A 284,591-nucleotide genomic window follows, 5' to 3' on the forward strand; every position below is an offset into this window, starting at 1 on the left:
ATGGATACCTTGGAGGGAGTAATTTTAGTGGAGGGTAAGGTCAAAAGTTAGACTGCAAGGAGTTGAGAGGGGAGTAGGCAGTGAATGTATTTTTCTTTTTTAATTCAGTTTTATTTTATTTTCAGTTTCAAATTCTTTCCCCTCACTACTTCCCTAGTTATTGAGAAAATTAAAAAAAAATTTTCCTTTATTATTTTTTTCCCGGTTACATACAAAGGTAGTTTTCAACATTCATTCATTTAGGAGTTCCACATTTTTCTATTACCCCCTCCTTTTCCTCCCACTCCAGATGACAGCAGTCTGGTAAAAGTTGTACATGTACATGTTCAAGTGTTTAACATAATTCCATATTAGTCATGTTGTGAAAGAGGAATTAGAACTAAGGGGGAAAAATCATGAGAAAGAAAGAAAGAAAGAAAGAAAGAAAGAAAAGACATAAAGAAAAGACATAAAAGAAGTTTTAAAAAACCAAGCATAGTATGCTTTACTAAAAAAAAAATTATTTTGTGTTCAAATTCTCTTTTCCCATCCCCCACCCATTAAGAAATCAAAAAGGCAAGAAAACCAAAACCTACTAAAATATGTATAGTCATACAAAAGAAATTTCTGTCTTTTCCATGTTCCTTCATGCCCCCCCCCCCCAAATAAAGAGAAGAAAATATGCTTTGGTCTTCATTTTGAGCCCATCACTTCTCTCTCTCTCTCTCTCTGGAGGTGGACAGTATGAGTCCTTTGGAATTGTGTGGATTGGAGTTTCTTTTACAACAGATTATTTTTTATACCATTGTTGTTAGTGTGTTAATTATTTTTCAGGTTCTGTTATTTCACTTTGCACCAATTCATTCAGATCTTCTCAGGTTTTTCTGAATCCATTCTCTTCTTATAGTACAAAAGTACTCCTTAACTTGTTCAGTCATTTCCCAGATAATGGGTCTTCCTTTAATTTCCAGTTCTTTGCCATTACAGAGAAAGAGTTGCTACATTTTTATACATATGGGTCCTTTTCCTCTTTCTTTAATCTCTTTGGTGTATAGATCTGGTAGCAGTATGACTGGATAACAGGATATGTATAGTGTAATAGCATTTAATTAGCAATTTCCAGATTGCTTTTCAGAATGGTTAGGTACACTGTGTATTAGTGTACCTATTTTCCCATATCCCTTCCAATATTTAATTTCCTTTTTTTAATCATTTGAACCAAGCTTATGGATGTGAGATTATATTTCAGTGTTGTTTTAATTTGCATTCTCTAATTAGAAATGATTTAGAGTGTTTTTAAACTATTAATAATTTTGATTACTTCTGAAAACTGCCTATGCATATCCTTTGACTATCAGTTGAAGAATGACTCTTATTCTTGTAAATTTAATGCCCTTCCCTATATATAGTTTAAAAATGAGATGTTTATCAGAGAAATTTGCTGCAATGGTTTTCCCCCAGTTTCAGTTTTAGCTGCATTGGTTTTGTTTGTGCAAAAACAATTTTAGTTTTATATAATCAAAACTATCCTTTTACCTCCTGTGATCCTATCTCTTCTTTGGACATGAAGTCTTCCCTTATCCAGGTAATTTCTTCTATGCCCCACTAATTTGCTTATATTACCCTTTCATAAAGTTATTTTGAACTTATCTTGGGGCAACATACTTTTAATTTGGTTGTTAAAGGAAAACCAGGTAAAGTTATGCACAAGGGGAGGGGTTTTTTTAAGGTTAAAAAAACCTAACTTTGTTTTAAGGCTATAGGAAAGGAGGCAGCTGATAATGAGAGGCTGAAGATTCAAGAGAGGGGGCATTATGATAGAAGAAAGCTCTAGAATAGGAATTCTTAACCGTTTTTGTTTTCCTTTTTTTTGTAGTAGTCTAATGAAGTCAGTGGACTTGATCTCAGAATAAAGTTTTTTTATGCACAAAATAAATAGGATTACAAAGGAAACAAATTATAGTGAAATAATTAACAAAATATTATTTGAAAAGTTCAGAGACCCCAAGTGTTATCACTGGTACATAAGAAGGATGAGGTCAAAGGGCCAAGCAAAGATTGGCCTTCCTAATAAGCCTCTTTTTCAGAGGCAAGATCTGAAGAAGGAGATGATGCATCAAGGATTTGAGTTATGGAATAGACATTTTAGGGTGCTCTTTGATATATGACATGGGGAATGTGAGCAGCATCCAGTATTTGCCCATATTTATTTTCTTTAGTAAGTGGGAGAAGGGTTCTTCCGCTAAGGAGAAGCCTGACAAGGTCTAAGGCTCTTAAGAGGCACGATCTCAAATAGGGTGAGGCATACCACAAAAACGCAGTTTCCTCCCACTCCGGGTTTTGCCTGGGTCAGTCGCTTTACACCATAGCAGACTTTGGTATAATGAGAATCTGAGAGCCTGCCAGGTGTGAAGAGCAGCCCCCACGACGCTGGCATCAGAGAGAGGGGAAGCTGAGGTGCCAGCTCTCGCCAACTCCCCCTCCCATTCAGCACAGAAAATGTCATCAGCTCAGCTCCTCATGGAAATGTAATCAGTGGGCTTGCAGCAGTCTTTGTCTTAATTAGGCACTATTGAAGGGAAGCCAAGAGAAGGGAGAAGCACGGACACCTCGCCTCCTTTTCTCCCTCCCTGAGCCCCCTACTCACCCAGCCTCCTGTCGGTGATTCCCCCTAGGGCTTTCCCCCCTCACCTCCTAAAGTAAAGAAGAATGATCCGCCCTCCTCTCCTGCTCGGTAGTGGGCGCGGGATCCCCTGCGAGGAGATTGCCCCCCGGGGTAAGAGTAAGCCGCAGCCCCACCTTTGCACTGGAGTTGTCCTCCCTCCCCCCTCCCCGCCATACCACGCACTAGCTCCAGATAGACGTTCCTTCCAAACTGTGCCCCCGGGCTCCAGATCCAGCCCGGACTCCATTCCGGGAATCCGGCTCCCCTTGTCCCCTCCCCCAGCCTGCCCGAGCTCCCTCAATCTTAGACTCCGGTCCGGGGGACGGAAAAGGGAAGAGGAGGAGGGATCGGGGTCACAAGCTCGTCTCCGAGTTTTGCTTTGGACTCAGGGGGAGCCTGGGCCGCTCGGAAATCCCGGGCAGGGGCACTACGGCAAGATCGGGGCCTTGCAGCCTCGCAGGTCCCCGGGAGACTCGGCGCCCTCCGCAGGCAGCTTCGCCTCGGGGCGCCCGGGTTCCCCGCATTTGTCCCTACGGCGGGGGGGGCGAGGAAACTCCGGCGGGGGGAGGCGGCGACTCCGCCCCTCCTTTCTTCCTGCTCCGGGGGAGCGCCGGCGGGGCGGCCCCGCCCCATCCCCGGGCCAGCTCCCTCCCACCTCCGGGCGGGGGGAGGGCTGGGGTCGCCATGGCGACGCGTGGGGTGCGCGCGCCGGCCGTGGCCACGCGGGGCTAACTCCGACTGGGCGCTGCGCTGTCCGCCGGTGAAGGGGAGGGAAGGGCAAATAGTTTTCAAAGGGTGAAGGTAACTGTGGGCGGGAATCGGGGGGCGCTTGTCCGAGCAAGGTTCCTTCTGGTTGAAAGCATTCCGAAGGGGGCTGGGGGCGGAGGAAAAGCCCAAAGGGGTGAGACGCCGGGGGGGGGGGGGGGGGCAACGACGATATGTTTAAAGGGACTTCATGGCCGTGACCTTCCTTGACCCATGTTGAAGAAAAGTTAATATTCTTAGGGTAAAATAACAACAAAAGTTGCCATTAACTTCGATTTGCAAAGCATTTTGCAGAGAATTTCTGATCTTAGGGAGGGAAGGAGGGGGTAAGTTTATGTGGGCCCGGCAGAGCCTTGGAGGAGGACGGACTGCCCTGGAAGTTGGTTTTGACTGATACATAGATGTGATCGACGGCTTCCTTTCGGAGCGCTGCACAAATTTCCCAAATCAGATGTCCGAAGCCTAGGATCCATGGCCATATGCCTTGAGGGAAATGCAGGGAAAGCAAACAGGTGGCTCTGCGAAGTACAGAAGTCAAGTGTCGCAGGAGGCCTTCTAGGGAGGAAGGTGGTGTAGACATTTAGGAGGAGAAAGAATCCTAATCATTTTACCTTTATTTTTACCCTATTGATGTCAGTCTCAGTATTTCCTCTCCACTGAAAACTCAGAGGGATTATGGATAAATCTAAGAGAGCTTCTCTTTCTAAGAGAGAAGATGCTATGATCTCTTTTACTGTAGGGAATATTAATTTTTGTTTTTGTTTTTGCAAGGCAATGGGGTTAAGTTACTTGCTCAAGGTCCACACAGCTAGGTAATTACTAAGTCTGAGGTATGATTCGAAATCAGGTCCTCCTGACACCAGGGTTGGTGTTCCACCTAGCTGCCCCTTAGAATATTTGATCTTGATAACTTTCATCCTTCTTGCTGTTGGTCATCTTTAAGTATATTTTTGGGTCAGATAACATTCTTTTTCTTATTTATTATGATTATCTGGTCAGCTGTGCTAAGGAACTATTCACAAACAATTATCAACTCAAGAGACAACTCAGAATCCTTTAGATTTCTTTGTTCATTGTGTTTAGGGGAATTGATGACTTTTAGAGTAAAGATAATTATCTACTCTATATAGTTGGCTGAAGGTGGAAAGAGAAAATGTCTTTTAAGTTTTTAATTCAGTTATTTTCTACAGTGAGAACTGGTTAAAAGGAATGGGCATTTTTGCTTTCCCTTTTTCCTCTTTCCCCCATTTCTCTCAACTCTGGCAACTGTTTTATCCAACTGTTCACTTTTTCCTGGACATTCAGTATTCCCAACACTCTGGTCAAGTATATGGAATTCAAAGAAAGGAAAGACTATTACCCAACCCATCTCTTTAACCAATCACAGGGCCTTCAACAGATACGCAGTCAAGGCTAATTTCAACCTTTAACCTCTCTGAAGGAATTATTTTCAGGAAAAGGAGAGATAATTTGATATGGCACATAGTATTTTGAACTGATTGTTGTTCCCCAACTAAAACACTATTATATATAGAATGTCATAGTAGTTTAGTTTTTATTTGTCAGCAACAGAACTAGGTCAGAAAACTCAGTTTTGAGGAAGGGCCCCCAAAGCCCCTTCTAACTTGTAACATCTCTCCAGGTCTTATCCTCCAGGATGTCAATGTCATCCAAGGTTAGTGCTGATAAAAAGAAGCGAGTGTCTTCCCGGTCATCGGTCCCATCTACTCTAAGTTCTCAGACAGTGTCAATCCCAGAAATGGAACCAACCAAGGAAGAACTTCCCATAGAGTTGGGTATGTTTACATATTTGAGAGGGCCATGTTGTATATTTAGGAGAGAATATTGGTAAGAGAACTAGGGGCTAGGGAACCTGTGTTAGCTACTTTTGAAGGTAGATTTTGAGTTTGGGGACAACAGGTGGAGAACAGGAACAAAACTTGTTGGGTTTGAGAAAAAGCAAGAACTAAATGAAAGCCTGAACACTGAATTTAACTTCAATAGAGTCCTAGAATATATACCAAATCCTTTCTGTGTACCTACCTCTTGAAACCTTGGAACCTCTCTGTCTCCCTTAGTTTTGCCGTTTGTACGCTAAGAAATCAATGGCTATATCTTTCTGTGGGGGGGATTCTAGCTCCTCTGTTCTTAGACTCATCTTCCCTATTGAGACAGCCCAGGTTTTTTTTTTTCCTTTTCTCATTTTTTTTTTTTCCATTTCCATCCTTGGTGGCAAAACAAATAGTGTTTCTTTTCTCCCATTAAACCTGTTACCATGGAAACTCAGCCTGCTTTGTTCACTGTCCCCTCCTCTCCCCTCCTCCCCCTCACCCCAATCCTGAGATTTTGAGCTGCTTCTTTTTGTTCCAAGCTCTGCTACCTTCCACCCTACCACCTTGGCAAGGACCTGGGGATAGGGGCAGAAGGCAGCAGAAAAAGCCCCACTATCAGCTGAGAGGGAAGAAGAGAAGGGAGATTGGGGGCTGTTATGACTTATTTCTTGGACTTGGGAGGCAGTAAATAGTGACTAGCAGAGTATCACATTACTGAATTTGGAGTTTCTGGATAGACTTGTAGGTGCTTTGGCATTTTAATGCAACTGGTTCTATGTAACAGGGCCTATACTGAGGGTGTGAGCCAGTGTGGCCATGGCAATGGGCTAAAAACCAGATAAGTATTTTGTTCTAGGGTTAGGGACTTAAAAATATGCAAGAATATCATTTGCATTATCATTCTGTGTGTTCAAATGAAATCAATTTAAAGTATTTCTTATCCCTGGGGTTCACAATTTCAAGAATAACTAAAACTGGAGGTCCTAAGTGAAAGGAACTCTTGTCCCAGGAGTCTTATGGGAATCAACCCAAGAAAGAGGGGGTGAGGAAGAGTAAAGGTTATTTTTTTTTTGGCAAGGCAATGGGGTTCAGTGACTTGCCCAGGGTCACACAGCTTAGTGAGTATTAGGTGTCTGAGGCTGGATTTGAGCTCAGTACCTGTAGGGCTGGTGCTCTATCCACTGCACTACCTAGCTGCCCCATAGACTGATGGTATCTTAAGCTACTGATTCTGAGAGAAACCTCCAAGCAGTCTTAGAACTGACCTAGAACTAGGACTAGCTGTCCTAGTCTCCCTAACCTGGAGGGACCTGGGGTAGTTTAGATAACAATGGGCAAAATATTCTTCTTTCACCTCTTTTCTCATTGAATTCCCTTCACACACACCATGTGGAATTTCATTTCCCTTTTGAGGTGGTTTCTGTCACCCCTCCATTATTCTCCATCCCAGTTCCACATTATTTTATATAGCACTGACTCTCAAGAGTTATATCACTTAATTATATATCTTAACATCTGCTTAGTATGACTTGTCAAGTCTTTTATTTGTCTTCACCAGCCTGGAAAATAATTTCCCATCACTTGAAAACTTTCTGACCCTTCCTTGTCTTTGGACAGGAAGGACAATTCATCTCTTCCCAGTTTGTGTGTGTGTGTGTGTGTGTGTGTGTGTGTGTGTGTGTGTCTGTGTGTCTGTGTGTCTGTGTGTCTGTGTGTCTGTGTGTAGCAGGAACTTAATAAACTTCATTTGAATTTCCTCTGTGAGGAACAATTAAAAAGGAAAGAAATAGAAACCTTTGAGGCTGCACCCAAAAGAGTAGCTTTGAGTGAAATGGGACAGGGTGCAAAGTGTTTGAGGCTTTGAAGGAGAACCGAATCCTTAAGGCAGGACTTCTGGGGCCCATGGAACCAGATTCATGGATTAATGTGGGGTAAAGAAGTTGGATGCCTGGAATTTGAGTGTTAATTGGGAAAAAGAAGAGGAGATGGTACTTCATGCTTCTTTGGTTTCCTTCAGACACAAGTACTGATGAGGACCAGGAAGAAATGATGGAAAAAATCCTGTATGAGGAAAAGGTAGATCTGGTAAGTTGAAGGACTCCATTGACTCAACATTCCTCCAACCATTTGAGAAACTAGAAGGATTGCAACAAATGTCTCATGTGTTGGAAACTTTTTCACCAGTCTTATCTTTTTTTTTTTTTTTTTAAGGGCTTTTCAAGGCAAATGGGGTTAAGTGGCTTGCCCAAGGCCACACAGTTAGGTAATTATTAAGTGTCTCCGGATTTGAACCCAGGTACTTCTGACTCCAGGGCCGGTGCTTTATCCACTGCACCATCTAGCCGCCCCATCTGAGCAAGTCTGTTTTTTTACATCTCTTTTAGTCTAATCTTCTTTCTTTGGGTTGACTCCTATATCTTCCCAATTGGATTATGCTTAGGGATATCCAAAATAATAGTTAAATGATATCCCTGACTGACTTTCAACTTTATTTCCAACTGATAATGCCTCAACACCAGGTAATTTAAATTTATCTCTTCCCTATCAGGAGGTAAGTGGAATATTTCATCTTTAGTTTTTTGACTCCTGGTCTATCACTGCAATAAGAGCTCAAAAGATAATTTTGTGCATACTTGAGCATTTTGAAACCTCTACTTTGGATTTGGACTAAGGAATGTTTTGAAATATGGCTCAAAATGTGGAATTTTAAGATTGCTACCCCACTTATAAAAATCTCTTCTCTGAGTGAGCAGTGCTAGAATTCATAGGACATAGGCATTCAATCTATTTCTATCATGGCCACATGATTTTCTGAAAATGTTAAATGTTCCTAAGTGGAGTCTTCTGACTTCAGCAATCTCTAAGAATTTCTCTTGCTTATCCTTCTGGTTTTCAGTTATGACTGGGCAGTCCCTGAACAATGCTTACCCACCTGGTGTGGAAAGGGAATAAAAGGAGAGGGATCTAGGTCTGGGACCACAATCCAAAGAATAAACAAGGAAAGGGATAGAGTGAGGAAGGAGATTGGTCTCCCTTGCCTAGGTTTACAGTCCAGTGGGATTTACAATAGTTTCCAGGTATTTTCATGTAATTTCTGTGATCCTGGTCACCACCAGATCTTCAGCTACCACTATCCAGCACTTCCTAGTTTCAAAGTCAGCTGTCACCCCCCCCCCCCCACACACACACCACCACATGACAAATAGGAAATATTAGTTTGAGCTTTTTAAACAGCTCTCTCTGACTTCAAGAAACTGACCCCATCTTCCCACCTCAAAGTCAATGGGAGGAAAAAGAGAATTCCAGATCTATGTACTTGAAGACTGGCCTCATCCCTCCCTGATGTCTAACCATTTTGTTTGTTTTATGGTAACTTCTGGCCTCCTCAATTCCCTACAGAGATGTTCAGGAATGCTGGTTGTGAGATCAAGAGTTCAAAGGCCTATGAAAAAATATTGAGTCTATATTGTATAATATCTAATTTCTCTCTGCCTTCCCAATATCCACAATTTAGTTTGTTGAAACAGTCATGAACTATCTGTAGTATGGAATTCTACATAAGGAATAGGTATCCTCTATTGATATTTCCTCCCTTTCTTTGTATCAAGTAGACTAAGAGAAACTTTGTCAGAAATATTAGAGATCATCTGATCAAACTATTGAATGTAAAACATCCATATTATTCATTTTGTACAAGAAGACACAAACAAAAAAAAAAAAAGAAAGTGAAAAACAGTATGCTCCAGGCTGTAGTCAGACAACATCATTTCTGGAGGTGGATAGCATGTTTCATCATAAATCCTTTGGAGTATTGTATTATTGAGAATGGCTAAGCCATTCAGAGTTTCTCATTGTACAATATTGCTGTTGTTGTGTACAGCATTCTCCTGGTTCTGCCTCTTTCATATTGCATCAGTTCATGTTACTTTCCAGTTTTTCTGAAATCATGCTGCTTGTCATTTTTTAGAGCAAAGCAATATTCTATCCCAATTCTATACTGCAGCTTTTTCAACCATTTCCCAATTGATGAGCACTCCCTCAACTTGCAGTTTTCTAAGGCTAGACAATTTAAACATTATATTCCAAATTACTGAAGGGATTAACAAAGATCACTCCTCTTGACCTGCTACTTCCAAGTAACATCATAATTTAGACCCACCTTAACACTTCCTGGAATTGCAAAGTAGACAGTCAATAACAATATTTGATGGATTTTCATAAAATTGATAAATTGGCAAAGCATTTTATGTTTATATTTATATTATCATTTTAGCCTTACAATCATTCTGTGAGGTAGGTAGTTGATATATTATTTCATTTCATAGACTAAGGAGAAAGAAAATAAGCATTTATTAGCACTTGAACTATGTAACAGGCACTGTGCCAGGGATACAAAGAAAGGGAAAAAGAATCTGCCCTGGAGGAACTCTCACAGGTTTATGGGAAGGAACAGGATAACATCAAGTTCAAAGTTATCCTTTGCTTCCTTTGAACCAAGGTTTTTTAGGTCTTTTGTTTTCTTCAGTTTTCTTTAGCAGGATTTTTAAGCCCTTTTTTTTTTTTTCAGTATCATGGTCCTCTTTGGCCATCTGGTGGAGCCTGTGGACTCCAGTGGGTTTTACAGAAAAAGAACTACTGAAATCTATTTACAGATGCCTTGTTTGGGGTGGGGTCTATGGACCCTCATTTAAGAATCCCTGGGCTAGGTGCTCTATAAACTAGACTTTTTAAAAAAAAGTTGTAATTTTTTGCATCTTTTAACTGTAGTCTGGATTATTCCCTAATGTTATCCTACTTGTTTCTCCTTTTGTCTTTCCTGTCTTTCATACTGTCATTTTACCATAGTCCTCTGGTTATTTCATTTCAAGTCAAGTTAGTCAAGTCAAGCTAGTGTTCAGTATGATTAATTCCTGTTACCTATTATGAGAGCCTCCCCCCTTGTCCACTTTCAAGAAACATATACTTTTATTTTTAAATTGCAGTTTAAAAATATAAAAATGTGAAAATTACATCAAACATTTTTTAACATTTTTTTTTTTGGCAAGGCAATGGGGTTAAGTGGCTTGCCCAAGGCCACACAGCTAAGTAATTATTAAATGTCTGAGGCCAGATTTGAACTCAGGTACTCCTGACTCCAGGGCCAGTGCTCTATCCATTGTGCCACCTAGCCACCCCAACATTCATTTTTAAGTTCTAAAATTCTCTCCCTCCCTCCATCCCCTTCCCCCAACCAATTGAGAAGCAAGCAATGCGATACTCATTTGTATATGTAATATCAGGAGAAACATCTCAATAACATCCATGTTGCAAGCGAAAACAAGAAAAAAGTAAAAAAAACATGCTAATCCACTCAGAGTATGGAAGTTTGGTCTTTTTGGATTCATCTAGGTAGACTGTCTAGACAGACTAAGTGTGTCCAACACCTCAAAGCCTATTCATGTGACATTATTCCATTTTATTATACTCATTGGTAATAGGGGTTATATTGTAGTCATAAGTAAGTATTAAATTTTATATGGGACCCTTGACAAGTTTTTGTAGTTGAAGAGCTAAAAGGTTGGACAACCATGATCTAGATATCTTTTAGCCATCTATCTCTTTTTTGGTGGCTAGGTGACTCAGTGGAGAGAATTATGATCCTAGAGTCAGGAGCATTTGAGTTCAAAACTGGACTCAGATTTGTGTGACTCCAGGAAATCATTTAACCCCTATCTGCTTCAGTTTCCTCATTTGTAAGATGGGACTAATAATTACCCCTGAAAAACCAGAGTTGTTGAAAAGTATAATGTAAAGCACTTTGTAAAAACTAAGCCACTCTATAAATGGTAGCTATTATTATGTTGAAATTTTTATCTATAGATATAAATGAAAAATCTCCAGAGGATATTGTGCCAAGTCTTCCCCTTAGTTTGTTATTACTCTTATAGATAGAAACAAATTTATTGTATATCCTAAATATCTCCTGCTTTACATTTGCTTTCAGAGACTTGAAATCTTTTCTTCTTTTACTTTGTTTTATTCAGCCCAAATCAATATAATCCCCTCCATCTCTATAGTACAAACCTTCCCAACCCATTTGTGGGTTGAACTTGAAAGGTCTCTTTTCCTTCTCCTTTGACAGAAGACATTATTCCAATCCCGAATGGCATTGACTGGCCTAGCTGAAGCTCCGTGGACAGAGGAACATGATCAAATCCTGGAGCAGTTTATACAGGACCCTGGAGAGCCCATTCTAACTGTTTTCATTGACTCCTTTTCAGGGCTTAAACTAGAACTGGGGATGCCCATTCAGGTACCTCATAACTGTAGGCTATCAGAGCTAGAAGGGACTTAAGAATCAATTGATGTAAGCCTCATGTTTTTAGATTAAGAAACTGAGACCCAGAGAGGGGTGGTGGCTTGGTCTAATCAGCTGCTCTCAGAATCTTCTTTATTATTCCATGACCATGGCTTAATAACCCTCTGCCTTATTACCTCTATCTGAGTTGCAAGTATAAGTCTTCATCAGTCTTTATTAATGATCCTATGGAAAATGATTGTATCACCCAACAAAAGTCATTCAGCTTTTCAGAGCCTTCTGAAGATTCTGGTAGGATAGTAGGTCTCAACATTTGCAGGCTGTTAATGTATGGGGGCCGAGCTCTAACCTGATCTACTCCTGCAGAACCAGAATCAGATCAACTACTTCATTCGACAGTTACCTGTTCCCATAACCTCTGAGAACTTTGAGATCATTGTGCAGTTTGGGACAGTAAGAGGTGTCTACATTCCAGCTCTACTTCGTCTGCTCAATGGCGTCTATGCCCCACAGATCTTTAGCAACAGCTCCTGGCCTGAGAGCATCCGCAACCACTTCTCCTCTCATCTTCACAAGTTCTTGGCCTGTCTGACAGGTGAGGGGCAGGTGGAGATACCTCAGTGATTGGATTATCCTTCTTGCCAATAGTGTAAGTGACTTCCTCATTTATAAAATGGGAATAGTACCATTAGCAATGTGGAAAGCAGGGGATTTTTGTAAGCCCTAAAGTATTGCTTGCATAAAGGTGACTTAATGTTATGAATAGAGATAAGGAGAACAACTGCCTTGGGTTTAGTTTGGAGTAGAGCACAGAGCACATCCCCTGACCTTCCTGCCCCACAAATGCCATAATTTGTTGACTCAGTGGTTAGAGTTCTGGGCCTGAAATCAAAAAGATCTGAATTCAAATCTAACTACGACCCTGGGCAAGTCACCTTACCCTGCTTGCTTCAGTTTTCTTTATCCTTAAAATGACCTGGAGAAGGAAATGCCAAACCACTCCTGTATTTTTACCAAGAAAACTCTAAATAGAGTCATGAAGAGTTGAACACTACTGAAAAACAATTGAACAATAAGAAAAACTTGTGAGGTGGGAATAAGAGAAGGAGTTGTATGTCTAGCCAGGGAGAATAGAAGGTACTAAAGCAATTCTTTGACCTTATCCCATGAGAAAAAAAAAATCATTACAAGTCATTCCCTCCCTTAGGGCTCCTTACCTTGCGATTCCTGTAGTAGAATCTTAAAATATGCCCACTGGAGGTCTGATCTTCTTGTGCTTTTTATGTAATAAAATACTATGTTAATAGTAGTTTTTATTTAACTGCCTTCTCTTTCCCTAATCCCAACTTGAGATGGGAACCAAGGCTGAGAAAGTTTTGTTTCATCCTGTGAACCTCTACAATTACTTCTTAGATACTCGTTATAAGTTGGAAGGACACACTGTTCTTTATATCCCCATGGAAGCCATGAATATGAGTCCAGAAGCAGTAGTGAAGGATAAAGAGTTGGTACAGCGTTTAGAAAGTAAGTAATTCTGGTGTGTGTGTGTGTGTGTGTGTGTGTAAAAGACAGATATTGGGAGTGGTTGTTGACAAGGGAATGTAGAGAAAAGAATGTGGGGCCATATTTGGGAGTTTGGGAATGATATTAGGAAGGATCTAGGTGGTGCAATGGAGTGCTGGGCCAGGTAGAGTTCAAATCTAACCTCAGTCACTTAGTAGCTGTGTGACCCTGGCCAAATCAATTAACCCTGTTTGTCTCAGTTCCTTCATCTATAAAATGAAGAAGGAAATAGCAAACCATTCCATTATCTTTGCCAAGAGAATCCTAGAGTACAAAAGAGGCATAACATCACCAAAATGACTGAAATTAGGGAGTAAGAGAAAGGTGATGGAAAAAAGGGAGGTGGAGGCTCCTGCTATCCCTCTTATAGCACACTCTCTCCTTTAGCTTCCATGGTGCACTGGACCCGACAGATAAAGGAGGTGCTCAGTGCTCAGGAAGCAGTAGACACTGGTGAAAACTTGGGTCCTCTGGAAGAAATCGAGTTTTGGCTCAACCGATGCATGGACTTGTCTGGAATTAGTAAACAACTGGTCAAGAAAGGAGTAAAGCACATTGAGTCAATCCTACGTCTTGCCAAGTCTTCTTATTTGAGTCCCTTTCTGAAGCTGGCCCGACAGATCCAGGTTTGGGAGTAGTGAATAACTGGGTGGTGGCAGAATGAGGGCAGTGGGACCTCTTGTGGGAATGGAGTGCTCAATTAAATACTCATTTATAAAGTTGCAACTATGTGCACAAGAGATAGGTTGAGCTGGTCCTCAGGAAGCATGTACACAAATCAATATGGAATATGGAGAATTAAGGTCATAATGCCAGCAGGGAAGTTTGTGATGGAGATTGTGTCTTAGCCCAGTCAGGAGTAAGAACCAACTGAAAAACAAAGATACAGAGGGGATAGATTCCAGATGTGAGGGTCAGCTCTTATGAATTTATAGATAGAATGTTGAGTTTGGGACTAGCTAATCAGGTCTAAAAGGGACATAGAAATATGAGAAATGCTAAAAGGCTATAAAGGTAAGTTGGGGTAAGAGTGTAAAGGCTCTTAAATTTCAAGGTCAATAGTTTTTCTGTTTTCTTCTAGAGGCATTAGGTTGTTGCTGAAGGGTGGTCAGACCTGTGCCTTAGGGAAAGGATTTCAGTAGCTGTGGGGAGGATAAATTAATTGCAGAATGGAGAGACTGGAAGCAAGAAAGCTGCTAACAATAGTTCAAGTGAGAGAAATTATGAATCTGATCTAGGGTAGTTTCTTTGCAGATAGAAGGTATTGAATGGAAATGAGAAATTTTTTGGAGGTAGAATCATGGGAGGGGTTTTTAAGGAGAGTTTAGACCCAATTGTGATTTTTATCACTGGGAAAACAATTCATAGATTTGACAGGACTTGAAGGTGATATGAGGGAATGATTGACTCCTCCAAGAAGGGAATGATATCAAGGATGCAAGTATTGTTTAACCAATATCAAATTGCTTGCCTTCTCAAGGAGGAGAGTGGGGAAAGAAGAAGAAAGAAAATTTGAAACTCAACATTTAAAAAAAATGTTTTAAAAAACTCATTACATTTTAAAAAATGTAAAAATTTTAAATTGTAATTAGAAAAAAAAATAAATTTTTAAAAAAGATCATTGGACACAAAGGACACAAGTTATTTTCTCAGAAACAGAAATAAAAGAAGATAAGGTGGTTTAATTTGTAGAGCAGTTGTGAAAGGGAACTCCTGAAATATGGACTCTTATCTTCTCAGTGTGACAATTGACTCTTTGGTGACTACCCAAAGTTTCTGCAAATGTGTAGACTTCAGATTCTTCTGGGAACAGAAGCAGAAAACTAGTTTTGGTTAACCTTTCATGAGTTAGGAATGAAATTAATCTAGGGCATCAAATGAAGTATTTCTCAAAATTTTTAATCTATTGCCTATACTCAACTCAAAATTTCTAACCTTTCTGTGACTTCTATTTTCCCAGTTCACTAGAATTGTGAATGCCCCTTCAAAATTCAGTATTCTATAGTTAACGTAGTTTATTTTTTATTTTGTTTTTGCATCAATTCATTTCTGACTATTGCACCCCCATTACTGACTTGTAATAAAGAAAAGCAGTTGGCAGAAACTTGTGTCTCATCACTTTTGGCTGATGATGTGAATTTGTTTTCTAAAACAGGTGGGTTATTTCTATCTTCACTTTGCCTATCTGGACAGTTTTCATTTTTTATAAATATATACTATCTAGGCTTTTTTGTCTTAGTTTACAGAAGTTAATAAGTCTTAAGTTTATGTCTGTTTGAGTTGTTTTGTAGGTCAGTTTATTGATAGTAGGTATCTTATATTTTTTCCTATATTTTCAATCCTTTGATTTTGTTCTGATATTTCTTGCGAATCATGGGGTCATTGATTTCTGGTTGGTTTATTTTAGCTTTCATGGAGTCCATAACTTGGATAAGGTTTACCACTTTCTGTTCTAAGCTATTTGTTCTCATTCCAGTTCCTTTCTCCTTGCTTTAAATTTCCTTTTGAAAAAAATTGCTTCATTTTCCTCTAGATAGATATTCTAGTTCTTGAGAAAAATAGTTTTTTTCTTAGAGTCAGTTAGCAGTTATCACTGCAAAATTATTCTCTCTTTTGGGAGTAGTCTGTAGGTCTATAACTTTTTAAATACTCTTTGCTTTCTTGTTCTATTTTATTTTATTTTACTTAGTTCTCTAGCTTTAGTTACTGAATTGAGGCTTTGTGCCAAGTCCAAGAAATGCCTCCTGTGATATTTTGGGGTGGATCTCTTCCCTGAACTCTCTGGGTTCTTGTGCTCACCTCCATATCCCACAATTAGGCACACCTTGTGATATGAGGTTCAATTTGCTGGATCTTCAGGGTCCTCTATAGAATTGTAGGAAAGAGTTAGCCTGATAGCCTGCCACATTTCCATGTCTTTCAGGCTCCTCAGGGCTCCAAGGTCCTTGCCTTGAGACTTTCTAGCCTCTCTGGGACTTTCTCAGAGGCTCCTCCAGTTAAGGTGACTGTAGGCTCGAGGGCACTGTTTGCACTGGGATGTTTTTTTTTTTGTTTTTTTTTTTTACTTCTACTGGTATTAACTGTGCTGGTGGCTTCTTTTCATATTACCTGCAATCATCTGGCTGATTTTTTTTTTAGGTGCAGTTCTAGGGTAGAAGGGAGTCACTTAACTAATCAGATTTTTTAGTCATCACTTGATTTTGCAAAGATCTCAGAATTTTGCTGATGTAGGTATATAGTCCTCCATACAGGCAATTATTTTGGCCAGAAGTGATTTTACTCTCTTATCTGCTTCTCTATAGGTTGCCAGGCTGGTTAGGGTGTTCAGATACTAGTCCCATCTTACTACATTGTAGGAGACCTTGCAGTAACTTACAGAATCTCAATTAGCCAACAGTTATTTTTTTAAAGAAAAAATTGTTTTTGTTTTTATAAAATCTTCATTCCACCTTGTAAGAAAGAATTTTTTTAAAAAGAAAAAAAAGTTTAACAAAACCAGCCAGCACTTCAATCATGTTTGACATTATATTCAATATGCTAGAATCAGTTATAATCAGAAATGTCTACTGGTTGGCTTTGAACCAAAAAGAATACCTTTCTGTTGACACCAACAAATTCTTTAGCAAACTTTAAACCGCTCCAGTGTAGCACAAACATGGATAGCCCTTGTCCCTTAGGCTAGCACATCTAACCTTGTCAAAAGCTACACAGGCAATTTTCCTAAATGTTTCACAGAATGGTCAGGATATAGTGTAACATTCCATATTTTTTTTTAGGTTTTTTTTTTTTGCAAGGCAAATGGGGTTAAGTGGCTTGCCCAAGGCCACACAGCTAAGTAATTATTAAGTGTCTGAGACCAGATTTGAACCCAGGTACTCCTGACTCCAAGGCCGGTGCTTTATCCACTACGCCACCTAGCCACCCCTACATTCCATATTTTCAATCTTGACCATTACTTCTTCAGTTTTTATGAGTCCAAGTAGACCTGTATTCATATATGACTGATTATGAAATCAGTCTTAGTGTTTTAGGCTTCCAAAATCATCTCTGCCTGACCCCATTTCTGTTCCTCAAAACTTTTTGCAGTGTGTGTCCTTTGCTCCCCTGATCCTTTCTTTTTCTTAGTGGAAGTTTTGCCAGTTCCTGTCAGGTGGGAAGTCAGATGGGAGTCAAAAGCTTGGCCACTCTGCTGTCCTCAGAGAATTGGAGTTTATATCTTTAGAATTTATATCTATAATCTATATATCTACTATGTGCTAACCAAGTGAAGAATAATGAATCTGAGTGAGGTAAATCGTAGTTTGAATTCCACTTAGTAAAATCATTTCACTTCTGTGCAATTGTTTCCCCACCTATAGATTCAACTTCTAAGGTCTCTTATTTATATGGGCACTTTACAAATATTATCTTATTTGAATTATATCTGTCTGCTCCCTTGAATATTACTGCTGTAAGGAAGTAATTTTAAGATTCAAGCTAATGATCACTATTCATTAATGGGGGAAGTAGGATCCTAAGCTTTATATCCAAGATTCGACTGCCTTCCCTCCTCTAATTCCACAATGAACAAGCATGGAAAAATAGCAGAGACCCATTTATCCTAGTTGATTACAGAGCATAAGTGAAAGTATATTTAGATACAAGAATACACACACACACATACACACACACACACACACCCAGATGGTCAGATTTAAGGAACTCTCTTGGGGAGGCTAAGTGGCGCAGTGGATAAAGCACCGGCCCTGGAGTCAGGAGTACTTGAGTTCAAATCTGGTCTCAGACACTTAATAATTACCTAGCTGTGTGGCCTTGGGCAAGCCACTTAACCCCATTGCCTTGCAAAAACCTAAAAACCCCCCCAAAAACAAAAAAAAAGATTTAAGGAACTCTCACTGTGATTGAGGTAACTCAGCTCCACAAGAGAGAGAGAGAGTTCTAGATCTTACCCAAGGGGAAATTTCTCAAGGTTTCTAGTGTAGCAAGCTGAGGACATGATCCTCTTATGTTGACTTCTTCCTAGACCCTTTTTTTCCCCAGCCACCTGGAGTGGGGTTGGTATTGTTCATCTTCTCTCTTGCATCTGGAAGCCAGAAGTAAAAGAAACAACTGCAGAACTCATGGTTGAAAGAGACTGGGAGCTCTCCTCTCTCCTGCTCTTTCTGACTCCTTTCCACTCATCATTGAAGTGCAGGTAGGACACTGATCTCCAATGTGAGGAGAGAATCCCATACCAATGGACTTTGTTGGATTACCACAGTAATAGAAAGCTTATAATGTGTTAAACTTTGGGGAAATATATTCTAAAACCTCCAACCTGAAGCAGTTTGTGGGTCTGCTAAATTGGCATTTCATATTTCACTTCAGCTCTGCTCTGTCTGAACAGCTCCCTCAAGGTTCATATGGTCTGACTAGGTAGGTCAGAGGTGGAGAGAGGAATTCTCTTGCTATTAGTGGTCATTCTCTTCTGTGCTAAAACTCTTCTTGTTGCTGTGGTTGCGCAGTGAAAGTCATGTGACAAGCCCAGGTCTTTTCTTCCTTTCTTTTTCCATAGAAGATGGAGAAAATTCAAAAGCCTGGATTGATCAGCATTGTAATAGTTCTCCAAGAAGCCAAGATTCAGTCACTCTCTTCTGTGTTGTCTTAATAACCTTACTGTCTGCCACTGTATTCTCTTTGCAACTTTCCTCCTCTATCCCTCTCTAGAAAGATTTTGAAAATCCCCACTATACTGGAAAAGACTTATCTCATGTCCTGATCCCATTTTAAGAGTCCTTTCTTTCTCTGGGAAGAAATAAAACTCCTATTTAAAAAAAATAGCAGTTCAGGCCTCTTCACAAGTACTAGAAGTGCTGTTACATCTGCTTTTATTGAGACATCCAGTATTACTGAATTGTTTGATCAGACAAGGATGTGACTCAGTCAGGAAATGTCCATCTTGGGATCATTACTCTTTCACTTAAGCCCAGGGAAGAAATGAAACACATTGGTAACCCTAAACCCAGGTTTAAGACTCATATAGGCAGGATGTGTGCTTTAGTAGCCATGTGCTTGTAAGCCACCATGATTCTGGATAGTGGGCTGGACAGTATCTACCTTCACCATTCCTGTAGAGTAAGACTTAAATAGTAGGGGAATGAGGAGGAAATAAGAATTTATTAAGTGCCTATAATAACCCTGTGAAACCGGCTGCCATAAAGATCCCCATTTTACAGTTGAGTAAACTGAAAGGCTGGTTAGTTTTTGTCCTTTGTTATCAAAGAAAATCAAAATGACATCATTGTGTTTGAGACAAATTACAGTGTGTCTGACTGTGGCTGATCAGTCCAATATGAGCTTGGAATGCTCTACCGCAGGTCAGGCACAAATAGTCCATATGAACACTTGGAATGGGTTTTCTAAACTTATAAATGTCACATTGCCTTTGAGCTTCTTCAATTTTGCCCTTTTTCATAAAGTGCAGCACCCTCACTGATGTGGGCACTCCATGCTGGACGGTCCCTGTGCCAGTGATTCCCATGTTGCACAATTCCAAAGTTCTCAAGAGATCTTTAGGGGATTTAGATCTAGATTTAAATCTAAATCTAAAGATCTCAGTATCACTTCTTCTGACCCCCTTTTGAGCTCTTGCCTTGTGTGAGTTGGCAGGCATATTTCTGGCATTCTAACAACATGACCAACCCATTGTACTTGCACTTTCTGTAATAGTGTTGGAATGCAAGGCAGTTTAACTCGAAAAAGAACCCCAGTTTCTGGTATCTTATCTTGCCAGTTGATCTCCAGAATCTTCCTAAGACAGTTTAAATGGAAGTGATTCAATTTCCTGACATGGTACTGGCAGACTGTCTGGGTTTCACAGGCATATAGCAATGATTCTGTAGACCCTCAGTTTAGTAATCAGTCCTCTTCTCTCCAACACTTTCTTTTGGAGCCTCCCAAATACTGAGCTAGCTCTGGCTATGTATGTGTCAGCCTCATTGCTAATGTGTTCCTCCCTGGAAAGGACACTGCCAAGGTAAGTGACTTGTCTGCAGTACTCAGAACTTCTCCATTTGCTGTAATCAATGATTCCATATGTGGATGGTGGAATCAATGATTCCATGTGGTGCTGGATGATGGAGCACCTGTTTTTTTGGTGTTAATTGTTAGACCAAAATTAGCATAAGCAGCAGAGAATTGATCCATACTTTGTTGCTTCCCAGCTTCAGAGGCTGCATTGAGTGAACAATTTTCTGCAAACAGAAAATCATGCATCAACACTCCTTCTACTTTGGTTTTGACTTGCAGCCTTTTCAAGTTGAAGAATTTGCCATCAGTGCATGGCCATGTTCATTCTCAGTTCAGGCATTTGATAACATGGCTGAAAACATCATGCTCAAAAACATGGGAGCAAGGATACATCCTTGTTTCACTCCATTGGTGACTGGTAAATCTTGAGAGCATCATCCACTATCCAGAGCCCAGGCATGCACACTGTTATGAAATTGATGCATAATACTCATGAACTGCTTTGAGTGACCAAATTTTGACATAATTTTCCATAAACCCCTATGACTGACAGTATCAAAGGTCTTGGTCAGATCTACAAATCTATGCAGACCTCTGTTCTGTTCCTGGAATTTTTCCTGGAGTTGTAGAGCAGCAAACACCATTATTAACTGTTCCTTGACTCTTTCTGAAGGCACCCTGACTCTCAGGGAGGTGACCATCTTCCAGGTGAAGGATTAGCCTATTGAGATGGACTCTGGCAAGAATCTTACCAGCAATGACTAAAAGAGAAATACCCTTGTGATTGTCACAGGACAATCTATTACCTTTACCTTTATAGAGATGGACAATGGAGGCATCCTTGAATTCTTGGGGGAATAACTTCTTCATGCCATAAAACCTAGAAAATTTTGGTCAGCTCTTGGATGAGCAATGGACCTCCCCCCACACACACACCTTATAGATATCAGTTGAAATAGAATCAGCACTAGGTGCTTTGCCACTTGAAAGGAGCCTAACGACATTCAAAACCTCTTCTTCAGTTGGAACTTCAGTTAGGGACTGATTGATTTCAATTTGAGGTAAACAGTCAATGGCTTCTGCATTGATTGATGATGGTCTGTTAAGAACACTTTAGAAGTGTTCAGCCCATCTCTCTAGGATCATGTCCTATTGCTGATCAAAGTGGATCCATCAGTACTGAGTAGTTGAGATGCCCCATAGGTCTTTGACCCATAAATAGTCTTCAGAGCATCATAAAAGCATTTTGGTTTGTTACTATCTGCATAAAATTGAATTTCATTTGCCTTCTTACTAAGCCAAGAGTCCGGCATCTCTCTATGCTTTGATTGAACTTTACTTTTTTTTTCTTTTTTGCAAGGCAATGGGGTTAAGTGTACTTTACATTTTCTTTTTAGATTTTTGCAAGGCAAATGGGGTTAAGTGGCTTGCCCAAGGCCACACAGCTGGGTAATTATTAAGTGTCTGAGGCCGGATTTGAACCCAGGTACTCCTGACTCCAGGGCCAGTGCTTTATCCAAGTGTACTTTACTCTTGATGGAATTAAATGCTGCCTTCTTAGAAATGGACGAACTATCCTGCTAGTAATTTCTGTGGAGTTTTCATTTTTCATTGAGCAAATTCTGTATTTCCCCAAGCTGCCCACTCTTTCTGCTCCACTATTGCCAGTTGTATGGTGGCTCAATTACCCCTCCAAGTTAGCAGCTAACTGTTTTCTCAGGGAGACACTCTAATCTCTCTCTCTCTCTCTCTCTCTCTCTCTCTCTCTCTCTCTCTCTCTCTTTACAAGGCAAATGGGGTTAAGTGGCTTGCCCAAAGTCACACAGCTAGGTAATTATTAAGTGTCTGAGACCGGATTTGAACCAGGGCTGGTGCTTTAACCACTGCGCCACTGAGCCGCCCCTCCACTCTAATCTCTTGACATTAATTCTTCAAATAGTCCTTTTACTTCAGGGCCACTGCTTAGGATGAATGTGAATAGTTAGCTTATTGAGGATGAGTCTGTGATCAGTCCAGTACTCTGAACCACACACTGCCTTTGCCACTCTCACATCCTGCCTGTCTCTTCTCCTTATGATCACATGGTCTATTAGATGCCAATGTGTGTTACGTGAATGTATCCAGGAAATTTTATTGTGTTTGGGTAAACAGAAGACAGTGTTTGCAATGAGAAGGTCATGAGACATGCAAGTCTTCAGTAGTAAATGACCATTACTGTTACAGTTTCCAACTCCATTCCTTTCAAGGACTCCCTGCCATGTCTGGTAATCTGAATCTACTCTAGCATTAAAGTCACCCAGAATTATGATACATTGATACAGTGATGATAAGGATATCCAGGTCTTCCTAAAATTTTTCTTTAACTTCATCAATATTAGTCATGGTGGGAACATAGGCACTGCTGATGGTGGCATGATGTTTTCCTGGAAGTGGCAATCTCATTGTTATGAGCTTGTGGTTCACTCCTTTTGGTAGGCATTCAAGAATGTTGACTAGATTAGTTTTGATTGCAAAACCTACCCCAGCTTCATGGTAATCCTCTTCACTGCAGTCACTCCAGAAGAAAGTGTATCCAGCTCCAACTTCAGTAAGCTGGCCTTCATTTACCAGCCTTTGTTTCACTTAGGGCTACTATTTGGATATGATACCTGCTGAATTTTTTTTGCATCAAGAGTTGTTCGTCTTTCAGGTCTATTGGATCAGGTGTTGTGTAGGAGAGCGCACATGTTCCATGCATTGATAGTAAGTGGAATCTTTTCTGAAGAAGTTTTTGTAGATTCTTTTGTAAGGTCTTGATTGCAGTTTGGGATTCCCACCTGCCTCAGTAATCAGTCCAAGGTTGGGTAAGCAGACAATTTTTAGGACACCTTTTCTTTTTTTTAATTGATATTTTATTTTTCCAATTATATTCATCCACATGCATATGTTTATTTATAAGTTACATAATTACCTTCCATACTCCCTTTCCACCCCCTCCCCTCACCAGAAACAGTCTGGTGAATATTGTACTTAAACATTTAATATGTTTACAGATTAGTCATTTTTGGTATGAGGAATTAGGAATAAGGGAAAAGAAAGAAAACTGAGACAGGAAAGGAATACATAAGAGAAATTTTAAAAAGTGAATATAGTGTTCATCCTCTGGATAGGGATAGGATAGCACTCTCCATAACTAGTCTTTTATGGTTGTCCTAACTCTCCAAACTGCTGAGAGGAGCTGCATTTATCAAGGTTGATCAACTCATAATATTGTTGTTAATGTGTACAATGTTTTCTTGGTTCTGCTCCCTTTGCTCAGCATCAGTTCCTGTAATTCATCCCAATGGTCCATTCAACCATTCATGGTTTCTTATAGAACACTAGTACTCCATAGCATTCATATACCATTCCCCAGTTGATGGGTATCCCCTCAATTTCCAATTCTTTCCCACTACAAAAAGAGCTGCTATAAATATTTTGGGACTTTTCCCAATTTTTATGATGTTTTCTGGATATAGGTAGAACTGCTTTCTAGCTCTTTCCTCACATCAGGTGGTGAACAGTGTGATTCTTAAAAGGGCTACTCAATCACCCAGGGGGATGCCCAATTTCACTGTGGAGAAACGACCCAATGGCCTGGGCCACCTGTGTGCAGGGTTGTGACTGCAGCACCTGCTGTTTCATCACTTGCCTGTTGCCACGGGACTTTGAGAAATGGTAAAGTATGAATGATGTCTTTTGATGTGTGCGTAAATTGGATTTAAGCAGGGTAGAGCTGTAGGAAGTCATCCACCTCACTCTCTTTTCCAAAGGTGTCATGATTCAGAGTGGCAAGACAGAGTCAAGACAACTGGTGATGGCCCTAGTTGCAGTGGATGACCTTAGTGTCTTCAATGTCTAACCAAGCTCTAAGCACTCCACAGCATCTGCTTCAAATGGCTTCATGGCCATGTTCTCATCTGCCCATTCCAGCAATGGAAGACTTCACATGCTTAGGGTAGATACCCCCCACAACCCACTGATAAGTTTGAGACTCCCTTGGTTGCGCTGCATGTCTCAGCTTCTTGGAACCACAGGTGAGAGTTAGGTCACTCAGGTGGACATCAAAGATGGAAAACATCCCTGAAAAGGGCTCTGCAGCCCTCACACCTGAGGTACTAATCTTCCTTGAACATATACCCTTATACCCCAACTGTAAAAGGCAGATAGAAGATAAGGGACATTCCCAGGGTCATGCAACTAGTAAACATCTGAGGCTGGATTTGAATAGTTCTGATAAGAACAGTTGATAGGCAGATGCAGATAGAAGATGAAAGTCAGCCCCTTTATGATCTTTTGAGTAGGTCATTCTTCCTGGCTTAGTGGCTAGTCCTATTTGTTTTGTTTTGTTTTGGTTTTTTTGTTTTTTAGGTTTTTGCAAGGCAGATGGGGTTAAGTGGCTTGCCCAAGACCACACAGTAGTCCTCTTTGCTTAACTCAGTTGATGGACCACAGGACCTCTCCTGATTTTCTGCACCATCCCAGAGCAACAAACTTAGCAGCATTGTAGCACATTTCACTGGAATTGATCAGGATTTTATGCTCAACATGTGATATCTGCATGGGATATGCTTTACTACAACCTCAGTGTACATAGTTAGATGATTCTTTGCAGTTAGTTTATTCTTCAATTTTAGATTTTTGCATTTATTTTTAAATTTAAATTTATGTAATGTTTTAAATTTAATTTAAATAATTTTTTGTAGTAACTGGTCTGATCATAATGAAGTTTATTTCCTCCCTTAACAGTCATGAGATATGCTGTTGTTTCACCATAGTTTCATAGACATTTGCTCACTTTTTCTAGGTTGACCCTCTGTAATACCTCAGGTGGTATTCTTGTTGATTTTTGTTGTTGTTGGTCAGTTTGCTTTTTTGGTAGTTTGCTTTTTTTCTTTTGAGAACTTCCTGTTTATATTCTTTGACCATTTGTTTAAGGGAGAATAAATAGCTTTTGTTCTTATATATTTTAGTTCCTATGTATCCAAATATCAGTTTATTAGCAGAGTAACTTGTTACAAAGGTTTCCCCCCTTTTGCCATTTCCTTTTTGACCTTTAGCTGTATTAATTTTGTTTAAAAGCTTTTCAGTTTTACTTAATCATAATTGTTAATTGTCTTCTGTGATCACTCTATTCCTTGTGTCAAAAAGTCTTAAACCATAGTTGTGAAAGGTGTCTCCTTCTATTCTTCCCTAATGTCTTAATGATGTAATTTAATGATGTATTTTAAACCATATATGAGATGTTGGCCTAAGCCTAATTTCTACCATGCTTTTTTTCCCAACTTTTCAAGAAGTTTTTATTGAATAGTGATTTCTGACTCTATTAGTTGCTATCCTTGGGTTTTTTAAGGAATACTTTGCTACTGTGATCAATTGTTTCTGGGACTTAAGTAAATAATGTATTTTATTGATATTTTCTATTTTTAAAGTAGTACCAAAAAGTTTCAATGATTACTGCTGTGTAGTATAATTTGAGATTTGGTTTAACTTGACCTCTTTCCTTCTCACTTTTTAAATCATTACCCATTGAGATTCTTGCTATTTTGCTTTTCCAGATGAACTGTTATAGTCCCCCCCAAACTTTATAGTAACATTTTAGTTTGATTGTTATGGCATTAAATAAATTTAATTTAGTCAGTATTTTCTAGATTATTTTTTATAATAGTCTCAAGACCCAGTTATCCACAATTAATATCTCTCCAAATAATTCTATCTTTACTTCTGTTAATAACATTTACATGGCTATAGTTGTATAAATCCTATATGTGTCTTGTGTAATTCATGGTATACCTGCAAAGTCAATTAACTGTCACTTATGCTAACTAGTGCTATGAAAGCACTAATTAGACTTCTCAATGTTAGCACCCAATCAAATGTGTAGGAAAATTAGTTTATATTGCCTATTTATATTATCTGTTAGAAAATTTAAACATCAACCCTGTTAGGAACCAACCATTAACCTGATTCCCTAGGGCTTTTTGAAAAGTAAGCATGTTGCACCAATACTCAATGACAAGTCAGTCTCTCTCTCTCTCTCTCCCTCTCTTCCTCTCTCTCCATACCCCTCTCTGCCCAATTGAAGGCCATATGTCTTCCTCCAAGGTGGTTGACTGACAAGTTGATAAATCTCCATTAGTTAATCAATAATGCTTTCAAGTGAACCTAGATGTTTTAACCTCAAGTGAAGGGAGCAGAGGGACATAGGAACTAACCTCAGTTATGACCCAAGATCATTCTAAAGATTGGGAGTGTCTGGTGATTTTCTTTTTTTTCTTTTATTAAAGATTTTATTTGAGTTTTGCAGGTTTTCCCCCAATCTTATCCCCCCCCCATAGAAAGCAATCTGTCAGTCTTTGTTTCCATGTTGTACATTGATCCAAACTGAGTGTGATGAGAGAGTAATCATATCCTTAAGGAAGAAACAAAAAGTATAAGAGATAACAAGATCAGACAATAAGATATCTGTTTTTTTCCCTAAATTAAAGGTAATAGTCTTTGGTCTTTGTTCAAGCTTCACAATTCTTTCTCTGGATATAGATGGTATTCTCCATTGCAGACAGCCCAAAATTGTCCCTGATTGTTGCACTGATGGAAGGAGCAAGTCCATCAAGGTTGATCATCACCCCCATGTTGCCGTTAGGGTGTACAGTGTTTTTCTGGTTCTGCTCATCTCACTCAGCATCTATTCATGCAAATCTCTGGTGATTTTCTTAAATTTCTGGCCATGGGCATTATTCCACTTATAACCAAATTCTGATTCTGAAGTTATGATGAAGTGAACTATCAGTCAAATAACATCAGGAACAAGCTTTTCTCAATTGTCTACCAGGTTTGGAGAACACAGGTCATTAGCAACTATTTACCAAATGTGAGAAAAACTCCCATCAATGGTAATTAGTTAACAAATCTGGAGTACAAATGTATCATTGCTAAACTGTACCACTCAAGTCTTTATCTTATTACAGAAAAATAACATATAGCAAGTACTGATGAAAGCTTAAAACAAATTATTCTCACTTCATCATTTGGTGATTCCAAATATTTTATACATTCTTTAATTAATTTTAATAGAATTTCTCTCTCTTCTTGTTGGAGTTTGCAGATAATATATAGAAAGGCTGATGATTATTTGATGAAGCTATTTATTGTTTCAATTAAATTTTTAGTTGAATCTCTAGGGTTCTCTAAGTAAATGATATCTACAAAATGTGAAAGTTTTATTTCCTCTTTGCCTATATTTATTTATGAGCCAAATGACATAGAGGAATGTAATGAATCTGAAGGGAAGAGAAATTGAAAAGTGATGGTAGTAGAAAGGTATTAAAGTTGCACTGGGAAACAGGAAGATATTAATTCACCCAGTTCTAGTTAGGGAATAGGAAATAAAAGGCAACTAGCTCTAGTCTAGGTGACTAGGTACAGTCTTTTGGAGATATCCAGGTTTCAGTTAGTGAAAAATGGAAAGAAAATGAAAAAAAGAGGTAAAGATTAATGGAAAGTTTCTTAATAATCAGATTGACATTTTAGGGAAAGTAAATGTATAAGAGGAAAGAAATTGAGGAGCCAAAAGAGTATGGGAGGAGGTAGCAGGGGAAGAGGATTATTACTCTGGAAAATGGCAAGTCCTCAATTTCATTATATTCATCATCATAATTTAGAATTATGAGGTATAGATTGTAAGGAATATTCATATAGGACACAAACTTGAGACAATTGAAGAATATTTATGTATTTCATTCAAGAATTATTTTTACCTATATTTTATATGTATGTACATTATATGTATTTCATTCAAGTGTATATATATATATATATATGTGTGTACACACACACACACACACACACACACACACACACACACACATATATATATATATTTAATATGTATTTCAGGGCCAAATATGGATATTACCACCACATTAAGAAAATGTTGAGGGAATACAGAGTGAAAGACAGTTCTGAGAGGAGAGAGGTGAAGTTAGTTGTAGAAGTTTTCATTAGAAGATAAAGTTTTGAGTCCAGTTTTGGATGTGAAGCATACCATTTACTGGAGAAACCTGAAATTCTAGAGAATTATAGTAAAAAGTATAATGACTATTATATCTATATATCTATCCATTTAATTATCTATCCATCTATCTATGCATGTACATACATATATATGTAAATATATATTTATTGTGTGTGAATAAAATTTGTTTATGTATAAATAGATATATGCATCCCTTTCTATCTTTTTGTCTATCTTATCTTATCTATCTATCTATCTCTCTATCTATCTTTCTATCTATCTCCTGTCTTGTAGGCAGGATTCCAGAATCCCAGATTTGTAGTCAATCAGACAATGAAGTAAGACTTGTGAAGTTATAATGCTAGATCTCAAGCCAAGGGGGGGGATGAGAGACTTGGAACTTGGAACTTGGTGGGATTGTACTATTTAGTAAATGAGCTGAACTGTGAACCTAATCCCTTTCCTCTCCCCAGAGTGCAAGAGAGGGATTATTCCCCTGATATCAGGGAGGATCTTTGTATTGTTTATTGTTACTATATCTCTGGAGTAAATATAATTTTGTAAAAGTTCATCTGAATATTAAGTGCTTAGGGGTATAGGAAAACTCCTAAAATAGGAGAACATAATCAGTGAATTATGGAGCCAGTGGCAGAGAGCCTATTAAAAGAGAACTGAACAACAACACATATATGCACACACACATGTTACATGTGCACGTGCATATGTACCTATGCAAACACATGTGTATACATATATGTAACCAACCTACATACAAATATACTTTATCCCATAGTGTGTGTGTGTGTGTATCCCACTGTATGTAAATAAAATACATATATAGACATAGATATAATAGTCATGCTTTATCCTATGGGGTATATATATATTATATGTACATATATATAATATATATATATGTGTGGGCATATATATGTATATACACACACACACACACACACAGACAGATGACTATTAGACAAAATGTATTTGGGATTGGATAGTTGGAATTGAGAATGAATGAGAGGAACTAGAAACACAACTTATCTTTAGGGGACATTCTCTAATGGAGGTTATAGGTGATACACTCATGAGAAAGGATTCAATGGGTAGAAATTCTGAGAAGAGACAGCATTGTGAAATAATTGATGCTAGGTCAGTTAGATGAAGAAGGATAATCATGGAGGTGGCAAATTAGGATGGGGGCCCAATGAGATGAAGAACCCCAATTCTAATGTGATCTCTGATGACTAATTCAGCATTTTTTCACTTGTAGGATGGTTCCCAGCAAGCACAATCAAACCTGACCTTCCTGTCAATCCTGAAGGAGCCCTATCAAGAACTGGCAGTTCTGCAACCTAAGGATATCCCTAATAAATTCCCTTTATTGCTCAGTCTCATTCGCATTATCTGGGTCAACTCCCCATTCTATAATAGTCGTGAGAGGCTCACCTCCCTCTTCCGAAAGGTCTGTGTGATGAGAATGGGTTATTTTTTTCCTGAAATTTCTAAGACTTGTTTATTACTAAGTGCACTCAGTCAAAGATGACCTGGGGGTAGGGAACCTAAAGATACTGAAAGGTAGTCAGAAAAGCAAGACAACCCCTACTCTTAAGAAACTTGCATTTTAGAAGAGTTAAACAACACATATAGGAGGTTTTGGCTGCAAAACCATTTAGAAAACCCTACTAGTTCATAGAATATAGTGGCAAAGCAGATGGTGATGTATCTTTCTTTGCACTGGTAAAAATCATATTCATTTCTTATGATGAACCATTTGATACTGCCAAGAATTTGATGGCTTGAACTTTTTTTTCTGCATATTTAGTAGAAGAAGTATCTTTTGAAAATGTGGGAGCCAAACTCCTGTACCTTGTCTAATAACAAGAATTATTCCTCTTGGGGATGCTGTGGAATTAGATTGGAACCAGAATTGTAATCTGGGCGGAAGGGTTGCTAGACCTGAATTCAAATCCAGCCTTAGACATTTGCGTTATAGCTTCAATATTCTCAATTGTAAAATGGGGATATTGATATTATCTACTTCTCAAGGTTGTTGTGAGAATCAAATGAGATATTTGAAAAGGATGAGGCTAAACAGAACATTTAAGTATTTCAAATTATTCTCTGCCTCAGGCCCTAAGGAGATAGGTATATTAATTGAATTCTCTCTGTCTAGAGTAGTAGAATTTTGGGAAGGAGGAGTTTCAAACTGGAGATTCTGGTTGGAACAATTAGGATTATAGGACACCTGCTGTCTTCTTTTTCCTTTCTGGAATTTAATTCAACAAATATTTACCTAAAATTTACTGAGAATAATGATTCTGTCCTATCTAGTGAAGCAGGAGAGCTTTAAGAAAGAAAAATGGACAAGACTATATCACCTCAAAGTTCCCTAAAGTGAGGCAGCACTTTACAAGGGAATTAGTTACAAGGGAGTCAACTGGATAATGGGGATGCATGAAGTTAACAGGGGTGTTTGTGGGTGTGAATTTGGGAGTTTCATTTAAATGAATTCAATGCAATTAATTGCATTAAGTGACTAGTTTCCAGGGCATTGAGGAATATCAAAATATTTGCTCTCAAGGTACTTCCGTTCTACTGGGGGATGCAATATGTCACAGAGAAGTATAACACAAGGCAAGGAGTGATGGAGTACACACAAGGGAGAACTCAAGCTTCTAGACATATTTGAAGTAGGAGAAGCCATTAACATTTGGGGTAGGGGATAGATTAAGAAAAGGTTACATACAATAAGGTAAAGACTTGAAAGATGGAGATGAAAAGGGATTGTGGGCCAGGCCAGGGGTAATGACTAATACAAATGCAAGGAGAGACAGAGATGGAGACATTTAGGATATGGCCTAGTAGCCCAGTTTGATGGAAACATAGAATATGTAAATGGGAGGCATATGAAATGAGACTTAGAAGGGAGGTAGAGGTAGACTCTGAAGGTCTTTGTGTTCTGGACTAAAGCAGGAGAGAACCATTGAAGGTTTTCCTACATCAGATCAACATTAGCCTTAGAAAAGACCATTTTGATAGAATTCATGAAGGATGGTGTGAAGTGATGAAGTGATAGAGCCAAAGGGCCACCTGAGCCAAAGTAGGAAGGTTTATAACCCAGATCAGCAGTATTTAACTAGGAGAGCATTACCCTTAGGGGCAAAATAAATCATGAATCAAGTCTAGTAATAAGGAGGAGGACTTGAGGATATTATTATGGTGTCTCAGAAAGGACAGGGATGATTGGGGATGATCGGGGATAGGGAGACCATAGTTCCAGGAGTTACATCAGTTTGTCCTTGCAGATGAGCAATGAGATCATACGTTTGTGCTGCCATGACATTTCTCTGGACCGAATATTTGAAGGCTATGTCAATTCTAGCAAAGAGAGTCTGCACAATTGCATAGCATGCTGTCAAGCCTGGAAGGACCACTACATGCAGGCTGTACAATTACATACACAGTAGGTGATGTCCCCTTTCCCCTGACCCCTCTCTTGCCCCAAAAGAGAGCAGAATCTGCCTCCTAGACCAATTCTTTGGGTTTGAGTTCTCATAGTCACAAATTCATGTCCCTACTTAGCCCTTCACTTAGAACCCAAGTGTCTTATTCTCTACTTCCTGCCTCTCTTCAGTAACCTATATCTGTTCCCAGAAACCTTCCTTCTCTCCCTTTCCCTCCAAAAATTGATCCCAGGGTTTTGATTGTTCATCAAGCTTAGAACCTAGATACATCTTCTCAGTCTTTAAGTCTCCCCCCTCTTTAAGCCCTTAGAGTTATCCTCTTTTACTATAGATTCCTGTGAAACCAGTACTAATCTAGCACTGTATATTCTGCCAGTGAATCTGAGACTATGATGACCTGTGTTATCTTCTTCCTGACTCAGGTACTCCAGCCGGGGCTGGGTTCTGGACCAGACTAGCATATTTGCCCAGGTTGATGCCTTTGTGCAGCGTTGCAAAGACCTTATTGAGGTGTGGAAACTTTCATTGGGGGGGGGGGGCGGACCAAAATCAATGGCAGAGTCCTTGTTCAGAAACTTGAAGAGAGGAAGGAATAGGGACTAATCAGTTAACAAGCATTTATTAAGTGACTTCTGGGTGCCACTCCTTTCTTCAGCCTAGGTACAAGTTCTGTCTCCATTATCCTGATGTTCCTTCTTCACCATAACCTCTTAAAGGCAGCATTATCATTGACCCAATATCCTAAAGCTACCTCTTTATTCTTAATTCCATTCCTGTAGCCTTTACCTCTTACCTATTTAGTAGATGGAATGTGATAATTTATAGCAAAATGCCCAAGCTTCTAACTTGGGAACCAACCCTTAGGCTAAGAAGGGGAAGAAAAGAGACCAATGTGGAATCTCTTCTAGGTTTGTGACTGTCAGTACCACTTTGCTCGGTGGGAGGATGGCAAGCAAGAGGATATGCCCTGTTTCTTTGGTGCTGAAGGGCCCCAAATAACACGTAATTTGTTGGAGATTGAGGACATCTTCCATAAGAATCTGCATTTTCTACGGGCTGTTCATGGTGGCATCCTGGATGTTAAGAACACATCTTGGCATGAGGACTATAATAGGTAGGGAGAAGGATGACTGAGTTTAAACTGGGAAGTGAATAGAAGAGTAAAATGTGATAAGATCAAGAAGGGTAAAGGGACTTGTATGATGCATGTCTATAAGAGTGAACTCTAGGGGCAGCTAGGTGGCGCAAGTGGATAGAGCACTGGCCCTGGAGTCAGGACCTGAGTTCAAATGTGACCTCAGACACCATAATTACCTAGCTGTGTGACCTTCAGTGAGTTACTTAACCCCATTGCCTTGCAAAAAAACCTCAAACAAATAAACTAAAAAAGTGAACTCTGGACTGGGAAGAAAAATATGCAAATAATTAGCAGGTAGAGAAAACCCAAGAGAGATGAGACAATGGTCATATGGCATCTAGATACCCTCAATGAGTTCAAGACACCTGGAAAAATTATATCCTATCTTACTGAAAGAGATCTGCACAAGTGATTATTGAGCTGCCATCTGTGGTCTTTGAAAGATGTTGGCATGGCAGAGTTGCTGCAGGATTGGAGAAGGGCAGATGTACTGCAAGAAGGTAAAATGAGCCAGTGAACCTGAGTGGGAAAATTCTAGAGTAAATAATTAAAGGGACAGTTTGTAAAAACTTAGGAATTCAGTGATTACTGAAAACCTGTTCTAGAGTAGGATCTGTTAAAGTAATCTCTTGTCCAAAGGTAACAAGACCAGTAGGATGATGATGATGATGTTTGTCCTTTGGACCATGACATCAAGAAGGTCATGCCATGGCAAGCACATATATTGGATTTGAGTGAGGAGGTCCTGTGCTAAGTCACCAGCCTCACTTTCTCCTCCAAAGCCATCTGGATCCAGATATGAATCAGGATGACTGGAGATGACCCTGGATGCAAAGTAGTCAAAGTTAAGTGACTGACTCAAGGTCATACAGCTGGTAAGTGACAAGTGTCTGAGGCTGGATTTGAATTCCTATCCTCCTGACTCCAAGGCCAGTACTTTATCCATTGCTCTTTATAGCTGCCCCCTACCAGTAGATTAGGAACATTTTTAAATGTAGTATATTCCATGTTTCAATAAAGCATTTGCTAGAGTTTCCTCATAGGATGGAGAAGTATTAGCTAGGTAATAGGTGAGATTGGAACTGATTTGAGCTGGATCCCAACTAAATAGTCATTCTGGGCTGATGTCACTTGTCATGACATTCAACTTTTTAATCAATAGCCTGTCAACTTTCCAGGTATTATAAAACTGGGAGGGTCAGTTGGATGCCAGAGTCAGAATCATCAAGGTCTTGACAACTATATGGATGGGCAGAATTGAATAAAATGAAATTTAATAGGGAAAAACACAGAATCTTACACCTGAGTTCAAAAAGTCAATTTCACAAGCACAGGATAAGGACTGTTAATAGTTCTGGTGAGAAGGATATGACAGCCTTGTGAACTCACTTCAAAGTAATAGTGTCACATGGAAGCCAAAAAATCTAATGCTATTCTAGATTGCATTAAGGGAGGCATCTGGGCAGTGAGGTGGTACAATAGATGGAGCATTGACCTTCGAGTCAAGAGGGCAGGAGTTCAAATCCAGCCTCAGACACTTGCCATATACTAGCTGTATGTGACCTTAGGCAAATCAGTTAGCTCTGATTGCCTTGCATCCAAGACCATCTCCAGTCAGCCTGAATCATATCTGGTCTCTGGACCCAGATGACTCTGGAGGAGAAAGTGAGGCTGATGACTTAGCACAGCCTCTCCTCACTCAAATCCAATTCACGTATTTGTCATGGCATCACCTCCCTGATGTCATGATGTTCTTTGAGAATGAAGGACAAACATCATCAAGGGAGACATAATGTCTAGAGCTAAGGAAGTAATGATTTCACCAGACTCTGAAATGATCAAACTGTCACATATAATTGAACTCTGTAGAGTTTTAGGGTACCACATTTTAGAAAGGAAAAAGATAAGCTATAATATGTATAGAAGACAAGAACCAGGATAGTGTTAAGATTAGAGAAACATTCCATATGAGGATAGGTTGAAGGAACTGGGACATTTAGCAACTTTGTAGGAGAATGTGATTGTTGCCTTCAAGAATATATGGCCTTGGGGCAGCTAAGTGGCACAGTGGATAGAGCACTGGCCCTGGAGTCAGGAGTACCTGAGTTCAAATCCGACCTCAGACACTTAATAATGGCCTAGCTGTGTGGACTTAGACAAGCCACTTAACCCCCATTGCCTTGCAAAAACTAAAAAAAAAAATAAAAAAGTAAGTTTAAAAAAGAATATATGGCCTTGTCACATGAAAAAGAGATTTGATTTATTCTGTTTTATCCCAGGTATGCCCAACATTCTTCTAAGAGCAATGAGTTGAAGTTTTATTGTAGGAACAAAACAAAAACAACTTTGTAACAGAAAAACTTGTCCAAAAGTGGAATGGACTACTTTAATAGGTAGGAGGGCCCACTTTATCAGAGGCCATCAAAGACTAGACAACCACTAGTTAGAGTTATTGTTGAAGGAATTCTTAATCAGGAATGGGTTAGACCAGGTGTGGTGATTTATGCCTGTGCTGCCTGCTGCCAGGGAGGCTGACAGAGCCCAGCAGATCTCTTTGAGTTTGGAAATCACTAACTCTGATGGACTAAGTCAAATAAGTGTCTGTACAAACTCTGGCAGTCATTTGATGAGCTTCAAGGAGTTGGGGTGAGTTCATTGGGTAAGTGCTCAGGTGGCAAAAGGAGTGAAGGAACCAGCTGAACCAGAAATAGGTCAGAGCTGCCATGCCATTCAAAGTGGGACCAAGTGTGTGGGTAGCCCCTGTATGTCCAGCTTGGACAAGCTAGAGAGACCAGTTTTTAGTAAAGAAGAAGAATACAGCCTCTGAAGTCCCTTCTAACTCTTTGAGGTTCTATGATTTAGTAAAGTTCAAGAATCTGAGGTAGGGTTGGGCACAGCCCAAGAACGAGGGCTCATTCACCTCAACACGTATCATTTTACAAATGGTATAGGTTCCGAGCAGGAATCAAAGATCTGGAGGTGATGACACAGAACCTGATTACCTCAGCCTTTGAGACAGTTAAGGATGTGGAACATGGAGTGCTACTGCTGGACACCTTCCAAAGACTTGCAAGCCGTGAGGTGCCTAATGCTTCCTGAAGGCCCTTGCTATCAACCTGTTCCCTCCCTCACCCAGGGATTACCCCAACCCATTTTAATCTTATGTACACCTCACACCAAATCACCAATACCTTAGCACTGTTAAGATTACCCAAAAAAGGTGTAAATATTTGGCAACATTCTCCACAAAGTGACTTCCACACTCTAATATTGCTAAAGGTTGGGGAGCTCCCTGGAGATCAATACCCAGGGGTCTAAGCACCTTCCTTCCCAAGATCCTTCTATCTCATTCTCAGGCTATAAAGAGAACGTTTGACAAGAAGGCAGTGGACCTGTACATGATGTTCAACGGGGAGCTGACTCTGGTGAACCGGGAACTGAGCAAGAAATGGCCCTATATACCTCCATATATGGGCCAGTATTCTGGCCATGCTTTTTGGGTGCGCACCTTGCGTCGTCGCCTTGATCGTACCATGAATGTAAGTATTCTCATGTCTACATAGTGTCCACTGGTGTTACTCTTTCATTCCTTAACTCCTGTGTTGGGCTCCCATTCCATACCTTCTGTATTTCTCTTGAAGTAGGCTCCTAGTTCTGTCTCTCTTTTTTTTCTTATTTCTTTTTCCTTCAGTGGAATGTTTTCTCTGCTCTGTAACATATCTGATCTTTTTCTTTTGATCTACTCTATTGATCAGGTCATATCATCCTTTATTGTACTTTTTCAGTTTTTTTTAATTTATTATTTATTTTCAATGTGTTTTTAAAAAATTGAATTCCAAATTCTCTCCTTTCCTTTGGTCCCCTCTCCTACCCACTGAGAAGATAAACAATATGATATTTATTATATGTGTGAAATTATGCAAAACATATTTCCATATTAGGTTGCAAAAAAGAGGCAAGAAAAATAAAGTCAGAAAGTTATATTTTAAGTGCACTCAGGGTCCATCAGTTTTCTCTCTGAAATATTTTCTCTGAAGATAGCATTTTCAATCTTTCATTTAAGCTTTCCAGTCCCCAGATAAAAAGATTTTGGATGAGATTAGGTTCTATAAGTATGTGAAAAATTTGGTCATTAATATGCTTTTCTCCTCCCCTCTTTTTTAGTGCCTCTCATCTGCCCATTTCCTGCCCCACATTGGCACTGGGGAGGAGAGTGTCCACACCTACCAGCAGCTGACCCAGGCCATGGATGAACTGGTTCGAAAGACTTTTCAAGACTGGACACAGACTGTGGAAAAAGACAGCATTCGACGTCTAGACACCCCACTGCTAGGGATCAGTGTCGAGAAGCCAGGAATGCTGGATGTCAACTTTGACAAGTATGGGGTCCATCATCTCTGTCCATCTTCCCTGACCCTTTGCACAGTTCTGTCTTTTGTGCCTTGGTCTCCATTCCCATCTATCTTCTTTGGTTCTTTACTTACTATGATATTTGCTTTCACTTAATAACTTGAATTTTTCACTTGAACTTTTTAAAAGAATTATGTTGACCCCCTCAAAAAAGAGTCAATGATTAAGGTATACTGCCACCTGGTGTTTCTGTTCTCTGGGCCAAACCACATGGTATATGTTTCTCCTGAGCTTCAGGTTGTGGCGGTAGGAGGGCAGTCTCTGAACAAATTCTTCTTTGTAAGATTTATAACCATTATTTTTCTTGTTTTTTTTAAAATTATAAACAATAACAGTCAAATATATAATACAAAGGACATTTTACCTAAGCCCACCAGGCTTACAAGACAGAACCAAAGGAACTGACAAAGGTAGCAAGCAAATATGATGCTTTTGTTCTGTTTCCCTTTCTAGATCTCTATCCCCCTTATCCTATCAAGTCAGCATTTAATAAAGGAGCCACTGTGCTAATTCCCAAGGATACAAAGAAAAAACTTGTTCCCAATATCACAGAGCCTACTTTCAAAAAAAAAAAAAAAAGAAAAAGAAACAGCGTAAGAATGGAACATACAAGGTCCATACAGAGTAGATGGAAGATAAGCTTAGAGAAGGCATTAACCTGGAAAGGCTGCTTATGGGAAAGATGATCCTTAAAGGAAGTCCAGAATTCTGAGAAGTGAAGATCAAGAGGGAAAGCATTTCAGGCAAGAGGAACAACCAAAGTCAGAGATGAGAAATGGAGCAGTATATGTAAGGAATGATCAGTGGGGCTAGACCATAGAATGTATGTAGGGAGTCAGACTAAGACTGGAAAGACACAAAGAGACCAGGTTTGTTCCTAGAGGAAACAGCAAGCTATTAGAAGTATATTCATATGGTTAGAACCACTTTAGGAAAATCACTTCGATAACTGTAGATTGGGGAGGGGAGAGGGGAGATTGACCAGTTGTACTACAAGATATGACAAAGGTCTGAACTAGGGAGGTGGTTGATTATATGAGAAGAGAGAAGGAAACATAAATGAGAGATGTGGAGAAAGAAATAAGATTTGGCAGCTAACTGGGATAAGTGAGAGGCAGTTCAGGATAACACTGAGATTAGGATCCTGGATGACTGGGAGGATGATAGTGTCCTAAACAGTAATAGGGAAATTGCAAAGAGGAGTGTGTTTGGGGAAAAATTTAATGAATTTTGTTTCGGACATGTTGAGTTAAAGATGACTTTGGGACATCCAGTTTGAAATAATAACATAGCACAGAAGAGTGACAGGTATAGTAACTGATAATAAATCATCAGTGCAGTGTCTGACTTCAAAATATTCTACCAACCCCTGTGTTTAGATTTATCTGACCTCATAATTAGAATATTAAAAAATGACTGGGGTTTGTTCACTCACTTATTAGCATCTAGTTCCCTTTTCTAATGCAGTTTAAATTCTCACAGCCCCCTAGCATCTACAGGTCATCTAAAACTCAGTTTCTTGAACTGAGCTAGTTGCCTTGAATCTATATACATATATGAAGTTACACCTTTCTAGGTGAATCAATAATTTAGCTGGTTATTGTGAAAAAATAAAATTTATTTTCATTGGTTTCCATAGAAAACATTTCAGATCCGTCTGTTCTTTGATACAGACTGCCTTCCTTTAAAGATACTCTATCTCATTTCTAGTTATAACTGTTTAAAGACACTGAAATGTACTTTTGGGTAGATTTAAAGAAATTTCAAGGGTAATTTTGACTGTATGAAGCTAACTTTCATAATAAGATGTTTTACTACTGTAGTTTCAGAAAGAAATGTATTTTATACTTCTACATCAGTGTTCATTGTGATAACGGTCAACAGTTCTCTTGTTTTGTCACATCATTTTGGGTTTCAGAATCATATTTGTGGTTTTGTAAGAGTGCAAGCTTTCTATATCATTTAGAACAATTTTTTAAGTACAGGGATTAATTACTTTTTACAGAAAAGTATATCTTTTGAAAATATGTTATTTATCAGTGTCCTTTTTTGGGAATATATCATATTCTAAAACTCATTTCTTATAATTAATGAATAGTTCTGAGTTTTTATGTTTAGTTCTGGGAACCATCTCTATATCAATTGGTTTTGATCTGTGTCATGACTACTAAGTATTTAATACTAACATTGTTAGAACTGATTTCTATATAATCATATAATCATTATCAGCCTTAAGCTCTTTGGGACTTACAATCTGATTTTATTAAGAAGAAAACAAATGGAAGGCCGTTTCCAAATGCCCTTTGGGTATTTTTATTTAGTATTGTGATTTTTATGTGATTTTTCTTTCGAAGTTCTCCTTTTTTGCACAGGGCAAAGCCATAGAGAGGTGAGCAGAAGTAACCCAGAGCTAAAATTGTAAGGTGTTACAATAAAATATTAAGCTTAACGTGGTATTTTAAATGGACTGTGACATAACTAGTGCTACTTTTGCTGCTGTTTCACCTGGAGAGGTGGGGACAAAGAATATCACATGGTACCACCAAAGAACAGCCAGGCCCCACATCATGGCATGAATATGGCCAGGAATGGGGTTCATTTTGAATGGTAGTTGACTTTTTTATTGTAAAAATCAGGTTGGCAGTTGACTTTTGATCCCTTTTCAGGAATCCATAGGGTCTAAGTCAGGGCCACTGAGAATTCAGTGGGTAGATAATCAAAATGTCTGAAGGTAGCCCTCAGTAGGAGTTTTCCAGACAAACCTAAGAAGATGCTAAAGTCATCCAGATTCTGCTAGAGATCATTAGTCACATTCATAAGATTTGGAGTGGAGCCCTTCAGCCACAGGTGAGATTTCTTTTCCATCTCCAACTGTAATATTTTGTGGGGGGAGGAATCCATAAGCTCTTGGATGACTGAGGGTTTTGTTTTGTTTTTTAAACCAGATCAGTGAGTAGTGCTTGAGAGTCTTGATAATGTGACCTATTACCTTTTGATTTCTTGTACCTAATCTATAATTTAGTTTATAAATGAGATTTCTTTAGTTTATAAATAAGTTTTCAATGAGCTGAATCTTGAAGAAAAATGAATTCTAAGGATAAGTGGTATGGGAAAAATAAATTCCAAGTATGGAGTATGTGCAAAGACACAAAGAGGGGGAGATTAAGTGTTCAGTGTGAGAAACAGAAAGTACTGTGATGTTTTAATTAACTAGAACAAAGTAAAATTATTAAACTTATTGACTTGCAATAAACATATGATTTTTACATCTTTTAACAAATTAACTTAATGTTTTATTTTTCCCAATTATATGTAAAAACAATTTTTAACATTTGTTTTTCAAAATTTTAAGGTCCAAATTCTCTTCCTCCCTCCTTTCTCTGACCCCTTCTCTGAGACAGCAGTAATTTGATACAGGTTATATGTATGCAGCAAAGCAAAACATTTCCATATTAGTTATATTGTGAAAAAATAGACCAAAAACCCACAAACAAAACAAGAAAAACAAGAAAAAAGTATTTTTAAAAGTTTGATTCAATTTGCATTCAGACTCCATTAGTTTTTTCTCTGAAAGTGGTTAACATTTTTCATCATAAGACTTTGGAATTATCTTGGAACATTATATTGCTGAGAATAGCTAAGTCATTCACAGTTGATCTTTGTACAATATTGCTATTACTGTGAATGGTGTTCTCCTGGTTCTCCTATTTCACTTTGCATCAGTTCATATAAGTCTTTTTAGATTTTTCTGAGAGCATCCTGCTTATCCTTTCTTATAGCACAATAGTCTCCATCCCAATCATATACCACAACTTGTTTAGCCACTCTCCAATTGATGGGTATACCCTGAACTTTCAGTTCTTTGCCACCACAAAAAGAACTGCTTTAAATATCTTTATTTTTTGATTTTTATCTCTTTGGGTCAAAGGATATGCTCAATTTTATAGCATTTTGGACAAAATTTCAAATTGCTCTCCAGAATGTTTGGATCAATTCACAAGTCTACCAGCAATGCATTAGTATCTCAATTTTCCCACATTCCCTTCATCAATGTCATTTTTCCTTTTCTGTAATATTAGCCAATCTGAGAGGTATGAAGTGGAACTTCATTAATTTGCTTTTCCCTAATCAATAGTGATTTAGGGCATTTAAAAAGATTATTGTACCAAATGTTCTTTTGTTCTGTTATTTTACATGATTTGGCATGGTTCATAAGATTATGACAATTTCTTTAATTTCTCCTAATGAAACCCATCACTTTGAGTTTTAAATGTTCATTGACAAATAGGCATTTTCCCCAAGTCTTCATCTTGATTATAGCCCACAGATTTTTTTTATTTGGGATTGTAGCAGGAAGGTTCCCAGGCCTTTGAAGCATATTTATGCCCATATCTTGGATAAATTTATTTTATGATTTGTGGAATGGGCAAGATTGTGTTTCAATATTCCAGTACCCTTGGAAATTTCTTCAATTCTAGAATAATTTTGCTTCTCAATATATCAATATTCAATATAAAAATAAAATTATTTTATCTTTCCCTCTATTGGGACAATGCTTCCAGGTCCACTGGAATTTTAAAAAATCCCCCAAACAATTTTTTGGATAGTTTACCAGACAAATTAAGTGTGATAAAGATTTCTAAATCACACATAGCCCCAGGGCAGCTAGGTGGCACAGTGGATAGAGCACTGGCCCTGGAGTCAGGAGTGCCTGAGTTCAAATCTGACCTCAGACACTTAATAATTACCTAGTTGTGTGGCCTTGGGCAAGCCACTTAACCCCATTGCCTTGCAAAAACCTAAAAAAAAAAAAATATCATATAGCCCCACCTGGACTTCTGACAATGGTACTACCCTTTACTGAGGATTTAGGTTTCATAAGTAATAATTGCCTTTTTCCTGGCTTTGGTATCCCCAACTTTTTATTGTCTTGTCCTTGATGAGTGTTTTTTCTTCATATCTATGGTTAACAGGTTTTTTTTTGAATTAGACTTTTTGATGTTCCAAAGCCAGGAAATCATTGTAGAGGAGTCAGTAACAACATCTCTAGCTGTTGGATCTCTCTAATAGACTCTACTTTTTTATTCCTAAGGAAAGATTGTTTTTCAGCAATGGTTTTATAACCTTATGTTTGGTATATAGAATCCTATTTCATTGTGAAATGCACACTAACAACTATTGCAATAACTCTAACAGTACTTGCTCTTTAAAGATTATAGCTTTTATGATTTCTTTAGAGTAATCTCAATTTTTGAAAAAAAATCATTGAATTAAAAATGCAACAAAAGTGAATGAAATACATCTGTGTGGCTTGAAATCTAGTGCACTGACAGAGAACTAATTCCAGATGGAGAAACCTGTTGAATCTGGTTTCATCTGGTCAGTGTCACATGTTCTGAGTTAGCTTAGTATCAGCAGGAGAGTTCACGTGACCATTTCTGCCATGAAATAAAACCATATCAAAATGATGTCTTAGTCCATATAATTTGCACACCATTGTAGATCAATTTGACCGAACTTGAAAGTGCATGGAGGGGAGTATTATGTATTCTTGTATATCCTCTCTGAGCTGCATGGAATAGTATGACAAAACTGGAAAGCAAGACCATAGCAACAAGGTTATGAACTCAAATAAATAGGGAAGTATAGATGAGAGGAAGATTTGCTGATGATGGCAGATGGAGTCTAGAAAATGGCAATGGAAAGCAGACAGTACGATGACTCCTCCTACTGGCCTAGTGTGGCATGAGCAGGAAAAAAGGAACAATTAGCACCGTGGAAGATGGCCAGGACTGAGGTATTGTTAGAGAACTTAAGAGGTAGTGTCAAAAGATGTCTAGTATTGAAGGAGAGCTTGTTAACAATAGAATTTTGTTGTTGCGATGTAAGCATTTCAGTTATATCTGATTTCATGATCCTATTTGGGGTTTTCTTGGCAAAGGATACTAGAGTGGTTTGCCATTTCCTTCTCTAGCTCATTTTTCCAGAGGAGGAAACTGAAGTAAATGGAGTTAAGTGACTTGGCCATGATAAATGTCTGAGATCAATTTGACTTCAGGAAGATGAGTCTTCCCGACTCTATTCGCTGTTTCACCTAGATTCCCCAATAATTAAGCAGGGAGATCAAAAACAAGAAATATTGTTTCATGGATCACTTATACATTTACCCTATATTCGTTATAAGTGTATAAGCTAAAAAAGATAATTGCAGCTTATATGTTAACATCCTTTGTAGGAAGTAAAGAAATTCAGTGCAAAAATTGATAGTTATTCATGCAGTTAAATACCTTAATACTCAATGATTTCAATGCAAAGATAGATGGAGAATAAGATGGCAAAACATATATTAGAAAATATGGTCTAAGAATAGGAAAAGAGAGAAGCTAGAGGTTGTAGAATGCCTATCTTTATGGAGAGCTAATGATTGACTTAACCTTTCACTCACATGGCCCCACATAACCCAAGTGAAGTTTGCAATTAAGTAGGACAAGAAATCCTTAAGGGAAAAAAAAAACACATGGTCCCAGTAAAGGGATATTTCTGAGCAGTGACAGCTGTGATAGTATATTCAGCCTTCTAGAGAAAGAAGAGAAATTTGGACAGTGTTGAGTTCCTGAACCAAACTTCTTATTGAGAAGTATGTAGCTTAGGACCTGAGGATGCAACAAAGGAACTGATTCACAATTCAGAAGAGCAGACCTGGCCCTTATTTTCTGACTTGGCTTTCCATCTCCTTAATTCACCTATGAGTTCACTGGACTGTGCAAGACTGTTGGGGAAGGGCTAGTCTTTCAAGAAACCTCAAGTATAAGACTCCATTTTAGGGAATCTCCCATGACCTTAGGGTAATATTTTAAAGTTGAAGAGGACCTTAGAAGAAGTGGATTGTCATTAGAACCAGGGGTGTTGACTCATTTGCAACCCAATTTCATTTCTTAGGAGCACTGAGTCTAAAGAACTTTATAGGTTCCTGGAGGAAGATTCATTGGTGAGTTATGTAGATGGTGGTGACCTGTGAGTCCTTTGTATATTTTATATTGCCTGAGGGACAGAATAAAGGTTATCTTTTTAGATATAGAGCACAAAAGCTTGGGGGCATTTTACCTATATCTCTCAAGCTCTAAATGTGAATTATATTTTTATATTCCTCGGGGAGAAAGATGGGTGGGGAATGAGCCCATGCATTTTTGAATCTGGTCCATGAAAACACAGAATATGAGGTGCTAAGCTACAGGTGAGATATTTATTATAGATAATCATTTATTTCCTACCTAATATAGTCCCTCTCACAGCTGGTTATTTCCTTTCCTGTATGATGAAGGGGACATCTTACTCTTTCCTTTAAGTATTCTAATCCTGAATCTTTGGGAGTTATTTTAGGGTATTGTACATCAGAAATGCATGGTATATATAGCAGGATAAGAGCACTAACTTTGGACACCAGCTCTGACATTTATCAGGGGCAGAACTGGCTTCTTGTGGATGATAATATTGGCACAGCCTACGTCTCAAGGGTGGTTGTGAGGAAAGCCTCTTGGCATCCATAAAGCACTCTAGCAATGGCGCTCTCACTTTTGAAACTATCTTAAGATCTTTGTCTGTTCTGTCTGCTTTTTTTCTTCTGAGCCACTAGAGGGAGATGTTGTTTCTATTTCTTCCTTGTTTAGCCTCATTTGGTTTACAGAGAAGTGAGAATCCTTTAGAGATTTTCTTTACCTCAGAGGAGGAAACCTCTTAACACAGTCAGGTCAAGGTTCTGTGAATGAAGCAAAATCTGAAATTTATTTCCTTCATGTTAATGATCACCAGATGCTTTAATTCTTCACTGTAACATATGCAGCTTGACTTATCACAAAATAAATGCTGATAGACCATGGAGAGTAGAATTTTCTGGCATTAAAAATATGTGCAGTTAAAAAAAAAAAGTAACTTAAAAAGAAGGGATGTGCTGGAGCCAAGATCTTACCAGCTTTGATGATTAAATGTTTCTGTGTGAGCAATTACACCTCGGAAATTTGGCAAGACCTACAAATCAGGGTTTGATTTATTGTTGTGTAGATTGTTTAGACTTAGAAAATAATGGAGAAAATGTTGGTAATGCATATTAAGCTTAGAAGTGTGGTATGCATCTTTTTCTTTTTCTTTTTTTTTAGAATCAGTTGTTAAACATTGAGCAACAGACTGCTTCATAAAAGTGTTCCTCTTAATGCACTTCTATTGTGCTTCCTAGATGGCCTCTATCTCCTGACCGGGATTCTAGGTTCTAGACTGGGGACTGAAGTGATCATTCATGAAATTCCCACATTAGGACTTGGTCTATAACCTAACTGCCAGTGCAGTTGTTGAAAAGGCAGGTGACTTCTCCCCTCAAGGTTCTAGAAAGTTGTTTCTAGTTGTCCTGTGTGGCTTCCAATAGCAGTTAAACAGTAGATAGATGCTAGATTAAAGATATTTACCTACAAAGTTTAACAATTTAAGGAGCATGTTCTCCTCTTGCACACCCAAGATCCCTTGGAAAAAGAGTATGCTCAGACTTAAAAATACAAAAGGAATAATGATGTGTAGTGGGATCCGTGCCTGGGGAGACAGAACAGTATCAGAGTCAGGATTTGCACTGTATAAACCTAATAGGCAAATGCTTCTTGTATGTGCTTAATCTAGTTTGTGAAGGATTACCCAATCTGAGGTGAGGCACAGTTCTACCTCCTCTGACTCCCCTCATATCCCTGAACATGAGGCACATGACTCAAGAGAATGTATAACCAAAGTACATAGATCCTGAACCTACAAGTCCTTTTTTCTTTCAATGAAATCTTCAGGAGGGGTCACTTAAATTAGCCTTCTTTATTAGTCCTTAATAATATTTCTCTTTGTTGTGAGGAGTCACAAACTCTAAAGCTGCAACTATCCTCTGGAAACTGACTTTTCATACCTATCTATCTTTTGAAGTTTCCTTTGTTGTTGGTCCCTTCTAGCACCTACAATGGACTCTGTTGCTGAGGGCCCTAAGATAGTTTTTCCAACCTTTCAAAATTCACAGGGTTAGTTCCATCTAGGTCAATTTCTTTTTCTGAGATTGGATTTTTTAATAATGTTTTTATGTTAATCAGTGTATTTTGCATTTTTGTAAATGTTCATCTCTGTTATTTAATTTATCAGTCTTTTTGGCATATAATTGGACAACATAAATTCTATCAATTTCTTTTATTTCTTCTTTATCTCCTTTGCATTATCATTTTCACTTTGTTATTTGGTTTTCTTTTTTTTTAATAGATTTTTTTGCAAGGCAAATGGGGTTAAGTGGCTTGCCCAAGGCCACACAGCTAGGTAATTATTAAGTGTCTGAGACCGGATTTGAACCCAGGTACTCCTGACTCCAGGGCCAGTGCTTTATCCGCCCCCTTTTTAATAGATTTAAAAAATATTTCAAGTTTACTTCATGTTTATGATTCTCCCTACCCCTTTCCTGAGAGCCTTCCCTTATAGCAAAGAATTTTTTTAAGGAGGAAAAAGGGAAAAAAATCAACAAAATTCAGCAATACATAGAAAAATATATTTTGAATCTTGACATCTGAAAAGAATGGAGGAAGATGGGGTGGTCTTATAATCTGTTAATATTCCATTTCAATTATTTTGTGTATAGTTGTTCTTTCCAAATGTTGTAGTTATTGTGTATGTTGTTTTCCTGGCTCTGCTGCTTTCATTTTGTTATCTATTCATGTATGTCTTTCTGTGAGTCTCTGTGTTTATCATGCTTATTTATTTTTTTTTTAGATTTTTGCAAGGCAAATGGGGTTAAGTGGCTTGCCCAAGGCCACACAGCTAGGTAATAAGTGTCTGAGACCGGATTTGAACCCAGGTACTCCTGACTCCAGGGCCAGTGCTTTATCCACTGCGCCACCTAGCCACCCCCTATCATGCTTATTTTTTATAGCTTAATAATATTTCATTACATTCATGTAGTCATATGTAAATAACCATGGAACTAATTAGATATCACAAGCAAAACAGTAGAGGGAGAAGAGAAGAAACCTTGGAAAACTCATGGTTAATGGGTTTGACCTGAATGAAGATTTGGCAAAGGAGACCAAGAAGGAGTCATCAGATAGGCAGGAGGAGATCCAGGAGAGAATAGTGGCCTGAAAACCTAAAAGAAAATATTAAGAAGAGGAAGATCAACAGTGTCAAAAGACACAGAGAGGACAAGAAATATGAGACCATTACATTTGGCAATTAGAAAATTGTTAGTAATTTGAAGAGAGCAATTCATTGCATGATGAGCTTGGAATCCAGACTTATAAATGTTAAAAAGAAAGGGAGAGAAAAAGAAGTGGAGGAAATCTATTGTAAGTGACTTCAAAGAGTTTAGACACAAAGGGAGGAGAGATATGGGATGATAGCTTGGATAGATTGGTCAAATGAGGATTTTATGAAGATGAGACATGGGCATGTTTGTAGACAGTGAGGAAGCAGTTAGGCAGGGAGAGATTTAAGAGAGAATATGAATGTAAAGGGGGCAATCTGTTGGAGGAGCTGGGATAGAATGGGATCAATTGTGTAGGTAGAAGAGTTTGCCTGGGCAAGGAGAATGCCATCTCTTCATATGAGACAAGTGAAGAAGGAGACAGTGGCAGAAGATGACTGTGTGATGGGAGGAGAACTCTTCTTTTTTGAGTGAAATATGAAGATTCTCACCTTTGAGGATGGGGGAAGGGAGAAGGTGATAAGAGGTTTGAGGAGGGGTGGAAAGTTTGGAAGAGTGGGAGAGTGAACTAATTATGGAGATTTAGCCAATCTCTTTTTTGATAATTATAAGTGTCAGCGAGATGGCACTGGTCTAGGAGTCAGGACAGGAGTTCGAATCTGGCCTCAGACACTTCACACTAACTAGCTTGTATGACCTTGGCAAGTCACTTAATCCTGATTGCCTTGCATCCAGGGCCATCTCTAATTGTCCTGGTTCATATTTGGCCACTGGATACAAACAGCTCTGAAGGAGAAAGTGAGGCTAGTGACCTAGCATGGAACATCCTCACTCAAAGCCAATTCATTTGCATCATCTCCCTGAAGAGGACATCATTTTGATAATCATTCACTTTTGTTACCACAAAAAGTGCTGTTAAAAATATTTTGGTATATATGGAACCTTCTTGGGATATATCCTTAGAAGTAGAATTTCAGAGTCAAAGACTTTGGACCTTATAGTTATTTTAATAGCATCATTCCAAATTACTTGCAGGAATCATAGTAATTACACATACACCAACAATGCTTTAGTGTATCTATTTCCTCAACAACCTCTCTAACATTGACCATTCCTTGCTTTTGTCGGCTTTATTAGTCTGTTGAATGTGAAATGATGTTAGAGTAATTTGTTATTATTATTATTATTATTTGTTAGATTTAGAGTTATTTTGATTTGAATTTCTCTTAATGTTAGTAATTTGGAACATTCTTTCTTATGGTTATTAATAGTTCACCATTCTTCTTTGGAAAACTGTTTATATCTTTTTAACATTTTGTTATTGGGAAACAGATTTTGTTCTTATGTGTTTCTCTTAGCCTATATATGTGGATATCAAACACTTATTCGCTAACTGATGCAAACTTTTTTCCCCAGTAACCTGTTTTCCTTCTTATCCATATTTGTGTATCTTTTAATTTCACAAATTATGTTTTATCTTTTGTAATTTTCCTCTTTCCTTTGTAATACATACATATATATGAACTGTAATTATTATTTTTAATTTGGAAATTTTGTAGGTTTTTGTTTCCATGATTCTACCTTATTTCTTTACCACAATATAGCATTTGCTTTAACTTCAGGATTTCAATTTTACTGGTTCAGCTTTCAATAGGTTTTTTTCACCTCTTATCAAGCACACAAAACTAGTTTCAACACATGAGTGATCTAAAATGTAATTCATGTATTTACCCTGGATTTAGATGAGGCTCTATGATCAAATATCTCACCACATAGCTTAAATTTCTGACCATGGATTCTCTATGCTTTAATTATTTAACCTTGAGAAACTGCTGACAGACCAACAGAGGTTAGTGTATTGCACCATTCTCTTTGCCATTAAGGGGTGAAATCATCATCATATTGGGATTGAGAAAGAGTAGTCCTTCCCAGTCCCTCTCTGGAAGCCTTGAAATTACAAATGACACAACTAGAGAGCTGAAATAAAAGCTCCCAAATTAGAATTTCTCTGTTCTTTTAACTTAAGAAGGACCTCACTGTTCCGCCACTGTTATAGGAAAGAGAATCTACTCAGATTTTGTCACATCAAACCAAAATGAAAACCAGTCCTTTTGGCTGTTTCTGTTTGTGACCAGAAGCAGGTCCCAAAGTTCCCACCTGGTCCAGAAGAATCAGGATGTCAACTTTGAAGATGTTCCATGGGTATAATACTACTTTATTAAAGCAGGGGTCTTAAAAATAATAACCAGCCATTAATTGAAATATCAAAGATTAGCATCTTTTAAAGAAATAGATGCTTAGGTTCAGTTTAGTGCATTTTTTTATGAATCTTTGTCTTTAATCAATTCACATTTCATTCTTAGCTTAGCTTTCATTGTATATTATCCTCTTCTTGCTGTCAGTGACTGACTATTCATTATCTGTCATAGCATAAGTGTGTCATTTCATCTAGAAAAGTTTTAGTCTGTCTTCCTGACACTTAAAACTCCTGTTTCCTTCTTCATATGTGGTTGAAGGAAAAAAAGAAACAGTTATGTGCAGTGTCATGCTACAAAAAACCTGTACTACTGTGTGTTTTTTCCCCTATTCAGAAAATAACTTTAGAGAAGTTCTTCCTTCTCATTAGAATTTTTGTCTCGGATGCAGTTACCAGAATTAATTTTTAAATGAACTTTGTAATATTTTATGAAACATTTAAATAAGGTTTTTGAATATAGATTTAAACAGGTTTCATTAAACTGGTCTTGCTTCCACATTTCTTCCCTCTATTCAGTTCTTTTGTCTCATTCTTGATCTACATCCACCTAAGGAGTACTATCAACTCTGGGATTCCTCTCTCCTCATTCCTATCCCTCTCACACTTTAGGACCCTGCTGATACTCTTTGTGGAGATTCATTTTTGGGAGCGACTACTATTTGAGACTCCTCATTATGTGGTGAATGTAGCTGAACGTGCTGAAGACCTGCGAATCCTGCGCGAAAATTTGTTGCTTGTTGCCCGAGATTACAACAGGTTGATGCAATCCTCATTCTGTCTCTTTGACTTTCTGTGTCCTCCCCTGAATTATGTTTATCCTTGATCCTTAGTCCCTCCAAAACCTTAGCTTTTCCCTAGGGCCCAGAACTTTCAGATGCTGTCCTCAATATTTGGTCCCCCAAGCTTTGGTTAGAAGGGCAAAATCGAACTGACTTCCTAAATGCCATAGGCCTAGGCTTTGCTTTTCAAGATCACTCCTGGAGGAAACTCAGTTCACCTGGAGGGCAAAATTAGACAAGACTCCTGCCTGGGACCTGACACAGTATTATATGAACTGATTTATCTCCATTTTGATCCTGAATTCTTTCATGATCTTCTTTAGAAGGAAGGCATCACAACAGAGCTGATATTTTTGAAGGTTTTTCTTTACCTTGCTAGGTTGAGGGGAGCTAGGAGTGGAGATTTCATTGGAGTGTTTGTTATTTCAGAAACACTCTTGATTCCCACCTTAAAGTACCTTGAAGCCCTTCAGTTCATCTCTTGATTATGAAGGAAATCCTCCTAATTCATTTTCTCTGTTTGTTCCCTTCCCCCTCTTCTCATAAACAGAATCATTGCAATGTTGTCCCCAGATGAGAGGGCCCTGTTCAAAGAACGAATCCGTTTCTTGGACAAGAAGATCCATCCTGGGCTCAAGAAGCTGCATTGGATTCTGAAGGGAGCAAGCACCTTCTTCATCAATGAGTGTCGTATACATGCCAGCAAGGTGGGTCTTGGTCCAGGAGCAGGGAGAAACAGGTAAGGTATTCAGACTGGGTCCTAGAAGAACTGTCAGTTGAGATGGGGGATGGAAGGAATCAGTGACCTGGTCATGGCCTAGGCCTGGGTAGTAAGATACCTCAATCCTAAAGAAATTTTATTTTTATTCTTGAGAAAGAGTAAATTTCTTCCTGTAGAATTGTGTCACAAAAGTCAACTTAAGGAAATTAGTAGGGTTAGCAGCAAAGAGCAAAGACCTAGAATTCAAACCCCAAGGTCATGCCTTTATGTGTCCCCCTAGGTCCAGATGATTGTGAATGATTTTAAAGCAGCCACACTGACTGTGGGCTGGAGGGCACAGGAAATGTCTGAGACTCTCCTGGTTCGCATTACTGGCAAAAGAGTTTACCAAGATTTAGAGTTTGAGGAGGACCAAAAGGAGCACCGAAGTGTAATCCAGCAAAAACTGATGTCACTCTATCAGGAAGTGGTGGATATCATGAGTGAAACCTATGAGGTGTTCAAGAATGATGGCCCTGAGGTAGGAGATCTAATAGCCAGTGCTATATAACAGGGCAAAAACCCCATTCCCCTTTGAGCTGCTTAACATCCAGCCCTTCCCTTTCCTATTATTAACTCCCTTCTTTTCTGATTCCTACAGTTCCAGTATCCATTATTATATCTGCAAGCTCATTTCTTTCCTAGCCCCATCACTCTGCATCTAAATCTTCCTCAATTCCAGCCATTTATTAACCTCTTGGACCAAGGCATCCAGCTAGTCAGCTCCTAACTGTTTCCTTCCAAGACTCAGGCTACCTCCTCTTGAGATGTTCCCATTGTTCTATCTCTTTCCATCAGATTCAACAACAGTGGTTGCTGTACACAATGCGGTTGGATCACATGATTGAAGAAGCTCTGCGTCTCAATGTCAAATGGTCTCTGTTAGAATTGTCCAAAGCTATCAATGGAGATGGCAAGTCTACCCCTAATCCACTTTTTCGAGTTCTTGTCATATTGCAGAATGATGGACCTGGAGGTGTGGCTCAGGTAGGGGTTCCACAAAGATGGGAGACATTCCTTCTTCCTCTCTCCCTCTACCTCCAACACCTTATTCTCAACTCCTACTGGCCCTCCAGTCCTACCCTCACTCCAGGGTTTATGAGCTTTTGCCTATTCTTCTCTCCCAGATGCTTTCCTCCTACCACAGCCAGATGCTAAAAACCTTCTACCCTCTGTTCAATATAGGTGGAGTTCTCACCCACTTTGCCCACCCTGGCCAATGTGGTCAATAGTATTGCCAACCACCTCATCAGCACTATCTCTGTGTTCTGCCATCTCCCTGAAGTTCTTGTCAATCGAAAGACCAATCGTGACCCCATCTACATGATAGTGGGTGAGTCAGGGATACCAGAAATGCATTGGGGGAAAAATAAGGCAATGGAGGAGGGAGGGTGACCTATAAAAGGAGAGAGGGGTGTATAAAGATAAGGCTATAAGTGGGAAAGAGACCAGCTCTTGAAACAGTAGGAAATATACTGCTGGCTAAAAATATAGTGTTTAAAAATGGGATTTGGATTTCTTGACCACTACTTAAAATAGAGTAAGGATGGGCTTCTGACCAAGGATAAAATAGACTTCAAAAAGGACTTATAAAAATTCATTTTCTTGGAGTCTAAAAAGCAAAGGAGAAAAAACCTGCCTAATATATTAACAAAGTTACATGCCATAGAAAGTAGTTATACTATAGGAAGAATAGAAGTAGATTCACTCCAAAATAAATAGGAAACAATTCAAGAAAGAAGTTACCAGTTTGGTAAAAGCCTATTCACAAATGCACAAAGTATGAATAATAAACAAGATGACAAAGATTTTTTTTTTGAAAGGCAATGGGGTTGAGTGGCTTGCCCCAAGGCCACACAGCTAGGTAATTATTAAGTGTCTGAGACCGGAGTTGAACCCAGGTATTCCTGACTCCAGGGCCAGTGCTTTATCCACTGCGCCACCTAGCCACCCCTGACATAAAGATCTTAATAAAAAGTCAACAAGGATCTATTAGGCACAATACCAGCAGATACTGTTGCTAAAGTTCTTGGGAATCTAAATAAAGGCAAACATAGTTCCTTTCCTCAAGGAGCTCACAATCTAATGGAGGAGCAACATGTAAACAAACTTTATACAAACAGCAGGATAAATTGGAGATAATTTCAGAGGGAAGGAACTAAGATTAAAGAAGACTGGGGTGGTGACTATGTGGCACAGTGGATAGAGTGCTGGCCCTGGAGTCAGGAGTACCTGAGTTCAACTCCGACCTCAGACACTTAATAATTACCTAGCTGTGTGGTCTTGGGCAAGCCACTCAACCCTATTGCCTTGCAAAAAAAAAAAAAAGAAGAAGAAGAAGACTGGGAAGGGTTTTTCTAGAAGGTATGGTTTTATCTGGGACTTGAAGGAAGCCAAGAAATCCAGGTGGCAGAGATGAAGACAAATAGTATTTCAGGCATGGGAATAGCAAGGGAAAATTCACAAAATGAAGAGATGGAGTGACTGGATCATACTGGAGGGGTGTGAATAAGATGCAAGAACCCTGCAAAAGTAGGAAGGGGCCAGTTGATGAAGCGTTTTAAAATCTTGTAGAGGGCATTTTATATTTAATCCTGGAGGTAATAGCAAATCACTGGAGCTTATTCCTATACTAAGGAAACTCACTTTGGCAGCTGAATAGAAAATGGTCTGGAGTGGCAGAGAGAGAGCAACCAAAAGGCTATTGCAATACCACCTATAAGGGAATGAAGACCTATACTAGGTTAGTATAGAAAGAAGGGGACAGGGGTGGCTAGGTGGCATAGTGGATAAAGCACCGGCCCTGGAGTCAGGAGTACCTGGGTTCAAATCCGGCCTGAGACACTTAATAATTACCTAGCTGTGTGGCCTTGGGCAAGCCACTTAACACCATTGCCTTGCAAAAAAGAAAAACCTTAAAAAAAAAGAAGGGGACATATATGATAGAGGTTTTCAAAGGCAAAATCAACAAGACTTGGCAAGGGGGAATGGGGCTGAGAGAGCATGAAGAGTAAAGGATAATACATAGGTTGCAAACCTGAATCATTGGGAGATGGTGCCTTTGTTATTAATAAGGAAATTAGGAAGAGAAAAGAGTTGGAGAGGAAAAATAATTCATATTTGGACATGTTGAATTTAAGTTAGAGGTAAATGTGATCTCATAGTTATCACGAAATAATATGGCTCTGAAAGAGAGTAATATATGCTTTGTTCCAAAGAAGAAAGATTGGCAAAAGGAAGGGGTGAAGCGGAGGGTCATAATATAATATTGTATTCCATGTGGAAACAAAGAGAAAAAGATGAGAAATTTAGGAAACAGAACACAGTGTAGAATAATAGCCTGATAATGTATTAATAGAGGACTGAGTATATACACACATCTTTCAGAAGTAGATGGCTAATAATTTCTTGACTTGCCTTAATGCTATTAAGGGAATTGCTCTTATGGTCCTGATTCTCTCAAACTAGGAAGAACTGGTTGCTAAGATAAATATTGATAGGAACCTTGAGGGGAAGTAAGTACTCTATTAGAACTTGAGATAGAGGAGAGAGGAATTCCATAATCTAACTCCTTCCTATCTTTCCATTGTCATTGGATCATTTTGGAGGGGGAATAATGCCCTCCATGACCCCATTCTGGCATTCTTTTTGACTGTTCCTCATGTCTGGAATCCTTTTTCTCCTTATCTCTCCACCTGATTACTGACCTCCTTGATTTCCTTTGAGTCTTAACTAAAACCCCATCTTCTACAAGAAACTTTTCCCTATAAGAAATCTTCCTTAAATATTAATACCTTTCCTCTATTGATTATTTCTCTTTTGTGTATATACATTTACACTTATGTATATATGTAAAAATATACAGAGAGATATAGATAGATATAAATCTATACATGATATAGAATTTCCTTAAGACCATTCCTACATGTTCATTTAGTCTTTGCTTGAAGATCTCCAGGGAAGGGGAACTGATCCCTCTTCCTCATGAAGCAGGACATTCCACTTTTATATTCTTATATAATATATTATAAATTATATAAATACACAAACAATATATAATTGTTAAGAAAGTTTCCATATGTAAATAGAACTATTTTTATTGTTGTTCCTCAGTCACTTCAATCACGTCTGACTGTGATCCTATTTGTTTTGTTTTGTCTTTGGCAAAAGTACTGGAGTGGTTTGCCATTTTCTTCTCCAGTGGAAAAAAAACTGATGCAAACAGGGTAAAGTGATTTGCTCAGCATCACATCTAATAAGTGTGAAACCAGATTTGAACTCAGGAAGAGGGGTCTGCCTGACTCCAGGCCTGGTTCTCTATCCACTTTAAAACTTAGCTGTACTAAATAGCTCTATAAATAGGTAAAGATAGATTAGATAGATAGACATGGGTCTATACTATGAAGAGCAGGCAAGCTATCCATCTTTCTGTTTATCTTTCTTCTTTCTACCTATCTATCTGTCTAAGTGTCTGCATTATTGTTTGCCTATTGTTTTCACTATTAGATTGTGAGTTCTTTGAGAGCAGGTACTCTTTTTGTTTTTATTTTTTCTGAGTATGAGACAGTTCAAGGTTAAGTGATTTGGTAAGTTTTTGAGGTCAAATTTGAACTCAGAACAACTGATAACAGGTCAGGCCACCCTCCACTGTATTACCTTGCTGCCATTGGGCTTACTTTGAATCAACAGTATATTGTAGCAGTCAAAAGAGAGTTGGTCAAAGACTGAATTTAGTAGAATCATATCCAAGACATGGGGGGTAAGTGTGCTTTGTATTATGCTTGGGGTAGACCACATGTGATATGATTGTGTTCAGTTTGAGGAGAATTTGAGAAAGGCCATTGATCATGTTAGGTTCAGAGGAACAGAAAGTTCAGAGGAAGAGGGTTCAGAGATAAATCTAGAGCTAGAAAGGATCTCAGACCATATATCCCTTCATTTTACAGATGAGGAAACCAAGAGAGGTGATTTTAAAAGGTCACACAAGTACTAAGTGACAAAGGAAATATTTGAACCAAGATCCTCTGACTCTAAAGGCAATGAAGATTTTTCCATGCTAGCATACCACCTCAAATCACTGGTCCTCATTGCAATCCCTCCTTCAGGAAACTTCCAGAATTATTACCCTGAAGTGTAGGTGTGGCCATGTCATTCTCCTCAGTAAACTCCAGTGACTCCTTCTAATCTATAATCAAATAAGATTATAGATAATCTCTTTTGCTGGTATCATGTATTGATTGATGTGTTAGTAATAGTCGGTAGAAGTTGCAAAGAGACAGATTTAAGTTTGATGTAAAGGAAAACCTTCCCAATAATTAAAGTATTACAAAAGTGGAAAATGACTGCTTCAGGAGAGAGTGGTTTCTACCCCCTTGGAGAGCTTCAAGCACAAGCTAGATGACCCTTGGGGTATGTTCTTAAGGGAATTCTTGTTCATGTATGGGTTGGACTAGATAACTTTTGAGGGGGCCTTCCAGTGCTGAGTTTATATGTTTCTGTGATTCAACAAACACATATTCATCTTCTCCCACGTTTTTTCTTTATTTTCTCATACTAGCTGTTGAGAATCCTTCTCATCATCCTACTGCTTCTGCTACCTGCAGATAGCTGGATCTTGTCTGAAGATTTTTCCTAGTCTAGGTGTAGGGACACCATTTTCCAATTAGTCAATCAACTAATAAACATTTATTAAGCATTCACTATAAGCTGTTAAGCTCTGAGGATACAAAAAGAGGCCAAAGATAACCTCTACTGTCAAGGAGCCCCCAGTCTAATGGGAGAGATAAGAAGCAAATATGGACCAACAAGCTATATATAGGAAAAATACTAATTTATTAGAATGAAGCAGGGTTGAGAGAAGTTTCCTTTAGAAGATGGGGTTTTAGTTGAGACTTAAAGGAAGCCAGGCAGGGAAAATGAAGAAGGAGAGCTTTCCAGGCATGGGGGATGGCTGGAGAAAATACCTGGACCCAAATGATGGGAGTGACTTTTTTGAGGGACAAACAGGAAGCCAGTGTCAATGGACTGAAGAGGACATCTCAGAAAAATGAGGTGTAAGAAGACTGGAAAAGTAGGAGGGAGGGAGGTTATGACAAACTTTTAATATTAAACAATTTTTTTTTTTTAGATTTTTCAAGGCAATGGGGTTAAGTGGCTTGCCCAAGGCCACACAGCTAGGTAATTATTAAGTGTCTGATACCAGATTTGAACCCAGGTACTCTTGACTCCAAGGCTGGTGCTCTATCCACTGAGCAACCTAGCCACCCCTAAACAATATTTTATATTTGATTTGGAGATAATAGGGGGATGCTGGAGTTTATTGAATGGGAATGACATGGTTGGGTCTGTGTTTACTTTGGTGGCTAAATGGAGAACGGATTGGAGTAAATAGGGACTTGAGGAAGTTAGATTTACCATCAGGCTATTACAATAGTCAAAGCATGAGGTGATGAGAGCCTGCATTGGTAATGACCATATCAGAAGAAAGATGTGAATGTAGGCAAGAAATGTTATAAAGGTGAAATTGTCAGGCTTAGCAACAGATTGAATATAGGGGTAAGAGATAGTGAGGAATTGAGGATTACTCTTAGGTTGTGGGCCTCAGAGATTGGGAGAATAGTGTTACCATCTGTAGTAATAAGCAAGGTAAGAAGGGGCAAGTATTTAGGGGGAAAGATAATAAATTTTGTACATGTTGATTTTAAGATGTCTACTGGAAATCTAATTTGAGATATCTGAAAAGCACTGAGATTGGAGGTCAGCAGAGAAACTGGGTAGGCTAAGTAGATTTGAGAATCATCAGCATAGAGATAATTAAAATCATAAGAGAGGATGAGATCATCATATGAAGTAGTTTAGAGCTCCCTCTATAGAGAAGACCTTGGAAAAACCTTAACTCTGAACTTTACAGTTTGAGGGTCTGATCTGGATGTTATTGTTGTTCAGTCATGTCTGATTCTTCATGATCCCATTTGGAGTTTTCTTGGCAAAGATATTGGATAGTTTGCCATTTTCTTTTTAGGCTCATTTAAGCAGGTGTAGAAATCAAGGCAAACAGGGTTAAATGACTTGCCCAAGGTCACACAGCTAATGTGTCTGAGGACAGATCTGAACTCAAGTCTTCCTGACTTCCAGGCTTGACACTCTATCCACTGTGCTACCTAGCTGCTAATGAGGTTCTAGCAAAGGAGACTGAAAACAATCAGGAAGAGAATTAGGAGAGCAGAATCCTGAAAACCTAGAGAGAAGAGAGTATCAAGAAGAAGAGGGTGACTAATAGTGTCAAAGGCTACAAAGAAGTCAAGGAGAACTGAGAAAAGGCCATTAAACTTGGCAATGAAGAGATCATTGATAACTTTGGAAAAGCAGTTTTGGTGAATTCATAAGATTAGAAACCAGATTGCAAGGGGTTAAGAAGTGAATGAGATCCATCAGTGCAACAATCGGGAACAATTTTGGGCTGTCTGCAAAGGAGAGTACCATCTGTATCCAGATAAGGAGCTGTGGAGTTTGAACAAAGTTCAAAGACTATTCCCTTTAATTTAGGAAAAAACAGATATCTTATTGTCTGATCTTGTTACCTCTTAGACTTATCTTCTTTAAGGATATGATTTCTCTCTCATCACACCCAATTTGGATCAAGGTACAACATGGAAACAAAGTAAAGACTGACAGAGTGTTTTCCATGGTGGGGGGAGGCAAGTAAGATTGGGGGGGAAATTGTAAAACTCAAATAATATCTTTAATAAAAATTAATTTTTAAAAAAGAAGTCAATGAGAGAGAAATAAGAGACATCCACTGCAGATGGTCCTATCAAATCTGACCACAAAAAGAAGATACTGGGGGTAGAAGGATCATCCCCTTAATTCACCAGAGACACAGTTTGATTTTTTAAAAAATAGTATTGATAGGGATTAAGAGAAAGAAGATAATATAAGACCATTACCTACATGATAACAGAATTGATTATAGATGGTACACATCATAAATTATCTCCAAATTAGTCAGACATGCCTAATGGAATTTTCTGACCTAATTTGCTCAGTTTCAGTCTAAGTAGCCTCTAACAGTCTTCCATACTCCTCTTCTTCCTCATAGAGCGAGATGAGGACATCAAGAAGATCCAAACACAAATCAGTGGGGGTATGACCAACAATGCATCCTTGCTCCAAAATTACCTCAAGACCTGGGACACATACAGGGAAATTTGGGAGATCAACAAGGACTCCTTTATCCGACGTTACCAACGCCTCAATCCACCTGTTTCCTCCTTTGATGCTGACATTGCCCGGTGAGAACCAGATACAAAAATATTTGAGTCTTTAAAAGATATGAGTTCTGAAATAGGGGAGAGCTTTAGAGAACAAGGAATCCTGATGGATTGGATTCCTTAATTATCAGAAAAGAGTAAGGACTTGAAAAGATTTGAGAGCAAGGAGTCGGTCTTGTAGGATTCTAGTGTTCTTTTAGGGAATTGGGAATCCAGACAGAAGAGAATCTGTTATATAGGAGAAGCATTGAGTCAAAGGCCTGCAAACTTAAAGGGACAAAGTGAGTGAATATTAATGAGTGAAAGTCTGAAAGACAGGACAGTACTCTAGACTTCAGAGAAGAAAAATTGAAGATAAGAAAAACTCTTAGTTCTGTTACCAGCTCATTGTATGTCTTAGGGACACACATGTACCCTGCCTGATGTTTCTCTGTTTCAGCTATTATCCCCACTCCCTACTCTCTGATGCCTCATCTCCATTGTCTCAGAAGAGAAACACCTCATTTGAAATCTGTTACTCTGATTTCCCTGGCAGAGAGGTCTGTGGTTGCTTAGAGACAGCAACTGTTCTTTAGCCCTAGAATAAACCCTAGAGGGGGCCATTGTTATTGCAATAGTGATTGTGGCAGTGAGGCCTGGGAGATAAATTTTGAATTTCATGTAGGAAGGGAAGGGATAAGGGAGGCAATGCCTGTTCCAGGCTATGGGAAGTAAATGAGCACATGATGCTATAGCCTATATAAATAATAATAGTATCTTCCCAGCAAATTTGCTTCCACCTTCTTTCCATTTCTTCTCATCCTAGAGAGAGAGAGAGAGAGAGAGAGAGAGAGAGAGAGAGAGAGAGAGAGAAAGAGAGAGAGAATAATAGAAAAGGGGAAGGAAATGGGAAAATGAAGGGAATAGGAAAGTGGGAGAAGACAAGCAAAAAAGAGAAGATGAAACTAAGAGGAAACAGAAGAATGACAGTAAGAAAAAAGGAAAGAAAAAATGAAAGGAGAAATACAGAAAAGGTGTAAATGAAAGTGATTAGAAAGATTACAGGATGGGGGAAGAGAGACATGGCAGGGATAAAAATTAGCAGTGGGTTAGGAAAAGAAATTTGTAGAAGAGCAGCGATAGAGGAGAAACCAATGTAAGAGAGGCAGAGGTGAAAAAGGAGAAAGCAAGAAAGAAAATGGGAAGGGAAAAGGGGACATTGGGAGGCAGTACTCTCTAACAGTGACTTGGGACCCCCCACAGATATACGGAAGTTGCAAATAATGTGCAAAAGGAAGATACAGTCCTCAATATCCAGTTTGTGCTTCTAGACTGTTCCCATCTCAAGTTCTCTTTGGTGCAACACTGTAATGAATGGCAGAACAAGTTTACTACCCTGCTTAAAGAGATGGCTGCTGGGAAGCTTATGGAACTGCACAATTATCTGAGCAACAATGCTGAAAAGTAAGGGTTGAGTTTGCTGAGGATAGGAAGTCTCATAGAAGAGGACTCGGGGATTGGATGGGCCCTCTCCATTCCATTTACCCAGGCTTTTCTCTCCACCTTTCTCAGAATTAGTCACTCACCCCAGACCCTAGAGGAACTTGGGGTCAGCCTTCAGCTTATGGAAGATTTGCAACGTGATTTAGCCAGTACGGAAAGCCAGATACCTCCCATTCATGAGCAGTTCACCATCCTGGAGAAGTATGAGGTTCAAGTATCAGAGGATGTAAGTTTCCAATAGTAGTATTCCCTCAAGGTTCATGAAGAATATTTTTCAGTGCTCTAGGCATAGATCACTTGGTTAGCTTTCCCCCCGCTTAATTTTGGTTTTTAATATATACTGGTCTTGACTGAATTTGGATCCCTGCTGTGGAATTCAGATATACAATGAGGATTCTGACACATTTTCATATACTCACAGGCTTTCATGGCTTTTATCAAAAAAGGGTGTTTTACTTAAATAAGAAATTTATTCTGTCTCAGTGACAGAAGCATAAAATGCATCTAGTTAATTATTTCCCAATTGCCTTTCTTCTTTCATAGTTTATTTTTAAAAATTTTCAAGTAACAAGTATTTTTAATTAGCCTGTCCTCACCACTCCCTCTCCACCCACCAAACAAATTTAAAAACAAACCTCAAAACAAGTTCTTTAATATCTTTGCTGCACAATCCAGCAAAGCAAAGCCTCATTATAATAATCATAATAGCTAATATTTCTGTAGCACCAACCATGTGCCATGCACTGTGGTTAGCACTTTATGATTATTATTTCCTTTGATCCTTGCAACATCCCCAGGAGGTATGAGTTATCATTATCCCCATTTTGCAATTGAGGAAACTGAGGCAAAAAAATTATTTTTCCCAAGGTCACACAGCTAGTAAGTGTCTGAAGCTACATTTGAACTCAGATCTTCTTGATTCCAGGCCTAATATTCTATCCAAAGTGCCACCTAGCTGTCCACATTAACTGTGTCTGAAAATAATATGCCTCTGCATCTTGATCTGCATTCTTTTGGACTTGTGGTTTATTGTTATTTTGAACAGAGTTCTAAAGCCTTTTAAAGTTGGTTTGTAATATTATCATTGTATAAATTGTTCTCTGAGGCTTTTCTTACTTTTCTTTTCATCAGTTCATAAAGATCTTCCTAGTCTCCTCTGACATTGTCCATTTATCCATTTTGTTATGGCTCAATAATATTCCATTACATTCATATATCACAATTTGTTCAGTTATTCGCCCATAAGAGGATACTCACTTGATTTCCAATTTTTTGGCTACCACAAAAAAGAAATTCTCTCTCTATATATTTTTTGTATATATAGATCCTTTTTCTTTGATTTAGTTGCAGGTATAGACCTACTAATATAGCTGGATCAAAGGTTATGTCCAGAGTTTCAAATTGCTTTCTAAAATGGCTAGACCATATCACAGCTTTACCAACAGGGCTCTAATGTGCTTGTTTTCCCATAGTTATTCCAACAATTGTCATTTTATTCATTTGTCATCTTTTCCAGTCTGATAGGTATGAGGCAGAACCTCAAAGTTGCTTTAATTAGCATTTCTCTGATTATAGGTTTGATGATTTAGGACTTATATTCCCTATATACTTGTTAGCTTGAATTTCTTCCTTTGAAAACTTCTATTCATCTTTTGACCATTTAACCATCCATTCTCCAGAAGGTAAATGCTCAAGGGATATGAATAGACACCTTAGTATTTCCCCAATTTCTAACCAATCTCTCTGTAGACTTGGGAAAATTTCCCTGTTCACTAAACCAGAATGACATTCCATAGGTAGTAAAGCAGCACAAGGCAGACCTCCCCCAAAAGAGCTTGGTTCAGAGTCAGGTTATATTGTCCTCACTGTTTCTTTGAAGTAAATATTCTTTTAGGAAAACCAATTGGTGTTAGTTGATTAAATAGAACTGGGAGTCACTGGTACTAACAGTGGGGAATCACACTAGAATGGGAACTTGAGCCAAAAGCATCAGAGAAGAAATACCTAAGGGTACTCCTAGAACCTTTCAGGGTAATGCTGCTGGCCTTCCTCTGGAAAGTTAGACTTGAGTGCTCTGTGTATATTGCCCTTGAATGGGGAGGGCCCAAGTTTACTCCCTTTTTTTCCTCTCACTGGTACACAATAGGCAGGATGAAGTCACCTGAAGAGGTGGTATAAGGTCATCTAGTACCTTTTGAATATACTCTTTGTAGACCCCATCCCTTTCCTTAGCCACAGTCAATCAAAGGGGGTTCCTTATTCACATGGTTTGCAGACTCAGTCCAGCCATTGAATACATGTTCCAGACACTGAATGGCAATTGCATCAGCTGAATTCCATGGGCTGGACACTCATTCATTGTACACTCTTCTCTTACACTCATGCATGAAGCTCTCAGCTTTGTTCTGAATCAAGGTGAGAGGAGTTCAGTCTCCCAAGATATCAATGACAGTTTATGTCACATGAGGCTTGGCCTAAGGAACTGGGGATGATTAGCTTTGAGAAGATGACCTGGAAAAGGGTAAGGGACTCTTATGGTTGGGTTTTTTTTTTTTTTTTTTTTTTTGGTTTTTGCAAAGGCAATGGGGTTGTGACTTGCCCAAGGTCTTGCTAGGTACTTATTAAGTGTTTGGGGTCAAATTTGAACTCAGGTCCTCTTGATTCCAGGATGGGTGATCTATCCACTGTGGCACCTAGCTGCCCCAGTATGGGGCTCTTTTGAGGAATAATTAGACTCTTCTTGGCCCCAGAGACAGAACAATGAGAAGTTACAAAGTGGCAAATTAAGGGAAAACTTCTTAATAATTGGAACTTTCCAAAAAAGTGGAATGGGATACTGTGAAGTAATGAACCCAGGTACTCCTGACTCCAAGGCTGGTACTCTATCCACTGCCCCACCTAGCCTCCCCAAGAGTATTCTTTTTTAGAGATAGACTGGATTAAGTTGAACTCTTTCTATTCTCCAGTCTTTGAAATGAGAAGAGTAGTTAAGGGATGTTGAGTAAAGCCAAATAAAGCAAAACAGGCTTTAAAGGTTTTTATTCAATATTTTTAGGCAGTAGAAAAGTAGAGAAAAAGAGCTATTAAGAGAGAGGGGGAAGAAGTCTCAGAGGAGATGGAGAAGGGCTAGAATTAAGGGCACAGGGAAAGCTCCTACTGGCAACCTCACCTTTCTCTGAGAGCTGGATTGCACGGATCTGAAAGGAGGGGCTATTCCTACTTCTATCTATGTATTGTCTACAGGTTCTAGAAATGCTGGATAACTTGAATGGTGAATGGGTTTCCTTCCAGCAAGTCTTGCTGGATAGTGATCAAATGTTGAAAAGACAAAAGGAGAAGTTCAAGACAGGTCTTATTCACTCTGCTGATGACTTCAAAAAGAAAGCCCGTTCCCTTCTGGAGGACTTCGATAGCAAAGGTACCTTAGGGATCCACAGTTTTAACCTAGTCCCCTTTTTCATCCTGAGATTTTAGTTCAAATTTGGGAGAAGCAGAGCAAGAGCAACTGAGAAATTAGACATTTGGGTCCTCAAAGGGATCGGATCAAGGGTTGTGAAACAAGAGTTGAGGAACTGTGGAGGGAGAGGGAGGTGCTTCAGTCTCTGTTGGGTCAAGTCCAAAAATGAGAAGTTTAAAGAAAGGAGAAAAGCTTACAGTCTTTTCTGCATACACTCCCCACCCCCGTGCCTAAATATTATATTCTCCCTATCCCTGTCTTCATAACTTCCTCTGGTGATTCTTCCTTTTACCTAACTATCATCTTTACGGCTGCAGATAGCAACAAATTCCTTAATCACTTTATCCATTTGGTGAAAGAAGTAGATTTCTCCTCTCAGGGGCAGCCACTCTGCTCTCAGGAGAGCCTATCTCCCTTGAGATAGGTTGAATGAGAAAGGTTGCAGAACCAAGCACCTCTCTCCTTTCCTCACAGGTCCCTTCACTAGCAATGTGGGCTTTGCAGCAGCCCTGGACCAAATTGCAGCAGTGCGGGCGATGTTGACTGCCATGAAGGATGAAGAAAACACCCTCCATTCCAATCTGGGCATCTTCAAGATTGAACAACCTGCTTCCAAGGACCTACAGAACCTGGAAAAGGTAGGGTACTTGCTTAGACCACTTTGCAAATAAGGTTGAAGAAATGTGAAATAAGAACAGAATTCATTTTAAAAGATTGGGTTGAAAAAGACTGGATAAAAGAAGAGTTTGAGGGAGGCTAGGTGGCATAGTGGATAAAGCACCGGCCTTGGAGTCAGGAGGACCTGGGTTCAAATCTGGTCTCAGACACTTAATAATTACCTAGCTAAAAATCTAAAAAAAAAAGAAAAAGAGTTTGGGGGAGTTTGTAAGAGAACAGAGGAAGAGAACAAGGGAAATGGAGAATCAAAAGAAGCAATCTGAAGAGCAAAAAGGGACAGGGAGAAAGCAGTATTTCTTGTCTTTCTTTCTCCTTGGTCAAATAGGAGCTTGATGCCCTGCAGCAGGTTTGGGAGATCACACGGGATTGGGAAGAGAACTGGAGCCAGTGGAAGACTGGCCAGTTCCTGACACTACAAACAGATGCCATGGAAAACATGGCTCACGGGCTGTATCGCCGCCTTGTCAGGCTGGGCAAGGAGTATAAGGTTTGTGGAGGGGGAGGTGGTGGAGGAAAGACAATCCAGGATTGCCTTGGTAAGGGATGTAAGAGAGAATATGAGGGAAGAGAGAGATCCTGGGTCCTCTCAAGAAGACAGTCTTTCTGTTCAATTACCTTTGTTTCTGCTCAGGACCGAAACTGGGAAATCATTGAGACAACTAGGTCAAAAATTGAGCAGTTCAAGCGTACTATGCCCCTCATTTCAGACCTGCGCAATCCAGCTCTCAGAGAAAGGTAAGGTTGCTAGTAGGGAGCTTTCACCTATGCCCTTAATTCTCTAGCCCTTCCCCATCTCCTCTGAGACTTCTTCCCCCTCTTTCTTAATAGTTCTTTTTCTCTACTTTTCTACTGCCTAAAAATATTGAATAAAAACCTTTATTTGGCCCTGTTATTCCATTTAGTTCAAAGAAAAGGGGGAAAAGATAGGGGATTCAAGAATGAGGACTGAGAGAGATTTTGGAGGTGGTGATTAGGAAGTCATAAATGATCTTTGAGAAAGCTTTTTTCTGTAATATGGTGAGTGCAAAAGCAAAGCTGAAAAGAGGAAAGAATAAAAAAAGAACTAAACTGAATTGGAACTTGGGATCCATGGAAAAAATGCTACATATAGCACACAAAAGGATCCAGAGGAATAATAGTTTGAATTATCCTGGCAGTTAAGTCATGAACTCAGAACTCATTCAAATACCTTGGCTAGATACCACAGATATGAAACAATACTCCAAATGAATTCCATGTCACATTATATTGAACTTACCACTGGCCTTCTGAATATTCCAAGAATGAGACACTCCAATGTCTCAGCTCTGAGGTTAATGTTTGTCCTTAGTCCTCAAAGAAGATCTATGACATCCTGTAGATGCTATGATATGCAAGTGAATTGGATTTGAGTGAAGGGATGTTATGCAAAGTCACCAGCCTCACTTTCTTCTTTAGAGTCATCACCATCAAATCAGATCAGAATCAGAGATGCTTTAGGTCTTGGATGGATCTTGGCCTTTTTAAGCTCGTCTTTAACAGGTTTGACTCAGCCAACAATCTATTCAGTGATTAGGGCTTGGTAAGAAAGAAATGAAGCAAAGTGTCTGGGAAAATTACTGGCAAGTTGGATTTGAGTGAGGGGATGCTGTGAGTAATAGGAGAAAATTGAAATTTAGTTAGGATTTAGTAAAGGAGGGAGAGCATTCAGGCATGCAGACAGCTAGAGATAACACTAAAACCTGAGACATTGGAATGTCTCATTTGTGGAATATCCAGGAGACCAGTGGTAAGTTAAATCCTTTCCCTTTCCTTCTCTTCTTTTTCCTTTCCTTTCCTTCATATAAGACAAATTTTGATGGTATGGGAGGAAACACTTTTTGGGTTGGAAGCATAGATTGGGGAGCATTAAAGTATAGTTACTTAGAAATATTGAACCTGGGCTACTGAACAAAATCAGTTCTAAGGGGAAATTCTTTGGATCAGGAAAGATTTCATGGAGGAAGTAATCTGGTTTAGACCCACTTAGGATGTGTTTGATTTTCTGATATGGAGGATATTATCATTATTATATTATCATTTTAAATTAAATAATAAACTCCTAATTGATGTGTCTGCTTCTATTTTCTTCCCCTCACCAGTCTGTTCTGTTTACTCAAACCCTATTAATCTTCTTAAAGCCTAATTATAATCTTCAAGTAGATGACTCCCAAATCTCTTTCTTAAGTCATAATCTTTTCCCTGAACTCTAGTTAAGCATTACCAACTGCCTACTAAACATTTTTACCTTGTATGTCCTATTGACATCTCAGATTAAACATATCTAAAATGATATTCATCATCTTCCCTACTAAATCTACTTTTCCTCCAAACTTCTTTTGAAATGACCACCACTTTCTCCTTTGACTCTTTCTTTGGCTCTTTGACTCTTTCTTCTCCTTCACCTCCATCTTATCAGTCTCCCAGTCTTGTTGATGGAACAGCCTGTTCCAATAGTCATCTGTTTCTAGTTCCTCCAGTACATCTTTCGTACAGTTGCCAGAATGATTTCCCTAAGGTACAAGGGACCATGTCTGTTCTCCTTCTCTCTCATGTCTCTAAAATGAAATACAGGCTCTTCATTATGGTATTTAAGCCCTCCACAATCAGGCTCCAACCTGCCTTCCCGACATTATTTCACATTCCTCTCCTTCACTTATTCTTTGTTTTTATCACGTCTAGTCACTGTTTCCAGAATTTGACATTTTCCATCTCCCAACTTCCAACCTTTACATAGGCCGTTATTTCTTATCCTTGAAACTTGCTCTTCTTATCTCAGTCCTAGTTTCCTTTAAAGTTCAAGTTAGGGGCTTGAGCCTTAAAGGAAGTTGAAACCTTTCTCAACCAGGAAGCCTTCCCTGATCTTCCTAGTTATTAAATCTTTCTCCCTCCTCCAATTACCTTTTGTTATTTATCTGTGTTCATATTGTGAGGGACTATCCTTGTATCCTCAGCATTTAGCACACAGCACCTTGTATCTAGTGTCTTTCCTGTGCTGATTATTTCCTTTTAAATTTTATACATAGTTGTTATGCATGTTGTCTCCTCTATTAGACTGTGAGCTCCCCAAGGTTTAACATAGTGCCTGATACATAGTAGGTGTTTAATAAATTATTGACTGACTAACTAGTGGATGCTTATTAAATATTTAAAATTTTGAGTGATTAAGAATAATTACACGGGGGCAGCTAAGTGCTGCAGCGGATAGAGCACTTGTCCTGGAGTCAGGAGTCCCTGAGTTCAAATCCTGCCTCAGACACTTAATAATCACCTAGCTGTGTGGCCTTGGGCAAGCCACTTAACCCCATTTGCCTTGCAAAAAACCAAAAACCAAAAACCAAAACAAAAGAATAATTACACATATTGTATGCTACTTTGATAATTTTTAAAATACTTTCACAAACATTTAAAAGTTCTATGAGATAAGTAGGACATATTGGCATTTCCATTTTACAGATGATAACACTGAAGCTTAAGGCTGTTAAACGACTCATCTAAGATCATTTAACCATCAAGGAGGAGAATTGGACCTAGAACTAGGACTTCTGAAACTAGTTTTGGGGTTCTTGCGACTATACCATGAATATGTTAGTCATGTCACTCCCTTGCTCAACAGTGTTCAGTGGTTCCCTATTATCTGCTGAATGAAACCCAAGCTCCTTGGTCTGGCATCCAAAGTCTTCTATTGTCTAATTGGCTATATTTCTCACTACTCCAATCAACTCTTCACTTCTGAAATGTGTTTTTTTTCTTTTTTTTGCAAGGCAATGGGGTTAAGTGGCTTGCCCAAGGCCACACAGCTAGGTGATTATTAAGTGTCTGAGGCCGGATTTGAACTCATGTACTCCTGACTCCAGGGCAAGTGCTCTATCCACTGCGCCACCTAGCTGCCCCTCAAATGTGTTTTGATACTCTCCTGATTCCATACATTTTATTTCCTCTGTTTAGAATGCTCTTCATCCCCAACTTTGTATCATGGAATCTTCTTCAGCCTTCAGGATTCAGATTTAATGTTGCCTCTTTTATGATACCTCCCTAAAATCATTTCAACCAGTAGTATTCTCTCTCTCTTCTTAAGTCCCATAGTACTTTGTTTATATCACACAAATGACACCTTATTCTGCCTTATATTATAATTGTGTTTTTTTCTCTCAACTCCTCCATTAGATTATTGAGTTGTTTGAGGGCAGAAAATATGTATTTCCCAACTTTGTATCTTTCACAGAACTTAACACAGTTCTGATTTTATAGTCACTATTGAATCAATGTTTGTTGAATGAATGTATTAATTAACAAAAAATCTTTTATCTCTTTGGGAAATGGAAATGTGAGTAATCCTAAAAACTTCCCAGAGGAATTTGTTGTCTTTGAGACCTGAACCCTTTGCTCAGAACTCCCTATCTATGCCTATAGGCACTGGGACCAGGTGAAAGATGAGGTGCAGAGGGTGTTTGATCAAGAATCAGACAGCTTCACCTTGGAACAGATTGTGGAACTGGGGATGGATCAACATGTGGAAAAGATTGGAGAAATCTCTGCTTCAGCCACCAAAGAACTAGCTATAGAAGTGGTATGGAATCTGGATATTTGATAACCCTCTCCCTCCCCTCACTTCCCCCATTACCACCTTCCCAGCTTTTCTGCTTCCTTCCCCTTCTAGAAATATGGATTCTTATTCCTTGGTTTGTCCTTTTAGTCATAGTTATCCTTAGCAACTTGGGAACTAACTCTTTTATTTTCTCTCTGTAGGCATTACAAAATATTGCCAAGACCTGGGATGTGACCCAGCTGGACATAGTGCCCTACAAAGACAAGGGCCACCACAGACTCAGGTAGAATGGTGTGGTGCTTAGTACCCTAGGAGAAGGTATTGAAAACTAGTAACTAGAGTCAGCAAGGTGGCCCAGTGGATACAGCACTGGCCCTAGATTCAGAGGGACCTGAATTCAAATGTGACCTCAGATACTTTGGCCAAGTTACTTTAACCCTATTGCCTCCACAAAATCCAAAAACAAATAAGTGGAAAAAAAATCTTGTAGTATCCTGGGACCAGGAATGGTGTGTTGGGACTAAGTGTGACAAACAGAAATGGAGCATATGTATCTCCTTCCATCCTAGAGGCACAGAAGATGTATTCCAGGCATTGGAGGATAACCAGGTGGCTCTGTCTACCATGAAAGCATCACGTTTTGTTAAAGCATTTGAAAAAGATGTGGATTTCTGGGAACGTTGCCTTTCCCTTATTTTGGAGGTCATTGAGATGGTGCTCACTGTCCAACGACAGTGGCTGTACCTAGAGGTCAGTCATCTCCATTTCTCACTTCCTTTTGGAATTTAGGTAGCAGCTTCCACTCCTATCTCTAAGCCTTTCTTAAGCTGTAGCATTTATCCCAGATCTCCTCCCTGATTTTCCTCATTCCCATTCCCCTCCCTACACTCAACCCCCACCCCACATCAATTCTAAGTTTAGGTATATGATTTTCCACCTTACAGAAATGAATATTAGCCCTCCCAAGTTCCTCCCTCTCAAACCTGAGCAGAGATTTAAGAAGCATTGGGGATGGGAATATAACTCATTTCATTCCTGGTTCCCCTAGAACATTTTTCTAGGTGAAGACATCCGTAAACAACTGCCCCAGGAATCATCCTCTTTTGACCAAATCAACTTCAATTGGAAAACAATCATGGATCGGATGAACAAAGACAACAATGCCCTTCGAAGCACCCACTATCCAGGTATGGACCCTATAGGCCTTCTGCCTCCACAGGACCAGTAGTTAACAGTCCCCAGTTAGGATTTGCTATATTTAAAGGTGGAATAGTTGACATCTATAGCATGCAATCGAATCTACCTTACTAAAAGATCCTGATTTCCATGAAATCTAAATGTGTATCACTTTCCAGGGTTTAAATAAAAAGCAGTCTAGAAATTTATTAGGGCAGCTAAAAGACTAAATATAAATATTGCAGGGGTGGCTAGGTGGTGCAATAGATAAAGCACTGGCCCTGGAATCAGGAGTACCTGGGTTCAAATCTGGTCTCAGACACTTAATAATTATCTAGCTGTGTGGACTTGGGCAAGCCACTTAACCCCATTTGTCCTGTAAAAACCTAAAATATATAAAAGAAACTTAAAGTGCTGTTTATTCATGTTTATAACAAGACAATTGACAAAAATTATGTAGGCCTTCATTACTGGAGCAGCTAGGTGGCACAGTTTATAAAGTACTAGGCTTGGAGTCAAGAAGACTGATCTTCCTGAACTCAAATCTAGCTGTGTGACCCTGGCCAAGTCACTTAACCCTGTTTGCTTAGCTTGTAAAATGGAGAAGGAAATTCTTATCTATTCCACTGACTTTACCAAGAAAACCTCAAATAGAATTAAAAAGAATTGGACAAAACTAAAATGTCTGAAAAACAACATGTATTTTTAAGCATATGGTCTGTAAATAACTTCCTTTATTGAATGTATGAAGTTCTTCAGTCATCTCTCTATAATCTTCAGTAATTCAAATAGACTCTCAAAGACTGTAGCTGACTGAACATTCTACCTCTCAAGACATCTCAGAATTTGATCCTGGGGTTAGTTTATTACATTTCATACCCACCCACACCTTTTGTAGAGAATGAAAGAAGATAAAGGAGATGAAACAACCAATTTGAGGGGGATGTTTTAATGCTAAGTCCTGCTAGCTCAGCAGCTCATTTGTTACAAATTTTAGGACCTTTAAGGGATTAAGGGATTTATTTTCATCACTGATGTTTGAGAATGAGGATGGAGAAGAAAGTTGCAAGGTATAAACTCCCTCTTAAAGGCCTAGGGAAGGAAAAAAATCTCTTGATTCTCACAAGGCCTTGGGATGACCTAAGGTGTTTTCAGTGGAATGAGAGTTATTCCAAGAACTAATGTAGCCTTGATGAAATTTGGACAGGAGGGGGAGTGGAGGGGTGGGAAGTGATATCTGGGAAGAAGGGGCAATAGCTACCAATTTCAGTAACTTCACTGTCTTCAAATAGTTAGGAAAGGTAAAACATGAACTTCCATCAGTGAAGCCTTTGCCAAAGTTGGAAGAATTGGGGCTTTCTATATTCATATTATAAAAATTGAGACTATTCAATGATCCTCTTCCTCAGGCCTCCTGGACAAACTGGTGGAGATGAACACAGGCTTAGAAAATATCCAGAAGTCTTTGGATATGTACCTAGAAACTAAGCGCCATATCTTTCCACGGTTCTACTTTTTGTCCAATGATGATCTGCTGGAGATATTGGGTCAGTCCCGGAACCCTGAAGCTGTACAGCCTCATCTCAAAAAGTGCTTTGACAACATTAAATCACTACGAATGCAGAAGGTCAGCATTAATGGCCAAATGATGATGGGGGTAGGGAGGCACTAAGGCAGAAAAGTCGACTCCTTTCTGAAAGATTAGGAAATATTAATGATACTATTAGCATTGAAAGATGAGACTTTCAGGATGGATGAGAACACTGCAGGGCTTAGGGATGGATGAGGCAGTAGTGAGCTTGCAGATGCCCAGAGTAATCTGGCATTTAGGAATGTTTAGGAATAAGGGAGAGGTAGATGATAGCCTCTCTTTTTCACAGATGGGTGGAGTCGGCAGCAAGTGGGAAGCTATAGGAATGTTCTCCGGTGAAGGAGAATATATTGATTTTCTCCACATCTTGCTTTTGGAAGGGCCTGTTGAGGTAAGTGAGGAAAGGCCTTGAGACCAAGCTAATTCCTCTTCTTGCTTGACCCTTCCCTTGCCTTTTTAGAGCACAAGACATGAATGGTTTCTCTTCATTGGGTCTCCCAGCACTTAGGCTCTTCTTCAACCCTGGATTTCTTTTTTGAGATATCAACACCCTTCTCTCCCAGCCTCCAGTTCCCTCACAGACCCAGGCATACTGCTTTTTGTTCCCATTCAGTCCTCTTGCTCTATTTCCCCTCCCCCACCCCCAACTTCTATTCCCTTCCTAAGACTCAGGCAAACTGTCCCCTCCCCTTCTGAGCAATAAGCACCTGAACCCTCTTTTCTTTTATTCAATATCTTCCTTAGGGTTGGCTCTGTGATGTTGAACGTGTCATGCGAAATACCTTGAGGGAACTGCTCCGGAACAGTCGAATTGCCCTCAAAAAGTTCCTTAACAAGCGAGACAAATGGGTGAAGGACTGGCCTGGCCAGGTGAATTGGGTTTAACTTCCAGGCCTACTGGGAATGGAGGGGTGAAGAGGTTAGAGTTTAAATGAGGAAATAGACCTATGATTTCTTCCCACTGTTCAGGTCTCTTGCCTTTCCCCTTATTCACTATTAACTTTCTTAGATCTCGGGCAGTTTACCTCCCAGATGTTTTCTCCTCATCCTAATCCACTTAGGTAGGTAGCTTTCTGTCTCATCTTTGGAGAGGAGATTAAGAATATATGGATTTATGAGAAAATGAATCCTTGGCATTAAAAAATTAGTGGTTCCTTCTCTATACATACTCCCTTATACATCCCTAGAACATGCTTGCTTGTTTGATTGATTGATAGAACATCTGAGTTGGAAGACTCCTTGGAGATCATTCTGTTCCAACTTCCACATACCAAAAAAACTCATGCCCCAGGAAGGAGAAGCTTGCCTAAAATTGTGATAGTGATAGAACCAGGATTAAAATTTAGACTGAACTGCCAGTCTAATCAATTAGTCTGTTAGCATTTATTAGAGGGAATTCAGTGACCTGAGTATAATCTCACTACTGCAAAAAAGAGGTAGATTTACAGGTAGCCTGGGTGGGTTGTCTAGAAATGGGAGTTTAAAGTTCTGACCCTTCTGACTCAATGGTTTCCAGATGGGGATCACTTCCAGTCAGATCCAGTGGACAACTGATGTTACCAAGTCCCTACAAACAGCTAAAGAGCGCTCAGACAAGAAAGTTCTCAAAGTCATGAGAAAGAAGCAGGTAGGGAACTTTCTAAGCATAGAGTAGACTTGGGGAATGAGAAATTAATGAAATGGGACTGGCATAGGAGATTGTCAGGAGAATGAGTTAGAATTTGGCAGTTTGATTAATAGAATGTTAAGAAAGTTCAGGGTGGGCTGGGATTGTGTTTGATAGTGATATTAAAAGTCAGTGTTAAAAATTAAGATTGAGGTTAAGGTTGGATTCATGATCAGAGTTAGAAATAGAGTTTTGTGGGGGGGCGCAACTAGGTGGTGCAGTGGATAGAGCACCAGCCCTGGAGACAGGAGTATCCAAGTTCAAATCCGGCCTCAGATACTTAATAATTGCCTAGCTGTGTGACCTTGGGCAAGTCACTTAACCCCATTGCCTTGCTAAAAAAGAAAAGAAATTAGAGTTAGGCAAAGTAGCCTATTTAGGATATAAGATGTAGTAGGAAAGCAAATAGTGATTCTTTTAATAATTTTTTTATACATGCACATATTGAATGTATAGTTATTTATTTGGGGATGTTAGGTTATATGTGTCATGTATAGCAGGGGCTCAAAGACCAACTCGGTAGACAGTAAGGGGTGTCATATTCTTTTAAAAATATATATATATATATATATAATATATGTTTGTATATAGATTTATTAATATGTCTATATATATATTGATATCTTTTATTTTTACATTACCCAAATTTCCAAGGGGTATATTTTTCAAACTTTATCTGGAATACAGAGACTCTTTGTCTGGGGTTTGGGGCAAGATTGAAATTAAGATGAATGTGGGATTTACATAGAAGAGTGTTTGAGTTTAGATTCAATTACCTCATCCTTCCCATCCCTCTCTTCCCACCAATACATTGCCTGACACCTGCAGGTATCAATACTGAACAAATACTCAGAAGCTATCCGGGGAAATCTGACCAAAATTCTTCGACTTAAGATTGTGGCATTGGTAACCATAGAGATTCATGCTCGTGATGTGATAGAGAAACTCTATAAGAGTGGTCTTATGGATGTCAATGCCTTTGAGTGGCTCAGCCAACTCCGCTTCTACTGGGATAAGGTGGTTTACTCTAAAAGTTTTTATTGACCTTTTATATTATAATTATATAGTCCTCTAACCCAATTCTTAACTTAAATTCACCTTTCAACTTTTATCAAAAAATCCCCTAAATTAACCTCAGTCTTTAATAGTAACTTGTAATCTCTAATCTTTTCATTATAACCTCTTTTCATCTCTTCCACCCCTGCCTTTAGCCCTTTCTCCATATCTAACCCTGCTCCTAATCTCCTCTAAGCCCACTTCTGAACCTTTTCCTCCACTTCATTTTATAACTGCCTCTAAATCAATCCCTACTCCCTTAGGATCTTGATGACTGTGTAATAAGACAGACCAACACACAGTTCCAGTATGGATATGAGTACTTAGGTAATTCTGGTCGGCTTGTCATCACTCCTCTGACAGACAGGTATGCTGTCAGAGTTGGAGGGTAGGGAGAAAGGCACAAGGTGGTTAGGGAGGGTTTGATCTCATTTCTAAACCTATCCCACAGGTGCTACATGACTCTTACAACAGCCCTGCATCTGCACCGTGGGGGCTCACCCAAAGGCCCAGCTGGCACTGGTAAGACAGAGACAACCAAAGACTTGGGCAAAGCCCTGGGCATGTATGTCATCGTGGTCAACTGTTCAGAAGGTCTTGACTACAAGTCCATGGGTCGAATGTATTCAGGGCTGGCCCAGGTTAGAGTTTCTCTATCTGCTGCAGAAACCTTCTGGGCTAGGAAATCTACACAGGCTTTTGTTCATCTTTCACTCTCCTTAACCCCAACCTCAAACATCTCCTGCCCATGGCCATACCTAAGTAAAGGTTGTGATATAGGCAAAATTGGTTTTAAGTATTCCGTTTGCAGATTTTGACCTCTTTCTTCTCAGTTAAAAATAAAAAAGTAGCTTAACCATTTTGCCTAATTTGGTCCTGAACATCAATGTTTATGGCCACATTCTATATTCTGGCCTACTCCTTACTCAGAAGGCTTCTAATCCCTTCCCCCCCTAAAGAATTTCCCTCAGCCTTATTCAACTTCATCCTCAAATGTTCCTTTGTTATGTCATCTGCCCAGAATGTATCTCTAAAGTTATTTCTAGCATTAGAGTTGCCCAGGATTGAGATTTTCACTCATAAATTTCATCCTCAAAAGACCTGGTCCCCAGGCAGCTCTATCTATAGAAGTGTCACTCTGGGAATATTTTAAAACAGTGGAGGATTTGTCCCTCTCTGGTTATGTCCTTTTCTTAGGTCCTTTTTTCTAACTATCTTTCCCTCTTGATTCCTTTTAAGACTCTTCTTACCATTGTAGGACTTCTGTTCTTTTGGGCCCTTTACTTGGTCTTAATTTTTTTCTACTAACTTCACTTTGTTTTTGAGAACTGTGAAACTCCCTAATCCACTTGGGTCCTTCTCCCTCCTTACAGACAGGAGCTTGGGGCTGCTTTGATGAATTTAATCGAATCAACATAGAGGTGCTATCTGTGGTGGCCCAGCAGATACTTTCTATTCTCTCAGCTTTGGCAGCAGGCCTCACCCGATTTCTCTTTGAAGGTTTTGAAATCAATCTTGTCTGGTCCTGTGGGATCTTCATTACTATGAATCCTGGTGAGAAGGGAAATCAATCTGGTCCTGTGGGATCTTCATTACTATGAATTCTGGTAGAGGAAAGGGGGAGGGATGGCTAGGAATACACAGGACTTCTCTTAGAGGGTTTAATGGTAGAGAGAAGGCAGGGATGTTCTCCAAAAAGTTCAAGGATCTGGACAAGGCACACTGTATTTCCCTCATTTTTGGACAGATACCTTGCTTTGGCACTTAAGATAAGTTGTGAGAACAAAGATGGCAGAATTTTGTTCTCATTACTCTCATATAAACAAGCAAGCATTTTCATCCAGGTGGAGTTAGTTTAAAGAAATATCAATGGCAGCCTTGTAGGAGAAAATATGCAGCCTGATGAAGAAAGGGAATCATCTCATTTTGCTTTGGTTGTGGTGAAGAGTTTGTTGGCTTAATGAAATATGTTTATACATTACATGTGTGTACATATATACAACACATATAATCTCAAATTTTTTGTAAACTGACAAACTAAACATTCTCCCACTAACTGTTGTCCTAAGCCACAACCCAACTGCTAGTCACTATGGTAGTATTGGGTCCCCCAAAACAGAGGATTAAACAAGGGTGTACCTAGGGATAGTTCTTGAAGAAGGCTCTTGAAAAAGAATAGAAATAAGGATTTAGGGGTTATAATAGACAGATGGTTGGGCCTGAAGTAGATAGAGATGAAAAATGGCCAACTGTGGGCCAGGATTATAAGATAAGGGTTTAGAATAAAGGTTAAAAAAGAATGAACTCACAGGCAGACATGGAAGAAGAAGAAGGGGCATGAGAGAGACAGAAATCATTCTGAGAACAGAAGACAGGTGGAAACAGATGAAATCAAGAATGAGCTGAAGAAAGGAATAAATTTTAGACTGTTTATATGGTTAGAATTGGGACAAGAGATGAGGTTGGATTGAGATCTATTCTGTTTCAGGCTATGCGGGTCGGACAGAGCTTCCTGACAACCTGAAATCCATGTTCCGACCCATATCCATGGTGGTACCTGATTCCACTCTCATTGCGGAGATCATTCTATTTGGGGAAGGTTTTGGTAATTGCAAGGTATCTATCCCCTAAGAGTACCTTGTAGTTTTGCGGTCATCACCTCCCTTTCAACTCTCATTCCTTGACAGCACCACTCCATAGGACATCTGGACTTTGTAGTCATCCACCCCATGAGCCTATGTACTTGGAGCTAGGAGGAGAAACCTACCCACTAGTGATACCAGAAATGTTTGCCAAGATTGGCCGGCCCCCTCCTATCAGCGTTCTACCAATAAGTTCCTTTTCTTTTTTCTTTTTTTTTTGAATTATAAAGATTTTATTTATTTTGAGTTTTACAATTTTTCCCTTAATCTTACTTCCCTCCCCCACCCCCCCACAGAAGGCAATTTGCCAGTCTTTATATTATTTCCATGGTATACATTGATCTAAATTGAATGTGATGAGAAAGAAATCATATCCTTAAGAAAGAAACATAAAGTATGAGATAGCAAGATCAGAAAATAAGATATCAGTTTTTTTTCCCTAAATTAAAGGTAATAGTCCTTGGTCTTTGTTCAAACTTCACAATTCTTTCTCTGGATACAGATGGTATTCTCCATTGCAGACAGCCCAAAATTGTCCCTGATTGCTGCACTGATGGAACAAACAAGTCCATCAAGGTTGATCATCACCATCATGTTGCTGTTAGTGTGTACAATGTTTTTCTGGTTCTGCTCATGTCACTAGGCATCAGTTCATGCAAATCCCTCCAGGCTTCCCTGAATTCCCATCCAATAAGTTCCTTTTCAATTAAAGATCTAGACACACCATGCCATTATTTCTATTTGTGTCATAGCAGATGGGACATGTTACATCTTCTGGCTGTCTGTCTCCGCTCCTCCTCAGGTCCTGGCTAAGAAAGTGTATACACTTTACTCCCTGGCCGTGCAGCAGCTTTCCAAGCAAGACCACTATGACTTTGGCCTTCGAGCACTTACCTCTCTCTTACGATTTGCTGGCAAGAAGCGTCGACTGCAGCCTGATCTGGCTGATGAAGAGGTGAACCCTACATATAGATGGTGCTTAAGTCTTAACTGATATAGTATTAAAACTAACGCCTCCCTCAGAAGTGTCTGTGACTTCCTCTCTGCAGGATTTCTCACTGCATTTTTTTTTAAGCTCCACTAGCCACTGGATTTAGGTCCCCTCATCTTCTACCTCCTTGTGTCCCTAACAACCTTTACTTGAATTTTGTTCCCTGAGGTCATCCTCATTACAGAGATCATCCTGACTTTTATTAGCAGAATTTAGTTAGGGTCTCAGGTTTTTGCTTTCTAAGTATAATACTCTATTTGCCCTCCTTTTCCAGGTATTACTGCTTTCAATGAGGGACATGAACATTGCCAAGCTAGCCTCAGTGGATGTGCCATTGTTTAATGCAATTGTGCAGGACCTTTTCCCCAACATTGAGCTTCCTGTCATTGACTATGGCAAGGTATTCTGACTCCTCACACGACCCCGCCCCCACCCACACACACACCTGAACTAGAGGAAAACTCTTTCCTGATGGTAATATTTTCATTATGTCTCAGTGGACCTGTCATGATTTAATGGTCATAGACCTGATTTCACACATTTTAGCCATTTTTCTGTTTTTCCTCAGCTTCGTGAGACTATTGAGAATGAACTTAGGGTGATGGGACTACAGAACACACCATTCACCATGACCAAGGTTATCCAGTTGTATGAAACCAAGAATTCACGTCACTCCTCCATGATTGTGGGATGCACAGGCAGTGCCAAGACAGTTACCTGGCGTGTTCTGCAGTCAGCCATGTCCTCCCTCTGCCAAGCTGGAGATCCCAACTTCAACATTGTTAAGGTATAGAACTAGGGTATGGGGGAGTGGAACTAAGGGCCAATATTTCGGTAGCAGGAAGACAGTGGAACCTCAAAGAGAGTAAATATAGAACTTGAGGTGAATAGCTATACAGCTATAGGGTCTCAGGATGGACCGAAGACCTTTATAAAGAGAACTAAGGGCTAGGAATTAGGATACCTGGGTTGGGATGGGGAGGTAGCCATTCAGTCAATAAACTTAAACAAGTCAGTAAGTTCCTTCTTAGGTATTAGGCACTGTGGTAAACACTGGGGATACAAAGAAAGGCAAAAGATAGTACTCTCAGGGAGCTCACAGTCTAAAAGGAGAGATAACAGGCCATCAACGATGTACAAACAAGCTATGTATAAACAAGCTATATATAGGATAAAGTGGAAGTCATGAACAGAGGGAAGACACCAGAGTTAAGAAAGACTGGGAAAGACTTCCTAATAGAGGTTAGGATTTTAGTGAGGATTTCTTTCTTTTTTTTTTTAGCTTTCAATAATCATTTTTTAATTTAATATTTATTCTCATTTTGTACAAATAATGCTTTTTTATACATTAATAAAATATTCTTGTTTAAGAGTAAATGAAATACCTCCCCCCCATAAATATAGACTCGCTTGAGCGATAAAGTAAAGGGGAGAGAAAAAAAATTAAAATTAAAAAAATAATAGTAATAATTGTAGGTATGGCCAATGGAGCACCAGCCCTGGAGCCATGAGCACCTGAGCCCACATCCAGCCCCGTACACCCAACAAGCACCCAGCTGTGTGACATGCAAGCCACCCGAACCCCACTGCCCTGCAAAAACCAAAAAGAAGAAAAAAAAAGACCCAAAATAAAATAAAATAGTAATAATAGTAGGGGTGGCTGGGTGGCAGACAGAGCATTGGCCCTTGAGCCAGGAGCGCCTGCATCCAAATTTGGCCTCAGACACCGAGCGATCACCTTGCTATGTGGCCCCAGGCAGGCCACCCAGCCCCATTTGCCCTGCAACCCCCAAAAAAATAATAATAATAATAAATGTGCTTGAGTCTTTGTTCCAACATCAACAACTCTGTCATGGGTGGATCACATTCTTTATGATAAGTCCATCCCAAAAGTTACTTCCATATTTTTCCAACGTTGCCATTGCTGATCGCAACTCCCTCCTTTCGTATTTCTCCACTACCATGTACTATATTTTCTCTCTCCTTTCACTCTGACTCTGCTGTAGGGTAGCTGAGTGGTGCAGCAGACAGATCCCTGGCTCTGGGGCCAAGAGGCCCTGAGCCCCCATACCACCCCTTAGGCCCAGCATCTACCTGGCCCTATGGTCCTGGACAGACCTTCCAATCCCAGCCCCTTGCAAGAAGCAAAAATAAAAATGTGTTATATCTGACCACTCTCCCCCAGTGGTCCATCCTCTCCTCCATCACTCACATCCCCCCCCTTCCCCCTGTTCTTCCCCTCTCCTTCTTACTCCAGATGCCTATACCCTATTGAGTATATATGCTGTTTCCTCTCCTAACCACCTCTGATGAGAGCAAAGATTCCCTCATTCCCCCCTTGCCTTCCCCCCTTCCATATCATTGCAATAGCTCATTGTAATAAAGAAAAATCTTATTATATGAAATATCTTGGCTTATTCCCCCTCTCCTTTTTCTTTCTCCCATTACATTTCCCTTTTTTCTATTGACTCCATTTTTACACCATATTTTATCTTCAAATTCAGTTTTTTCCTGTGCTTCAACTATAAAAGCTCCCTCTACCTGCTCTATTAACTGAGAAGGTTCATATGAGTGTTATCAGTGTCATTTTTCTATACAGGAATACATGCAGTTCATCATCATCAAGTCCCTCATTTTTCCCCCCTCTCCTCCAATCTCCATGCTTCACCTGAGTCCTGTATCTGAAGATCAAACCTTCTGTTCAGCTCTGGCCATTCCAACAGGGACATTTGAAATTCCCCTGGTTCATTGAAAGTCCATTTTTTTTTCCTGGAAGAGGACATTCAGTCTTGCTGGGTAGTTGATTCTTGTCTGCATTCTAAGCTCTTTTGCCTTCTGGTATATTATATTCCGAGCCCTATGAGCTTCCAATGTAGTTGCTGCTAAGTCCTGTGTGATCCTGACTGCAGCTCCATGGTATTTGAACTGTGTCCTTCTGGCTGCTTGTAATATTTTCTGTTTGACTTGGGAGTTCTGGAATTTGGCTATAATATTCCTAGGGGTTGGTTTTTGGGGATCTCTTTCTTGGGGGGATCGGTGGATTCTCTCCATTTCTATTTTGCCCTCTGTTACTAGAATATCAGGGCAATTTTCCTGTAGTAATTCTTTGAAAATGATGTCAAGGCTGTTTTCCTGATCATGACTTTCAGGTATTCCAATAATTTTTAAATTATCTTTCCTAAATCTGTTTTCCATATCAGTTGTTTTTTCCAATGAGATGTTTCACATTTTCTTCTACTTTTTCATTCTTTTGGTTTTGAAGTATTGACTCCTGGTTTCTCATAAATTCATCAATCTCCCTGAGTTCTATTCTTTGTCTGAAGGATTTGTTCTCCTCATAGAGTTTTTTTATCTCTTTTTCCATCTGGCCAATTTTGCTTTTTAAAGCATTCTTCTCCTCATTACCTTTTTGAACTATTTTATCCATTTGACCTAAGCTGGTTTTTAGCATGCTATTTTCTTCAGCATTTATTTAGATTTCCTTGACTAGGCTGCTGACTTCATTTTCGTGTTTTTCCTGCATCTCTCTCATTTCTTATCCCAGTTTTCCTTCTAACTCCCTCATTTGATTTTCAAAGTCTTTTTTGAGTCTGTCATAGCCTGAGCCCAATTTCTGTTTTTCTTGGAGTCTTTAGATGCAGAAGCTTGTGCTTCCTCATCTTCAGACTGAGTATTTTTGATCCTTCTTGGGCTCATATGCAAAATATTTCTCAATGGTGTTCCTCTTGTTTCTCTGCTTGCTCATTTTCCCAGCCTGAGTCTGGTTTTGGGGTGCTTCCTGAGCTTTTGGGACACTCCCACAAGGGTCTCAGTGTGTGAGGCTCTGTTCTCTCTTCTGGTCTATGAATGACCATATGTGCCCCCCCTCTGCCACGGGGCTTAGGTGGGGGGGGCCCCTGCTGTTCTATGGGGGTGCCTAGACTGTGATCAGGATCTGAATGTGGTCAGAGCTCCAGAGTCCTGTTCCAGGGGCAGAGGACAGAGCTCTTCAGTCTCTCTCTCTTCATTCCCCTCCCTAGGTTTAATGGGCTCATGCCCTGGGCTCCTGCTTCTGTTTCTTGGAACTCAGCTGTGATGGCCACTCTGCTTTCTGTGTGCCCTGAGGGATGGGCTTCACTTTCTCACTCTGGCAGAGGTCCCCTGTTGTTCCCCCAATTTGTGCCTGGTGCTCCCCGGGCATAGCTCAGGAAACTCCCTGGCTCCCAACACCCTGGGGCTGCCTCTGGGAGGCTGAATTTCTTTCACTCTGGCGGGCCACCCCTCTGGCGGGCTGCCCCCCAACCCCGGGGAGCAGAGCCTTTATGCTCTTTTCCAGGTTACCTTGAATAGGAGAACTACCTCATTGGGTCCCTCTGTGGGTTGTCTCTCGAAAATTTAGTTAGAGTCCTTAGCTTATAAGTTTTATGAGAGAGCACCTAAGGCACAATCCGTTCTTGTCGCCATCTTGGCTCTGCCCCCCACCTGCAAGTTAGTGAGGATTTCAAGGAAGCCAAATCACAGAGCTAATATATCTAATAAGTGAACTGAAAATGAAAGAATGCTTAATCTTTAAACCAATTCTATTTTTTTCCCAAATCATCCTGATTTTTAGGAGTTTCCTTTGAACCCTAAGGCAGTATCTCTAGGAGAGTTATATGGAGAATATGACCTCAACTCTAATGAGTGGACAGATGGTGTCTTGTCTAGTGTTATGCGGGCTGCCTGTGCAGGTAATTGAAGAAGCTTGGAACTGAGTACTTGAGTCTCTAGAGGAAAGTGGTTTGAGGGCTTCCAACTTGGATCTGGGAACAGAATGAAGAGGGACATGCTTGGGGCCAGAGAAGCATATGTTTGTATCCTTGAGGGGAGTAATGTTAGGTAAAAAACTCTCATCCTCTCTCATACCAAGATGAAAAGCCAGATGAGAAATGGATCCTTTTTGATGGTCCTGTGGACACATTATGGATTGAGAGCATGAATTCTGTCATGGATGACAACAAGGTGTTGACCCTTATCAATGGAGAGCGTATTTCCATGCCTGAACAGGTATGTAGATGGGTAAGATGCTTGGAACTCTGAGGAATAGAAATTTTGTGGAAATAAGTAGGAACTTAGAAGTAGAATCTGTAGGTACCAAGAGATAAGGACTTATATTTAGAGGCAGGATATTTAAAATTTAAAATAATATGCATTGAGCACTAATGTTAGAGGTAGGAAGGCTGAGGGTAGGATAAAATGATGATTTGTTGCATCCTTAGGTGTCTCTATTATTTGAAGTGGAAAACTTGGCTGTGGCCTCTCCAGCTACTGTGTCTCGCTGTGGGATGGTTTACACTGATTACAGTGACCTGGGATGGAAACCTTATGTGCAGTCTTGGCTGGAGAAGAGACCAAAGGTATAGAAAATATGAAGCATAAAACAAGACTTAGAAGATGGAAAGAAGCAGGAATGGGCAAAATCAGAAATCTCTTAATGATTTTTCCCAACTCTAGGGTGAGGTAGAACCACTCCAGCGGATGTTTGACAAATTTGTCAATAGAACACTGACATTTAAGAAGGAAAACTGCCAAGAACTGGTTCCTGTCCCTGAATACAGTGGCATCATTTCCCTCTGCAAACTCTTCTCAGCTCTGGCTACACCAGAGAATGGGGTAAGAAGGCATATTCCCCTATCCACTATGCCTTACACTAGTAAAGGTTTGTTAGGGAAAGGGGAAGAATAGTTTGGAGCTAAATTTGGAAAGGAATGGAGAGGTCTTTGGTAGACAGAGAGAGGAAAGAAAGATATTCCTGGTGGAAAAAAATGATCTTTACAAAAACAGAGAGACAGGAGTGAACAACTCATGTATGAGATTAGTGAGAAGATTAATTTGACTGGAGTAATGAAATCATGAAAGGAATATATTAAAATGAGAGTCTCTACTGAGAGATGAGGAAGCCAGACTAAGGAATTTATTGTGATGTTGTTGGACTTTGAGTATCTGTTTAATGGGGATCTGACACTTGCCAAGACCACCTTGGCATCCATTTGGTGCATGCACAGACATCATCAGGTTGCAAAGATGGCATCATCCCTATGGAAGATGCCAAAAATCTCATTCCAAGAGAATTGTGTGGCCTGAAGCATGACTGGACATTTTGAATTGGTTTAACATTTGATTGGGAGGAACTTTATGTCCATTGATGGTGTAGCTAGAACTGTTTGCATCTTCAGAATGACCTGAGTTGAATTAGCATTAGCTGGGGTTTTTGCTGACATTGAGGTTACTCCTTTACTCAGAGTAGTAGTGATACCAAATAGTATAACTGGGAGATCTTATTGCCTCTTTCCTCCTCTCCACCATGGCTATATGCCACCCCCCCCAGTAGATATTACTGAGAGCAAAGAAACTAATTGTCTTCCTGGCCATTTTGAAGATGCTGACAATTCTACACAACTACTGAAAATAGTTCTTTTCATCCACATGTTAGGTCAACAGAAAATTTCTTTACATGCATTAGTTTTCATGTTTTCCCCAAAAGTAGGTTCTGATGTCTTCCACAAGAATGGTACCATCTTAGTAAATGATATCTGCACATATGCCGGACAGATGCTATCTCAGGTGACCTGAGGTTGCACAAGATCTTCCTTACACCAGGATATATGGTCCCTATCTATCTCTTTCCACATATGATCTGTGGTTATTCCTGATGGAGAGTGAGTCTTTCTGCTGTTAACTAACAACTTCCCTCAAGGCCAATATGTTTCATTAGCCATAGTTTTGGAAGATAGTTATTTTCTACCCCTTCCCTTCCCCATGGATATTCTGGAAGTTATTGCATTTCAATAATCACAAGATTTCCTTAGAGCTGAGCCACTTCAGGAGTGAGATCCTTAGAGGCAAGCAGTTACCTCCTTTCATATCATGAGCATTCCCCAGTGGGCATTATCAGCTTAAACAATAATTCCCTTGGGCCTAAGGCTATGATATTCAAGGTATTAGCAATTATTCTTTCATATACAGAGAGGCAAAAGATAGTCCTTGCCCTCAAAGAGGTCACAGTCTAATGAGGGCAACATTTAGCAAATAAATATGAACAAGCAAGCTATACATAGGATAAATAGAAAATCAATACAGAGGTAAGACACTTGAATTAAGAGGGATTAAGAAAGATTTCTTGTTGGAGGTGGGATTTTAGTTGGGACTTAAAGGAAGACAGAGAAGCTTGGACATGGAGATGAGGATGGAGAGCCTTCTAGGCATGGAGGACAGCCAGAGGAAAATACCTGGAACCCAGAAATGGAGTCTCTTTTTTGTGGAACACAATGAAAATCAACATCATCTGGACTAAGAGTACATGGTAGGGAGTAAGGTATAAGAATACTGGAAAGGTGGAGATGGTAGGGTGATAGATTAGGAAGGACTTTCATATACATTCATAATACATATATATAGACATGTATGTCTATATATATGTGTGTCTACATGTATAGGAATGCATCTACATAGCTATGTATGTCTACATAGATAGATGGCTATATATGCCAACATATCCATTGTCTGGCTGGTGAACTTAGATAAACATGTGTTTTGACAGAGACATACATACATATCTACATATCCATTGTTACTTAGTTGAGTAGAGAATAGTACATAGGAGACTTATCCCTAGTTCTGTCCTTTGACCATGACTATAACCCTCCTCCTGCCTGGTTAGCTGTCTCACAAATGTTGATTAAAAAGAAGTCTACATGGAAGTGTTTGATATTGCATTCTCCTTTTCAGGCAAATCATGCAAATAGTATTCTAGTGGTTAAGTGGTACAGTGTTGAAACTCTGGAAACATGAGTTCAAATCCTGACTTGTTAGCTCTTTGACCAAGGACTCTGATCCTCTGTTTCCTCATTTATAAAACAGAGATATTACTATTTGTACTTCCTTCTTTGCAAGAGTGTTGCAAAGACTTTGTGAACCTTAAAATAACAGATAAATGTGGATTGTATTATTGTAGACTGAAAGCATCCTATCTATGTATAGAGGACACAAACTATTCACTGAATAGTATAATAGGTAGGATACTCAGGACTAAGGTTCTGATATCAGAGCATCTTCTCAGGTATAAGAAGTATTAGGGGTCTAGGACTCAAGCTGTATGGTTTTACAAAGAGAATTTGTCAAAGAAGGAAACCTCTATATCTATGTGACATACTCTTCTTCCAGAGGTTGCGAGATTAGGCAGGTTCCATGATATCCCTCATGTCTCTAATAAAATTTCTTTACTCCTAGGTAAACCCAGCTGATGGAGAGAACTATGTCAACATGGTGGAAATGAATTTTATATTCAGTCTTATTTGGTCAGTGTGTGCATCAGTGGATGAGGAAAGTCGCAAGAAGATAGACAGTTTCCTCCGGGAACTTGAGGGATCCTTTCCCAACAAGGTCAAACAAATCCAAGAACTCATCAGAAAACCTGTTTCAAAACATTTGGTTCTCCCTTCTCTGTATTCCACCTAGACCTCTCATATATGTCCTACTTATAAGATTGCTTGAGAAGCAAGTGTCTGAATCTCCCAGTTCCTACCTTTCAGCTTTCTCTTTCTTTGATCCCAGTCTTTGAATTAGACTATGAGCCCTAAAACTGAACATAGCAAAGTTGGGAAGAGAGTTTTAGAACTGACAGATAATCTCTCCTTGGTCTCTAGGACACAGTGTTTGAGTACTTTGTGGACCCCAAATTGAAGAACTGGATGACATTTGAGGAAAAGTTGCCCAAGAGTTGGCGGTATCCCCCAAAGTAAGGGCAGATTGTGGGACAGGGTGGGAAAGGCAAGACTGGAGAAAAAAATATATTGAATAAAAAGCTAAGATCAAGGACTAGAGAAGAGTAGTACTTTCAAGACAAAAAGGCATACCTTGAAATACAAAATAGGCTCTCTAGAGTGAAGACTTACTGGGGTTCTACTTGGGGACAAACTTAATAATGTAGGGTCTAGGACCTGGAAATGAGTAGAACAAAGTGGGGTAAAGAGAGAAGTGGAATCAGTCTCAAACTAATTCCTTCGGGGCAGCTAGGTGGTGCAGTGGATAGAGCACTGGGCCTGGAGTCAGGAGTACCTGAGTTCAAATCAGACCTCAAACACTTAATAATTACCTAGCTGTGTGACCTTGGGCAAGCCACTTAACCCCATTTGCCTTGAAAAAAACCTAAAAAAAAAAACAACCTAATTCCTTCTTTTCCAGTACTCCCTTTTATAAGATCATGGTGCCCACTGTGGACACTGTCCGATATAACTACTTGGTGAGTGCCCTTGTAGCCAGCCAAAACCCAATCCTGTTAGTTGGTCCTGTGGGCACAGGCAAGACATCCATCGCTCAGAGTGTCCTGCAGACCCTGCCCAGCAACCAGTGGGCTGTGCTTATCGTCAACATGTCTGCTCAGGTTAGTGGAAAACCCAGGCAGCCAGATCAATTTAATTCAACAGATATTTTCTAATTGCTTAGTTTGTTTGAGCCATTCTGCTAGATATTGAGAATATAAAGATGAAAAACCACAGTCTCTACTCTCAAACTTGCAGTCTTATTAAGAAAAGAATTCATGATAGAATGAGATAAATGGGGGGGAAAAGAAAAGAAAAAAAGGACAACTAGGTGATACAGTGGATATAGTACCAGCCCTAGAATCAGGAGGACCTGAGTTCAAATTTAACCTTAGACATTTGCTAGCTGTGTAACCCTGGGCAAGTCACTTAACCCTAGTTACCTCCAAATGAAAGAAAAGAATACATATGAGAGGTCCTCAAGATCTCTAAGCTCTTATTTTCCTCAGAAATTTAGGCCTATCAGCCCTTGGATCTCTTCTGCACCAATACCCTAGCTTTCTTCTCTATTTGGCCATCCTAGTCCTCATCCCAAATTTTTCCCACAGACCACATCCAACAATGTTCAAAGCATCATTGAAAGCCGTGTGGAAAAGCGAACAAAAGGTGTATATGTACCATTTGGAGGCAAAAGCATGATCACCTTCATGGATGACCTGAACATGCCAGCCAAGGACACATTTGGTTCTCAGCCACCATTGGAGCTACTACGCCTCTGGATTGACTATGGTTTCTGGTATGACCGGGGAAAACAAACCATTAAGTATGTCAGAGTGAGTATCCTAGGACTTTGGTGCTTATGGCTCCAACTCTCCATCTCTCTGGTCTCTGTCCATCCCAAAACTCCATGGTTTATCTCCTTAGCACCTGTTCCTCTCCCATACCTGAGTGTCCTGCCCTCAGAATATCCCTTTCTATAACATCAGTCCCTGCCCCTTAAACTATTGTCTTTCTCCCAGAGACAAAGGAACACTAATCTTGAAGTTTCACTCTCTTCCCAGTTCCCTCACTCTAATCTATTTCTCTAATCACTGTTCTCCTCCCAGAATTGTCTCCCCTATTCCTACCAATATCCTTGGGTCCTTTATCTACTGCTTTGCCCCTTTGAAGAATGGATCTCTTTCTCTGCATAAACCCAGGCAATACTTTCCATTTCTCCTTTTCTTCCATGGTATTGAAACTCAACTAACTTTTTATTCCCTCATTCTACATAAGAAAATTGACTTGTTCCTAGTTCTCTCTAGCATCCTGGTATAGATACCTATATAATAGCTCACCTTTCTTCATTTTGTTCTCCTTTCATATTTCATTATTCTTTTCTAATCCCAGTCTCTTTCTTTATTTCCTGTCCCTCTCTTCTTCCTCTACCTACCACCTTTTTCTCCCCTTTTCTTACTTCTCTTTAAATTCCTTTCTCCCCCATTCTCAAAATCTCTCTCTTACACCCTCTTTCTGCTTTCATCTTTCCTACACCAGGACATGTTCCTGATGGCTGCCATGGGACCTCCAGGGGGTGGAAGGACTGTCATCTCCTCGAGGCTTCAGAGTAGATTTCATCTCATCAACATGACTTTCCCCACAGTGAGGGAGTTTTTGGAGTCTTGGGCTGAGCTGCAGGGGAGGGGGAAGTGGGGGGGGAGAAGGGGGGGAAGTAATAAACTGTTATGGCCTATTGGGAGCAGCTGGCAGGAGAAGATCCTTGAGCCCCTGTTAGTGGAGAATGAAAGATAGACCAAATAGCAACTGAAAGAGCTGGGAAGAGTTGCATGCTAGCACTTACAGTGTATAAGGGTTTGGACTGTTGTCTGATGGATTCTATAGTACCTGAAACAATGAGGATTTATGCTAGGAACTTTTGTAGATTGGGATTTGTAGTCCTCAGGGAAGGGAGAGATTCCATTGACTATCCCTCAGCTCCAGTGATCACAGATGGTTCAGAGATAGAGAGCTGTAAGGGATTGTAGAAGCCGTCTAGTTTGTCCCATCATTCTGAGTGATTATGCTCAAGGTCACCAGGTTACATGTAGCAGAGCTAGCTTTTTAAACCAGATCTCCTGACTCCAAATCTAAAACTAAGTTAATCTACTATCCTATGATGAGTTGGGAGATCCTAGGTAGAAACAGGAAGACTAGGAATAAGATCAGACAGTTGAGGAAAGGATAACCCAAGGGATCAATGCTTTGTGTCTTTAGGAATCCCAGATTCTCCGAATCTTTGGAACAATGATCAACCAGAAACTTCAGGACTTTGAGGACGAGGTAAAGCCTATTGGGAATGTGGTGACTGAAGCCACCTTAGAAGTTTACAACACTGTGGTACAACGTTTCCTTCCCACACCTGCCAAGATTCACTACCTTTTCAACCTTCGAGACATATCTAAGGTAAAAATCAGCCTACACCCCTTCTTCAACATTAGCATCAGATCCATTTAAGTGGTGTAAGTCAACCCAAAGATTTCCTCTTACACTTTGCTCTAGAGGACTGAACTCAGTTCATTCTGTCTCTTTTCACTTTCTAATCCACTCTTTATCCCTAGAAGCAACTAGGTGAGATAATATTTATAAAATGCTTTGCAAAGGGGCAGCTAGTGGCACCATGGATAGAGCACCAGCTCTGGGGTCAGGAGGACCTGAGTTCAAATTTGACCTCAGACATTTCATAATTACCTAGCTATGCAATTTTGGGCACTTAACCCTATTGCCTTGTAAAGAAATACTTTGCAAATCTTAAACCAACTCCCTATCTATCTTGTATTTCAAATCCCAGTTGGATGTTTTGGGGTTGCTTGTTTTTGAAGTGGTAGTGCATTGACTCACAGTTAGGAAGCCCTGAGTTCAAACCTGGTTCTAGACACTTACTAGCTGGACAAGTCACTCAACCTTTGTCTTCCCTCAACTATAAAATGGGAATTATTATATAGCATCTACCTCCCAGGGTTATTGTAGGGCTCAAATGAAATAATCTGTTAAAAGTGCTTAGCACAATCTCTTTTTTATCTCTTATATTTTATTTTTTCCTTAAGCATATGATTTCTCTCTCAACAAATTCATTTTTGATCAATGTAGAGCATAGAAACAATGTAAAGACTATCAGACTGCCTTCTGTGGGGGTTATGGAAGGGAAGTGAGTTGGGGGGGAAAGACTGTAAAATTCAAAAATCAATTAAAAAAAATAAAATGCTTAGCACAGTGCCTGATACATAGCAGGCATTAAATAGATGTCTGATTCCATAGGTATTCCAGGGCATGCTTCGAGCAAACAAAGCCTTCCATGATACTAAACCCAGCATTACCCGACTCTGGATCCATGAGTGTTTCAGGTGAGATGTTCCACATCTTAATACTCAGCATTCTATCACATCCTTAACTAAATCCCTATTCCCTCACATCTCTATACCATATTCCGTTCCCCATCCCTACTCTATCATCTATACCTCACTGTTCCCAAGTCTTGTTCGACCCTGCCCTGCTTTTATGCTTTTGCACAAGACATCCCCAAAGTGCTTGGAATGGAAATTTCCACCCTATCTCTATCTATTGAAATTGTTACTTTCCTTTAAGATATGGGACAAGTGCCACTTCCTCTAGAAAACCTTCCCTGATTCTCCCTAGTTAGAAGTAATGCCTCTTCATATCCCCTGGGCCTCACAGTCTTTTCTATGCCTTTAATTTCCAAATTATTTATAGTTATTTGTATATATTTCATCTCTCCCTATTAATTTTTACTTAATTCAATATTTTTTTACTTATAGTAATATGAAAATAGATAAATAAAATATAAAAAAAAGAAATAAGGAAAAATTCAATTACAGGACACTGCTAGGTGCTGGGGATACAAAAATTTTAAATAAACTCAAGGAGTTAATAAAGGGAGAGGGCTGCTAGGTGGTGCAGTGTATAGAGCACTGGAGTCAGGAGTACCTGACTCCAGTGGCCTCAGACACTTAATATTACCTAGCTGTGTGGCCTTGGGCAAGCCACTTAACCCCATTTGCCTTGTAAAAAAAAATTAAGTGAGGGGTGGGGAAAGTATACTTCAGTCTTGTGTTCAGATAGCATCAGTTCTGTGTCTGGGATGGAGCACATTCTTATCATAAGTCCATCAGAGAAGTTGCTTCAATATTTTATTCCCATAGTTGCTATTGCTAGCTGTATTTCTCTCCATCCTATTCCTCCCCACCTCCATTTCTATCCTCTCTCTCCTTTCTCCCTGTCCCTCCTCAAAAGTGTGTTGTATTTGACTACACTCTCCCATGATCTTCCCTCTCTTCCATAACCTATAACACCTCCTCCATCCCATTTCTCTCGTTTCCTTCCTCTTCTATTTTCCTCTAGGGGAAGATAGATTTCTATACCCTATTGAGTGTGTATGTTATTTCCTCTCTGAGCGACTTCTGATGAGAGTGAAGGCTCACTCATTTCCCCTCACCTTCCCCCCCTTCAATTCCATTACAAAAACTTTTTCTTGCCTCTTTAATGTGAAATAACTTAGGCTATTCCCTCTCTCCTTTCCCTTTCTTCCAGTAAATTCCTTCCTTGCCCATTAACTCCATCTTTATAATATAACTTCATATTCAGCTCCCTCTTGTGCCTATCTATATATGCTCCTTCTAACTGCCCTAATAAATGAGAAGCTTCATATGAGTTATCAGTATCTTCTTGCCATTCAGGAATACAAGCAGTTCAACATCATTAAATCCCTCATAATTAGTCCTTCCTGTCTACCCTCCCTGAGCTTTACCCAAGTCCTGTACTTGGAGATCATACTTTCTGTTCAGCTCTGGTCATTTTAACAGGAAAGTATGAAAGCCCCCTATTTCATTGAAAATCCATCTTTTCCCCAAAAGAGGATCTTCAGTTTTGCTGGGTAGTTGATTCTCAGGTGTAAACCAAGCTCTTTTGCCTTCTGGAATATTATATTCTAAGCTTTATGAGCCTTTAATGTAGAAGCTGCCAAGTCCTGTGTAATCTTTACTGTAACATCATGATAGTTGAATAGTTTCTTTCTAGCTGCTTGTAATAGTTTCTCTTTAATTTGGGAATTCTGGCTATAATATTCCTGGAAGTTTTTATTTTGTCACCTTTCAGAAGGTGATAGTGGATTCCCTTCATTTCTTTTTTATCCACTGCTTCTAGGATTTCAGGTCAATTTTCCTAGAGAATTTCTTTAAAAGTGAAGTCTAGGCCCTTCTCCTGGTCATGACTTTCAGGTAGTCCAATAATTTTTAAATTCTCTCTTCTGGATCTGTTTTCCAGGTCAGTTGTTTTCTCAATTAAATATTTCACATTGGGGTGGCTAGGTGGTGCAGTGGATAGAGCACTGGCCTCGGAGTCAGGAGTACCTGAGTTCAAATCCGGCCTCAGACACTTAATAATTACCTAGCCATGTGGCCTTGGGCAAGCCACTTAACCCTATTGCCTTGTAAAAAAAAAACCTTAAAAAAATATTTCACATTTTCTTCTAGTTTTTCCATTCCTTTGGTTTTTGTTTTATTGATTCTTGATTTCTCACAAAGTCATCAGCTTCCCTTAGCTCCTTTCTACATTTGAAGAATTTATCTTCTTTTTTGTTTTTTTTTGTTTTTTATCTTTTTTTATTAAAGATTTTATTTGAATTTTACAATTTCCCCCCCCATCTTACTTCCCCACCACCACAGAAAGCAATCTGTCAATCTTTACCTTGTTTCCATGTTGTACATTGATCCAAACTGAGTGTGATGAGAGAGAAATCACATCCCATTATAGCCATTCAGGGCTTGAGCAACCACTTCCTTAGCCACTGTTTCATACACATAATCCTGTGAGGCATCATGAAGAACTCCATCCAATTTGAATGACCAGTCTGTCTGTTGGTTATTGACAATTCCTTTTCAGATATCTTTCTTGATATGAGTATCAATGCTCTTGTTGTCTTCTCCAAAGTCATTTCATAAGCAAATTCATCTGAGGGTTTGACTCGGACATATGCATACACTTTTTTCAAGTACCCATTTTTATGATACGACACTTGTCCTTACGCCACTTCATTGGAATATTCAGTCTCCCCAATTAGATTTAAGCTCTTGAGGGCAGGGGCAATGTCTTTTTATTTCTTATGAATCCCTCCCCACAACGTCTATTGATAGGCTCAGCATACAGCAGCTGCTCAAAAATGTTTGTTGACAGTGATGATCATTGTTAGATGTAGGAAAGTAGTTGAGGCTCCATACTCACTTCCATCTTCTTGTTTTACTAAGAGAATGTTGTTTCTCACACCCAGAGATGTGTTCTCCTGTTCACTTCCTTCATGTGCACATGGGTTCACTTTCTCCCCTGGGACCATTCTACCTGTTGAGCTCTTAACCCTTTCTCTTTTCAGAGATTGTTATGAAGTAAGCCTTTTCTTTTAGTATTTCACATACATAGCAAAGTCTGGAAAGAACACTAAGTTTGTAGAATTCACTGTTCAGTCAATGTCTAGCATTTTCAGAAAACTTGGGTTTAAGGCCCTTGTCTAAGTCACTTACAAGATATGTGAACTTTGCTAAACCACTTTAGACCTCTGTACCTCAGTTTCCTCACCTGTAAAATGAAGTCCAACTAGATAACTTATAAGGGTCCTTCCAACTCAGCATTCTCTGAGTCACTACTCCCTATCTTTATTATCTTTTATCAGTACTACCTCCTCAGTGTCAGGAACCCTTAATTTTTCCATTTCCTGTTCTCTCTATAAATACATCTCCTGGGTACATCTTAGTGTGGCAAAACTGCATAATTCCCATGAATCTTCTAAGTTGTCTTGGGCTGGAAAATTGTTTCACTCAGTCTTTCTGTGGGTTCTACAACTCTAGAGTTTAGTTAGATTCATAATTTTAAGGCATTTGGAGTGGTCTGCCAGAGAGCTGCTGGGAATTCTGGCCTCCACTCCACCATCTTGGATCTGCCCTGAAATTATCCCCCATTTCTATCTTATTCTCAATCCCCTATATTCTGATTCCCGACAGAGTATTTTCTGACCGACTGGTGGATGCAACAGATAATGAGGCTTTTCTGGGTATCCTGAATGAAAAACTTGGAACTTTCTTTGACCTCGCCTTCCATAACCTTTGTCCTAACAAGCGCTCACCCATCTTTGGTGAGTTTGGAGTCTGTGGGTGCTGGAATTTTGAGAGGATACAGGGATCAGAGTGGAAGCTGGAGACTAGATTCTGTATCCTTTAGTCCAGGAGTCATTGATGAGGGAAGTCAGACACTGAGGGTTTGCTTTCCCTTTGTTTAGGTGACTTTATGAGGGAACCCAAAGTATATGAAGACCTGCTTGATCTGACATTACTAAAGACAGCCATGGAGACTGCTCTGAATGAGTACAACTTATCCCCTGGAGTTGTACAAATACAACTGGTGCTCTTCCGTGAGGCCATTGAACACAGTGAGCCTTCCCCCTTTCCATCTAGAAAGAGAACTTCCTTCGTTTTGTCCCCCTAACAAGAGTTCATAAACTATCTTCTTCCTGGTCATGGGTTGCTCTAGGGGTAGAAAGTAGGTAGAAGTTGGAAAAATGAATGTGGAAAACTCCCTAACTGGTCAAAAAAAGGAAGCTGGAAACTAGTTACTGTATTGTTCTGGATGACAATTGTGAAAATTCCACACACAGTAATATGGCATCTGGAGAATGGGCCTTTTAGATTTGAGCAGGCCTCCTTTGCCCTGATGACTTAACGGCTTGCCCTGCCTAAGTCTCTTGGTGTTCTCTATATCAGATTCAGGCCCCTTTTCTAGGATGAGGCTCTGAATTGAATGTGTGGTCCTGCTATGTAGAGTGTCTTTCATCATCCTCACAGTAACACGGATCGTGCGAGTCATTGGACAGCCTCGAGGTAACATGCTATTGGTGGGAATTGGAGGCAGTGGGCGCCAGAGCCTTGCCCGTTTGGCATCCTCTATCTGCGAGTACATTACCTTCCAAATTGAAGTTACCAAGCATTACCGAAAGCAAGAGTTCCGGGACGGTGAGGCTGCTGGAGAGTTGAGTCTTGGGAATTAGAAAGACCTCAGGCTTGAGGGCCAGGGTGTCTGATTTCTTGAAGAGAACCAGGGGCTCAAGTGAGGATTATTGGGAACTAGGGAAACAGATGATAACTTTCAACCCTGTTTGTAAGGGCAGAGTAAAAAGAACCAGAAGCTACTGGGAGAAGAGTATAGAATTCTGGGTCCCAGAAAAGGAATAACAGTAAAAATAAGAATAAATTTATATATTTTTTTCTATTCTCTACTAAACTGCTTTGGGGCCCTCTCTGTCACCCTAGAGGTAGGTCATTTGGGGGGAGACTGAGAATGCTATGTTATAAGCTCTCTCTTTTTCTTCCTTCCCCATGCATAGATATCAAACGTCTCTACCACCAGACTGGGGTAGAACTGAAGGCCACCTCCTTCCTTTTTGTGGACACGCAGGTTGCTGATGAGTCATTCCTGGAGGACATTAACAACATTCTCAGTTCGGGCGAGGTCCCCAACCTCTACAAAAGTGATGAGTTTGATGAGGTCTTAACCTATTCCCCATTTCCTGCCATCCAAACTCAAATAAATAAAGCCCCAACAATGCCATCTTCTCTTTACCTGGTGCTGTTAGGTGGCTGCACTGTTCTTTCTTGAACCCTTTTCATGAAAGAGACTTTGAGGGGTGGCTAGGTGGTGCAATGGATAGAGCACCAACCCTGGAGTCAGGAGTGCCTGAGTTCAAATCCGACCTCAGACACTTAATAATTACTTATTATTACTTAGCTGGGCCTTGGGAAAGCCACTTAACCCCATTGCCTTGCAAAAACCTTAAAAAAAGAGAGAGACTTTGCTGAGCTCCCTGGCTGCCCAGCTGGAATCTGTACTTTGCTTTCTTTCCTGACTTCCTTGATGCCTGCCTTTCTGACTCTACCATGGCTTTTCCTCCAGATCCAGAGAAAGATCATAGACCAGGCAAGGAAGGATCAAGTGCCTGAGACTTCAGATAGTCTCTTTGCCTATCTCATTGAACGTGTGAGGAACAATTTGCATATTGTCCTTTGCCTCAGCCCTGTGGGGGATCCCTTCAGGTGAGCTCTGTCCCTGACCTTTCTGTGAGTCTCCTGCCCTCTCTTTGAGGTCCCTTCCTTAACTCCCTGCTTTCTCTTGAGATCCACTTGTCTTGGCTTTTCTGCAGATCCCTTTATCTCCAATAGACCTCACCAGCTTTCAGTATCATTAGATTCTTAGGAGCATCAGAAGCTGGGAAGGAGAGAGTTGAATGAAGAGCTAGGGGCCAAGGTTGGCATGGAAGGGTGATTTAAGATAGTATGGTCCCTTAAATAGAAAATGTGGTTCTTTTCCCTCATTGAAAAAGAAAAACTAGAAGCCTAAGGACTGGATATGGGCATGGTTACCTCAAGGAAATGGCTACATGTATGTACATACTCTCTCAGGGACTGAGAGAATAATAACCAGGGGTTGGGGAAGCCAGGGTTGGATCTCTGAGTAGGTTAACACTGCCCCATTCCCCTAGGAACTGGATCAGACAATATCCAGCCCTAGTGAACTGTACAACCATCAACTGGTTCTCTGAGTGGCCCGGTGAGGCCCTGCTGGAGGTAGCTGAGAAGTACCTCATGGGTGTGGACCTTGGGACTGAGGAAAATGTGAGAATTCTTTTATTTATAACAGTATCCTTGACAACCTCTGTCTCTTCTTCCACTTATAGTCCCTGTTGTCTGACTCTTCCTTCCTCCATGAGACTTCTCACCCTTCTGGTCCTCCCTATTGCCCTTAGATCCACAAGAAAGTTGCCCAGATTTTCGTTACTATGCATTGGTCAGTGGCCCGCTACTCTCAGAAGATGCTATTGGAGCTTCGAAGACACAACTATGTCACCCCCACAAACTACTTGGAGCTCGTTTCTGGATACAAAAAGTATGAAGACATGGAACATATATCTCCTGTATATGTGAGACAGGAAATTGTCTGAGATGTTATGAAAAGTCATGAGGAACAAAGGAGCCTGATAGCTTGGTGGTAGACCATAGTGCATTGAGGAACATCGTGGGGGAGTTTGGTTCTTTAGCTCATGACAGAAAGAAAGATATCAGGGCTCATAATCTTCTTTGTAAAAATTAATTCATTTATTTTTCATCTATTTATTTTTAACATTCACTTAAATTTTTTTAAATTCCAAATCCTCTCCCCTTCCTCTAGCACCTTCTCTACTTATTGAAAAGGAAGCAATATATGATATCATTATTCATGTGAATTCATGTAAAACATATTTCCATATTAGTCATGTTCCAAAAAAAAAAGTAAGAAAAACAGTGAAAAAAAGTGCTTCATCTGCACTTGAGTTCATTAGTTTTCTCTCTGGAAGTAGTTAGCATTTTTCATCAGCCTCTTAATCTTCTGAATGTATTCTTCAGTCTTGACCCCATTCCAACACTTGACTGACTGTTTGCATGCTCTAGACCTATGTTTCACAGTCTTTTTAATACCATGGTACATCTTTGAAGGTCAAAATTTACCCAGCTGCTTTCCACCTCCATATGCAACTATCTGTCTGTTCAACTGTCTGCCTATTTAACTCCTATTTCCAGCTGAATGTGTTGTATCCACTTTATACTATAGCTCTGACACTGGGCAAATCATCTCAGCCCTCTAAAACTGTTTTCTTATCTATATAGTGAAGATACTATTTACATTACCTACATCATAAGGAAAAGTATATTTTAAACCATTAAGTATTACAGAAATGAATTGTTATCCCATTCATTTAACATTTATTTTTTGATCAATACTGTCAGTGTTAATACAGTAAATGCTGTACTTGATACTGAGGAAAATATTAAATGTGGGCCCTGAACTTGAGGTGGTTACTATCTTGTGAAAATAAAACATAAATGTGATAGTTGACCTGCCAGTATAAAGAGGCTCCATGGCACTATCTGTAGTCACTCTGGGACATAGTTTCTTTATCTTTTATGTGAAGAAGTTGGACTTGATGACTTAAAAACACCCTTGACCTATAATACTCTAATACTCTATGAATCTGTTAGAAAGTAGTAGAAGATAAAATTGAAGGGGAAGGTCAGTTTCCAGTTGTTTAGGTTCTTGGAATACCATGCTAAAGATTTCAAGCTATAGTTAATAGATTTTTTTTTTGTAAAAGAATGTTACAGGATAAGAAAATAATGCTCAGGATAAACTGAAAAGCACAGATTGGGAGGCTATAGTATTAATGCAATTATAGCATGGTAATCCAAGTATGAGTCTGAATTGTTGGGATGACAATAGGAATTGAAAGGAAGTTACAAATTCAAGCAACATCTCCAACAAAGAATTGATGGAACTTGATGACTGACTGTGGAAGAAAAAGGAATAGTTAAGGCAGGAAGGTTTTGATATTGAATGATAGATGCCATTGAAAAAAAGTAGATGCAAAAAAAAGATAAGAAAAGAAAAGAAAAAAAGAAAAAGTAGATACATGAACTCCCAGGCATCCTCATGCTTTTCTCTCTACCATATTTAATGTGTCTATGTTTAATTTTCCCACCTGAAAACCCACAATTAGGTGAAGGAACAGAGGAAACCCAGAACATCACTACACAGTAGTAGAGGAGATCCCTAAGTGGTTTACTGGTGGAGAAATAGTGCTGTGGATCCAAACACCTCTTTGAAATTCACAGTGACTAAAGCCAAGGAATACCAGCTTCCTGATCCCTTTTTCTCTAGGATTGCAACCCCAGTCTGTCCTCAGATTCTTTCAGGGAGTCAAACTCCCTTTTATGACCACACTCCTGCTCTAATCCTTAGATTGCTGGCAGAGAAGAAGCAGGAACTATTAGACCAAGCTAATAAACTTCAGACTGGGCTGTTTAAGATTGATGAAACTCGGGAGAAGGTGCAAGTGATGTCATTGGAGCTTGAGGAAGCCAAGAAAAAGGTGGCAGAGTTCCAAAAACAGTGTGAAGAATACCTGGTTATCATTGTACAGCAGAAGCGAGAAGCTGATGAGCAACAAAAGGTTTGGAGGGGGCTAGTTCCCTTTAGTTCAGCACAGGGCGGTAGGTAAGCATATTTAGAGTTTGGTCCCTCACTGTCTTTTTTAGTAGGGAATATCAGATAAGCCCATAAATAATTCAAATTAGTAATATAAGTACAGAGTACAATAAAGAGTTCAGGGAAGTGCTTTTGGTTGGAGAAGTCTTATTCCTAAGGAATCCTGATGAAAAGGAACACTATTTCCTGGGTTTGCAATAAGGCCCTTATCTTTTGATTCCTCTCAAGGAATTTGTAATATGGATGCTTTGGCCTTTAATAGGAGCCTTTCCTTGGAGGATAGGCCCGGTTTCAACACTACTTATGGAAGTTTGGAGGAGTTAGGGTATGCAATGTGGGATGAAGAGTCCCTTTACTATCTGCCTGAAAGGCCTCCCAGGACCCTTGTACCTCTTGAAACTTACAAAGTTGCCTTGGACATTTTCATCTTGAAATTGAATCCTATTCCTGTCCCATCTGGGGTACCTTAGGAAAGAACAAATACAAAGACAGAAGCAAGTGATGTGCTCATGTTCATGAAAGAGCACAGGTGGGAGATAGGGCAATTCTTCCTTTGTTGCACATTCTCACAAATTCTTTGCCTGCCTAACAACCCTGACAACTTGGAGAGAGGGACAGGTCCAAGAACCTTCTTTTTTCTCTACCCCTAGGCTGTGACAGCTCATAGTGAAAAAATTGCAGTGGAAGAAGTCAAATGTAAAGCACTGGCAGACAATGCCCAGAAGGACCTGGAGGAAGCATTGCCTGCACTAGAGGAGGCCATGAGGGTATCTGGGAGTGTGTTTGGAAGGTGGGGTGGGGTAGAGAAAAGGGTGGCAGTTCTAGACCTCAGTACCACTACCCTAAATCTAGTCCTTGGGTTGATCATAAATATATTGGAGTGAGGTCCATCCAGTAAATTTACCTTCCTGCCTATTGATCTGCTCTTTATCTCTTAGGCCCTAGAATCCCTGAATAAGAAAGATATTGGGGAGATCAAATCATACGGACGGCCACCCGGTCCAGTGGAAACAGTGATGCAGGCTGTTATGATTCTTCGTGGAAATGAACCCACCTGGGCAGAGGCCAAAAGACAACTAGGTAAAGGAGAAGGTCAAAGGTTGCTGATTGCAGGGGTTGCTTGTTCTTTGTTTTTGCAAGGCACTGGGGTTAGGTGACTTGTCCAAGGTCACACAGCTAGGTAAATATTAAGTGTCTGAGGTAGGATTTGAACTCATGTCCTTCTGACTCCAGGGCCAGTGTGCTATGTACTGTGCCACCTTACTCAGGTTGCCTGAGTAAGAATAGAAAGATGATCCCATGGCAAGAGTCAGTCAGTCAACTAGCACTATCACCCACCATGTGCTAGACATGAGAGACAGTATGTTAGTAACTATATGCAAACAAACTCCATATAGGATAAATTAGAGATAATCAAAAGGATGGCCCTAGGATTAAGGGGGATCAGGAAAAGCTTCTTAGAGGAGGTAAGACTAGCAAAGATTTGAAGGAATCAGGGAAGCCAGGAAGTGAAGATGGTGAAGATGAACGAACCAGAAAAGAGAATAGATAGCCAGTGAAAATGTTTTGTGCCAGAAGCAGTAAGGAAGCCAGTACCACTGGACTGCAGAGTATGTGGAGGAAATAAGGTGTCTGAAGATTGGAAAGGTCTCAGAGGCCAGATTTTGGAGGGCTTAAATAGAGAGTTTTATATTTGGTACTAGGAGCAACTGGAGTTGATTTAATAGGAGGTGACATGATTACTGTGCTTTAGAAAGATCAATTTGATAATCTGAGTAGAAGATGGACAATAATGAGGAGAAAATTGAGGCAAAGAGACAAAACAGCAGGCTTTTGAGACAGTTCAGGTGTGAGGTGATGAGGACTTAAACCAGGGTGATGGCAGTGTCAGAGGAGAGAAGGGAGCATATACAGAAGTAGAAACCAGGAGACTTGGCAACTGAAGGGTGGGAATGGGGGAAAGTGAGAAGAGAATGGAGAGTGACAGAGGTACTGATGCCAGGGCCAAGTTCCCAGGCCCAAGTGTCCCATGTTGTGGGTGAGAGGAGAAGAATGCATTAGTCTAGAGATGCTCTGACCAATATTCCTCCATCCCAAAGGGGAACAGAATTTCATCAAGTCGCTGATCCACTTTGACAAAGACAACATCTCAGATAAAGTGCTGAAGAAGATTGGAGCATTTTGCTCCCAGCCTGACTTTCAGCCTGACATCATTGGCCGTGTCTCTCTTGCTGCCAAATCTCTCTGTATGTGGGTCCGGGCCATGGAGGTAAAGTCAGGCCTGGAGAAGAGGAGGGGGAAAAGAGGGAGGCCCTAGGGAGAAGAAAGTGATGGAAAGGGTTGGGGAAGAGAGAATGAGAGAAGACAGGGGAAGAAGAGAGTGGGTAAGCAGGAATGTTCCCCAACCTGATTGCTTTCCTCAGCTGTACGGGCGCCTCTATCGGGTGGTGGAACCGAAGAGGGCACGAATGAATGCTGCCCTGGCCCAACTACAGGAGAAGCAAGCAGCACTAGCTGAAGCCCAGGAGAAGCTGCGGGAGGTCAGACTTCCACTACAACTATCCCCATCTTAGCCCACAAAGTCTATTTCTCCTCTTTAACCCCATTTACCCCACAGCCTAGTTTGATACCCTTTATCCCTGCCTCTGCCCCCATATCCCTAGTGTGACTCCATCCCTGATCTTGGTTGTCCCAGAAGACTGAGCATTGGGATACTAAGGGGAGTCATTAAGAGCTCTCCACTGGTGGGGTTTCCAGGGATTAATTCAGAAGTTATGTGAGCCTCTTTAGGAGTTTTGGGGACTTTTTTACACTTAATTAGGAGATTATTAACCAATCCTGGCAGTCAGAAGTATTGGTATTTTCTTCCTGACAAATGTAGATCATGGAATGATTGGGTTGGCAAGGACCCATTTTATAGATGATGTGATTAAAGCCCAGAGATGAAGTTATTGCCAGAGGCCACTGAGCTATTAGTGGGTTTGGCACTTTTGACTCTAAAGCCAATACTCTTTTGAGGTCTCTTCCTATCCTTTCCTTTCCTGGATGGCCTGGACTACCAGGAGTGTGATGATTTCCCCCAGGCATTCTGAGATCCAGTCTTTGCTGATAGGCTCAATTGTCCATTTGGGTAGAAATGAAAAGAATGGATAAAAAAATTAAGGCGGGGGCGGAGCCAAGATGGTGACAAGAAGGGATCCAGTCTTAGGAGCTCTCTGATAAAACTCATAAGCTAAGGACTCTAACTAAACTTTCGAGAGACAGAACCCACAAAGGGACCCAGTGAGGCAGTTCTCCTACTCAAGGTAACTTGGAAAAGAGCAGAAAGGCTCTGCTCCCCAGGGTCAGAGGGGTGGCCCACCGGAGGGGTAGCCCGCCAGAGCGAAAGAACTTCAGCCTCCTGGAGGCAGCCCCAGGGCGCTGGGAGCCTCGGCTCACAGCAGGGCTGGGGGGGGGGGAGTCTCCTGAGCTGCACCCCGGGGAGCACAGGGCACAAAGTGGGGGAACAGCGGGGGACCTCTGCCAGAGCAACCATGTGGAGCCCAGCCATCAGGGCACACAGCTAGCAGCTTGGTCCTGGAAACAGAAGCAGGCAGAGCTCGTAAGCAGGAGCCCCCAGGGCATGAACCCATTGAGCTGAGAGAGGGGAGTGAAGAGAGACTGCTGAGCTCTGTCCTCTGCCCCTGGAACAGGACTCTGGGGCTCTGACCACATTCAGATCCTGATCCCAGTCTAGGCCCCCCCATAGAACAATGCCCCCTCCACCTCGGCCCGTGGCAGAGGGGGTCGCTTATGGTCATTCACAGACCAGGAGTCAGGACAGAGCCTCACACACTGAGACCCTTGTGGAAGTGTCCCAAAAGCTCAGGAAGCACCCCAAAACCAGGCCCAGGCTGGGAAAATAAGCAAGCAGAGAAATAAAAGGAAGACTATTGAGAAATATTTTGCAAATGAGCCCAAGAAGGATCAAAATACTCAGTCTGAAGATGAGGAAGCACAAGCTCCTGCATCTAAAGACTCCAAGAAAAACAGAAATTGGGCTCAGGCTATGACAGAGCTCAAAAAAGACTTTGAAAATCAAATGAGGGAGTTGGAAGAAAAACTGGGAAAAGAAAGGAGAGAGATGAGGAAAAGCATGAAAATGAAGTCAGCAGCTTAGTCAAGGAAATCCAAAAAAATGCTGAAGAAAATAGCATGCTAAAAACTAGCTTAGGTCAAATGGACAAAACAGTTCAAAAAAGTTATTGAGGAGAAGAATGCTTTAAAAAGCAAAATTGGCCAGATGGAAAAAAGAGATAAGAAAACTCTGAGGAGAGCAAATCCTTCAGACAAAGAATAGAATTCAGGGAGATTGATGAATTTAACAGAAATCAGGACTCAATACTTCAAAACCAAAAAAATGAAAAATTAGAAGAAAATGTGAAATATCTCATTGAAAAACCAACTGATATGGAAAACAGACTTGGGAGAGATGATTTAAAAATTATTGGAATACCTGAAAGTCATGATCAGGAAAACAGCCTTGACATCATTTTCAAAGAATTACTACAGGAAAATTGCCCTGATATTCTAGAAGCAGAAGGCAAAACAGAAATGGAGAGAATCCACCGATCCCCCCGAGAAAGAGATCCCAAAATACCAACCCCTAGGAATATTATAGCCAAGTTCCAGAACTCCCAAGTCAAAGAGAAAATATTACAAGCAGCCAGAAGGACACAATTCAAATACCATGGAGCTGCAATCAGGATCTCACAGGACTTAACAGCAACTACATTGGAAGCTCGTAGGGCTTGGCATACAATATACCAGAAGGCAAAAGAGCTTAGAATGCAGCCAAGAATGAACTACCCAGCAAGGCTGAATGTCCTCTTCCAGGGAAAAAGATGGACTTTAATGAACCAGGGGAATTTCAAATGTTCCTTTTGGAATGGCCAGAGCTGAACAGAAGGTTTGATCTTCAGATACAGGACTCAGGTGAAGCATGGAGATTGGAGGAGAGGGGGGGAAATATGAGGGACTTAATGAGGATGAATTGCATGTATAGAAAAATGATACTGATAATATTCATATGAACCTTCTCAGTTAATAGAGCAGGTAGAGGGAGCTTTTATAGTTGAAGCACAAGAGAAAGCTGAATTCGAAGATAAAATATGGTGTAAAAATGGAGTCAATAGAAAAAAAAGGGAAATGGAATGGGAGAAAGAAAAAGGAGAGGGGGAATAGTCCAAGATATTTCACATAATAAGATTTTTCTTTATTATAATGAGCTATTGCAATGATATGGAAGGGGGGAAGGCAAGGGGGAATGAAGGAATCTTTGCTCTCATCAGAGGTGGCTAGGAGAGGAAACAGCAAATATACTCAATGGGGTATAGACATCTGGAGTAAGAAGGAGGGGGGAGCAGGGGGAAGGGATGGGGATGTGAATAAAGGAGGAGAGGATGGACCATGGGGGGACAGTGGTCAGATATAACACATTTTCTTTTTTACTTCTTGCAAGGGGCTGGGATTGGAAGGCCTGCCCAGGACCATAGGGCCAGGTGGATTTTGGGCCTAAGGGGTGGTACGGGGGCTCAGGGCTTCTTGGCCCCGGGATCTGTCTGCTGCACCACTCAGCGACCCTACAGCAGAGTCAGGAGAGAGAAAATATAGTACATGGTAGTGGAGAAATAAGAAAGGAGGGAGTTGCGATCAGCAAAGGCAACGTTGGAAAAATATGGAAGTAACTTTTGTGATGGACTTATCATAAAGAATGTGATCCACCCGTGACAGAGTTGTTGGTGTTGGAACAAAGACTGAAGCACATTTTTTGTTATTATTATTTGGAGGAGGGTGCAGGGCAAGTGGGGCTGGGTGGCCTGCCTGGGGCCACATAGCAGGGTGATCTTTGGGTGTCTGGGGCCAGATTTGGACCCAGGTGCTCCTGGCTCAAGGGCCAATGCTCTGTCTGCCACCCAGCCACCGCTACTATTATTACTATTTTATTTTATTTTGGGTCTTTTTTTTTCTTCTTTTTGGTTTTTGCAGGGCAGTGGGGATCAGGTGGCTTGCATGTCACATGGCTAGGTGATTGTTTGGTTTATGAGGCTGGATGTGGACTCGGGTGTTCGTGGCTCCAGGGCTGGTGCTTCATCCATTGCGCCACCTGGCCATACCTACAATTATTACCATTATTTTTTTTGAATTTTAATTTTTTTCCTCTCCCCTTTACTTTTTTCGCCCAAGCAAGTCTATCTGTATGCATGGGGGGGGGGGTATTTTGTTTACTTGTAAACAAGAATATTTTATTAATGTAAAAAAACATTTGTACAAAATGAGAATAAAAAATAAATTTAAAAAAAAATTAAGGCCATTCACCATGCACTCCTTCACCCTTTTTTCTCCATCTCTAAATCTCTTGACATCCTCTCCCTTTGTCTTCTTTCCCCAGTCTTTTATATTGGGTTGACCCTTTTTTTCAAGACTAGTCCATCAACATGCCTTTGATTCTATTCCTTGCTGACCTCTCCAGTAAATTATTTCTTCAATTACATACCCTCCCCCTCCTCTAACCTTACATCTCTCCTGAGATTCTTTCCTCACTGCATTTAAATATGGTCAGTTTCTCCCATCCTTTAAAAAAAAACAAAACTTCACTATAACCTATTACCCATTCAAAACATTGTTGTATATCTTTTCTCTTTTAACCAATCTCTTGGAGAAAGCTCTCTGTACTTATTGCCTTCACTTCCTCTCTTTTCACTCCTCAGCTCTTTGCAACTTTGTCTCACAGTCTGACCGCTCGGCTGAGAATTCTCTCTCCAAAATCGTTTGGTTTTTTTTTTAACGTTTTAAATGATATTTTATTTTCCTCCAAATTCATGTTAAAATAAGTTTAAACACTTTTTTGGAGTTTTGAGTTTCAAATTCTATACTTTCCTCTCTCACCCCTCCCCTTCATGAGGCAGCAAGCAATCTGTCAACAGTCTCTTAATGGACAAAACTGATGGTCTTTTCTAGTCCTTATCCTTTCTTTACCTCTCTGCTGCATTTGACACCTGTCCTTATGGATTCTCTAGGGTTTTGTGACCCTATTGTTTACTGTTCCTTTTCCTATTTGTCTCACCATCCTTTGTTGGCTCATCTTCCATATTATGTTCATTAATTGTAGATGTCCACTAAGGTCCCCTTCGACTTTCTTCACTTTTCTCTCTCTCCATTCTTGGTAACTTCAACTTCCATTTAGTTCCACATCATTAGCTGCCTTTTGGATCTATCAAACTTGATTTCCTAGAGATATCTCAAACTCAACATGTCTAAAACAGAACTCACTAGCTTCAACCCCCCCCCAAATTACTTCTCTTTCAAACTTTGCTCTTACTATTGAACCTTTCCTCCATTCCCCCATCTGTGTGACCTCAATTCCTCTCTTGCCTTAACCTCAGTTTTAAGTGGTAATGGTGGAGAGAGCACTGGGCCTGGACTCAGGAAGATCTTGGTTGAAATCTAGCCTCAGAATGTCACCCTGGGCAAATCACCTGACTTCTCTTGGCTTCAGTTTTCTTACCTAGAAAATGGAGATAGATGCTTATTTCCTTCCTTGACCCCTTAATTAATTTGTATTTATTTTCTTTATGTTTAGTAAGTGAAATAGTCATAATGTGATATAAATAAAAGTTTATTAACTTGTAGCAATACAGGGCTTGAAGCATAATTAGTTCTTATATCTGTGGATTGCCTGAGTCCTGAATCCAAGGGGATGAATCACAACACAACTTTCCATAGAACTTCCAAAGACTGTTGACTGTGATTGGATCATTAGAGGCTTTTCTCTTTAGGGCTAATCCCCCTTGATTCTCATTCTACTCACACAAAAGGAAAAAAATGGGGGAGTCTTAAGGGATCTAGGATCATTGCTTCTCATCAACATAGCTCAGGTTTAGATATCTGCTGTGCCTCTCTCCTGCTCCTCCCCCAGGTGGCTGAAAAGTTGGAGATGCTAAAGAAACAATATGATGAGAAACTGGCACAGAAGGAAGAGCTCCGGAAGAAGTCAGAGGAGATGGAGTTGAAACTGGAACGGGCTGGGATGCTGGTGTCTGGGCTGGCAGGAGAGAAAGCCCGATGGGAAGAAACTCTACAGGTGAGGGGGATATGTGGGTAGGCTATTCCTTCACCAGTGACCCAAGGATAACCACTCTGCCAATTGGAGTTTTGAACTAAAAAGAATCCTCAAGTTAGGATAAGATGATGTGGGAGTAGGGAGGGTCCTTTTCTCCCTTGGCTTAACAATCAGGGGAGACTCATGGATAATAACACCTGTTTTAAAAGCTGCCTTATTTATAGAAGGATATACCATTTAAGATGTACTAAAGCATGTTCCATGTACAGAATACTCTAGACTGAATGCTGACATGTGTAGAAAAACCAGACATTCTATCCAATTCAATTCAGTTCAACAAACCATTATTAGACACCCACTCTTTGCAAAGCATTTGATTCTGGAGATAAAAAATCCTTGCCCTCAAGAAACTTAAAACCTATTAGAGGAGATAGAGCACACTCAAATAAAGTGATTATAAAATAAAATGTAGATTTCTTAAGGGCTAGAAATATATGTTTTTGCCTTTCAAAGTTCATTCATGTGCCTAATTCAGCACCCATCTGAATTTATTAAGCACACAATAAGCAGCAAAATCTCATTTATTAAGGCATCATCTGAATGCAGAACTTTGCAGCTTGGTGCTGAGAGAGATATAAAATTCAGTCTTTTCTCAAAGAGAAACTAATACCAATATATATGATACACAGTATCATCTGATAAAAGATCCAGGCAAAATACTTTAAGAAGATTTGAAAAGGGACTTTCAGTCAAATAAGAGAGACAGAACTTACAGAATATAAATTTATAAATATGAATGGAAATAATATGAAGGGAAATTTCTAAACTAGTGTCAGTAAATATTGTATACTATAGTTAAATATTTTTAGAGTGCCTGAGCAAAGGCTATTATGTAATTCTCAAAAATTTAAGAAGATAGGGGAAACTCTAAATAATTATAATCTCTTTTTCTTGTTCTTTTTGACAACTTACAGTAGAAAAATAAGGTAATGGACAACATTTTCTATAAATAAACACTGAATATTTTAAAAAAAATAAGTTGACAAAATTATCACTGTACAGATGATATGGTATTAAAAACTACTTGAAATAATTAACAAATTTAGCAAAGTTTCAGGATATGAGATAAGTCCACATTAAATCATCAACAGTTCTTTCTATGAACAACAAAACCCAGAACTAAGAGAGGTAAAAATTCCACTTGATAAATGTTGGAGAAGATGTGAGAAAACTGGGATACTAATACACTTGTTAGTAGAAGTGTGAACTGCTCCAACCATTCTAGAGAGTGATTTGGAATAATACCCAAAGGGAAACAAAACTGTGCATACCCTTTGATCCAGCAATACCACTACTAGATCTGTATCCCAAAGAGATCATATAAAAGGGAAGAGGAGGGGTAGCTAGGTGGCACAGTGGATAGAGCACCGGCCCTGGAGTTAGGAGTACCTGAGTTCAAATCTGACCTCAGACACTTAATAATTACCTAGCGCTGTGGCCTTGAGCAAGCCACTTAACCCCGTTGCCTTGCAAAAACCTAAAAAAATAAAATAAAAAGGGAAAAGGAGCTATATATGTAAAAAATATTTATAGTAGCCCTTTTTGTGGTGGCAAAATAATGAAAATTGATGGGATGTCGTCAATTGAGAAATGAATGAACAAACTATGGTATATGAATGTAATGAAATACTATTGTGCAATAAGAAAAGATGAACAGGCAGACTTCAGAAAAATCTGGAAAAACTAGTACAAACTGGTGCAGAGTGAAATGAGCAGAACCAGGAAAAAACTGTATAAACAATATCAGCCACATTATGTGATTATCAACCATAAATGACTCAGTTCTTCTAAGTAACATATGATCCAAGACAAATACAAAGGACTCATGAAGAAAAATGCTATCACATCCAGTTGAAGAATTGATAGACTCTGAATGCAGATTGAAGCATTTTTTTCACTTTCCTTATACTTTTCTTTGATGTTTCTTTTTTTTATTTGATACTACTTGTATAACTTATATCAAATTACTTACCATTTTCAGAAGAGAAAAGGGAAGGAGAAAAATTTAGAATTTAAAATCTTGTAAAAATGAATGCTAAAAATTGGCTTAATGTAAAATTATAATATACTACTTATAAAAAAATAAATTGGAGAAGGCCTTTTAATGCAGTCTTTCTGACCTAGACAGTTTGCCTAAGAGACTGTTTTAATGCCTTCCATCCCTCCCCATGTTGCTCTTAGGGCCTTGAAGAGGACCTGGGCTACCTTGTGGGAGACTGTCTTTTGGCAGCTGCCTTCCTGTCCTACATGGGTCCCTTCCTGACCAATTATCGTGATGAGATTGTTTCCCAAATCTGGGTCAGAAAGGTAAGCAGGATGTTTTTAGGAATATAGCTTCTAAAAATGATTGTTTGAAATCTTAGATCTCCAATTGTCAAGATAGAGATATGACCTTGAGGGAGAATGGGGAGTATAAGGAGACATAGAAGAATCTCAGAGGTTATGGATTTGCATCTGGTGATTGAGATATCAGGGTCTCCTTTGCACAGATCCGAGAGCTGCAAGTCCCCTGCTCACCTGGATTTACCTTCGACAGCTTCCTCTCCAACCCCACAAAGGTCCGAGACTGGAACATCCAAGGATTGCCCTCTGATAACTTCTCCACTGAGAATGGTATTATTGTCACTCGTGGCAACAGGTAAGGGTACTGGTGAGGTAAAGAGGAGCTCCAGAAACTCTTCTGGGGTTTGCTTCAATTCAGGTAAATTGAGCCTGTCTTCCTTCTCCAGGTGGGCATTGATGATTGACCCCCAGGGTCAGGCCCTGAAGTGGATCAAGAACATGGAAGGCAATCAGGTAGATGGGTAGGGTCTACCCATATCTCTTCTCCTGGTTGACCTCAGCTATTTAAGCCCTCTAAAACAGTGGTGTCAAACTCAAATAGAAATGAAGAAAAAACTCTTATTATTAAACATTTTAAATTATATTTTAATCTGGTTTGAGAATTTGACATCTTTGCTCTAAATGAAATAATTTCCTACTTGGCCAAGTTCCATTCCCAAATGGTCTTGAACCTTTGTCTATTTTCTGGCTTTTATAATAAAGCATCCTTCTTTCACCTCTTTCTTATTCTCAGGGCTTGAAGATTATTGACCTACAGATGAGCGATTACCTTCGTGTCCTAGAAGGGGCCATACAGAATGGGAATCCAGTGCTCTTACAGAATGTACAGGAATACCTGGATCCCACACTCTCTCCTGTCCTCAATAAGTCTGTCACCCGAATCGGTTAGGCCCAGAATAAGGGGTAGAGTGGTGAGGTTGGGATCCAGGGGAAAAGGAAGTTGATTTCCTTACTGTCTTTCCATTTGGTCATGGTTGAGGGTTTGGAGCCTGGATATGAAACCTCAAATGGGAGGTTCTCTGTCTTGGTCTTTTGGTTGGTAGTCCAACAGGGAGGGTGTCTGTCTCTTCCAGTGCAAGCTGGAGCCCAGGTTTAACCTTGCTATGGGTTTAGGGGGCAGGTTGCTGATGCGCCTAGGAGACAAAGAGGTGGACTACAACACCGATTTTCGCTTCTATATCACCACCAAGCTGTCCAACCCTCACTACAGTCCAGAGACCTCAGCCAAAACTACCATTGTTAATTTTGCTGTCAAGGAACAGGTAAGGGTCGGGCCTAGAAAAAGGCGTGCCTTGACTGAATTTGGGGGTGGGGAGGGTGGGAGACAAGGATGGTACTCATGAAGATTGAGGGGAGATGAAAAGTGGAATGGAAAGATTGTATGGGGTGGCTAGGTGGCACAGTGAATAGAGCACTGGCCCTGGAGTCAGGAGTACCTGAGTTCAAATCAGACCTCAAACACTTAAGGCCACACCTAGCCTTGCAAAAACCTAAAAAAAAAATGTCCTTAGGAAAGACTCTATAGAGTCTATAGAGGAAGGGATTTAATGTTAAGGTGGGATACCTGCTGTGAATCTACCTGCCTTCAGGGTCTTGAAGCCCAGCTACTGGGCATTGTTGTAAGGAAGGAGCGACCTGAGCTTGAGGAACAAAAGGATTCATTGGTCATCAACATTGCTGCTGGCAAGAGGAAAATCAAAGAACTGGAGGATGAAATTCTCAGGTGAGACTCCTAAAACCATCTTTAAATAAAAGACAAGGCTGATAGTCTCCTTTTGCTTTTTGCACTTATTTTCCTTTCTCCAGTCCCTACCTGGAAATTCCTATTAGAAAGTAACTTTCTAGGTTTTAGGAGCTAGCTGTCTGTTGCCAGGAGAGCTGATCATTTTGGAGACTACTGGAAGTCTGTGGTGGAGGGAGGCAAGTGGGACCCAAAGGACCAGATCATCACTGCCCAGCAGCTGCCATTGGATCCCCTCTCCCCCATTCCCATGTGCGCTTTGGTCTCCCCTGCAGGCTGCTGAATGAAGCCACAGGATCCTTGTTGGATGATGTACAACTGGTCAATACCCTGCAGACTTCCAAGATGACAGCCATTGAAGTGACCGAGCAGCTGGAGACCAGTGAGACTACAGAGATCAATATCGACACAGCCCGTGAGGTGTGCAAACTGCCCAAAGATTGGTAGGAGGAGAGGCAAGAGGCTAGCACTCTAGTTCAGTCTTTACAACTATTTGTTTGATCTTGAGCAAATCATTTCCCTTCTCTCAGACTCAATTTTCCCATCTTTAAAATGGGAGGGTTGGATTGGAGGATCTTAAAACTCTTTGCTAACTTTAATTCTGTATATTCCCAGGGTTTCCTGACTCAACCCCAATCTAGTAGGATCAGTTTGCCTTCATTTCTTCCCTCCTACTTCTGTACCTGCCTATTGTTGGGGCACTAACTCTCCGTCATCTCGGTCTCTTTGTCTCTCCCTTTGTGACCCTGACACTTCCTCCTCTATAGGCATATCGTCCCTGTGCCCAGCGTGCTTCAGTATTATTCTTTGTGCTCAATGATATGGGTCGGATTGACCCAATGTACCAGTTCTCCTTGGATGCCTACATCAGCCTCTTCATCCTCAGCATTGATAAGAGCCACCGAAGCAACAAACTCGAGGACCGCATTGATTACCTTAATGAATACCACACCTATGCTGTCTACAGGTCTGTTGGATCTGTTTTATTGTACAGATTGTGTTAAGAATACTTACTCCCTGGGTGGAAGTCAGGGAAATTGGGTTCTAAATTCCAATATTCCATTAACTTGTGGATTGACCTTGTACAAATATCCTCATCTGTGAAATAAAGAGGCTCTGGTAGCTCTTTTAAGGATACTGTCACACCTTGTAAGTTTTGAGATTTTACTTGGATAGGTATATTACATTGAATTTACATTCTCACCCACCCAATCTAATTAATCTCTTTTTCTCCCTATCTTCAACTTCAAACTTCCCTCGCTGGTCCTCCACAGGTATACCTCTAGGACCCTCTTTGAGCGCCACAAGTTGCTCTTCAGCTTTCAAATGTGTGCCAAAATCCTGGAGACTTCTGGGAAACTCAACATGGATGAGTACAATTTTTTTCTACGAGGGGGTGTGGTGAGTATGATAGATGTGTAGGTAGAGTTTTGGTCAGTGTGGGGGCAGTGTTGGACAAACTGGCTACCTAGGATAAGTGGTATGATTAGGAAGACTGGCACTTTGGAGATCTGGCTAGGGGGGGAAACATTCAGAGAGTGTTGAACCTGTGTGTAGGTGAGCAAGAGTGAACACCTGGCCCAAGATTCATTAAGCCAGTGGCTGCTCTGACAGGAAGTCTTGTACCCACAGTTTGTCATTGGACTTTTAGGATTCATTTCTGTTCACTTATGTTTTCTTTCTGATTAGACACCCATATCCTGTGTCTTTACACTAACCAATACCCTATCTATCTGCATAGCTTTTAGTGGCAGCTTAGTGTGAGGAAAAGGGTTTTAAAATACTAGAAGAGTTATATATAATACCAGAGTTCAAATTCTGCCTCTGTTTTCTTATCAATAAAAATGGAAAAAAGCTACCTGTAGTACTTACCTCATTATTGCTGTCCAACAACAACAAACAACTTACCTCATAGGATTTTTGTGAAGTCAAGTGAGGTAATGTGGGCAAGGTGTTTTTCGTTTGGTTTTTTTTAAGCCTTAAAGCACTACATAAATGCTTGGGTTTTTTTGGTTTTTGGGAGGGGGCAGGAAATGTCAAGGTTTGGAATGGACTTGTATCCACATTGGTTTAGGCCCCTGATGATGAGCAGACTCTACCAAAAAACAGCATTGACTCTACAACTCATAGTCTTAGACTATTTCTGGTTAAGCAACTTGCCCAAGGATCATAAAACCAGGACTTCTGCTTTTGTGAAGTCATTCTTCCCCTAAATGTCATTTATTAGAATTGATTCAGTTCAATTAAAGTTACTAAATGTCTACTGGGCATACAAATACAAAAACTGAAGTGTCTGTAAGGTTTGAAGGCTTGGGGAAAGCAAGAATTGTACTTGGGTGACCACCAGAGGGTGCTTGGCCTTCTGCTGCTTAATTTGAACTGTCCCCATGTACCACTAGAGGGTTCTAGAACCTTATATTCCCCAACTAAAAAAATATTAACTCTTCAGGGATTCTAGAGGAAGTAGTCTCAATACAAGGCTGGGGTCTTTTATCTCAGTCCTGAGAAATTACTTTTTTGACTTGCTTTTATAGTCTCTCCTTTTCCTTCTTTTTTCCCAGGTCTTGGATAGGGAAGATCAGATGGACAATCCTTGCACCAGTTGGTTGGCTGATGCTAACTGGGACAACATCACTGAGTTGGACAAACTGGCTAACTTCCATGGGATCATGAATTCCTTTGAACAGTATCCTCGTGATTGGAACCTGTGGTATACCAACTCAGCACCTGAAAAGGCGATGCTGCCTGGTATAAGAACCATTGCCTTTGGTCATTTTCCTGTTTGCCTCCTCTTTTCTCATGACCCTCGTTTCTGTGTATCTGGTCCCCTATTGTCTGCATGAACATTCCTGCTTCAGCTGTTGTCTCATTCTCACCCTCCTAACCATCTACATTATTCTTCCCTGATCTCCCAGGTGAGTGGGAAAATGCCTGCAATGAGATGCAGCGGATGCTGATCGTTCGATCCTTGCGCCAAGACCGAGTGGCTTTCTGTGTTACATCTTTCATTGTCTCCAACCTAGGTTCTCGATTCATTGAGCCTCCTGTGTTAAATATGAAGGCGGTTAGTTGTTCCAGTCTTTCTTCTCCTTTTCTCTTCCTGGATTAGATGGTGCTCTGCATTCCCTCTTTAGCTTTACCATTATCTGAATCTCCACTTTGTATTCTGGGTAGGTAATGGAGGATTCAACACCACGCACACCACTCATCTTTATCCTGTCCCCAGGAGTGGACCCTACTAGTGCTCTGCTACAGCTGGCAGAGCAGATAGGCATGGGCCAGCATTTCCATGCCCTGTCTCTGGGTCAGGGTCAGGCTCCCATTGCTGCTCGACTCATCCGTGATGGTGTACAACAGGGTCAGTATCATCCCTTCATCCTCCAGTTACCAAATTCTCCTTTACCCTTTTCCATCTCAAAGTTCCTGAACCAGACCCAGTCCTTAACCTCTGTCTCATTCCATATCATTCATCTCATTTTGCAACCTTAGACCCTTCCCTCCTAGGTCAAAACTGAACTGAAGGTCCAAGTAGTTTAATTCTACTAAGTGGGAAGTCTAGAAACAGGAGGATACACTGAACCTGGCATCTGGTTTACAGGGAACTGGGTATTCCTGGCCAACTGCCACCTATCACTTTCTTGGATGCCACAACTAGATAAGCTTGTGGAACAACTACAGGTGGAAGAACCACACTCAGCTTTTCGCTTGTGGCTCAGTTCCAGCCCCCACCCTGACTTCCCCATCTCGATCCTGCAAGCTGGCATCAAGATGACCACTGAGCCACCCAAAGTATGTTTTACATGTGTTGGAGGACACTTGGGAGTGGGGGTGAGAAGGAGGAGGTTGGGAAAGGAAGGGGTTTAGTTAACTGTCATGATTACTGATGGTCTTCCCTTCCCAGAGGCATACTTTTTCCTCCCCCCTATAGTTAAATGAATGAATTAATGGAAAGCATTTATTATGTACTTCCTGGATGCTAAAAACTGTACTAAGCATTGGGATACAGATAGATAAAGGTAGACAGTCCCTTGCTCCCAATATCTCAACCCAATATTTTTCCCTTCTCCCAAGGAACCATGATCCCCAAACATTCCCATTTATTCTAAGCATTGTTAATATTTTTCCCTTCTGTCTTTATAAATACTAACTTTGAGTTCATTCTCCAGCTGCCTTAGGTAGATTGAGTCCCCCAGATGACAACTGCTTCTCCTCCCCTAAGAGTTATATGGGTAAATCTGAAGGATCCTTTGCTGCTTATGAGCCCCCATCTAGCATGCTTCTCCTCCCCCAGGTCAATTAACCACTTGATATTAAATAGCTTTTACAAAGGGATATTTTCCTGAGTAGGTAAAGCAAGGACAGATTATAACAAACAGACATATAAATCCCCTTTCCCCAAACTGGGGGCACTCTTTGCCTTCTGTACCACTTAGTCCCTGGGGAGAGTGAGCTCAAATTTGGAGCACAAAGGTACCAAGGTACCTATGTAAATAACACATGTCACCAAGGAGTAGTACCTCTTGGCCCTGGGTTTTTTTTTTTTCCCTTTGTAGAATCCTTATCAAGTTTATTTCTAGATAGAGCATAGTAGGTAGAAGTCTCTCTTAAGTTCAACTGAGCTAGCTACCTCCTTACAAGATTTGAAGTCTCAGCAGCTGGATCAACACATTGCTGAGCTGGGTCAAACTGTTCATTTCTTTGGGATGGCTTCTCACTGAACTCAGTTCCTGCTGCTTTTGAGCCTGGTTGCTGAGGGGACTTTGAGGTTTGTTTGTTTGTTTGTTTGTTTGTTTTTTTGCTAGGCAATGGGGTTAAGTGGCTTGCCCAAGGCCACACAGCTAGGTAATTATAAAATGTCTGAGACCGGATTTGAACCCAGGTACTCCTGACTCCAGGGCCGGTGCTTTATCCACTACACCACCTAGCCGCCCCTACTGAGGGGACTTTGATGACTTTTTTGGCTTTTCCAAGCTCAGATGATAGTTATTTGGTTCATTCTGTGTCTTGGTATTCATTCACCTAAGATCAGCAAAAAAGAAACATGATAGATACAGGCACCATGTTCTCAGGGACACATAGTGGCTGGGTGGGGAGATCAGGAACTGGAGGTGTAGCCACCCCCCCCCACACTCATTAGCTTTTTTAGAAAGTTGCCAAGAAAGCATTAAGTAGCTACTAAAGGGTCTGAGAGAGGTGCAAATTGGTCCTTTTCTAATATACCTCAATTCTAGCTTCATCAACAGTTTTCTCTCTCAGAACCAGTTCAAAAACTCTTCATTATCCCACACCAGACTTTCAGTCACTCATGACTGGAAGGGTCATCAAGCCTCTTAAAATATTGGATAGAAACCAAGCATGGAAATACTGTGCATTCCCTATATAACTCCTCAAGAAAGGTAAAACTATGTAAACTCCAAAACCTGGGTCCTTATAGGCTAATTCCCTTTTATGCCTTAAAACATGGAAAAATAAAAAAAAAAATGGACAAGTTTCCTCTCTCTTCAGTTAACCTCCCTTTTGGATACCATGGTGGAATCTCTCTCCTCTTTGTTTTTAGACTTTTAGAATGTATGGTCTATGGAAGGAAAACCATGATGTTAGAAGAAAGAATGCTGAGCTTTATGGGTCAGAGGCCTGACTCATTCAAATTCTGCATTTTGACTTAGGACAAGTTACTTGGAAGAGAAGAGGGGAAATGAATAGAAAGAACTTTAGTACTTTCTCGTTTGTAAAAAGGGGATGGAGAAAAAAAGAAAGAAAAATTACAAGAGAACAGAATGAAAGCTAATAAAAAATTAACAGTCATTACCAAAAATGTGAATGAGATGAACTCATCTACTTTTTAAAAAAGAGAATAGCAGAATTGATTAGACAATGGAATCCAATAATATGTTGTTAATACCTAAAATATAAGATTCACATAAAGTTAAAATGATAATCTGGAGTAAAATCTCTTAAACTTCAGGGTAAAAATCATAATTTCAGATAAACATAGATAAACATAGACACATGATAAAAAGATAAACAAGGATACTACATTATTTAATTCAGTAAGCATTAAGAGCCTACTATATTCCAGGCACTGCGCTAAGAGCTGGAATTATGCATAAATTATCTATGGAATAACCAATCATTATCATCCCATAATCTACAGATACCAAATGGCATTAGCATCTCAGTACACAAAGGAAAAATTAATCTAATTGGAGGGGAAATGGCAAAACTATAATAGTGTATGACCTCAATATATCCCTTCCAAATGTAGACAAATCTAATCAAAAGAAAAGTTAAGTACCTGATAGAACTTTTGAAAAATTACCAATAACAGATCTTCCTGGTGAATCCTGAATGGGAATAGAAAGGAGTTTTTTATATGTAGCTGTATAAAAATTGACCATGTTTTGGAGTTTAAAGACCTTACCAAAATATGTGGAAATATTAAACATATAATTTTATTCAATGAAGGCTCTTTAAGGAATTTAAAAGTAATTGGAAGCCAATTAACAATTATCTAGCCAAAAAACAAAAGTATAGAAACAATAGAATATTTCATCAAAGAAAATGACAATAAGCTAACATACCAAAATTTTTGGGATGCAGCTAAAGAAGTTCTGAAGAAGGAAAAAGTTTATCTCTAAACCATTTCTTCAACAAAAGAGAGGGCAAATCTTTGAATTTGGCATGCATCAAAGAACTTATATAGTAGCAGCAAATCAAAATTCTCCAGCTAAGTATGAAGTAGACGTTGTGAAAATTAAAGAGATTAATAAAATTGGAAACTATTGAGCTGATAAATAAAACCAGGAGCTTCTTAAAAAAGAAACTATAGTAGAGTATAAATCATTAGCTAATCTGATTTTTAAAGAAAGGAAAACCAAATTGTTCATATAAAACAGAAAACTAGAATTCAAAATAATTGAAGAAAAAACAAAGGAAATTATCAGACACCATTTTGCTCAGTTGTGTGTGAATAAAAGTGATAATTTAGAAGAACTAGATGAATACTTAGAAAAGTGCAAAATACCTATACCTAACCAAAAAAAAAAGACTTCTCAAATAACCTAGTATCAGAAAAAGAAAATGAATAATCCATAATTAGGTTCCCAAAGGAATCAAATGAATTTATAAGAAAATTTTATCAAACATCCAAAGAACAATTAATTCTAATATTACATTATAATCTTCACAGTAGCAGAATATTTTTGTGACACAAATATGGTCTGGATACCTAAACCAAGGGGAGAAAAAACAGATAAAGCTGTAGGCTAATATTTGCAAAGAACATTGATACAGAAATTCTAAATAAAATTAGTAAATCAGCTGCAACAACATATTAGAAAAATTATCTACAGAACTAAATAATTAGAAAAATATGGGTAGTTCGAATCAGTGGAATAAAAATTACAATACTGTCTAAATTACTTACTGAATGCATATAGTTAGAAAAAAATGACAAAGGGGAAATAAATAATCAAGAATCCCAAAGGATGATAATTAAAAAAAAAATGATGGAAAGAAGGTAGAGAGTGGTCTATCACTACCAGGTCTTAGACTAAGCAATAATCTCATAATCAGTTTATTTATCAGAGGTTGATCAGTGGAACACATTTGACACACAGAGAATTAACACAGTAGGAAAATGTTTGCTAGTTTCTGGAATAAGGCCTACTATTTGATAAAAATACTGACAAAACTTTGTAAAAGAAAAATTTGGAGCATCTTTAAGGGTCAGCATTTCTGTTAAGCACTTTACCAAAATCTAACCAGCTTACTGACCTCTGTGTGTTACAAAAGATTTTCATGGTCATTCTTTGTCTTAATCACCAACTCTTATAAACATTCTGCCATTTAAAAGTCTTGTTTTTATAACTTAACATTATCAATGATATCCTGTTACACTTTTTCCATCTTTGGCTCTAACTTCTTTGTTCCAATGACTTGGTTACAAATGATGCAGTAAATGAATTTCACATGTGGTGCTGCTCTCTGGACCTTACTTGAGCAAACTTTTAATCTATAGTAGCAATTCCATCAGTGTCTGTATTGTCATCAGTTTTCCCATTAAACTGTTTTTTTTTTTATTCTTAAAAAGTCAGTTACTGTTGAGAATGGCACATCATTCTTTCCTTTAGTGGCTCATAAATTTAAAAAATTATTTTGTTATTAAAATAGAATAGTTTAAAAAGTGTTAAAACATTTTTACAACTGCATAGAAAACCACCCCATATGCTGTTTTGCTTCTTTCAATAATCTTTTCTGATAAAGAAATGCATTTTAGTTTGTTGTTATATTGTTTTTCATGTATTATTTCAGCTATCTCATCACATCAAGAAGGCAAGTATTTCTCCAATGATATGTATCTTTTGGGGGGGGGGGAGTGGGGATGGGGATGTTGCTCTTGAAGAAATCTCAAAAGAGGCCTCTAAACAGTTATCATTGGTCAATGAAATTTTGTAGTTCTTGATTGAGAATCCTATGACATACTATTTAATTGTTGTAGAGGTTTTTATTTATGGCTTAATTTAAAAATGATTCACTAATCAGGATGGCTTCATATTATCTTAATTAGCTAATATTTTATGTCATAAGATACATTTAGAATAAGATTAAACATTAATGATGTGGACGTATCTATAGTTCAAATCTTTTTTGATAATTTTGAATTTTTTTGTCTTGTCAGAACTGAATTTTTTTTATCTTGTAATGGTTAACAATGAGTAGAAACTAGAAGTAAAAGAAAAGGCTACTCTATCATTTCCTTGTTCATTTTTGCTTTCATTATTAATATTATCTTCAATTAGCAAGTTCTTTGGACTTGGCTTTTGAAGTCACTTGTGAAAATGTGTTTAAGGTTTGGGTGTAATAGGAATTTGTCTATTGCCATTTATCTATTTTGTGAGGGTTAGTTTGGGTAAAACTAGATAACATTCTATAAATCCATTTAACTGAGCACAGATAAGCTGCAATGCATCAAAGCATACTGAAAGCCCAAAACAAATGAAGGTGACATTGTGAGAACCTGCCACTTTGTTGAACTGCTGCTCTTCCATTAGGATACCTAACCAATAGTATGGGATAGGTAAAGTGGTTTGCTATGTTAAATATTAGTAAAATTGAATGGTTTTTCTGTTTAAATTTTATTTTATTTTCCATTTACATACAAAAGTAGTTTTCTGTTCATGCATTTGCGAGTTTGTGAGTTCCATATTTTTCTGTCACCTCTCTTCTCTCTCCCCTCCCTATTGTGACAACGTAAAAGTTGTACATGTACAATAGTGTTTAACATATTTCCATATTATTCATGTTGCGAAAGAGGTAATAGAACTAAGGAAAAAAACATGAGTAAGAAAGAAAAAACATAAGTTTTAAAAAGTGAACATAAGGGGCAGCTAGGTGGCACAGTGGATAGAACACCAGCCCTGGAGTCAGGAGTACCTGAGTTCAAATCTGGCCTCAGACACTTAATAATTACCTAGCTGTGTGGTCTTGGGCAAGCCACTTAACCCCATTGCCTTGCAAAAAACCCTTAAGAACAACAACAACAACAAAAAGTGAGCATAATATGCTTTTCTCTATATTTAGACTCTATAGCTTTTCCTCTGGATGCGGATGGCATTTTTCACAATTAAGTCTCTGAGGTTTGTCCATGATTACTGAACTGCTGAGAGGAACTTCATTCATCATGATTGCTCATCTCACAATGTTGCTGTTAATGTGTATAATGTTCTCTTGGTTCTGCTTACTTCACTTAGCATCAGTTCATGAAAGTCTTTCCAAGCTTCTCTAAAATTCGGCTGCTCATGATTGCTAACAGAATAATAGTACTCCATAACATTCCTCTACCATAACTTATTCAGCCATTCTCCAATTGATGGACATCCTCTCAATTTCCAATTCTTTGCCACTACAAAAAGAGCTGCTTTAAATACTTTTGCACATGAGGGACTTTACCCAAGACAGAATGATTATTTTTAGGTTGGAAATAGAAGTTAGAATATTTTATTCCCACACACCAATGATTCCATTATCTTAAGCAAGAGGAGACCTCTGGTATAATGAAGGGAATGGCTTTAGAGTCAGGAAGATCTAGGTTTGATTCCTGCCTTTGACATATTCTAAGCAAATCATTTAACATCTCAGTAACATGGATGACCAACCTCCCCCCCCAATTCCCCAAAACTATATAAATTATAAAGGAGTTGGCAATCTTCTTAATAGGAGACCTTCATATCAATGAAATCATAGGTCCATTTTTAAAAAGATATATTTGAACCAGGATAAGCTAGGTGGTTGGACAGAGTATTGGCCCTGAAATCAGAAGAACCTGAGTTAAAATCCAGTCTCAGACACTTAATAGTTACTAAGCCATGCAGCCTTGGGTAAGTCACTTAATCCCACCACCTTGCAAAAACCAAAACCTGTCAAAAAGGCTATAACACAACACAATAAACATTGAGTGTGTGTGTGTGTATATATCAAGCTGAATCAAAATGAAGAGTTGACCAGGTTTTGGGGCCTTCTTTAATTGGGGACTTTGAGAGGAGTGTTTTGCTCTGCTCTTTAACACTCCATTCAGAGGGACCAAGGGTATGGACCATCCAAAAGAAGTGAGAGTACCAAAACTGCTGAAATCTCAGTGATGATGAGTATCCTGGTGCAAGAGGATGAGGTGGGGGGTGGGGGGTGGGGGGTGGAGGGAGAGGCCAGGAAATGAAACACCACATCCAAGTTGTATTTATATCAGGAAGACCAAGATGGTTCAATATTAGGAAAACAACTAGCATATTAAATCATATTAATAACAAAATGACATGCTTTTTCTCAATGGACAAAATTCTGTTTATTTCACCTTTAGTTTTCAAAACCTTTTTTGCACTTGTTTGGAATTGTTCATTTGTTGGTCTTCTAATCTTTTATGCTCAGTTTACATTCATAAAATTCTTTTTCTATTCTGTTGACATAAATGTTCAGCTATATAGCTTTCCTTCAAGGATTGCTTTAAGAGGTATCCCATATATTTGGTTGCCTTATCATTCTCTTTTAATGTAATTTTTTAATTGTTTCTATGATTTGGTTTTTGAGCAATTCATTATCTAAGATGGGGGGACAATTTTAGTTTCCATTTAAGTCAGCATCTTTTTTCTCCATATTTCCTTTATTGATTATAATTTGTGATTGCATTATGGTCTGTCAAGAGACATAGTCCATGATATAGTGAACAGAGAACCAATCTTGTACACAAAAAGACATGGGTTCTGATCTTGCCTTTGGCACTGCTGTACTGCAACCTTTTATGCCTCAGACACCTCTCAAGGATTGTAAATTAGAGGAAAAATTGCCATTCTACATCTGTAGAGGGAGCTCTTTATAGTCTGGATTTTTTTTTAATCTATAAAATATTTTAACTATTTCTGGATTTATTAATACAGTTATTTGTTTCCTAACACATGACTAATTTTTGTACAAATTCCATTAGAGCCTGATGTTCTCTAAAATACCTGTCACTCAAAAATCTCTCTATATTTTTTAAATTATTTTTTCAAACATTTTGTTAAAATCTATAATTTTCTTATTGTTTGATTGGTTAAATTCTGAAAGATACCGTACTTAATGTTTTTACTTCTAATTCTAGATAAAATGTAATAATGGAATGTAAGCTGCTTTAAATTAGGAAATGTTTCTCTTTTTTGCATTTATATTCCCAGCACTTGGGCAGCTCTGAGCATGGTGGATGAAGTGCTGAGTTGAAGTCAGGAAGACTTGTCTTCTGAGTTCAAATCTGGTCTCAGATACTGTGCAAGTCACTTAACCCTGTTTATCTCAGTTTGCTTTCCTATCAAATGAGCTGGAGAAGGAATGACAAACCACTCCAGTAGTATCTTTGCCAAGAAAATCTCAAATGGGGTTACAGTCATATTGGATACAACTGAAATGATCGAACAACAGCAATCATTAGTACAGTGGTTAGAACATAAATGTTGATAATTGACTGAGGGAACTCAAGGGAATGCCAAAAATAGAACTTCAAAAGATTCCTGGCCTCTGCAACCTTGACAATCTGAACCATATTATTAGAGGCTCTTCTCTGATACCCCTCCCCCCAAAAAAAGAAGTCATGGGAGATTTGGAAGCAGGCTTTTTATCACTCCTAGTTATGTATTGACTTTTTATTTTATTATTTTTTTTTGGCAAGGCAATGGGGTTAAGTGACTTGTCCAAAGTTACAGAGCTAAGCAGTTAAGTGTTTGAGGCCACATTTGAACTTGGGGCCTCCTGACTCCTGGGTTGGTGCTCTATCCACTGTACCACCTACCAGCCCCTATATAGATTGACTTTTTAAAATCTTCATTTAGGTTGATTATGTATTTTTTACCCCACTGGTCTCTGTTTCTAACTTAGTATCAGTCTTTATCTCCATATGAAGGAAGTCCCACAATATGAATTGTTCCTCAGAAGGGTCTCAAGCATGCACAATTGGAACGAAGTCTGTTCTATTTCTGATCTCCTACTTATTAGAATGTCTCTGTCCAACCCTTTTGTGTGGATTAGATCTTCCTCTTAAAATTTATGTACGAGGAAATTAGATCCATATATATGAACTAAGCTGTAAATGAGTCAATGGGAAAGCAGCATTTTGTAGATTTCTGTAATTGTTATTAGTTTCTGTGGACATGCCCTCTTCCTTCCAGGAGACTGTAAGACCATTTATTTATCTTACAGATTTTTTCCCCCTTAGAACCTAGAACAGTAGTACAGCAGTGCACTGGCAGCAAAGTAATACCTGGTAGGAATGGATATCAGAGGTACAGAGAGTCAGAGCATCAGCTGGTGCTCCAAACTGCCCTTCCCTTCACTCTGGGACTTCCTCTACTCTGACCCAAGACTAAGGCCTTGCTTCTTTTCAGGGCCTGAAAGCCAACATGAAGCGGCTGTACCATTTGATGACAGAAACACAGTTTGCCCGCTGCAACAAGCCAAGCAAATATAAGAAGCTACTGTTTGCCCTTTGCTTCTTCCACTCCGTACTGCTTGAGCGTAAGAAGTTTCTGCAGCTTGGCTGGAACATCATTTATGGCTTCAACGACTCTGATTTTGAGGTCAGGGCCAAACCGTTCCCTGGGCTTGCTCTACCCCTCACATTCATCCAGATCTCCCACACCTTCCCTCTGGTAACAGAATTTTAGTTGCCAAATGCCCTATAATAAAATCCCTTTCTGTTTCTATGACCCTTGGACTGAGATGTGGTTGGTTTTAACATTACAGGTATCTGAGAACCTTTTGAGCCTGTACCTTGATGAGTATGAGGAGACACCATGGGATGCTCTCAAGTACCTGATTGCTGGTGTCAACTATGGAGGACATGTTACTGATGACTGGGACCGGCGCCTCCTCATCACCTACATCAATGATTATTTCTGTGAACAGAGCTTAAATGTTCCCTTCTACCGGTGAGGATTTGGTTGTGGTATTGGGAATGGGAGCAGAGTGATATGCAGGGTCAGTGGACCACAAATAGACCCACAGAATTTGAACAGGACCAGAAGTTAAGAGTCAGACCAGAAAACAAGATAGAGCATTAGAGGTAGGGTTTGGTATTCCCTTGAGAAAGGGAAAAGTACTTGTTTTGGAGTCAAGAGGACCTAGATTCAAATTAATTACCACCAGCGTGAACCTTCAAGTCATGCTGCCTCTTGGACAACCTAATTTTATCTTCTGTAAAATGAGGGGGTTGTGTGAGGTGGTCTGAGATGTCTTATACTCCTTAACTGTGTTGTTAAATATAAATTGGGGCAGCTAGTTGGCACAGGAGAGTGCCAGGGCTGGAGTCAGGAAGATTCATCTTCCTGAATTCAAATCTGGCCTCAGACACTTAATAGCTGTGTGACCTTGGGGAAGTTCCCTAAACCATGTTTGGCTCAGTTTGCTTATCTTTCAAGTGAGTTGGAGAAGGAAACAGCAAACCATTCCAGTATCTCTGCCAAGAAAATCCCAAATGGGGCATCAAAGAACAACTACTAAGAAATGGTGAATGAGGGCTATCAAATCAAAAAGGAATGAAGCTTACTTAGGCTTAGTGGAAACTCGTTTATACCTATAATGTGATTATATCCTTTTACTGATCCCAACCTCCCTTCCCACCAGACTTTCTATATTGGATACCTACTGCATTCCCAAGGATGGGAACCTGGCTTCTTATAAAGAATACATCAGCATGCTTCCAGGAATGGATCCTCCTGAGGCCTTTGGCCAGCACCCCAATGCAGATGTAGCATCTCAGATCACTGAAGCACGTACTCTCTTTGAGACCCTGCTGTCCCTGCAGCCTCAAATCACACCCATTGGGACTGGGGTCCAGAGTCGGGAGGACAAGGTAAAGATAGATGTATGTGGGTTGAGAACATTCTTATCTTGTAATGGAGAAGTTTGTTGAGTTCTACCTAGTTCCTGCCTCCTTAGGTCCTCGAGTTGGCAGCTGATGTGAAACAGAAGATACCTGAGACAATTGACTACGAAGTTACCCGAAATCTTCTGGCACTGGATCCTTCCCCACTCAATGTGGTCCTGCTACAAGAGATCCAAAGATACAACAAGCTTATGGAAACCATTCTGTAAGAATAAAAAAATCTCTTATCCTTGGGGGAAAATAGGGGTATGAGACCTTTGGTTGTTATTATATATGTAAAACCTATAGACCTGCTTTCAGATTTTTTAAATGCATTAAAAATATATATATGATTGCAAAATAAACTATCTATACTGAGATACAGTTAGCAACATATTAAAAATTAAAGCTTACATATTCTAGGTTAAGAACTCTTATGCTACACTAATGACACTTCTCCCTAGGTACTCACTGATAGAGCTGGAAAAGGGTATTCATGGTCTTGTTGTCATGTCCACCAGCCTGGAGGAGATTTTCAACAGCATTTTTGATGCACGTGTCCCCCACCTCTGGGAAAAGGTGAGGATTCTACCCTAAGGATTTGGATTTAGTTGACTGCTTGGGTTTAAATCATTTACCTCCTTCCCCAGGCATATCCATCTCAAAAGCCTCTGGCGTCTTGGACTCGGGACCTTGCACTTCGAGTAGAACAGTTTGCAACGTGGGCTGGCAGAGCCCGACCTCCTGTGATTTTCTGGTTGTCAGGGTTTACATTTCCCACAGGCTTCTTGACTGCTGTGCTGCAAGCTGCTGCCCGTCAAAATAATGTGAGGTTCCTTTAAGGGGGCAGGGACAAAGGCTTTCCACCGTCTGAGGGGGCTGTTGGTGTGGGGTCCTGGGTATGGGGAGGAGAGAGGTTCATGTTGGGGAGAGCAGGGGAAATGTTGGGAATGAATATAGATTGTTCCTGGAGGTACATAGTTCATGGGGTCCCCTTTCTTTTAACTCTCCTCCAGGTCTCCATTGATAGCCTCTCTTGGGAGTTCATTGTTTCCACTGTGGATGACAGCAATTTAGTGTATCCACCCAAGGTAAGGACCAGATATGCTGGGTCTGAGGAAAAGAGGGAATTTGAATTAGAGTTAATATGGGTGGGAAAGAAGAAATCAATTGCCAGGGGATTGGGGGAGCTGGGTAAGTAAGGTTAAGAGTATTGGTTTCACTACTGGAGTTCCTCTAATTTCTATCTAGGATGGTGTTTGGGTCCGTGGCATATTCTTGGAGGGTGCAGGTTGGGATCGGAAGAATTCATGCTTGATAGAGGCAGAGCCCATGCAACTTGTCTGCCCTATCCCAACCATACATTTCAAGCCTACTGAAAGCCGAAAGAAGAGTGCCAAGGGTATGCTTACAAGCTGTCTTCCAGAAACTTCTATTAAATCTTCTTGTCAACCATCCTCACCAACATGGCCTGTAATGACCCTTGTCCCTACCATCAGTAACTCAAAACTGACTCAACCCTACCCCCCCACACACAAGTTCCAAAGAACTGATTTGGGCTTTCTTTTCACCCCCAGGCATGTATTCCTGTCCCTGCTATTACTATCCCAACCGGGCTGGCTGTGCTGACCGAGCTTCCTTTGTAATTGGCATTGACCTTCGAGCTGGAAGCATGCCACCCGACCACTGGATTAAGAGAGGAACTGCGCTGTTGATGAGCTTGGACAACTAGAGAGAAACTCAGGGGAAGCAGCAGCTCGTGGAAACCTGATCCCCTGAGGAAAAGATTGTGGATGTCTGAAGCCTAGCGACTAAGTCTGGGAAAGGAGGGGCTCGGGAGCCCCCAAGGCGGGCGCGCCTAGAGCCGGGAGGGCAAGGCTTCTGGAGGAAAAAAAGTTATTTCATCATTCAATAAACATGTTCCAGATTTGTTTCTGGGTCCCTCAAAATGGAATGTCACAGGGCAAAGAAAGGGTGGTACTGCAGCACTGCGGCGCAGGCAGAGAAGTGGCGAGCCTCCCTTCGGGTGAAGTGGAGGTGAGGCCGTCGGGAGGCTCGCAGCAGAGGGAGGCCGGGCCGGAGGGGCGGGGCCCGGAGCCCGGCGAGGCGGAGGGAGGGGCCTGCGCAGGAAGGGGCGGGGCCTGGCGGAGGGGGCGGGGCCCGAGCCCAGCGCGCCGGGCCCAGGGGCTCGGGCCGGGCCCGGGATGCGGACGGGGCGGGGCCGGGGGCGGGCAGGGGCGGGTGTTTGTGTTGGAAAATCCAACTGCGCCACGGGGCGGAGCGGCCCCCCCAGCCCGGGCAGGGGTGGGGGGGGGGCCTCCCGACCCCTGGGGGTCCACGGGGAACCGGGACACCTGGAACCCCCAGAACCAGGTAACGGGGAGCCTAGCGTGCGCCGGGAGAGCGGGAAACCGTCTGCACGCAGGGGGGCGGGGCGGGGGGCGCTGCCGGGCCCCGGGCCGGCGGCGGCGGGGGCTCTGGGCACCTGCCCCCGGCGGGGCGCGCGGCAGCGGGGCCGGGTCGCGGCGCGGGCCCCCGGGGCCCCGCTCTGGTCCCGCTGTCGGGGTGCGTGCCCCGGAGAGGGGGCGGGGCGCGGCCTCCGCGCGGGCACGGAGCGGGCGCGTCCGGACGGACGCCGTGCCGGCCGGGCCGGGGTCTGCGGGGCGCGGGGGGGGGGGGGGCGCCTGCAACGGCCCCCGCCCCCAGCCCCCCGGCTCGGCCCCCCGGCCCCCGCCCCGTGCGGGGGAGGGAGCGTCCCAGGGCCGCCGGCAGGGGGCGAGGGCGGCCCGCGTCCCCGCGGGAGAGGCGGGGCTGGCGGGGCGGCCCTCGGTAGCTCCCGAGCCCCTGGCTAGGGGCGGTCGGACAGCTGTGGGCAGGGCCGAGGCGAGGAGCCGTGACGGCGGCGCACAGCGCGCGCCCCCCGCGTGGACCGGCTGGGAGAGCCGCGTGCGGGAGCGTGGGAACAGCGAGCTGCCCGCCCGCGCCGTCAGCTTGCGGGCCAGGGGGCCGGGGAAGGAGGGGACGAAGCGCAGAGGCTGGGGGGGGGGGCCTGAAACCGGGCCCCGGAGGCGTCCGCGCGCCCCGTCCGCGGAGGGGCGGGGCCGCGGCGGGACTCCGGGCTCCGCGCCGCGCTCACGCCTCACTCCACTACGGCTTGCCTTGTTGCTAGAGTAACTGGAGGCAGAGTCGGCGGCCGCATCCTCGAACCGTCCCGGGCGCCCAATCCGCTGCAGCCTGTGCGCGTGACGTCAGCGGCCGGCCGCCAATGGCGTGGAGAGGGGCTGCGGCCTGCTGGGGTGGGGGTGGGGCAGAAGCGATGGGAAGAGAAAGAGCGGAGGGGGCTGGGGATTAGAGGCGGCTCGGAGCAGCTGCTCCGGGCTGCACGTGCACTCCCACACGCTCACAGCGGCCCCTCCCCCACCGCTCCCCACCCCCCGCACGCGTCTCGTGCTCCTCCCGCGCCTGCGCGGCAAGCTGACCGAGATCCCGGTCCTGTTATGTGTGTTGGCTAGCCCTCTGGGACTTTTACTCCAGCTTCTGTCCCGCTGGATGCCCCCAAGATCTGGGCTCTCTAGCACATACTCCCTGGAGCTCCAGTTCGGAATGACTACTGGAGACTTTGTCCGCAAGTCAGTAAATCCCTACTGTAAAATTGTCGGGATAGGGAAAAAGAACAGGCTTAGGCTACCTGGGCTCCCACCCCAGCTGGCACCTTCCAGACCCAGGTGGTACTGGGTGGAGCTGTGGTTTCCTCCTCCATCTGTTAAGTAGGGAGTCACTGCTATTCCTTCCCCTGGATCTCCAGAAGTCCTGGCTCCCTTCCCCGGGGGTGATGAGAATCTCCCTGGTAGAATCAGGAGTGGGGATGAGGTCTGAGGGAAAGGAAGCTGGAAAGTAGGACATACAGTTTGGGAGCTGTGAGCCAGATTTCCTGTTGCCCACTTGAAAGGCTGGCAGAACCTGTAAGAATACTCAGCCCCCTTGCCTCCCCCTCCCCCACCGTCTCTACTTCCTATAACCCTCCTCCTTTGTAGAAAGTCTTTAGCTCGCGCCCCCCCCCCATAATCTTTTAGACTCCTTTTATAATGCCTCTTCACATGGTCGTCTTCCTGAATCTCTGTCGTTGCGTCTGTTCCCCGGTGTCTGTCCCTTTTTCTCCTCTCTGCCTCTCTTGCTTATATAACTCTCTTGCCTTGTCCTGATTTCAACTCTGGAGACTCCGCCCTGGAATGGAGGAGGAGGGGGGAGTGTGAGGATGCTGGGGACAGCCTGGGCAGTGATGGGGCTGTGGAAATCCTTCCCCGGTGGGGAACAGACCTTAATGCACACAGTCAGACTCACCCCTCTCTAGCTCTTATTTCCTGCCAGGGGGTGGCTCTCCTCAAGGAATAGGGGAAAATATTCAGCTTCTAAAGCGGGAAAACCAAGATCCTTCAGAGGAAATATGGAGGTTTAAGACCCAGGAATGAATCTTGTTTGGACATGGCCCCCTACTTGGCTTCCCAGAATTCCAAAGGCTGTTTCTCCTGATGCTGGTTTCCCCCTTTTTTTCCCCCTGTAGCTGGGGGTCAGAGGTTGGTGTCAGAGGTGGCAGGGATGACGTCATTAGTGCACGTGCCTTGGGGTGGTTGCTAGGCAGTAGTGGCCTCCTCCCCCACTCAGTCCAGTGGAGATCCGTTGCCACCTCTTTCCCTTCCCTACCCTAGTATCCTGCAGGTGGGAAATCCTGGACTGGATTTTTTTTGGGGGGGGGAGTGTAGGGTGTGGTGAGTGGCCCCAGCCTTGGTTCATCCATATGGGATGTGAAATTCCACCCCATTTGCCTACACTCTTTCCTTCCATGAGTCCCCCACTCTCCTCCTCTTTCCCCTTTCTACTGCCTCCTGAGGGAGGAACTTGGGAGACAGCATGAGTTGTGCGCGGTGGTGGGACTTTGCTCCTCAAAAAAAGAAATAATTGTGAGGGTTCCTCGACTTTTACCCCTCACTAACAGCGCCCCTTCACAGGCACAGTCTCTGTGGGAGTGGGTGGGGGAGTAATGTGTAAGACTCAAAACTCACGCCTGTAATGGGGGGGCTATCAGTTTACACATTTTCACTTTTATGGGGAGAAGGACTGAGAGGACTTTGACAGCTGGAGGCTGCTGTTGGGCAGGTATTTATTTGCATCCTGGGCTGGGAAGTGGGGGAGGGGCAGGTTAAAATTGGCTCCTGCCATTATTCTGGTGGACCGACCAGCTTCCCATTCCCCGGCGGCCTGGGAATTGGGGGGCGGAGTGGGAGGAGGGAGGTGGAGAGCTTGTGTTAATTTGGTGGTGATGGTAAGCCTCGACCACTCTGGTCTCTTCATTTGGTAGGGGGTTTGGTTACAGTCTCATTGCCCCCCCCCCCCCCATTTTTAGGCTTTTACCTTGGTGGGGAAGAAACAACTCGGGCTGTTTGACTAAAAAGGGAAGGCAGTTTTTCAGGGGATCTCTCGCCCATGTTTTTTTTTTTTCTGGAGCCTTTTAATTCTTCAAGGGGACTTCCTTCCATATTTTTTCATTAGGGGGAGGGGAAAGGGGGGAGGGGGACGGGGACTGAAGGGTGTATAAAAGGTTGGGGGGTGGGTGGAGAAGGAACAGCTAAAGGGGCGTGGGGGGGGGCGGGTTGCTGAAGGAAGAGACCGGAAGGGAGGAGGAGGGAGCCTGGTGGGGAGGGAGGGAGGGGGAGGAGGAGGAGGAGGAGGAGGAGGAGGGAGGGGGTTGGGGAGAGCCTGCTACAGTTCTTTGTTTGACTCCGGGACTCAGGGACTGGGAGGAGGAGGGAGGGAGGCCGAGGCCGCAAGAGCCGGGGACAGGCCCAGGAGGCAGAGGAGGGCTCGTCTCCCCCGCCCCCCCAGTCCCCGCTTCCCCCCCCCTTCCGCTGCTCCCCCCTCCCTACCCGGACTCGGGGGCACCGCCGGGGGACAGACACCCAGCAGGTAACCCCCGGCCCGGCTCCCCCACCTATGGTTCCCATCGGATTCCTGCTTTATTTCTCTCTCTCTCCCCATTGACCCTCCCCCACACACCTTTTTTCTGTCTCTTCCTTTTTCCCCATTCTCTCCTTTTATCTCTCCATTTTGCCCTGGTTTCCTTGTCTGCCTCTGGTGTCTACCTCTCTGTATAGACTCCCCTTCTCCCCCATCCCCCCAATTGATCTCCTTGTGCTTCAGCCTCCCCCTCCCCCACTTCACCTCTACCCGACTCTCCCCCAGGTTCCCGGTCTCTTCTCCAGCTTCCTTCTACCACTATCTCCCTCCCTCCCCAGGCTCTGCCTCCTCCACCTCCGACGTTCCCCCAGGTGTCCATCTGTCCTCTCTGTGGAAGAAGCCCTCAGCCCTTCCCTCATTTTCTTCAGTTTCCAGTCCCTCCAATCTGAACCCCTTTCTCCTAGCAGCCACTGGGGGAGGGGAGGGGACATTTGGGCAGGGGGGCATTTAGTGGGGGTGTATGGGGGGCATGTCTGTGGCTTTGGGGCTGATTCTCAGAAAGTCATAGACTGGGGGGAGGGGGAAGTCTGTTAACATGAGTATGTATGGGGGCGCTTGCATTATGATGTCCCTTTAAATAAGATGGGAAGGGGAATAGCCTCGACCGTCTAGGGTCAGAGTAGTGATTTAAAAGAGACCGGAGGGAAGTCAGCCACCTCTACCTTTCATTGATTGAAGGGAACTGTGGTTGGCTACAGGAGTCACGGTACTGAAGGAGTCAGTCTGGGGTTAAAGGGTGGGTTGTTTGGGGGGACCTGGCGAAAAGGAATTGGCTAGCGAGGAAAAGAAGAAGAATGCTTTGGTAAAAACAGGGTCCTGAAGAAAAGTGTCCTGCAGCTCTGGCAGCCAACCCAGTCTAGTGAAAGGTGGCTTGGGGTTTCTTCTGTATTCCATAATCCTAATCCTGTATTCCCCTCATTTCAAACTGAACACAGGGCACATAGTGATGGTCACTGGAAACTTGAATGACACAGAGCAAGAGGTTAAGGGAAAGGAGCTTAGAAAGAAGTGGAAGTCTGCTTCTTTGCTGAGGGCATCACCTGGGGAAGTTAAGGGAGCCCCTTGCCTTCCCCTTTTGTTGTTCTGGGGCTAGGCACCAGAGAGCCCCAGCCCCTCCCCTTTTCTCCCCCCCCCCCCATTCCCTGCTACCCCCTCCTCCCCCAGCCCAGCTGTTGGGCAGATGAATTACAGCCTCCAGCTCTGGGCCAGGGCTAATGAGGGATTAAAGGTTGTGGTGTGGAGTGGGGTAGAGGTTTGAGAGTGCAGGACTTGGTATATAAAGACCTGGATTTGAATCCTCCCAACTCTAGCTGTGTGATCATAGGCAAGTCAATTAATTGACTAGTGCCTCAGTTTCCTCACTTGCAAAAATGGGTATAATTATATTTGCCTTACCAACTCGACAGGTTAAAAAAAGTCCTTTTCAAATTTTGTGAGTTAACTTGCTGACCCTTCCTCTTCTGGATCTAGACCTTCACTTCAACTCCGGCCTGGCCCCTATATCCTATTGCTCCTTCCAGGTGGTACTACCCACTTCCTAGTGGGGACCACCTAGACCCCTACAAATCATTTTTATCAGCAAGCAAGTTAACCCTATCCCATCACCCTATCCCACTCATTTTTAAATCAGACTATTGGTGGGTCAGGAATAACAATCTTTAGGAAGGAGTGTCATCAGCAGCCACTGTGGTTTACAACAGATTGCATCATGGAGACTGGGGGGGCCAGAGGCCTGGGTCTCTGGAGGAAGAAGCAAGAATGGGCAGGACATAGAAATAGGTTTCTAATAGGATTGTGGAGAACTGATCTTCTGAGACTCGGAGGTGATGGTAGATGAAATAGGGACTGTAGATCTGAGTTCTCAAAGGAATTGAAACGGGACATGACTTTAAACATGATTGCTGGGAAGGGAATGAGTGTTAGAGGGGTAGGACCCCTGATGGATCAGACACTTTATAGTCTGTCACCTTTCCTGTTCATTTATTAGAGGAAGGAAGTGATGAGGAAACAGCACATGACCTTGAAAGGGAATCTTTCACCCTTGTTTTCTCCTCATTCTTGAATAGGAATCTATATAGGGCCAAAGAGGCCCATATGTATATATATATATATGTATACATATATATATATATATGTATATATATACACACACACACACACCAGGCTGGAAGGTGAGCTCTTAGCTCCTCCCCTTTCTGGTCCCGTTCAGCCTGTCCAGCCACCTCTGCTTTAGTTGGGACCTGCCTGGCCTTGGGGGAAGAAGAAGGGAGGGGAGGGGGCAGAGTCCAGAGGGTGGAGTTGGCCATCTGGTTGCTAGATAAGACTGGGTGGAGGCAGTAGCTGGGGGAGGGGCAAAACCCTGGGACGTCCCAGTTCGGGCTTCATGAAGTGTGTAGTTAGGTTGGTTGGAAGAGGTTAGATCCTGGGAGGAAGGTTTCAGAGATGGAACTGGATCTAGATTTACTCAGATACTAGGTGTTATCTGAGGACATTATAAGTCAGGGTCCTGTTGTCACCCACCTCCTCCCCTTCAGCCACTCTCCCTACTTAGGTAGAGATGTCAGACTGGATAAACAGGCTGGTCCTAGGAAATGGGAAGAGGCCCCACCAACCTAGGGCAAACCTGTTGGGGGGAGGGGGTATATGAGCTGAGGAATGGCTTTTTCTAGTTGCCATGGAAACAGATTCTTCCTGTTCCTTCACCCTAGCCGGTTCTGTGAGTGGTTGGGGAAAGTGGACAAAGGGAGGCTTTCTGGTTGGGACTCTACCATTCCTAACATCCTTTTCTCTTCTACAGGTTCCCCCCCCCCAAAAAAAAAACACCATGACAGCCCCCTAGTACCACCCATCCCTCCCCTGCCTGCTATATCCCATCTACAGGGGCACTGGTGCCAATAAGAGAGGGGTGTGCCAAACTCCAGTTGGTAAGTCCTACTCTGTGGGTTCCTTCTTTCCATATATATATATATATATATATATATATTTATGTCTGTGTATGTGCATTGTTTCCATCCCTTAATCTAAAATTCCGCCACTCTTCTTCATGTTGACATAATCTGAAGGTAATGGATCCAGGCCACTTGCCTATGATGTCTTCCACTATACATAACATGAATGGTTCAGTCTTTTTGGTATAGTGCTTCTGTCTGTCCCCCCCTCCTATAATGTTCAGCTGATGTGTACTTCCTAGTTTGCCTCCTAAGATGATTTAAGCCTATTTTCTTAGATATTAGATTTTACACACACACACACACACACACACACACACACACACACTTCCCTTGAATGCTAAAGTTGACAAAATGGATGGTATGGTATGTGGAAGATCTCATGAAAACTGGAGGTGTATGGGAGGGGGAGTATATTAACCCTTTTGGAATCTGTACTTGTTGCTGGATAACTTTGACTTGGAGTGAGAAGACTGAACAGAGTTTGTAAGGAGGTACATTTAAGGTAGTCTAAGAGAGATAAGATTCTTTCAGTGAACAACGTATTGTTACTATGACAACTCCAGGAATACCTCCCTAGTTTCTCATTTATCCCTATCATTTCTTTTTAAAGAAACCCCTTCTCTACCCTTCTCCAAGAACTTTCTTAGCCAATTCTTCCCTTACTAATCCCTACTGTCTCCACTTAGTTCTATCTTGATTCTCTATTTTATTGTCCCTGCCTCTCTCTTCCCAGTTATTACATTACAGTACTTAAAAAGCAACTTCTAGTCTCCTGTTTTCCCTCAGGAGTAGGAAGGAGAGAAAGACAGTATGTCTAGCTCTGTTTGATAACTGTACTACCTTCATCTCTAAGGACACCCACTACCAGAGATTCCCAAACTCACATTCCATTTCTGCTTCTGATCCTTAACCACAACCACATTCCTGTTCTGAAGGAGTGAAGGAGAGCTGAGAACTGGCATGAAAAGCTACAAAATTTAGCCAGCATTTTTAAAGCTGTGCCCTATATAGGTATTGTGGTAGCCCTGGGGATAAAGGCAAGAATGAAAAGAGTCTGTTCTTATAGAGGTAACAGCTTACTGAAACAATAAGGTAGAGTGAAACATAGGGAACAGACAAATTCAGTAAATGATTATATTTATATAAGATAAAGATTATAATATTATAATATTCAGGAAGTTTATATCAAGGAACTTCAGGTTCAGCCAAGTTTAATGACTTGCTCTGGTTCACACAGATAGTCTGATGCTCAGACTCAAACTCCACTCTTTCCAGTGTATCACAGCAGTTTGAAAGAGCTACAAGGAATGAACCTAGGGCATTGAGGACTCTGGTTAAGGCCTAAGTGCACTGAAGTCAAGAATAAGAAAGGGAGTAGAAGCTTGGGTTCAGTTTTGGAGTGTAGAGATTATATGGTAGGGGTAACCTGAAATTAAATATGTGCACTGAAGTCTAATAGGATTCAGATAGAGTGTCATCATTAATATACAAGGCTAAGAAATGAGGAAAATATTCAGTCTTTATGTTAGATAATATATTTTGCCTTGATGAATACAAAGATTAGTGTACTCCTACCTGAAACCAAAACCATACAAACAGATTTGAGATGAGACTATAACAAAAGAGAACAGGTGTGTACAGATTGAAGGAGAAAGTGAGAGCATACACAGAACAAGACAGGCAAAGATGATCCCATAAGCAAGGGGGAAGAGAGGGAATGATATGATGAATAAAAAAACAATGTATTTAGGGAGTCTTGATCCTTAACATAATACCTGACATATTCAGATGCACATAGAAACAGATCAGACAGTGTTAGAAACATGGGCCAACACAGATACCAGTCAGATAGAGTCAGAGTCATATTTTGCCACCCACGGCTTGCCTGGGCCAGCATTTGGTCACAGTCTTACACACAATTTCAGTCACTCAGGTTCCCTCTTCCCCCTCATCATGAAGGGGTGGGGCAAGACTAAAAAGGGAATCCTGATGACCAGCCCTTTAAGTAAATCCCAGTTGGGTTAGATTGAGTCACAGAAGACCCCCAGGGGGTCATTCCTATACAACCCACCTCACCCTCCATCCAGCTTTCCTCCTCCCCTACCCCTAACACATAATTGCTTAACCCCTGCCATGTTTTGAACTTGACAATGAAGGGCTGAGAAAGTATGAAAGTAAATCTAGTTGGATGAGGCAGGTGTCTTGGGATTGGGTACTTTGGTGAATTTTTGTACTTGCTTACATATGTATGTTTGTATCCAGAGAGTTCTGTTTCTTGGGTTCTGTTGCTACTTGTCTGGATGCTGAATGAGTGTGTGTCCTGGGTAATGAATGTATATGTGTGTACACCTTGTAGGGTTGAGTTATTCTTGTAGTGTTGGGAACTCTTTCTCATTCTCCAAAGAGTGTTTGAGGTTATGTTGGCCTGTCTGATATTGTCTCCATTCGGGGAGGGGAGAGTTAAAGTATTAAAGTCCAATGCCCGGATGGAGGGGTGGAGCCAGACTAGGCTGGGAAAACCCGGATGAAGAGGGCAGGGCCTAATCTAGGAAAAAATTAACCCTTTGAGAGGTGCCCTTTTGTGACTTTCTCCTGACATGATCTGGAATCTCCCAACTGCTAAGGAGCCCAACAAAGAGATAAGTGTCTTTATCCCTGAAAGATATGCCTCATACCTCCTTATGATGTGCAGGTTCTAGATAATTGTTAGTTGTTAGCTCTTCTCAAATGGAAGTGTATATTATATATTTTAAAAATACATATGTATATACACACACTCACATATATAGATACACATACATATATAGAGAGAGAGATATGTATATACACACCTGTTGGACCTCAGAGCCTATGGCCCAAGTAACTGCCTAGCTAAGTTCAGATAGTCATAGCCCATTTGGCTACAGAATAAATGATATATTTAACCATACACAACTCTAGAAGACCTTCTACTAACTTGTAGAGAAGGACTGTAGCCTTCATCAAAATCTCAGATTCTTAAGGTATAGAAGAAGCAACAGGGTACTTCTCCTAAATTCAGTTCAGCAAACATTTATTAAAGGACCTACTGTATGTTCTAGGTAACACCTGTTGGGGGTGGGGGGGTAGAGAAGGGAGGGAAATAGCAACCAACAACTGAGGGCTCAGAGCAGATATCTGGATATACCTTGTGTTAAAAGGAAATGGAACACAGGCCAGTTTTTTTGTTTATTTGTTTTTTAAGGAAGTTAGGGATTCTCCTAGGTGTAGGTTTCATTGAAGAAGGGACATTTCAGACCCAGGGAATAACTTTTGCTAACAGGCTAGACCTGAGGATATGGTGAGGGAAGTAATGAAACAAGACTAGAAAATAAAAACCAATATGAGAATTTTCTATTTTATCTTAGCAGGAAGCTATCTGGGTGTTAGAGTAATAGGGTCAGACCTGTACTTTTAGGAAGGTTATTTGATCACTGTATTTCGCTTACACGTGAGACCGAAAAGTAGGAAGACCAATTGGAAGACTTTTGAAATAGACTAGACAGAAGGTATTGAGGACCTGAACTAGACTGGTGACTGAATATAGAAAAGAGGATGGAACATAAGATAAAATGTGAAGGTAGAATTTAGAAGCTGGGGCAAGTGATTGGTTATGGGGAGAGAGGTAAATCTTCAAGATCACATCACACTTATATAATAAGAAGTAGGGGAGACATTTCATTGTCCCCAAAGGAGAAAGTAGGGGTGAAAAGTATATAGTTGAGACACACAGTTGTGTACTTTTGTGAAGGAAAAGACTTGGGTGCATATATCAACTAGCCTAACCAGGTGAGTGGGAGGGATTGTCTATGAGGAGTAAAAGAAGGGGATTTTCCATGGTACTAAGTTATGAGAGAATGTGTAGGCTGAGGTTTTGTCTGTCTCTGACTTGGTGTATGTGTGTCTGTGGGGAGGTGTGGGGGCTGAGTCAGTGGGAATGTGGGGGAGGCTTTCTTAGTGACTCAGACACCCCCCCCCCCCCCCCCCCCCCCCCGCCCAAAGTTTGAATCAGACATAGCTGGGAGGGTATCTGAAGAGGGGAAGAGATGAGGGCTTCTGAGTCCAAGTAAAAGAATAGGAGTGTTGAGGTGGGGGTAAAGGGGAGGAGCTGGAAATCTGTGACCTGAGTCAATAGGGCTGAATCTCAGTAAAATAGCAGTGTGGGAGTATGAGAGAGTTGACTGGTGTAACATATTGCCTATTAGGGGGAGCTGAGTCAGGCCTCAGTGGGAAAGGGGAAGTGGCTAAGGAGAAGTGTCATCATCAGAAAAAGGGAAGCTACATTTCCTGGTAACTAGTTAGCATTTCTAAGTCCCACTTCCCGGGCAGGGACTCAGGTTCCCCTTCCCTGGTCCTCTTACTCTTGGGACTCCCCCAGTGGCTAGCTCAAGTGTATGTAGGTGATGGGAGAAAGCAGGAGAGAAAGTTACCAGTTTCTGTTTATTCAAGAAAGGAGGAGCCTCAGAAAGAGTCTATAATACTTTGCATATGTTTGATTAGCTCTTTAACATAAATCTTTTGCATATATCAACTGCTATGAATTAATTTATTTTGCAGGTTGTAACAATAGTAGCTTATATTTATATAATAGAGCTGGAAAAGAACTTTTTAAGAGGCAGTCTAGTTTAAGCCTTTCATTTAAATTAAGGAAAGTGAGGGCTTTTAAGGTTTCTAAGCCTTATGACCACTTTGGAACAAAGATTATTCTCCTTTTACAGATGAGGAAGCTGGGGCTTATAAAAGTGAAGGAATTTGTCAGTGGTCACTCAGCATGTGGGACTCAGAAGTGGGATTGGACCTTAGATCTTTCTCACTTTATATTCCACTGAGCCAAGCCTGAGCATCCTCTTAGATTTAGAAACTATGATGTTAAGTGTTGTCTCAGCTGATAGAGTGTAGTCTCACCCTTCTCATTAAGTCTGCTTAGGCTGCTTGCCCTTCTCTGTAAAGATGAAGATTCTTGGGCTGTGGTACAGTGTTAAAAGAAGACTCTTGCCTTCTCTGATGTGTTAGGGAGGAGGAGACTGAATTCTCCAGAAGTCCCTGCTGGTCTCTGGACTGGGTTGGAAATTTCCCTGCTGTGCCGGCAGATGCATAAAGATGAACTTTCCAGCCGCCCCCAGACCTTTGCCCTGAACTCTCCCCCAGCTTCCTGCCCTGCCGTAGTTAGCTCACTCTGCCCCTTTCCTTCCCTTCAGTGACTCCTGAATTTGAAGGAGATGATGAGACAAGACCGGAAAGGTCTGGAGGCAGGGAGCCTGGACTGGTGGATGCCCATGTTCACCGGGAAGAGAGTGGTTGTTGCTTGGGAGATCCAAAAGAAACTGCTCCAGTTTACAGGAGGAAGTAAAATGAGCTCTCGGCTTCTTTAAGGAAGTGGGCGGGTATGAGTGAGAGGAGGAGGATGATGTCACCGAGTTCTGGCCCACCCTCTGCACCCCCCTTTTTTCTCCCCCCTTCCGCTGCGCAAGTAGCCACGTCACGGGCAACCCCCGAAATCCCCCCTCCCCTCGTGTTGGGGGGGCCACGTGGGCCGTGGGGAGCGCGTGGACCATACTAGGGAAGGGCACAGAGGATATTGGAGCTGTGAAAGAGGGGCCACGCGGGACCTGGGTGCGTGACTCTAGTAGGATGGGATTTAGAAAGCAGATTTGTAGGAAAGGGGTGAGATCAGTGCTCATTTAAGGGGTAATGCTGGATAGGAAAGAAAAGATTTAGTAAGCCAGGTTAGTTGAGGGGTTGTTACAAAGGAGTTAGGAGGCAGGAGACTAGAAGAAGAGTTTATAAATAGGATGTGGGAATCGGAATAGGAGCAAATTGTTTCTGGGATAGGGAAATTTAGAGAATGGCTAGTGAATGTGATGTTGCTTGGTCACACCGTGGGAAGGGAGAGATTCAGGTGGTGGTTGACAGTGGGTAAAGGATTAGATTTAACTCAGGATTGTTGGGTGCTGAAGCTGTTACAGGGCTGGTTTTGAAAAGGGTCCGAAGGTTTAGGAGAGTAATTAAGGTGAGAACATCTGGGAACCAGAGTATGAATTATAGTTTCGTACAGAATTTGAAAGTCTGGGGCCCGGTTCGTAGCCACTCTGGGAATGATGCCGGGGGCAAGTTGCTTTTGTCTTGGAGGTTGAGTTACATGTTCCTCAGTTTCTGTCTAGTAGCCGGCTGCGCTGAGTTGGGGTGAAGGGGTGGGAGGAGGATAGCAGCGGCTCCTGCTGCCAGTGGGCTCCAGGGCTGTGCGGCTGTGTTTGTGCGCCTCTTTACTGAGGATCTCATTGGTTTGTCTGGATCTCTTGGCTGGCTCTGTTCTGGTGTCTCCGAGTGTAAATAAGAGAGTATAGGGGGTCATAAAGGAATCATGGGAAGTTCAGGATGAGGGTAGAGACATTTGTGGGTGTTGAATGGTGGAGGACCCCCTTTGGTGGGAGAAAGCAGGGTCACGTAGGGGTCACCATATACTTCTCTCCCCCCACCCCCCACCCCCAGTTAATCTCGTCTGACCAGCTTCCCTGCTCGTCTCCCCCTTTCTGCTTTGACCCAAGTCCCATTGGCTGCAATGAATGCCCCCTACGAAGCTAACCTCTTTCTATTGGTCCCTGTCAGGCTGTTACTGAGGCAGACAGACAACTGAGGCGATGATTGGCTCTCAGGGGAGGGAGTGCACCCTGTGATTGGATAGATTTCTGGAGTCAGCGAACTCTGTAAGTAGGGAGGAGGGAGTGGGGAGGGGCTTGGGGCAGCAGTCGGGTCTCACTGCCCCTGCTCCCAGATATGAGCTCTTCCTCTTCTTTTTCTTTTTGTTTACCCCACCTCTCTTTTCCCCCTTTCTTTCCTCCCCCCCCCTTTCTCTACAGAATTACCTGGGCCAAACCCTGAGAACAGAGGGAGGGCTCTGGTTGCAGAGGCAGAAGCTAGAACACTGCCTCTGAGGAGCTTCAGCTGGCTGGCAAGGGTGGGGGGCCAGCCTGATCTTAGGGGCTCCCGGGGCCACCACTGACCTGGTGAGTGAGTGCTAAGAAGGTTGAGTTTGGGTGTGTATGAGGTATTCCTAGACCTCCAGAAAAGATGTATAGTTTTAGATAGCAATCTATTCTCCTCACCCCTAGGCTGGATGCATCGGGCAGTGGACCCTCCGGGGGCCCGAGCTGCACGGGAACCCTTCACCCTTGGGGGCCTGAGCTGTACTGGGACCTGGAATTCTTGTCCTCCACACCCCCCTCCCCGGGCATGGCTGCCAGGGGGCAGGTAAGAGACACTTGAGACCCTGTCCTTCCCATTTCTTATTCAGTTTCCCCTGTCTTGGACTTGTCTTTCTTCCCTCTTCTCTTTTTGTCATAGTTCTGTGCTTCATTTCTTTCGATTCTGAACCTGTGTTTAGTTACCAACCTTTTCTTTCTATCTTTATTTGGCTGGAGTCCTAATCTTCATTAAATTTTTTTTTCCCTGATCTTGATAAGCCTCAGTTGTTACTTGACCTCTTTTTTTCTCTCCCAAACAAGGGACACCCCAGCCACCCCACCCCCCAACCTTTGACTTATGTGACCCCACCAGGTGTTCTGCCAGCATTGGGCAGCCCCAACTCCCAGCTCACCTGCCCCCGGCCCATGGCAGTAGTATTGGGTATCCCAGCAAGTCTTATTACCCCCCTGGGTAAGTGTAGAAGGAAGTAAGTTTTGGAGAATGGAACCTGTTTTTTGGGAGAAGGTGGAGGGTTGGAGTGTGAGCTCTTATGTCAATTCCCAGAAGAGATGTGGGAAGTTTTAGGAAAAGAAAGTTAATGCTTATTTATTGAAAAATAATTTAAGGGAAAAAAAAGTGGGAAACTGAAAAGGGGAAGAGGAGATCGATCAATTTCAGATTCTAGAAGGGAGAGTGGAGTTGCTGGATCAGAAAAAAAGATAAACTTGGTTTTAGAGAGAAGGTTTAAGTTTGAAGGGGAGAAAAGTGATTTAGCCCTACATCTAGAGTGACACTTACATTCTCGTCTTCATTAAGGACTTCCAATCCTCGATCTCTGCATGGGAAGTTGGAATCTCTACACGGCTGGGTTCAGGCTTTGCTTCGAGACCCAGCTCAGCCAGGACTGTGGGAACAATTGGGGCAGCTTTATGAATCAGAACAAGATGGCGAGGAAGCTATGCGTTGTTACCACAGTGCAGCCCGATATGGGGGTGGCTATGCAGAGCTAGGGCTCCGAATTGGCCGACTTCAGCAGGTGAGAGTTTCATGAAGCCCAGAAGGGGGCAAGGATAGGAATATAGAAGATGTATGTACTGTGTTCAAGGAGGGACCGCTGAATTTAGGACTATCTAACTTGGAGCCAGGGAATGGGTTTGTATTAGGGAAGTTTTTCTTCATTGTTTATTAAGCCTAGGTAGCCTAAATTTGGGGTAAAGAAGTGAACAGGGGAGAAGAGTTAGCACAGAAATCACAAAGAGGTGTGGATGAGTATTGTGAAAGGAAAGACTTGAGTTTATGGTTCTGCCTTCTTTATCTCCTCCCATTCTCTGGTTTCCTCTTGTGATCAGGCCCAGATCTGGAACTTTCACACAGGCTCTTCTCAGCATCGGGCCAAGGTTCTGCCGCCCCTTGAACAAGTGTGGAACCTTCTACACCTTGAGGTAGGAGGAGAATAGTATCTTCAAGGAATGGATGGAATCTGGCGGAATGTGGAGTAGAGGTAGACAAAACAGACCGACTATTCAGTATTATGTATGAAAGTATCTTCTCCTTCTCTTAGCACAAGCGAAGCTATGGGACAAAACGTGGGGGTCCCCCTGTGAAACGAGCAGCAGAAACTCCTGTGGTACAACCTGTGCCCCCTGTGGCTCCTCCTGGTCCTGCTGATGATAGCCTTAGCCCTGGAGGCAAACGTAGAAGGGGCTGTGGCCCTGATCAGGTATTGGCACCTTAGTCACAAGTCTCCAACCCAGGCCTAATTACTACAAGGTCTTAAGAGAAAAGGGTGCAGCCTCTATTTAGGCCCTTAAATTCCTTTGCTTTTCTTCCCTTTCTCTCTAGACTGGGCCTCCTCCAGGGTTACCACCACTGCCTCCTCCGCTGCCAGGCCTAGCTACAAATCCCCCTTTCCAGTTATCTAAGCCAGGGCTATGGAGCCCACTGCATGGAGAAGCCTGGGGCACTGAGTGCAAGGGCTCTGCCCCTCCAGAACGTCAGGTAACTGATCACTTCACTGTGCTAATCCACTGCTTGATCTCAAGGAGCTCTGCCAGACCCTGGTCTCAGTACCCTGTATGGTCCCTTGATTTCAGTTCAGCTCTGTCCGAATTTTGTGAATTTTAGCATCTCACCCTTTTCCAGATCTTCTATGAGTTTCCATATTTATAAGACCCTATTCAGTTAACTGTCGGTTTCTGATGACACAGGATGCTGTTACTTCAGTGGCTACAATCATGACCCTGTTCCTGCTTAGGTTGTATCCCCTCACAAGCTGTGCTTTTTTACTCTCAACAGGAGCAGCGACACTCGGTTCCCCTTCCGTTTCCATATCCAACCCCTTCTTATGCTTCGCACCCCCCTGGCCACCGGTCAGTCCCTACGGCCCCTCTGGGCCCCCATCCCCCAGGAGCAGAGAGCCATGGCTGCCCACCTGTCCCCCACTCCCCTGGAAGTGACCTTAGAGAGAGCAGAGTTCAGAGGTCGCGGATGGACTCCAGCGTTTCACCAGCAGCAACCACCGCCTGCGTGCCTTATGCCCCTTCCCGGCCCCCTGGCGTCCCCGGCACCACTACCACCAGCAGCAGTAGCACCGGCCTCCGGGGCACAGAACAGAGCCCAGGCCTTGTGAGTAACACAAGAGAAGGGAAGTGGAACCTGGGGGGAAAATTAAAACTGAATGAATGTAAGGAAAATGGAAAACAAGGATAAAGAATTTTCATTTTTTAGGAAGCTGGTGAAAGAGAGCTGAAAATAAAATGAGAGAAATGCTCAGAAAAGGGAAATCAGCCAGGAGAGACCTCTGAGAGTCTTAGAACCAGAAAATGATTCTCTATCCCTTTCTCATTCTTTTTCTTCAGGGCTCTGACTGTTATCAAACTCCAGGGCTAGAGGCCACTTCCCACCAGAGCCGCCTGGGGCCATCGGCACATAGCAGTCGGAAATCTTTCCCCCCTGCCCCCACCGCCGCTGCCCCACCCCTGCCTCTCCCACCGGGCCCCCCCATCCTGCCCGGCCCCACTACCACCCCACCACCTTGCCCCCGTCTTCTCCACCCAGCACCCCCATCCTCTTGGCTGGAGGGCCCTGCCTGCCAAGCAGGCAGAGGAGCTGGAGCTATGGGTCGGGAAGAAGGGGATCCTTTGGAGGAGCTCCTCTTTGGAGCGAAGGGCCCTTGCCCCACTCCACCTCCCCTACCTCCTCCTCCACTTCCACTCCCCCTCCCCCACCACGAGGGCTTCTTGGGGACTCTGTCACCCCATTTCCCCGTGGGCACTCAGGATTCGCACACCAACCCCACCACCCCCACCACCATCACCACCAGCAACAGCAACAGCAGCCAAGTGGGGCCTGTGCCCTTCCCCCCTCCCCCATTCCTCTCCCGGGGCCTAGATACCCATCCTCCAAGTCCTTCCCTGAGCCCTCCAGCCCCCCCTGTCACTCCCTTACCACTCCCAATTCCCCAAGCTACCACCCCACCCTGCCACCAAAATACCTCAGGAAGCTTCAGGCGCCCAGAGAGCCCCCGGCCCAGGGTCTCCTTCCCAAAGACCACAGAGGTGGGGCGGGGGCCACCTCCTGGGCCCCTGAGCAATGCCCAGCAGCCCCAACCCCCTGGAGGTGGTGGGGAGCTTCCCAGCCAGGGCCCTCGACTGTTCGACTTTCCTTCAACACCTCTGGAGGACCAATTTGAGGAGCCAGCAGAGTTTAAGATCCTGCCTGATGGGCTGGCCAACATCATGAAGATGCTAGATGAATCTATCCAAAAGGAGGAAGAGCAACAGCAGCAGCGAGAGGCCAGTGGAGGAGCTCCACCACCCCTAAAGGAATCCTTTGCCCCACTGCAGCCCTCTTTCCCCCACAAGGAAGAGAAGACACCACCACCAGCGTTGCCCCCACCTCCACCACTAGCAAAATTCCCCCCGCCCCTACAACCGCTGCCACCACCACCATCAACACAAGCCAGTCCATCCACTTTGCTAAAATCTCTGGCCAATGTGCTGGATGGGCAGAAATACTCTTATCAGGGGACTGGGGCAGCAGTTGCCCAGGCTGTGCCCTCTCCCTCTCAGTATTCTCCCCCACCCCCATCAGGTGCTATCCCTACCCCACCTGCAACGGCAGCCACGAACCTCCTGTGCCCCCTGCAGCTGCAGGTCTCTTCATCATCTCAATTTTCTACCTCAAGCGGGCCCTGGGCCCAGGAGCAAGGAGGGGGAGAGGAGCAAACAGGGCCTCCCCCAGCCCAGTCACTTCCACCACCACCACGGCTAGGGGTTGTACTCCCCCCACCCCGCTCTGAGTCAGAGGTACTAGAAGAGATCAGTCGGGCTTGTGAGACACTGGTGGAAAGGGTGGGCAGGGGCACAGGGGAGCCAGTGGAAAGTGGAGGAGATCGACCTCTGCTACCACGGCCCAAGGAAGAAAGTGGTGCTGGGCCCGGGAATGGCAAGAGGAAGGAAAAAGAACATCGTCGGCACCGGCGAGCGTGCAAGGATGGTGGACGTCGGCATCGGGAGGGTAAGGCACACAAAGAGAAGAATCGACAGGTGCTAGGAAACCTGGACCTACAAAGCAAGGAGATCCAGGGACGAGAGAAAACCAAACCTGAGGCTGTTGGGGCTGCCAAAGTCAAGCTGCCTACTACTGTGCCACCTGCTACAACTGCTCCTCCACTCCCACCCTCACCTGCCCCTACACCAGCACCAGCCCCTGGGGGTGAGACACGTCATAAAGCCCGGGAAGAGACTCCAGGCCCACCCAGTGTGAGTCCAGCTGACATGCTGAAGCTCCGGTCACTGAGTGAGGGTCCTCCCAAGGAGCTAAAGATTCGACTTATCAAGGTGGAGAGTGGCGACAAGGAGACATTCATGGCCTCTGAGGTGGAAGAACGGAGACTGAGTATGGCTGACCTTACTATTGGGCACTGTGCTGCTGATGTGGTACGGGCCAGCAAGTAAGTTACACCCTGGTCCCATCTTTCAGAAAAGGAGCGGAGTAACAACCACTTGTGTGTCTGATTGCCCTGGTGGGAGTGAGGGGACAGGTTATTAGGCAGAAAATGCTCTTCCTGAAACCCAATCCTTTCTGGGAAAGGATAAGCCACAGTAATGTTGAAGAAACAAAATGAATCAATAATAGCCCATTTAGTCTATGCCAAGTATGTTCCTATTAGTCATTAGAGTCAGCTCTATACAACTCGGATTGGTTATTGACTCTGAGGTTTTAAAGACAACATCACACCCTTAAAATGACACATTGAAAGATCATGATGTCATAAAACGATGCATAGAATAATCCCATGTAAGCTGTACAGATTTGTAGGTGACCATGAAATTGCAATAACTGAGAGGGCTTGTTTCCCGAACACCTCTGTGGGAGATAGCACATGTGTTATTACCCCATTATACAGACGGGGAAGCAAAATCTCAGGCAATTTGCCCATCATCCTAGTGACAAAAGTTTCAGATTCCAATAGAGACTTCTCCTGACTACTAGGTTCTTCCCATTGGTTTTAGTGTGCAGTAGAACCACTATTGATGTCATCCTTAGCATGTAAATGGGATTTTGGTGTTTGTTTCCATAGCTATACCTCAAGGATTTTTTGCCAGACAGGTGCTAATATAACTGTGGGTTCACCCTTTCACCAAACCACTTCTTTGTCTTTCTACAGGAATGCAAAGGTGAAGGGGAAATTTCGAGAATCCTATCTATCACCTGCCCAATCTGTAAAACCTCAGATCAACTCTGAAGAGAAGCTGCCAAGGGAGAAACTCAACCCCCCCACACCCAGCATCTACGTATGTTCTCTGTCTTTTCCCTGTGCCTGTGAAAGGCACTCTATGGAACAAAAGGGTGGAGAGGAACTTAACCTAGAATTGCTTAGATCTAAAGGGATGGATGACTCTTAATTCCAGGGATTGCTGGGATCCAGAGTTCTTTACTTTCTTATTGAAAATAATAGAAGTGGGAAAATTTCTTTTCCCTCTGGGTAACTTTTCAAAGGGTGGACTTCAGTATTGTGAATGGGCAGTTTGCCTGGGTAGGGTAGAGTTGTGTAGTATAGTTTATTTTTCAGAGATCCCTGTTTGGTGCTTTCTGGGAATAGTGACAGTCTATTGATTCTCTCTTTATATTTTCTTCCTCTCCTGTTTTAGCTGGAGAGCAAACGGGACGCCTTCTCTCCAGTGCTGCTTCAGTTCTGCACAGATCCTAGGAACCCCATCACAGTGATCCGGGGCCTGGCTGGTTCCCTTCGGCTCAGTGAGTCCTCAGCAGCTAGCCTAGGCTAAGGAGAGAGAGAGAGAGAGAAAAGGAGGAGTCTTAGGGATTTTTGAGGAAGTTGGGGAAAGCTTCATGGCCATCTTATCCTCTAGCATATGTACAAGCTTGCTCGTATCTTAGTTGAGGGTATTTGGTGTGGATGATCTTGCCCAAGCTGAGGTTGTTGGGGGACATGGCACTTACTTGCATGGGTGTGATTAAATTCCACTAAATCAGAAATCAGATTTTTATTTCATCTCTGTCCTAATGGCTTAGAAATGGAAAAGGCAATTCTTTGTCTCAGCAGGCAGCTAATAATGCTTAGTTTTCCTTAATGATCAGATATAAATGGAGTATAGATTGTCAAAGTCCCCTAAAGGGACAAAAACATTTTGGATATATCCCCACCAAATTTTTCACCAAACTTTCTTGCAGGAAATATAGTCTGATCTGAGTTATATCTTTTACTTCTCTGCTTATTGAGAAACATTGTGGTATAGTAGAGAGTCAAATCAGCTCTGGAATCTGGCGGATCGGGGATTAAATGCTACCTCTGACAGTATATTGGCCTTTGTGCCCTGGGCAATTACTTAATCTCAGTGCTCCATATATTCTCTTAGATTGTAAATTGGTCCTCCATGGAATCAGATCAGACCAAAAAATGAAACCACACTGTTTATTTGGACTATCTCATCTTAGGCATGGAAGATACGTGGGACTGGGGTGGAATTTAGGATCACCAAATGTTTTCATCTAGTTTAGGCCATAGGGGTCTGCTACTTAATGTGCAGCTCCTGTCACCTCATCATCTCCCTGTTCCTTCCCAATTTAGATTTGGGCTTGTTTTCCACAAAGACCCTAGTGGAGGCAAGTGGTGAACATGCTGTGGAGGTAAGGACCCAGGTGCAACAGCCATCAGATGAGAACTGGGATCTCTCAGGCACACGGCAGATCTGGCCCTGTGAGAGTAGTCGTTCTCACACAACAATTGCCAAGTATGCACAGTACCAAGCCTCCTCCTTCCAGGAGTCTTTACAGGTAAGAGATGAACCTGGAGGGGGGGTGGGGAGGAGGAGAAATAGTGAGGAGGGCCTGAGATTAAAGAGATGAATCCTAAAGAGGACTGGAGAAGGAGAGTAAACCCTGAAATAAGACAATAAGGAGAAGGATTAAGTTTCGGATTTGGTAGTGGAAGTGTAGGGGTCAGGAGCAAGTTGGAGACTGGGGTATCTGATCTGAGCTTGATTGCTATCCTGGATGGGGAACAGGAAGAAAAAGAGAGTGAAGATGAGACAGAGGAGCCGGACAGCACCACTGAGACCCCCCCCAGGTACTGACAAGTTTCTTTATTGATCTTGAACAAAAAAAACCTGACTGTAATCAAAGTACTTTTATATAGATTATCTCTGTTGATTCTTACAATTACTCTGTAAGGGCTCAATTTTTTTTTTCTCCTTCCCCCATCCTTCACATTAATTCATATTCCCCCCTCCCCTTTCTTTCCACCTCATTTACACTAGCAACAACCCGGATCAAAAAACTCATCACATCATCAAATTTGGCACCAATATTGATCTGTCAGATGCTAAGCGGTGAGTAAGAATGTGGTTGGAGAGTCATGCAGATAGGTTTCAAAGACAGAGTAGAAATATCCTTGCTTTGCCTTAATCCCTCCATTGGAGCAAAATGTTTGCATTTTGAAGAAGGTAACTTTTTAAAAAAATCTGAATACTGTTAGCAGCAAAGCCTGTTAAAGAGTCCTCAAAATTTTATCCTTTGTATATTCTCACTTTATCAGGCCTTGGGCAGTGCAATGGGTTGGGGCTCAATGTCACATGGTTTCTTCATAGACCTTCCTTTCTGAAAATATCATTTAGTGGATCAGAAAACTCTAAATCGCCCTCCTTCCTTTTCTCTTTCTCTCCCACTACTTTCTCTCTCTCCCTTTATAGCTTTCTTGTAAACTTAAATTGCACTAAGACATTTGAGATATGCTTATATGGGTTAGAGCAGTATGCTCCCCAAAACTGACTATCCAAAGTTTAGATGAGTCTTTTCTCCTCATGAAATTCACAGTCCAATAGGGTTATAAGACACAATTAGAGAACTATAATATATAGTCCAATATTATATTATACTAAATCAATATTTGAGAATTATGAAACAAAAATACTATGATTTTGGTAAGGTAGGTTGCAACTCATTGTGAAGACCTTTAACACCAAGCCTTCTGCCCCTGTTGATCAGCATTACAAGGAAATTTTTCTGAGACTTACTTAGGGTCTCTTCCTCTTGTGTGACCCTAGGTGGAAACCCCAGTTGCAAGAGCTGCTGAAGCTGCCTGCCTTCATGCGGGTCACATCAACAGGAAACATGCTGAGTCACGTGGGCCATACAATTCTGGGCATGAACACAGTCCAGTTGTACATGAAGGTTCCAGGCAGCCGAACACCAGGTAACCTGGTCTGGGGAGGTCAGGAGGACCACAGCCCTAGTTCCCTATAGAGTTGACTAAGATTTTTGAAGCAGTTGAAGCAGTTGAGGTTGAAGGTGAAGGGATCGATTTCAGTTTGTGAACATCTAACATACTGTCTAATTTGGCTGCAAGAAACTTTCTTGCTGTGCCTCTAATTTCCTATTTATATAGCTCTAATTATTAGGAGCTTTTCCTAATAGTAATTCTATATGAAATGTCCCCCTGTTTTTATATTTTCTTGGGCCAAGCAACTTAAATTTAATGCCTTTCCTTATGGTTATTCTTTAGAGACCTGAAGATAATTGTCATGACTCCCATAGATTTGACATTTCTAGTTCCTCCACTTGGACCTCAAGTGGCATGAACTTTCAGACTTGTCAGTATTCTTTTCCAAAACATGATGCCTGTAAGTGAAGGCAGTCTCCAGACATGGTCAGCTTGGGGCAGAGTATAAGGGACTAGAGCCTCCCTAACCCCTAACCCTTTTGTCTAACACAACTGCTGGTTGCACTTGTGGCCAACTGGAGGCAGGAGTTAGCTTGTCATGGAGAGAGGTCTAGACATTCATGATGACCTCTCTTTGAATCTTGCCTCAGGTACTTTTAAGAGACCCTTGGGGCCCTGAGCAAGTTATCAAAGTTTTTAAGACCTTGGTTTCCTCCTATTTATAAAATGAGGAGGCTGAACTCAGTGAATTTGGGAGGTCCCTTCCAGCTCTAATTTATCATCTAGCCATGTAGTTCCCATCTTTTGCTTATGAAATAAAATTTTTTTTGTCTCAAGTGTTAGACTTAATGTTTCCATGTTGTATTTCATCTTTTTTAATGTCACCTCAGTGTTCTAGCTTATTAATAATTTTGGATCCTTACACTTACCCAAAACATTCACTCTTCAAAACTCACAGTTTTGTGGCATATGAATTTGATAAATGCCCCATCTTTGCTTTTATTCCAATGCTTTATTCATTTGGGGGGACCTTGGGAAATATGATGAGAAAGGCAAACTCCTCCCAGGTTGAGGAATGGGATCAACGTAGAGCCATCAAGAAGTTGTGTTGTGAGCTGTGATGGAAATAGTGCTGGGGTTGGGGTCACTGAGGAGATAAAAGCTCTAGGAATGGACCAGGTCTGTGACCTGAGGGAAATCATTGAACCTCTCAGGACTGCTTTCTCTGTAAAATGAGGAGTTTAAATGAACTGCTTTCTAAAGCCTTTTCCAGCTCTAAATCTGCGAATTCTGTGTCTTTAATGATCAAATAGAAATAACGAGCCTTGCCTCCTGTGAGGAGTGAAGGAGGTGTGTGCTATTATTGCCCTGGCTAACAGCCAGCAGAATAACTGTTGTCTTCTGCTGCCCCCTCAAGGCCACCAGGAAAATAACAACTTCTGCTCTGTCAATATCAACATTGGTCCTGGAGACTGTGAATGGTTTGCAGTCCATGAGCACTACTGGGAGACCATCAGTGCCTTCTGTGACAGGTACAGTGTAGGGCCTTCCCTTTATTCCTGTTTTCCTCCTGTGGCCTTCTGTCATCTTTCTATCAGCTTTCCCTGCACTACCATTTCCTGCAACAGGATGAACTCCTCCCCTGACAAGTCTGTGTGCTCCTGCAGGCACGGGGTGGACTACCTGACCGGCTCATGGTGGCCAATCCTGGACGACCTTTATGCCTCCAACATCCCTGTGTACCGATTTGTGCAGCGACCTGGGGACTTGGTATGGATTAATGCAGGCACTGTGCACTGGGTGCAGGCCACAGGCTGGTGCAACAACATTGCCTGGAATGTAGGGCCTCTCACAGGTGAGAGCTGGGGGGCCAGGGAGTTAAAGAACTGGAGTTCAGTGGACCTGGCTCCCTGGGTCACTCCCTTCCCTTCCCCTAGCCTATCAGTACCAGCTGGCCTTGGAGCGCTATGAATGGAATGAGGTGAAGAATGTCAAATCCATTGTGCCCATGATCCATGTGTCCTGGAACGTTGCCCGCACAGTCAAAGTCAGTGATCCGGACCTGTTCAAAATGATCAAGTGAGGAGGGCACAGATTTGCTATGGTGGGCTTTTGGTGCTTGTCTGTACCTCATTTATTGAACAGATGTGTTCTGTGTGCCAGGGTACTTGGGGGTACACATGGGTAAACCAAATACTATTCCTGGGTTCAGGTAAGTAGTTGGCCTTCTATGTGGTCAGCATTATCAGAGAGGCCCAGGCTGCTGGGACATGGGGTGACTGGAATGAATCAAAGAAGGAAGTTTTCTTGTAGAAGTTTGCATTGGAGATGGACTTTGAAGTTGAGAAAGAAATTGTTTTTATAGCTATGGTCTCCCTAACTGTGCCTCTTCCCCCTAGATTCTGTCTGCTGCAGTCCATGAAGCATTGCCAGGTACAGCGGGAGAGCCTGGTGAGGGCTGGGAAGAAGATTGCATACCAGGGCCGAGTCAAGGATGAGCCTGCCTATTACTGCAATGAGTGTGATGTGAGTAGACCCCTCCCCCTTTTCTGCTGCCTCCTCTCTCCCTTAACTCTTGGTGGTCCCCTCCCTTTTCACACCTCCCTTTACCCACAGGTGGAGGTGTTCAACATCCTGTTTGTGACAAGTGAGAATGGGAGCCGAAATACGTACCTGGTACACTGCGAGAGCTGTGCTCGGAGACGCAGCGGAGGCCTGCAAGGGGTCGTGGTGCTAGAGCAGTACAGGACGGAGGAGTTGGCCCAGGCCTATGACGCCTTCACCCTGGTGGGTACCTGGGGTTGGAGCCTCCTGAGCAGTCTTCTGACATTCCTCACTAACGCATGCGCTTCATCTTTGTTTCACTCTAGGCTGGATCCAGCAACTCCCGATGAGGCAGGACACCTCTTCCTAGGGCTGAGAAAACGTCCCAGCCCAGTTTCTGCCATCACAGCACAGCCCATACCCCACACCCTGGGGGTTGGGGTAGGGGCCTTCCCAGGGAGAGGGAGGAGCCAGAGCCTGGAGAGGGAAGGGGCAGGGCTGAATCCCTCTCCCACAGGCAGCTCCCCCTCCCTTACTTAATTTATTCAGAAAAGGTTTGGGGGGGGTCTTTTTTTGTTTTTGTTTTGTTTTTGTTTAAAAAAAAGAAAACATATGAGGGAAAAAAGAATTCTAAAAAAAAAAAGATAGGGGTGGGGACCAGAGGATCTTCCTCAGCAGCCCCACCTTTCCACCTAGCCTTGGCCAGACCCCTGCTTTCCCCCACCAACATTGGCCTTTGTAATAACAGAAAAAAAGGAGTACTGGGGCTCTGGGGAGGATGATGGTGGAGGGGTCAGATACGGGTTCCGGTTCCCTCACTCCTGTCATGGTCCTCTTGGGTGGGGGTGGGGGATATGCAGGGCAGAGTGGGTGAGGTTTTTAACAAGACTCTATATGGGCTTTATCCCCATCCCACATCTAGGACTTCGCTTTTGTACTTTGGTTGCTCCCTGTGACCCACCCTAGCCATGCGTGTCTGTCTCTTCTATTTGTTCACTTGGTTATGATTTATATTTTCTATTTTCATTTTTAATTTATAACAGTCCTGCTCTCTATTTATTCAGTTTTGGGGAAACAGGATCTTCCCCTTATCCCCTTTCTTACCACCTTCAGTGCCATCCTCCCTCTCCCTGGGCAGTGGGCTTTAGTAGACTGCTCTCTGTCCTACTCTTCCTCTGTGTTCCCATTTCCCTGTGTCCATCTCTGCCCCTTCCCCTCCCTACTCCCTTTTGTCCAACTGTTCCACTGTGTCTCTTTCCAATACTCCATCTTCCCCTAGGCTCTGGCCTTATTATCATGGTGCTCAAATCCCATCCTCCTCCCCAACCAATCCTAGATTCCTGCACTTTCTTGGGCCAGGCCCCTTCCCCTCCTATTCCCCTTTCCTCCCTGGACCTTCGAGAGGGCAAGTGAGTGGCTCCTGTACTGTAGGAGTAGGTGTGGAAACAGAAATTTGTTATTGTACATGTAAGGAACAATGGAGGAAAAGGAAGACCTCTGGGCCATGCCCCCTCTGGCACCAGTTTTTAAACATGGACTTTTTAAAATGAAACAGCCTGGGGGGTAACGAGGGTGATGACCTCTGTGCGATTGTCTATCTGGAGTTTTGTTTTAAGTTTTGTTGGCTGTTTTTTTTCTCTCCTCTGGCTGAGGGGGGCCCTCCCATCCCTCCTTGCCCCCCCTCACTGCACTGCTGCTCTGCCCCAGGGCAGAGGCCTCTATCCCCAACCCCCTACTTTCGGTGAATTTGTGTGAAAATATTAATATTAAAAATAAATGCAGAAAAAACCGTTTTGATAATGGGATTGTGTTAGTGTACAATTTTAATGAGATGGGTGGGACTGGAAGGGGGCTAGTCTAGTGGTGATGTGGTTGGGAGAGGCATGGCAGGAAGAGAGATGGAGGAGGAAATCTGGAGTTGGGGGGGGTGGAGTTGAGCAGAGACCCCCTACACATCCATCTTCCAGAAACATTTGTGGAATGTCCAGGGCTCCAACCTAAAAATGAAAGGGGGTGGAGGGGAACTAATCCCAGAGCCACATTCCATGATAAGTAAGGTGGGAGTGTGAGTGAGGAGAGGGGTTGGGCCAGGGAAAGGGCAGGAAAGGGAGGATGACTGCTATATATATTAGTTGAACACAGAAGTCTTCACAACCAGGGTCTGGATGCAATGGCAGAAGGCCCTCGGGCTCATCAGCCACCACCTTACAGTGGGGGTAGGGGTTTGGAACCTCGAGACCCACTGGACTGCTGGGCCTGTGCCGTGCTGGTCACAGCCCAGAATCTCCTTGTGGCCACCTTCAACCTCCTGCTTCTGGGTGTGGTGTTGGGAACAGTACTGCTGCCTGCTATCCTCATGTTGGGCTTTGGCTTTCTCTGCCACTCAAAGGTAATTAATTACAAGTTCTGACTTGGTAGCATCTTTTCCATCTTTCCCTGATTTTTGCTCTACCCCTTTCCTTAGTTTATTTGGGGGCGGGGGGGGGGGGGGGTTGGTGGAGTGATGAATGAGCAACAAAATTGAACAAATAGACCTCAGCTCTGAGGAAGAAGCATCTTGCCGGTTAGGATCTAGAGGGATTAGATGACTAGGATCAGAGCAGTAATTTCTTTAGGATGATGAGGTTCTTTTGGGTTCACATTCCCCCTAATGATTTCTGTCCCCAACCTGAAGAATTTTAGACCTTAGAAATTTGATCTCTTAAGGCAGCCTCTCTACACCCCACCTCTGAATAGAGATCCAACCCATGGATGTCTGTAGAGATCCTGGTGTCCGGGTCCCTTGCCTTACCCCACTTTTCCTTCATCCTAGTTCCTGCGCTCTCAGGCACCCCCCTGTACCGCCCACTTTCAGGACCCAGGATTCACAGTGCTGCTGGTAGTGGGTTTCCTACTTCTGATGCCTTTGCTGATCCTGGCTTTAGCTGGTTACCGCCGCCTCTACTGCCGTCTCCGCCTTGCTGACTGCCTGGTACCCTATAGCCGGGCCATCTACCAGGACGTGGGACTCTCTCACACCACACCTCTAGGAGCTCCACAAACATCCCAGTCCCTTTCCACTGCAATTGGCAAAGTGTGGGTCTGAAAGGCCTCTTCCCCAATTGAGATAGTTCCACCCTTACTTCCCAACTTAAACCTCTAGAAGCCTGGTATCTAGGGAGTAGCAGATATCCAGTCCCAATGGATTGGAAACTCCTTAAGATGAATTCCGTATCTCTGAACAGCCTTTTCTTCCCATGTTTACAGTTGAGCACGTGGTCCATGGCACATCTGATCTTGGGGGCTATATGCCACTATCCTACTCTTGACTTGGAATATCTGAACTGAATCTCCCAAATGTTAACTCTCAATTCAGTAGGGGCAGGAAAGCTTAATGTTGAAAAGGATGAGCCATGGAGCGGTTGATAAATAAAGGATTAATAAATCAGTGTCAGACTCATTTTTAACTAGGAATATTTTTTTTCATCCTAGGGATCCAAAAACTGGGTAAACTTTAGATCTGAGCAGAAGTGAATTGATAGCTCTAGAAAAACTTTGTAGACAACCACTCCCAGAGGCTGGGAAAATCAAGAGCCACTCTAGACCTTACATTCTTATCAGTAAGGTTTTCCTGGCCAGATCCTCCAGGCCAGTCCCTGGGGTTCAACCTTCCTCACTGCTGCTTTAGTAGATGGGAACTCCACCTCTGGCTCCAAGCCCCAGCTCCCCCTGGGACCCAGGTGTCCCAGCCAAGAGTGTCGTCTATTCTCCGAGTTAGGAGGAACTCTGTCTTGCCAGGCCGGGGCTAAAAACAATGAGACGTCCAGGACAGGATGGAGGGTCCCCCACACCCTGCTCAAGGTCTTGGGTTTGTTTCTGTGCATACTCAAGAATGGAAGACAGCCACAGCAGGCAGGTGTGTGTTCCCGGGTTTTTATTCTAGACAAAACTGATTTCCACAACCAGGCTTTTTGGCAAACATAACTGCCTGAAATTTCCCTTCCAGGGATCCTGGCCTACATCCTTCCCCATCACCCCACCCTTTTCCTGCTGAGACAATTTGGAGTCAGTGAGTTAAGACATCGACTTCAATTAAGGGTCCTCTAATGAAAAGTAGAGATTCATTCCCCTTTTGAGATTTGCTATTGCCACATCTCCTAGGTAACTCAATCCCAAAGTAAATTCATAATTGTAATTCCATCATTTTACAGCAGAAGAAACTAAGGCCCAGAAAAATTTTAGCTTGTCCAAGGTCCCACAGCAACTCAGCGGCAGAGTGGGGCTATACACAACTACTTTTTCTATTCTTCCCAGTCAATTCCTCTCGAGGGGGGAAGGGAAGACGTGAGGAAGAGGTCTGTGTCACTGCTGTGGTTTCAGTGAACTGTATTTTCTTCGTGAGGTGCATCTCTCTGTGCCCTTCAAAACTAGAGGCGGGCTTTTCTTCTCCGTGGCCCAGAATCGGGGTCAGGGAGTCGCTGGCCCCCCAGCCACCCTCCCCACCCAAGCAGCACAAGGTCAGTGGCTCACAGGCTTTAATCACAAGATGAAGGTAGGACAGATATTCACAGCTTCCCAGTCTGCCTTCCCCAGGGGGGCTGAGGACGGAAGTCACAGATAGGGAGGGCAGGTCAGGCTCTCCCTTTGTACTTCAACAGAAACGATGTGGTGCCCAGGAACCATGGCCAGGCCCAGGACACGGGGCTCCCCGGCTGAGAAGGAATCTGAAAGAGAAAAGTGGAGGGCCATGAGGGGGTGGCAGAGGAGGTGCAACACTACACGTGGCTGGCCTAGTGGGGCCAGGGCGGGGCCCGGCTCGGGCAGGGAGTCGCGGGGGAGGGGGCATGCGCAGACCCGAGCGGCCCCAGGGACCGTCCGGGAGCAACCCCGGCGCGGGGGCACGCGCACGCGCACGCGACCTGACCCGTGGGCTTGAGGAACTCCTGCGCAGAGCCCAGGATGACATTGCAGTCGCGGTCCGTGCACAGGAAACAGCCCACCAGGGTGCGCCCGTCAGTCATGCGAATGCGCATGTTCTTGTTGAGCAGGCCCTCCAGGCGCCTGCGCGCGCGAGCCGCCGCGGCCGAGTCCTCACGCTCCCCATCGGAGTCCTGTAGCCCGGGGGAAGGGGGGACACGGCGTTCAGCCGGCTGGGGGACCCGGCGGAACTACACCTCCCAGGAGTCCTCACAGCCCCAGAGCGCTGGCACGGGGGAAAGCCGCCCCAAGGACTGCCGGGAAATTGTAGTTCTCGTCCTATCCTCCCTACGCTTGGCCTCCCGTCGCTCTGCCCCCTTCTCCCGATTCCGGTTGCCCCGCTGCTGACCCCAGCGCTGGAGCTGCTCTGGCGTCGGCTGCAGCAGCCGTTCTCTTCTCGCAACAGTACGGTCGCCCCAGCCCCTGCCATCGGACTCCGGCGGCGGCTCTTCCTCTGGGGGCCCTCCTCGCGTTCTCCAGAAGCCCTTAATACGCGCAGCCTGAAATCTCGCGGGAACTGGCGCCAGCGGAGGGGAGGGAGGGAGGGAGGGAGGGAGGCAAAGGGCGTGTTTCGAGGAGGACTCGGCTTTCACGCCCTCGTCTTTCTCGCGATATCGCCCAAAGCCCGAGTCCCCGGTCTCCTTGGCAACTTCCCGCTCCGGAGCCGCGTCCGGGTAGTTCCCCCCAGGAAGTTTCGGGGCCCCGCTCCGTGCCCCGGGCGAAGCATCGCGAGACAACCACGACGTTGCCCCGTCCGCCCGCCTCTCCCGGTTGGACAATGTTTCCTCGCGCCCCGAGGCTCCGCTTGCCCAGCCTCGCTCGGGGGCCTGGCCCGCTGCCCGCCCTCGCTGGTCGGGGGGCCCCAGCTGGGGTGAGGGGCTCCGCCTTTCCCGGAGCAGCCAGGGTGGGCGTCGGACGTGCCCGTCGCCGGGAGACCGCGTCCCCCTCCCCCCGGGCGGGGCGAGGCCCACGGCGGAGGCTGCCGGAGCGCGCGGGGAGCCATGCTGGCTGCGGAAGAGGACGCGGCGCTGGAAAAGCCGACCCGGGGCCTCGTGGCCGGCCCTAACATGCGCTACTTTCGGCGGCGCTACTTCACCATGGCCGAGGTGGCCAGGCACAACACGGCCGACGACCTGTGGGTGGCCTACCTGGGCTCCGTGTACGACCTCACCGCGCTGGCCCGGGAGCACCCAGGTGAGGCCGAGGGGGCGGGGGCGGGGAGCGGCGGGGCGGGCTGCCCGGGGCCGGGGTGCCCGGGGCCGGCTGCCAGCCTCCCGCTGCCCCGCAGGGAGCGCGCTCATGAAGCCCATCGTGGAGGCGGCGGGGCAGGACATCAGCCATTGGTTCGACCCCAGAACCGGAGATGTGAGTGCGGGGGCCCCGGCCGGGGGGGCGCGGGGGGCGCAGGGAAGAGCTGGGGGCGCCCCGGAGCCGGGCCGGGGGCGCTGAGCCGGGCCTTGCCTTCCCCGAAGATCCAAAGGCACATAGACCCGCTGACCGGCTGCCCCAAGTACTTCACCCCCCGGGGGCGCTTCGTGCACGTCCCCCCGCCGCTGCCGCGCTCCGACTGGGCCAATGACTTCGGCCAGCCCTGGTGGAGGAGGAAGGCCCAGTACGGGGTGGGGCTGCTGTCCGCCAAGACTCGGCTCGTCCGCATCGTCAACACGCTCACCTCCCAGGAGCAGACCCTGGAGGTGAGCGGCAGGGGTGGGTGGGGGCCCGGGCCCTGCCCCAGATGCCAGCAGTAACCGGGGTAGGAGATAACTTCACCGGCATAAGCCTACAACTCGTCTCATCAGCGGCCAGTTTCAGGGAATAGAACGGAACCGTGCTTCCATTTGCATGCTAAAAGTTGTAATCATGCTAGACTATAAGAAAGTTGTCTATAGTTACTAGATAATTCTTTTAGTTAAAGGACCCCTTGATTCTGGGAGTGAGGAATGCTACATTCTGAGCTCTATAGTTTACCAAATTGTGTTCTTTGTTAGAAGGGTTGCAATTGTGAAGATAAGGCCCTTAAGCTTCTATATTCTAGAATGTATCTCTTAGAACTAACTGTTGCATTCTAGGACTTCTAGGCCTCTGAATCTGTTGTTAATACGAATTCTAGTCTATCTCTTCAGGCTTTTTTGTTGTCTTACATGTGATAAGATCCCTTATGGAATCTTTCCAGAATTTTGGTCCTTTGTCTAGGTGGGGGAACTGGAGAACATGTGGGAAATCCTACACCGTTATCTCCCCTATAATGCTCATGCTGCCAGCTATACTTGGAAATATAATGGTGTCAGCCTTGATATGGACAAGACCCTGGAGCAAAATGGGATTCCGGATGAGGATCAAGAGTTCGAGCAACTTAACATGGACCCAGAGCTGTATACACCTGCCTTATTACTATACTTCAATGATGACCTTACTGAACTGTAAGGAGATAACACATATACTATGTAGACTAGAGAGAGAACAGGGTGTATGACTCAGTTTCTGTGCTTGGGAAAAGGGAGGGGGACCCTAAATATAATTCTTCATCCCACCCTGGAACCCTTAACTCTCAGTCCCAGCTTTCTATCAAGGCCCCAATATCCCTTAGGAATTCAGGAGCCCTTAGTCCCATTTAATATAGTATTGGAATCAGACAAAATAAAATTAATTTCACCCAAGCAACTTCATCAATAAGGTTGAGAGTACAGGGAAGATCTGGGTATTCCCCCCCCCCCCCATAAAGAGGTACTGAAGCAAGAACTAGGGAAATAACAAAAAAGAATTTTAGGTCAAAGTGAAGCATGGAGGCAGAAAGGAAACAAAGACCTTAGGATACACTAAGAATTTAATCATCTGTGCTCCTAAGGGCCCACCTTTTTCCTAGGATAGTGGGAAAACAAATCACCATGGATTTGAGGAAAGTGCTTCTAAACACCCAAAAAACTGATGAAAAACCACATCTACCATCATCCAGTTAGATTGGGTTTGTGACTCAGTTCAGCTAAATGCAGAAGCACTTATCTATTCCATGTATTCTACCACTCTTATCAAATACTGTATACTCTGTCCCAGCAAAGTCTTGGATGCATTCTGATCTATGTCTGTTTTATACTGGGAACTGAATACCTGTCTCACTTTGAGTCGTTGGAAAAACAGAAGCCAGTGTGAGCTGGAGAAGGGAGAGTTCAGCTAAGCGTGGATGTAAAAAAGGAAACAGAGGAGAGTCACTGCAGAAACAAACTTGCATACAATTTTTTCATATAAACTACTCCAGGGACGTGGTAAAGTGGAAATTTTTCCTACTTTGTAGAAGGGTTGAGTGAATGTAGGAGATTTATCATTAGCAGAGAAATTTGAGAGAGACCCAGAGATTGGAGAACATGCTACTTTGGGAGGGAGAAGTACTAGAGAATATGTCAAGCTCCTTAGATGCTCTTTTTTATGGGAAACTTTATAGGGTGGTTCTCACATATACTGGAACAATCTTGTTTTTAGGTTGCCAAAGGAGGATCAAAGTAATTTGAGATAAGGTAACACCCCATGGCTATCCCCTTAAAAAAAAAAGTGGAGTTATCTAGTTGATGCAAAGGAGCTTCGAGGTTAAATGAGTTGAGTGGACTTCCTCCCAGAGTGAGAGGTCAGTGTCTTCTCTGTATAAGAGACCCACCTGCATAAGGAAGGGAGGTTGGTTGATAGGGAGCTGGATGGGAGTTTTATCAGGAGAATAAAATGTCTATATTGACCTCAACAATCTCTTAGATACTCAGCAGTATCTATTCTCAGTTTAACAGGTGCCTCCCTTGTAGTTTAGATCCAAAATCTGAACAATTAAAATACCCATGAAATTCATCTAAAAGTTAAATTTACTTAGCCTTGGTAAGGAAAAGACAATGCAGTAAAGGGATGTTCAGGATATAGCATTCATTCAGCTGAGCATAACTTTTGGTCAGACAACTTGAAAGGGGACCTTGTCCAGTTGTTCAGAAAGTGCTAACCCTTTGTGACCCCATTTGGAGTCTTGACAAAGTTAATTGGTGTGGTTTTCCAATTCCTTCTCTAAATTCATTTTACAGGTAAGGAAACTGAAACAAATACAAGTGACTGGCCCAGGGTCATATAGTCTTCTTGACTCCAGAGCCAAAGCTCTACTTTGCCCCCGGCTGCCCGAGTGTTAGTATCCCAAGCCAATCAAATCTCAAGGATAGTTTTATTACCTTTTAATGAATACTAGTTTTAACTTGCTTAGATAGTAGGAATGTAAGAATATTGGTGCTCAATATTTTTGATTCATGGGGATTGGGAATTGAAGAAATGGACACAGCGTGAAAACCCTTTTCAACAGACCTTTTTAATTTCTTATGTTTCTTCTTTACTGTCAACACCCCCAAAACAAACCAACCATGGTTGCCTCTCTTCTACAGTGAATTCAGGGACAATCTGTCATTACCTTTCTTTGGCCACCAGGTGGAGACAAAATAATCCTCACAAGAGCTCTGTCCGGTAACTTATAGGTGGGAGAGGAAAAAAAACAAAATTAGAGAAAAAAAAAGTATATGTTGGGGCTCAGAGAAGGGGGAGTTTGGAAATGAGATCAGAAAGATACTAAACCTTATAGGGAATAGAATCTAAAATGAATTTTTAAAGAAATTGAGTGCCCAGTATGTACAAAGTACTGTGCTAAAAAATTATGGAAGGTGAAATAAAAGCTTAAAAATCAGCAGTCTCGTTGTGGAAAACAAGATGCATATATTAGCAGAAATAAATTTCAATCTCTCAGCCTCAGTTTCCTCATATAAAATGATGGAATGAATAAGTATTGTTTCATCCCTAGTGCCTAGTCCAACTAGTAACCTAATTATGAATGGGAAGAAAATTTGAGGGGGCAGCTAAGTGGCTAGAGTATGGGCCCTGGAATTGAGGACCAGAGTTCAAATTCGGCCTCAAACACTTGATTGTCTAGCTTTGTGACCTTGGGCAAGTCATTTAACCCTATTGCCTTAAATAAATTTTAAAAAGAAAATTTAAGGTAGAGCTATAGGATTAACTACCCTAAATTACAGATCTTTAATCTTTATGGAAGGACAAATTTCTGGTGAGAGCCTCTGGGCATTAGGAAATAACTAGCATTTTTCTACGTTTGTTAAACAAATTTGGTTTTGAGATATCTTCAACAGAAAATATAATCTTTAGAATATTAAAAGGGGGAAGTTTTTTAAAATGTTTTAAAGGAAAGCCAATAAAAACTACCTTTATTTAAATACAAAAGAGAACAAAGTATTAATTCTAGCAGTATATATATCTACCTTACCCTGCCTTAAACTGCCTTATCCACGCATACATTTCCTGTTTCTGGCCTCTTAAGTTGTTATTGACATTGTTCCATCCCAGTTTTAAAAACAAATGTTAAAAATTGTTAATTGGGGAAAATAAAATACTTTTTAAAAAGTTCCAGCCTACTTGCATTTTTCCATTGCCCTTAGGTCACTGAAATTTTGATACTTCAGAGAGAGTGGTAGTCCAAGATTCACAAGCATCTGTGCTAAAAAGACCATTCTGTTTTAAGTGAAGTAAGCAAAACCAGGAAAACAATATGCCTAACAATGTAAATAGAAAAGATATCCCACAATTAAACAGAATGCTATGTAATTATATTAAGTCTGACCTCAGAAAAGAGACAAGAAAATGTACTGACTTTTATGTGTTAATTTTAATTAATTCATTAGGTAAGGGGAAAAGAGAATGACATTTAGAAATTGACACAAATTGAAACTTTGAAAGATGGGTACACTAGGCAGCAACTTGGGATTACCTTTTAAAAGCACTGCACAATTTGCCAAATGCAATCTGACTAACTCACTTTTCCTGGTTCAGTTAACTGCCCATCTGCAGTGCCTGTACTGATATATACTGACATCCAACTTCACAGAATCAAAAATTTAGCACTGTTAAGCTGTCTTAGATATCATCTCTCATATTACAGATGAGTAAACTGAAACAAAGAAAAATTACATGATTTCCCTAAGTCATATGGGCATAGCCACTGTTTCAAACTTTATCAAAAACTGCACCATCCAGATAAGCATTTTTCATCCACTTAGTTTTTCTTAATGAATTGTCAAGATCTTTTTTGAGTAATCAGATCTCATTAAGAAGGCTCTGCAACAAGTAGAACATCAAATTGCTAATCTTTTCAATGGGTAATGGAATTTTACATGTACTTGAGGAAAATTATTTTTAAAAAAGGCTCTGCTCTATGCTTTTTGAAATCAGTATTTTATTAACTATAAGGAATTCCAACCTTCGGAGACATATCTCATTTTATACCTTGACAATCAGGAAGATTGCTTCTGGGATTATATTTATCCAAGAATCTTGCAATATGATTATAATACTTGGTTTCTGGACTGCTACTTAAGAGAACATTGTTATAATAGATGCCAGAATCCAAAATTACTTAAGACATGTTTAGTGAAATGTTTCTGAACTTTCTGGTACTAATGGGAGAGATGATAAGCCATTTCATCTTATGCATAAGGATATAGGAGACAAAATGTGATTTCTTATCTGACCACCCCTGCCTTAAGACACTTCATGGGTTACTGTTGTTAGGCAGCAGTACTCAGAATTCCTTTAAGCCTGTACTGTAACATAGCTTAGAAGAGTCCATGTACAGCAAGGTTGACCTGTTTTAGGATAATCCAAGGAATATATTTTTCTCTTTCCTTGTTATTTAGTGAAATTTCATTATGTCAATCAATTGAGCTCAGAGCACCAGTTTATTACATATTTTAAAACTCAATATCTTTCTAATGGGGTTTGCTATTGTTAGATCCATCCTAATTCCAGTCCATTTAGCGAGGGACAGAAGATCTCCCACATCCAGGCAAAGTGGCCAGTGTTCATTTCTGTTGTTTACCAGCCCCATCATATGTATTCTTTGTCTAAAAACAATTGGGAAGATTCAATTCACTGAAAAGCTTGTGTAGGCTGGAGTTTAGCCACAAAGGATGTGCAACAATAAGCTAGTAGAGATGGAAAGATCAAGCAAGGGTTTCATTGATGGGGGAGAATGTATATATTAATAGGCAGTATGGAAGTAGTAAGGGGGAGAGATTTACCTGATAGAATAGATATGAAGGAGGCACATTTCTGCTGGAGATGGAATGGGATAATATGACTTGTGGGCAGAAAGAGGAGTTTGCCTTGGCTAGAAGAGCGGCTACATCTTCATGTGAGCTGGGTGGGGGTGAAAATAGGATAATAAAAGGCATCAGTAGTAGATAGTAAGACATTAAAGGCAATAATGAATGGCTACAATTTTTTTTCAGTGAAATAATGGGGCAAAGTTCTCAACTGAGAGGGTGGGATTGGGGAAATTGGGGGGGGTGTTGAGAAGAGATTAGAAGGTTTGGAAAATACTGGCAAGTGTCTGAGATGTGTATAGATTACCTGTCTGTAGTGAAGGTTGATGTTGACAAATTTGTAGTGAGCCTTGTCTTTATTTTGTGATTTGGGGTTTGTCAGGACACACGTCAGGACAGTATGATATAGGGGTAAGAGATTCAAAAGGAACAATTTAAACAATTAGCAATGTTAGCAAAGTTGCAGGATATAAAATAAACCCACATAAATCCTCAGCATTTCTATATATTACTAACAAGACACAGCAGCAAGAGAAAAATGAGAAATCTTGACAGTTCTACCTAAATTACATTACCTGTTCATGCCATACCAAACTTCCAAAAAATTACTTTATTGAGCTAGAAAAAGTAGTAATTAAATTCATATGAGGAACAAAAGGTCAAGAATATCAAGAGGAATTAGTGAAAAAAAAAATGCAAAGGAAGGTGGCCTAGATAGGCCAGATCTAAAATTATATCATAAAGCAGCAGTCATCAAAACCGTTTGGTACTGCCTAAGAAATAGAGGAGTGGATCAATGAACTAGATTAGGTGCAAAATAAACTAGTGAATGACTATAGTAATCTTCTGTTTGATAAACTCAAAAGTTTCCAGCTTCTGGGATAAGAACTCACTCTGGTAAAAGCTTCCAGGAAAACTGTAGATAGTATGGCAGAAACTAGGCATAGAACATTTCACACCCTAGATCAAGAAAAGGTTGAAATGATACAAGACTTAAGACATAAAAGGTGATATCATAAGTCAAATAGAACAAGTAGTTGTTTACTGTCAGATTTATGGAAAGGGTAGCAGTTTATGACCAGACATAGAGAACATTATAAAAAACAAAATGGATAATTTCAGTTGCATTAAATTTAAAAGTTTTTCCACAAATAAAACCAATGCAACCAAGATCAAAAGAAAACAATTTTTACAACTAGTGCTAGAAATCAGTTGATTAGAGAAATGCAAATTAACACAACTCTTAAGGTATCACCTCACACCTACCACATTCACCAACATGACTAAAAAGTTAAATGATCAATGTGGAAGGGGCTGTAAGAAAATTGGCACACTAATGCATCACTGGTGAAGTTGTGAGCTGATCCTACTTTTCTGGAGAACAATTTGGAATTATGCCCAAAGGGCATTAAAACTATGCATTCCCTTTAATCCTGCATCTGTATCCCAAAGAGATCACTAAAAAAAGGGGGGGGGGGTAAAAAACTCATATATACAAAAATATTTATAGTAGCTCTTTTCATAATGGTAAAGAATTGGAAATTCAAGGAATGCCCATCAACTGGGAGTGGCTGGAAAATTTACAGTATATGAATGTAACAGAACACTAGTTCTTTTAGAAATTATGAATATGTTTTGCATGGTTATATATTACATTGCTTTATGTCGGGGGAGGGAGAAAAATGATTACTGAAAACTGTTAGGGGGCAGCTAGGTGGTATAGTGGATAGAGCACCTGTCCTGGAGTCAGGACCCCCCCCCCCCCCGAGTTCAAATCCGGCGTCAAAAACACTTAATTACCTAGCTATGTAGCCTTGGGCAAGTCACAACCCCATTGCCTTGTAAAAAATAAAAAATAAAAGCCTAAAAATAACCCTGTTACATGGAGTTGGAAAAATAATCAAGGAAAAAAAATGAATCAATTTACCAAGTGAAAAAAACAGGGAAAGGAATATGGTTTGTGCAGGGATGACAGCCTGAAGAGAACTAAGGGGCTTAGGGATCATAATAAGTCATAGTATAAAGGAAAAGCAGGGTTTAAGTATGAGAAGGCCAGAGAGATGTAGAAAGATTGCATTTGGTACTCCAATCTTTTTTTTTTTTAAGGATTTTGCAAGGCAAATGGGGTTAAGTGGCTTGCCCAAGGCCACACAGCTAGGTAATTATTGTCTGAGTCTGGATTTGAACTCAGGTACTCCTGACTCTAGGACTGGTGCTTTATCCACTGTACCACCTAGCCACCCCGAAGATTGCATTTGGAATCAATATGCATTAGGTGATGATGGATTAGTGGCTCATTAAACAAAAAGCAAGAAATGGAACAATGGGGCACTGATAATCAAGGCAGTCCAGCACTGTTCCCTAATCATTTATGCATTGTCAGAGGTATACCTGCAATCTCCACAGTCTCCAATGAATTAGCCTACAGGTGGGGAAAACCACCAGACCATTGAAAAGCTGAAGAGAAATGAAATCTTACTCTGTGTGTGCTAGACTCAGTGCCAGGCCTGGCCAACCATGTTGGCTGTCCTAACCAATATGGAAGCCTAAAATATTTATTCAGTGTTTTTGCCAGATGGGCAGGACCATTGGCATAACTTTGTGGATGTAGCCAATTAATTTACATTTTTGGTGGCTATGTTAGTGATCACTAATATTCATAAATCCTTTGGCTGAACATAATTCTGTATACATCCTCAATTGGGCCACTGTTTTTTCTTGGTACAGCTTTGCTTCAGTTGCAGGGACAGTGATGCAATGCTTCTAAGGGTAAGTGATCATCCCATTTATCCCATATAAGTATACTGCACTGAACTTCAGGGTGTCAGTTTTCTCATTCCCTGCTCCACCACCAGAGTAGAAGTATGCCCTGCAGAACTGTGGAACTCAAGGATGTTAAATGAATTATATTAAGCCCATTACCAAATAGGAGGTTTTCATTTTGTCCTTGCTATTGACACTGCCTTGTGGTATGGCATTGGCACATCTGCTTGGCAAACCACAGCTACCACTACTCTGATTGTTCTAAACAAGCATCCACCTCTCTTTTGCCTCTGCTGTGCCTCCATTTCCTCAGATTAATAAACTCCACCTTACTTGAGCAGGAGTGGAGCAAATCTTTTTTATCACCTGGTGCTTAATTTAGCCTATTACCCTGTAGTGACAGGCCTCACTGAATACCTTAATGAGTTTCTGAAATATCTCCTGCCTTTGAAAAATGAACCGACTTCCTTTCCAAGGTGGTCTGTTCTTAATCATTGCTAAGTAACTAAAGGAGATAGTCCTTCAATGAAAAGGAGAAAAGATGGGAATGTCATTGCTCACTGAAATCCCTAAATTACGTAAGCAAAATGTTTTTGCCCCAAGACTGTTTTCACTGGAAACTTAGACTCAATATTGAAAAAATTATCTACAGATCTTACTTTTAGGGAAAAAAATGCAGGGAAACCTTAACTTTGCCTTTTCTCCTAATGGTTTGGGCAAATCACCTCATTGAAAAATGAGGACTTGGCCGTAGAGGCATAGTAGACCTTGACTACAAAAGAAAAGTTGGTACAAAAGTGGTAGACAATGGAGATGTTGCCCATAAGGGATGCCCATCACGGGACCTGGAGATTATTACATTCTGGGCCAATGGAAAAACAGATAATTTCATTTTAAAAGATAATGGCACTACATACCATAACTTTGGGATGCTGTAGTTCTTGGGGGGGGGGGTATTTCTAAATACTTTCATTAACCAAAAAAAAAAAAAAGGAACTGATCAATGAATTGAGCGGGTTAACAAAAAAAATTAGAATCTCTTGTACTTTATGTTTCTTCCTTGGAGATGTGATTTCTCTCTCATCACACTCAATTTGGATCAATGTACAACATGGAAACAATGTTAAAACTGACAAATTGCTTTCTGTGGGGGGGGGGGGTGGAGGGAAGTGAGATTGGGGTTAAATTGTAAAACTCAAATAAAATCTTAAAAAAAAGAAAAATTAGAAAAAGCAAGAAATCAAAAACTAAACACAAAAAAAAATTAAAAACAAAATTCCACAATTATTGGATAAAAATGACTAGAACTATGTTTTGAAAAATTAAAAAATAAGCAAATCATTAAATAATTTTGTTTTAAAAGGAATAGTAAGATTAATCAAAACCAAAATCAATGCAAAAGAATTCATAACAAGAAAGAAATCAAGGAAATTAGAAATCTCTGCCCAACTGCATGCTAACAAGACTGAAAACATAGATGAAAGAAATATTTACAAAACTGTAAAATATACAGATTAATAGAAAAGAAATTGAGCTCTTTCTGCCATCTTGCAGCACCACCACCATGGTGCGCATGAATGTCCTGGCAGATGCTCTTAAAAGCATCAACAATGCAGAAAAGCGAGGAAAACGCCAGGTTCTCATTAGGCCATGCTCTAAAGTAATTGTCCGGTTCTTAACTGTGACAATGAAGCATGGTTACATTGGCAAATTTGAGATCATTGATGATCATAGAGCAGGAAAAATTGTTGTGAACCTCATGGGCAGATTAAACAAGTGTGGCATAATCAGCCCCAGATTTGATGTTCAATTGAAAGATCTGGAAAAGTGACAGAATAATCTGCTACCATCCCGTCAGTTTGGGTTCATTGTGCTTACAACCTCAGCTGGTATCATGGACAATGAGGAAGTGAGATGAAAACACACAGGAGGAAAAATCCTGGAATTCTTTTTCTAAGGGTGTAAAACATATATATATATATATATTATGTATATACACAAATAAAATGCTCCAGTGGAAAAAAAAAGAAATTGAGAATTTAAATGATCTAACTTCAGAAATTGAACAAACCATAAATTATCTCCCAAAGAAAAAATTTCCAGAACCATATAGGTACTCCCAAATATTTAAAGTACAATTAAGTTCAAACAAAAATTGATGACTAAGTAATAATAAAGAAATCTGGTATTCTCTCAAACTCCTATAAGGCAAATACAATCATGATATCCAAATCAGGGTTGTGATTAGAGAATGAAAACTGTAGATCAAAGTCACTAATATTCATGAATAAATTTTGAAATATAAGTATAAGAAGCTACAAGGAACATATTAAAAAGATACTATGGGGCAGCTAGGTGGCATAGTGGATAAAGCACCCGCCCTGGACTCAGGAGTATCTGGGTTCAAATCCGGTCTCAGACACTTAATAATTACCTAGCTGTGTGGCCTTGGGCAAGCCACTTAACCCCATTTGCCTGGCAAAAATAAAAACTGTAAAAACAAGACCTAGCAGTAGCTATAATAGAAAAATAATAGAATCTGTCAAATAAGATCATATGTAAAGCAGAGATCCTCACTATTTGATGTAGTTAAAGAAAAGCTAGCTATAGTAGTAAGGAAAAAAATTCGGGGGATATTCAGAGGTGAAGAAAAATAGTTTTTTTTTTAGCAGATAATATAATAAAGATTCTAGAATCTCAACTTTAAAAATTAATATAAACAATAAATTCAATAAAGTAGCAGAATATAAAATAAACCCCACAAAGTCATCTAAATTCCTGTATATTATCAACAAATCCCAGCAGAAGAAAAATCCATTCAAAATTACTGCAAAACAAAACATCTGAAAGTCTATCAACCAAGGCATAGGATTTATTTGACTACAGTTGTACAAGATACTCTCTATAGAAATAAAGGATGACAAGTAATTGGAGAGGGATTTGTTGCTAATATAATACAGATGGCAATAATACCTGAAATTAATTTACAGATTTAGTGCCATTATCAATTAAATTATCAAAAAATTATACTTTAGTGGCAGTTAGTTAAATGATACAGAATACATGCCATGGAGTCAGAAGGGCCTGAGTTCAAATATATCTTCAGACACTGAACAGCTGTGTGAACTTGAACAAGTTACTTAAACTTCATTGCCTCAAAAATAAAAAAAAAAGATTAAAGAATTAGAACAATGTCTGTGTCACAAAACCAACAAATGGAGGGCTAGACAAAAATAAGAATTATGTGCAAGAGGTAAATAATTACAGCTGTGTCCACAGGTCAGGACTCCAGGAACTTTAAAGAGGTAACAATTTGAATTAATAGAAAAGGCTAATGCTTATTAATCCTTACCAACTCAAAACTCTCTGGCATGGCTACCTAAAAGGAATTTGTGCTCTGGGTTCTTCAGCAATTCCCTTGCTGTTGCTATCTCCCCTACCCCCCTGCCCTCGCTCCATCATTCAGTGGCAATAAGAAACAATCAACTCTTGCCTCCTCTCTTCAGAAGTGGAGGTAGAAGAAAGTAGAAGCAGACTCTGCTTAGGGTAGTAGTATGTATATTCCAACAGTGTTTGGCCAGAGAACAGAAAACAGAAGAACAGCAGGGTGCTAGTATTTCTGTGAGGCTCCACCAGGTCTAAAGGAAAGGAGATTGGCATAAAGCTGGGTTGTACCTCCCCCTAAGTCACTTGAGGCAGATACTTAGGATGGTAAAAAGTGAACTTCCTAGGAGGAGGCTAAGAAAACTAAGACCAGTCCTGGAGGGTACATGCCATCAAAGGGGAAAGAGTCAGAAGATTAAGGGAATGTGATGCAAGAACAAAAAACACGAAAGTACCAAAATTCTCAGGAAGAAGAAAACCCAGTGAAAAATCTTGAGTACAAGGAGATAAATCAAGAAGTAAAGAAAACTCTTGTAATCTCTCAGGAAGAAAAAGAGCTATTGAGAAATGGATATAATCTGTAGGAACTTGGTGCTTAGACTGTTTTCTGAAAAAGGGTTGGTTGTACCTCCATAGATACCAACCCAACTAAGGAGAACAGGAATTGGAGCTTCTAGGGGTGACTAGAACCCAAAAGAGTGAAGGGCATGGATCCAGAAAGGAGATTTCATGGCAATTGGGAATGAACCATATAACCAAGAACACAGAAATAGAGTAGTACTAACTTTAAATCTTAAAGAATTCACTTTTAAGAATGAAGAACAGGGGCGGCTAGGTGGCGCAGTGAATAAAGCACTAGCCCTGGAGTCAGGAGTACCTGGGTTCAAATCCAATCTCAGCCACTTAACTCCATTTGCCTTGCAAAAACCTAAAGAAAACAAAAAAAAATTGAAGAACAATAGAAAATGGAGAGGGATTAAGATCTATAAGGCTATATATCATAAAAAATGTTTTAATTTCATTTGGAATATAGAGTAAAGGAAGAATAATAGGTATAGAGATCATGAATCAAAGAAAATCTAGAGTAAAAAGAAGAAAATGTAGAGAACAAGGGAAAGAAAAACTTTAAGGGCTAAGAAAAAAAATTTTAAAGTGGTAAAATAAGTTGAAGGATTTGGGAATGGGGTTTTGCTTAACTAAAAAAATAGGAAAGAATTAGAAAACTAGATAAAAGAAAAGATAACTCATAAATGAAACTCCCAAACTAGGGAAATGGGGTTTCAAATAGGAGTTGTGAGACTTAAGGGTGAGGGGAAGAGAGCCCCTGGGAATAAGGATGCTTTAAAATATATTAAGCACAAGCAAAGAAATAAAATACATTAAGCAAAAATAACTGAAGAGAACAAAATGCTGCCTTATCAGAGAAAGAGAAATGAACAAAAAATCCTAATTCAGGAGAAAAAAATGTGAGACAAATGGAAGATAAAAACCTACTTAACATGGATAACTTTAAAATGTAATTTTTTTAAACAACCCAATAAATGAAGAGTGCCAGATTAGACAAGAAAACAAATGAGCTCACTAAAAAAGCTAAAATATACATAAAAAATGAGGAGTGAAAACAAAATTTTCTGTTACCAGGTGATTAAAAAAAGCAAAAGTTATAACCACGCAATCAGACAAAACAAAAATAAAATGTACAACATAAAGAGACAAGCTAATAAGAGGAAAGTAGAACCAAGATAACAGTATGTAATAGTATGACTACAATGTAAATGGAAAGAATCACCATGAAATGATGAAAAGTAAATGTTCTAAAATTACAATCAGTATGGCTCCAAAGAAAAAATATGAGAAAACATGTCCAAACCATTCCTATACAGAAATAGGAAGTCTGTGGGTGTGGTACATTAGAAATATTTTCAGACATTTTCAATGTATGGATTGTTTTTACTTTTTGTTTCTTTTCCCTTTTTCTTTTTTAAAAAATATTTTAGGGGGGCTCTCTCAGAGAAGGATGGGAAAAGGAACACTGGGAAAAATTCTAATGAAAACAAAAAAAACATTAAATTTATTTAAAAAAACTGAAAAAAGAACTATTAGACAAAATATTTGTTTCAAGAAACAAAAGGTGCAGAATCTCACTGGAAATAAAAAGGAGAAAGGAAAGGTATTAGTACCAAATCTCAAACTATACTACAATAATTAAAAGAAAAACAGGGGGCAGCTAGGTGGTGCAGTGGATAGAGCATGGCCCTGGAGTCAGGAGTACCTGAGTTCAAATCCAGCCTCAGACATTTATTACCTAGCTGTGTGGCCTTGGGCAAGCCACTTAACCCCATTTGCCTGGCAAAAACTTAAAAAAAAAAAAAGGAATTTTAAAAACTAGAAGCTGATCAATGGAACGGATTAAGTGCCCAAACTCCAGAAGCAACAATTGAACATAACAGTATATATCCAAGGACAGCAAAGGTTAGACTATTTGATTAAAAACTGATGGGAAGAGAATCTAGAAGAAATTAGATTTAGACTATCATACCTATCATATACCACAGTAAATTTCAAATGGGAACACAATGGAAATATAAAAGATCATATAAGAAAATTAGAGGCTAGCTGAGATGATACCTTTTGCAACCATGGATAAGGGAAGAATTCTTGACCAAACAAGTAGGGTGCAGAGACAAAATGGGCAATGTTAGTTATATAAAATTGAACATCTTTTGAACAAACAGTAATCAAGTCAAAATTAAAGGGACAGTTAAGTGAGGAAAAAGTATTTGCATTAAATTTCTCTGCAAAAAATCTGACATCCAAGATATAGATTATTGCCAGTCAGTCAACAAGCATTTTATTGTCTATCAGCACTGTGCTAGACATACAAAGAAAGGGGTGGGGGTGGGGTGTGGATAGGTCCCTGCTCTAAGGAGTTCAGTCTTGATGCAAATATATAACAATAACAATCTTCCCCAATAGTCAAAGAATATGAATGGACAGTTCTCAAATATAAGAAAAGCTATCAATCCCCAAGTGGGGAAAAAAAAGCTCCAAATCAACAACAAAACAAAACCCCAACAATTCCAAGGGAATGGAATACTAATGATTGTTGGTGGAAGTTTGAAGTGACCCAACCAAATGCAATGGAAACTGTCCCAGAAGTCACTAATCTGTTCCTACCCTTTTCCTATTATGCTTATATCCTTATCAAAAGAGGAAAGCATTACAAGTGTACAACACTTTTATAGTTGTTGTTTTTTTGTTTTTTGTTAAAGCAAAATACTGGAAATGAAGTGTACATCAATTGGAAAACAGCTGAATAAAGTTTAATATATGAACCTAATGGAATACTGTCATGAAAAATGAAGGGAAACATTTTAAGAGAAAGTTGGTAAAATCTGCATAAACTGATACATGGAGTTAAATAAGCAGAACCAGTTAAAACTATTTATATAAATTATATTAAGAAAAACAACTCTGAAACACAAAAACTCTTGATAGGTGCAATTAACAACCATAATTTTAGAAGTATGATACTTCAGGAAGAAAGGTGATGGTCTCAAGATGCAGAAAGAGATTGTCAAAATACAATGTTTTGTTTGTTGTGCATTTATTTGTTGCAAGGGTTTCTTCCCTTTTCCCTCCCCCCCCCAATTGGGAGATGGATATAAGGGAGAGGAAACTGTTAGGATTACAGGATTACAGAAAAGAAAAACACAGAAGCCAAAGAAATGCAGATTCTCAAAAGGAAAATCACCTTTAAAATGTTATATAAAGATATGGATATACACATATATGTATATTGTAGATATACTTATAACCTTTTTTTTAACTTTTTTGAAGAGTATATTCCCATTAGTAGAATTTCTAGGTCCAACTAACTGTATGGACAGTTTCGTAACTTTTCTTTCATAATTACAAATTATTTTCCAGATGGTTGTTAAAATTCAGCACTATTTCCATCTTTTGTGCATTAAAACTTGTTATAATTTGAACATTTTTGTTATTTATCTTTACTTTTCTATCAAGTAGTTTCACTGATTCTTTAGATTTAGATTTTTAATTTTTTTAATTTTTAATTTTATTAAATTTATTTAATTATTAATTATTAAAATTTATTAAATTTTAATTTAATTTTTAAATTTAAAATTTTTTAATTCTTTAGATTTCCTGTCTTTGATTTAAATTAGCTTTGCAATCCATAGATGTCGATATTTCTAAAATAAGATTATTTCTAAATTTCCAGTTTCAAGTTTTCACTCACTCTTTTTTTTCCCTTCAGTTGGGTTCTCTGTTATAGCCTTTAAATAATTTATATTTATATAATTTGTATAGTAAATATAATATCATTTATATTTGGGAAGAGCACTGAAAAACATTTGCAAGTAAGTGATACTGACAGAGAATTTGGTAGAGAGAAAGAAGGCACAGATAGACAAGAAGTGAATAGGATCGTGGACAGACAGAACAGAGGGACAGATAACACAAACACTGTCTCTAGGCACCTACATTAGAGAGCAACAGAAAACTAAAAAGATTGATCTGGCAAATAGAGTACTAGAGACTTTAAGAAACAATGGAAAATAGAATGACTGTAGAGGCAAACTGACAGACACTGAGAAAGTGAGACAGACATGAGGACTGACATAAGAGACAAGCAAAGAAAAGTAATAAGCAGCCACACAGACTATAAGAGAACAGAAAGGAAATGAGAAGCAGGAAAACTAAACAAGACAGAGAGTTAAGATGGGGCTGACAGAGACAACAGAGACAGGTAAACAGAGAGATTAACATATTGAAAAGAGACAGAAGAGGCAGTCAGTCAGAAGGAGAGGTAAACCCAAAGTCAAATGATTAGACTCAACACAAGAAAGCAGAGAGGCAGGTGAGCAGACAGGTGGGCAGAGAAAGTGACAGACAGAGCCAAGGACATCAGAAATTAATACCAAGAGAAAGGCAGACAGACAGATGGAGAAGGCAGATGCAGAGAGGCAGCAGGGAGAGGGCAAGCAGATGGGGGTGGTTGGAAGGATAGACAGAGGGTTGAAATAGAAATGAGGAATATGGACTGGATGAGGCAAAGGATTAGGAAACTGACTGGAAAGGTAGGAGGGAAAGGGAAGAAAAGAAAGACAGCCAGACAGGTGAGGGAAATAAACTGAAAAGCAGATAAATGGGAAATGGAGATAAAATGGGGAGGAAGAAGCAGGCGGATACTTAGAGAACAGACTGACCAAAAGACAAGGGATAAAAAGTTCTGAGCAAGAAAAACAAAAAGAGAGGAAAATAGAGATATTTGTTGACTTAAAAAAAAGGAGATTGAGAATTACAAGACACAGGTAGTCAAACAGATTAAGTGAAGGTAGACAGATTAAGTGATGCAGGCAAGCAGACAGTAGCTAAATGAGGGCAGGGAACAGACAGTGGGATGCTAGCAGGCAGGTGGGGTGACAGAATGAGAGAGGCTGACAGACAATAGACACAGACAGACACAGATTGACAATAAGAGTTTATCAGGCAGAAAAAGAGACACAGAAACAAGGAGATAGGCAAATAGAGGAGAACCATCAGAGGCAAGGCAGAAAACAGACCAAGGGATGCAGGCCAGGAGGCAGAAAAGACAGCCAAAGAGAGGAAGACAGGCTAGATAGCCAGAGGAAGTGAGGGAGGCAGACAGACCTAAGAGAAGAAAGTAGGCAGGCAAATAAGATAGAAATAGGCAAAAATAAAGAAAGGAATCAGTCTTATTGGTGGAAAGGAAGAAATAAGTACAAAACTACCCACAGACCAGCAAGTATAAAAGTGTTCTCATTAGATATATTCTCAAGCACTCATACCTAGGGGATCTTGATATTTAACTCCAGACATGCAGGGGCAAGTAAATATATATATTAACATACTTAAAAACAGATGCCCACATACAAAAGCAAAGGAGACAGAATATAGTATACACACATGCTCTTGTGCACATTATGACCCATATGCACATACAGAATGATATACACAACCAGAGCAAAATGATAAACAGATATTGAGTCCAAGAATTACTGAAAGATGACAGTTGAAGAGTTACTAAGATGAGAGACAGTGTGAGAGACAACTCATGAATGAAATAGAAACAAAGGGACAGAAGCCCACACAGAACAGACAAAAAATGAGGGAAAGAAACTCACCACACAGAGGAAAAGTGAGAAACATGTATTTTACACAGATATACAAAAATAAACAGACAAGGAGAGCTTGAGACATAGAAAAACAGGAAGAAAACAAAACTAAGAGGCCAGGATGGAAAGTTAGACTGAGGCTAGCAGACACACAAAAGACCTTGGAATGCAAATATAAACTGAGGTCATAATGTGAATGATAAAAGAGTCCCAAAATGATGAATTCTTGGTTTTCAAACAAAATTATGTGAAAATCCACTTTTTTTTTTTTAATGTGCAACTGATGGAAGTTTCTTAGATCTTCAGAGGTTGCCTGAGATGATGCCCAAGATGACTATAATATGAAGTTTCAGGAAAAGGTGCAGAAAACAGAACCCATGGGGGGGCCAAGGTCAGGAAAAGAAGAGAACCAAGAATGGAAAAGGGTGACTTGTAGAGCTTAATAATTACCAATCCCATTGATTCCTTTATATTTCCCATAATGGCTGTCCCTTTGCCAGCAAACATTTCTGAAGAAGTACTTTTCTTCTTTATTGATATTCTCAGGGTTAGAGATACTTCCTGAGTTCAGGGTTCTCTTTCTACCCCAAATGACAAGCTTCCTTGAAATTTAACATAGCTTCCTTATTTAATTCAATTAGGTAGCCCCTAAAAGAGAAGTCTCCCGACCCCTCTTCAATCTTCCCCATCAGTTTCTCATTCTCATTTTAAGGGAACACTTAAGTTGAAGAAGTGGATGAGAAAATTAGATACATTGCATCCTTTTTTCTTTCATTTTTCTTCACCTTACCTAATTTCTTCTCATATACTGTATTTTCAGTTTCTTCCACTTTGATGGAAATGGGGGTGAATGAAAGAAAAAGGAGTCTGTATTGGAAAAGGGAAAATAATTTTTTTCTTTTTCAGATTTGATGCTCTCCATCCACAGCAAAATCCATTTTCTGTTTGAAGATTTCATAATCAAGTTTATCTGGGAGAAAAGATAAATTAAATGAACATGTAATTTTAAACATTTGTAAATTATGGAAATGATTACAATGAAGAATAAACATAAAACTCATACTGAATGAAAAAACTGCTTTCCATTCTCCACACCCAGGTTTCTATCATTAAAAAAAGAAAAAAACCCATAAAATATGTAAAGTTAAATGCATTTCAACTTTAACAAAGTGTATAGATAGATAGATAGATAGATAGATAGATATAGATAAGTATATGGTCAGGCATATATAAATGTGTTTCATCTTTTTCCTTGACAATGCCTGAAGGGAGGAAAAAAACACTTCAAATCAAACCACTCCCTTTCTGAAGTACTTAGGGAAAAAAAAGCTTTTCTTTTGAGGAGGGAGGTGGAGGGAGAAGAGACTAGTATAGAAAAGAAAATTTTAAAATCTAGTTAGACTAGTATCTAACTAGTTAACCTTTAACAATTTATGCTGATGTCAGACTGAGCATGAGTACTGATTAATGCCCCCCCCCCCAAATATTTTTATAGGTGTGTGTGGGGGGAGGTTAGTCAGCAGCCATTTTTGTTTTATGCAGAAATCCTTCATGTTTCTTCCCCCCCTTCAATACACAAGAAAAATATCTATTAATCTGTTTACTAATCAGCTATGAAAAAAGGGAGACTTTTGTGGGTTTCTGGGTAGAGAAGGTTTTAAAGATGAGAAGGAGGGAACTGGAAGAATTTGTGTTGGTGGGGGTGTTAGGGGATGGGGGGTGAAAAATGAAATATTAAGCCAGCCATTTTGTTTTAAAAGCAGATTTTTTTTTCCCTCTCTCTTTCTTCTTGGAGGGGGTGGCGGTGCTGGAGGGGGGGTTGTTTTAAAAATAATTTCAGGGCGGCCATCTTAGTGCTTCAGCTCTAGGAAATATTTCTCAGCGCCCCCCTCAGAATTTAAATATATTTAAAACAACGGAGAGGGGAGTAAAGGGGGGGGGAGAAGAGTAGAAAAACTTTTATTTATATAATATATATATATATGTATATATATATATATATATTATTTCCCCCCTTCTCTCTCTTTTGGTCTCCCAGGAAAGGGGAGGAGAAAGTTCCCCCCCTTAATTTTTCTCAATAGTAAATTGTTTTTGGGAGGTGGTTTCGCCCCCTCCTTAGACAGAGGGGTGGGGGTAGGGGGTGGCCCGGGGGTTTGGGGGGCTGGGGGAGGAGGTGAGTTGGAGGAGGAGGACGACGACGACGAGGAGGAGGAGGAGGAGGAGGAGGGCGAGGAGGAGGAGGAGGAGGAGGAGGAGGAGGTGGTGGTGGTGGTGGTGGTAGTGGTGGGGGAGGCAGGCGGGCGGTGGGTGGGGGGGTGGTGGGGGGGCCAGAGCTACAGGATGGCTTCCCCTCTGAGGGACGAGGAGGAGGAGGAGGAGGAGATGGTAGTGTCGGAGGAGGAAGAAGAGGAGGAGGAAGAAGAGGGCGAAGAGGAGGTGGAGGCGGCGGATGAGGACGAAGAAGAGGAAGACGACGAGGGAGTCGTCGGACGCGGGCCGCCGGGGCACGACCGGGGCCGCGGCCGCCACAGTCCCCCCAGCTGCCACCTCTTCCCGCCGCCGCCTCCGCCCCCGCCGCCCCCGCCGCCCCCGCCCCCGCCGCCAGGTAAAGACCCGCTCCGAGGCCGCCCGCCGGCCTCCCCCCTTCCTCCGGACCGCCGCGAGCCCGAAGTTCCGAGGCCGTTGGGTGCGCGAGGGGGCCCGGGCGGGGGTGCCGGGCGGGCGCGCGCCGAGCCGCCGGCTGGGGGTGGAGAGAGGGCAGGGGAGCGAGCGCGAAGGCACCCACCGCGCGGCCGGCGAGGCGGCGAGTCCGGGGCGCCCGCCCTCCGGGCCGCCGTGCCCCGCGCGGGCCTCGCCTCCCCTCCCCCAGGCCGGCCCCCTCCCCCGGGGAGCCTCGGGCCGCGGCGGAGCGCCGGGCGCCAGCTGAGCGGGTGCCGAGGCGGAGGCGCGGCCGGGCTGTCCCTTCCCCTCCTCTTCTCTGGGGGCTCGGAGGTACCGGAGCGCCCCCGCCCCGCCGCGCGGGCCCCCCGGAGCTCCAGACGGGTGGCCCTCCTCCGGCGGCCGCGGCCGCGGCTCCGAGGGTGCCAGCACGTTGGGCGTCTGCCCGGCCCTGGGATTAGCGGTGCCCGCGCCCGCCTCGGGGAGGGTCTGCACGCGGCCGGGCCCCCCCTCCGCAGGGCCCGGCCCGCGGGGCTGGCACGCCGGCCGGCCGGGGGCACGGGCCGCTTCTCCGGGCGGCGACGGGACTTTTGTGGACACCGACCACGCTGGCGACCACATCCCCTCCCCCTCCGCCCCCGAAGATCTCGGCCGCGGGGGAGGGCAGGGTCCCCAAAGGGGGAGCCAGATGCACCCACCGGCAACGCCAGCTCGTAGCTCCCCCCTCCCCGCTTCGCGGGAGCGAGATGCCCCCGGAGCCGCTGGCCCCTTTTGTCCCGGGGTGCCCCCTCCGGCGCGGGGTGACCGAGGGGTGCGGAGCGCGGCACCCCGGTGGCGTGGGTGCCAGAGGCCCACCCTCGCCTCCCCAGCCTGCTCACCACGGGCATCTTGAACGACTGCAGCCCCGGCTGTGAGGTAACGACTGACATGTCGGGGACCCGGGAGCCCCCGCCACCCCAGGCGGCCTTGTGGGGCTCATCCTGCAATGTGCAAGGCTTCTGGCTTGTATGGAGAAAATGACAGGATGCCTGGGAGAAGACTCCAGTAATCTTATAGATTTAAAGTTGGAAGGGAATTTAGAGGTCATGGAATCTAACCCCTTCGTGTTAAGAATTCAGAAAACTGAGTCAGAGTCACACAGGTAGTACAGGGGGATTCTAACTCCAAATCAAGTCCTCTTCACCAATGTTGCCTTGTTTTTCCCCCAGCCTCTATCAATGAGTTATGCCTAATGTTCTTAACACTGAAATATAGATTAGTGCTGTGTATGAAGATATGCCTGTATTTAGTTCAGTTGAACAACAAAAGGGGAGTGGACGGAAGGAAGAGGATTCAGAAGGGAGAAAAGGCAGTGTTTTTGAAATAATTCATTATTTTCGATTAGGATCTCCAAAATAGGAAACAAGTAGAAAAAAAAATTTTCTTTGGACGGGAACAAATTTCTTTTAAATGTGGAGATGGGAGAATTTGGGAGACAGGTGTGTCTATTCAATGAAACATGAAGCACCTCTAATATATCTGGAAAAATAAGCAAGAAAAGAAAGGAGGGAAGATTAGGATTAGGGGATGGATTCTTGTCTACAGAGTTTTCAGGTTAGGTAATCCTCTTTAGTCATTTTCAAACCAGGTTAATAAAAAGAGGGGAGAGCTGGGAAGGAAAACAAGAAACTGGTGGAGATTGAGGTGTGTCTTTGTTTGGCACCCTTTGCTCTCCTGAAGTGGATTAATAAGCAGATATTTGAAGATTTAAATGTTTAATTTGGGGTTTACATTTTAAAATAATCCTTATTGCCCTTCTAATCAGGGCAATTTTGGCTTTGCCTAAACCCTCCAAGTTAGAGTGAGTAAAATATCTTTGTTTGGGGGAATTTTCTGATTTAAAAAACTTTGGGGGAAATAATATTTTAGCTACCCTTTCTTTCTTTGTCTGCTCAGGTATGAGGAAGGCAAGCAGCAATCCCAAGAAGTTTGTCCCATAGATTTAACTCTCTCCCCTTCTGACCCAAACTCTCAAGTGAAATATGAATTTGTGTATTCTGCAGCTCTCTATTGTTTTTCACCCTGACTGATTTTTTTTCCCTCATCCCCATTTTGTTTCACATTCTTAACTGGGCCCAACTTTACCTCTTTCTCCTCCCACCAACCTCTGTACATTGTTCAGTATTTCAAATCAAATCCAAAGACTCCTTTCAGGGGGAGGGGAAAGAAGAGAACCAAAGCTGAATTTCTTTCCCCTCCCCCTTCTGGCAAATATAAAGAAATAATATAATATTTAGATGTGATTGCTTGAGGGGGGGAGGGTAGGTTATGGGTGGTGTGGAAAATTCTAGTAGTTTCTTTGCGAAAGGCTTGAAAATAAAAACCCACCCTCTCCTTGCAGTACGCATGTGCAGGGGCCCTATTATGGTGGTTCGTTGTGGGGGGAGGGAGGGGAATTTGAGAAAAAATAAATATATGTGTGTGTGAGAGATTGATGGTGAGATAGAAAGGGGAGGGCAGGCTTTTTCTGAGGCTCCTCCTTCTTTTTCTAGCTTGCCAGCCCCCTCAGGGATCAGAGCCAGGGAAGTGGGAGAGCCTGGGCTTGAGGCCAGCGGGTGAGACAGAGGAGTTGAGACTTAGCCTCTCTTTTCTTTACATACCCCCTTCCATCCTTGGTTTTCTTCCCTAATCCAGCTTTCCCTAGGATCAGGTGGAGGTTAGCTGGATCTCCACCTGTAGCTGTAAAGGGTCAAATAGATAAAAGAGTTCCTCAGGCTTATGTCCTGTGTACCTCTTGCCATCTCCAACTAATTCATACTGTTCCCTAATCCTCAACCAACTGGCCTGTCCTCCCCATTAACCCCTTTTCATTTTCATATTAATGAAACCTCTGGGTTTAGAGAGAACTGCTCAATGAACTTCCAGCTAATGCTCCCACTCTCTTCTCAGTACTCAGGCAGGCATTCTGTTGCCCTGTCCCCCTACATCAGTTCTCTGCCCCAAACATATAAACTTTCCTGTAAAAGGAGGGAGAAGAACTTAGTACCTTGATCTTTGAAGGAAGCAGGTATTATGGGGAAGAAGGGAGCAATAGAGAGTTAATGGGATAGAAAAATTGTAGTATTCTGGTGCTAGTTGTTGCTAATTTGCCTTTGGTTATGAAGGTGGAAAAGTGTGACCTAAAATAAGGGGGCCAGACTGGGCTTCACTAAGTTGTCCTCTCCTGCGGTTGCCTCTGCCCAAGTATTACAGGTCTGGCTGGTTGGACTGGTGCTAGGGGGCCTGAAGAGAGCAAATTAGAAAGTGATGTCCATGTGGCACCATTGCTTTCCAAAATTTATCATAAACAAAAGAATGGAAACTAGATAAGAGAACACCAGCAATAGCTAGTCCCATTCTTCTGAGCCAAAAGCCAAAGTTTTTACCTTGATACTGGCAGGTACTACATTTATATCCATGGAAGTGTGGGTGGGTCTGTTGGTAAGTATGCTTGTTACTATATATTTTAGTAGATGTAAGCAGCCTATGTTTATTGTATACGTGAAAAATATGTCAGCCTTTGTCTCAGAATTTCTTTTATGTTGCACATATCACTGAGCATATGTTGGGTGTTTCTGGAGTCAGAAAGTCTGGATTCCCAGACTCAAAGGATTCAAAGTCAGAAAGACCTGGATATGTTTGTCAGATTCAGCCCTTACACCTTACCAGTATAAGATTGGACAAGTCACTTAACCTATTGACTCACATGAGTATTTGTAAAAGGTGCTTAATACAGATCCTAGCATATTGTAACATATAGCACTATATAAATGCTTTTTCCCTCACTTTCTTTCTAGCTTCTTTCTACTCTATAAAGTAAGGGTAACAATATACTACCTACCAAATATGGTTTATTATAAAGAACTTTGTGGATTAGGAAAAATATTGATTTGGGGACAGAATGTCTATATTCTCTAAAGGAAGCCAGAGCTAGCATTTAACACTATGATGTAAGATATTCATCCTGAAGTCTTGAGTGGGAAATGATAAGAGTACAAAACCTGGAATTCAGGGAGACCTGAGTTCATATCCTGCCTTAGATACTTTCTAACTGTGTGACTTGGGCAAATCACTTAACCTCTCTTAGTTTCCTAAAGTGATTATAAAATATTTGCAATGTGTTCTCTAAAGTACTGTATAAATATTATTACTATTATTAAGATCAAACTATCTAGGGGCAGCTAGATGGCACAGTAGATAGAGCACCAGCTCTGGAGTCAGGAGGACCTGAATTCAAATCCAGCCTCAGACAATATATGTGCCCTAGGGCAAGTCTCTTAACCCCATTGCTTTGCCAAAAAACAAAACAAAAAAAGATCAAACTTTCTTGGATAATAGTGGTAGTAGAAATAGGGTTTTTTTTTAGATAAGGTCCAACACTTAGAATCCTATAGGTAGGAACTGAAAGTAATGAATTGATACAGAAACTATAGTTTGGTAACCATAGGCTTAGTGAATTGCAAGAGAAATAAAAATAGAAGCCTAGTATTTTCTAACCTTCCATCTCACAGGTAGACACCAAAACTCCCTTGATTAATCATAAAATTCTGGTTATCTTAACAACTCACTCTCAGCGGCTGCCTGAAGGAGCTGCCTGCTTGTATTTTCCTCAAGCCTTGGAATTATGCCAAGCAGGCAACTGGGCATGGCTTCCCCAGCTTCCAGGCAGAGGGCCAGCTGGCTGGTTTGGGGGCTATGGTTGGAGCTTGGTCACAGGTGAGAGCAGGTGGAAAGAGCCTGCTCCATCAAGGTCTTGAGAATTAAGACCTATATCCTGGATTCTAATCCTTGATTGAGGGCATGCCAATACAGTGGTTTGTCTTTACTTCTGACTTCTCTCATTTTCAGAACAACCCTATGGTCAGCATGCCTTAAGTATTTAGAAAGTTTTGCATCTAGTGATGGGAGACAGGAACCAATTAAATAACCTCACTCCCTGGAAAAAGTGGGAATTGCATCTCTAATAGGAATAAGATCTGGAGGACTAGATGTTTAAGTTCTCCAGTATGACTTTGTTTTCTGCCCCAAAGATGAAGATGAGATTAGGCTCCCCCCTTCAGCTCTTGGAGTGAAGAAGAGAAAACGAGGACCCAGAAAACAGAAGGAGAACAAGCCAGGGAAACCACGGAAACGAAAGAAGCTTGTGAGTATAAAGAAACCTGCAGAAGAGCTTAGAAGTGCCATCCTTTTTCTTAATTCCTCTGTTCCTAAAATCCTTAGTCTAAATGTCAAGAGAGGCTTAAATTCCTCTCTGGGATCCAAGAGGAAAGCCACTTAATATGCCTGCTAAAACTTGGGCCCTCAGGGGAGCCCCCAAACCCCTTTACCCCTGACTCTTGCCTTGTTCATGACCTGTAATCATCTCCCCTCCATTCTGGCCAGCAAGTTCCTTCCCCTTCCTTCCCACTACTTATTAGGGAAAGAGGCACCCAGATTTTTAGGTATTACTTTCTCCATTTAGGACAGTGAAGAAGAATTTGGCTCAGAACGGGATGAATATCGGGAAAAATCAGAGAGTGGAGGCAGCGAGTATGGAACCGGACCAGGTCGGAAACGCCGGCGGAAGCACCGCGAAAAGAAGGAGAAGAAGACAAAACGTCGGAAAAAGGGGGAGGGAGATGGAGGCCAGAAGGTAAGTAAAGACTAGGAGTGGGACAATGTAATGGAGAATTTGGTAGGAGTAAGCAAATTTTGGAATGGCACAGGAAGCAAAAGAGGCAGGACAGTCTGGTTGGGAGGAGGAAAAGAAGACAGAAATATTTCCAGGAATTGCTAAGAAGGGTAAGTCCCCTTATTCAGCTCTTATACCTCTGTCTCTACCAGGTTGAACAGAAGTCATCAGCCACACTGCTCCTAACATGGGGTTTGGAGGACGTAGAACATGTATTCTCTGAGGAGGATTACCATACACTAACAAACTACAAGGCCTTCAGCCAGTTCATGAGGTGGGAAGGGATGGTGGAATATTTCGCAAGGGATCACCAAGCATCTCATTCCAAACAGTTCCATACTCTATTGCTAAAGGGGAATTTCCCTAGTAACAGAACAGTCCTCTCACAGTCCTATACTCTCCAAAATGATGTTCTCTATTAATTGTGACTGAGAGACACTTCACTTTAATGACCTCCAGTTCCCCAGGGTGTTTGCTTTACCCTGATCCTTTTAAAGTCCTGGGTGAAAAAATTAATGACATTGTCACTGTAGCAAACACTGCCATCTTCTGGCCAAAAATAGAGGACCCTGATAAGTATTGGCAGTGATAGATAACCTCCTAAGTCAGGAGTTGTTCATATCTCTGTGAGTAGAACAGAGATATCCTTGTCATCTTGGCTCCCCAGAGCTAACCTTTTGTCTCTTATATCACTGGTTGGCACCCTTCTTGCATGCCCAAAGCTCCTACCATTAACCTGAGGAAACCTTGCTCTGACCTAGCATTAGATTTTCTTGGTCACTGTTACTCTGTGGATAAGAATTTTATCAGACAGAGTGTCTGAGTCTCTGATACCCTTTCCTACAGACCCCTGATTGCTAAGAAGAACCCCAAGATTCCAATGTCTAAGATGATGACAATCCTAGGGGCCAAGTGGCGAGAATTCAGTGCCAACAACCCTTTTAAGGGTTCAGCAGCAGCTGTGGCAGCTGCAGCTGCAGCAGCAGCAGCAGCTGTAGCTGAACAGGTGTCATCTGCTGTTTCATCCGTCACCAGTTCAGTTCCCCCTGGGCCTCAACCACCTCCTACTGATGTCCAGCCCCCACCTATCCGTAGAGCCAAAACCAAAGAAGGCAAAGGTAAAGTACTCCTCCAGATTTCTTTCTTTAAGTCCTTGGGACTTGAGGGGGGGGGGAAAGAGGCACAAGGTAGTTTGTGGTGGGAGGTTATCATAAAAATTGATCAGCATCATAGTACAGAAATACTGTTCACTTCTAACCCTAACTAGTATGAAATACTGCCTAGAAATATTTTGATAAAGCTCTGGCCCCCAGAAAGGATTTCAAAGAAATTTCTGCCCTTTCCATCCACTAGGGCCTGGACACAAGAGGCGAAGTAAGAGTCCCAGAGTACCTGATGGCCGGAAGAAACTTCGGGGAAAGAAGATGGCACCACTCAAAATCAAACTTGGGTTGCTAGGTAGCAAGAGAAAGAAGGGAGGCTCGGTGAGTATCCCTGTCTTGTCCCTTGGTGGGGAGTAGGAAACCACTTGGGGGGAAAAAAACCATAGCATTTGGGGTCCAAATACTGGGACCTTTGAGAGGAGCAGAAACTGATAAACAGTTGTCTAGGGTGGGAATCTGAACAGGTACTGGTCTGGCTGATGGGCCATGGGGCTATGGGCAGTATTTTTTCCAGAGTGATGAAGGCCCTGAGCCTGAAGCTGAGGAGTCTGACCTAGAGAGTGGCAGTATCCACAGTGCCTCAGGCCGGCCTGATGGCACCACCCGAACCAAGAAACTGAAACGTGGCCGGCCAGGGAGGAAGAAGAAGAAGGGTGAGAAAATGGAAAGGGAATGTTAGGGGCATGCATGCCTTTGTGCTTTATCTTTCTTTAAATATTTTACTGTCTTTCTTACTTTCTCTTGTGGTCTTCCTGTTCTCTCTCTCTCTCTCTCTGTCTCTCTCTTTCTGTCTCTGTTTCTTTCTCTTCACTTTGTTTGACAGTTCTGGGCTGTCCTGCAGTGGCTGGGGAGGAGGAAGTTGATGGCTATGAGACGGATCACCAGGATTACTGTGAGGTGTGCCAGCAGGGTGGGGAGATCATTCTATGTGACACCTGCCCTCGTGCTTACCACCTTGTCTGCCTTGATCCTGAGCTCGACAGGGCTCCTGAGGGCAAGTGGAGCTGCCCCCATTGTGTGAGTAAATCAGCACCCAAGCATTCTTTTACCTCAGGGACCTAGACATTTACTTCCTTTCAGGACCATAGTTCCCTGGTTCCTATCTTCAAGCTCTTTCCTATACCCACAAGTCTGGTTTCCTTAGTATCAAAAAAAAAATGAGTATATAAGATTAAGGTTTGTCATTCCTGCCCTCTATATTTATTGTATTACCCCCCCACCTGTAACATCACCTTCTTTCATGGATCTAGTTGTCTTATTTATTAAATATTCCTTCCTTTGCCTGTACTCCCAAGAACCCAAATGACACTCTTCAATAAAGTTTCTCTTCCTTTCTATTTCTCCTGTTGTATTTCTGTGTCTGTCTCTTCCTTAACCCTCAGGAAAAGGAGGGAGTACAGTGGGAAGCCAAGGAAGAAGAAGAGGAGTATGAAGAAGAAGGAGAAGAGGAAGGGGAAAAGGAGGAAGAAGATGATCACATGGAGTATTGCCGAGTGTGCAAGGATGGCGGGGAGCTACTCTGCTGTGATGCCTGTATCTCCTCTTACCATATTCATTGCCTGAATCCTCCCCTGCCAGACATTCCCAATGGTGAATGGTTATGTCCTCGGTGCACGGTAAGCATTGTTACGTCCCCAGCAGCTAGTCCCTTGTCTCAATTCCCCTTTTTTATTCCATACCTCCCCGAAAAAATCTAAACATCCTGCCCTTAATATATGTCCTTCAGCTATTTTTCTGGTCCCTGGTCTCCCACTTCCACATTTCTCACTCTTTCCTCTACCACCACTTCATTTGCAAGCCCCAGTTTTCTTTGCCCACCTCAGTCTACTCCTTTTATAAAATGCTAGTTATACTATTCTAGTGATTTGTTTTTTATCTTTGTCTGCTGTGAAGTGCCCTGTACTGAAGGGCCGAGTGCAGAAGATCTTGTACTGGAGGTGGGGAGAGCCACCTGTGGCAGCTCCAGCCCCTCAACTGGCTGAGGGGTCACCTGACATCCAAGTTCCCCGTCCTCTTCAAGGTCGCTCTGAGCGAGAGTTCTTTGTCAAGTGGGTTGGACTATCCTATTGGCACTGCTCTTGGGCCAAGGAGCTACAGGTATTGGCTTTCATCTTTTATTCCAATGGGTTATATCTTTTGCTTCTCTCATTTTTCACCTAACCTTCAAATTCAATTTTTTTTATTCTTTATATTTTATATACTTAACCTTTAACCATTGTTTCTAATTCAATTACTTCCTTTAACACCCCTTCTCCATCACCAGTGTTTCCACACTCTTCTTTATATCATGTGCCTATCCTCCTATTTCCCCAGGCATTTGGGAAACAATTTGGTGTAGTGGAAAAAATGATGGACTTGGAGTTAAAAGACCTGGGAACATTCTGGCACTTACTCCCTGTGTGATTTTAAGCGAATCACTTCTTTAAACATCAATTTTTCTTATCTTTAAAATGAGGAATTTGGACTTAAGTGACCTCTAAATTTCCTTCCAATACTGTCTTCTAGCTTCAACAACCTTCTTTTTTCGATTTATTTATTTATTTAAAAGTTTTTCCCAATTACATGCAAAGATAGTTTTCAACATTTTTTTGCAAGCTTTGAGTTCCACATTTTTCTAACACTATTCCTTCCCTTCCTCTTTCCATGGCAGCCAGCAATCTAATATAGGTCATACATGTTACAATAGTGTTTTAACATCTTTCCATATTAGTCATTCAACACCCTCTTTTTCACTCTCTATTCATTTTCCTATTCTTGGTCCTTACTTCACATGCTCCTTGAGCCACCCCTTTTTCCTTTTTCTATCTTTTTCTGTTCCCTACCTCCTTCTCTCTCTGTTCTTACAGAGAGTTTCTTAGATTCTTTATCTTCCTACTCTTACCAGCTTGAGATATTTCACCTGGTGATGTACCGCAACTATCAGCGAAAGAATGATATGGATGAACCTCCACCATTGGACTATGGCTCTGGTGAAGATGATGGGAAAAGTGACAAGCGAAAGAGCAAAGACCCACATTATGCTGAGATGGAGGAAAAGTTCTACCGATTTGGTATCAAACCAGAGTGGATGACTGTTCATAGAATCATTAATCACAGGTAAATATAGGAATCACAGGATCACCCTTCAAGATTGATTGCCCTCTATATTGTTATATTAATAGCCCTTAATATTAAGAATTCTTCTCTTTAGATAGGAAGTATTTAATTAATGATCAAGACTTGATCAGACACTGTGAGTCATTAGAAAGAGGAGTAAGATCAGAGAGGACCCCAGCCCAGCTCACCCTCTATACACACCCTTATTCCTGTTTATGCATAAAAGCACAAGATGTACTACAGTTCAGTTAGTTGACCAAAAAGTTGACCCATGAGAAGTTTCATATCTTTGAGGGTGTCTGCATCAAAGTTTTGAAATATACTTCAAGTATTTTAACTTGTTTATGAACTGTTGATAGTTTGTGCGTATATAACCACTTAGGTCATTAAGTTGTATATATCTATTGCTTACTTTGTAAAAGAAGACTTTTTATTTATATCCCATTCCATTCCTTCTGATCCTTTTCCTTCTCTACCCAACAAAGCATGGATAAGAAGGGAAACTACCACTACTTGGTAAAATGGAGAGACCTGCCATACGATCAGTCAACTTGGGAGGAAGATGAAATGAACATTCCTGAATATGATGCCCACAAAAACAGCTACTGGAGACACCGGTCAGGGGGGTGGGGGGAAGAGAAATAAGAATTGGGAAATAGAAAAATGGCCAGTTATAGCTGGTGGGTAGGGAGGTGGAGAAGAGAGATAAAATTAAAAGAAGAGAGTTATAGAAGATATGGTATGATTATTTGGAATAAAAGAAGGTGTGTAAGACAAGGAGTAAGGTCTGAGTTGGGAATAATAATGGGATTCATGAATATAGAGAAATGGGCTGTTGAGCTGGAATGTTGGTTGGGGGATAGTGAGGGGGGAACCTCAGTTGTGGAAGATAGAGACAGAATCCAAAGCTGTGGGAGATGAGAGAAGTGATGGAAAGAGGAGACCAGACTGGAATATGCTTTTTAGTGACCAAACCAAAGACTTATACCTTCCTCTGTCTCCTAGGGAATTAATCATGGGGGAAGATCCTGCTCAACCTCGAAAGTATAAGAAAAAGAAGAAGGAGCTTCAGGGAGATGGCCCTCCTACCTCTCCCACCAATGATGTGAGTCCCTCTCATCACAATCTATGGCCTCAGAAATTAAGAAGAGAAGGCAAATGTAGACTCTGTCTTCATATGCAGTTAGTTCTCCTCCAACAATTATCCTTGACCCTGAGGCTACTAGGAATTAACTTCTAGGAGACTGCTATTTGGTGTTTCAATCATGGCTAACTCTTCCTGACTTTATTTGGGGTTTTCTTTGCAAAGATACTGGAGTGGTTAACCTTTCCTTCTCCAGTTCATTTTCCAGATGAGGAACTGAGACAAACAGGGTTAAATAACCTGCCCAGGGTCACACAAATAGTAAGTGTCTGAGACTAAATTTAAACTCATGAAGATGAGACTTCTTGATTCTAAGCCCAGTACTTATCCTCTTCACCAACTAGCCACCTTGTTCTAGGAACAAAGGGAAGGGGTAAAAGAGCAACTAGGGACCATAATTAACCTCAAGGTGTTGTATTGTGATCTCTTCAGCTCTGTCCCATGTTGCTTTTGAGAGCTGTCTGAATGACAAAAAAAAAAAAAAAAACAAAAACCCAAAAGAACTAAACTATAATTTTTAGGAGTTTACTTTGAAATAAAAGTAATATGCTACTGAAATAAAAGTTTATATGCTACTGAGAGATATAATCTACTTGAAATTATAATTGGAGAGGTAGGAGGCAATAACCGCAGGACTAATTCTGACCATTCTTCTGACTTCTGACTTCTTCATCTCACAGCCTACGGTGAAGTATGAGAACCAGCCGCGTTTCATCACAGCCACAGGGGGCACGCTGCACTTATACCAGCTGGAAGGGCTAAATTGGCTACGATTCTCATGGGCACAGGGCACTGACACCATTCTTGCTGATGAGATGGGCCTGGGCAAGACCATTCAAACCATCGTCTTCCTGTACTCTCTTTATAAGGAGGTGCCAGATACCAGGGTCCCTGAGGGGAACAGACAATGATTCTTGAGCCTATATCCCATCCTAGAGGTTTCCACCTTCCCTGTCCCTGGAGCCACCACTGATTTAGAAATTGTTCTCTCTTACTCCTCATCTCCCAAACTGAGCTCCTTTTCTGCAGTATTTCCCGTTGCCTTTTCCTCTAAATCTCTGCAATAGACTAGGGCTGATTGTGATAGAGGAGGAGGAATGAGGGAATATAAGCTAAGAAGCTGGATTGAGTTGTGACCCAGGCTTCCTCTTATCCTCCAGGGCCACACAAAAGGTCCATTCCTGGTGAGTGCTCCACTCTCAACCATCATAAATTGGGAACGGGAGTTCCAGATGTGGGCCCCCAAGTTCTATGTGGTGACATATACTGGGGACAAGGATAGCCGTGCCATTATTCGAGAGAATGAATTCTCCTTTGAAGATAATGCTATCAAGGGTGGCAAAAAGGCCTTTAAGATGAGGGTAGGTTGTCAACATTATACCTCATTTCCTCTCATGCAACCAAACCTGCTATTCCTCCTTTACTATTCCTCCTTTGTCCCATTAGTATTATATCCCTTCCCCTGTCTAGTTCCTCCATTTGTCATCTCTTTTTTCTGCTTCCATCAAAGAATACTTTATACTGTAGATTGGAATACAGCTGGCACTCCCAGGGGATAATTTTTGTTTTAAATGTGGAGCTTCACATTTAAATCCTTAATAGAGAATAGAAGCATTAAGTAGTATATGTATGGGTCCTTATGGGCTTTGAAGTCAAGACTGTAGGATAAGATACCTAATTCATTTTGGAGATTTGAAGGGAAGCAGAATACCTAGGTCTTGGGCAGGGAATGGGATTTGGAATTTAGGTACCATTTGGGTAGCATCCATCTAGGATTAATTATTATGTTGGCAGAGAGAGGCACAGGTGAAGTTCCATGTTCTGTTGACATCATATGAATTGATCACCATTGACCAAGCAGCACTTGGTTCCATTCGTTGGGCTTGTCTTGTGGTGGATGAGGCCCACCGGCTCAAGAATAACCAATCCAAGGTGAGAGTGATGATAAGACACCACAGGACTTAAGCCTTCTTATTTCTTTCCTTCTAAGAATCTGACAACCTTTTTTGGGGGGCTAGAGATAAGATACCTGGACCCCTGAGGGAAAGAGGTTGAGAGGCAGAATCACTGTCTCTCTGAGAAAATGTGCTAGAAAGTAAAGTTAGATGTTAAAGAACCAGATACTCTAATTTGCTGATATTCTTTCCTTGTCCTCCACCCTGACCCCCTTTCTAGTTCTTTAGGGTGCTGAATGGCTACAAGATTGATCATAAATTGCTGCTGACTGGGACCCCCCTTCAGAACAATCTGGAGGAGCTCTTCCACCTACTTAACTTTCTTACCCCAGAAAGATTTAAGTAAGTATCCCTCTTTACCAACCTACCCTATACACAACTCTCTAGCCCAGTTCCTTGACTCTTATCCTCTTAACTTTTTTTGGGGGGGGGTGGGCCAGGCAATGGGGTTAAATAGCTTGCCCAAAGCCACATAGCTAGGTAATTATTAAGTGTCTGAGGCCAGATTTGAACTCAGTTACTCCTGACTCAGGTGCTCTATCCACTGTGCCAGCTAGCTGCCCCCACCACTGCGCCACCTAGCTGCCCCCAATCCTCTTAACTTTTAAATATCTTTGCATTAAATTCTAATTTCAACTTTCATTTTCCCTTTCTAGTATTAATCCTAGTTAAGGGGGAAAATAATAGGGAACAATTTGGTTGGTATAATGAGGAAAATTAGGGGTACAGAAAAAACTTAGGGTGATCTGGGAAACAGTAATGAATTTGTGAAGAACAGGTTTGGAATAAGGGGTGGATATATATGGAATTAGTCTTGGGACCCTGAGGACTAGAGACCTTGAAATTGGAAGTTTTTGGGCAGCTAGGTGGCGCAGTAGATAGAGCACTGACCCTGGAGTCAGGAATACCTGAATTCAAATGCCGCCCCAGATGCTTAATAATTGCTTAGCTGTGTGACCTTGGGCAAGTCACTTAAGACCACTGCCTTAAATAAAAAAAAAAATTTTAAAAAGAAATTAGAAGTTTTCCCTTTCTCTTTTCTACCTGCAGCAATTTGGAAGGTTTTCTGGAGGAATTTGCTGACATCTCCAAAGAGGACCAAATCAAGAAACTACATGACCTACTGGGGCCACATATGCTTCGAAGGCTCAAGGCTGATGTTTTTAAGAATATGCCAGCCAAGACAGAGCTTATTGTTAGGGTGGAGCTCAGTCCCATGCAGAAGTGAGGCTAGGGGGCTAAATGCCAGGGTCCTTGAGATGGGGATAGGTGGGGATTTATCAGGGGGTGAGGTGGTTTGTCATCAAATACCTTATCCTAATCTTTTTCCCCCCCAACAGGAAATATTACAAATATATCCTGACTCGAAATTTTGAGGCATTGAATTCTCGAGGTGGTGGAAACCAAGTGTCATTGCTCAACATTATGATGGATCTGAAGAAGTGCTGCAATCACCCCTACCTCTTCCCTGTGGCTGCTATGGTGTGGGACTTATGGGGCTAGTAGGGAGGGGTTATCTGGGAACTGAACTAGTGCCTATTAATTTAGGGAAAGAATATCTGGGATTGGAGAAGTAAAGAAGAAAGCTTGTTGGTGATGATACCTAATTCCATATCTAATTCTACTTCTAATCTTAATTCTATCTTCATTTCTAAACTTAACGCTAATTCTGTTCCCTTTTTTTATATTTTATTTTATTTTTTCCTAGTTACATATAAAGACAAGTTTTAACATTCATTTTTAAAACGTTTGAGTTCTGAATTCTTTCCCTTTCCACCCCATCCCCCTCATTGAAAAAGCAAGTTATTTGATACAGGTTAAAAATGTGTAGTCATACAAAACATTTCCATGTAGTCATATTGTAAAAGTAGCATAAATCGCCCCCCCCCCAAAAAAGAAATCTCAAGAACAAATTTTTTAAAAAGTATGCTTCAATATGTGTTTAGACACACCATCAGCTCTAGCTCTCTTTGGGGATGTGTTCCCTTTCTGACCCTAATTCCATTCCTAACCCAGTTCTATTCCATTTTCTTTTCTAATACTAATTTTAATGCTAACCCTAACCAATGGCTAGGTCTCTGAGGACTGTGGGGATTAGATTAAATTTAGGCATTCAGTAGAAACTGAAGAATTTTATCATTATTCCTGACTTGTATTTCCTTTTTACATTTTAGGAGTCCCCAAAACTTCCCAGTGGAGCATATGAAGGTGGGGCTCTTATCAAGTCATCTGGAAAACTTATGCTTTTACAAAAGATGCTTCGGAAACTGAAGGAACAGGGCCACCGGGTGCTCATTTTCTCCCAGGTAACTCCTGCCACCATTCTCTTTCTGCTTGCTTGGACTTATGATTTCTCAAAGACTCTGAAATCCTTGGTACTGGAAACTCTTTCGATTAACTTAATTTATGAATTTCTGTTCAATTTTTGTCTAGCCCAAGATCTTATTCTAAGGGTGTTAGAAATATCCCTTTTAAAATTGAATGTGGGAGGGTGGCTAGGTGGCACAGTGGATAGAACACTGGCCCTGGAGTCAGGAGTACCTGAGTTCAAATCTGGCCTCAGACACTTAATTACCTAGCTGTGTGGCCTTGGGCAAGCCACTTAACCCCATTGCCTTGCAAAAAAAACCTAAAAAAAAAGGCACTTATGTATTTTAGTCAAGACCTGGAAATTTAATCTTCCTTTTTGTCCACACAAAAGCTTGACTATTTTATTGTAGTGCATGCAGTTTATTATAAAATACATATTAACAGGGTGGCTAGGTGGCACAGTGGATAAAGCACCGGCCCTGGAGTCAGGAGTACCTGGGTTCAAATCCAGTCTCAGACACTTAATAATTACCTAGCTGTGTGGCCTTGGGCAAGCCACTTAACCCCATTTGCCTAGCAAAAACCTAAAAAAAAAAAAAAAAAAATACACATTAACATACAGTGAAGAACAGAATTTTTTTGATGTCAAAACATGTAAAAATTAAATATTATGAAAAAATTATTATTTAAAAGAGTCTTCTTCTCTACAGATTGTGTCCTTAGGTGGTTCCTTGCCTTGCTTGGGATCTGTAAAGGGGTAACTCTACCTATTTCCTAGCAGGAGGCTTTTGGTGCCTCCTTGGAAGGAATAATCTAAGGATAAGGAAAGGGAAACAACTAAAAAAGGAAAAAATAGTGTGTTTTGAATGACAAGTGAGGTTAGAAAGTAGAAATTATTTGGGAAGCCAAAATAGGACAGTGGTCCAGAATGGGTTGAAAACTAATAAATTTAGATTTTTTTTTTTTAAGAAATAAAACAGAAGGAGGACTAGGACTCCTACAGGGGAATTGGGTGGAAGAATAGATATGTTCTTATGACCCTTCTGTTTCCTTATTATCCCAGATAAACCTCCATTCTTCCCTATTTTCTTCCCCAAAAAATCCTTCTTCCCTTTTCCAGATGACCAAGATGTTGGATTTGCTAGAGGACTTCTTAGATTATGAGGGTTACAAATATGAACGGATTGATGGAGGCATCACTGGAGCACTAAGACAGGAGGCTATTGACCGATTCAATGGTGAGGGTACCCAGAGGCTCACAGGATGAAAATGATTATCTGGGGGATAGATTCATGGGTCACTAAAGATATCTGTGATACCTGTAATGACATGCTCTTAGAATTACAAGAAACTTCAAAGGGCTTCAAACTTCTACGTGAACAACAATCCCTGTTACAGTAGCCCCAATGAATAGTCATTTTACCAACTTTGTGTGAAGACCTCTAGTGAGTGGAAGTTTACTCTTTCCCCAGGCAGCCCATTCTACTTGTGGATTGTTCTAATTGTTAGGGTCAGTTACTGAGAGATAAAGACTTTAGTTCCTGAGAGAAGTCCTCTTGGTCATTGACAAGAGTTGTTTGCCTGAGTTTCTGAGGGAGTATAGGTTTGGCTAGAGAAGAGCCAGGGATTGGGAAATGAATTGCCTCTAGATGGGTCTGACTTTCCAATTGCCTCCTCACCTAGCCCCTGGGGCCCAGCAGTTCTGCTTTCTTCTATCTACTCGAGCTGGGGGCTTAGGCATCAATCTGGCCACAGCTGATACTGTCATTATCTTCGACTCTGACTGGAATCCCCACAATGATATCCAGGTGAGAATTTGAACAACCTGGGTATCCCACATAAAGAACAGGGGAGACATAGGGGAGGATGACCTAGAGTCAGAGAAAGATCTTTTTGGCTTTGGTGGTACATTCTCTTCCACAATGTCCCTTCTCTGAGGATGTTTTTTCTCTCCATTGTTCCCTGACTGGTCCTACTTTCTTTTGCCATTGTATAGGCCTTCAGCCGAGCTCACAGAATTGGTCAAGCCAACAAAGTGATGATTTACCGGTTTGTGACACGAGCTTCAGTAGAGGAGAGGATTACCCAGGTGGCCAAAAGGAAGATGATGTTGACACACTTGGTTGTAAGGCCTGGGTTAGGCTCAAAGGCCGGTTCAATGTCTAAGCAGGAGCTTGATGATATCCTCAAATTTGGCACAGAAGAGCTGTTTAAGGATGAAAACGAAGGTGAGAATGTTTTCTCCTGCCCCTTTCATAGCAAAAGCCTTTTTTTTTCTGTTTTCCTTTTTTCTCTATTTACACATCTAGTAATAATAAGGATAAAGGTGTTATATATAGCACTTTAAGATTTGCAAAGCACTTCACAAATATTATCTTGTTTGATCCTCACAACAACCTTGGGAGGTAGATGCTATTATAATCTCCATTTTATAGATGGAGATACTGAGATAAAGTTTAAACAACTTGCCTAGGGTCAAATGAGTTAGTGTTTGAGACTACATTTGAACTCAGATCTTTCTTCTGTTTGGTATTTAAAACCTTTCATAAGATGGTTCCAATCTCCTTTTCCAGTCTTATTATATGTTGCTCCTTTTGCAGACTGGAATAACCAAACTGGCCTTATTGTAGTTCTTTTCATATAAGACTCCATCTCCTCTCCCATATTGCACTGGCTAAATACCTTTATACCCTGGAATGTAATCCCTCTTTGTTTCTGACTCCTGTTATCCCTAGTTTCCTTCAAAGCTTATTTCAAATGCTACCTCTTACATGAAATCTTCTGATCTCCTCAAATATTAGTGTCGCTCTCAGAAATATGTATATTTATTTCATATATACCATGTTGTGTAGGTAATGTCTTCTTCAGTAGCATATAAGCTCGTGGAGGGCAGGAGTGTTTTCATTTTTATTTTTATATTTACAATTGACTAGCATAGTACTTGATGCAGAGGAGACACTTAATAACTATTTATTGATTAATGTAAAAGCTCTAGTCCCTGGGAGCCAAAACATTTGAACCAAAGTCCCTAGGAGAAAAACTATCTCTTGCATACCTTCTCCAAGGAAAAAGAAAATCTTTTCCCTGTTGCCTGATCATTCCAGGATCTTGCTTCTTGTTCATAGTTGTGGTTGGTGTCTCAAACCTCATAATTCTTGTGTCTGTTTTACCTCAGGGGAAAACAAAGAAGAAGATAGTAGTGTGATCCACTATGACAATGAGGCCATTGCCCGACTACTAGACCGGAACCAGGATGCAACTGAAGACACTGATGTGCAGAACATGAATGAATATCTCAGCTCTTTTAAAGTGGCACAGTATGTGGTTCGTGAAGAGGACAAGGTAAGGGACTTGGAGCCAGTCACTGGGATTCCCTAGTTCTGCTTCTCTATAATGATCAATTCCCACAAAGTCTTACTGGCTGGTTAGGTGTGACACAAATAGAAGATTAGAGAAAGAACATTCTTTCCTTCAGGAAGATTTCACTGTAATGGGGAAGGGAAGAAAAGGGAATGACCATTTATTAAGTGTTTACTATGTACCTTGATCAGCATTTTATAAATATCTCATCTGATCCTTACAACAACCCTCAGAGGTAGGTGCTGTTATTATCCCCTTTTATAGTTTTTTTTTGTTTGTTTGATTTAGGTTTTTGCAAGGCAATGGGGTTAAGTGGCTTGCTCAAGGCCACACAGCTAGGTAATTATTAAGTGTCTGAGGCCGGATTTGAACCCAGATACTCCTGACTCCAGGGCCGGTGCTCTATCCACTGCGCCACCTAGCTGCCCCTTATCCCCTTTAATAGTTGAGGAAACTTGGGCAGCCAGAAGTAAGTGACTCGCCCTGAGTCACATAGCTAGTGATAATCTGAGGCTGAATTTGAATCCAAGTCTTTCTGATTCTTAGCCTGGTACTTTATCCACTGTACCCCCAATCTGTCTAATGAGAAAACTGTATCTCTCCTCATAAAGCTACCAAACTAATAGATAAGACAGGCCTTGTAAAGAGACTCAGATATAGGGTGCTTTATCAGTGCAGGCAAGGCAGGTGAATCCATAAAGATATTGAAAAAGCAGAGAATGAGGATGTGCTAGGAAAGAGTAGAATAAGGAAATGAAACAAAACGGCATGTTGAAATTTTGGATACAAGAGAGGGAAAAGATTTGAGTACATCAGTAGTAGAAAGATGGGATGAGGTGGCGCAGTGGATAGAGCACCGGCCCTGGAGTCAGGAGTATCTGGGTTCAAATCCGGCCTCAGACACTTAATAATTACCTAGCTTTGTGGCCTTGGGCAAGCCACTTAATCCCATTTGCCTTGCAAAAACCTTAAAAAAAATAAAAGATGGGATGATGGGGAAAGAGGTCCCATGGAAGTTGGAGATTAGGGAGCTGCTAATATTCTCTCTACCTTTCCCTTAGATTGAGGAGATAGAGCGAGAGATCATCAAGCAGGAAGAAAATGTGGACCCTGATTACTGGGAAAAGTTGCTTCGACATCACTATGAGCAGCAGCAGGAGGACCTAGCCCGAAACCTTGGCAAGGGTAAACGTGTTCGAAAACAAGTCAACTATAATGATGCTGCACAAGAAGACCAAGGTGAGGGGTTTTTACCCCATCCTGCCTAGTGATGATTAAGGATCACACTGCCCTTGTCCTGGTGAAGATTGGGGGATAGGAGGAAAGAAAATGCTTAGCAGGACATAGGAGAGCCTGAGAGAGCTAGATACAAATAGAATGGGAGAAGACTATGAAAGAACCCTTCCTGATGAGAACTCAAATGTTTAGGAAGATCTAACAGGAAATAGAAGCTACGTAGAAGTCATCCAGAGGTCATGGTGGGTCACATTTTAAAGCAGACCACACAAGAGTCAGGAATCATGGGAGAGGAGACCCTCCCCAGAAGTCTCTCATGTGTTTGTGTGTGTGTGTGTGTGTGTGTGTGTGTGTGTGTGTGTGTGTGTGTGTTTGCTGAGTAGGGATAGTATCAGCATACTTAACATTTAAACTCAGATTAGAAAGGAGAAGGGGGGGGGGGTCATCCAAAGGTGGGGAGGACACATGACTTAGTTTTCAATATTTAGGAGAACAAAGGCCACATTGGAAGAAGAAATTCTCTAGAGTCAAAGATTTTCAGATGAGAGGAGTCTAGCATCTACTGATCTCACACACTTGTTACTTTCACAGATAACCAGTCTGAATATTCAGTGGGGTCAGAGGAAGAAGATGAGGACTTTGATGAACGACCAGAAGGTGGGAGCTATCTTTATAATCTTGTACCCAAGTTTATTATATTTTGCTTCCCAATTCCCTTCAGATTTATTGTCTATTTTCTGTGACTTAATTGGGATATTAATTAGACCACTGCATAGATTTCAGGGGATTCATGAATTTGGATGGGCTAAAAAAATGTACATAACTAGGGGTGGCTAGGTGGTGTAGTGGATAAAGCACTGTCCCTGGAGTCAGGAGCACCTGGGTTCCAATCCGGTCTCAGACACTTAATAATTACCTAGCTGTGTGGCCTTGGGCAAGCCACTTAACCCCGTTTGCCTTGCAAAAAAACCTAAAAAAAAAAGTTTAAGAACTGATTTAGACTTATTCCATTTAGATCCATTCAGCTTTGAAAAGTGAAAATTACCACACATAGTTCATAATCCCACTTTCTTTTGTGTGTTGGAATATCAGTACTGAGGGGTGGAAAAGGTGGACCTGCTAATCAAGTTCTCTCCTACCAGGACGTCGTCAGTCAAAGAGGCAACTACGTAATGAGAAAGATAAACCGCTCCCTCCACTGTTAGCTCGAGTTGGGGGCAACATTGAGGTAAAAACTTAGGAACTTAGATTCCCTGAGACCATATTTAGACCAGAGTTTTGGGGGAGAAAGGCTGGCAGGCTTAGAATTCAAAATCACTGAGAGGAACAGGAATCAAGACACACATGATTCTTTGGTCACACTCTGTCCCAACTGCCCATTAGGTGCTTGGGTTCAACACCCGTCAGCGAAAGGCCTTCCTGAATGCAGTAATGCGCTGGGGGATGCCACCACAGGATGCCTTCACATCTCAATGGCTGGTACGGGACCTGAGGGGCAAAACTGAAAAAGAGTTCAAGTGAGTATGGATTATAGAGGAATGGAGACTTTTAGAATAAAATTGGGATAGGGCCATCAAGTTTGGGATAATTAGTACTCTCCTTGGCCTCCATATGATGTGACCTTACTCAACTGATCACCACTGCCTTTCCTCTTTTCCTCAGGACCCTATTTCCTGGGGGGTGAGCTCAGCCTACCTCCATCCCCCCTCATTGGGTCCCAGAATAGAGCCAAGATGGGTCTCACTCTTACCTCATGAGCAGAAAGGAGTGTGAGACAGACATCTACTGTGGCTAGTACTGGCAACACATACTGTACTTAACAATCATATTGCAGGGGTGGGCAGAGAAAGATGAAGAGTATAACTGATGGGGCCTGGGGAAGAAGAAGAGTAAACCTGAGGAACCATGTTTGGATTGGGAAGCCTGATGGTGATGTGATTAAGGGGAAGAAATATAGGAGGGGGGTTATGGCTCAGAGTTTATAATCCCTGTGTCTTTCTCACTGCCCTATTTCCCCTCAAGACTTTCTAAACCTACCCAATCTGGTATTTTTTAGGGCCTATGTTTCTTTGTTCATGCGACATCTCTGTGAACCTGGGGCAGATGGCTCTGAGACCTTTGCTGATGGTGTTCCTCGGGAGGGGCTGAGCCGACAGCAAGTGTTGACTCGAATTGGAGTCATGTCCCTAGTTAAGAAGAAGGTATGGACAACTCCCCCTCCTGCCTTTTTCCTTAGGAACAAATATGATGCAAATTTCCTTTTCTTCTTTTGTTTCTTGTTCTTCAATTCTATACCTGGGTTGGTGAGAGTATGAGGATAAACCCGAGTAGTTGCCAAGCATCTAGAGCCACAGCCTCCCACACCAATTCCTAATGGAAGTAAAGACAAAGACACAGACACACACACACACACACACACACACACACACACACACACACACACACACCCCTTTATTCTGTTTTTTAGGTACAGGAGTTTGAACATATCAATGGCCGATGGTCAATGCCAGAGTTGATGCCTGACCCTAGTGCTGATTCTAAGCGTTCATCCCGAGCATCCTCCCCTACCAAGACATCTCCTACCACCCCTGAGGCTTCTGCAGCCAACAGTCCCTGCACATCCAAACCTGGTAATCATATAACAGGATTCAATTTTTGAAAGGAGAAACAGGAGGAAAATGTATAATGGAGTTGAGACAAAAATTCAGTGTCAGCTAAATAGAGAGGAACAGAAACTTAATGACAGTCTCTGTAATGATCTATTTTCTTCCTTTTTTACAGCTACTCCAACCCCAAGTGAGAGAGGGGATGAGACAAGGATGCCTCCTGAAAAGGATGAAGCTGACAACTCAGAAGAGAAGCCAGATAAAGACAAAAAAGGAGGGGAGAAGATGGAGACAGAGGTAGGGGGGTGTGTGTGTGTGTGTGTGTGTGTATGTGTGTATGCTTGAATCCCTCAGAGAGAGAACAGCAACAAAAGCCTGGAAGGCAAAATTATATGCTTTCTTTTACCTCCTAACTTTGTTTATGAGGGCAGCTGGATGGTGCAGTGAGTTGAGCATTGGCCTAAATCAGGAGGATGGGGGTTAGAACCCACTTCAGTAGTTGACACTTACTAGTTGTGTGACCTTGGGCAAGTCACTTAATTCTGATTGCCTCACATCCAGGGCCATCTCCAGTTGTCCTGATTCATAGCTGGTCATTGAACCCAGGTGACACGGGAGGGGAAAAGTGAGGCTGGTGACTTAGCACAACACCCCCTCACTCAAATTCATTTCATATGCTTGTCATGGTATCCCTTCACTGATGTTGTGGTCTTCTTCAAGAACAAAAGACAAACATTATTATAACTTTCTATATCCCCTTCAGACTGATGCCCCCAGCCCAACCCCTTCACCGGGGGAACCAAGGAGGATAATTCTAGGTGATGAGGAGTCTGAAGTTCCTGGAGAATTAGAAGCTGAACCAGGGAACCGAGGAGACAAGGAAAAACCAGGTAATTGTTGGCCTTTGCAGTACTGGGGGAAGAATAGACTCCTGGTTCTCCTACTTAAGTCAGAAGGTAGTGTAATATCCTTTCTTCCTCACAGCTAGAGAATCATCACTAGGAGAAAGGGAAGAGGTGAACCTGTTGGATAAACAGGAATATGGGGAGAAACCAAGAGGGATAAATGGGGGATTTAGGCAAGAGAGATAATGGGTGGAAGGACTGAATCCTTGGTCTATGAGGGAAGCAGGAATGAAAGCGACAGGGTTGGTGATGGCTGTGGAGTCAGTTGCTTGGGTCCTGGGAGTATGGTTGTTTGATATGGAGTTTAGAAAGCAGTCCTTGGATTATTGGAAGGGATTCTGGCTTGAGAGTGATCAGTGTTTTCCTGACTCCTTCCCTTCACAGAAGAGCATAAAGGGGAAAGGGAACCACGATTAGGGCCATCTCGAGATGAACCCCGGTCCAATGGACGTCGAGAAGAGAAAATTGAGAAACCACGGTTCATGTTTAACATTGCAGATGGTGGCTTTACAGGTATAAAATATTCTCACTCACTGCCAACAAAATTTGTCATATAAATTATCTCTAAACTCCCATAGTGAACTCTTGTCTTCAGGAGGTCTCCCTAGGATATTCTATTTTAGGGTATTTATATGCCACATCTATTCTTTCGTTTGAGCTACTTCGGTTGTGTTTTGCTCATAGAGCACAGCACATTCTCTGATGATGCCTGGGCCAGCTTGTCCTATGTAATGCAATCAGTTCCAAAATTCTTAAAAGAATCCTTGAGAGTGTCTTTATATAGCTTTTTTTGCTCTGCCCTGTTCTTCATAAAATAGTCTTTTTAGCAAGCATTTGGCAAACTTTGGCAAGTTTGGTATTCGAACAATTTGAGCAGCCCATTGGCTACTATTGTTAATATATATACCTTTTCACTTCTTGATATCTCTTGTACTTGACCTACCTCTTTCCTTTGAAAGCTAGAACAATTCTAATCCTTCCACTTAATAGCCTGTCAAATGTCATGATAGAGGCTTTATTTTCTGTCTCCATGCTTTGTGCAGTCATTCCTCCATGCTTGGAATGCATTCCATCCTTTCTTCTTCAAATCATTAGTTTCCTTCAAAGCTTAATTCAAATGCCACTTTCAACTTGAGTCCTTTCCCAATCTTTCCAGTGCCTCTCTACCAAAATTACCTTGTATTTTACTTGATATGTACTCATGTGTGAACATGTTATTTTCCCTAATAAAATGTAAGCTCCTTGAGAGTAGAATGTTTCGTTTGTATCTTGTCTTTGTGTCTCCAACACCTAGCATAGCATATAGTAGGCATTATTGAGTGATTACCCTAACTCACCCCTGTAACTGACCTATGTATTAGTAAGCCTAACTCCTTTCCTTCCATCACTGATCTTTCCCATCTCCTAGAACAAGGAGATAGGGGAAAATATAGGATTGCTTGGAGTATGATGATGTGATCATTACAGGTGCCTGATGCTTCTTTTGTTTCTCTCCTCCCTTCCTTCCCAGAGCTGCATACACTGTGGCAAAATGAGGAACGGGCAGCTATTTCCTCTGGTAAACTCAATGAGATTTGGCACCGGAGGCATGACTACTGGCTGCTAGCTGGGATCGTCCTGTATCCTTCATAACATGAAAAAAAACTCACAACCCAGGGAGAAAAACTGTAGGGAAAAATGAGCTATAATGAAGGAGGTTCACATATCTTGGGGAGAAGGGGCTTATATTCTGGGGACAGCTACAGGGGAGAATGCTCTTACACCCTGGGAAAGGAGGCCAAGGGACAGAGGAGAATCTGTTGTTCCACAGTCCATCTCCATTGAGTTCCTTGACAGAAATTCTCTTTTCCCTCTGCCGGTAGCCATGGCTATGCTCGGTGGCAGGACATCCAAAATGATGCCCAGTTTGCCATCATTAATGAGCCATTTAAAACTGAGGCCAACAAGGGAAACTTCCTGGAAATGAAAAACAAGTTCCTAGCCCGGAGGTTCAAGGTGGGTTATTGAAGTTAAGGTCTGAATAGAGTGGGGGGGGGGTGGCAGTTGAGATCAATTTCAGCTTCAGAATTCTTAGGGTTTTAGAAAGGGTTAATGCTTAGAACTGAGTCAAGATATCAGTTTCATTTTGATGAGAGATTAACACTGTGAAGACTAAGACCAAGATTTCAATGTAAATTCTTAGAATTGGAATTATTAATTAAGGTTTCAAAGTTAGAATCAAGGTTAGGGTGAGTTGGTGAGTATTACGCTGAGATAGATTTTTTTAGGGGGGGATTAGGGGTTTTTTTGTTGTTGTTTTTTTTTTTTTTGCAAGGCAATGGGGTTAAGTGGCTTGCCCAAGGCCACACGGCTAGGTAATAAGTGTCTGAGACCAGATTTGAACCCAGGTACTCCTGACTCCAGGGCCGGTGCTTTATCCACTGCGCTACCTAGCCACCCCTGAGATATAGATTTAAGTGAGATAATTGTATACTTTAGAACACAAATTCATTAATATATTCATTGAAGACTTACTTTGGTATCTCTTGTACCTCTCACTTCTGGGCATTCATCCCACCATACCTGTAGCTCCTGGAGCAGGCGCTGGTGATCGAGGAGCAGCTTCGGCGGGCGGCCTACCTGAACCTGTCGCAGGAGCCGGCGCACCCCGCCATGGCCCTCCACGCCCGCTTCGCCGAGGCCGAGTGCCTGGCCGAGAGCCACCAGCACCTCTCCAAGGAGTCGCTGGCGGGGAACAAGCCGGCCAACGCAGTCCTGCACAAGGGTAAGGGCCGCGGCGGCCCCGCGCGGGGGAGGGCCCACAACGCTGCGTAAGTCTGCACCCTGCATCCCGCGGAACACCTTCCCTCACCCTTCTGACCCCTGTACCCTCCTTTTTAAAATTAAATTTAGTATTTTCAATTAACAAAAGTCTATTTTCTCTCTTTCCTACCTTCCCTAATTGGAAAAAAAAAACCCTTGCAAAGCAAAACAACCCTTACCTTTTTAAAGCCCTACCCCCTAGCCTCTAACATTCTAACCCTGCTGCCCAATCCCCATGGAATCTTAATCTATACAAATCATATATTCTACCCTACCATTTACCACATCCCCTTTACCAAATTTATTAGAACTTATTTTAGCTTTTTTTAGCTTCTAAACTTCTGATATTGTATCTCAGTGGATCTTCCTTCTCCATTCCTGTGCACTGTGCACACCTTTCCTTGACTGTTACACCCCATATAATCTTTACCTTGTTCCCTGTCCCTACCACCTGTCTAACTCACCCCTAATGAACCTAATATCACTTTGACCTTTGACCTCAAGTGTCAAAACTGTCATCCAAAAATTCTTTCACCTTTGTTGCACTTCAAATTCAAGAACTTTTTATTTATGGACTGATACCCTGAACCTGTAATCCTTTGTTACCTCTTCTAGTTCCCTGTATCTCTAAATTTTTAACTCTGATCCCCTAACACTCCTTCCCTTAACCTCTCATCCACTGGATCCTAGGCTCCCTAAATTTACTTAATTCTTCTGGTTCCTCCTATTTCCTTTTCATTACCCCCTTTTGGGATCCTCTGGTCCCCATGTCCTCCTATGACTTCCCTTATCCCCCCTTCTTTTCTTTACCCTCCTTCCTTCTCAGTCCTCTCCATCTGACCTCCTTTTTCTTGTTCTCTATCTCAAGTCCTTTGAATTATCTTCCTCCCTTGCCCCATGTCTTTTTCACTATCTTAGTCTCTCATTCTCTATTTTTGTTGCAAACTCTGTCATTCTCTGACACTGTCTCTCTCTCTGTCTCTTCTGGCCTCCATCTCTCCTGGTGACGGCCCGGTCTCTTTGTCCTTGTCTCTTTCTCTTGCTCTTTCTTTCTCTGCGGCCCGGGCCCCAGTTCTGAACCAGCTGGAGGAGCTGCTGAGCGACATGAAGGCAGATGTGACCCGCCTTCCAGCCACCCTGTCCCGCATCCCACCCATCGCAGCCCGCCTACAGATGTCCGAGCGAAGCATTCTCAGCCGTCTGGCCAGCAAGGGCACAGAGCCCTATCCCACACCGGTAAGTCTCTACCTTCTTTTACCTCAGAACTAGGTTTGTTTCTTTTGCCCCATTTTCTGTCGGAGATCCATGAAATGGAATATAATTACAACTCTTTGGGTCACTATGACAGGAGGTATAGCAGGATACAGAGGTCTAGCATGTTTATTTCCCATTAGGCCCTTTTCCCAAATCTTGTTCCTTCAGGGACAAATGGCTTTTCTTCCTCAAACTTCTTGTTAATTTGAGAACATGGATGTTTTACTTCCCTTCTATTCCAGGCCTTCCCTCCGGGTCCTTACGCCACACCACTGGGGTACGGAGCAGCCTTCAGCTCAGCTGCACCCGCCGGGGTCCTGGCCGCCGGCGGCGCCAATTACAGTCAGATGCCCGCAGGGTCCTTCATAACAGGTCAGCCTGGGGATAGCAAGAGGACTGCATCTGTGATTTCATTAACATAGAGAGGTCCCAGTTAGGAAAACTCCCTCTATCAATGCAGATTGACATCTTTGCAACTTACAAAACTGAGCATTGGAAAGATAAGTTAAATGATTTTCCCTGGATCACAGAGTTATATGTGTCTGTCAGGACTGTCTGAGGTTACCTTCATTAAGCTTTCCTTCCCTACTTCTTCCTAATTGCCCCTACTCTAGTCTCACTTTTTAACCCATGCTATCTTCCCATTTCCTTCTGCTCAACTTTACTCTTGTCTTGCTCCCTTTGTTCCCATCCATACCTGAAACTCTTTCCTTATATCAATCTTTCTGGGCCTTGCCTATCTTCTCACCCTTTTTTAACTGAGCTGAAGCTCTATTACTCTCTCACTCAGTGACACCTCAGTACCCTATCTCCTAATCCTTATAACTCACCTCCTGTGACTTAATTTCTTCCTGTTTGGAAGGAAGAAAATAGAAAATCAGTGTTTCATCCTGGGAATTGGACATAAACCTAGTTGTGTGGCACAAGGGAGTCTCAGGAAAAGGGGATCTCTACCTCTAATCCTCAATACTATAAGTGTCATGAGACACTATAGATATGGATTTGTGCCAAATTCAAGATGTGGAGCTTGGATGTGGCTTTGGATATTGATGCCATCTCAATAATCCTTCCCCAAACAGCCGCGGCCAACGGCCCTCCCGTGTTGGTGAAGAAGGAGAAGGAGGGGACAGTGGTGTCCGACGGTCAGGATCGGAAGGAGCCCAGGGCTGGGGAAGTGATCTGTATAGACGACTGAAAGGTCCCCAGCCCTGCCACTCATCCCGTCCCAGGGGCCGTCCTCCAGCTCACATCCCACCCCTGGGGCTTGCTGCCAATCCTCCACCTTCCCCACCCCTTGGGCCACCATCAGGATAGGAAGGAGCCCCTTTCACCTCCACCCCTATTTTCCAAACCAGGGCTTTCTCCCCCTGTATTCCCCTACTCCCTTGTCCCAGGTGCCTTCTCCATTGATGCTTTGAATGAAGGTGCTGTGGTTGGGGAGGGATGTGGGGAGTTGTTCTTCCAAAGTAGCCCCAACCTTAATACATACAGCTCTCCAGCAAATGGTTTGGGGTAAGAGGGGAAGGAAAGGGGTAGGGCTTCCCCAATTTTCCCTTCCCCCTGCAGTATTAACTCTATCCTCAGTATCCAAGGCGGGGAATTTGCCCTGCCTGGTATGGACCCACATGGGGAAATGAAAGAACTCTTGAGAAAGGGAGGGAAAATCTGAGGTGGGAATGGGAAACGACCCCTAGGGGAAAGAGATTCGAGGTGTAGCTACATGTTGCTGTCCTCTACCTCCCCCAAAATTGAGGGTGGGAAGTTGGAGGGAGGGAGGGCAATCCATGTTCAGCCTCAGAATAAAGGCGCCATTCACTGGCTGAGTCACCTTCCCGTGTACTGGCTCCTTGTTGTATTAGGGGGATTTCCTCCCCCCTCCCCCAAGGGACCAAGTACCACCTCCCCCTAAGAAAAATGTCAGGGATGGAGGACATTCTCTCAGGCCAAAGAGGAGCCTCCCCCAACCTCAATGACCCAGGTATTGTAGAGAAGATGGGAAGGAATACAAAGGGCCAGAACTGTGGAACAGGCCCTTTTGTGCCCCAGCTCTGGAAACTCAGGTGTCCTAAGAGTGCTCTACCAACCCCCTCCTTCCTTTGCCCTCACCCTTCTCCCCCGCAGCTCCAAGCTTGGACCAAGGGGCTGGATTTGACTGGATAAGGTGGGGTGTACTAGCTAGGGAAACCTTGCCTCCATACCTCTGAGATCATAACAAGAGAACTTGGGGGTGAAGGAGGATAGGGAAATATTCCCCCCATGGGGACCAAGGGAAAGTGACATTTTGCATGGTGAACCCCCAGCTACCACAGTCCTCTTTGCTATCCCCTCTACCTTTTCCTTACTCCAACCCTTCTGCTTTTCACACCTGCTCCTCACCTATCCCACTCCCTTCTGTAATGGGTTTCTTGGTTGTACATATAAATTATACTTTCCTTTCTGTGTGCTCTATTATTTTGGGGTCAGGGTTCTTTGCTCATGGTGGGGACTGATGAAGGGAGGTTGGGTATCAGGCTCTTGGTGCTGTTCCATATATCAATCTCTGTTTTAAGATTTCTTTATTTCTTTTTTTTTTCAACTCAGTCAGTAAGCATTTCTTAAGTAGCTCATGTTCCAGGCACCGTAAGACATAAAGACAAAAGACAGTCCTTAGTTTGTAGAAGAGTTTACAATTTAATGGAGGAGAGACTACATGATAACTATGTACAAACAATAATATAGTCAGGATAATATCACAGGCTTTCCTACTTCATTCCTGGAAGCTCTTCATTAGGCTTGGTGAAAATATGGTTAGGCAGAACTTATAGCAGAGTGAGATCGATAAGCTGCCTCAGGGGTGAAGCTGAGGGTAAAGTGTGAACTGGAAGGGACTGAAGAAAGACACATATATTCCAACTGCCTCATTTTTTTTAACAGATGAGGAAACTGAGGCCCAGTAAGGGTAACTTTAGAAGTTTATATATGTAGCAGTAGTCAGAGGTAGGACTCAAATGCAGTACTCTGACTACACAGAGCCTTTCTACTGTACTGTAAAGTACTCTTCCTATTATACTATGAAGCCTAAGGTAGAAGCCTAAGAAGACTTATGGGAGGATAAGTAGGAGTGTTCAGATAGATGCCAAGCTTTTCTATTACTCATCCACCTCCACCTCTTCCTGTAGTCCACAACAATTACCAATTGTTCAGTTAAGCAATTAATTTGTGGTGAAGGGATACAGGACTAGACCTCCTGGTGATGTTTTGGATAGGTTAAAAGGTTAATGGAATTACTGAGTAATTAAGAAAGGAGTGAAAAATGGACAAAGGCCAGAAAAATGATTTGTAGCTAGTAGTGGGGACCTTTGCCATTTCACAGGATCTATTGTGAAAGTAAAGAAACCAAGAGAATTGGAGCAAAGAAAGATGTATTCATCTGTTCTCTCCATTGTTGACCATGTTTTATGATATGATCCCCACCAGACTTCCAACTATAGCTACCCCAAGCTGGGGAAGAATGAACAGCTACCAGGAACAGAAGTAGTTAAGAGTACAGTTGAAGAAAAATAGATAATGAAAAAGTAAATTCTATTAATAAACTTAGGAACTACCTAGCTGTGTGGCCTTGGGCAAGCCATTTAACCCCATTTGCCTTGCAAAAGCCTTAAAAAAAAAAGGAACTGATGTTACAGATAAAAAGTTTTTCTGCCCTTGATAGGCTTACAAGTCTCAAAGGAGAAATAAGAAATATATACAAATAAGTATGGAAAGATCCACACAAACTACAAATAGGGATGGGGGTGGTGGAAGAATTGAAGACCTTGGGGCAACAACAAAAGTGCTGGTATTTGACTTTCTTGGTTCTCTTAAGACCAAGGATATAGAATTCATTTTCTTGGAATTAAAAGTAGGCTCTTTGTGCCATTCATTCTTTTCCATCTCAAACCATTTCACAGAAATGCTAACACGGCAGTTGCTCTTACAGACAGGCCAAAGGAACCATCATGTATCTATCCCTGTTACAAGTGTAGACTCTAGGGCTGTTAGGATCAGTTCTAAGCCTTTGCCAGAGCCCAAATTAAGAGGGCTGCTATTACACATGAGTTTTAAATCTCACACACACACATTCACATTCACACTCCTTGGATTTGGCAGGGAGAACCCCAGCCCCAGTTCACCCTTATGGGATATGAGTGGACAGCAGGAGGAGTCAGCAGCTGGTTACACCTTCATGGTTACAGTCCAGGTATCCTCAAAGCACGTAACAGGTTGTAAGGGTTTTGCTCTGTGGACAGCAGTAGAGCACTGAGGAGAGTAAACAGACAGGTCAGGGAAAGAGGGATGCAGTCTTCATATAGCCACCCTCACAATCCATATCTAGCATCTGGGGTGGTACCCCTAGCCTCGGGTTCCTTTTCCCACAAACATTCTTTTAGGAGGATGTGACTTCAAGTGCATGACAGTTTACATTTATACTGCAGTAGCTAACCCTCTGGGCCTGGAAATGGGAAAACTTGGGTTCAAGTTCTGTCTCAAGACACCAACAAATCACTTCTATTTGCCTCAGTTTCTTCAACTGTTAAGGGATAATAATGATAGTTACCTCGAAGGGGTGTGAGGATCAAATAAGACAATCACCTGACGAATGGTAAGCACTTCTAGCTATAAGCACTTATGGGCCTCTAGGTGGCGCAGAGGATAGAGTGCCGCCCTAGTCTGACTAGCGACTCAAGCACTAGGCAAGTCACTTAACCCTGTTTGTCCCAGGCCCTGAATTTTTTTTTTTTTTAGGTTTTTGCAAGGCAATGGGGTTAAGTGACTTGCCCGAGGCCACACGGCTAGGTAATTATTAAGTGTCTGAGACTGGATTTGAACCCAGGTCCTCCTGACTCCAGGGTCAGTGCTTCTACCCACTGCACCACCTAGCCGCCCCCCAGGCCCTTCATTTCTAAAAATGAACTAGAAATGAACCGGCAAACCATTCTAGAATCTTTGCCAAGAAAACCCTCAATAGAGTCGCAATGAATGGAACATGGGAAAAAATCCATAAATGCTTCTTTCCCCTTCCCCTAAGGGTATCCTCACAACTGTGGGTGATTTAAATGACATATGGTAAAATGAGGTCAAAACAGCTGGAAAACTCCCAGCTTCCCAAGCAGATGCCGAGCCTCCCGAGCCCGCTTCAGAGCCCGCTTCAGAGCCCGCCCGGCCCAAGGCCCCCTGGGCCCCGGAGCCACCGCTCACCGTTGCCAGGTAACGGGCGCCGCCGCCGGCTCGTGGCTTTGTCCCACAGCCCCAGCAGCGTCCTCCACGCCGCCGCCCAAGGCCCCGGGCCCCGCGGGCCTCCGGCCTCCGCGGTCTCCGAGGCGGCCCGGGCTTCGGCCCCCGGGCTCCGGGCCGCGGCCTGCGCCCGCTCCTTCTCCTTCAGGAGAGCCCACAGCTGCGGGTCGAGCGGCAGGCGGGAGACGCCGCCGCGGGGCACGCGCGAGGCCGCGCGGCAGAAGGGGCAGGTGACCCCGCGGCGCAGGCGCAGGCGCAGGCGCACCGCCCGGGCCGCGCGGCCGCCGGGGCCCCGCGCCGCCAGCTCCCGCAGGCAGGCGGTGCAGAGCGTGTGGCCGCAGCGGCGCGGCGCGGGCCCGGGCAGGCGGCGCGGCGCCCGGCCCTGCAGGTCGTAGGGCCGGTAGCAGATGCCGCAGTCCAGCTCGCCCCGCTCCGGAACCGAAGGGCTTCTCCACAGCGGCCGCATCCTCCGCGGGCCGGCGGGCTGCCGGGCTGCTAGCCCCGCGGCGTCCGCCTGGCAGTGCCCATCCCGGGGCCGGGCGCCGCGCCCTCCCGCCTCCTTTATGCGGAAGCGGCCGGGCCGTGACGTCACCGAGGCGCGGGTGAGTTTTCGCCCCGGGGGCTGAAGCTTGAGGTCGGGGAATGCCAGGACCGTGATGGGGGAGGGGAGTCAGACCCACCCGGCCGCCCCTGCCCTAGGTCCCACAGCTTTCCCTTCCGAGGCCAGATTTTAGCAGTCCCATCCCTTTTCCTTCGTTTTCTTCCCCTTCCACCCATGCATCTCCAGACCGGAACCCTAGCCGTTTGGGCCAGCTTTAGAACTCAATCAAGTCGTCATCAGCCTTCATTCAGACCTCCGGGAAGGGAGAGCTTCCTGCGACTCCCATTCCCCTTCTGGGGAGCCCCAGGTGTGTCCAGGCCCTGGCCTGAGCGACCAGAAGCGGGGAGACGAGGTGCAAATACATACAAAGCAAGCTCGCTACATCCCGGGAAAGAGGAAATAAAACAGAGGGCAGGCGCCAGAATCAAGAGTTGGTGAAGGCTTCTTATAAAAGGGGGCTTTTGTAGGAATTTAAAAAGAGCCAGAGAAATGAGAGCATTCCAGGCATGGGGAACAACGAAAGAGAATGGCAGGAGCATTTTTTTGCTTTTATAAATTCTAAATCAAAATAAATAAATAAACAAAAAATAAAATAAACTCTAAATCTGGCTCTGTAACTTTTGGTTATTGCTCTTAATTTTGCTTTTCAAAACAGGTGTATCCCCTCTTGCAAATCATAGCTTTTCAAATACTTTCTTTAGAAAGGTGTCCTCCCTTAAACTTTTCCTAAGATAGTTTCTTTAATATCTTGGTCACTTTTATCTGGACACCCTTGCTTGACAATGTCCATGTTAAAATACAGCATCCATAATAATGTGATTTTTTGGTTCTGATCTGACCAAAGCAGGATACGACAGGACTTTGATTTTCCTAATCCAGCATACCATGCTTTTCTTAATGTGTAGCCTCTTCCCTTTGTTCTACCTTTTAATCTTCAGATCAAATACAAGTTTGGTCCTATCTGACCCTTGGGAAGAAGCTCCCCTTCTTCCTGAGATATGACTACAAACTAAACATAGATGCCTAAATTCTGAAATCCTGTCTATCTATCCCAACCTACCCCCCCCCCCACCTTGCCACCTCCCTGGACATATTCAGACCTCCCCAATCTCAGCCCTTTTAGTATTTTCTGACAGTGACTTCCTAACTCACTGTCTTCTCAAACCCACATTTTTTTTTTACTGTCCTCTTACATATGTTCTCTTTCAAAGCAAGATAGGGCTGTTCATCCTGATAATTTGGTTTTTTTTAACTCCCATGGAATCAGTTTTCATTAGAACAGTGATTACACTTCTATATCTTCTTTCTTATTCTTTAGTACCAAACTTCTGCTTGACTCTTTCCAATACCATATAATACTACTCCCATTTTTGTCACTGCCATATAAGCCCCCTTTTCCAATAATTCTCAGTTTTCAGCACTCATTCCAGCCTGAGAAGGGTTGGAGTGGAAATACGAATCCAGATTCCAGGACCATGGCCTCAAGAATGTCAGAAATGAATCCCATCTGGAGTAGCAGGACCTTTACACCCACACACCATCTTTCCTGCTAACACAGTCCAGAATAATGTATGACTCAGGGTTCCAGCTTCTTCCATAGGTAAACAGGACATGGCTCTCTTGACCTACATTCTCCACTGGGATTCTACCACCAAATTTAGAATGGAGTCAACTCATACCTAAGGCTTTAGCTTTAGTTGCCTGCTATCTCTATCTCCTAGGTTCCACTACTCTAGAAAACCAATCTTTTCATTATTCTCTAGATATTCTAGAATTTGTCAATGTCTTTCCTAAAATAGGATGCCAATACTTGTAAGGTTTGCTTTATCCAGGGAAGAGTATAGTAAGACTATCACCCCCTTTCTTTGGAGTATTTATTTTTTGTTTAGACCTGTGATTCCATAAGTATTGGAAGCTTCTTCTACCATAGTAATTATTGGGTAAATTAGAATTTTAAAGAATTGCCTTGAAGAACTGAACAGTTCGGTGACCTGCCCAGAATAGGTCTGAGAAGTGGGTCTTAACAACCCAGATCTTCCTGACTCCAGCCCTCTTTTCTAACCACCATGAACATGGATTCTCTTCTAGACATTGTCCCTTAAATTTATCTTAGTGTTTTAACTGATTCATATTGAAATCTGAAACTGAGACCCAGAGAGGTTAATGCGTAGTCCTAGGTTACATAGTAAACAATAGAAACAGTTTTTGATCCCAGGTCTTCTGACTCCAAATCCAGTGTTATTTCTACTCTATCATGTTGCTGCCATTTAAAAACTACAAACAAACCAAAAAAATAAAGCCATTTTTTCCTGGCACTAACTCAGACCCTTCAAAATTACAACTGACATTACTTATTTCTTGTAGAAACCCATGTTTGTGTGTGTGTGTGTGTGTGTGTGAGAGAGAGAGAGAGAGAAATATCTCTATACTCAGGCCCTACACTCTTTCCAATTATTATTTACTTCTGGGCTCAAAGTTGATGATAAGAGAATGGGGAAGGGGAAGAAGACTGGTAAATTCAGAAACATTCCTTCATTCTGGGAGACTTGGGGAACATGTTCTTGAAATGGGTAGGAAGTCACATGGTGGGAAAGAGGAAGGCATTGCTGTGCAGGTTTCGGATGTCTTCTTCTCATTTGGACTTCCTAGCCACTGTGGAGAACTGAGGCTATCAGGGACTACTGTTAGAGATGGAATTTCTGATTGTCACATGAGGGGAGCAGCAGTGTCCCCTGTGGTGACACCTGTTAATTGTCATGATCCAAAACTATTGGCCAACAACTGTGAGTGTCAGAGACTGGCATGAAGAGGTGACCTGGTCCCTGAAAAAGTGGAGACTGGAGAAGAAGAAAAGAAGACCAATCCCGCAATTGACAGCATCCATTGAAAATGTTGTCAGTTAATAAACAAGATGGAGAGTATTTTTCTTTCTCTACTCACCTGAGTTTCTGAACAGAGAAGATGGAAGTTAGACCATGTAACAGAATGAATATGAAAGCAGCAAATCTTGTTATTAGGAATGTGAAAACTTGGATGTTAAGTCTGGCAAGTGAAGACAAAAGTCTCAAAAGTCTTAGTGCAATTTCTTTTAATAGCTTAAATGTCCTAGGGTGGCCCAAAAGTTTTAGTGTAGTTTTAAAGCTTAGTTTCAAGCTACTGGAGTTCAGATTTGCATCAAGACATATGGGGCAATCTAAAAATTGGGATTTTTTTTTTGCAAGGCAATGGAGTTAAATGACTTGTCCAAGGCCACACATCTAGGTAATTATTAAGTGTCTGAGGCCAGATTTGAACTCAGGTCTTCCTGACTCCAAGGCAGGTGCTCTATTCATTCTCCCACCTAGCTTATAATTGGGATTTTTAAAAAGGACCAAAGAAGGAATCAGACTTCTACTTAGGGTGGGTAGGAAAGTGATTATTGCAACAGAGAGAGAGAGAGAAGCAGAAATGCTATTTTTTAGTTTGTTTCAGTTTTCTTTGAAGAGGAAGATGACCTATAAGAAATGATAGGGAAAAATAATTGTTAAGAAGTTGATATCCTGGACTTCCGGGGCAGAGCCAAGATGGTGGCATGAAGCTAACATGCTCCTGGAGCTTTTCCCTACCAAAGATAAACAAAGCCTCTTCTCTGACATTTTAACTACAGATCCCACCAAGAAAAAGAGAAGATTCAAAGAAATTTTTGACTGTAGACATAGTGGAGGATGTTCAGTGAAGGTCAATCTCTTTTGGGGGAATAGGGGAAGCAAAGTCTAGGAGACAAGAGAGTGGGAAAACCATCTGGAGACTCTGAGCTGCAGAGCAATCCAGGCCCCGACAGCTTAACAACAACAGAGGTCGGGGCGGCTAGGTGGCATAGTGGATAAAGCACCTGCCTTGGAGTCAGGAGCACCTGGGTTCAAATCTGGTCTCAGACACTTAATAATTACCTAGCTGTGTGGCCTTGGGCAAGCCACTTAACCCCGTTTGCCTTGCAAAAAACCTAAAAAAAAAAAACCCCAACAACAACAGAGGTCTAGGCAGCTAAATAGCAAGCCATCAGGGAGGAACCCAACCCCAAAGTCTGAACCCTGAGAACATTAGAATAAAAGAAAGGACTGGGTTAGGAACAAACCATTGTTCAGGCAGAACCTGGACATAAAGGAGGAAAAAACCCTTTGCAAAGGCAAGGCCTGGACTGTATAGGCAACATCTTGGTCAATGACAAACCAGGGCATAGACTCCAGCCCCACCAAAAAAGAAAAAGCTTGGATCTGTACCCCAGGAGAAGAGTTAAGACAACAAAGATGAACACAAAAACTAAAAGAGAACTCACTATAAAAAACTACAGACAAAGAAGATAACAATGCCATGTCTGAAGAAGAAAGCAGTGAAAAATCACTCAAAACAGTCTATAAATTGGACTCAAATACAAAAGCTCATCAAAGAGCTTAAAAAGAATTTAAAAACCAGAGAGGAAGAAGAAAAATGGAAAAAAGAAATGAAAGTCATTGCCGAAAAATTATGAAAAATTGACCAAAGAAATCAACTCTGTTTTAAAAATAACCAATTGGAAAAGGTAACAAAATAATTGAAGAAAATAAACCCTAAAAATTAGAATTGAACAAAAAGAAACCAATGAATTTACAAGGTACAAGATTCCATCAAACAAAATAAAAAAGCCAAAAAAATTGAAGAAAATGTAAGATAACTTTTAGAGAAAATGAATGACCTGAAAAATAGATACAGAAGAGGCAATCTACGAATCATCAAAACACCAGAAATCCAAGATAAAAAAAAAAAAAGAACCTGGAAAACATCATGCAGGAAATTAGCTGTCTGTGTGGGGTAAGAATTCCCTTTAAAAAAATGTAGAGACTCCTCTGAGCAAAAAGAAAAGTTTATTTTGGTTTTTCTCGAGAAAAGGGCATACTCCAAGTCTCACAAAGGTAGTAAAGATCAAGGAGCTGCCCCAAGGTAACAGTCAAGCAAGATTATATGGCCTAGCACATTTCCCTCCTCCTTAGCCCCCTCTCTTCCAACCTGATTGGTTAAGGTTTTCAGAGTTACAATCTTTACTCAAAAAATCTACCCAGGAACAAAGAGAAGAATAAAATGTTTTCATAGAATATTACCTCACTATCTAAATGGTGAGGGTATCAGATTTCTAATGACCTTCCGTTAAATGAATTAATGTCTGAGTATGCAAGGTCTTCTTAATACTTATCATCAAATAAGAGAAGGCAATCTACTGTTCTCCCAGTCTATTATCAAATAGGTGGCTAATTAAGACTGCAAGGTCTCTTCTCTGGAAGTATTTCACTATTTCTCTCCCTAACAGAATCAATACAAGGTCTTTCTGGAAATACTCCACTGTTTCACTCCCTAGCAGAATCAGGAGTGTGTCTGACTGGGAATGCAAGGCCTCTCTCCCTCTTCTAAGAATAGTCTAAGAGTAATAGTCTGTCTTTGTTGTAATGATTTTTAACCGTGAGAGGACTTCACTAGGAATGTTAACTCTTAAGAGGGAATATTCCACTCATGTCCAAATCTTCTAGAACAAGGTAACAATATAACCACTGAAAGAATCCACAGAACCCCTCCAGAAAGAGACCCCAAGATAAAAACTCTAAGGGATATAATAGCCAAATTCCAGAACTCTCAAAAAGAGGAGAGAATATAACGAGCAGCAAAAGGAAAACAATTCAAATACAAAGGAAACACAATCAGACTCACAGAGGACCTATCAGCTTCAAAACTGAAAGATCAGAAAAACTGGAATAGCATATGTTGGAGAGCAAAGGACCTTGGATTACAATCCATAATGTAAAATTGCAAAATTCAGCTTATACTGTCAGGGGAAAAGATGAATGTTCAGAATTTTCTGACACAAAGTCTAGAACTGAACAGAGAATTCAGTACATGCCTCAAGAGTTGCATAAAAAAAAAGTAAATGAAAAGGGGAAGGAAAAGCAAAGCAAAACAAAGCAAATGTTGGTCAAGACCATCAAATTGTATACAATGCTAAAAGGAAATATATTCTAATTCTTTAGAACTTTACTTCTCTTAGGCTAATTAAAGGGTAGGATATAGTTGAAGAGAATGGACCTAAGTTTAGTTGGGTCTTATCTCTCCATTGAAGGGGTCCAAGATGACATCACTATGTTTGAGACAAAGAGCCCTGAAGAAAAGCAAGAGTGTTAACTTTAAACTTAAGTGTCTCGTTATTCTTTGACCCACTTTAATTCTTCTGTGCTTAGCACCTTGTCTTATGAGGGTGTCAGTCATAAACCGCAATGTCCTAATTCAATGTCTCTGTAACTTTTTGGTAAAGTTCTCAGAGCCCCTCAGTACATAGAGATCTTTAAGATTCTTGAAATTAATTAGAACAGGGTTTGACTCAATCCTTGCTGCACTTAACAAGGAGTTAAGTACCCTGACCCTAAGTGGGGAAGGGGGAGGGGGGTAAACTGTGAGAGAAAATAGGCCTGGGGGGAGGGACACAGATAGTTCAAGAAATGATGTGGCTTTAGATGATACTTTGTTTGGCTCATGAGTGTACTTGAAAGATACTTTAAAAAAAGGGTAAAGTAAAAAATGATTAAAGTTACAATTTGCTGTAATTTGAGTCATTGCTGCTTATCAAACAAGCAATCTGGATCAACCTTGATAACAATATGAGCTTATTTAGCAATCAAAAAAATCAAACTGTGATAGCTGATACCTGATTAATAGTACTAGAGTGATAAATAACACCCAGAGAAGAGGCAAAAAGGTTTATAATTTTAGAGGGAAAGAAAGGAAAATGTGAATGCTGAGTAAATTCTATTCAATAGATTTAGCCCAGAGAGGGAATAAAATACATTCCCACTTGGGTTTAAAAATCTACCCTAATCTACAGGGAAGGGGGGGGGGCGGGGACTGGGAAAGGGAAGGATAAGGGGAGAAGGGACTGATAAAAGGGAAGGTGAAGGCATAAGTGAAAATAAACTGAAAGTTCAGTTTTTAAAAGAAAAATCAAAGGGGAAAGATAATAAAATTTTGGTGAGGAGGAATAAGAGAAAAAGAAAGAGAAAAATATAAATGGAGGGAATTAGCGATCTTAATTATAAATGTGAATGGGATGAACTGTCCCATAAAATAGAAGCCAATAGTAGAATAGATTAAAAAACAATCCTACAATATGTTGTTTACAAGATAGACATTTGAAGCAGAGAGATATATACATACAGGGTAAAGGTAAAAGGTTGGAGCAAAATATGCCTCAATTGAAGTAAAAAAAAATCAGATGTAGTGATCCTAATCTCAGATAAAGTAAAAGCAAAAATCTCATTAAAAGGGATAAGGAAGGAAACTACATCTTAAAAGGCACCATTGCTAATGAAGCTATATCATTACTAAACATATATGCACCTAATGGTACAGCATCCAAATTCCTAGAAGAAAAGCTGAGTGAATTAGAAGGAGACATGGAGATTAAAACTTTAATAATGGGAGACCTCAATCTCTCTCTATCTCTCAGAATTAGATAAATCTAACAACAAAATAAACAAGAAAAGTTAAGAAGGTGAATGAAATCTTAGAAAATTTAGATATGATAGACCTTTGGAGAAAATGGAATAGAAAAGAATATACCTTTTTCTCATCAATACATGGCACCCTTACCAGAATTGACCCTGTACTAGGGCTCAAAAATCTTAGAATCAGATATAGAAAGGCAAAAATAATAATTACACACTAATTAGACCATGATGCAATAAAAATTACATGTAATAAAGGGCCATGGAAAGATAAACCAAGAACTAATTGGAAATTAAATAACTATCTTAAATAATAGGTGGATCAATCAGAAATTAATAGAAATAATTATATCCAAGAAAATGAAAATAATGAGACATCATACCAAAATTTATGGGATGCAGCCAAGGCAGCTTTGAGGGGAAACTTTATATCTTTAAATGCCTATATGAATAAAATACAGAAAGAAGAGATCAATGAATTGGGTATACAATTTACAAAGCTAGAAAAAGGTACAAATTCAAGATCCCCAATTAAATATCACATTAGAAATTCTGAAAATCAAAGAGATATAAAACTGAAAGCAAGAAAACCATTGATCTCTTAAATAAAACTAGGAGTTGCTTTTATGAAAAAGCCAATAAAATAGACAAACCTTTGGTTAATCTGATTTTAAAAAAAAGAAAGAAGTGTGAGAAGCAGCCCTTTCCCCCAAGATGGTGCCGAAGGCCAAGAAGGAAGCCGTGCCCCCCCCCCCAGACAAAAGCCAAGTCCAAGGCCTTGAAGGCCAAGAAGGTGGTGTTCAAGGGCGTCCACAGCCACAAAAAGAAGATCCGAACCTTGCCCACCTTCCGGAGACCCAAGACACTAAGGCTTTGAAGGCAGCCAAAAAACCCTTGGAAAAGTGCCCCTCGGAGAAACAAGCTTGATCACTATGCTATCATTAAGTTCCACCTGACCACCGAGTCTGCTATGAAAAAGATTGAGGATAACAACACCCTAGTCTTCATTGTGGACGTCAAGGCCAACAAGCACGAAATCAAGCGGGCTGTAAAGAAGCTGTATGACATTGATGTGGCCAAGGTCAACACATTGATGGAGAGAAGGCCTATGTCCGGCTTACTCCAGACTATGATGCTTTAGATGTTGCTAACAAGATTGGAATCATCTAAACTGTCCAGCAGCTGCCCTGCTTCTTCACCCACAATAAAAAGGTTTTCCAGAAAAAAAAAGAAAGAAGATAGCCAAATTACCAATGTCAAAAATGAAAAGGGTGAATGAATCACCAATGAGGAAGAAATTAAAGAAATTAAAGAAATAATTTGGAGTGACTTTACCAAATTGGATTGGATAAACTGAGTGAAATAGATAATATTTACAAAAATACAAACTGCTCGGATTAACAGAAGAGGAAATAAATTACTTAAATAACCCCATTTCAGAAAAAGAAATTAAAGAAACAATCAGTAAACTCCCTAAGAAAAGTCTCCAGGTTCATAAGAAAAAGTCTCTAGGTCCAGATGGATTTACAAGTGAATTCTACCAAACATTTAAGGAACAATTAATTCCTATTCTACATAAACTGTTTTTAAAAATAGGCAAAGAATTGGAAATTGAATGAATGTCCACCAATTGGGGAAATGGCTGTGGTATATGTATGTGATGGAACACTATTGTTCAATTAGAAACCAGGAGGGATGGGAATTCAGGGAAGCCTGGAAGGATTTGCATGAACTGAGTCTGAGCGAGATGAACAGAACCAGAAGAACATTGTACACCCTAACAGCAACATGGGGGTGATGATCAACCTTAATGGACTTGCTTATACCAACAGGGCAACAGTCAGGCACGATTTTGGGATATCTGCGATGGAGAATACCATCTGTATCCTGAGAAAGAATTATGGAGTTTGAACAAAGACCAAAGACTATTACCTTCAATTAAAATATATATATATATATATATATATATATATATATATATAATTTTATTATGTAATTCTGCTATATCTCATACTTTATTGTTTCTTTCTTAAGGATATGGTCTCTCTCCCATCCCAATTTAGATCAATGTATACCATGGAAACAATGTAAAGATTGGCAAATTGCCTTCGGTGGGGGAGAGGGGAGGGAAACAAGATTGGGGGAAAATTACAAAATTCAAAATAAATAAAATCTTTCAAAAAAATAGGAGAGGAAGGAGTTCTGCCAAACTCCTTTTATGACACCAACATAGTGCTGAAACCTAAACCAGAAAGAACCAAAACAGACAAAATTATAGACCCATCTCCTTAGTGAATATTGATGTAAAAAATTTTAAATAAAATTTTAGTAATGAGGCTACAGCAAATTATTACCAGGATAATATATCATGATCAGGTAGGATTTATATCAGGAAGGTAGGGATGGTTCAACCTTAGGAAAACACTTAACATAATTAAACATATCAATAACAAAACCAACAGAAATCATATGATTATCTCAATAGATGCTGAAAAAGCCCTTGATAAAATACAACATCCATTCCTATTAAAAACTTTGGAAAGTTGAGGAATAAATGGAGTTTTCCTTTAAATAATAAATAGTATCTGTCTAAAACCATCAACAAATATATATATGGAATAAACTCAAAACATTTCCAATAAAATCAGGGGTAAAACAAGGATGCCCATTATCACCATTACTATCAATATAGTATTAGAAATGCTAGCAGTAGGGGCAGCTAGGTGGTGCAGCGGATAGAGCACTGGTCCTGGAGTCAGGAGTACCTGGGTTCAAATCTGGTCTCAGAAAATAATTACCTAGCTGTATGGCCTTGGGCAAGCCACTTAACCCCCTTTGCCTTGAAAAAACCTAAAAAAAAATTAAAATTAAGAAAATTTAAAAAAAAGAAATGCTAGCAGTAGCAGTAAGAGGAAAAAAAAGAAATCGAAGGAATCCAAATTGGCAAAGAGGAAGAAAAACCTTCACTAGTTGCAGATGGTATGGTAGTATACTTAAAAAACCCAAGAAAATCATCTGCAAAACTCCTTGAAACAATTAACAAATTCAGCAAAGAAGTAGGATATAAAACAAACCCACGATAAGTCATCAGCATTTCTATATATGAACAACAAAGCCCAAGAGCAGATAGAAAGAGAAATTCCATTTAAAATAACTTTAGACAATATTAAATACTTGGGAATCTACCTTCCAAGACAAACCCAGAATCTCTATGAACACAATCATAAAGCACTTCTCACCCAAATAAAGTAAGATCTAAATAATTGGAAGAATGTCAAATGCTCATGGTTGGGTTGAGCTAATATAATAAAAATACAATAAAAAATAAAAATTAAATTACTTATTCAGTGCCATACCCATCAAACTACCAAATAACTATGTTACCAAGCTAGAAAAAAATAGTAACAAAATTCATCTGGAGCAACAAAAGGGCAATAGCAAGGGAACAGATAAAAAAAAAAACAATGTAAAGGAAGGTGACCTAGCTCTACCAGATCTAAAACCATACTATAAAGCAGCAGTCATCAAAACTGCCTGGTACTGGTTAAGAAATAGAGTAATGGATCAGTGGATTAAGATAGGTTCAAAAGAAACCACAGTAAATGACTACAGCAATCTACTATTTGACAAACAGAGACACTGGCTTCTGGGATTAGGACTCACTGACAAAAATTGTTGGGAAAACTGGAAAATAGTATGGCAAAAACTAGGCATAGATCCTCATCTCACACCCTATACCAAAATAAGGTCAAAATGGGTACAGGATTTAGACAATACCATAGAAAAATTAATAGACCAAGAAATACTCTATCAAATCTATGGAAAGGGAATAAATTTATGACCAAACAAGAATTAGAGCACATTATAAACTGCAAAATGAACGATTACTATAATAAAAAGATTTTGCACTAATAAAATCAATTCTACCAAAATTAGAAGGAAAGCACCACCCAACTCCCCTAAACTTTTTTTAAAATTTTATTTAAGGCAATAGGGTTAAGTGACTTGCCCAAGGTCACACAGCTAGGTAGTTGTTAAGTATCTGATTTCAGATTTGAACTTAGGTCCTCCTGACTGGAGGGCTGGTGCTCTATCCACTGCTCCACCTAGTTGCTCTTGCCCCTAAACTTTTTTCTTTTTTTTTTTCTTTTTAGGTTTTTGCAAGGCAATGGGGTTAAGTGACTTGCCCAAGGTCACACAGCTAGGCAATCATTAAATGTCTGAGGTCACACTTGAACTCAGTTCCTCCTGACTCCAGGGCTGATGCTCTATCCACCTAGCCGCTCCTCCTAAACTTTTTTTTTTTAGGTTTTTGCAAGGCAAATGGGGTTAAGTGGCTTGCCCAAGGCCACATAGCTAGGCAATTATTAAGTGTCTGAGACCAGATTTGAACCCAGGTACTCCTGACTCCAGGGCCGGTACTTTATCCACTACGCCACCTAGCCGCCCCCCTCCTAAATTTTTAATAAAATATCTCGAACTCTTCATGTGAAGAAGATGAGAGATGTAAACTAGATGATGGATTCATCATTGGTTGTGGGGCCATTCTCAAAGAGTAAATATTAATGGTTTGACCTTAATGTGGCACAATTCTGGGGTATCTGCGATGGAAAATACCATCTATATCCAGATAAAGAACTGTGGAGTTTGAACAAAAACCAAGGACAATTACCTTTAATTTAGGAAAAAAAACTGATATCTTATTGTCTGATCTTGCTAGCTCTTATTATGTTTCTTCCTTAAGGATATGATTCCTCTCTCATCACATTCAATTTGGATCAGTGTATACCATGGAAACAATGTAAAGACTGGCAAATTGCCTTCTGTGGGGGAGGGGGGGAAGTAAGATTGGGGGGAAATTGTAGAACTCAAAATAAAATCTATTTTTAAAAAACCCATATCTTATTATGTAATTTTGCTATCTCTTATACTTTATTTTTCTTCCTTAAGGATATGATTTCTCTATCATCACATTCAACTTAGATCCATGTATACCATGGGAACAATGTAAAGACTAACAGACTACCTTCTGTGGGGGGTGGGGGGGAGGGAAGCAAGATGAGGGGAAAAATTGTAAAATTCAAAATAATAAAATCTTTCTAATTTTAATATGACAGAACATCTCCATTGGCTGCTCATGAGAAAATCAAGTCCCAAGTCCTAATGATCTTAGAGTATCCTTGGGTTCTAAAAAAAACTGAGTAGATGTGATTCCTTAAGATTAGGGAAAAACTTGTAAAATTCAAAATAAATAGAATCCTTGACCATTCAGCCTAATTTGTTTTTTAAGGAGTTATGTTCATTGTTTTTGGTACCAAGCTGTTGATTCTTTTTTCATACTGTCTTGTATCACTTTCATTTCTCTTTTCAGTTTTTCCTTTACCTCTCTTAGTTGATTTTTTTTTTGTAAGGCAAATGGGGTTAAGTGGCTTGCCCAAGGCCACACAACTAGGTAATTATTAAGTGACTGAGGCTGGATTTGAACTCAGGTACTCCTGACTCCAGGGCCTGTGCTCTATCCATTGCCACCTAGCTGCCCCACTTAATTGATTTTCAATGTTTTCTTTGAGCTCTTTGAGTTCTTCCATGACCTGAAATCAATTCTTATTTTTCTTGGAGACTTTGGACTTTTGTTATCTTCTTCTGAATGTGTGTTTTCATTTTCCTTGTCATTAGTAACTTTCTATGGTCAGATTGTTTTTTCTGTTTGCTCATTTTCTTACCCTATGACTTGACTTTTAACTGTTAAAGTAGGGCTGTGCTTTCAAGCTAGTGCTACTTCAGGGGTTTTGTGCATCTATTTTCATAGGTATTTTGAGGGACCTATAAGTTTTCAATCTTCCCAAGATGGTATGACCTAACAAGAGTTATTTATTACTCTCTTAACCTGTGCTCTGATCTGTGAGTGACCACAAGCACTCTTTTCTGCCCTGGAAGAGTGAAGAGGTCTCCTGCTCCCCTGAGACCATAGGCTCTGGTCACTGCTCCTCCTTGTCCAGGGACCATCACCCAGGACTGCAACTCAGATCTTAGCTGGGCAAAGCAACTGTGTCCTACCTCAATACTAGCTACAAGACCCTTGCAATCCTCCTCTGTCCACCTGCCTGATACCCTGACCATCTATGTGCTGAGAGCTCCAGCAGCAGCCTGTAGCTGCTGATTCAGTGACTCCCAAGGCCAGCTTCTGGTTTGCTGAGCCAGGTCTTCACTGGGATAGCCTTTGGTGAACTGTGCTGCACATCCACCCAGGTACAGCAGACCTTTCCTGTTGATCTTCTAAGTAATGTGGTGTCTATGGGCTGAGAAGTCTGTAAACCATATTGTGGCCACTCATTCAGTTGCTCCAGTAGCCAGGCTGGGGCTGTGCTGGTGCAGGAAACCTTTCCTGCCAAACCTCTAAGTTGTCTTGGACTGGAAAATTGTCTTTTTGTGAGTTCTGCTGTTCTTGAGTTTATTTAATTATTATTTCAAGGTTTTTAGAGGGGTGTAGGGGAGAGCTCAGATGACTCCTTATCTTTACTCTGCCATCTTGGCTCTCCTCTCACCTTCAATAAACATATGGCCTCAGTAGGGATAAATATTTTCCCTTAAATTTAAATTTTGGAAATGTCCAATTAACAATTAAAGGGAAGAAAAGTGTGTGATCAAGCCATTAAATGCTGTTTACATTTGGTGGGAAATGTATGTCAAACAAATACTGAGTTTCATTATTCAAGTTTCCTCAGGTGATTACCAAAAAGTATTGCTGGGAATACCTTGAGCAATGGCAGCATCATTGAAATAGATATATTAAGCTTCTCAATAGAACAGTTTTGAATGTAAGTCATTTAGAAAGGCAAATTCTAGGACATTAACTTAGAAAAAAGGCTTTGGTTGTGCTTTATGTTCTCCATGAGCGACCTCAGATAAGTTAAGTGATGTTAGGTAGTTAGGTAGGAATAACTAGAAGATAGAATGGCAGCAAATTTTCCTTGACTGATTTAGCTTGCTGGGTATCTGGCCAAACAATTTCTTTTTTTCTTCTGGAGAAAGGTTAGATGTACCTATTTTCCAGATTTAGGGAGGGAAAATGGTGGTGGGAGAGTAGGACTGGAGGCTAAGTGGAAATGACATTCTGATTGTAGTCTCATTCCACATCCTTAGTGATGCAATACTCCTAAGGGACCTTAGCAAACCTTATTCATTTGTAGTACTGTGGAATCTTCTTTGGGGAGGATGCCCACCAGATCCATTTGTTGATTTTTTCATCTTTCTCAATATCTTTACAGGCAACAGGAAGACTTTATTTTTTTGAGTTCAAATCTGGCCTCAGACACTTTCTAGTTTTGTGAGCAAGACACTTAACCAATTTGCCTCAGTTTCTTCATTTCTAAAACGAATTAGAGGAAAAAACTGGCAAACCACCCTTGTATCTTTACCAAGAAAATCCCAAATGGGGTCACAAAAATTTGGACGTAACTGAAAAGGACAATAGTATCTTTAAGAATGCACTCACCTGTAATCCAGTTTTTCTATTTTATTTTCTGTTATTTTTTGTGGGACCATCTCTCTGAATATTCCTATTCAGCTTCTGCGTGTCTCTATACCTGCATCCTATGTCCACCTTGCCCAGATCACAGAGATGAGGATCGATCTAGTCCTTCTTGATGTGGTAAAACTAAACCACTCAGCTCTTTGGAAAAGGCCACGATGTGTGTAAAGTAGAGAATGGAATTAAGACTTGGTGTGATAGTGAAAATAACTTTAAATTGTTTCCGATTCTGTTGATTTTGGACAAGTAGTTTTTCATCTTTTTGTGCCACAGAAATTTAGAATTTGAAGGGCTCTCTGAGTCTATATATCACAACCTGTATCTGAACAAGGACTATTTCTACAATACAGCTAATCCAACTTTTGATTGAAGGCCTCCAGTACCAAGCACTCCATTTCTTCCCATGGCAATCACTTTTGGCCAGTTCTAATTGTTAGAAAGTCTCTCCCTCCCCCCAACAAGCCTAAATCTATGTATTTGCAACTTCTGCCCCTTGCTCCTAGTTCTGTCCTATAAGACCAAAGGGAACAAATCTAATATCCCTCATTTAAGTAATAGTCCTTCAGATAACTTGAAGACAGTTATACTATCCTTCCCCCACTGTCTTCTTTCTAAGTTAAATCTACCTGATTCCCTCATACAGCATGAATTTGAGGTCTTTCACATTCCTTGTTACTGGATATGTTATAGTTTACCAATATTTCCCCACATTCCCACCCATGCTGCCTCTGGCTCAACAATAGCTCAGAGAGCTACAGGATTCAAAGATGGAAGTTGTTTTGAGATCTTTAAGTTCAACTCTATAAGAAATGGGGAAACTGAGTCCTATAGAGGGAAGGAATATAAAATTCTTATGTTTATTTATAGCCAAGATAGCTAGAGATTTTTGGAACCAAGCTGCTCATTTTACAGATGAAGAAGATAAAGTGGTTTGCTCAGAATCATATAGCAAGTCAGTGACACAGGATGGGATCATAGGATTTGGAGATCATCATAACATCCAATTCCCTTATTATATAGATAAGTAAACTGAGGCTATGAGACCAGGAATTACTCAAGGTCATGAAGTAATTGGGTAATGTAGCCACTACTCAAATATAATCCATCTGACTTCAAATGTAGGGTTCAGTAGTAACCCTTTCAGAAGGGAGAGGGAAGGAATATTTGTGGTCCGGTTCTTGGAAAGCAAAAATCTCATGTCCTCAGTTCCTCATCTTCAAAATAAGGAGGGAGTATAATGGTCTAAGATCCCTCTCAAGATCTAATCCTGATAGGGGCAGTGAAGTAGGTACAGTGGATAGAGTACCCACCCTGGAGTCAGGAGGACCTGAGTTCACATCCAGCTTCAGACAATAATTGCCCTGCTGTGTGACCTTGGAAATCCCATTCCCTTAAGTTAAAAAAAAAAGATTTAATCTTGATTTAATCTATAATCATTTTATGGCATCTGAGGGAGAGAATGTAGAATCTGAAGAATCCCTAAGACTCAGCCTTGGAGAACATCTATAAAGGGATCAGTGAAAAGCAGAATGGTAAAAGAGCATTGGACTTGATTGAATCCTGCTTATGATACACTGACTGTGACCTTGGGTAACTACTTAATTTCCTTTACTTTGTTTTCTCATGCTCACAAACTTCACAGTATTGACAGGAGGCTCAAAACAGTGCATGTAAAGTACCTTGCAAATCTTAAAGTATTACATAAATATTAGGAAAGGGGACAGAAAAAGAACAGTAAAAGAAGTAAAACAGGCAAAAAATTTGGGGGCCAGAAGTTGTAGTACAGAAGAAGCAGGGTGTTTGGCCTAATCATTTAGCCTCCCTGAGACTGAGTCCTTGTAAAATGAGGGATCCGAGTCCCTTCCAGCATTAGACTTCTGATCCTATGCTCAGTGGCATTGGGGAAGGGACAGAAGATGGGAAAGAAGTCCTTTGGATATCATTAGGTACACTAAATATAACTATCCAAGAAGTGATGAAAGGGGTGAAATTGGAACAGTGAAGAGATCCTTCCATCTCTGAATTGTATGATACTACGAAACTAGATGTATGATTTCCTGGGGAATGCAAGAATGAGATTGGGGAAGACTGACAATAGGAGTCCCTGAGGCAAGTTTCAATGGTAGGGAAAACCAGGAGATGTTATTGGCATGGCAGGGTCCCCAGAGAGACTGGAAAAGAGAACCTATGGATATCAGACTTAGATGCTTGAGTACTGGGACTTTTTTCCCCCTTCCCCTCCAAGACTCTGTGAGGAGGAAGCTAAGTCTTTATTTTCCCTGGGAAGGCCCATTATTATTGCTTTAGGATTACTGCCACGGGAGGTGAGGGTGGACTACCCTAGCAGCACTTGACATTCTGAAAACCCATCACTGGGGGCCATTCTATAAGGGTCCCATTCCTCAGCTTAGGTGTTAAAGGATGCCATGTTTACCAAGCCATCTTCCACCCGTGTCCTGCATGATATCACTGTCTGCTTCCTGCCAGTCGCAGACGCGGCATCCTTTTCAACTCCAGCTTTACAGTCTGAGGCTTGACTACCGTCTCTCCCCTCCCCTGACCAAGGCCTCAGTTACTCGGTGCATAGTTTCACATGTGAGGAATGGGAGAGCCCTTGGTGTCCCCAACAGCGGGCGCTCAGTCGGGGCGGGTGCGTTAGCCGCTCTCGTGGCGTCGCCACTCGCTTCCAGCTTGGGCTCTCTGGGAAAAAGCAAGTCCTCCTTCTTCCCTGGAATCGGTTCCATCTGTTGCCTTTTGCACCACAAGCTGAACTCTTCCAGTCTCGGATGACGTCGGGTGGACGAGGCCTCCGTGCGATGGGGGGGAGGGGGTCGGGAGAACAACGGGTGTAAAAACGCGGGGCAGGGTGGAAAAGAGAGGGTCCCGCCACCTCCCGCTCGTGCCCTGCAGAAGCGACAGGCCGGGAAGAGGCAGCCAAGACTGGGCGGGGAGGAAGGGAGAGGGCGAACTACTTTCCTTCCCCAGCCATGCTGTGGCAGGATATGGCTTATAAGATCATGCGTAGAGGCAGGGCTCCTTGGCGGGCGGGATCGGGCCGACGCGCGGGAAGCGTTGCTTCGCTCGGGGCCCGGCGGCTGCGGCTGCGGCTGCGGCGAAGGCCTGGGGAAGAGCGCGGGGCAGTCTGGGGAGGAGCGCGGGGCAGTCTGGGGAGGCGGCGCGGCCTGCGCCTGCGCCTGCGCCTGGCGGGAGGGAGGGGCGTCATTTCTTGTGGGGTTTGTTTCCCAGCAGCGCGTCGATCTCCAGCACCTTTTGCGGCGTCAGCTGGCCCAGCACCTGGGGAGCGGGGGAAGGCAGAGCGAGTCGGGCCGGGAACATCGGGGAGTGGGGCTTGGCGGCCCCAAGGCAGAGGCTGAAGTGGGGGGTACCCCCTCCTCACCTGCAGGGCCCCCAGGTTTTCCATCAGCTGGTCCGTGTTGGACACCTCCAGCAGGACGGAGCTGACGGCCTCACTGCGGAGACACCAGGCTGAAATGCAAAGAAGGGGACGGGGAAGACGGCCGAAGCCAGGAAAGAGCGAGGGCCCGCAGGCGGCCTTCCTTGGGCGCGGGAACATTTTCCGACTGGCATAGGTTTCCTCTAGGATTAAATGTCAGAGCACTGCCAAGTGTGTATGAGTGGAGGTGGGGGTCCCTTAGCTGCAAACGCCCAACACCAGAAATCCAAGTTTGGTTCCTTCCCTCCTGAACCACACAGATGAATACAATTGAGCAGTCCGTGGTAGCTAATGGGGGCCGGCTAGCCTTATGCTTAGGAACACTTCGATTAAAATCCTGCTTGGCACCATCTCAAGCAACTCACTACAATTAGACCTTTACAGACCAAGGTGCCCATTTGCATCGGTGGAGTATTACCACACCAGAAGTTCCTAAAAGAATGAAATCTAGCTTGAGAAAAATGTAAGGAGAGCATTTTCTTGTAAGGACCAAATGAGATCATTTGGAACAAGCTATTTTTAAATTTTAAAGTGTCATTTAACTTTAGCCATTATAATTAAAAGGATGTCCATATGTTTACTTTTTCCCCATCCCAAACTAAATAAAATCCTGTGATAAATAATAAACTCTTTGAGGGCAAGGGTCTGTATTTTTTTTTCTCCTTTCTTATCAGCCCTGATTTTGAGAATTGCATAAGGAAAATGTCTAACACAGACTTGTCTATTTTACCGTAAGGGTTAAAGGAGGAGACTCCTTTTATAAAAGTTTTGGTGATGACAGCAATGCCTCCTCACCAATGGAAAGCTGAGCCACTGTGCAACCTAGTTGATGAGCGATGGGGAGCAGGTCCATGACTTTGGCCTGTTGCTTCTTGCCATCTTCACTTTGTACTTTGTCCTTGAGCCACTGGTAGCCCTAAAAGAGAAAAGGAAGTGTGGGAGGAAGGGGAAGGTGAAAATAACTGGCAGACTCCATCTTTTCCCCTCCCAAGTAGTTCAGACAATTGAATACCTCCCAATCCTCATTCTCTTCAGGTGCCCAAGAATTTGAGTCTTACCTTGATGGTCCCTCTGTAGGTATCTGGCATTCTTCCTTCATGCTTGCTTGTAATGATACCACAGGCCAATGGGGACCAGGTTACTGAACCAACACCTGCAAGTTGGAGGAGAGAAGACTATGGGAAAGAAAGATAGGGAAAGGATGAGGACCAGTTTTAATGGTGAGCCTACGGAAGGAACCTAGAAAAGAAAAAAGATGGTATGTGGTGGGGGAAGAAAGGCTGGGGAGGTTAAGGCTAGAGAAGACGGCAGGCAAGGTAGGAAGAGAATTCTTTAACCTATCTTGTGGTAGAGCTCAGGCAGCTGTGACTCCATCTTATCCCTCTGAAACAGGTGGTATTCGGCTTGTTCACATGCAGGGGGAATCAGGTTGAATTGTCGGGCCACTGAGTAGGCCTCCTGGATTAGGTGTTTGGAGGAGATAAATATCAGAGTATCTCACCTTTCAGCTCTTCTCCACATCTTCTCTCCCCTGCCCCCCTCCCCAACCCAAGTACTTGGTAAGCAGGTATTCTGAGGATTAAATGTTGTAGTTTTTAAGGAAATGTATAATGGGGAGGAATTTACCATGATTTCTGCAGCTCCCCATCGTGATGTCCCCCAGTACAGTGCCAATCCCTGGTTAATGACAAAGGTCATGGCCCGAACAATCTCTGGATGTGTGAGGGTGATGAAATCCTGACAGTTAGAGCCCTGGGTTTCAGACATCCAGTCTCCCAGATGGATGAAAATTCTTCCCTACAGCCATTTCCCTCCAAGAACCCAGATATCTCTCTGAGATTAAAGGGTTAATGCTTGAGTTCTGCCCAGTCCCCACCCTCTATCCCCCTTCCTTTACTCTCTTCTGGAATTTCTGATAGGGAAGGTAGGAAACCTGGGAACACCATGAGATTCCTGGAGTTGGAAAAATATGGGTTATCCCCATATTTATGGGCATCTTTAGATTTGGGCATTCTTGGGGTTATTTTCACCCTCCATAGGACTGTTGGGATCCGAGCGATTGGCGAAGACTATGTCTACGTATCCCAGTTGAAGCCGATCCAAAGAGCCCCACAAGCCTAGGGGAGAGGGATGAGAAGATAAATGACTCCAATCCCCTCAGGTATGGCTCCCTGAGTTCCAACTCCCTAATTTTTTGCCTCTTGAAGTTGTTATTTATATCTCATCCCCTCTGATATGACACTCCTTCCCTCCCCACCCCACCCCCATCCGAGCTTCTTAATTTGCTGCCCTAGCCCTGGACCCTGAATTCTCCAACTCCTCTGGTTTACTTTCCTGTATTCTCTCCACTCCCTCCCTAGCCCCCCCAACAACATCCTTTGATTCCCCTCCCTTCCCATTCCTAGTCCCTCACCCTCAATGATGTGTTTTCGGCTCAAGCCTCTTTCAGTCTCTGCCCTGTGGGTAAAGTTGAGTTTACACTGGAAGATGCTGAAGATGAGTGGTAAGAACTGCAACCCAATGGATCCCCATATCTCTTGACTAAAGGCTCAATCAGAGTGATAGGTATGAGGATCTTCCTTTAGAAAAGTCTTTAAAATACTTTTTATGATGATTAATCAACAAGCATTTATTATTATTTATTATTTATTATTATTATTATTATTATTATTTATGGCAACGGGGGTTAAGTGACTTGCCCAAGTTCCCACAGCTGGGCAATTATTAAGTATCTGAGGTCAAATTTGAACTCAGGTCCTCCTGACTTCAGGGCTGGAGCTCTATTCACTGTACCACCTATCTGCCCCAAATGTTTATTATTATTATTATTAATTTTTTTGTTTTGCTTGTTTTGGGGTTTTTTTGCAAGGCAATGGGGTTAAGTGGCTTGCCCAAGGCCACACAGCTAGGTAATTATTAAGTGTCTGAGGCCGGATTTGAACTCAGGTACTTCTGACTCCAGGGTTGGTGCTCTATCCACTACGCCAACTAGCCACCCCCTTAAGTGTTTATTATTAAACACTTACTGTGAGCCAGGCATAAATCCAACAATCTCTTACCCTCAGTAGATTACATCTCAAAAGCCTCTGCTTGAAAAAGTGAAGGAAAACTGACAGTCTCTGGAGGCAGTTCATTTTTGAACAGATCTTATTATTAGGAAAGCATTTATGTCCTTATTTTTTTTTTAGTTTTTTTTTGTTTTTGTTTTTTTGCAAGGCAATGGGGTTAAGTGGCTTGCTCAAGGCCACACAGCTAGGTAATTATTAAATGTCTGAGGTTGGATTTGAACTCAGGTACTTCTGACTCCAGGCTGCCCCTGGAAAGAATTTATGACATTGGGCTTAAACAACCTCTCTGCAAATTTTCCCCATTGTTCCTTTCCCCCATTAAGTATAAACAGAACAAGTTTACTACATAATAACCTTTCAAATATTTGGACAATTATCCTGTCCCCACTCCAAACTGTCATCTCTGGTGGAGCCTATGGGGAAAGGAGATACTCACTGTCCTCCCCAAAAGATTTTGGTAGTAATGATATAGCTGGATCTCCTAAAAAAAAAGGAAGTGGGGATGGGGTCAGCAGGAATGAGTTGACTATGGACCCCCTCATCCCCACTCAAACATTCCCTGCCTTGTATCCAGGATCACAACCTCACCTCCAACCCTTGCTCTTAAGGATATTGCCCAGTGTTCGTTCTGCCCTAGAAAAGGGGAAATAATAAATGAGCAGGGGGCTCTCCCCTCTAGTGGCAGCCCCCATGACCACTTTCTACCTTCTGTTCTAGCAGAGTACGAATAGCATTCATCAGTCATTGAGTCATATATTATATTGAAAAGAATAACAAAGTTAGTCCAGATTGTTGTAGCTCTATTGAGCTGGTAGGTACAGAAAATACAGCATTTTTTTAATTTACCCTAACCCATTTTTCAAATTCCATTTCTTTGCAGTCTTCTTTGACCATCTCAGTTTGAAATGTCTTTAAATTTAACAATAATATGCAACTTACATTTATATGGCTTAAAGGTGTACAAGTCCTCTCTCCCTCACCCCCCACAAGAACCCTAAAAAGAAAGGAGTGCAAATAACCCTATCTTTCAAATGAGGAAACATTTGATGGTTAAATGCTTTGATTAGGGTCACACAGCTAAGTAAGTGTCTTAATAGACTTGAACCCAGAACCTCTAACTCCAAGATCAGGTTTCTGTTTATTATGCTACATATAAATTATTGTCTTCATAGACATTTAGAAATATATTGTCTTATTTGGATCAATGTATACCATAGAAACGATGTAAAGACTGCCTTCTTTGGGGGGTGGGGGGGAGGGAAGTAAGATTAGGGGAAAAATTGTAAAACTCAAAATAAATAAAATCTTTAAAAAAAAAAGAAATACATTGCTTTGTAACAATCCTTTTAGTGTTGGTGTTAGTAGTTTATAAATATTTTTTGTTAACTAAATTTTCAGTCTTGTTTCTCCAATGGGATTGTAAATTGCCTAAGTGCAGGGATTCTTTGTAGCCCTCCTGATACCTCCTTGTTGCCCTCACATAGTTTGTGCTCAATGAATATGTGTTGTTTTTACTTAATTTTGCTATGTCCTGTTCATTCCCTACTTAAGAGTTAAAGAGGAAATACTGTTGGTTTCAAGATTCATGTTTTTCTAATTCCATCAATGACCCAACATGATGGGAAGTAAATGTTCACTGAAACCAGGGATTACCTGAAGCAAGGATGAGAGATCCTCTTTTCCTTTCCATTCTCAACCTTCCCCCCACTAACAACTCACACCCTTCCCCTTTTTCTTGGTTCATACTTTCCTGCTGCATACACTTCAGCTGTATCAAACAGATTCACTCCATGCTCATAGGCCACAGTCATCAGATTCTCTGCCATCTAGGGATAAGCAAATTAGGATAGATAGAGTTAAGACTATTTAACTTTCCAGAGATTTTCTCATCACTCTCAGCCCTCCAAATCCCAAGAAACTTCTAAGTGCTGTGGTTTTCAAATATAATACCACTGTCCCATTTCTTCCCCTTATATCTTTTGCACATTTCCCTTTTCCTAACTTCAGGTCAATCATTTCCTATCCTTGTTTCCCATACCCTATTTCCCACATCATTGTACTCCCTTCTCTGACCTATCTTTTCACAATCCCCCTATTTCCCCATCTATTTCTCCCACCCTTATGCCTCTATTTTCTGTATCCCTCCCATTATTCCCATCTATCTTTTAGGGTCAAAGACATTTATACCTCGTCTGAGATCTGAGACCCAAATGTGACCCAGGTACCTGCAGAAAGAGAATTCAGGGACATGGGAACTGTGAAAGACAAGGTCTCTGAAAACCTTGACCCTTGTGGCCTCCTCATCCTTTCATTTCCCAGTAGACTCACCAAGGCCAAGACAGGATACACGGAGACCTGACTTTCCCAAATTCCTGTGGAATAAAGAAGTCAGTAGAAGGCTTTTCACCTTCAGTTCCCCTTGAAGATCTAAGCTCCCTAATTCTTTGCCTCTTTGAATGTGTTTAACCCCCCCCCCACCTCTCCCCCATACAAAATCCCAGGCAAATTCAACTCTTAGGAAGCACAGTGCTATCAGTGTTGGCTGTAGACACTCAAATATTTATTGAATGAATTAATGAACCTTCTTTAGGGACCTACTGCGCAATTTCTATTTTCCTTTCTATCATTCAACCTGATTTCTCTTCTCTTATGTGTTGCTTCTCACAGTCATAGCCATGATTTTCCCTGTATAGGATATGTCAGTGTTAGGTTGTTAGAGTTTCTTGGGTTGGAGAAGGATAAAAGGACAGTTAATCTGCAGAGGAAAGGGTGAACTAACTCCAGAAGATTAAAACAGAAATTGGAATTTTGGTTGGTGGAAAATAAGAGACCCATGGGATCTTCTCCATCCCTGCCAACCCCCACATGTTTGGGAAAGTAGGGGGATGTAAATGTTTAAATTATTAATTCCCTCCAATCCCTTAAGCAGATGGCTATCATAAGGAATCTATTAAATCATTGAAACTAGTAAAACAAAGGAAACAGGGAACAAGGAAGCCCAGCCCCTCTCCTCATGGTTCTCCTATTGGCTAGTTAAACTCCTTCCCAGATTCATCTGATCCCTCTCCCCCTACCCAAAAAAGTTTCAGAATAATTTAACTCTCAAGGAATGAAAAAGGATAGGAGTGGGAAATAGGATGGGGTGAGAAATCTGGTTCTTTAGATGACAAAATCCTGTCAGATTAATAACCTGGTCACATCACCCCAGGATAGGATCCTATTCCTTTTGCAACATCAGAATACTGCTGTTTACCAAGAAATCTCATCAATGTCTTCTGCAGTGGAGGGGGGAGGGGAAAAGCTCGATGTGGGCTTCTTGCTATACCTTATATATTAGTATCAATCCCTCCTCACTACTCCTTCTAAAGCCCCCTTTGCACTCTCCATAGTCCTGAAAATCCTCTTGGTATCTTGGGGACCCAAAGTTTTTTTTCCCCTTGACTGGGATCATTTCATCTACCTGAAAAAAGTAGAGGACTCTGAAGTTAGGGTCACGGGTGGGAACTGTGGGTGAAAATGGATCAACTCTATTATTGCTTTAATGACACTCAGGACCTTAGTGGACCCTTACTGCCACTTCTCGAGATGTAGTGGCTGGAAGGCAAAGGGAGGAGGGGGCCGGGGAACAAATCTAGAAGACACCCCCTAAGAAGCATGAGGCGACCTTAAACGTCCCCTGAACCCGACCTCGGGGCACCTTTTTCTTTAGCTTCTCGAGACTTAGGGGTGGGGAGGAAGCTAGAAGACTGAACGCTAACTTCACTGTGACAGCCGGCGGAGAGTCGGGAGGCTGAGATGAGAGCAGGGAGAGGGCGTGAAGAGGTGGGGAGGCGAGGCATTGGGCTGCTGATGACATTTGCGGGGGGCGCCGAGGCGGGGGAGAGGCGGCCCGGAGCAGCCGCCGCGGCCCCTCTCTGGTACCTGTACTTCATGCTGGTGCCGCGGCCGGTGCTCTCTCGCAGGGGCCCGCAGTGGGTCACGGCGGCGGGACCGAGGGGTCGGGCGACCGGCACGGCCCGGGCCTTGGGGCCGGAGCCCCCCGCCCCGGGCGGGTTCCCGTGACCGCTGGCCGCCGCGCTGCCATTCCCGCCCCCGGGGCCCGGCCGGGGGCCACACAGGCGGTCCTCGCTGCTCCTGCTGCGGAGGTTTTGCTCGGTGCAAGCGATGGACACCTGCATCCCGGCCCGGGAGAGAAGGCCGGCGGGGTCCTGAGGAGAAGAGGTCAGGAAGGTCCAGGGGCGAGGCGGGAGGAGAGGGGGTGGAGGTATGGCGGGACGTGGCTGCGGGTGGCGCAGGCCGGGGTGGGGGCAAACCACACAAGGCGAAGGTCCTCTGGTTCCGTGCTCTGCGAAGAGTGGGGGGCGAGGGGAGGCCGGGCGGACTGGAGATGAAGTGGCGGCTGGAGCAGACCCGGGCGGGGGGCGCGGAGGGCAGTGGGGACGGGGTGGGGGGTCAGGAGTCAGGCTGGAGGAAGCAGGATTCGGGGGGTGGAGAGACAAGTGAGGATGCGCTGGAAGTGGGGAGAACTGTTTTGGGGTGCCGGAGAACTGGCATAGGAGCTGGAGAAGGGGTCGGGGTGGGGGTTCTAAGTCTCCAAGGAGGTCCTCGGACGACCAGATGCCCCAGGGAGGGAGGAGGGAGAGGTGTAGCCGCAGCAGCCTAACCCGCAAGCCGAGGGGTTCTGCTTCCAGCCTGCAGCTGCCTAGGTCATCTGCATATCCCCACCCCTCATCTGCATAGCTTCATCTCCACCTATCGAGCCTGCACACAGGCCCCGCCTCCCCAGTGTGCACAAGGCTCCGCCTCCCCGGGGCAAGAGAAGCCTCATCTGCATAACCCGGCCTCCTCTGAGTGGAGAAGAAAAGGAGACCCCGTCTCTCCTCCTCCAGAGGACTGAGGAGTCTCTCCTCCCCTCATCCATCCAAGACCCGTGTTTGCTGCTGGCTCCAGGACGTCCACTTCTCCCTTCTGGCCTCCCAAAGCTCCCCCCCCCTTAAGCCCCGACGCACCCAGGGACATGGGGCGGGTTGAAGTTTTATTCTCCGTTCTCAATACAGCAGCCAGAAAGGGGACTGGAAAGACGTAGTCTAGGTGGGATTAGAGCTTCAGAAGCAAAGGGAAACGGGGGCTGAGAGTCCGGAAGGGAATTGGTCCCGGTTTTTCTGGAGAAGCCAGGCTGAGCAGGACTGGGGAGGAGACGAAAGCAAACAAGATCGAGCTAGAGGAACGCCGGTCTCAGCCAGCCCGGGCAGAGAAAAAGGGGAGCGATCGAACGTAGGCATCCAGCCGACTGCGAAAAAGTTCACTTTGCACAGTCTGACCCAAAGGACACAAGGGGTTCTTCACCACCAACTCCACGTACAGCTATGGAAGAAGGAAGGAGGGGGTGGAGAGACAAGTCAGTGGGGACACGGGGTGGGGGAGGGAGAAAAGGCCAAAGTTTTTGGTCCCCTTAAACCCCCATTCTTTCTAGGTTTTCTCTTCCTTTTCTCCCAAATCGTGGGGATAAAGTGAATATCACTCCCCATGTTCTAAGCATAATGATAATAAAAACGATGATACCCGATAGCATTTATAAAGCACTTTACAAATATTATCTCGGTTTGAACCTACAACATCACTGGGCACATAAGTGCTATTATTACGGCTTTACAGATGACTAAATTTGCCCAGGGTCAGAGATAGTAAATGTCTGAGGGAGGATCTGAATTCAGGTTCAAATACAATAAAGTCTGAGATCCTGAGAACTTAGAAAAAGTCTCTGTGCTGAAAGGAGGGCCTGTAGCAGTCAATGGGCTCTGAGGGATCGTGGGGATACGTGGGGAATCATTGATTCCAATACAGATACTATCATCAGTACCATATGAATAGTTATTATTTTATACAGATGGTACCATCAACATGCTAGTCACCCTAGCTCACAACTTTGAAGGCATCCTCCACTTTTCCTCATCCTCAAGTCTTCACATCCAGTCAGTTTCAAGTCCTGCCCTTTCCAACTTCCAAAGCATCTCTCCAATGCATTCTCTTCTCTTTCCTCTGTTCAGGCCCTCCTCACCTCTCGAATCTTTATTATTTTATTAGACTCTTAATTGGTCTCCTTATCTCTATGGGAGCAGCTAGGTATCCCAGTAGATTCAGTGCCCGATCTGAAGTTAGGAAGACCCAAATTCAAATCTAGCCTCAACTGAACTACAATTTTGTATCACCTCTCCAATCTAGCCATACATGTCTGACCAAACTCCTTTTGGAATTCACACTCTGGTTCTAATCTACCTTTCCAGATTGATTCCACATCACTTCTCCTCATAAACTCTACTTTCTGGCCACTCTAGATTATTTCTCATGAGACTGTATCTCTCATCTCCCTTTGCAGAGGCTTTCCCCATGCATGGTATACACTGCCTCATCAACTCTGCTCAAGCAACTCCTCCAACATTAGACCTCTTCTAATCCTCAAACTTACTCTATATACTTCCCTGAAATTACCTTACATTTACTTTTTGTATCTTCTTATAGCATATTTGACCATGTAGTCTCCTTAAGGGCAGGCTATTTTTTAAGGACTGTTTTCACTTTCGTATTTGTATTCCCAGCACCTTGCACAGTGCTTGATACACATATTGTTGTTCAATTGTGTCCAGCTCTTCATAACTCCAACTGGGGTTTTCATAGCAAAGATACTGAATTGGTTTGCTATGTTCTTCTCCAGTGGGTGTTGTGGATAGAGCACTGGCTTGGAGTCAGGAAGATGGGAGTTTGAATTCAGCCTCAGATACTTGCCACTTACTAGCTGTGTGACCTTAGGCAAGTCACTTAACCCTGATTGCCTCTCATCCTGGGCCATCTCTAGTTGTCCTGATTTTTATCTGCCATTGGAGCCAGATGGAGGAGAAAGTGAGACTGGTGACTTAGCATAGCCCTCTCCCTCAAATCCAATTCATGTGCTTGTCATGGAATCACCTTCCTGATGTCATGGTCTTCTTCAAGAATGAAGGACAAACAACATTTTTCTTCAGTTCATTTTATGGAAAGAAAACCAAAGGAAATCGGGTTAAGTGATCTGCCCAGGATCATCCAACTAGTAGATGTCTGGAGCCAGGTTTGAACTTTGGAAGACAGTCTTCCTGCCTTCAGGATCCTGCACTGTATCTACCTAGCTGCCCCTTGGCAACACAGTAAGGCACCTAACAAATGAAGACAGATAAACTATCTCGGGAATTGACACTTGGATGTAACATCATAGGGTTTTGCATACAGGCTATAACACTCCCTATAATGACCTATATGCAAAAAAATGGCATAGGAGCTGTCCTAACCCCATTATCTATCCTCACTTCAAACTGCTTTGGGAATGGTAGGTTTCAGATACCCATGGGAATTATGACTGACTTCTGGGTTGCAAAATTCCAGGTGGAAGAATGGTGATATTCTCAACAGAAATACAGAAATTTAGGAGGAGGTTTAGGGGAAAGATAATGAGTTGTTTCATTCGTATTGAGTTAAAATGCCTATGGAACATCCAGGGAGAAATGTCCATTAGGCAACTGGTAATCTAAGCCTAGAATTCAGGAAAAAGATTAAGACTGAATATGTAGATTTTTGGAGTGATGATAGCTGATAGGAAGCTTATATGATCAATAGTATACTGAGAAGAGAGCTCAGGTCAGAGCACTGGGACATATCTAAACATAGGAAGCAGAATATGAATGATAACTCTGCAGAGGAAATTGGGTCCAAAAGACCTGGTCCAACAGACAAGAAAGAAATCACAATAGGGCAGTGTCATGAAAACCAGAGGCAAAAAGTATCTAGGATGAAGGGATGGGTAGCAGTCAAATACTGCAGAGATAAAAAAAAGCCAATGGGTTTAGCAATAAAGAGCTCAGCAATTGCCAACTACTATTTGGGCATCTTCAGCTAGATGTCACATAAGCATTTCAAATTCAAAACATCTAAGACAGAATTCATTATTTATCCACCTAAATGCACCCCTCCTCATCCTAATTTCTGTGGAAGATATCACTATTGTTCCAAGCATTCAGGTTTACCACCCAACAATCAGCTTCATTTCTTTAGTCTCATTCACCCCATCCATATCCAATTAGCTGCCAAGCCTTGTTATTCTCACCTTAACATCTTTCTAATCTCTAATTCCTTCTCTCTTAGTTGCCAAAATGATGTTCCAAAAGTTTGATCAGATCAGATATCCACTGCTACAAAAGCTTGAATGTTTTCACACTGCCTAAAAACTAAATACAGATTCCTACTTAGACCTTTACAATGTGGCCCTAGACTTTCCTGGCTGATTACAAAACATATTACTTTCTCTCACATATGTTCTAATAAAACAAGTCTGCTTATGACTCCCTCTATACAATATTCTATCCTTAACCTCCAATGTCTTTGGACAGATTGTCCACCTATTCCTGGAGTTCTTTTTCCCATTCCCATTTCTTGGAACTCCCAATTCCCTTCAAGACTCAGTTCAAGTGCCTCATCCCTAGAGAATTTTCCTAATTTTTCCAGTTGTTAGTACCCATTCCTGCCCTTACCTTTCACTTGAAAAGTAAATATCCTTATCTGTGAATAGGCTGTGTTCCCCTAGGATAATGTAAAAGTTCAGAGACTCTTACTATTACATTTATCTATTCAACACCCAGTGCAATGTCTGGCACTTAATACTTGTTGACTGATGGATTGGACTGGGAGACGGATTGGTCGCAGTCAGGGATAGGAATAATATATGGCAATACAAATATCTGGTACCAGTAACACGAGAAAAAATGATCAATCAACAATTTAAGTTCCTACTATAGGCCAAGAACAAAGTGCAAAGGCAAAAATGAAACAGTCCTTGTTTTCAACCAATCAGCAACTTTCCACTGACCTTAACCAACATTTTACAATTATATCATTAATATTTTATGATTAACCGCCACTCAAGTCCTACTCTAAGGCCTCATTTCATGTTAGCAGGACACACCCTCTATTAGATCCTTCCAAAATAGAAAAGTTTTGAGTAGCAGTCTAGACTATATGCCTGAGATCTAAGGACAAGCTCACTAATTTTGAACCTAGGGGTTTGTTTTTTTTTAAGGTTTTTGCAAGGCAAATGGGGTTAAGTGGCTTGCCCAAGGCCACACAGCTAGGTAATTATTAAGTGTCTGAGACCGGATTTGAACCAGGTGCTCCTGACTCCAAGGCAGGTGCTTTATCCACTACGACACCTAGCCACCCCAAAGCTCACTAATTTTAGAGTAGTTTGGCTACCAAATTGAGAATTCCCTTTGGCTATAAGCAGTTATGAGAAAACATCTACTAAGTTGTGGAGGTGTGACAATTTGAGGAGGGAGTACCCATCACAATGAAATCTCAATTTTGAAGTTATGTTATGACCAAACTCTGTCACACTTCAACATTTCAGTCTATTCTAGTACTTGAGGTCTTACTGATGTGGGGATTTCTTCCGGTGCTTCGGCTTACAATTCTATCCCATAGAAATTCTGTTTTCTAATTCTCTGCTATGCTTACCCAAATCCTTTACAGCTAAATCAGCTGTAAAGGCAAATCGCCTAACTTGTCAGAGACTTTTTTCTAAATAGATTGTAAGCTTTTTGAAGGCGAGGACTATTTCATTTTTGTTTTTGTACTGTGTGTACACAGGTCCTGGCACATGGTATTTGCTCAATAAATGTTCTGTTGATCATTTTTTCAGATGTTTATGCCATAGAGAACCAAAAGAATGGAGAATTTGGAGCTGAGTCCACTAGAGTATGAAGAAACTTGGAAATGTTGATGGGGAGGGAGGAAGAAGACACTGACCCCACTGTAGATGTGGTGCAGAACATCCCGAATGGGTCCTACACCCAGGTCGGTGTTCATTACAACCTTGACCCCAGTGGGTGTCTCATAGTAATGGAGTTTGTAGCGACTTGTCTGGAAAGCCAGGAATCCATCTTTCCTGCAGAATGGATGTTAAGGAACATATCTGTGCTAGACCTATAATTTTATTGCTAAAGGTACATCTCATATAGGAAACTTCTTTCATTGATGCAAATCTGAAACTAGTCTATAACTTATTATCTTAGAGAATTACCTGGGTACTAGAGATTTCATTAAGTTCACATGTCTGAGGCAGGGCTTGAAACCAAATCTTCTTTCAAAAAATACCTACTTTTGCAAAAACTTTGAAGAAAAGGATGGAAATATCTTACTTTCTCTCCATCCTTGTATCATGCTATACTCATTCAATGTTCTAATGAAGGGCTTTGGAATCCTGTACCCTTTCCTTGCCAGCTCTAACCCTTTTTTTTCATTTTCTTCCTTAGTCTCTTCCACTAAGTATGATCTCCAATCCGGATTACACTGTCTCAAAACTATGGTAAGTCAGTTTCTCCTCCAGGATTCTTTTCTCTGTAGGTCCAAGAAGCCTAAACCCCATTTCCCACCCTAGTTAGGATACATATCCACAGGTGACATCTTGCTGACAAAAGATCGAATGGAGAAGAGCATTCCATACATCAGCTTGTACTCCTGAGAGCAGCGGGGAATAACAACAAACAGTTCACATTTATGCAGTGCCAGTCAAGTGCTTTCTTCACCTGGGAGGAAGAACTGTATTATGTCCAAATTATGGAGAAGGGAAATGAAGCCTGGAGAGATCAAATTATCTCCTACAAGGAAACTGAGGCAGGGTAGGGTTGGCCGAGGTCAGAATAGTGCGTAGAACCCAGGATTCTTTCCCCCGGGTTCACGGCCCAGAGTGGGAAGGGAAGGGAAGTGTGGGGGGCCGGGGCGAGGTTTCGGGAGAGGGCAGCACCCCCCCCGGGTCCTGCGTGTCACCTCCTCTTTGGGGATCCCCGCCTGCTTCTTCCGGTGCCACTCGCTGTAGTGCAGGCAAACCCCATCTCGGTCAAACAAGTAGAGGTTGTGGATGGTCATCTGCGGGGCGGGGCGGGGTCCCCGAGTCAGGCCGGGAAGCACTCACTTCCCGGTCCTGCCTCAAGGCTCTTCCTCCCGACCCGGCATCTCCCCACTCCCCCGGCCGCCCTGCCACCGCCTCCCGGAGCTTCTTCCAGGGCCCCGGACTCACCGGCAATGCAGCCCGGGTGTGCGCGTGCGTGCTGGAGAATCCCCGCGGGGAGGGAGGCCCTCTGTCACCCGCCACTTCCGCTTCCTGCGGCGCCCCGTGCCGCGCGACGCCACCCCTCCCTCCGGAGTGGCCCCGCCTCCCCGAGCGTCCGTCCGCCCCTCAGCCAATCCCCCGCGGCGCCGGAGGGCGTACGCGGCCTCCCCGAGCTCCTCCAACCCCACTCAAGTCCACGCCCCTCGGCCCGCCCCTTTCCCGGGCTCCTTGAGCGGCCCCAGTTCAAACGGGCGATTTGGGCCTCGCGTGCCGCCGGAGCCCTGGCGGGCCGGATGGAGGCGCCGGCGGAGCGGGCAGGTGGCACCCAACTGTTGGAAGGGGAAGGGAGGTGGGGGAGGCCCGCGCAGGGAGCGACCCCACACACGTCTTTCCCATGGCCCCCTGCTTGGGGGTGCAGGGCACAAGCGGAGGAGAACGAAGCCGGGGGTGGCCAGGGCCCCAGGATTAGGGGCGGATGGGAGGCAAAGGGCAGCCGGGGAAGGACCCCTCCCCCGGCGAAGGCTGAGGAGATGGATGGCCGAGAAGCCAGAAAGGGCGGGATGGAATGTTTATGAACCTCGCTTCTTCCTGGGGAGGACACGGGGTCCCTGAGGGCTGGTCCCTCCAGGAGGTTGATCAGGCAGGGCTCTGAAGGAAGCCCAACCACATCTGGGACCCTCTTGTTGTTCCCACCTTTGGTTTACCTCCCTCCCTCTCTAGGGATGCTCAGAACCCAAAGCTTCAGAGTGGCTTATCTCCCTGCCACCAACCACTCCCCCCGGGCAGAAGGAGCCGCAGCCAACATCTTCTTCCCTCTTTTTTTTTCCTCTTCCTCTTCCTCTTCCTCTTCCTCCTCCCCGCCCCCAACCCTAAAACAGGTAAGCTTCCTTTACTTTGCCTTTACTTCCAAAAGCTGGAGAATAGAAGTTTCTTGCTTCATTTTTGTGGCCTCTGAAATCAGGAGAACCTGGCAGGTTTGATCTTGGTGACTTGGAGCAATGAAGTATTCTTGGATTAGAGCCCTGATCCAGAGGGAGTCATCCGAGTTCATGTACTCAGGCCTCATGGAAACAGCGGTGATTTAAGCCTCTGGAGATGTCACAGCAGATTGACCTCCTGGGTATGAACCCAGTCTGTTTTGGGGCGATTTCTCCTTGCTTCTTCTTCCTGGACCCCATCTCTGCAAACCCTTTTCTTCTGCTGGTTTTTCTTTTTCCCCTGGGTCCCTTTTAAATGGAGTCAAGAGGCCGCTGGTTCCCTACTGCCTTTAGCTCTCTCCCCCTCTAGCCTCCATGGCGTCTCAAGCTCCCAGTCCCAACTCACCCCTCCGGCCAGAGGACATCCTGTGTGATACAGCAGGTCCCTCTGGGCGGAGCCAAGGGACATTCTCAGAGGTGACCTCTCAGCTTTATGCTTCCTTGCGGCAAAGTCAAAAAGCAGAGGCCACTGCCAGGACCAGTCTCTACTTGACCTCCAACTCTCCAACTCCTCCTGAGGAACTGGAGGGCCTGGCCCAAGAACTGAGCCGAAGCCTGTCTACTGGGGTGGAGATCAGTTCACAAAGAAAGGTGGGGCTGAGCACTGAGGTGATGGATCCTCAGATCATTGGATGACTATAGAAACAACATAGGTTGCAAAGAGTTGAATTTGGATTGCAAGCTTTAATTCAACAAACATTTATCAAGAAACTACTTTGAGGAAGGTATGGTGCAGGACAAAAATGAAACACTCCATTGTCTTACACTTTAACAACATGTGCAGAGATAACCAAATTTGGAGTGAAGGCCTAAGGATTCCCTTAGGAGGTAGAGAAAAATAAGCTAAGTGGTAGTAAGGAGGGAATGAATTCCAGGTATGAGCAACAGCCTGTGTGAAAGGATGAACTGCTCTTGATGAACATATAGTAGTCCAGTTTGCCTTGAACAAGGAATTTGTCAACAGAAATTAATATGAAATAAGTCAGATTGGGGATAGATTGTGGAAGGTTTTAAATGACAACTTGATGAGTTTACATTTTATTCTAGAAGTTGTTGAACAATTTCGAGCAAGAGAGTCAACACTGACAAAAATTATAGAAAAGTTAGGTAGCTTGAGGACAGAAAATACAGAATTAAAAGTTGAGATAACCTTAGAATTTAATGTTTAGAAACCTTACTAATCATTTCAGTAATAGCAAGCACAAATGCTACATATTAAGTGCTTTGGAGAGGGCTAGATGACACAGCCCCAGGTTTAGAATCAGAAAGAATGGAATTTAAATCTGACCTTGGACACTTATAAGTTGTGTGACTTTGGGCTAGTCATTTAACCCTGTTTGCTTCAGTCCTTATCTGTAAAATGAACTGAAGAAGGAGATGACAAAACTACTCCAGTCTTTGCCAGAAAATCTCAGTTTGGGGTTACAACTGAAATGAAAGGTTTAAAAAGTGCTTTACATAAATTATCTAATTTAATCCTCACAACATCCATGGGAGTAAATGCTATTGTTATCAATCTCATCTTATAGATGATGAAACTGAGGCTGAAAAAAAGTCAAGTGATTTGCCCAGAGTTGCAAACTAGTAAAACCAATTCAGGTCTTCCTGATTCCAAATAAAACTCTCTTTCCATTGCCCCACATTACAATGTAGAGCCAATCATACCTGTTACTAATAACTGGTATTTGTGAGTAAGAGAATGGATCAGGATATTATGAGTTTGACACACTGGGAGATTCTCCCCAACACATCATAATTTTTGGAAGGGGTACAATATTGCCATTGCTGGGGACTTATGTACTAGGAAGATCCGGACCCATATCTCTATTGGGAAGTCCTGGGTCACAAGATAGCACTAATCATTTTAGGGATAGTAGCAAAGTAAGATTTAACATTAGTGTTTTGAATTTTGAATGTAGTGTGTTAATCACAAAACATAGTATTCTAATTGAGCATGTCATCAAGAGGGTTGTTAGTATAGAGGAAAAGCTAGTGTGAGTAGTGACCCTCAATGGGGTCACTTCATTTATTTTACCTATTTGCTGAGACACTAAAATACCTGACTCCTAGAACTGGGGGTGGGATGAGGAAAAGGGAAGATGAAAATACCTCCCCTGACAGGAAGCAGAGTATAGAGTTAACCAAACTCTGGGCCTCTCTTCTTTAGGGAGGCGCCCAGCATATCCTGGAGATGGAAAATGTACGGGGTCACCTCCAAAGCATGCTCCAAGCTTCTCGAGACACTGCTCCTTGTAAGTGGGCCTACTCCCCTGGGGCCATGAAAGGGTATGTAGCAAGAGGGCTGGAAAAGCATGAAAGGGAAACAGCAGGGAAGAAGGTGAGGTGGAAAGGACTGTGTATTACCTTTCATCTTCAAATAGGCCCTACCCCTGTCCATACCTTACCCCTATCCCTTTGATTTCTCTGGCTGCTTCCAGGTACTGTTCTAGAGAGGCGAGAAGAGGATTCTTTTGACAGTGACAGCACAGCCACTCTGCTGAAGTGAGTTACCATTAGGCCTTTGTGATCATGTCCTTTACTATGGTATTTGTTCTTAAACCATTTGTCTATTCCTCTGTATTTGCTTTGTTTTGAAACACAGGCATGCAGGTTCACAACTCCTCTCATTTTTTTGCTCAGAATTTTCTCCCTGCCCTGTTCTTAACTGCTTTTAGTGGTATAGCAGGTTAATGGTATAACAAGTTATTGTAGAAAGGGCACTGGACTGTGACTCATGAGAGTCGGACTCTTGACTCAATCTACCATTAATTAGCTAAGGGAATTTCAGTATATTTCTTCACCTCTGTTAGTTTCAATTTCTTCATCAATAAAAGGAGGGGATTGGATTGACCTGAACTAATCTGTAGTACTTTCTAGCTATATTTCTGTATTTTGCCCAGTACCAGGCCTCTCCAAGAGCTAACGCCACCCAGCTCAGCTCCAGCCCTGGAGGAGTTGTTCCCTCGATATGCTAGTATCCGGCCTGGAACTCCTCACTACTTTCCTGATCTGCAGGGGCTAAGAGATGCCTTGGATACAGAGCACACCCGCCGTAGGGTAAGTTAAGGAACTGAAGGAGAAAAGAGTAGTTGAATCACTCCTGAGATGGTGAATAGATGTGGGATCAATTCCAGAAGGAATTAATTATATACTATTTGATGTTCCCCATTTTACATTCTTTACAGAAGCTGTATTAGAGAGGGGAAAGAGGTATGAAGTTAAAGTAAACATTGCCCTTCATTTATTCCCTTCTAAGGGATGTAACTGCCCATAAGAACTAATCTCCTAGATGGAAGGGAACGTGTGAGGAATCTTCCTTAACACCTGCCATGTTCAGCTCATGTGTACAATAGGCTTTCCATCTTTGTTATTCCTTGGGTCTCTGAGACTTTTTTCTAAAGAGCAGGGAAAAGAAGAAAGTCAGGAGAAGGGTTACACTTAAGTCTGGTTCCTGAAGGATAAGAGGAACATGTTACAGAGATAGTTGAAACTCAATCCTCAACCCACCTTCCCTTTTGTGACTCATAGTTCTTCTTTTAGTCCAAACTGTGCTATCTGGGACCTTGACAAAGTGTTTGGCAACCTTTATTTTTCTCTGCTAGAATGCTCTGCTAGTACTGTGGACCAGGATAGGTAAAAAGTGAATGCTATTCCTTGGTTTCTTTCATCAGCACTGTGAACGTCACATTCAGAATCTACAGACCCGTGTGTTAGAACTGCAGCAGCAGTTAGCTGTTGCCGTGGCTGCAGACCGAAAGAAAGATCTTATGATTGAACAACTGGACAAGGTGCCAGGGGAAGAGGGGAAGCTTGACCTGAAGTGCAGTGTCACCTGCACAGAGAAATGAGGCATTGGCTTTAGCAAAAGTGGAAATGTGGAATGATGAATGAGGGAATTATATTTATGTTATTTTATTGTTTTCCCCAATCACATGTAAAAACGATGTTTAACAATCATTTTTTAAAATTTTGAGTTCCAAATTTTTTCTCTTCCTCCCCCCTCATTGAAGGAGGGCATTATTCTCATACATTTGCTAAAGGCAGAGACACAACTAAAGGGTTACTGTAAAAATCTCACCAAACCTTCCCTTCTTCCCCTTCCACTTTCCTATCTAGACTTTGGCCCGTGTGGTAGAGGGCTGGAACAGACATGAGGCTGAGCGGACAGAAGTACTTCGGGGGCTGCAAGAGGAGCAAAAAGCTGTTGAACTTATTCGAAGCCAACAACAAGAGGTACACTCTTAGGGATCAGAAGACAAGGCAGCTTCCATAACGTAGAAATAAAGTTGCAACTTTAGTCATAAGAAACATAACACTAGATCTGGGTTCTTAACCTGTTGAACTGTTTTTTTTTAAAAGTATTTTGCACTGGACCTGCAGTCAGGAGTACCTGCAAATCCCTCCAGGTTTCCCTGAATTCCCATCCCTCCTGGTTTCTAATAGAATAATAGTGTTCTATGACATACATATACCACAGTTTGCTAAGCCATCCCCCAATTGAAGGACATTTTCTCGATTTCCAATTCTTTGCCCCCACAAACAGGGCTGCTATGAATATTTTTGTACAAGTGATGTTTTTACCCTTTTTCATCATCTTTTCAGGGTATAGACCCAGTAGTGGTATTGCTGGTTCATTTTTGTTGCCCTTTGGGCATAGGAACATTATTTTTTTTAGAAAGTTTTTATTTATTTTGAGTTTTTCCCCCATTCTTGCTTTCCTTCCCCCCATCCCCCACAGAAGGCAGTCTGTTAGTCTTTACATTGTTTCCATGGTATACATTTATCTAAGTTGAATGTGATGGGGGCAGCTAGGTGGCGCAGTGGATAGAGCACCGGCCCTGGAGTCAGGAGTACTTGAGTTCAAATCCGGCTTCAGACACTTAATAATTACCTAGCTGTGTGGTCTTGGGCAAGCCACTTAACCCCATTGCCTTGCAAAAAACCTAAAGAACAAAAAAAAAAACCAAACAACAAGTTGAATGTGATGTAAGAGAAATCATATGTTTAAGGAAGAAGAATAAAGTATAAGCAATAGCAAAATTACATAATAAGATAACTTTTTTTCCTAAATTAAAGGTAATAGTCCTTGGTCTTTGTTCAAACTCCACAGTTTGAACTCAGAGTTTGAACACAAACTCTGGATACAGATGGTATTCTCCATCACAAAATTATCCCTGATTGTTGCACTGATGGAATAAGCAAGTCTATCAAGGTTGATCATCACCCCCTATGTTGCTGTTAGGGTGTACAGTGTTTTTTTGGTTCTGCTCAACTCACTCAGCATCAGTTCATGCAAATCCTTCCATGCTTCCCTGAATTCCCATCCCTCCTGGTTTCTAGTAGAACAATAGTGTGGAACATTTTTTCAAATTGTGTTTGTGGATTTACAATTCTTTTGAAAACTTCCCATTTTTTGACTTTTGAGCATAATTTTGAAGTCTCACTTGGTATTCTGCCACCCTCAAAATTAATGCCATGGATTCCATTGTTAGCATTACCACTCTGGATTCTCCCCTCTACCACATTTGGCATTCAAAAAAATAAAAATTACTTTATTTTGGAAAAGTTGGGTGCCCCTGCCCAATCAACCCCTAGATCTCTAAGAGCTAAATTTAGCTTGAAGTGTATTCTGGTGGGGACATTGCATGCTGGGACTTCAGTCCTCATTCTCCCTGAGTTCTATCCCCACTTCCTCTCTGTCTATAGACTATAGCTCGCCTAGAACAGAGTCTGAAGCAAACCAAGGAGGCCCTGAGTAGGGAGCGAGAAGGAGCCAACCAACAGCAACAGGAGCAAGAGACATTGGTGAGAGAGCCAGACTAATTTCACTTATCTTGGGACTCTGACTCTCAGGGAACTGTGGGCTATAAGGGTATAAGGCTGTATTATGTCTGACTTGTAAAGAGCTGATAACCTTCTTTTGGATTCTGACTGAAGAGATAAGATATGAATCAAGTGTTTGATTACTAATTGATGCTAGGAGCTCAAATTGAGTTTTGGTACATATTCTATGTCTTGATGACCCAATTTTGTTGATTAGTATTGTTCAACTAGAATTCGAGATCTTTCATTGCCTGCTGAGATTTGTTTATTTATAATTTAGGATTTGTAATAATAATTACACACTTTTGTAGAATGTTCAGATATAACTTTCCTCACAGCAATCCTATGATATTGGCTAGTGTGTTATCTCCATTTTACAAATAACTTCTCTGAATCAGTTTCCCTAAGTAAATTGAAATAATCCAAGACCTCTGACTCAAATTCATTATTCTTTCCTCTACATCAGGTGTGGGGTTAAGGTGTTTCCAAGGCAACTGTAGATAGTACTCAAAATTCAATAAATTCAGTAACTTTTTAGGGTGAGTTAATTGAATGTTTGATCAAGTAATGTTATGAATATTCAAATGGTTCTCTGCAGAAAAAAAGATTCCTCACCTCTGCTCTATACTGTGTTTGAGTAGTGTACACAGGCTTGCTGGAAAGGTATAACTTTAAAGAGATATTTCCTATAGATTTAAAGAGATATTTCACAGGTTATCGATGTATTGGGCCTTGGTAGGTATCATGGTTGTCTCTTGTGGTTATAGAAGGAAGCACGACAAGCTTTAGCTCGTAGCTTAGAGAGAGAACAGCAGCGGTGTCGGACTCTGCAGGAGGAGCGGGATGAGGCACAAGCAAAGCAGCTGAATAAGCACAGAGAGCTAGAAGCACTCCAGGCTGCCTTGGAGGAAAAGCACCAGGCCTGGACCCAGCACGAACGCCAGCTGGAAGAGCGCTGTAAGAATCTACAAGAGGAGAGCCGGATCCAGCTGGAGAGGGAGCAGGTGAGGGAAGGAGAGAAGTGTTGGAATGAAGCCTAGAGTAGAGAGGGGAGGATAAGCAGAAAGTCTTGCATCAAAGGGGAAGAACTGAAGGCAAAAGGAACTGAGGTACAGAAATAGTGTTTACTAGGAATGGTGGTGGCAAATGAGGAGAGGAACATGGAAGACAAAGCCAAGTGGGCATGGTTCTAGCAGGAGGGATAGGTTGCTAAGGAGAGTTATGGGTAACTAGGGGTTTGGCTTAGTTTGGAGAGGAAGGATAGGAAGAGGACTGAGGTATGAAGAGGGAGATTAGGAAGCAGAGCATAGAGTATAGAGGTTAGCCTGAGGAAATAGTCTTTGAAGAGGGTGTGAAGTATTTGGGATTTTCCTTTCTCCTCAGGCAAATTCCCATCGTGAGGTAGAAGCAGCCCGAGAGGCTCAACAGCTCCTGGCCTCTGTTCAGTCTGATGTGCGAAGGTTAGAAGAGGAATTGGACACAGCACGACGAGAAAGGGATGCTCTACAGCTGGAAACTAGTCTGGTGCAGGTCAGGGGGCAGGAAGATTATTGGGATTCATTGACTTTTTGCTTAGTTGAGAAGGGTTTGTTCAAGATCTTTGAGTGTCAAAAAAGAGATCCGATTTTAGGTTGCTGGGGTTTTTTTAAACCATATTTCCAATGTGCTAGAGCTAGTTCACAGTAATACTTGCTTTTTCTCCAAACTCATTTCATTTGAGGGTACCATTTTGCCAGTTGTGAAGACTTTCCCCTTCATTCCTCTCTTTCAGTCATTTCCCAGATCATATGATTTCTACCTTTAAAGTATCTTTCATCTGTTGCTTCTCTACACATATCAACAACAAACATTTATTAAGTGTCTACTATGAACCAGACACTGTGATAAGCTCTGGGAATACAAAGAAAGGCAAAAACTGCCATAATAGCAGCATCAAAGAGGGAGATAATATACACATTCAAAAGAGGGAGACAATATACAAACAATTTCAATACAAGCAAAATATCTGCTTGATAAAATTGGAGATAAAAAGTGAAGGCACTAACATTAATGGGAATTGTGGAAGGCTTCCTGTAGAATGTAGAATTTTAGCTGAGACATGAAGGAGGGCATGAGGCAGACAGAACTGAAGAGGGAAAGAATTCTTGGCATGGGAAATACTCAGTAAAAGCCAGTCAAGAGATGGAATATCTCAGCAGATGACTTAAATGGATTGGAACAGCCAGGAGGCCAGTGTCATTTGATCTGAGAATATGTAGAGTAAAAGACTGAAAAGGTAGGAAGGGGCCAGGTATATAAAGGTATATAAAGACAAACATAATTTTATATTTGATCTTGGAGGTAAAGGGGGGCCCATTTGGGTTGATTGAAAAGGGGATGTTATGATTACATTTGTGTTATAGACACAGCTGAGTAGAGAGGGTAGACTTGAGTGAGAAAAAACTTGCGGCAGGCCAAGCCACCAACAGGCTACTGCAGTAGCCTAGGGGTAAGGCAATGAGAAACTGTACCAGGATAGTGACGTGTCAGAAGAGAGAAGAAGCACATCTGAGAAATGTTATATATGGAAAAAATCAAGAGACTTGGCAACAGATTGAACATGGAGATGTGAGTGTAAGATAGAATAAGGAATTGAGAATGTCCCCTAGGCTAAGAGCCTGCATGACTGGGAGGATAGTGGTACCCTAGGCAGCAATAAGGAACTAAAGAAGAGAAATTACAGGATCACCTTTTCAGTGTAGCCGCTTATCACCTTTTTTTTTTGAAGCATTTTTCTGATCTCTTACCTGTACTACTATAATAGTCCTTAATAGTCTTTGAATTTATCTCTGTGTTTTCAGTCCCAAACTGTTCTCCACACTGCTGCCAAAATAATCTCTATAAGGCAAAAGTTTGTGCATCATCGAACTCAGTAACCTTCAAAGGTTTCTCCATTGCCTTGAGGGAGAAACGTGAATCTTCCATTTAGTATTTAATAAGAACTTCCATAATCTGCCTCCTGTCTTTTTAGTCTTATTCATACAACTTCCCTTCTAATCAAGCATATATTTAAGTATTTACTTCTTAAGTGCCAGGCCCTATACTGAGCACTGGACATGCAAAAGAGGCAAAAAACAGTCCCTGCTCTCAACAAACTTGCAGAATGATAAGGGAGACAACAAGCAGACCAATATATATACAGGCAAGATAAATAGATAAAAACAGAGGGAAGGCACTAGAATTAAGAGGTGTAAGGAAAGTCCTTTCTGTAGAAGGGAGGGTGGGGGGTAGTTTACTTGGGATTTAAAGGAAGCCAGACAGTAGTTGAGAGGTTAGAGTGAGAATATTCCAGGCATGGGGGGAAAGTCAGAAAAAAAGCCCAGAGCCAAGAGATGGAGTCTCTTGGTCGTAGAATAGCAATGAAGCCAGTGTTACCAGGTTGAAGGGTACATGTTGAAGAGTAAGGTATAAGAAGACTTACACCATAGGAAAGGTAGGAAGGAGTTGGGTTATAAAAGACTTTGAAAGAAGATTTTGTATTTGAGCCTAGAGACAATAAAGAGCCACTGGAGTTTATTGAATAGGGAGGAGACTTGATTGGTCCTGAGCTTTAGGAAATCAATTTAATGTCTGAATGAAAGATGAATTAAAATAAGAAGAAACTTGAGGCAGTCAGGGTCAAGTGACATGTCCAAAGTTACAAAGCTAATAAGTATTAATTATGTAGCTGCTTCAGCTATTGCACTAATCTGGTCCTCATCACTCCATATTCAGACTACTGCAATAGCTGAAGCAGCTAGGTGGTTCAGAAGATAAGAGTCAGGAGGACAGGAGTTCAAATCTGGCATCAAATATTTAATACTTCTTTATTGTCTTTGGCTTTCTGATAAAGTTAATTTCTTTTAAGTATTGACTGATTTGATCTTGCTGTTCAAAGAACTCTCAAAAGCCTTCTTCCACACCACAATTCAATAATGCGGATTCTGCCATACTTGGCTTTCCTCATATCTCAGACTATTTATGTTCTATCAGGAGGTAGGCTGCATTTTTCATCACTGCATTTCATCATTTTCATCATTGTCCGGTATTCGAATTGATCATTGTGTTGCTCAGTTAAGTGTTTCAAATTTGTTTCTACAAAGTTAATGTTATAGCATAAATTCTTCTGCTCACTCACTCAGTATCCATGCAAGTTTTCCCAAGTTTCTCTGAAATTATCTTTCTTAATTTATTTTTTAAATTTATTTATTTATTTATTTATTTATTTAGTTTTTCTTGCAAGGCAGTGGGGTTAAGTAGCTTGCCCAAGGCCACACAACTAGGTAATTATTAAGTGTCTGAGGCTGAATTTGAACTCAGGTACTCCTGACTCCAGGGCCAGTTCTTTCCACTGTGCCACCTAGCTGCCCCTATCTTATTTTATTAAAGCACAGTAACATTCCATCACATATGTCTGTGTGTGTGTGTGTGTGTGTGTGTGTGTGTGTATGTATTTACCATAATTTGTTCAGCCATTGATAGGCACCTCCTCCTCCTTAGTTTCTAGTTCTTTGCACCAAGAGCTGCTATAAATATTTTTAACATAGATCCTTTTCCTATTTCCTTGATCTCTGTGGAGTATAGGTTTAATAGTATTGTTGAGTCAGAGGATATGCCCAGTTTAGTAATCTTTTGAGCATAGTTCCAGTTTGCTCTCCTAAATGACTATATTGATTTACAGCTCCACCAGCAGTGACTGCTTTTTCAAGTTCACTAATGTTAAAAGGAGATAGTCTTTCTCCTTTGAAAGATGGTTAATTCTTAGACTGGTGAGAAGAAGGGGACATCTTTTCATTCCTTGATTGAAAGAAATTCTTTGCTTTTACTTTTCCTCTTTTCGGGATGTGAATGTTGATGTGTGTGTGTGTGTGTGATTTGTTCTATATTCTGCCTTTAGTCTCTTTAAACCTCAATAGGGAACAGAGGCTGGACCCTGAGTTCCTAGGCCAGCCTGACTATCTTCTGCATCACTTCACAATCAGGCCCGGTTTGAAGCTCAGCGAGTACAGATGGAGTCAGAGCTTGCTATTTTGCTAGAGCAGAGAGTTACTGAGCGACTAGCCCAGGTGCAAGAGAGCAGCCTTCGACAAGTGAGCAATCTTCGGGAACAACACAGGTACCAGGGAGGGTCCACTGTTTTGCCTTTTCCCAGTTGTCTCCTCACTCTTGCTCAGTGTTTACTTGTCATGAGTAAACCTAACCTTTTTTTCCCCTTGATTCTCATTTTCTCCTACTCATTTTTTCTGTTTTCAGCCCTAGACTCAGGCTTTGTGGTAGAAAATGCTCCATAAAAGTTGTTTTTATTACTAATAAATTGAAATTTTAATTGTTATTAGGAAGCAGTTACAGGAGTTGACTGAGCAGCATCAGCAGGAACTGTCCAGTCAGTTGGATCAATTCCAAGTGGAGTTATCAGAGCGAGAAGATCGACATCAGCAGGTGGCTCAAGATTATGAGCTCAGGTGCTGGCCTCTAGAACCTCCTCAAACTTTTCCTCTGTTACTGGGTGACCCAGGATTCTGATTCTCTCAAGATTTCAAGTATCATACTCCCTAATCCGTAGTTTGTCCACCAAGTTTCCCCTAAGGGCCTCAAAAATCTAGCCCTTAAATTCCTTTTCCCTTCATTTAACTAGATTGACTCATGAGCAGACTCTAGTACGGGAATTGCGGATGGCATACCAACATCTAGAAGAGCAGCGGGTAGAACTGGTAGAGAGATTCCAGTCCATGCTTCGGGCTCACTGGGATGAAGCACACCAACTGCTCAGCACCACAGCTCCTTCTCAGGTAGGCCTTGTCGGCGTGGACATGCATAATGAACTGAGCTGAATTGAAATCAGAGGAAAAATGCTAAGACTTAAAAGAAGACAAGAAATTTTTAAAGGCTATTTTTTGGAACTTGATACTCAGATAAGATCATAACTGAGAAAAGGCAGAGATGGCTCATTTATTATTTTTGCTTGTTTTCTTCCAAGGAGAGTGATCTTAGTATTAAAAAGTATAAAACAAAAATTGCTCATAGGGAGTTAATATTCAAGATAAAGAGAGTCAAAAAACAACTGTGTGCTCTTTTTTTTTAGGTTTTTTTTTTTGCAAAGCAAATGGGGTTAAATGGCTTGCCCAAGGCCACACAGCTAGGTAATTATTAAGTGTCTGACACCGGATTTGCACCCAGCTACTCCTGACTCTAGGGCCGGTGCTTTATCCACTATGCCACCTAGCTGCCCCAACTATGTACTCTTAACAAATTCTAGTTACCTGACCCTAGTATCTTACATTTTAGGGTACTTACAAAAAATAACTGGTGGATATGGTTACTGAGTCATTACCAGTGATTTTTGGCAGTAGACAAAGTACTACAGGATGAGAAAAGGGCAAAAGTAGTCCTGACTATCCAAAAAGGAAGAGATTGTAATGTAGTTCAACTATATGCCAATGAGCTTTGCATGTATTTCTGGCAAAATTCTAGTGCATGTTATTAAAAATATTGATTACAAAGAGTCATAAGAAGAGATAAATAAGAAGGACCAGTTATTGTTGTAGTACAGTCATTCATTCATATCTAACTCTTGGACACCAGGTCCTTTGTCCCCCCCCCCCCATCTCTCAAAGTCTGTCCTTTTTGTTTATCTTCAATCTTTCCCAGCCTTTTCATCTTTTCCAATGAATCCCATCTTCTCATTATGTGATTAAAGTATTTAATCTTCAGTTTCAGTCTTTGACCTTCCAGTGAATACCCTGAATTAATTTCTTTAAGTGTTGACTGATTTGATTTCCTAGCATCACAATTGAAACCAAAGTTCCTTTTTTGATAGTATTTTGAAACTGGTAAATATGGAGAATTAATATTCCCCTGATTAAAATTGCCTTAGAAATCTTTTCCCTACAGCAGTAGCATTTTTCAATAAAAAGTATTGCTCCCCCCCAATTATATTGATAGTTAACGTAGAGTTTAGTAAGATTTTTTTGATATCCTTATGCAAGAAATGTGTATTTGATTAATGAGATAAAAATTACCTAATAAATTAGGTTCTACTGTCAATTGCCAAAAGGAAAGTTAATCGCAGTTTTATTACGCTAAAAGTATAGTTTTAACTCAAAGTTAGTGAGCTTAGAACATCTTATATAGAATGTGACTACATAAGCAGGATGAGTACAATGAAATAGTAAGCAAGAGGGAAAGATGAGGATACATGCATCAAGAAACAAGTAACAGGTGGCGGCTAGGTGGTGCAGTGGATAAAGCACTGGCCCTGGAGTCTGGAGTACTTGGTTTCAAATCGGATCTCAGACACTTAGCTGTGTGGCCTTGGGCAAGCCACTTAACCCCATTTGCCTTGCAAAAAAACCTTAAAAAAGAAAGAAAGAAAGAAAGAAACAAGTAACAGAAGAGGAAGTTAAGGATTTTTGCATCAGGAAGGTCAATTGGATCAAAACTGAAGCTGAAATTTATGCCCCAACCTTGATTTTTTTCATATTGATTTTAAATCTAAAAAGAAAAAGGAAGCTGTCTAATTCAAAAACTACATAGAAGGTGGACTATTGCCAGTCAAAAAATTGTTTACAGAATTTATTTAACTACAGAGAGGAATCAAAAGTTGCAGCAATCTTAGCAAACTTGTTTTGAACATAATGCAGTTGGAAACAGAAGTTTATTTGACTTTTGATTAGTCAAGGTACAGTCTGAAACATTTTGAATGCAACTTCATGTTATTGTCAGCCTTTGGAGTCAGGGTCACATTAAGGAGTTTCTAGGGTGGGACAGCTATTAAATCTGATATTCTTTTAACCTATCAAAATGAGATTGCTTTAAGAATTCTTTTCCCTACAGCAGTAGTATTTTTCAATAAAAGTATTACTCCCCCCCAATTATATGAGATAATTTTCAACATTCATTTTTGTCAAATTTTCTCCCTCCCACCCTTGCCCCACCCAAGGGTAACAAGTAATCTGATATAGGTTATATATGGACAGTTGTGTTACACATTTATCATGCTGTGAAAGAAGAATCAGAACAAAAAGGGGAAAACCACAAGAAGGGAAAAGCAAAAAACAAAGAGGTAAAAATAATTTGAAAAGTATAAGTTTTTAAAGGACTCGTAGATGGAATAACATAGTTTTTCGTCTTACATCAGGAAGTTCAAGAATAGAAGAATTTGCCCATTAAGACTAAAGGAGGGGCGGCTAGGTGGCACAGTGGATAAAGCACTGGCCCTGGAGTCAGGAGCACCTGGGTTCAAATCCGGTCTCAGACACTTAATAATTACCTAGCTGTGTGGCCTCGGGCAAGCCACTTAACCCCATTTGCCTTGCAAAAACCTAAAAAAAAAAAAAGACTTAAAGGAATTTATAAACTAGAAATCAACCTCCTACTATCTAGTTGTCAGAAAGGGGAACATAATCCTCAGTAAAGAGTCCTTATAATATTTAACTTAATCCTATGCTTCTTTATTGTATAAAGATAATTTGTACTCTAAATTATTAATAACTACTAATAGAACGTTATCAATCTAATAATGTCCCCAGGAAGCTTTTAGCTTCCATTGACACTGAAAATTCTAAGTAAAGAAACCAGGGCAATGTTTTTCTTAGCACAGTATTGGCATGAGCCAGAAATTCTCTTGTCATATTAGATTTAGTTAAGTAGATTCAGAACTAGTTGAGTGTTTGAACACAAAGTTGTTGAGTGTTTGAACACAAAGTTGTCAACTTTGCCAATAGAATGTCCCAGGATCCATGTTTGGCCCTGGGCAATATAATATTTTTTACTAATGATGATAATAAAAACATTATTGGCATACTTATCAGATTTACAGGTAACACATAGGAGGTATGGCTAACTAGACAGATGTTAAAATCAGTATTCAAAAAGGTTTTGTCAGGCTAGATCACTATGGACCAATCAATCAAATAAAATTTATTTAAAGTACATTTTTATCATAATTCATCTTTTTCAGTCAGCAAATCCCTTCGCCAGTTGAGGACAAAAGAAAAACAAAACCCTTTACAAACATGCATAATCAAAACCAAGTTTCCACATTGGCCATGTTCAAGAAAAAAGAAAAAAATGATTTCATTAAAAGAAAAAAAATAGTTTCATTCTGAACTCCTCTGTATTAGGAGAGGGGAAGTATATTTCATTAATAGTCCTCTGTGTTTGGTCATAACATTGATAAAGAATTCCTGAGTCTTTCAGAGTTGTTTGGAATTTTATAAGCTATTCTTTTGATTCTATTTTTCTCTTTTCTCTTTCAGTTCATACAAGTTATCCTTGGTTTCTTTGAAACCTTCATTTCTTTTTTTTTATGTGGTTAAGTGACTTGTCCAAGATTACACAGTTAAGTTAGTATTAAGTGTCTGAGGCTGGATTTGAACTCTAGGGCTGGTGCTCTATCCACTATACCACTTAGCTGCCCCCCCTTCATCATTTCTTACAGCACAAATTCCATCATATTTATGTACCATATGTAACTTGTTCATTTATTCCTCAGTTGATAGACATTGCATCAGATTCTTATTCTTTATATTTCATATAACATATTTTATATAGCTCAAAAGAGCTATAAATATTTTTTTTACCCTTCGTTAGTGTATCCTCTCTTTAATTCCTCTGGTTCCTTTCTAATTTCCCATTTCTTTTCTCCCTTTTCTCTCCTGTTCAGGGAAATGCATTTTTTTTTATTTTTCAAGGCAATGGTGTTAAGTGGCTTGCCCAAGGCCACACAGCTAGGTAGTTATTAAGTGTCTGAGGTCGGATTTGAACCCAGGTACTCCTGACTCCAAGGCCAGTGCTCTATTCACTGCATCACCTAGCCGCCCCGGGAAATGTATTTCTTATTCCTTCCCTTTAAGTAATTCACATTAGAGGGAGGTGAACTATCCCCCAGACCCTTCTTGTTGTTTGTATAGATGTCTTCTTGTGTACCATGATTATGAGATAATTTTCCCTACTCTTCCTTTCTTTCACCCTCAATGAATTCTTCTTCCACTTTTTCTCCATTCTTCTTTTAAGATCATTACTCTCTGTCTTTTCTATTTATTTAAAAATTTTGTTTAAGGCAATGGGATTAATGACTTGCCCAAGGTCATATAACTAGGCAATTATTATATGTCTGAGGCCGGATTTGAACTCAGGTCCTCCTGACTCCAGGGCTGGTGCTCTATTCACTGCACCACTTACCTGCCCCTGACTTGTCTATTTAAAAGACTATTTTTTGTGACTCTAGATGATCTTAGAAGGGACAAATATGGCATCTCCCCTTATTTGAATTAAGTAATTTATCCTTGTTTAGTTCCTTATCATTGTTCATTTATGTTTACCTTTTTATATTTCTTAACTCTTGTATTTGAACCTCATATGTAGGTCATGTCTTTGTATCAAGAATGTTTGAAAATCCTATATTTCTTCATAGAACCATTTCCCCCCCATAGCACCCAGTTTTTCTAGGTAAATTATTCTTGACTGTAAGCTCAAATTCTTTGCCTTCTGGAATATTTTATTTCAAGTTCTCCACACCTTTATAGTGGTGGCTGCTAAATTGTATATGATCCTGACTAAGACTCTTAGGGTACTTGAATTCTTCCTTTCTGGCTGCTTTTATTTTTTTCTTTGACCTGGATGCTCAGGATTTTGACTGTGATCTTCCTGGCAGTTTTCATTTTGGGCTTTCAGGAGGTGACTGGTAGATACTTTTTTATTTTCACTTTACTGTCTGGTTCTAAGAGATCTGGACAGTTTTGTTTTTAATATTTCTTGAAATAGGATATCTAAGTTCTTGTTTTGTTAATGGAAGTTATTCCTCTTTTTAAAAATTTAAATATTTTTATTTATTGTTTTTCTAACTACATGCAACAGTAATTTTCACCAGTCATTTTTTTGTATGGTTTTGAGTTTTATATTTTTCTCTCTCCCATCCTTCCTCCCCTCCCCCTAACAAAAAGCAGTGTAATATAGGCTCTACATTGTAGCTATACTAAATATATGTTCCTATTAATCATGTTGTGAAAGAAGAATCAAATCCAAATAGAAGAAAAAAAGCATTAAAAAGAAAAAATGACTCAATACATAAATTAACTTTTAAAAATTGAAGATAGTAAGTTTTGGTCTGCATTTAAACTCTACATTTCCTTCTCTGCATATAGATGATAATTTTTATCACAAGTCTTTTAAAATTGTCTTTGATTATTGTGCTGCTGAAATGAACAAGTCTATCATAGTTGATTATCACCCAATGTTGTTGTTAGTGTATACAATGTTCTTCTCATTCTACTTATTTCACTCAGTATCAGTTCATGTAAGTCTTTCCAGTCTTTTCTGAAATTCCATCCCTCATGATTTTTTATAGAACAATAGTGTTTCATCACATTTGTATAGTACAATTTGTTCAGCCATTCCCCAAGTGATGGGCATCACCTCAGTTTCCAGTTCTTTGTTAACATGAAAAGAGCTGCTATAAATATTTTTGTACATGTAGAATTTTTACCCTTTTTGTAATCTCTTTGGAATACAGATCTAGAAGTGGTATTGTTGGATCAAAGGATATGCACAATTTTATTGCTCTTGGGCATGATTCCAAATTGCTCTCCAGAAAGGTTGGATCATTTCATAATTCCATTAACAATGTTTTAGTGTCCCAGTTTTCCCACATCCTCTCCAACAGTGATCATTTTCCTTTTAAGTCATATTGACTAATCTGTTAGGTGTGAGGTGGTACCTCCAAGGTAATTTAATTTTCATTTCCCTAATCAGTAGTGATTTAGAACCATTTTTCATATGGACTATATGAAATAGAGCCTTTAATTTCTTCATCTGAGAATAATGGCAGTTATTCTTAATTTTTTCCCATCTTCTGTTTTACAGGTCAGTTGTTTTTGCTATCAAAATCTTACATTTCTTTTATTAAGTGTTTTGACTCTGAGACTTGTCTCATGGAAACATTGACTCTTTTGGTTCATTCTAATTTTCAGTGAATTTGTTGCCTGGGCAAAATTTTTGTTCTTGTTATCATTAATTCTGTTTCCAATTCTTTTTTCCATTGCTTTCATTTCTTTTCTAATTTTTCTCCGCAAGTGTTCTCATTCAATTTATTAAAGTATTTTAACATTGAGGACTTCCAGCCAAGATGGTGGGGAGAAGACAGGCACTACATTAAGTGCTCCCTGTGTCCCCTCAAAAATAACATGACAGAAACCTCTTAACAGAAACTCAATCAACAAAATCCAGAAAAAGAATCTAGGAGAAGACCAACAAGGTCAGTCAGTGCAGGGATGGGCAGAATCTTTAGCCTGGGGAAAGAGAGGTCTGCAGCCTGGTCCAATTAGGTGCAGGACCTGAGCTCCATACTTTTGGATCATTCTTCCAGGAACAAAGGGTAGCCTCCCCATCCACCCCACCCCCATCCCCTCAAGCACAGGTGTGGACTAAGGAACCTACTCAGCGGAAAGGGAGATTGGCTTCCAGCCCTTTGTTCAAGGTCAACTCAGACCCAGCTGCCCCTCCTCCCTCTCTCCAGGATTGGGAGAGGGCTTCAATAACTCCAGAGAAAGCAGCCAGCACCCCCTACTTGCTGACCCTTGGAATTACTAAGCCAAGTGAACAAAGCCTCTAGGATCTTCAAAAGCAAACCTCAGAGAGCCAGCCTCCCCCCAACACAAGATCCCAGAAAAATAAAGAAAAACAAGCAAAAAAGGGGACCCATGGAGAAATGCTTAGAAGGACTCTAACCCAGAGAGATCTAGCACTTCTGAGGAGAATATGAATTGGTCTTCAGCACAGAAAGACTCCTTGAAGAAACCAGGTAGCAGTTTAAAAATCAATTGGAAAAGTTGGGAAAAGAAACTCAAGGAAAATCAACACATTGCAAGAGAAAATTAACATCTCACAACAAGAAAACAAAACATTGTAAAATACAATTGGACAAATACAAAAAGAAAATAATTCTCTCAAATCCTCAATTGGGCAAATGGAAAACTCCTTCAAAAATAGAATTGACCAATTGGAAAAAAGAGTTACAGAAGGTAAATGAAGAAAATTCTTCTCTAAAAAAAGGAATGGAATCTGTGGAAACTAATGACTTCATGAGATAAGAGGATTGTGTTAAACAAAACCAAAAGATAGAAAAAATAGAAGAAAATATAAAATGCCTTATCAGCAAAAGCATTGACCTTGAGAACCAATCAAGAAGGGACAGCCTGAGAATTATAAGACTTCCTGAAAACATTGACGAGAAAAAAGGCCTGGACTTAATATTACAGGATTTAGTGATGGGAAACTGCCCTGATATCATGGAACCAGAGGACAAAATACTTATTGAAAGAATATATTGATCCCCTCTGGAAAGAGATCCTAAAATGAAAACACCAAGAAATGTTGTGGCCAAATTCCAGAACTATCAGGTAAAAGAGAAAATCCTGCAAGCAGCCAGTAAGAAACAATTCAAATACCAAGGAGTCACAATAAGGATTGTGCAGGACCTGGCTACATCAACATTAAGGAATCAAAGGGCCTGGAATGAGATATTCTGAAGAGCAAGGGAGCTTGGAATGCAGCCAAGAGTCTACTATCAGGCAGAGTTGAGCCTTCTCTTCCAGGGGAAAAGATGGACATTTAATGAACTGGGAGACTTCCAACATTTTCTGATGAAAAGACCAGAGCTAAATAGAAAATTTGGATCTCAAACAGGAGGCTCAAGAGACACATGAAAGGTTAAAAAAGAACTGCTATCCAATAAAACAAAATTGGCTAAATCCCTACCTTAGAGAAAGACTCTAATAACTCTCAAGAATTGTAACTCTATTAGAGAGAATATACTTAGCCAAAAGTGATGGACACTCATAACTTTTCTGTGACTCAGAATGATTTAGAAGCAATACCTCCTTTAAAAGGGGGACAATAAGGAGATTGGGAGGATGGAGGAGATTGAATGGGGTAAATTTCATTACATCAAGAGGTACAAAAGACCTATTGTAATAGAGGGGAAGAAGGGAGGAAGTGAGAACCACTTGAATCTTCATCTCATCAGACTTGGCTTAAAGTTAATTTATACACATTCAGTTAAGAAATTTATCCTACCTTTCAAGTATTAAAAGGGGGGGGGGGAGAGAAAAAGGGGAACTAACAGAAGGAAAGGAAAGGAAGGAGGAAGGAGAAAAGGGAAAAAAGGAAAGAAAGGGGAAGGGGGTTGATATAGGAGGGCAAATGCACTGAAGGTGGTGGTATTCAGAAACAAAATACTGAGGAATATGGATAAAGGGGGAAAAGGGGGGAAATACAAAAAGAGGGAAGATAGCATAAGGGCAATAAAGAGTAATTATAACTTTGAATGTGAATGGGATGAACTCTCCCTTAAAATGTAAGCAAAAAGCAGAGTGGATTAAAAACCAGAATCCTACAATATGCTGCTTACAAGAAACTCATTTGAAGCAGAGAGAGACATAGAGTAAAAATAAAAAGTTGGAGCAAAATATATTTTGTTTCAGCTGAAGTGAAAAAAGCAGGGGTTGCGATCCTTATCTCAGACAAAGCAACTACAAAAATAGATAGCATTAAAAGAGATAGGGAAGGACTCTATATCATCCTCAAAGTTACCATAGACAATAAAGCAATTTCAATACTAAATATGTACACACCCAATGGTATAGCATCCAAAATCATAGAGGAGAAGTTAAAAGAGCTACAGGAAGACATAGACTGCAAAACTCTACTAGTGGGAATGGCTTAACAAACTATGGTATATGTATGACATGGAACACTATTGTTCTATTAGAAACCAAGAGAGATGGGAATTTAGGGAAGCATGTAAGGATTTGCATGAGTGAGGGATTTTGCTGAGCAAGATGAGCGGAACCATAAAAATATTGTACACCTAACAGCAACATGGGGGTGATGATTAACCTTGATGGACTTGTTCATTCCATCAGTGAAACAATCAGGGACAATTTTGGGCTGTCTGCAATGGAGAATACCATCTGTATCCAGAGAAAGAATTGTGGAGTTTAAACAAAGACCAAAGACTATAACCTTTAATTTAGAAGGAAAAAAGTTATCTTATTATATAATTTTGCTGTCTCTTATACTTTATTTTTCTTCTTTAAGGATATGATTTCTCTCTCATCACATTTAACTTGGATCAGTGAATACTATGGAAACAATGCAAAGACAAACAGACTGCCTTTTGTGGGGGGGGTGGGGGTAGGGAAGCAAGATTAGGGGGGAAATTATAAAACTCAAAACCTTAAAAAGAAAGCATTTTAACATTAAAAACATTTTTTTTCTTTGCTGTATCCCTTCCTGGAATTCTGGTTGGGTTGTATGCTTAAGCTGTTTTTCTCCTCACTTTGCTTGTAGATGTTTATTATCCTCACTTCCATATTTTTTAGGTTCAAAGTATTGTATCTTCAGGGTCCCTTCTACATCTCAAGAGAAGAATGTTAGGGACCTCAGAATCTCTCTTCTGAATGCTCCCATGTCTCTTGGTCATTGCCAAGTGTCCTACTGACTTTCTTCTTTTTTCTTCTTGCAAGACCCTCTGCTTTTGCTTCCTTTGGACACAAAGATTTGCAAGCTTCATGTGACTTACTCATCTCTGAAAACTGAGATGCTTTTGGTTTGTTTATTTTTGCTAGTACTAGTTTTGTAGCTACTTTTTTTTTTGCAGTTTTGGGGTAGAAGAACCATATCATCTTGGCTTGAACTTCATAAAGGGATTATAGACTATAAAAATCATTTTGCTTGAAAAAATATTTAAAAGTTTCCTGTTATAAAGGAATATCTTACACATATCCTGGGGAGACATGCTAAAAAGACATTCACTGTAGTTTATGTAATCAATAAAGTCTCACTGTTCTAAGAGTATGAGTTGAATAGTTACCAATCTACATTGTAGAGGAAATTTTTTTCTGGACTAGCCACATAGAAGTCCACCAGGGTTCAGGAAGGCCTAAGACTGAAATCCTCATTGATATCTACCTTTAAAGGGAGGTTCATTGTACATTGTTAATGACAGTGGAGATAAATCCTTTTCTTTTTTATATTTGGGTAATTTCAATTTTTTAATTGGATTTTTTTAGGGTTGTTTTTTTTTTTTTTTGCAAGGCAAATGGGGTTAAGTGGCTTGCCCAAGGCCACACAGCTAGGTAATTATTAAGTGTCTGAGGCTGCATTTGAACTCAGGTACTCCTGACTCCAGGGCCGGTGCTCTCCACTGTGTCACCAAGCCAACCCTTTTAACTGGATATTGATATTATTTCCATTATCCTTGTTAGATCTGATTACAGTGTCATTGTTAGGTGATGACAAAGAGCTTTTATTAAGAGTAGAAGAACCAACTTTGCTATTTTTCTTGTTTGCCTGTGCTTGCATTATTAATATCTTCAGTTTGTAGTTTCTCTGCAAGAATCTTTTTAAGCCTCTGGTCTGTTTTGTGGTAGTTAAAGATGGATTATGTAATCCATAAATCCACTTAACATCATCATACACTGAAACTAGGGAGGGATTCACTGCCAGTTCTCCATCTTCTCTCAGGATATTTTGAGAACAATTAGAACTTGTAGTCAGACCTTTTGAGGATACCAGCAAAGATAGTAAATATTATTCAAGACTAATTTTTTTTTAAATTTAAGCAAGTCACTTGCCCAAGGTCACACAGCTAGGCAGTTATTAAGTGTCTGAGGCCAGATTTGAACTCAGGTATTCCTGACTCCAGAGCCAGTGCTCTATCCACTGTGCCACCTAATTGCCCCTAATTTTTTTTTATATATATAAATAAGGGTTCTAATCTTCCAGTACCACAGCGAATTGTCTTGTACACCCCACTTTGTAGATCAGTGCCTTAGGGCAATCTCCCTTTTGGATGCATATTGCTTAGAAAATCACACATTATTATTAACATAGGGTTTTTTTGGTAGTTTTAATTTGTCTTGTGAAACATTTCCCTATTAAATTTTAATTTAGTACAGTGATACCTTTGCCTGAGAGAATTACTTGGGATACAGAGAGATTAAATGACTTGGGTTGGGGAGAGAAGAGGGTGAGGAATCATGCATCTAGTTTGAATCCAGAAGTCTATCTCTAGCTCTCTATCCAATATACCACATGCTGCCTTTTATTTCTTATTCTACAATAATACTCTATTCCATTCACATATCTCACTTTTTTCAGCCATTCCCTGTTTAATTGGTGCACCCACAAAGAGTGCTGCTATATTGGACTGGACCTTGTTTCTGCCTTTGACTTTCTTTGGAAGGGAGAGAAGGAATTTGGAATTAAAAAAAAAATAGAAGAATAGAAAACTATCCTTTGACCACTTATCTCATGGGAAAATTATGACTCTGGCCAATACTTTCACAAAGGCTATCACATTCATTGATTCTTCTCTGGCCTCCTCTTCGCTTGGCTCTTATTTTTACTTTTCTTCTCTTTGTCCTTGTCCCCATTTCTTTACAGATCCCTCCCCCTGGTACTCCTAGCTCTTTAGTCTCCGGTCCCAGAGAAAATGAGAAAGAGGAGAGGAGAGCTTGGAGTATGCCCCCTGCAGCAGTGGCTCTGAAGCCAGTATTGCAACAGAACCGGGAGCCAAGGGAGGAGCTGCCTGGGGACATCACCCATCCTCGTACCCCATCACCTGTTCTCAATCTTCTGCTTGGCCCTCATTTCCAGAGTCAGCATAGCTTTAAGCCTTTGGAACCTAAACCAGATCTTACTCCACCCTCAGGTAACAAGGAATGACTGTCCCTAGGATTCCTTCTATGTTAATTTTCTAGTCTCTTTCCCTAGACTCTAGGTCTTCTAGAACTTGAATATTTGCTTTTCCAGCTCTGAACTATTCTCCCTTCTAGCATTTCTCATCTCAACTTTTCTTTGTGTCCTCTCTCCTTCCCCTCACTTTATCTACACTTTATTTTTTATTTTTTTATCTACACTTTTTCATCTTGTCACTTAATCATCTTATATCTGTTCTCTAATAGATCCCATGTGTCCTGAATTATAATCCCTAGCCTTCTCTTCTACATCTCCCAAGATTTTTTTCCTGTAGTGTGTCCCTTCTGCCACCAATTTATTTTCTCCCCCCTCATCAGCTGGAGGCTTTCCTTCTGAGCACCGAGCAGAACGACCATTCCCTGAAGAAGCTCTTGGAGCTAGAGAAGAACCCCTAGATCAAGGCTTGCCCCCTCCACAGTTGGAAGAGCTAAAGCACTATCTGCACCAGGTATGGGACTCCCTGTATTATCTCAGGGCTCTTCCTCAGGGATTCTCTTTCCAGGACCCCTGTTTCTCCTTATTATTGGCTCTTTGCTGGTACCTTTTTGGAGACATTCCCAGACTTTAGGATACTCAGCCTATCTGATAGTTCCTTTTCTTTCCCCAGACCATACCCCTTACAGAGACCAAGAAGCCCAACCCCCTATCTCTTCTAGGGTCCTCTGCTACTTTCTCTCCACAGTTCTTGGAACCAGTGCCCCAGAGCTGTGTGAGCCCCACCATTGATTTGCTGCCCCCTAAACCTGGTAAGTCCAGCACTATGGGTCCATAAAACCCAGAGAGCATAGAACCTAGTTTTCTAAGGTAAATAATGAGGTGCTGAGCAAAATCAAAGAGTTTCCTACAGGAGAGCGGAACCTCTGATGCCTTTCCCTCTTCTAATCAGAAAAACTTTAACACTTGTCCAGGTCCCCTGATGGTTTCCCCTTGGGAGGAAGCTCCTCCACTACCACGGCCCCCACCTCCTGTCCATAAAACTAAAGTACCACTGGCCAAGGCATCCAGTCTTTTCCGGGTACCTGAGCTGCCTCCAACTCCTCCACAAAACTACAGCCAGGAAGGTTGCTCCCCAGAAAGTGGTGAGTATTACAGGGAGGAGAAGAGGGTAGGGTTGAGTGTGAAGAGACTGAAGTTGGGAAAAGTAGAGACCTTCAGAGAGAAAGAAAGGGAGGGGGGAGATGGGGCAGTGAGGAAGCTTGGGGGTTAAAGGGAGGATGGACAAGGTACAGAAGTTAATAGAATAATGACCATGTTTTCCTAAGGTGGAGAGGGAAGATCAATATCCCCTCGGCAACTGGCAGAGCTGTCACGGCTGCTTCGACAGTACCAGACTCGAGGCAATGGGGGCCCAACTACTCTGGATCTTTTACTGTACTTAAGGGGGTCGGAGCATAGTGGGTAAAAGAACTAAGTAGGGGAAGGAGGGATAAGACTATGAGGGACAAGAAACAGTAGAGCTTTAGCATCTCATCTCCTGGGTAGTTTGGTCTGTTCGGGGTGGAAAAGCAAGTTTTCCCCATTGCTCTTCCTATATTTCTTCTTGCTCTCTACCCTTTCTCCCTCTTTTCTCTATAATCTCCCCTATTTCATAGCCCCTCCCACGCAAGGCCATGTGTCATCCTGTCTGCTCAGTCCCCATCATTTCTCTACTCTATCGTTCTCTTCCTCTACTCTGTTATCCTTTCTCTCCTGCAGTCATCCCTTCCTGCTCTTACTTTAACCTCTTGGGATAATAGGATGTTACTTATTCTGTTCTGAGCTGCTGGTAGAACTCTTTCCCTGGGCTGAAAGTGTTGACTGTCACTCTACATTGCTTTTCAATTTATGTGACAGAGTTGAAGGTAGAGGGGATGGCATCCCCAGAAGGAATGCAGACCCACGCTTGGGAGAGGTTCTCCGGAAAGAGGTGAGAGAAGAGTAGGGACTAAAGATCTGAGAGGGCTCCTGCTAGTCCCCCATCATTTTAATTCTTCCTGATTGCTTTGCCTACTCCTGTGTATGAATATGTGGTTCTTTTCTGTTTGATCATGGCTCCTTTTCCCCCCACATTCCTCTTGACTTTTTCTAGGGATTGGGAGATCATAGTGTGTAAAATATCTAAAACTGATATTCATGACTTCCTTCTCAGGTTTCATCCCGTCGCTCTACTAATACTAATAAGGCTGAGAAGCCAGTGGGCAGGAAGAAAAGTGGTCATCCTGCACCAGGCAGTACTAGGAATCGAAGTGGAATCTGGAGATAGCTCCTGTATCCTACCCCCAACCCCTTAACATTTTTTAAAAGAACTGTTTTATTAAATAAAAACTGGTTGTATCTGAATTTGAGGGGATTTGGGAAAGTGAGTAGATTAAGTATAAACTGAAAAGGACCACAGCCCCTGTATAAGAGTTTTGTTAGTATTAGACTAGGTCCCTGTCTCAAGTTTGATGTTAGAAGAAAATGAAACATGCAGTTCATTCATTGTTTAACAAAAGGAAGTTGACTCAGGCATAGCATTAAAGGCATCTTCAAGGATACTCTAGCACTTAGTTTGGTTAGAAAGAGCCTATCTTGGCCTGTCTTATCTCCAACTGGTCAGAAAAGGAGTCTGGTCAGCCAGGCAGGTTGTAGTGATGTCTCCACCTTGGAATGAAGGGCTCCTTTTCCTTGTGAGTGGGCCTTCAGAGATCTGGAAGCAGCACTGAGGGAGATGTAGGTTAAGTCTTAGCCCACTCGGCCAATCAGGTCCCACAGTTTCACAGTCTATGAGGGAAATTAGGCAGGTCTGGTAAGGCAAGGGTGATTCCCTTGTGTTCCAACACTGAGAACAGGTGTAAGAGTTTTAGTAGAACTTCAGGCTTGCTTAGTATTTAATATGGAAGGGAAGATTTTCTTCAGGAGGGAAAAGTTATTTCTGATTTAAAACAAAATCTTAAATATTCAGTGTAGCATCTATAACTAGGGTGGGGGCAACTGAGGCTTTGCACCAGCATGACAGGATAGAAAAGGTGTTAACAGCACTGAGTTTAGTACCCAGAAGGTTGGCAGCCTAAAATGTCCAGAGTGCCGGTCTTGGAATAAAGAACACCTGATTTAAATCCTGTTGTTTCTTGTTCTGTGACCATGAGCAAGCCAGCTACTTAATCTCTCATCCTCAGGATCCTCAGTAAAATGGGGAGTAATACTTATAGAGTCTAAATAATTGTGACACTTAAATAAACTTTGTAAAAAGCACTTTACAAATCATAAAGTGCCACCTAATTGAATAGGTGAACTTGGACTCTACCTTCCTAAAAGCTCCTTGAGTTCAAGGGCTCTTTTGTCTTTATCTGTACAAACTCTTAGCAGTGCTAAGCACTGCTGGATCATTCCCTCACCCCTTGGCACAGCTCCCTTTTCTCCCCAGTTGCTGTGAGTGCTAAAGTTGCCAGTTATAGCTCTATTAATATCATATGTCACTTAAAAGTTTTAGAAATGTGTCATGCATATTATATGCAGAGCTATGATCTTCCTGGTTGTTAATTTTCAATTTCATGACTTTAAACTACAAGGATTGTCGTTTAATCCTCCATTCTTGAAGAAAACCAAAGTCACTAGTAGGGTGATATTGATTTGCAAGTGAATTGGATTTAAGTGAGATCCAGCCATATGAAGTGATCAGCTTCACTCTCCTCAGGCATCTGAGGTCCAGTAGAAAGACATTGGTCAAGGTATAAGATCTTACCCATGTCTTAAGTTTGAGAAAACACCCATACAGTGATTTTAAAAAGCCACAAGGAAGGAAAAATGAAAAAGGTGAAGGGGTCCATATACCTTAACAAGTCCTAATTAAGCACATATTAAATAAGCACCAGGCATTGTACTAGACACAAAGGAAACACAAAAATTAAGTCAGCTCCTAAGGACCTTTATATCAGGAGACACAAATCTAAACCAATCTAAGGTCATGGGGGTAGAAGGGGAGAGGGGAGTAACTAGTAACTGGAGAATTGATTAAGGAGAATTTCAGAGATGCTAAGGGGAGACATACAAGTCCACAGGTCATTTGAAATAGTCCAGAGAAGTTCAAAGAAGCAACTCCCCCCCAGAAGTTCTCATAAGACTAATAAGAAATTAATGAAAAACCACAGTGATTGTTAATACCAACAGAAATGCATAAGCAGAAAAATTCTTTGAAAAGATAGGCTCCTTGGGAGGCTAGGTGGCGTAGTGGATAAAGCACCAGCCCTGGAGTCAGGAGTTCAACCTTTGAACCTGGGTTCAAATCTGGCCTCAGACACTTAATAATTATCTAGCTGTGTGGCCATGGGCAAAGCCACTTAACCCCATTTGCCTTGCAAAAAGAAAAAAAGAAAGGATCTTTCCTTGGGGTGGTTGGGAAGGCAAATGACAAAGTGGAGCAACTTGATTCTAATTTTAGAAATGACAGAAAAAAACTATTCAAGAGAAGAAAGGAAATAGTAAGAAAGCAGCTAGCTGCCTTTGACTAGAAGCAAGCATCCCACAGTTTTGAGTGCCATTTTTGGAAAGCCCCAACCCACCCGAGTCTGAGAGGAAGAAGGTGGACTGGAGAGATGCCAAGGGAAGAAGTATTTAAAAGTTGGCCCCACCCTCCTAATCTTTCCTTCTACTGTTTCTCCTAGCTTCTCTTTCTCACAAGTACCAAGTCAAGTTTTTAAAAAAATGTCATCAAAATAGTAAACTTTGTAACTGACCATTATTCCAGAGTCTGGGCTCTCTGGCAGTGTTCTCCAGTTCAGGAGTTGAATCATCATACAAATAAATGTTTCACAAAAGTCGGTATGCTTGAAATTTGCAATCATATAACACATCAAAGGAAATAGCAACATTTTTTTAGGTTTTTGCAAGGTAATGGGGTTAAGTGACTTGCCTAAGGCCACACAGCTAGATAATTATTAAGTGTCTGAGGCCAGATTTGAACTTGGGTACTCCTGACTCCAGGGCCGGTGCGCTATCCACTGCACCACCTAGCCATCCCTAAGATAGCAGCATCTTAAAATAGGTGAATGTCATGCTTCATTTTCACTCAGATTCAGTTCATTGTGTTGATCAAAGATCTAAAATCTTGCAGAGTTTTTTCTCTATAATGTTACCATTGTATAGATTGTTCTAGTTTTGCTCACTTTACTGCATCATTTCATAAAGATCTTCCCAGTCTTTTCTGAAATTGGCACGATAATATTCCATTACATTCACATACCACAATTTGTTTAGCCTTTCCCTTATAGGAAGACAGGTCTTTAGTTTTAGTTTCCCATTCTTGGCTACCATGAAAAAAGCTGCTATAAATATTTTCACGTATATAGATCTTTTTTCCTCTTAAGCAGTTTAGCTGATATCTAAGACCATGTAAGTCACCACACCCTTCGCTATTGACCAGATGAGAGGAACCATGTGTATAGAAGCTGTGAAACTTGCATGCTTCATGTCAACTAAGACAATGAATGCTACATATCATCCCAACATTGGACCTGAACTAAGAAATCAATGCTAGCCTCATCCCTAAAAATTGCCCACCTGAAGTTGACTCAGGCTCCTGTGATGGCCCCAACAAGCCTAAATCAGATATTGGAAATTGAGCTGGTTCCAGGCCTCCTATGATCCTCTAGTATCTGTTTCTGGTTGATGAGTTGGTTCTATCTCCTATGACTTTAACCATTGTGAGGTGTACTTCCCTACCATGAGAGACCTCTGTCTTCCATTGCAGTTCCAACATAACCAAGATCCCATTGACTTCAGGCCCTAAATACTGGAGGAAAGGAAGAAAGGAAAGAAATAAGTGCCTGACAACTTAAACAAAAACAGTCCCTGCCTTCAAGGAGCTTACATTCTATTGGGAAAAGACATACAACAGGGAACTGACAATAATCAGTGTAAGGGGTATAATTTTGAAGTTCAGAAAGTTAAGGGCATATTATTTTACTACCTTTACACTTTGAATCCACTCTGCCCAGGGACCTTGTAAATGCATGGACAGACTTTCTTGACTTGGGGGAGAAGATAACCATTTTTGGTATACCTTTATAATAAACACCTTTTCTTAAAAGCTAATGGAGGGTGGCTAGGTGGCAATGGGTGGCTAGGTGGCACAGTGGATATAGCACCAGCCCTGGAGTCAGGAGTACCTGAGTTCAAATCCAGCCTCAAACACTTAATAATTACCTAGCTGTGTGGCCTTGGGCAAGTCACTTAACCCCATTGCCTTGCCAAAAAAAAAAACCTAAAAAAAAAGCTAATGGAATCAATTGGATGATTTTAATGAGGCCCACTAGGAACTCAAAAACAACCTAGCCCCTCAGGGTTACCCTAGTACCCTGAAAGGAAATAGTAGTCACTCTTGAGACCCCAATCTGTGAAGGCAAGTTGCTGCATAGGGGAGTGGATGCTACATTTGAATTACAAAGTGCTATTTATTACATGTTAGCTTTCACAGTTTCTGTCTTGGTCATAGAGAACACTGACAAGGAAACTATGTAGAGAACAAAGAAATATTTGTCTTACAACATCTTGGCAACTCTAAAAGCTTTCTATCTAGTCTCTTTGCCCCATGGGTAACTTACCACTAAAGTGGTTAACACTAAAATGTTGCTTATGTTTTTTCTTCTCATTTAAACTATAAAAAATCTATAGATAAATTCCAATGACTTTCTGATATGACTTTTCTATCACAGTTCTTACTTTAACTTGGTTGAGGAAGAAGTCTTGAAAATGGACATCTGGGAATTGTGAGTTGAGCTAAATTATTTTAGGGGAATAGCTAAGCAGAATCCTATATTAAGGGGTCAAGGATTGTTGTTGTTGCTTGTCCTGACATAAGGAAAGGTGATGCCATGACAAGCACATGAACTGGATTTGAGTGAGGGGGTGCTGTGCTAAATCACCAATCTCACTTTCTCCTCCAGAGCCATCTGGGTCCAGAGGCCAGATATGAATCAGGATGGCTGAAGATGGCCCTGCATTTGAGGCAATCAGGGTTAAGTGCCTTGCCCAAGGTCACACAATTAGAAAGTGGACCTGAACTCTCATCCTCTGGATTCCAAGGTCATTGCTTTATCCATTGTACCACCTAGCTTCCCTAGGGATCAAGGATGTGATATGCAGATGGACAATCAGGCCCAGAGAGGGGAAGAGTAGTTTGCTCTGGGATTAAACAACTAGTCCACAGGTATCTTCTAAATATCTACTATGTGCCAAATACTGTGATAGGCACTGTGGAAATGAAATAGTCTCTGCCTTTAAGGAATTTATATCTAACAGGAGGTTATATGTATACATGTAAGAACATGTACATGTAATTAAAGAAGAGGCATTACCTTCAGTGTACATTGTGGAATGTGACTAAGGACTTAAGGACCAATGGCACCTATCCTGACTTGAAGCCAAAACCTTCTATATTTGTTGCCTTCTCCTTTAGAGTAGGGACTATCTTGTATTCCCAATGCTTTGTACACAGTAAGTGCTTAATAAATTGCTTATATCATAATTATATAAAAATAAATATAAGGTATTGGGGGGGGGGTGAGGAGGCACTAGTTTTAAAGGAAGCCATAGTTTTACAGGAAGTGACTCTTGGGTTTAGCTTTGAAGGACACTTGAGATTCTAAGAGGGAACATGAGATGATGCATCATGTATGAGGAACAGTCAAGTCAGTTTCACTGGCCTGGGAGTGTGTGATATAATAAGGCAGTAAGGGAAGGTTAGAAGAAGAAAAGAAAAAAACTTTAAATGACAAGCAGAGGAATTGGTATATGACCCCTGAGGGAGTAGGGAGCCATTGGTTTTAGAGCCAGGTCAGCACTTTGGCAATCATGAGGAAGGGAGATCAATTATAAGACTAATTAGTCTTAATTAGTCTTATAGTCCAGGACAGAGTTGATGAGGCTCATGAGCTGAGGCTGGATACCTTCACCTACCATTAATTTCCCACTTATGTGCCTTTGCAGAGGTCATTCATCCTCCAAGCATCCCCTCTTCACTTTTACCTTTTAGAATCTTTAGCTTCTTTCAGCTGATTAATTCAGGCTTCCAGGAAGCCTTTCTTGATTCATTAGTGCTCTTTCCTTCTTCAAATCATCCTGTATTTTTTTTCCACTTAATTACAGTTAAGTGATTTGCCAAGGGACACACGTCTAGTAAGGAAGGATCTGAACTCAGGTTTTTTGATTCCAGGCTCAGTCCTCTATGTACTGTGCCATCTAACTGCTCAGAGGGTATGTAGGGTTGAAAAAAAGTTTGGAAAGCTACCTAGGAAGCCCTTTTGTATACATATACAACATGACTATAGGCCTAACATTGAAAACGTATTGATCAATCTCAAGATTTTTGTCTGGGCAAAATCATAAAAGAATTGATAACATTTCAGTTGAAGAGCCCATTCTTGCCCTCTTTCCTGTTTGCCCCCTCTCTTCATCCTTATTTCCAGCAGATGGCGGCAGCAGCTTGATCCAGAAGCTGTCAATATCAGTTGCATAGATTGAGGAGTGGCAGCTATGGGGGTGGGAAGGGAGAGGGAAGCAGCAGCAAGGTCCCTGACTGAGGCACAAGTTATAAAGAAATATTTTCAGAATAGAAATTCTCTAGGGAGTGTTCACTTTCTTATAGTTTCTGTGTCAGTTAATTGAAAGATTGTATCCCTTTATATAAGGGTACTATTTTTCCCTTTTTGCTTGTTTTGTTAATCTATCCCAATTAGATTTGATTTCTGTTTGCTCTTCTTGGGAAGAATTGTAGTGGTTTAGGACTTGAGCCTTAATTGTGTAATAGGGGACTGTCAGTCAATAAGCCCAGTCTTTGGGAGCCTATGTACTTGCTGATGGGATTCTCATGTGGACTTTGGACACTGGACTTTAGAGATCAGGGTCTGCTGGACATATATGGTAAAGAGAAACCTTTTGGATTGGTATAGCTGAATGTAGTTGCAGCCAGGTAATATGGTGGATAGAGCACTGGGCTTGGAATCAGGAAGACCCCCTCTTCCTGAGTTCCAGTCCGGCCTCAGACACTTACTAGCTTTGTGACTCTAGGAAAGTCACTTAACCCTGTTTGCCTCAGATTCTTCATTTAAGGAAATGGCAAACCACTCCAGTATCTTTGCCAAGATAACCCCAAATTGGGCAATGAAAAGTTAGATATTACTAAAATCAACTGAATAACAAAAATAGCTACATAGTCAGAACTAGGGTGCTTTCAAAAGCCACAAGTCAAACAGAACCCAATCTTTTCTCTTCCAATAAGAGAATCATAATGCTGTATGAGAATTTAACAGTTAACAAGAGGAGATTTATTTAGCTATAGCAGGTTAATGATATTCAACAGGGTTAGGCAAGGACATATCAAGTTGATTCTGTACCCTGTCTGTTTTGCTCATCCTTTCCCAACAACCAAAGTATCAGAAGGTGGGCCTAGAGCACCTTAGATCTGTTTTTTCATCAGGCAACCAGAAAGTGATATCAACAGGCTGAGTTTTTAATCCCCTGACCCAACTAAGTCTTGAGAATGGGCATAATACTTTTTAAGGGAAAACTAGTCTAACTTGCATGGGGGGCAGGGGTTAGGATATTACTCCTACTATTATATTCAATCTTACATCATTCAGAAAGGTAGGACCAATTTACAGCTCCACTACCAATGCACATACAAGTGAAGACATCATCCCATGATGTCATTGGTCCCCTTTAAAAACAAAGAACAGACAACAATGCTTTCTCCTCTCTTCCTATCCTTTGTCCATTTGTCTCAAAGACTGGGCACCAAACCCTGGGATACCAGCTTCCAGTTGCATTCCTGGTCTATTTATTCTTTTTTTTTTTTTTTTTTTTTTTTTTTTTTTTTTTTTTTTTTAGTTTTTGCAAGGCAATGGGGTTAGGTGGTTTGCCCAAGGCCACGCAGCTAGGTAATTATTAAGTGTCTGAGGCTGAATTTGAACTCAGGTACTTCTGACTCCAGGGCCATGCTCTATCCACTGCACCACCTAGCTTCTAATGTTACCAAGTTGTCTGTAGTACTTGAGAGGTTATGTAATGCTGGAAAACTCCAGAGAAATTTTGGGTCAAAGACAAAATTTGATCCCAGACCTTCTTGAGTCTTTGCCATTTTATCTCTTGAAACTATCATCTTGCTCCAAAAACCCCCTCTCCTAAACTTCCCTATTTCTGTAAATGGTATTTCCCTTCCAATAGTCTGAACCTCATCTTTGTTCTTTTGACTATTCAATCAATTTCCAAGATCTGTTATTTGTACCTTCACAATTTCTCTTGTACTCTTTCTCCTCTATCTAATCACAAAATGATTCCTTTATTTCAAGTCTAACCTCTCTTTGGGCTATTGGAAGAGCTTCCTATCTAGTGTCTTTCTCCCATCCTTCACACACAAAATTGTCATACAGATATGATTATATTATTCCTCTGCTCAAAATCTTATTATAGCTATCCAATAATTATTAAATCAAATACTCAATTGCCACTCTTTAACAAGGATACAGAAAAAACTAGATAGCAATTAATTATAGACTGCCAGAAAAAAAAAGAAAAACTAGATAAACTGATATAAATCTCAGAAGGACTTCAACCATCCACAAAAAGTTGTTTCTTCTGCTTGCACTGCCCTCTACTTCTCCATCTCTACTGAGGCATGGTTCCAGTTAACATCCTTCAAAAAACTTTTATAAGTTCTGTAATCAATCAAGTATTTATTAAGCACCTTCTATGTATGTCACAGGCATTGTGGTAGACAGTAGGAATACAAGATAGGAAAGAAATTATTCATGACTTCAGCAAAGACAATAGAGAGATAAATATGTAGATATGTATATTCTATATGTACATATGTCTATCTATGTTATTGATCAAGTTTATGTATTGTCCCCCTTTATTAGAGTGGTAGCTCCTTATGAGAGAAATTTTCAAATTTTCTATTTGTACACCCAGCAATTAGTATAGTAAGCACTTAAAGATTTTCCCAATCACCTTATGGTACAATAATATTCAGTTACATTCATTTAGTAGAATTTGTTTAGCCATTTCTCAGTGGATAATCTAGTTTATTTATAGTTCTTTAGGATGGTAATGAGGATCCAATTCTCAGTGCACACATAGAGGTCTCTGTAGCTACATTAGGAATTTGGAAAAGAAGTTTGTCATGATGTGTGAAAGAGGGGCCCTGCCTAATTCAGAGCATACAGCTGTTCTGTGACTGTCTCTAGTTTGCTTTCTCCATGGTAAAAAAAAGTACTCTTTAATTGGCTGATGAACTGGAATTAAATATAATATACAAAAGGTTCTGATGGAGAAACTTCATCTTTCTTTTTCTTAGTAGTGATTAAGGCAACTTAGGTCCTAGGTTGGGAGAGAGGTCTTGTGCCCTTAAGTCTCTTGTGGACCCTTGGCTTGCTGTTTCTTCTGCCCCTGCTGTGTTTATTCTTTCCTGACCCAATATACTTTCAACCTTGTGAGCTTTGAAGAATCAGCAGAGTTTAATGGTAATGAGTGAATCGCTTGACCCAACCACTAGATCAGTCTTACAACTTGGCTTGCAAAAATGGGAGTAGCTCTATTGGCTATGCTCCAGTTGGAAGTGAATTTGGTGATGAATTTGTGGTAGCTCTCTTTAAGTTTGAATCCACTCTTCCTAGGCATGAAAATGGGGAGAATCTGTCTCTAGTTCATACTGTTTTTATTTTCTGTTCTAAAAAACAGAAACTACACTGGTAAACTAAAACTGAAACAAAATAAGACAAAGGCAGATAATAAAAGTTTATTGCTTGACTGACTACATCATTCAACATTTAGCAGAAGGATATGCTTAGCCATAGTAGGAGAGGAATATTCAACCTAGACTCCCTTGAGTTGGTTCAACCGAGTGAAGTTCTCCTGCTTTTATCACTCATTGTGATCCACTAACCCAACCCAACTGAGCACCGGCCTTGTGCTACTTCATAATCAGCAATTAGGAAATGAAGCCAGCAATCTGAGTCCTTCCTCCCCTGAGCCAACCAGGTCTGGAGGAATGTCTCAGGACAAAGGGAAATTTAAGGAAAAATTAGCCTGGCCTGTATGGGGGGTGGGGTTAAGAGATTGCTCTTTCTCTATCTTCTCAGTAAATAATAGTAGCTAGACAGACAAGAGAAGAGTCATTAGGGAATAATAAAAAGAAGAGAGAAGAGAGTATTCAGGAGGTGTCAAATGTTGTGGAGGGGTCAAAAAAGAAGATAACTGGGCAGCTAGGTGGATAAAGCACCAACCCTGGAAACAGGAGGACTTGAGTTCAAATCACCTCAGATACTTAATAATTAGCTAGCTGTGTGACCTTGGGTAAGTCACTTAACCCCATTGCCTTGCAAAAAATCAAACAAACAAAAAAAGATGAGAACTGAGAAAAGATCATATTGATAATTAAGAGATTATTGATAATTTTGGAAAGGAAAGTTTCAGTTAAGTAATGAGGTAGAGAAACAGATTACCAGATGTTAAGAAGTGAGAACAAATGGAATGAAAGCAATAGTGTATACATTGTTTTCTTTAGCTATGAAAGGAAAGATAAAAGGACAATAGCTTGAGGGGATGATACAGTCAAATGAAGTTTTCTTAAATGGGGCACCTGCACATTATAGAAGGAACCATTAGATAGAAAAAGCATGACAGTTATGGAAAGAGTAGGAATTATACTGAGTGTTTTCTTCCAGAGGAGACAGGGATGGGATTGAGAAAGGTATGTGAGGTATAGAATACTAGAGAAGAGTGAGTTCATGGCGTCTCTTTTTCTCAATATGAGGAAAGTTCCT

The 284,591-nt window shown here is 41.8% G+C and overlaps 9 protein-coding genes, 2 long non-coding RNA genes, 1 other non-coding gene and 1 pseudogene across 42 annotated transcripts; 8 read left to right on the plus strand and 5 right to left on the minus strand.

The window, feature by feature from the left end:
* The first annotated feature begins 3,343 nt into the window (after positions 1-3,343).
* DNAH2 (dynein axonemal heavy chain 2) lies at positions 3,344-128,671 on the plus strand. Of its 3 annotated transcripts, XM_074225519.1 has the most exons (88): positions 3,344-3,445; positions 5,052-5,205; positions 7,259-7,326; positions 11,363-11,533; positions 11,906-12,134; positions 12,953-13,063; positions 13,490-13,728; positions 29,416-29,607; positions 31,451-31,608; positions 32,032-32,119; positions 32,518-32,723; positions 35,699-35,828; positions 36,104-36,286; positions 36,912-37,126; positions 50,228-50,374; positions 50,948-51,104; positions 51,399-51,638; positions 51,956-52,144; positions 52,343-52,490; positions 59,256-59,448; positions 60,670-60,870; positions 60,979-61,135; positions 64,153-64,327; positions 64,841-65,004; positions 65,370-65,531; positions 65,676-65,779; positions 69,476-69,632; positions 69,812-69,894; positions 70,181-70,361; positions 70,660-70,798; positions 72,197-72,414; positions 72,668-72,769; positions 73,123-73,248; positions 73,895-74,005; positions 74,873-75,061; positions 75,364-75,467; positions 75,552-75,741; positions 76,474-76,654; positions 77,589-77,716; positions 78,545-78,697; positions 79,008-79,133; positions 79,302-79,520; positions 83,325-83,442; positions 83,622-83,758; positions 83,971-84,108; positions 84,206-84,364; positions 86,981-87,133; positions 87,397-87,488; positions 87,935-88,133; positions 88,620-88,844; positions 89,548-89,652; positions 90,265-90,453; positions 91,306-91,391; positions 95,055-95,185; positions 95,330-95,479; positions 95,892-96,059; positions 96,431-96,591; positions 96,997-97,136; positions 97,583-97,715; positions 97,847-97,986; positions 99,874-100,084; positions 100,770-100,886; positions 101,058-101,199; positions 102,219-102,388; positions 102,543-102,659; positions 108,077-108,241; positions 110,462-110,587; positions 110,770-110,918; positions 111,010-111,076; positions 111,357-111,507; positions 111,737-111,885; positions 112,213-112,346; positions 112,640-112,784; positions 113,132-113,331; positions 113,639-113,765; positions 114,926-115,112; positions 115,280-115,428; positions 115,539-115,722; positions 115,963-116,153; positions 125,270-125,461; positions 125,628-125,812; positions 126,507-126,735; positions 126,822-126,973; positions 127,212-127,326; positions 127,398-127,574; positions 127,764-127,838; positions 127,999-128,149; positions 128,325-128,671. In XM_074225519.1, exons 2-88 carry the CDS (start codon positions 5,067-5,069, stop codon positions 128,477-128,479), a joined length of 13,509 nt encoding a protein of 4,502 aa, XP_074081620.1. In that variant the 5' UTR covers positions 3,344-3,445; positions 5,052-5,066; the 3' UTR covers positions 128,480-128,671. The 3 variants fall into 3 exon arrangements, with proteins under 3 accessions (XP_074081620.1, XP_074081621.1, XP_074081622.1); XM_074225520.1 differs by lacking the exon at positions 60,670-60,870; XM_074225521.1 differs by lacking the exons at positions 3,344-3,445; positions 5,052-5,205; positions 7,259-7,326; ... (9 more) ...; positions 36,104-36,286; positions 36,912-37,126 and adding an exon at positions 43,296-44,145.
* On the minus strand, positions 121,103-130,747 carry LOC141514598 (uncharacterized). Of its 2 annotated transcripts, none has more exons than XR_012476060.1 (4): positions 130,436-130,747; positions 129,906-130,035; positions 127,386-127,860; positions 121,103-126,929 (listed from the first exon to the last, which is right to left on the minus strand). It is a non-coding gene; the product is annotated as an uncharacterized LOC141514598 (long non-coding RNA). The 2 variants fall into 2 exon arrangements; XR_012476059.1 differs by having other exon boundaries at positions 129,906-130,038.
* On the plus strand, positions 128,992-155,937 carry KDM6B (lysine demethylase 6B). Of its 8 annotated transcripts, none has more exons than XM_074225532.1 (25): positions 128,992-129,120; positions 135,557-135,683; positions 140,927-141,112; positions 142,335-142,432; positions 142,586-142,732; positions 142,838-142,976; positions 143,283-143,381; positions 143,727-143,946; positions 144,260-144,352; positions 144,472-144,630; positions 144,753-144,908; positions 145,206-145,535; positions 145,769-147,864; positions 148,582-148,708; positions 149,066-149,171; positions 150,004-150,209; positions 150,440-150,501; positions 150,692-150,763; positions 151,478-151,626; positions 153,011-153,125; positions 153,261-153,448; positions 153,531-153,672; positions 153,993-154,119; positions 154,210-154,380; positions 154,464-155,937. In XM_074225532.1, the coding sequence occupies exons 6-25, from the start codon at positions 142,843-142,845 to the stop codon at positions 154,485-154,487; spliced, it is 4,776 nt and encodes a 1,591-aa protein (XP_074081633.1). In that variant the 5' UTR covers positions 128,992-129,120; positions 135,557-135,683; positions 140,927-141,112; positions 142,335-142,432; positions 142,586-142,732; positions 142,838-142,842; the 3' UTR covers positions 154,488-155,937. The 8 variants fall into 8 exon arrangements, with proteins under 8 accessions (XP_074081633.1, XP_074081639.1, XP_074081640.1 ...); XM_074225538.1 differs by lacking the exon at positions 128,992-129,120 and adding an exon at positions 130,168-131,901 and having other exon boundaries at positions 142,811-142,976; XM_074225531.1 differs by lacking the exon at positions 128,992-129,120 and adding an exon at positions 130,169-131,901.
* An 87-nt stretch (positions 155,938-156,024) lies between these two features.
* TMEM88 (transmembrane protein 88) lies at positions 156,025-158,903 on the plus strand. Its single transcript, XM_074225551.1, has 2 exons — positions 156,025-156,526; positions 156,950-158,903. Exons 1-2 carry the CDS (start codon positions 156,308-156,310, stop codon positions 157,220-157,222), a joined length of 492 nt encoding a protein of 163 aa, XP_074081652.1. The 5' UTR covers positions 156,025-156,307; the 3' UTR covers positions 157,223-158,903.
* Positions 158,904-159,983: 1,080 nt separating this feature from the next.
* CYB5D1 (cytochrome b5 domain containing 1) lies at positions 159,984-179,549 on the plus strand. Its single transcript, XM_074225553.1, has 6 exons — positions 159,984-160,287; positions 160,382-160,458; positions 160,566-160,787; positions 161,287-161,513; positions 168,942-168,983; positions 179,429-179,549. Exons 1-5 carry the CDS (start codon positions 160,095-160,097, stop codon positions 168,979-168,981), a joined length of 759 nt encoding a protein of 252 aa, XP_074081654.1. The 5' UTR covers positions 159,984-160,094; the 3' UTR covers positions 168,982-168,983; positions 179,429-179,549.
* On the minus strand, positions 163,262-182,383 carry LOC141514600 (uncharacterized). 5 transcript variants are annotated; one of them, XR_012476065.1, is made up of 4 exons: positions 182,059-182,383; positions 179,313-179,492; positions 166,522-166,568; positions 163,262-166,308 (listed from the first exon to the last, which is right to left on the minus strand). It is a non-coding gene; the product is annotated as an uncharacterized LOC141514600 (long non-coding RNA). The 5 variants fall into 5 exon arrangements; XR_012476063.1 differs by lacking the exon at positions 182,059-182,383 and adding an exon at positions 181,308-181,351; XR_012476064.1 differs by lacking the exon at positions 182,059-182,383 and adding an exon at positions 179,586-181,150.
* Positions 170,172-174,580, plus strand: LOC141514596 (small ribosomal subunit protein uS8-like; annotated as a pseudogene).
* On the plus strand, positions 180,848-210,529 carry CHD3 (chromodomain helicase DNA binding protein 3). Of its 9 annotated transcripts, none has more exons than XM_074225522.1 (39): positions 180,848-181,127; positions 186,229-186,341; positions 186,660-186,830; positions 187,022-187,143; positions 187,716-187,987; positions 188,223-188,353; positions 188,535-188,685; positions 188,856-189,049; positions 189,415-189,648; positions 189,926-190,129; positions 190,917-191,128; positions 191,614-191,745; positions 192,134-192,233; positions 192,953-193,144; positions 193,433-193,633; positions 194,067-194,204; positions 194,448-194,569; positions 195,278-195,451; positions 195,568-195,709; positions 196,402-196,533; positions 197,658-197,775; positions 198,221-198,345; positions 198,534-198,765; positions 199,713-199,879; positions 200,959-201,136; positions 201,725-201,790; positions 202,276-202,361; positions 202,517-202,650; positions 203,190-203,334; positions 203,601-203,763; positions 203,915-204,036; positions 204,503-204,629; positions 205,029-205,157; positions 206,155-206,263; positions 206,507-206,639; positions 207,213-207,454; positions 208,519-208,682; positions 208,943-209,072; positions 209,780-210,529. In XM_074225522.1, exons 1-39 carry the CDS (start codon positions 180,863-180,865, stop codon positions 210,012-210,014), a joined length of 6,207 nt encoding a protein of 2,068 aa, XP_074081623.1. In that variant the 5' UTR covers positions 180,848-180,862; the 3' UTR covers positions 210,015-210,529. The 9 variants fall into 9 exon arrangements, with proteins under 9 accessions (XP_074081623.1, XP_074081625.1, XP_074081624.1 ...); XM_074225524.1 differs by having other exon boundaries at positions 188,874-189,049; XM_074225523.1 differs by having other exon boundaries at positions 188,547-188,685.
* On the plus strand, positions 202,794-202,944 carry LOC141515780 (small Cajal body-specific RNA 21). Its single transcript, XR_012476524.1, has one exon.
* A 600-nt stretch (positions 210,530-211,129) lies between the features above and the next one.
* Positions 211,130-215,599, minus strand: RNF227 (ring finger protein 227). The gene is made up of 2 exons (XM_074225550.1): positions 213,918-215,599; positions 211,130-212,978 (listed from the first exon to the last, which is right to left on the minus strand). The coding sequence occupies exons 1-2, from the start codon at positions 214,417-214,419 to the stop codon at positions 212,926-212,928; spliced, it is 555 nt and encodes a 184-aa protein (XP_074081651.1). The 5' UTR covers positions 214,420-215,599; the 3' UTR covers positions 211,130-212,925.
* An 8,467-nt stretch (positions 215,600-224,066) lies between these two features.
* On the minus strand, positions 224,067-241,040 carry KCNAB3 (potassium voltage-gated channel subfamily A regulatory beta subunit 3). Of its 3 annotated transcripts, XM_074225548.1 has the most exons (14): positions 240,028-241,040; positions 238,435-238,478; positions 238,294-238,331; positions 237,853-237,932; positions 236,695-236,739; positions 236,543-236,587; positions 235,452-235,495; positions 235,069-235,155; positions 234,665-234,750; positions 234,376-234,496; positions 234,097-234,191; positions 233,834-233,954; positions 232,982-233,070; positions 232,712-232,878 (listed from the first exon to the last, which is right to left on the minus strand). In XM_074225548.1, exons 1-14 carry the CDS (start codon positions 240,282-240,284, stop codon positions 232,804-232,806), a joined length of 1,227 nt encoding a protein of 408 aa, XP_074081649.1. In that variant the 5' UTR covers positions 240,285-241,040; the 3' UTR covers positions 232,712-232,803. The 3 variants fall into 3 exon arrangements, with proteins under 3 accessions (XP_074081648.1, XP_074081650.1, XP_074081649.1); XM_074225547.1 differs by having other exon boundaries at positions 224,067-233,070; XM_074225549.1 differs by lacking the exons at positions 238,294-238,331; positions 240,028-241,040 and having other exon boundaries at positions 224,067-233,070; positions 238,332-238,522.
* An 88-nt stretch (positions 241,041-241,128) lies between these two features.
* TRAPPC1 (trafficking protein particle complex subunit 1) lies at positions 241,129-247,308 on the minus strand. The gene is made up of 5 exons (XM_074225552.1): positions 247,202-247,308; positions 246,952-247,050; positions 246,572-246,642; positions 245,932-246,070; positions 241,129-241,470 (listed from the first exon to the last, which is right to left on the minus strand). Exons 2-5 carry the CDS (start codon positions 247,048-247,050, stop codon positions 241,342-241,344), a joined length of 438 nt encoding a protein of 145 aa, XP_074081653.1. The 5' UTR covers positions 247,202-247,308; the 3' UTR covers positions 241,129-241,341.
* A 53-nt stretch (positions 247,309-247,361) lies between these two features.
* On the plus strand, positions 247,362-275,246 carry CNTROB (centrobin, centriole duplication and spindle assembly protein). 7 transcript variants are annotated; one of them, XM_074225540.1, is made up of 21 exons: positions 247,362-247,552; positions 248,113-248,354; positions 248,522-248,802; positions 250,379-250,463; positions 250,650-250,713; positions 251,112-251,268; positions 251,883-251,999; positions 252,328-252,444; positions 253,918-254,016; positions 254,802-255,038; positions 255,418-255,564; positions 259,035-259,168; positions 259,389-259,514; positions 259,688-259,841; positions 271,498-271,765; positions 272,130-272,260; positions 272,420-272,558; positions 272,721-272,891; positions 273,075-273,210; positions 273,646-273,718; positions 273,941-275,245. In XM_074225540.1, exons 2-21 carry the CDS (start codon positions 248,330-248,332, stop codon positions 274,052-274,054), a joined length of 2,775 nt encoding a protein of 924 aa, XP_074081641.1. In that variant the 5' UTR covers positions 247,362-247,552; positions 248,113-248,329; the 3' UTR covers positions 274,055-275,245. The 7 variants fall into 7 exon arrangements, with proteins under 7 accessions (XP_074081641.1, XP_074081642.1, XP_074081643.1 ...); XM_074225541.1 differs by having other exon boundaries at positions 247,362-247,548; XM_074225542.1 differs by having other exon boundaries at positions 247,362-248,354; positions 251,118-251,268; positions 273,941-275,246.
* Positions 275,247-284,591: the final 9,345 nt, after the last annotated feature.

The sequence above is a fragment of the Macrotis lagotis genome, chromosome 2 (assembly GCF_037893015.1).
Source record: "Macrotis lagotis isolate mMagLag1 chromosome 2, bilby.v1.9.chrom.fasta, whole genome shotgun sequence".
NCBI lineage: Eukaryota > Metazoa > Chordata > Mammalia > Peramelemorphia > Peramelidae > Macrotis > Macrotis lagotis.

Excerpts from the sequence above, each read along its gene's own strand:
- KCNAB3 (XM_074225547.1), bottom strand. The coding sequence starts at position 240,284 with ATGCAGGTGTCCATCGCTTGCACCGAGCAAAACCTCCGCAGCAGGAGC. Across the intron at positions 236,740-237,852 it reads GAAGTGTATGCAGCAGGAAA|GGCAGAACGAACACTGGGCA; the intron begins GTATGAACCAAG and ends CCCCTTTTCTAG. Across the intron at positions 235,156-235,451 it reads CCGAAAACACATCATTGAGG|GCTTGTGGGGCTCTTTGGAT; the intron begins GTGAGGGACTAG and ends CCTCTCCCCTAG.
- CYB5D1 (XM_074225553.1), top strand. The coding sequence starts at position 160,095 with ATGCTGGCTGCGGAAGAGGACGCGGCGCTGGAAAAGCCGACCCGGGGC. Across the intron at positions 160,288-160,381 it reads GCTGGCCCGGGAGCACCCAG|GGAGCGCGCTCATGAAGCCC; the intron begins GTGAGGCCGAGG and ends GCTGCCCCGCAG. Across the intron at positions 161,514-168,941 it reads AATGATGACCTTACTGAACT|CTTTGCTTCAGTTGCAGGGA; the intron begins GTAAGGAGATAA and ends TTCTTGGTACAG.
- TRAPPC1 (XM_074225552.1), bottom strand. The coding sequence starts at position 247,050 with ATGACCATCCACAACCTCTACTTGTTTGACCGAGATGGGGTTTGCCTG. Across the intron at positions 246,643-246,951 it reads CGGGGATCCCCAAAGAGGAG|GAGTACAAGCTGATGTATGG; the intron begins GTGACACGCAGG and ends CGCTGCTCTCAG. Across the intron at positions 241,471-245,931 it reads TGCACCACATCTACAGTGGG|CTGTACGTGGAGTTGGTGGT; the intron begins GTCAGTGTCTTC and ends CTTCTTCCATAG.
- DNAH2 (XM_074225519.1), top strand. The coding sequence starts at position 5,067 with ATGTCAATGTCATCCAAGGTTAGTGCTGATAAAAAGAAGCGAGTGTCT. Across the intron at positions 101,200-102,218 it reads AGAGGCCAAAAGACAACTAG|GGGAACAGAATTTCATCAAG; the intron begins GTAAAGGAGAAG and ends TCCATCCCAAAG. Across the intron at positions 125,462-125,627 it reads TCAACGACTCTGATTTTGAG|GTATCTGAGAACCTTTTGAG; the intron begins GTCAGGGCCAAA and ends TTAACATTACAG.
- KDM6B (XM_074225532.1), top strand. The coding sequence starts at position 142,843 with ATGCATCGGGCAGTGGACCCTCCGGGGGCCCGAGCTGCACGGGAACCC. Across the intron at positions 150,502-150,691 it reads ACCACTGAGACCCCCCCCAG|CAACAACCCGGATCAAAAAA; the intron begins GTACTGACAAGT and ends CATTTACACTAG. Across the intron at positions 150,764-151,477 it reads GATCTGTCAGATGCTAAGCG|GTGGAAACCCCAGTTGCAAG; the intron begins GTGAGTAAGAAT and ends GTGTGACCCTAG.
- CHD3 (XM_074225522.1), top strand. The coding sequence starts at position 180,863 with ATGGCTTCCCCTCTGAGGGACGAGGAGGAGGAGGAGGAGGAGATGGTA. Across the intron at positions 198,346-198,533 it reads ATCCCCACAATGATATCCAG|GCCTTCAGCCGAGCTCACAG; the intron begins GTGAGAATTTGA and ends GCCATTGTATAG. Across the intron at positions 203,764-203,914 it reads TCCCTGCACATCCAAACCTG|CTACTCCAACCCCAAGTGAG; the intron begins GTAATCATATAA and ends CCTTTTTTACAG.
- CNTROB (XM_074225540.1), top strand. The coding sequence starts at position 248,330 with ATGTCACAGCAGATTGACCTCCTGG. Across the intron at positions 248,803-250,378 it reads AGATCAGTTCACAAAGAAAG|GGAGGCGCCCAGCATATCCT; the intron begins GTGGGGCTGAGC and ends TCTCTTCTTTAG. Across the intron at positions 252,000-252,327 it reads TGATTGAACAACTGGACAAG|ACTTTGGCCCGTGTGGTAGA; the intron begins GTGCCAGGGGAA and ends TTTCCTATCTAG.
- TMEM88 (XM_074225551.1), top strand. The coding sequence starts at position 156,308 with ATGGCAGAAGGCCCTCGGGCTCATCAGCCACCACCTTACAGTGGGGGT. Across the intron at positions 156,527-156,949 it reads GCTTTCTCTGCCACTCAAAG|TTCCTGCGCTCTCAGGCACC; the intron begins GTAATTAATTAC and ends CCTTCATCCTAG.
- RNF227 (XM_074225550.1), bottom strand. The coding sequence starts at position 214,419 with ATGCGGCCGCTGTGGAGAAGCCCTTCGGTTCCGGAGCGGGGCGAGCTG. Across the intron at positions 212,979-213,917 it reads GCGCCCGTTACCTGGCAACG|TGCTCTACTGCTGTCCACAG; the intron begins GTGAGCGGTGGC and ends TACTCTCCTCAG.